At 41.6% G+C, this 250,320-nt stretch overlaps 1 protein-coding gene across 1 annotated transcript; it reads left to right on the forward strand.

Annotated features, from left to right (window-relative positions):
• Positions 1-123,767: 123,767 nt before the first annotated feature.
• On the forward strand, positions 123,768-229,334 carry LOC124596112 (spermatogenesis-associated protein 13; the record flags this gene model as incomplete). Its single annotated transcript, XM_047135127.1, has 18 exons — positions 123,768-123,818; positions 147,383-147,525; positions 165,912-166,039; positions 169,319-169,544; positions 171,774-171,876; positions 175,446-175,553; positions 177,791-177,874; positions 179,993-180,207; positions 191,686-191,911; positions 197,096-197,275; positions 197,812-198,003; positions 206,168-206,347; positions 208,753-208,974; positions 209,104-209,244; positions 209,581-209,709; positions 210,487-210,571; positions 218,161-218,403; positions 219,086-229,334. Coding segments are annotated over 18 exons (2,829 nt in total), but the record flags the coding sequence as incomplete, so codon positions are not given.
• Positions 229,335-250,320: the final 20,986 nt, after the last annotated feature.

Below are 250,320 nucleotides of genomic sequence, written 5' to 3' on the forward strand. Positions count from 1 at the left end.
AATGGTTTCTTTTATCCTAGCTTCCTGACTTTCCAATGTTATGCCTACAAAATTCCTCTACCACATAGCTCTTCTGACTCCCTCCTCCCATGTTCTTTTCGGGCATATTCCTCTTCTGTTCTTTGGAATTCATCCTGTCAACATCATAGGCCCTCTGTCCTTACCCAAACGGCGTATATGCCAATACCACATCAAGGGTTTTGTTTCGATTGTATCCATTATAGTGGTGCCCAGATTCATTCTCTTACATATGTCTGCTTTGTTTTATTTTACATCGCAGTCTCAGACTACAATAACACCTCTAAAATTCCATCTCCATTGACAGATAAGTACCTCTAAATCCTTTCAGTTATTTCCCATGTTTCTGCTCCGTACGTTGCTACAGTTTCTACAACAATTTTAAATATCGTAAGATTCGTTTCTCATCTAAAACGCCTTCTTCATAAAATTTCATTCAGCTGTTTGGTTGCTTGTCTGCCGTGGGAAATGCTATTCTTAATTTCGCTTCTACTGAATAATGACTCGCCAGTATCTATGAGAGTCCACAGGGCCTACTACCCCGAAATGTAACGTCAGTATCCAATAACCAAATACTTCGTTTTCTCTAAATAAACGGTTAAACACCATTTGTGATACTCCCTCTGCCACTTCCTAACGATGTAGCTTATGCCATCCTCATCTTATTACTGCTAACAACGTTTCTCATTTATGTATTGCATATATATCTATATATTATACGAGTACTCTTGCTAATATATGGTTTACGTCAGTCCGAAAGTTCATTAGAGTATCTTGTAAAAATTTAAAGTAAATCGGTCAAGAACTTTTCGAGATTTTATGCTAACAATTTTAAACAACGGTCTGTCTTTATATAGTTATACATATATTAAAATATGTAGCGTATGTCCGTCCGAACGTTTATTAGAACTTTTACAGATGTTGACTAACAGTGTTTCCGCTATATATATATACATGGGAAATAACTGAAAGAACTTAGAGGTACTTATTTGTCAATGGAGATGGTATATATATATATATATATATATATATATATATATATATATATATATATATATAAAAAACCTTTGTCCGTCCGAACGTTTCTTAGAGTGTTGTCTAAAAATTTGAAGTAAATTGATAAAGAACTTTTCGAGATTTCTGATAAAAATGTTAACCAACGATTTTTCTTTACGCTGCGTAGTGGTACAATTAAAAAAATATTTTTTGCAATATTTTCGTCCGTCTGATAAGACTCCTTTTTCTTATGAATGGGTAAATGTATCAAGCTGAAATTTACGTCAAATACTGATGTCTGCGTTTCCCGTGATGTGTTTCGGATTCCACGTTAATCGGAAGATCCCCTTTCTCAAGTTGGATAACTGGGGTGGGTTAGGGATATCAAAGTCGTCCAAGTGGCGTCCAGTTGAAAGACTTGCGCCGGGCCATCGAGCCAAACGAAATTATTATTATTGTTATTATGATTATTATTATTATTATTATTATTATTATTATTATTATTATTATTATTATTGTCCGTGTATATAATTAATTGTATACAGAACCCTCAGAGAGCAATTTCTACTCGCACTCGTCTGCTTTTTTTGACCATATGTAAGATGTGTGGGCTGCGGGTGGGTGGACCAAGCGCAGGGTTACCCCATAAATCCTTTTCGTTAGTAGTAGTTTCTTTAGGATGCTACTTGGACGAAGTGGCACGGTAGAAACGATTCTGTGACAACAGCTTGCTTTTAAAGTCGTTGATTGAGGAAAATTCAAAAAATTCTTCTTCTCGTAGGCAGAAGATAAGAATACGAATAATAGAAGAAGTCACGTATCTCTCCCAGTTAATACTTAAAAAGCCATCTTTGTTTCTCAGTTTTTGTTTCAGTCACTATTTACGCTCCCATCAGCCTGCACTTAAGTCGGAAGCTCCTTGAAGCTATTTGCGGGTGATGTGTAGGAAATTTGCAACGCCGTCAAACTGCAACGAAATACAAGAAAACCCGCACGATGCTGTATCATACATAAATTTTACTTTCGCTGCTACTATCAGTATGCGCACGTACATTTCAGGGATTAACCGTACAGGGGTAACGTGTAGTGACGGGAACTTTCTTCCTCAATGGAACAAATCACTGGCCACTCGCAGTACCTTCACAAACGAGTGCTGGGCTGGTGGAATATAGCAGCGCATAAGACAATTGTAAAAGACAGAGAAACCTCTGGAAGGATGGGCAGTACTGGTGCACTGTTGCCAAGAAACGAATAGTTCGATAGCGCTCAATAGGTATTTGACAATAGCTCTGAAACGCTCCCAGTCGTGCTGGTAGCTTAATCCCTTCGCAGCTCTCCAGCTCCAGTCTTCCACTGAAAAAAATAATCGTTATGCTTTTACCTACATTAACTAGGACCGCTGTTATTTTTAAAAATATCGGCAATCCGAAATATCGATGTTTAAAAAAATATAATTATTGGGCCTCGATATATCAGAAAAATGTCAACATATCGAAGGGAAGATATCGACAAACCAGTATATAAAAATACCTACTGCATATTTCAATATACTGCCGGTTTTAGACTCTATTTTTGTCAGCGATGCTTTTCAATGGATTGTCTCCAAAATCAATGCTTCACTCTGCAGCGGAGTGTGCGCTGTTTTGAAACTTTCTGGCAGATTGATACTGTGTGTCTGTCCGTGCTTCGAACCAAGAACCTTGCATTTTTCGTGGAGAGCTCAATCGATAAGGATGCTTGCCGTGAAAAGCTAGAATCGGGATTCAAGTCTCGGTCTGACACGCAGTTTCAGTCTTGCAGAAGGTTTCAGAGAACTGACATTTCATAATCTCATCACATGAGTCAGTGCATAGAACTGTCGACGCTGCCCCATTATTATAAAACGGATGCCATCATTCAGTGAAGGCTGTTAGGATAGGTAGTCGGCAGCAAAGACCCGTTTAATGACTGCAGATTAATATTACGCCTGCGTGGAGTAGAGTGTAAGAAGCTGGCGATCATAGCAATCAACTGCCTGCTCATGCACTGCGATAAAATTTAAGTGCTTGAGCGGCTCATTGAGTTCATGTTACAAAATTAATTTTACGATCATTTACACACGCTGCCCTGCTAAAGCCCCTTTTTTCGTTAGCGACTTTCTTGTCTCGATCTACCAATTGCGCCAAGTGAGTCTACAGTAGCTCCTCCTAGTGTTTTATTCCTGTACTGAGTCTCGCTATCCACGAGAGGTTGTTTTGGTTTACAGATCAGCGCCAAATTTGAAGTGAAAGCCGAATCTGGGCAATTTCGCAACAGGACGTTGCAAATAAGATTATGAAGAACCACTCTTTAAACACTGCACAACACAATTACAGGGTCGTGTGCGACATTGACACATGCGTGTATAAAATGGCATAGGGTCTCTCAAACACACACACACACACACACACACACACACACACACACACACACACACACACAATAAAAATGCCGTACAGCCAGTCACCGATTTCTAGGCGCTAGTTCAGCGACGTAGCGCCACTCATTTGAGGTGTGTCGAAATGGTTGCCTATCACACCGTCGCCTACTCTGTAGGAATCAATATGGATTCCGGAAACAGCGATCGTGTGAGACCCAACTCGCTTTATTTGTTCATGAGACGCAGAAAATATTAGATACAGGCTCCGAGGTAGATGCCATATTTCTTGATTTCCTGAAGGCGTTCGATACAGTTCCGCACTGTCGCGTGATAAACAAAGTAAGAGCCTGCGGAATATCAGACAAGCTGTGTGGCTGGATTGAAGAGTTTTTAGCAAACAGAACACAGCATGTTGTTCTCAATGGAGAGACTTCTCCAGACGTTAAAGTAACCTCTGACGTGCCACAGGGGAGTGTTATGGGACCATTGTTTTTCACAATATATATAAATGACCTAGTAGATAATGTCGGAAGTTCCATGGGGCTTTTCGCGGATGATGCTGTAGTATACAGAGAAGTTGCAACATTAGAAAATTGCAGCGAAATGCTGGAACATCTGAAGCGGATAGGCACTTGGTGCAGGGAGTGGCAACTGACCCTTAACATAGACAAATGTAATGTATTGCGGAAACATAGAAAGAAGGATCCTCTATTGTATGATTGTGTGATAGCGGAAAAACACTGGTAGCAGTTACTTCTGTAAAATATCTGGGAGTATGCGTATGGAACGATTTGAAGTAGAATGATCATATAAAATTAATTGTTGGTTAGGCGGGTGCCAGGTTGAGATCCATTGGGAGAGTCCTTAGAAAATGTAGTCCATCAACAAAGGAGGTGGCTTACAAAACACTCGTTCGACCTATACTTGAGTACTGTTCATCAGTGTGGGATCCGTACCAGATCGGGTTGACAGAGGAGATAGAGAAGATCCAAAGAAGAGCGGCGCGTTTCGTCACAGGGTTGTTCGGTAAGCGTGATAGCGTTACGGAGATGTTTAGCAAACTCAAGTGGCAGACTCTGCAAGAGAGGCGCTCTGCATCGCGGTGTAGCTTGCTGTCCAGGTTTCGAGATGATACGTTTCTGGATGTGGTATCGAATATATTGCTTCTCCCTACTTATACCTCCCGAGGGGATCACTAATGGAAAATTTGAGAGATTCGTGCGCGCACGGAGACTTTCCGGCAGTCGTTCTTCCCGCGAACCAGATGCGACTGGAACAGGAAAGGGAGGTAATGACAGTGGCACGTAAAGTACCCTCCGCCACACACCGTTGGGTGGCTTGCGGAGTATAAATGTAGATGTAGATGTAGAAGACTCAGTGAATAGTTGTATCTGTACTAGGGTTGTTGTTAAAATATCGATATATCAAGACTTTTTTCCAAAAAAACTTATATATCACGACCTTTTCCAAAAAATATCGATATATATAGGCGATATTTCTTCCCATCATATATCGATATTAAAATGGCAAACACGGGTGCCGATATTTTTATTGTATATTATTTTTTTCACAGTTTTTGGTAAATATTTGAAGTTGTTCTTTTGAAACTGTAGTAGAATATAATTTTACTTTCACCGTATGAAGAAGTGTTATTACTTTCTGAGCTCTCATCATGTCCAGTTCTTCTGTTTGACAGTGTGAAGCAGGTGAACATGGCGCAAAAGGAGTAGTCAAATTCCCTGGGGGGGGGGGGGGGGGGGGGGGCAATAGCTCACCAGTTACGTTAAAAAGCAATTTTTAATGCAACTATTTTACTATTTCGTCACACGGGCATTCTTCAAAAATGTCGAAGAAAAATCTAAATGGCAAGATTGGTCTTTGCAGTGGGTGGAGACGTGTGAGGGGAAATGCTGACATAATCGGCGCTCAGTGCTACCAACAGAAACAGCAGCGTTTAGCTTCACCACACAATTTTGACACTACAGCTACTAGGTCGCTGGTGTTGGCAGAAGTGAAAAAACAGGGAAGTCGACATGAAGTATTCCGGACAAATCCCATATGTGACGAAACCGAATGACCGACCCATCAGACACCTTTTATTGTGCCACTTACATGCAGTTACCATTGTTAGCAAAGTGGTTAACATCAAGCGTGAATGGTTTCGTTTCAAGACCAGGACATGATGACACCATTTTAAATTTTTAAATTCGGTGAATAATTATATGAAGTAAAGAAAAGAAAATTTTTTCCTGTTCCTGGAAGGCGTTAGATAGGCAACCTGCAACTGGTATCTTGCACCATGAACCATAAACCAGATTTCCCATTCAGTGATATAGATAAACATTTTTCGGGCGTTCTATGCAGGGCGTTGCCACTTTTTCAAAAGGCACACTGTGGGAGTGCCGGTATTATCTTGTGAAACAGCCAGTAGATATTCATTGTGATATAGTGGGCTACATGGAGTGATGATTCGCTCATCAATTTACAAACTGATTTTCGTAGTTGCTCCTTTTTTCGCACCAAATTTCAGATGCCACCTGCTGACCAGTTCATATGACGATGAAGTTCCCTGTGACGACAAAAACGAGACGACATCAATCCGTAGGATTGCCAGACTGGCCGTGGCGGGGAGAGTTGGGGGGGGGGGGGGGGGGGTGAGGAGGAGATGGCGGCCCCCCTGCTCTGTCGCATTAAGTTCATTACTGCGGCGACCCGACTTCGAGGTCAGTCACGTGACCTGTGTCCATTGTGTGTTAATCGGCGCGCCAGCCCTTCCCGAGGTGTCGCCGTTTCGCCAGATACCGCCCCGTCGCACGCAGGCCGTTTTCTGTCACCGGCACCTCCCTACAGGAATGTGGTGCGACTAGAGTGAAGAAGCTCATTTACAACGACACTCACCTCTTTGTTCAAAATTTACTTTCTGGAGACGTCCGCAACTGGGAGTCTGACGCAGTGTCTTCCTGGGTTGTCCTGACACGTATTTTCCTCTACACCCACATGTGTCATCCCTACGCGAACGTATGGCGTGTGGTGCAGTATACTTATTGCACCACTATTTTTCTGTTGTTTCCCGCTCTATTCGCGAGTGTTGCAAGTGTAGAACGAATGTCGGTAGACTGCGTTGTTGTTGCTGTTGTTGTTCTTGTGGTCTCGAGTCCGAAGACTAGTTTCATGCACCTCTACACGCAAGTAGATGGTTATAATTGAAGTACAGCTGTTTACAGAGATCCAGTGTGGGCTGTAATTATGGTATGGCGGCGAAACTTGGTAGATATTCTAATTACGTTAGCGCGGAACCCATTAACTCTGAAAAAAATTAGTTCCAATTTTGACCACCAGGTGCAAATCTGGCGCTGTGAATGCAAGAAAGACTTACAGAAATGTTTCCATATGTAATAGATTAGGAATGGAACGTGGTCAGAAAAGGTCAATCAAGGGAGAAACACATAGTGTTGATATAGTTAGTACACAGTAAGTTCAATATGAGGACCGGAAACATCGAGGAGATGCTATACAGTGCCAGATTAGCACCTGGTGGTCAAAATTGGAACTAATTATTTTCCAGCGTAAATTGGTTCCGCAGTAACGCATTCTGTTATCTGCCAACTTTTGCTGCCGTAGTTATAGCCACACTAGACCTCTGTAAGTAGCTGCTCTGTAATTATAACTGCCCTCTCCATCTCTCCGTTACTACTGCCACCACCATGCATTTGAATCTGCTTAATGCATTTTTGCCTTGGTCTCCAACTCTCAACCTCCATGCCCCCTCCCCCCCCCCCCTACACCCCTCTCCCACGTACACACTTCCCATCATTAGCAAATCGATGATTACTTGATGTCTCAAGATGTGTCCTAACCGCCAATCCCTTCTTTTTTATGCCATAAACAGTCTTTTCTCTTCAATTCGATCCAGTATATTTTCATTAGTTATCTGGTCTACCCACCTAATCATCAGCTTTCTTCTGTGCACCACGTTTCAAAAGTTTCAATTCTCTTCTCATCTGAACTGTTTATCAGCCACATCTTATTTTCTTATAAGGCTATACATCAGACAAATGCCCTCAAAAAATACTTCCAAACATTCAAATCTACATTCGATGTTAAAAAATATTTCAATTTTGCGGAAAGGTTTTTCTTGCTATTTCCAATCTGTATTTTATATCCTCACGACTTTGGCCATCGTGTTTAATGCTCATTTTCTAATGTTTCTTTCCGTAATTTAATTCCCTATGCATTGCCTGATTTACTCTCTTTTATTTTGTTACTATTCTTCATGTAACCTCTTTTCAGGACAGTTACATTTTGGTTCATAGAGACTCACTAAAGGTCTCCTCAAGGATGAAAAACACTTAAAGTAGGAATCTGTAATACATATTCACGGAAAAATGAGATATTCTTATACCATTTACACAGATCGCAAGTGAGATGGTGCTCATGGCTGTAGAAAAGGTCAATAAACCTTAAAACATATTTTCATTTAAGAAGAATAAAGAACTTGCCAAGAAAGGTGTAAATGTACAGTACACTGAGGTGCATGTGACGATCCTTGGGATATTGTAGCCACGCATCATCAAACGGAAAATAAATTTACAACACTTATTTACTTACATTACTTGACTTTATTAACAACTCATACACATCCATCGATTTTGATAGAAAAAATTCATCTCTGGATTAGAAGTTGGCCAACAATAAGCTGCTCTTCAACTGAACTTGATTAGTAGATATACTTTTTATGGCTGCAGGAAGTTATTGACGCGCGTTCGTGAGTTGTGGACACCTTTCTGGACCAAAGTGAGTGACTTTAAATCTTTGTGAAGTTTATTCTTATTTTTAGTATTTGTTTCAGGAACTGTTGGTTTGAGGAAGCGTTATACCATTGTTGTTTGATAAGCATCTCCGCAAATCTCTCGCCCTTATAAATCGAAACCTTGACTTTACTGAAGATGCTAACCATTGCCTTTATAATCAGCGTCTTAAATGTTCCCTATCCTAAGCTTTTCTAAGAAAGTCAATTCGTGGTGGTCAGATTCACGGCAGAGGCTTAAGCCATCCTTCTGCTTGCTTGCTACCGAAGGAGATCAGGGACGCAGTGTGCCGCCTACCTCAGACTGGGCACACATCATTCAAAGTGCATACCTGCCCTGCTACCGACCTCCTGTGCTTCGGCGCCGCTGCTCTAGCTGCTGGCGAAGTCCCGTCTCCTTCCTCATTCTTTTGTCCCGTATGCGCTTTGTCAACACGACAGCTGTTCAACTAGGTCAGTACTTTCCACAATGGGCTCGTTTTCTGGGACACGAAGGTTGAAATCCGCCTCCGGCCGTCCAGATTTACGTTTCCCATGATGTCCCTAAATCGCTCCTTGCAAATTCCGGGATGGTTCTTTTGAAGCGGGCACAGTCGATTTCCATCCCAATCTGTTCATAACTGCAGCTTGTGCTCCGTACCTAATGACCACGCTGTCAATGGGATTTTACCTTCCTTCCTCCCTTTCCAGAATGGATTATCCGATACACATTTATAAAATATACGACCTTATAAAACAGGACATTTTTTACTTAATTTGATATGTAACGTACTATTGAAGATATAATAATTGCAATTAATTAATGCATAACCTATGAATTATGATTTCCTTTTGAGTAAAATGTGGAGTGATACGCTTTAAGATGTTTTGGTAGCAATGTGCACTGAAGAGGAAAAGAAACTGGTACACCTGCTTAATATAGTGTAGGGTGCCCGCGAGCATGCAGAAGTGCCGCAGTGCGACGTGGCATGGACTCGACTAATGTCTGAAGTAGTGCTGGAGCGAATTGACGCCATGAGTCCTGTAGAGCTGTCCATAAATCCTTAAGAATACGAGGGGATGGAGAATTCTTCTGAACAGCACGTTGCAAGGCACCCCAGATACGCTCAATAATGTTCATGTCTGGGCAGTTTGGTGGCCAGCGGAATGGTTTGAACTCAGAAGAGTGTTCCTGGAGCCATTTTGTAGCAGTTCTGGACGTGTGGTGTGTCGCATTGTCCTGCTCTAACTGCCCAAGTCCGTCGGAATGCACAACGGACAGGAGTGAATGTAGCTGATCAGACAGGATGCTTACGAATGTGTCACCAGTCAGAGTCGTATCTAGTTGTATGAAGGGTCCTATATCCCTCCAGCTGCGCACGCCCCACACCATTACAGAGCCTCCGCCACCTTGAACACTCATCTGCTGACGTGCAGGGTATATGGATTCATGAGGTTGTCTGCATACCAGAACACGTCCATCCGCTCGATACAATTTGAAATGAGACTCGTCCGACCAGGCAACATGTTTCCTGTCATCAACAGTCGAATTTCGGTGTTGATGGGCCCAGGCGAGGCGTAAAGCTTTGTGTCGTGCAGTCATCAAGGGTACACAAGTGGGCCTTCGGCTCCGAAAGCCCATATCGATGATGTTTCGTCGAATGGTTCGCACGCTGACACTTCTTGGCGGCCCAGCATTGAAATTCTGCAGCAATTTCCGGAAGGGTTGTGCCTTTGTCACGTTGAACGATTCTCTTCAGTCGTCGTTGGGCCCGTTCTTGCATGATCTTTTTCCGGCTGCATCGATATCGGAGGTATGATATTTTGCCGGATTCCTGATATTCACTTTACACTCGTGAAATGGTGGTACGAGAAAATCCCCACTTCATCTCTACCTCGGAGATGCTGCCCCCCATCGCTCGTCCGCCACCTATAACACCACGTTCCAACTCACTTGACTCTTGATAACCTGCCATTGTAGCAGCAGTAACCGATCAAACAACTGCGCCAGACACTCAGTGCCTCACAGTGGCATGGCCGTCCGCAGCGCCGTATTCTGGCTGTTTGCATTTATCTCTGCATTTGAATACGCATCTCTTTACGAGTTTCTTTGACGCTTCCGTGTAATATTTTCCCCTCCTTTTAGTGCTCTAGAGTTAATAAAGTGGTGCCCGTACGCCAACTCGTTTTACGCAGCGACGGAAATGTTGCAGGTGTCAGTCCAATCCAGACGGCTAAAGAAGTCAGAGATAGCTAAGTTTAGATGCACGCCAAAGTTCGACTCAGCAGGCTGTTCTAATCCACTAGGAATTTCTCCGTTGGGCATTCCCAGATGTATGCGACCCGGTAGTCTGATAGAATTTAGCAATACTGGTGGCTTTTGTTGCCTCTGTGGCACGCAGAGTCTCATAAGGAGTAACAGCTTTGTAACATTCTCCGTTTTCACTTGCGTCTCGCTCATCATAATGGTCAACAATCTCTCTATCGTGCAGTTTTTTTTTTTTAGTAGTTTCCTTCGTAAGTAAATTTTCTTCAATGCCCATTGTTTCATCCTTTCCCGGTTTGACTTAGAAGAGATTGTTCACTAGGTGATCGTTGCTTATTGAACTTCAGAGTGGAGAGTAATTTTCAGTTATTGATGTTAAACAGTTCAAATGGCTCTGAGCAGTATGGGACTTAACATCTATGGTCATCAGTCCCCTAGAACTTAGAACTACTTAAACCTAACTAACCTAAGGACATCACACAACACCCAGCCATCACGAGGCAGAGAAAATCCCTGACCCCGCCGGGAATCGAACCCGGGAACCCGGGCGCGGGAAGCGAGAACGCTACCGCACGACCACGAGCTGCGGACGATGTTAAACAGTGCTGTCATAACAACAAACAGCAGCATTTCTTTTTCAAGCCCCTAGAGTGATTGCTTGCGCTAGGGAGAAGGTTTCACGAGGGTGAACTCTAACTTCATCGTCAAAATTTTGGAGGTTATTCAGAAATATTTTCTGAGTATTGCGGTGTAAGTAACCCATGGTTTCTTGAGTGGCATGTTGCATGGTGATTGCATTTACAATAAATTTTTGGTAATAATGGAACGGATAGACTGCTATTCATCATAAGGTCGACACGTTGAGTTGCACACAGCCGCAAAGAAAAAGACTGCTGCACGTTAAGCTTTAGGCGAAAACCTTCAGAAAAGAAAAACACACACGCATTCACACATTGTGTGATACAAAGCGATATTTATGGGTTTACTGATGAAGTTTCACATGAAGATGTCGCCCAAAGACTTCATCAGAAAAGAAACGAAAAACACTGGCATTCAGACATTGTGTGTGAATGTGTATGTGTTTTTCTTATCTGATGAAGGCTTTGGCCCACAGCCTAATGTGTAACAGTCTCTTCGGTGTACCTGTCTGCAACTGAACGTGTGATCTTTAAGGTGAGTAGGAATCTATCCTTTTCGTAACTGTTGATATTCCGACGTGGACTTTCAGTTGTTTAATAAATTTTTGACATCTTTATGGAACAGCGACAATCGTACGCAATACCCTTATAAAAAGCTATCCAGGTTTCAACAAATTCCCATTCTTAATTCTGGTTACTATTCTCAGACTAAGCCTCTTAAATACATAACGTTTATTGTGGGTCATACGTGACAACCTTATACGAATTAAAAACGGGCGTAAAAGCATCATTAGTTTCGATATAAAACGTGTTAGCGGCTTCTCACGTCATATTGATAACTAGAAACATGTAACCAGAATTTTAAAAACTTGAATTTGTTGCTATCTTGACTGCCTTTTATCGGGATAATTTCATTTGCTTTGATTTCTTATCCCGTTTATCTTTTCACCTGTACTGCACTGAAACTATCTGTACAACATCGTAAATGTCGAGGGCGTGCGATGTGTGTTTTCTTTGGAAACAAATCTCTGTCGTTCATTAACAGTACTTGCGTCTTGTCACGGTCCGCGCGGCTCCCCACGTCGGAGGTTCGAGTCCTCCCATGGGCATGGGTGTGAGTGTGTTGTCCATAGCGTAAGTTAGTTTAAGGTGGTTTAGTAGTGTGTAGGCTTAAGGACCGATGACCTCAGCAGTTTGGTCCCATAAGACCTGACCACAGATTTCCAAATTTGCTGTGCCAACTTCACTCTTCGCTCTCTTGCATGCATTCAGTGTTACCCGGTTCTGTCTCGTGTTTGTCTACCGGGAAGTGTTATTTCGACGGTAACAGTGATACACCGCAATATGGATGGCTTTGCTAATGAGCAATTTTCTGACAGTCTGTGCATCTCGAACATGTGTTCTTGCGTCTAACTTGTAAGGACTGTTGCGTTAATCTGTGTTTTGTGTTGGACGTTTTGGTGGTTGCATATTACACGCTTTTTCACTGTTGTGAAGATATGGTCACATAAACAAAGGTAAATGACATAACGAACCAAATACATCGTAATTATATTGTTACTGTGGAATGAGCCACAGGTGAACGCGGGTCCCATATACCAAAATAAATCAGAAAATATCCCCGAACAACCTTCCAAATATTATCAGTGGACTTCGGGTTCTCACTGTATGCGGCTTATCCAGTGTCTGGAGAATCCTTGTGCGTTTATGTGTATGTGTTTACAATCGTGCAGTCGTAAACTAGGCTGTGTGGGGACGGGGAGCCGGTTGTAACAGAATGACTCGTTAGACAGATAACTACTGGCCTTCAAGCGCGAGAGTTATGGCGCTGGCTGTGGAAAGGGCTTCCAGAAAGTGAAGCCATTTGCGCTTTCTTACCCGAAGAGTCGTTCTAGACTGACTAGTTTTTAGACAATAAATTTATGCAACAAGTAATGTGAACGTGTTGGCGCTTGAGTAAAAAGTTGCAGCTACGCGATGCAGAAAGTGTAACGGGTGTCGCGCTGAAGTGTCTGAAATGGCTGACTGGAGAGAAAACGGGTGAAATGGACAGGAAGCTGATTACTTAATACAACGTGAGGTAAATCATTCCCTTTGCACGTGAATAAATTCCTGGCAGTTCTTAACGACAGGCGCAAGTACACGGTGGTTATAATCAAACTTTCGCTGTCTGATCCAGTGTAGACGGAAAACTATTTAGCGTATGCGTTCCCGACTTTATGCGAGTGGCATTCAGACTGTCTGCTGCAGGATTTGCGTTTGGGGTAGTGTTAGTGTCGTGACTTGCCGGTAGGTGCCGGTACTGGTACTGCGGCGTAGGGTTTAAATACAAAGCATCAGCGTGCATTACATCTACATCTACGTGATTACTCTGCTATTCACAATAAAGTACCTGGCAGAGGGTTCAGTGAACCACCTTCATGCTGTCTCTCTACCGTTCCACTCTCGAACGGCACGCGGGAAAAACGAGCACTTAAATTTTTCCGTGCGAGCCCTGATTTCTCTTATTTTACCGTGACCATCATTTCTCCCTATGTAGGTGGGCGCCAACAGAATGTTTTCGCAATCGGAGGAGAAAACTGGTGATTGAAATTTCATGAGATCCCGTCGGAACGAAAAACGCCTTTGTTTTAATGACTGCCACTCCAATTCACGTATCATGTCTGTGACACTATCTCCCCTATTTCGCGATAATACAAAACGAGCTGCCCTTCTTTGTACTTTTTCAATGTCATCCTTCAGTCCCACCTGGTGCGGATCCCACACTGCACGGCAGTACTCCAGAATAGGGCGGACAATCGTAGTGTAAGCAGTCTCTTTGGCAGACCTGTTGCACCTTGTAAGTGTTCTGACAATGAATCGCAGTCTTTGGTTTGCTCTACCCGCAATATTATGTGTGTGATCGTTCCAATTTAGGTTATTTGTAATTGTAATCCCTAAGTATTTAGTTGAATTTACAGCCCACAGATTTGTGTGACTTATCGCGCAATCGAAATTTATCTGGTTTCTTTTACTACTCATGTGAATAACTTCACATTTTTCCTTATTCAGGGTCAATTACAGTTGTAGACAGTCAATGTGGATGTGAACAAGGAGAGCAGGGCTTTACTTGGAAAGATCTTTTATCAGAATAGCAGGAACAGTGCTGCTTCTCTTAGCGAGTACCGACGCATTAAAACCATTAGGACAGGTTCTTTTTTCGCACAGGAGTTAAGGGACATGGTTCGGAAGAATTAACTGGTGATCTGGAAATTGGCCCTGAGTGTGTTCGACGGCCATTGCGTCACAAATTGTTGGAGAAACTACGGTTGCTACTGCTAAGAATGGGGGATACCATTGCGATCTTCAGGCAGTGAACAAATTGTGTCACGACAGTTGAACCGTTGTTTAGAGTTGTAGTAGAGCAATCTCTAGTGCAATTCCGTGCTGTTATGGACGCAATGGTCGTCATACTGAGTAACGTTTGTAACCTGCCACATGAAACAATTATTTCCGCAAAATTTCACTATATTACGCTCACTCGTTTTTCATGGGGGCCCTCTCAAGTACCGAAAGTTTAACTACAACCACCCAGTACATGCTGCACGGAAATCGTCTCAGTGAGTCAGTAAAACCGCAGAAATCATGACCCCCCAACCAGAAAAAGGGCGTTTTTCTTATGCCTAAATAAAAATAATGTTTGATGCAGTGACAAGAAGCATAATTTTGTGAAGAGACTAGATTGTAAATTTTATCACGCTAGTAAAGTACTCCATCATCAGGCCACATGTGGCCCACCGGGACCATCCGACCGCCGTGTCATCCTCAGTTGAGAATTCGGATAGGAGGGGCCTGTGGTCAGCACACCGCTCTCCCGGTCGTTATGGTTTTCTTTGACCGGAGCCACTACTATTCGGTCGAGTAACTCCTCAGTTGGCATCACAAGGCTGAGTGCACCCCGAAAAATGGCAACAGCACATGGCGGCCCGGATGGTCACCCATCCAAGTGCCGGCCACGCTCGACAGCGCTTAACTTCGCTGATATGACGGGAATCGGTGTATCCTCTGCGGCAAGGCCGTTGCCCTTTATCGCGCTAATAGCTTCTTCATTATTCTTCTAACTGTTTTGATGCGGCTTACCATGACTTGTTTATCTATGCCAACCTCTTCATCTCTATAGTTTGTTTCATAAATTCCAATCTCTGACTTCTCCTACAGTTTTTGGTCTCAACGACTCCCTCTAGTAGCATAGGAGCTAGTCCGCGTTGTCTGAACATACGCTCTGTCATCCTGTCCGTCCTTCTTATTTGTGTTTTCCACACATTCCATTACCCGCCGAATCTGCAGAAGACCTGCTCATTTCGTATCTATTCAGTCCATTTAATTTTCGGCCTTCTGTAATAAATATCTCATCTTAAATGCTTCGATGCTCTTATTTTCTGGTTCTCCTACACTGCAGGATTCATCTACATGCAATTTGTTTAACGGGCGTGCCTTCTCAGTAATGTCTTTCTCAAATTAAGACAGATGACGGATTCAAATAGACTTCTTTTAGCTAAAAGTGCCCTTTTTATGCTAATGAGATTCTTGTATCCACCATGTTGGCGTGTGTCATGCATTATTTTGCATCCAAGGCAGCATAATTCCTTCACTCCGTCTACTAATGACGGTTAACCTGGCTTATTCATAGCCTCATGGTTGTTGCCAACGCTGATGAGACAACACATTATGACCACTTCCATGCGTGTTGTTGGTCCGTCTTTGAAATGCAATACAACAGCGATTTTGCTCGGTAAGCATTTGACAGGTCTCTGGTAGGTTTTCAAAGGTACGTGGCACTACACGTCTACGCACAGGTGACGTGATTTCCGTAAATTGAAGGCCGCTAGTTTGTAGCCGCAGAGCTGCCATCCGATAGCGTCACAGACGTGTTCCATCGGTTTGAAATTGATAAGTGGCAGTGCATCGTTCGACTGACATGTCTCGTATTTTCTTGTCATAATGTTCTTTAATTAATTTGATTTGAATTCATTTGAAGCTAGCTGATGTTTCCTCACGTTTATAGGGAGCAATAATCGGTGATTGCGGAGAGTAGGACGTTAAGTAAAATTTTACTTCTTCCTATATATACGGGTTGATTCAGCTGCCGCTACCGATTTTGTTTATGCAACCCGCATTGTTATATCTGGCCTTCATAAACCACTCGCGGGATATTCATATTCTCTCACTTGCTACGCACAACAGAAAAAATGAACAGAACTTTTTTTGTAGGAAATTCAATGTAGCTAAATTGTGTACTGGGATACATTTTCGGTGGAAGCCACCATTTTCGAGTTATTAGAGAAAAACTTTCAAAAATCACTCTCAAATGCACCCTCCCCCCCCCCCCTCCCAGAGACACACACACACACACACACACACACACACACACACACGCACGCACACCAGTCAGGATATCTAGTATATTGTTCGTAGCACTCCCTCCTACCACTGCACAGAAATTTCCAACTACACGAACCATTCTGGATATTCGACCTTTCTTGGTCTTTACTGATTGGGCTATTAACCCACCAGCATGTTCAACTGTTTCGTTAACAGTAATAATTTAAACATGCCTATAAGAGTAATGAAAAAACGAATTTTGTAAACATTACACGAAAACTAATTACGTTGAGAATTCCTTCAAAACTTGACCTACACAAACACACTATTTTCGTAGGCCGAATACACCGATGTAATTGTTTACTTTATGCTGTTCAAATTCACAAAATTGTTATGTAAAATGTACACAAACGTCAGTTTTACCCGTTGGATTAATAAGGCCAATCAATGTAGACCAAAAAAGGACGAATGTGGAAAATAATTTGTGGAGTCGCAGATTTTTCTACAGTGGTAGGAGGGAGTGCCATAAACAACATACTAGAAAATGTGATCGGTGTCACGTTTGTAAGTTTTTCTTGAATAACTCAGAAACGACGGTGTCTAGTGAGAAAGTACTCCAGTACAAAAATTAACTAGGTTAAATTTCCTACAAAATGGCCATGTTCATTTTTTCTGTAGGACTAGTAGTTTGGGAGTGGAGATTTTTATTATTATTTTTTATTTATTGCATTAACAGTGCTAATTACCCCACCGCCTTGAGATGTAAGGTGGGTCGGGTGCTTCTGAACCTAACAGCAAAGACTTCTCATTGTTACAGTCTTATTGGCATACAGTTGTTAATGCTTTTTTTAAAAATAATATAAAGAATATAATATATAAAGATTTCTCTAAGGTTACAGCGAATTGAATGCTTCACAATTGCTAAAATGATTCCATACAATTTGTTACTACATAGTTGATGAAAATATAATTTATATAATGCAAATGTCAAAGAAAAATAAATAAAAGAAAGCGAGCGCGAGACCGAGAAAGTAAGAAAGTCTCGCGCGTGGGTTACGAAGGCCAGATATAAAATTGCGGGATGCATAAAACGACATCAGTTCGGCCAGCTGAATCACCCAGCAAATCTCTCCGTAGTTTTTGTGAATGGAAAATCCCAGATCAAGGCACTGCCTGTGAATCTTATATTCCATAGCGCAGCGAAGCCCCGTTCAGCTCTTAGGAGCGACGACCCTTTGTGGCTTAAGGCCAGGTAGCGGACGGCCTCGTCCAGCCGAGCGTAAAAATCGCTTGCCGCAGCATTGTCCGAGTCCCTGCGTCATTGTCCGAATGTTGCGTACCGCCCGTGGTGAAGCCCAGCCGCATTTCGCGCTAGATATGGCCCAGTGGCTTCCCAGTCAATCAGGCTGATGTCGCGGTATAACACTTCGGTTTGAGCGATTGGCTAGCGAACCGGTGCATCGAGTCGCAACTGACAAAAAAAGCGTGTTTTCAAATTGGAAAGTCCTCAGGAGCAGTTGCTGTGAGGAGACACGCGCTCCACAGAACTGTGAGAAATCGCGAGCCCCAAGTCTTCGCTTGGGTCAGCCCTGCCCGTCTGTTGAAAATTTCGAACGTGACTCCTTACTGATGAACAGCTGTAGTGTAGCAGAGTAGCGGAGCCTAGTGCTGGCTTCCAGAAAGTCCAAAACGTGGAGCCAGCTGATTGTATAGAGACACAAATCGATAGCAGAGTGGGGATTGCAGAAAGATCTTTTCAGAACTGCGTCCGGTCATACGTTCATATTGCAAACTGGGAAATATTGATTTACTTACAGCCTTGCCATTGGGCAAAGTTTTGTAAAAAAATCATCTGATTGGCGCACCGAAAGGTACACTGACACAGAACACAGAGTTAGTCTGGAGAACGAAAAGAATAATACTTGTTTACTGACCATCGAACAGAGAAGGCTTCCCCTCCAGCAAATAACGACTCCTCAACACCGTGAATCTCTCCGCCAGCAGCACTTACAATCGACCGTAAAAAACTTCCTCTCTCCGATTTAATTCATATTGACGAAATGTGTAGGGCACGACTAGAACTTCAAAGTAGGTGAACAGGAAGATGCAACCCTCAACCGTTTTGGAGGAAATCAAGTTTCAAAATTTTAGGCGTGATTACATACTTTGTTTGACTGCTAATTTTCAAGGAGTCCGCAGCCGAGCGAGTAAACACTGAGCCCTAACATCATGTCAGTAGGAATCAACTCGGTGTGGGGCAGTTCGTACGATCCCCATTTTAGAAGCAGATATGACCTCTGCTGCACTACGGGCAGAGTTTGGTAAAACGACACGGGCTTAGGCAAACGAGTCAGTGGGCTCAAATGTTATCGTAGGAGAAATGTAGGGGTTCAAGTGGTTCAAATGGCTTTGAGCACTATGGGACTCAACTGCTGAGGTCATTAGTCCCCTAGAACTTAGAACTAGTTAAACCTAACTAACCTAAGGACATCACAAACATCCATGCCCGAGGCAGGATTCGAACCTGCGACCGTAGCGGTCTCCCGGTTTCAGACTGCAGCGCCTTTAACCGCACCGCCACTTCGGCCGGCAATGTAGGGGTTGAACTATAGACGCGGATCATATTACACTACTGGCCATTAAAATTGCTACACCAAGAATAAATGCAGATGATAACCGGGTATTCATTGGACAAATATATTATACTAGAACTGACATGTGATTACATTTTCACGCAATTTGGGTGCATAGATCCTGAGAAATCAGCACCCAGAACAACCACCTCTGGCCGTAATAACGGCCTTGATACGCCTGGGCCTTGAGTCAAACAGAGCTTGGATGCCGTGTACAGGTACAGCTGCCCATGCAGCTTCAACACGATACCACAGTTCATCAATAGTAGTGACTGGCGTATTGTGACGAGCCATTTGCTCCGCCACCATTGACCAGACGTTTTCTGTTGGTGAGAGATCTGGAGAATGTGCTGGCCAGGGCAGCAGTCGAACATTTTCTGTATCCAGAAAGGCCCGTACAGGACCTGCAACATGCGGTCGTGCATTATCCTGCTGAAATTTAGGGTTTCGCAGGGATCGAATGAAGGGCAGAGCCACGGGTTGTAACACATCTCAAATGTAACGTCCACTGTTCAAAATGCTGTCAATGCGAGCAAGAGGTGACCGAGATGTGTAACCAATGGCACCCCATACCATCACGCCGGGTGATACGCCAGTATGGCGATGACGAATACACGCTTCCAATGTGCGTTCACCGCGATATTGCCAAACACGGATGCGACCATCATGATGCTGTAAACAGAAACTGGATTCATCGGGAAAAAATGACGTTTTGCCATTCGTGCACCCAGGTTCGTCGTAGAGTACACCATCGCAGGCGCTCCTGTCTGTGATGCAGCGTCAACGGTAACCACAGCCACGGCTCCGAGCTGATAGTCCATGCTGCTGCAAACGTCGTCGAACTGTTCGTGCAGATGGTTGTAGTCTAGCAAACGTCCCCATCTGTTTACTCAGGGATCGAGACGTGGCTGCACGATCCGTTACAGCCATGCGAATAAGACGCCTGTCATCTCGACTGCTAGTGATACGAGGCCGTTGGGATCCAGCACGGCGTTCCGTATTACCCTCCTTAACCCACCGATTGCATATTCTGCTAAAAGTCATTGGATCTCGACCAACGCGGGCAGCAATGTCGTGATACGAAAAACCGCAGTCGCGAACGCTACAATCCGACCTTAAACAAAGTCGGAAACGCGATGGTACGCATTTCTCCTCCTTACGCGAGGCATCACAACAACGTGTCACCAGGAAACTCCGGTCAACTGCTGTTTGTGTATGAGAAATCGGTTGGAAACTTTCCTCGTGTCAGCACGTTGTAGGTGTCGCCACCGGCGCCAACCTTGTGTGAATGCTCTGAAAAGCTAATTATTTGCATATCAGAGCATCTTCTTCCTGTCGGTTAAATTTCGCGTCTGTAGCACGTCATCTTCGTGGTGTAGCAATTTTAATGGCCAGTAGTGTATTTCGTGAGAGTTTGAAGGCACATTCAGTTTATTTCTGATTGTAGTATGAGTGCGTTGACTAGCGACCGTTTCGCTATAATCACGTACTCACTGAGCAGATACCACGAGTTTCGTGTCTGTAACTGTACAGATGATTTACGTGACTGTAACCTCTCGCACCATATTTTTATCGCGGTCTTAAAACTTAAGTATTACTCACGTTCAACAATCACTTAGCCGGTACTTGCGATTTCTGGTCCACAATCAGATACTAAGATTAAACGCATGTCAATGTTTTCTAACTGAAATTTCTAATAAATTAATTTGATTTGCATCCTTGTTCGTGTGCTTGTGTCGTCCGCCTATTCGGCCCCTTCAGATTATCACATTTGTAACCCACTGAAAGAAACTCTTAGTGACTCAGGGTTCAATAATGACGAGGAAGTCCAAGCTACAGTGCATAACTGGTCACATACACGGATGCAAGAATCCTTTGCGCGCAGAACTTAGAAGCTTGTCCAGCGCTGGCTAACTGCATAGAACTCGAGAGGGATTACTCTCGATAAATGTTATATTCCGTTCAGGTAAAAGATTCTTTGAAAATAAAATCCTGTTTTTATTGGAATGGCCTTCGTATTATAACACGAAATCGACAGTTGTGGCACTACTGTATTTGCCTAGAAATTCTATTTAAATATAAAAACTTTCAGTGAAGAATACTGCGATGATGATCTAGTGCGTTAACGTCGTGTTTCCACTTCGCATGCAGAAGTGCGTTAATATAAATATTGGGCGATAGGGTGCTAAGGTCGGCGTTGGGAGTGACTGCGATGGTGGCGCCGCGGTGCAAACCGCGGCTGTCCCGGTAATGAGGCTCGCTGGTTTTACGAGCTCGTGGACTTATCGCTGCGATGCGCAGCCCAGTGGTGGTAAAACGAGCAGCGCCAAACACCCGCCACAGCTCCCCCTAATTAACGGCACCCCTCTCTGCCCCCACCCCCTCCTCACACACACACACACACACACACACACACACACACACCATCGCCCAGGAGCCGCCGCGAGCGCGCCGCTATGCGGGCTTCCGCAGTACCCCCCGTTCCGTCGGCCCCTAGCAACCACTGCCGCAATCCAATCCCCCTTGCGCATCTCCTCGATCCACCATCGCAATTTCCTTTTCACAAGCGACCCGCCACCACTGCCCGCTTGCTCCATCCCCCTCGGCTTCCTGTCGTTACCGCCAAGTAAACGTACGGCGGTTTTATCTGCTCCAGATGTCCACTTCTTAGCGGTTTCCAGTTGTCTTCACTAGTTTCACTGTATGGATATATTTCATTAACAGATGTAAGGGTGAAATTGTTCTCCTTGTACAATGTCGAACTTCATCCGTTGGGTGCTTGATGGTGTTATGTGGTAGTAAATGACGAAAAGGTCTGTTTTGATTTTAACAGGTATGTTCTTCACATTACTAACTTGTTGCAATTTACACAGACGGAAAAAAATCGCAACACCAAGAATGAGTTATGCGACATAAACAAAAATTTGTAGGCGTGTTTCTATGTCTGAAAGATGCCCCTTTGAGGATATGTGTTAGCGGTAAGAAACAATCAGTGCCTTCTCTGCGCGATAGCAATGGAGATACTACCGAAGGCAGTGCTGCCAAAGCAGAGTTACAAAACACAGCCTTCCGAAATGCCTTCGCAAAAGAAGACGAAGTAAATATTCCAGAATTCGAATCAAGAACAGCTGTCAACATGAGTAACGTAGAAGTAAGTGTCCTCGGAGGAGTGAAGCCACTTAAATCATTAATGACAGCAAGTCTTCTGGTCCAGACTGTATATCAATTAGGTTCCTTTCAGAGTATTCTGATGTATCAGCTCCGTACTTAACAATCATATACAACCGTTCGCTCGACGAAAGATCCGTATCCAGAGACTGGAAAGTTGCACAGGTCACACCAATATTCAAGAACGGTAGTAGGAGTAATCCACTTAATTACAGGCCCGTATCATTAACGTGGCAACGGCCTTGCCGCAGTGGATATACCTGTTCCCGTGAGATCGCCGAAATTAAGCGCTGTCGGGCCTGGCCGACTCTTGGATGGGTGACCATGCAGGCCGCCATGTGCTTTTGCCATTTTTCGGGGTGCACCCAGCCTCGTGATGCCAATTGAGGAGCTACTCGACCGAATAGTAGCGGCTCCAGTGAAAGAAAACCATCATAACGACTGGGAGAGCGGTGTGCTGACCACACACCCCGCCTATCCGCATCCTCAACTGAGGATGACACGGCGGTCGGATGGTCCCGATGGGCCACTTGTGGCCTGAAGAGGGAGTGCTGTATCATTAATGTCGATATTCAGCAGGATTCTGGAACATACATTGTGTTCGAACATGATGAATTACCACAAAGAAAAAATTTGTGGTAAGGTCCTATGGGACCAAACTACTTAGGTCATCGGTCCCTAAGCCTACACACTACTTAATCTACCTTAAACTAACTTGCGCTATGGACAACACACCCATACCCATGCCCGAGGGAGGACTCGAACCTCCGACGGGGGGAGCCGCACGGACCGTGACAAGGAGCCTTAGACCGCGCTTACGTCGAAGAAAACGGTCTATTGACACACGGTGAGCATGGGTTTAGAAAACATCGTTCCTGTAAAACACAACTAGCTCTTTATTCGCGTGAAGCGTTGAGTGCTGTGACAAGAGATTTCAGATAGAGTCCGTATTTCTGGATTTCCGGAAGGCGTTTGACACTGTACCACACAAGCGGCTTGTACTGAAACTGCGTGCTTATGGAATATCGTCTCAGTTATGTGACTGGATTTGTGACTTCCTGTCAGTGAGGTCACAGTTCGTAGTAATTGGCGGAAACTCGTGGAGTAAAACAGAAGTGATTTCTGGCGTTTCCCTTAGGTACTGTTAGAGGGCCTTTGCTGTTCCTTATCTATATAAACGATTTGGGAGACAATCTGAGCAGCCGTCTTAGATTGTTTGCAGATGATGCTGTCGTTTATCGTCCATTAAAGTCATCAGAAGATCAAAACAAATTGCAAAACGATTTAGAAAAGATATCTTATGTTTCTGAATTTTCACTGCTACGAGTGTGAATCCTGAATCCTTCCTGGTCATGCTGACAAAGTTTTATGAATTTATTTGTAAGAGTATAGACAGTGGAAATTGATATGTCCTGTGGTGCCTCTCCTGCTCCATTCGGCCCGTTTCATGTTCTACCCCCCCCCCCCCCCCCCCCCAAGAGAAAGCTATTTGCGGAAATATGTGAACACACTTTACAGCACAGTGTACTGTATACAGTACAGGAACAATACGGAGACGACCACTGTATCAGCATGACAGTGCACCTTATCGTAAAGCAACATTTGTAAGGCAATGGTACTTGGACTGTAACATTCACGAAATGGACTGGCCTGCCCACAGAGCCGCGACCTGTTTCCAATTGTCGATTGATTTGGGGGTGGGGACCAAACAGCGAGCCCATCGGATTAGGCAAGGATGGGGAAGGAAGTCGGCCGTGCCCTTTGAAAGGAACCATCCCGCCATTTGCCTAAAGCGATTTACGGAAATCACGGAAAACTTAAAATCAGGATGGCCGGACGCGAGTTTGAACCGTCGTCCTCCAGAATGCGGGCCCAGTGAGCTCACTACTGGCGTCACCTCGCTCGGTGTTTCCAATTGAACACTTTTGGGATAAGCTAGAAAGGGGATTTCGCTCCAGACCCCAGCATCCAACACCACTACCTCCCCTAGTTTCGGCTCTGAGGAAAAATGGGCTGCTATTCTTCTACAGACATTCAGACACCCCATTGAAAATGTCCTCAGCAGAGTTCAAGCCGTAATAACACCAAAGTGTGGACATAACAAATATTAATGTCCCTCAATAGGTGTCCGGATACATTCGATAAAAAAGTGTACTGCTGTCGTTGTAGAATCGACCGAGGACAACGCCCCACATTCGTCGACGATTTAGATAACACTACTCTCATAGTCGTACCCCCCCTCTCCCCCCCCCCCCCCCCCACTCCAGACAAACGTGTGGTTCCTGAAGAGGGGCAGCAGCCTTTTCAGTAGCTGCTGGGGCAACAGTCTGGATGACTGACTGATCTGGCCTTGTAACAATAATCAAAACGGCCTTGCTGTGCTGGTACGGCGAACGGCTGAAAGCAAGGGGAAACTACAGCCGTAATTTTTCCCGAGGGCATGCAGCTTTACTGTATGGATAGCAGCAAAACGAGGATAATGGAATGTAGTCGAATTAAGTCGGGTGATTACTATGACAGCTGTTATATACTTAAATGTCAGACGTATACTATACGCAGCCACGCAGCTGACTTTGTAAAATTACGAGGTTACGAGTAAGCACGTGGAATGGCACATCACCGAAATCAGCTGATCATAGAACAGCCAAGATAGAAAATGGAAGTATTTTTTATTGACTTTGTGGCTCGAAAATCATTGAAGATTGCTACAATTTTCTCTGCAAACAGTCCACCAGAAACCAATCTTGAAACAATAAAACGCTGCGAAATTGACAGTAATCATAGTAAGATTTAAGCTGTTTTCCGGTGGTATTTGCAAGCGGTATGTTTTAGGTTGATATAATACATCCTACATCAACAACATTACGCATTAATAAACAATCATAGGCTTGGCTGAACATTTGGAAACAACTCTGCTGCCTCGCGCTAGCCAAACATGTTTCCATACGCCCTGACAACCGATTTGAGATCCGCTCTTCAGACGTTCTTCGTTGTCATTCCTAACACAACTTTTCTCAACAGCACTATTTCATCATCACTTACAAAAGAAATGTTTCTTGTCGTATATGAGTCACCTACTACGTTTCCGTGGCATTTCGCAAGCAGCACACTGAAGTGACCGAGCTAAGCATTGAAATAAATCGGCAATATAGACATATGCTCTGAACATTAGGATTAATATAATCGGTCATCTACTTCGCACTGATTGCAAGTAAAAGAAGTGAGTTTACCGGGCGGTAAATAAGTGCGAAAACCGTGGTACCATATTATTACCTGCAACTTCAAAACGTAAAAATATAAGTAAAAAGAAGATTACGATACCTGAATAAGATACGAGATGTTTCAACACCGTTATGACCTTTCTGTTTTCGTGTTGGAATTGATCACGATTCGCCTTCTGTCCGTGGTAATTTACATATCGCGTGCCATTAGAAAATTTAAATCTCCACCGATACCGAGCCCGTCATTAGGCTGTCTGGAGCAATCTCATGTTATCTGTGTTCCACGCCTTGAGTTTGCCCATAGACAGAATGCGGCAAATAGACAGTGGCTCTTACTTCCTCTTTCATGATAGATGTAAATTCATCGCGGTTATGGTATGTATCCCCCTAGTATTCCGAATGTAAGCACCGCAATGATGAATGTTACGTCGAATTTTCTCGTGTGTTATGTTCCTTTGGTAGTTTAAGTCAGGTACTAGTGTCCGTTTAGTTCTGTTTAGGTTTAGATATTTAGCGAGATACGTAGTGAATTAGTTGTTAAGGTAACGAGTAAGTACAATATTTGGTGAGTTAATAGATGAGACTTCCTAATGCTAAGGAAATGGGCACAGTACGAAGGAAAGTTACCTACACAGTAAACAGCATTCGGTCACTTTATTTCGACTTATGGGGGTCACAAAAGAACTATCTGATATCGAGAGTTAAAATGAAAGGGAGGCAATATACTCGTATACAAATGAACAGTGGAACAGTAGGTCGTATCGGAGAGAAACGACAGAATAAAGGACAGTTTTTTCCTGGAAATGCAGAGAGAAGCCCATCGTTGCAGGCAGTGTTGAGAAACCGATCAATCGACAAACGATAAAGCATTGCATCAGCAAGCAAAAAGTAGTGTTAACACTATTCAACTACATTTTAAAAGATTTATTCATTTTTGCTACTGTTCAACCAATTACCTGATGTAAGAGTATGTGTTAGTAGCTCAGCTTATTTCCAGGATTTCTTTGATTACAAAAAATTTATTTCTGAGGAACTATGTTAGATACAGCGATGCAGTTTGTTGCAAGTGGTAGATTAACGCAGAAAGTCTTTTATGGATACACTTCTGCAAGTGCTCCATTTTTTGCCTGTGAACTTCTAGGGATCTAGGCAAAACTCAGTTTCTGACCATCTCTGTGGCAACATCTCTTCCGTCAGCACCTCTACAGCCCGTTGTATTCGTGTCATAAGAGTTTGCACATCTGTAGCTGTTGAGACGAGCATTTTATCCTTAATGTAATCTCATAAAAATGCAAGTGGCTCCATGTGTGGTGAACGTCGTGACCATTATGTTGGACCATCTCTACCGATCCATCTGTTGGGGAAGGTTACATCCAAGAACTGACAAGTAATTAACACCCCAGTGTGGCTGTGCTCCAACTCCTTGAAACGCTACAGAGGGTTGAAATTCCTGAAACTGAGGTGCAAAGTAAAATTCCAACGTGTCTATGTGATTTCCAAATGGTATGTTCAGTGTAAAAGAATGGTCCAATAAGTGTGCAGTACATTAAGACACACCACACGTTCACTCCCTGGCTGTCCCTTATCTGCTGTACCACGGTATATGCGTTTTCTTATCCCCAGATCCGGACGTTATGCCTATTTACTTTCTCGGAAACGTGAAAAGTTGCTTCATCGGAAAACAAAACCTTATTAAGATAGTCATTGTCCGCATCGATTCGTTCCAGCATGTTCCTAACAGATTCAGCACGTCTGGCCTATTACCTGTCTTGCAGAAGTCGCTTTGCGTGCGTGGAAACGGAGCCGTCAGCGTAAAATCTTCGTCACCGTGCTCTGAGGTATGGCAGTTTTCATACGTTGAACACTTGGCCTAAATAATCGATCATCAGCACTGTGAGTTACTTTGCTAGTACTAACAGGCCACTTTGCCTGTCGTACAAAAGACAAAGTACCAAGCAGTAACATGTTTCTGCTATTCTCTGGAATCCCGCTATTCTAACGATTTGAGACAGAGAGAGACTGTCTCTCTTCAGTTCTGTACCGATGAATATTGTGGAACGATTCTTAATTTGGAGTTACCGTGGATCTGCCAGAGTCTGTCACCGTCTTCACGTAGTTGAAGTGTTTACTTCCGTATCAGCTGTTGATGCGGTGCGTCACTGCACTCTGAATGCTCGCTACTGGAACTGAATACTCACTCTGTTCACAGGTAAATGATTCTTTTATATCGTTAATTCACTCTAGTTGCTCGCGGCCCTCTTCAATCTCTTTCTAGAACATTCCTGTTGACCCTTCCCTCGACATGTGATCACTTTAATGTTTGATTATCTCTCTAAAGCCGGCCGTGGTGGCCGAGCGGTTCTAGGCGCTTCAGTCTGGAACCGCGCGACCGCTACGGTCGCAGGTTCGAATCCTACCTCGGGCATGGATGTGTGATGTCCCTAGGTTAGTTAGGTTTAAGTAGTTCTAAGTTCTAGGGGACTGATGACCTCAGATGTTAAGTTCAATAGTGCTCAGAGCCATTTTAGCCATCTCTCTAAATCGTACTAGGGATTCTTCCATTACGCGCGTTGGAAAGTTCCTTATTATTCCGTTGACCACGACCCTTGGCGCGCTGGCGTGTTTCATTAGCGTCGAAGAAGCAAGTAGTGCCCAGCTGTATATTGTTTGGCTTCCCTCTGTCACGCACGCGGGCCGTCTTGGATACGAAACCTGGCTCACTTCTTTCATTATGCTGACATGTAACAAAATTTATGAAACTTTTCCCAGGTCACGACACATTCGCCGATGCTTTTCGCATCTTACGGATCTCGACAATAGGCAACTAAACTATAATGGGAATAACCACAAATCATACTGCACTTTCTCCTGCATGGACGCCATTGTGACAGCAACACTTCTAAATTACGCTACCTGTAACAAGAGAGAAAGAGAGAGAGAGAGAGAGCAGACACCAGACTCAGATTCATCGGAAGAATCTTAAGGAAATGTAACTCATCCACGAAAGAAGTGGCTTATAAGACTCTTCTTCGCCCAATTCTTGAGTATTGTTCATTATTTGAGATCCCTATCAGGTAGGACTTATAAAGGAGATACATAAGATCCAACGAAGTGGAGCGCGTTTCGTCACAGGATCGTTTAGCTGGCAAAAGAGCGCTGCGGAGATGCTAAACAAACTCCACTGGCAGACGTTACAAGAGAGGCGTTGTGCTTCACTGAGACATTTTCTATTGAAATTTCGCGAAAGCACTTTCCAGGAGGAGTGGGACAACATATTACTTCCCCCCACATGCATCTCGCGTATTGACCAGGAGGAGAAAATTGGAGAAATTAGAGCCAATACATATGAAGACGAAATGGGAGATACGATACTGCGTGAAGAGTTTGACAGAGCACTGAAAGACCTAAGTCGAAACAAGGGCCCGGGAGTAGACAACATTCCAGCAGAACTACTGACAGCCTTGGGAGAGCCAGTCCTGAAAAAACTCTACCATGTGGTGAGCAAGATGTATGAGACAAGCGAAATACTCTCAGACTTCAAGAAAAATATAATAATTCCAATCCCAAAAGAAGCAGGTGTTGACAGATGTGAAAATTACCGAACAATCAGTTTAATAAGTCACGGCTGCAAAATACTAACGGGAATTCTTTACAGATGAATGGAAAAACTGGTAGAAGCCGACCTCGGGGAAGATCAGTTTGGATTCCGTAGAAATATGGGAACACGTGAGGCAATACCGACCCTACGACTTACCTTAGAAACTAGATTAAGAAAAGGCAAACCTACGTTTCTGGAATTTGTAGACTTAGAGAAAGCTTTTGACAATGTTGACTGGAATACTCTCTTTCGAATTCTATAGGGGGCAGGGGTAAAATACAGGGAGCGAAAGGCTATTTACAATTTGTACAGAAAGCAGATGGCAGTTATAAGACTCGAGGGGTATGAAAGGAAAGCAGTGGTCGGGAAGGGAGTGAGACAGGGTTGTAGCCTATCCCCGATGTTATTCAATCTGTATATTGAGCAAGCAGTAAAGGAAACAAAAGAAAAATTCGGAGTAGGTATTAAAATCCATGGAGAAGAAAAAAAACTTTGAGGTTCGCCGATGACATTGTAATTCTGTCAGAGACAGCGAAGGACTTGGAAGAGCAGTTGAACGGAATGGATAGTGTCTTGAAAGGAGGATATAAGGTGAACATCAACAAAAGCAAAACGAGGATAATGGAATGTAGTCGAATTAAGTTGGGTGATGCTGAGGGAATTAGATTAGGAAATGAGACATTTAAAGTAGTAAAGGAGTTTTGCTATTTGGGGAGCAAAATAACTGATGATGGTCGAAGTAGAGAGGATATAAAATGTAGACTGGCAATGGCAAGGAAAGCGTTTCTGAAGAAGAGACATTTGTTAACATCAAGTATAGATTTAAGTGTCAGGAAGTCGTTTCTTAAAGTATTTGTATGGAGTGTAGCCATGTATGGAAGTGGAACGTGGACGATAAATAATTTGGACTAGAAGAGAATAGAAGCTTTTGAAATGTGGTGCTACAGAAGAATGCTGAAGATTAGGTGGGTAGATCACATAACTAATGAGGAGCTATTGAATAGGATTGGGGAGAAGAGGAGTTTGTGGCACAACTTGACTAGAAAAAGGAATCGGTTCGTAGGACATGTTCTGAGGCATCAAGGAATCACCAGTTTAGTATTGGAGGGCAGCGTGGATGGTAAAAATCGCAGAGGGAGACGAAGAGATGAATACACTAAGCAGATTCAGAAGGATGTAGGCTGCAGTAGGTACTGGGAGATGAAGCAGCTTGCACAGGATAGAGTAGCATGGAGAGCTGCATCAAACCAGTCTCAGGACTGAAGACCACAACAACAACAACAAAGGCTTACCGACAATCATTCTTCCCACGCACTACTTGCGAGTGGAACAGGGTTGGAGGGATCAGATAGTAGTGCCGTAAGTACCCTCCGCCACATACCGTTATGTGACTTGCAGACTATGATGTAGATGGAGAGAGAGAGAGAGAGAGAGAGAGAGAAGCTTCCAAATGTTGTCAGAGTACTTTCATAGGTGTATCCATCAAAATTACACGAGCTGAGCTACCATTTTCGAACCACATTATCGCTGTCCTTCCGCTGTCTTTCGTCAGATGATCGACTCATCTATTTGTTCTTCTCCTCCTACGAGAGGACTTTACATGATCGGGGAAAGGGGGTGGGGGGCGGTTGTCTCCTCGCCAGTTAACCGGATCTGCTGACTAGTTGCATCCCAAAATCTTTCGCAGGGAAGACAGTGGCAAGAAGAGGAAATGGACACAGCTACACACTGTATACTCAGAGTTAAAACACGGGCCACGGCGAGAGGGCGCTGCCGCACAGGTCGTCGCCTCGTAACACGTCACGTTAGACCCAAGTGCTCGTAAAACGCGCCCCTCACGCCGCCACGTGCGCTGCTAAGCCTTGAGCCCGCCCTCCTCCTCCTCCTCCTCCTCCTCCTCTTCTTCTTCTTCTTCTTCTTCCTCCCTCCATCCCTCCTCCTCCTCCCCCCCCCCCATGCCACTGCAGCTCTGTCTCGAGGAAGCAAACATGGAAGCGCGACACCTGTCTGGTGCGCAGGTGTGTGTGCTCGGTGCAGAGTCAGGGCATATCTTGTTCTGACATAACTTGACCCAACGTAATTTGTTTCTTCCTTCTAGCGTATTTTGTAACGTAACGGGTGTGAGTTACGAATGAACATCCCAGAATATTATATCAGTCGGAAAATATTATTTTTTTGCTTTGGTAGGTAACTGTGCGGGAAGAGTGTGTCGGAAGATGCGGTCATTAGACTATGGATTCTGTCTACAGTGTGATGAAACAGCGCAGGTGTGCTGTTAATAATAACTGCTAGCAGAGAGCAGTAGTGGAACCAGAACGAATAGTTCTGGGAGTATGCGTATGTACAGTTCGTTCACAAGAAGAATGCCGAATTCTGAGGGGGGGGGGGGGGGGGGAGCGGAGTAAGCAAGCTCCGCCCGACAATTCCCAGCGCATTGGTTGCCCATGGGTGAAGGGCAATGCGGGGGGAACAAGTCGCGCTAACATCAAGCAGAGCTGGCAACACACTTGCGTTCAGATATAATTTGTGCTCTAAGTGGCGCTGACAGTGGCGTCTATGAGCCGCCGCTGTAGCAGCTGTCAACCACTACATACCCAGGAAACGAAAAATTGAGACAGGGACGTAATAAAAGTTTAGAGGACTAGTGAAATCGAAATTGACAGTTTCATTTTGAATGAAGTTGCTTCTGGCTAAAATGGCTTCAAATGGCTCTGAGCACTATGGGACATCACGGGTCATCAGCCCCCTAAACTTAGAACTACTTAAACCTAACTAACCTAAGGACATCACACACATCCATGCCCGAGGCAGGATTCGAATCTGCGACCGTAGCGGTCGCGCGGTTCCCGACTGAAGCGCGTAGAACCGCTTGGCCACACCGGCCGGCTGTGGCTACAACTTTCATATCAGTTCTCGTAGAAAATTCGAATTAAAAAGAACCAGTAGTAAAACTTACTCTGCCGTAATGAAAAGAGAAAGACAAAAATTCTGAACTTTGTTCACATATGTAACACTGCATTGTATGGACACACAAATCACGCAGAATCTGCCTTCTTAAATTCCTCGTCTGTGCGTGATGCATAATTTTTGCTCCTGACCTATTCAGCAGTACTGGTATGAATAATCATTTCGTCTATTGCGAGTTTGTCTCAAGACACAGCTGCGAAGTTATCCATGTACATCTTGGCCTAAATGAAAGATAATTTTAAAAATATCAGGAATTTTTTGCAGAATGTATAGTTGCAAGTAATAAGGAGAAGTGCCAAGCGCAAGGATTGACTTTTGAAACGAGTTATACAGAAGTATAGGTAATGGTCCCAGGTATCACACGATGCAGCCTAAATTAAATGAATAAGAATAATGATGGCAGCCATTTCTATTCTGATATAAAAAAAATAAACATGTTACAGAGCACGTGCCCACTACTTTCAGTACACTAGCCAAATACGTGATCCACTACCCTCGGTATATGGGCATTTCTGAATAATCGAGTTTGTTATTGCATGTTCAGGCATCTACTGGATAACAAGATATTCTTTTACACACAAAACAAAATGATCACTTTAAAGTAATTCGGACGGAGCGGAAGGCAGTTTCAAAGAAAAGTCGAACAGAAAAATTGGAACGAAATTTACCTCTTTTTGCCGGATGTTTCTGGTGATTTCCCAGGAGTATCTGTACAAAATCTACGAATTCTTTTCGCAGATACGAAGCATGCCCCTGTACATGTCACTGTTCGTATTGTCGTCATAGACAGAGCATGGAACAACTCTTTATTTTTACTGTCCTGTTCGCAACATTCAACGACATCATCCATTATTCTTCTTGCTCCACTCCGTAATGTACTAACCGCTGCCCTTCTCTTATGAGTGGAAGGAGTATTTGGTGTTGCCCGTGATGGGCCAGGAACCATTTCGTCTCTCACCAAGTTATGTATTACGTCACTACAGAACGCAACACAGCACGACAGTCATTTCACAATGGCGACATACGTAATGTTGAGGTCGGCAGCGGCCAGACGCAAGACATAAGTAGACGTAAGTTGCCTGACTCCTACCGACTTCCGCCGATTCAGAGCTGGAAGAACCCTTGCTCTTTTCTTTGTGAACAAACAGTTCTCCCTTTTACCTCTCTTGGCGTCTTTTTGCGCACACGATTTTTTCGTGCAGATCTGTGGTAAAGTAGCTTCCGAAGTATGTAAGTTTCATTGTTCTCCTTGTACAATTAATATTAAAAATCGGTACTCAGTTTTATGATGTTCATGTATTCATATTATGATGTCTACGCGGGCTGTCCAACGTGTCTACAAAGAGCAGTGTTTCGCTCGCAGTCATGTAACACAGTAATACCAGTCGTCAGTGGATAGATGGTATCCGACAGAGGACCAGATGGTAGTGTCACGCCTCGTCAATGACAATCCGTTTCAAATCCGACAGTAAATGTTGCTGTTAGTGAATACAGGCCCATATGGGCGAATAATGCTTTGAGAACTGTTTGCAATCGACTTATGGCGTATATTGCAAAAAGCAGTATATGAAACACAGAGCGACTTAGCATTTTTGGCGAATATAAAGTACTGTCGTAAGCGCAAGCACGTAAATTACCGTAAGAAATCCTTGGAACCAACCTGCGATCAAATTTAGTACCTCTGGGTGACTAATCTGGCGAAGAACTAAATGCGACATAACATACATCGTTAAGACACGTCATGCGAGCAACGCGTTGCTACACCAGTACCGCTGCAGGAGAGAAATCACGGTAGCTCGCGGTTAGCTCGCCAGACGAGTCGTAATAAGAAAAACGGCGCCACGAAAGGTAATTATTACAAGGCTGAGAACACTGCAAGTAGCTGGCATTATTATTGCACTATGTAGGTGCTAGAGGTGATCTGACCGCCGTTTAAATGTCGCACGCTACCTGAGACGCGAGAACTGGTTCAGTGGTTTGGCCGCAGCCGTCTCTGCTGCTCCCGATGGGAGTTGAATACAGCAGGCGGAGCATTTCCTTTTGTTCCAAGTGACACAAGGGAAAGATGAAATTTGTGCTCATACGGAAATCGTGAAATTTGCTCAAAACATTGCGGAAAACTAGCTGCTCACTATGTTAACTTTTTCCTCGAGAATCATCGTCCAGCGCAAACTCCGCCTATGACTCACGTTCTACCTGTACTCCCAAAGTCCTCGTCTACACCAAAGGGGCTTGAGCCGCGTCGACATTGCCGATCGTCATTAGGTCTGTTGATATTGTTAAATATACCAGGAATCCGATACATCGATATCTTAGAAATATATCACTACCATATCGATAGGGAAAATATCGACGTACCTGCGTATAAAAATACCATCTGTACATTGTAAATATACGGCCGGTTTTAGAGCTGTATTTTAAGTATTGATTTATTATTAGAAATTCTTTACATCAACAAGCTAGCAGACTGCTTATCCCCCTTAGAGCAAGAATTGAAAGGAAAGCGATGCTCGTTCACGCTTGGCGATAACTATCTTGCTAACAAAGGTGACTGCATGTAAATGGCACAGTGAAAGTTGTCCGATGGACCCGTCGTTCGGTTTCGTCAAATATCGGATTTGTGCAGAACCTCTCATGTCGACTTCCCCAGCAGTTGCAGTGTCAAAACTACGTGGTGAAGTTAAACGTTGCACTTTTTGTTGGTAGCGCCAAGACCAGTCTTGTCATTTAGATTTTTGTTCATCAGTTTCAGCACCTGTTTTTGAAGAATGCCGATGTGAAGAAATAGAACACTGCTTGCGTTAAAAATTGTTTTTAGCGCAACTGCTGCCATTATTTCACATCAGAAATCTTGTTATTCGATTCACACCGTCACCCACCAGTGCAATCGGAATACTTGTTTGCGCCACCTATAGTTGCTTCACACAGTCAAAGAGAAAGACCGGGCGTCATGAAAGCTCAGAACGTAGTACACAGTGAAAGTAAAATTATATTCTACTACAATTTGAAAAGAACGACTTCAAATATCTAATGAAAACTGCAAAAGAAGGATCATACAGGGTTATTACAAATGATTGAAGGGATTTCACAGCTCTACAATAACTTTATTATTTGAGATATTTTTACAATGCTTTGCACACACGTACAAAAACTCAAAAAGTTTTTTTAGGCATTCACAAATGTTCGATATGTGCCCCTTTAATGATTCGGCAGACATCAAGCTGATAATCAAGTTCCTCCCACACTCGGCGCAGCATGTCCCCATCAATGAGTTCGAAAGCATCGTTGATGCGAGCTCGCAGTTCTGGCACGTTTCTTGGTATAGGAGGTTTAAACACTGAATCTTTCACATAACCCCACAGAAAGAAATCGCATGGGGTTAAGTCGGGAGAGCGTGGAGGCCATGACATGAATTGCTGATTATGATCTCCACCACGACCGATCCATCGGTTTTCCATCGGGTATCAGGGCTTGTAGCAATTGTAAACGGTAAGGCTTCTGCTTTAGCCTTTTCCGTAAGATTTTCCAAACCGTCGGCTGTGGTACGTTTAGCTCCCTGCTTGCTTTATTCGTCGACTTCCACGGGCTACGCGTGAAACTTGCCCGCACGCGTTCAACCGTTTCTTCGCTCACTACAGGCCGACCTGTTGATTTCCCCTTACAGAGGCATACAGAAGCTTTAAACTGTGCATACTATCGCCGAGTGGAGTTAGCAGTTGGTGGATCTTTGTTGAACTTCGTCCTGAAGTGTCGTTGCACTGTTATGACTGACTGATGTGAGTGCATTTCGAGCACGACATACGCTTTCTCGGCTCCTGTCGCCATTTTGTCTCACTGCGCTCTCGAGCGCTCTGGCGGCAGAAACCCGAAGTGCGGCTTCAGCCGAAGAAAACTTTGAGTTTTTCTACGTATCTGTAGTGCGTCGTGACCATATGTCAATGAATGGAGCTACAGTGAATTTATGAAATCGCTTCAATCATTTGTACATAGCCCTGTATAAAATAAAAGTATCGGCACTCGATATTGCCGTTTAGATATCGATATATTGGTGCATTAAGTGTTGTATAAATGTATCGATATCGTTCAAGAAAGTATCAACAGGCGTAATCGCCATGCAAATGTCCAGCAACGTATAACATCCTCCTCCCGAAAGCAGAGTTCCAGCAACGCTCGCTACAACGTTCTGCGATGTGTCCTCTTACATAAGAATATTGCACTGTTATTACGTAAGGTATTTTATGTCCTTTTAAAGTATGTACTCAGTTTTACAAAGCTCATCATCTTCCACTTGTTAGTAGTGACGATCACATGCAGATTTATCAGTATAAAGGAAATTGTTTTCATGTATTGGAGTCAATACAGAGGACGTGCGCAAGTAGTGCTATGTTGTAGTTAGTGTCATAACGGCATGTACCATATGCTGATCCACGCATAAGGACCACATTTTATTTCATGGTTATTTAAAAGTATGCTATATCAAGTAGATAAAAATCCATTTTTAAATACCGTTTTTGTACTCGTATTTAGCTCCAATCATCAGCTGCGTGACTTTCACAATGGGAATACACAGTCTGGAAAATTCAGTTATGGATGGTAAGAGGTACCAGCTATGCACTCCGCCACGCACCATGCAGTGGCTTGCGGGACGAAGCTCCACAACTAGAATTATTTTGACCCTAAACGTTTGTTATTTTATACATGCCTTGTATGTTCCCTCATCTTTCATACCTTATTCACATAGTCACCAAGCGAGATATACGGTTGGAACAGCAGAACTGTTCTGGAGTAATGGCACCTTAATTGTACCCAATATGTTCCGCGTTAACTACGCTTCTTCCAGAGGTTCTCATTTAAGTTCCGTCAGCATGTTCATTATACTTTCGGACTGGCTGTAGTGGCATTTGACGATGCTAACGTATTGCCTGTGAATGCGTTCGGTGTCAGCTTGGATGCCTATTTGACACGTATTCCAATCGCAGGAGAAAACTTCTCTCGGATTCGGGAGGATCCCCGTTCAGCCATCCACATTTCCCCCAAACGCTCCAGGCAAATGCCGAGGTGGTTCCTTTGAAAAGGGCACGGCCGATTTCCTCCCCCCCCCCCTCCCCCTCCTTCGGTAATCCGAGCTTGTGCTGTGTCTCTAATTACCTTGCTGTCGACGGGATATTAAACTCTAATCTTCGTTCTTCCGAGCGCAGGAGCAGTACTCCAGAATTAATCGTACTGGCTCTTGTTCGCGATTTCACTGTACACTAGGCCCTACACTTTCCCGAAACGTTCCTACAAATTGAAGTCTTTCGTTCTTCTACCCCTACAACTGATTCCATTAATAATTGTGTGCTATCGGGTTAATGCTCTTTGTAGTGGTCGTTACCTTCCATTCTCGTCTTAAAGAGGGCTTTATTGAGTTCGCCGACTAGAAATAAGTCGTTGTGCATTTCCTTAAGTTCGTCCCACAGCGATAATGTCCTGTATTCAACAGCATTATCTGCGAAGAATGCCTCTGTTTTCCCTGGAAGAGATGGTCTACAATGGGATCGTTTGAGTCTCAGGAGGCCAAATGAGCACCTGTACGAATAAGAAAGCTGAGCAGCTGACATCTGTGTTTTTCTTAGTTTTCACCGCGGCAGCAGTGTGGCGGGCCGATCACCTTGTACTATAAAAGTAGGCCATATGTCGCTACTACGACATCGAATAGTGAGATATTGAACTTTTTGCTGCATCTCGGTACAAAACTATTGCAAAATCAGTATAGTCCTTGTACTCGTTGGCCCCAAGTGGAGCCCGAAAAGTATGTTTCGTTCCAAAGAACATCCAGCACATAGAAGTGTGAAAATTATATCTGAGGAAAGTAAATCCGGTATATTGTTGTAGATTACAAAACGTAAATCATATGTGCGACAGGATTTTGAAGTAGAGGAGGATCAAACATAGCCGTATGTATATGTAGCTTGCGTTGGCCTTGGCTATGCCGCAGGTGGAGGAACTAATATACAGAATCGTTTATAACAATGCCACAGAGGTTATTATAATGATGAGCGGCCAAAAAATATACTAGCCTTGGAAACATGCACACACAAATTTCTGAAGGTAATTCTGTGCAAACGTAGAGAGATCTTGGTCGCAGTATTACGTTACCGCCCATATGATTTGGAGTGTTGGAAGTTAATTTCTGAACCTTGTAGTCGTCAAGTTTTAAGTCACGTAAATCAACAATAGAAGACTATATCCTTGACGACAATGTTTTAAGAAATAGTGGGGCCAGAAAGTGAAAATATTTATTTTTTATTATTTTTTGTAAAAAGGCAAGAATAATTAATAATGATCTTATTTTCCTTTACTACATTCATTTAAGTAGCTAAGGACCATTGTTAGCTTGGCAGACGATTAATTTGTAATTTTTAATCGACGGTGAAAACAATGATTTCTCTTCGGTAAACATTATTTAGGAACAATATAGGATTTAATAAAATTAAAATGGTTGCAGGGTCTATCTGATATGGTAACGGAATTACAATGGCGCACAAAATGACGCTTAAAAAGATCGCGAACCAAACGAAAAGCCAACATGTTCAAATAATTCGCCTTGACCTAAAATAAACGCTTTTACTATTACTTTCAATGAAAGGGATAGCAAAATGATGTAGCCTATACTCAAGAAAATATTTTTGAGATTTTGTAATGAGAAACAGTTAACACGTAAACTCGTATCCTAGTTCCAGTCTTTACAGCTAGGAAATTCTGCCGACCAGACGGTATAGCAGCAGTGTCTTTTTAATATCAGTACACGTGTTTACAATCTAACGATAAAAAGATCTTTCACAGAGTTTTATCTTGTTATTCACTTTAGCTTAGGCTACAAGCTTTGCAGAATTACACAGATACTGACGAAAAGTAAAATTGAATATTATTTCATTTGTGCCTACTGGACGCTGTTATACGAGGGTTGGAGCTTAAATAGTGGCAACTAATTATTCATAACCGACACAACAGAGTTATATGATTGCACCTGTTACTGTCCTTCAGAGTAGTCACCAGCGTTGTGTAGAACCCGTTGCCAGCGATGTGTACCGTTAGCAGAGCCTCTTCTGTTGATGGTGCGAATGGAACGGTCTACTGCCTGTCGAATCTCTGGATCAGCCAACATATTTTTAAAAAAATAAAATAAAATAAAAATGGAAACGTTCTATTGAATTACTTGATCTGGTTGCTGATGTATCACAAAATTATAATTCACAAATAGACTCTATATACATAACAAAACGGGGCAAAACCGTTTCTATCAGCTTTTTGGTGCAAATAAAAAGTATGAAAAAATCATGACTTATTTCCAAAACTAAACACCTATAGCTTAATTATTTTATAGCAGTAATGTTCTAGTTTATTTTAAACTACTGAACAAATAATAATTTAATAATCTGTTTCATCAAGGTACTCTAGTCCATTATTTTCTTTGGCATGTTCATAGCAACACTCTAGGGTTTTCCAATAGAACTTCCGGGCTGCTTCTGGAGATGTGTCAAAAGATCTCTTTAGTTTCTTTACTTCGGCATGTTTCATTTTTTCTTTTTTACGCACCCATGGTTTTATTACAACTGATTGATCAGTGTCCTTGAAACTAACTATGTCAGTTTTCTTGACTTCAACAATGATCGGAGAGAAAAAGTATGTTGTTTCAACTTAGAATATGGCAGAACTTTTTTCTTTTTTTGTAAATAAGAACTTTGGCTTCAGACATTTTGAATGGTAGCTTCTCTTTTATTAATTTGTTAGTAGTGGTCTTGAAAACGTACACACGTCAGTCCATGCCCATAAGCAAACAGATACCACGATGGCTCAGAAACTCATATTAGTGTGATAGTAAGGTTATGGTTTCAAGTTTTCTCTGTTCCTTTTTAATCGTATCAAATACTCTGTCGGGGTCCCTGTAACTGTGACCGGTGAGATACTTTATCGAGAACTAACAATAAATGTCTAACACAAGCAGGCAAAACTCGTTTTTTGTAGATGTCAAGTTTAGACAAATTTCACCGTTTTGTGTGCAAGACTAACAAAGCGAATTGTAGGTTTTCATAAAATCTGTGTGCTGTAATGGATTGTGGAAACGGTCCTCAACTGATCTTCGATCTTGTCAACTGAAGCGCTACAGTCTAACGTTACCAGATAGAACTGATCCAGTCCAAAGACAAAGCTGATTCATGGGCATGCAGAGAATATATGAATCATTATTTTGATACCAGTTCTTATAAAGCGTATTTCGTTGTGGATCCAGAATATTTGCATCTGTTGACAATGTTTACCGTTTTCATTAAATGTTTACGACTTTTAAGTTGTCGTCTATTTTTATAATGACCATTTTGTTATGGATATTGAACAACCGGTTATGTGAAATATTTTGAAACGAATACTGAAGAATTTGTTACCTAATTATGTTAACAATGTTCTATATTATATTTCATACTTCCAGTTGTTAGGGATGTACATAAAAAGGCATTTCGTTACGATGTTAAATGATGGTTGTGTTATTTACGTTCGCTATGTTCCTTACATTGTTTGATACTTCAAGTTTCTTGAGTTGCAGGAGGCAGATGTTGAAATGTAGCACCTGAACATGTGTTTGTGGCGATGGTTGTAAAAAGTGAACTCGTTTTTTATAAAATTAAAAAAAAATGTGAATAGAGAAAAAATAATCATCGCACCCCATCGCTTTCCTTCGGTATTATGTAACAGATTTTGTCATCGATCGGCAGATGTTCACGAGCAGTAAACCAGAGACTGCTAAACAGATTAAGGCGCTGATAATATTTAAGCAATACAAAAGGAAAGGAAAAGAAAGGAAAGAAACGAAGAATGAGATCAGCTGTAGCATCCATGTGTTGCGTCATAATGAAATCGACGATTTAAAACGTCGTTGAGGGAGGAGTGGAAATGTAGCCGAAAGCTGCGCTTTATCATTCGTGAGCCTAATCAGCATTCCGTTTGCGAAGTGCAGACAACTCATTAAATTAATAACACGATCAGGAGCAGCAACATAAACTTAACTTGGCTGCTACGCTCTTTGGTGTGATGTTGCTTAATTTCGTGTAATTACTACATCAACACCGAGAAAGCGAGTTTCTCTTTGATCAACGCCAGTGTCCTAGACTCTAATGGAGAACCGTATTTTGACCTCCTTCTTCTCCTCTCTCTCTCTCTCTCTCTCTCTCACACACACACACACACACACACACACACACACACACATTCACTCACTCACCTCCACCTCCTCCTCCTCCACTTATCGAGTGAAAAAGTGAAAAACCGGAGCAACTTCTTTCTGGAGCCTTGACTAGCTAATTTTTATATTCCTAACTTTCGATGAATCTTAAGACACTGGAAGCTGTATAGTGGTCACCACCTGTTTGTCATCGTTTGTAGCAGCGCCTATATGCGTTTCTAGAAAAATTTTTACACATCGTATCCAAATGTTAAGAGGCGTGAACATAATGCGGAAATAACAAAATTGTGCTACTGTATTAGTTTGGCTGTACCGATATCAGAGATCAAAGTTCTGGAAATTAATTTCCATACGTTCCACATACTGAATGGGGCGAATAGTCTATTGAGCACAAAATATAGACCGAGAGTTAGCCGATGAGATAGGAGTGGTACAAATGAAAGTGGGGAGAAATTTAACACGAAAATTCGGGATCACGTAGTAGACGAATTGAAGGAATTCTGGTACATTGGAAACAAAGCAACAAATGAAGCTCGAAGCAGGGAGGACATCAAAAGCAGATAAACACTAGTATACTCCTTTAGATCACAAATTCCTTATCTGCCTGTATCAAACATCGGCCTTAACCCTTTGAGTCCCACAAGCATAAAAAATATATAATTTTAAACTTTTTTACATAATTAACCTTTATTATCATAGGAAGCAATGAATACAAGAAAAAATTGGCAGAAAGTGAAAGGTCAATTGTTTTAAGGACGTAGTTTCACTCTGGAACCACTAGAACAAACAGTTTTCAACCAACCATTATTTCATGTGACAAATTTGAGAGCAGATTCACATTTTTCTTAGACATAGTACCACATCTCGAAACTTGCCTGAACTCATAATGCCTAAAACAAAGTGTCGTCCTAAATAACAATAAAAATAGACCTTTTAATAAATTTTCTATCAAAACGATATAGTGACCCAATGGTTTCATTTCGAAACCACTCATAAAAGCAGTAGTACAAACTCAAATTTACGTTACAAAAAATTTTGTTGCTTTAAGTGTCAATCTCCTCAGTGTGACCAGTATGAAGACAAACCGTGTGTCACAATCTCCGCGGCGAATGTTGCCTTGAACGATATACTCGTAAGTGACTGCCACAATACACTACATGCGTAGTACCTCAGTATACCGCTAGATGCCTCTGTCTTGCAACAGCATCGGTGAAGCTACTGAAAAAAAGTAATAATAATTATAATAATAATAAAATGGCGGTGTCAAGCAGAAAATACTGGTACTCATGGGGTTAATTTGAGGAAGGAATTTCTTTGAAATATGTTTAGAGAATAGCACTGTATGCAAGTGAATTATGGGCAGTGGAAAAGCGGAAAAGAAGAGAATCGAAGTGTTTCAGAACTAGTGCTGCAGAAGAATGTTGAAAATTAAGTGGACTTGTAAGATGTGGAATGAGGGTGTTCTCAGTTGAATGGGCAAGAAGAGACACATGGAAAACAGTGACCAGAAAAAGGGTTAGGATGACCGGACGTGTGTTAAGAAATCGACGAATAACTTTAATGGTGCTAGAGAGAGTGAGGAAAAAAGTGTTGGGAGAAGAGAGAGTGGAATATAACCAACAAATAATTGCGGACGATGGGTACAAGCGCTACTTTGACTTTGCTGTCATAATGGTACTTGTAGTGCGTGTTTCCTTTTAATGGTTTCAGGCCGTTATACATACAAATGTTAAAAATCATTCTGATGCTGACTTTATGGGTGATGTCCAAAAGCCGTTAATAAATCAAAAATGGAAAAAAATGGAAATTTGTGGTAAGTTCTATGGGACCAAACTGCGAGGGTCATCGGTCCCTAGGCTTACAAACTACTTAATCTAACTTACACTAAGGACAACACACACACCCATGCCCAAGGGGGGACTCGAACCTCCGACAGGGGGAGCCGGGCGAACCGTGGCAAGGCGCCTAAGGCCGTACGGCCATCCCGCGTAGCAATAGAAAATTTACAATATTGACGTAGGTTCAATATTTACACCTAAGGATATTGCCACATCAACTATAGGCAAAATAAAATACTTAAAAAAAAACCTCAACAGAGGATGGCAAGCATACATTAGTGTGTCTTTGAAGCCACAGGTAGTAAGCCAAAATTCGTGTACTTAGATTACTATCCCATCTAAAAATAAGAGAGGGCTTTGTGTATTAGAGGATCATCGTAATATAATAGAACAGCAGCACGTGTTGGAAGAGTCACCTTCAATTTCTCAGCGCTTCGCAGGAAAAATATTTAATGTGCTTCGAAGAAACTGCAGGGATACTTCGAATGGTTCACATCTGCTTCTTTCTTCTGACAGTCGTAGAAAGGGTTATCAGTGGGGTCTAGCCGATGCAAGTGGGAAGAAGTGGAACCATGATAGGTATACATTCGTACCAAGATGGTTATCAGCTTCCTGCTTGCCTAAAACTTCCAAAACCAGAGGGACCTTATAATTATTGGTTGGATCGGAGCGTAGTATGACCTTGACCCCGTTATTGACACCACGTTAAGCCCTGATCTTCCTTCATCCCTTCCGCGTGTTTTATCAGAATCACATGGATATCGTCAGGTGTTACGTAACAAGAGTAAGCAGGTGCAAAAAATGGTGCAAATGGCTCTGAGCACTATGGGACTCAACTGCTGAGGTCATTAGTCCCCTAGAACTTAGAACTAGTGAAACCTAACTAACCTACGGACATCACAAAATCCATGCCCGAGGCAGGATTCGAACCTGCGACCGTAGCGGTCTTGCGGTTCCAGACTGCAGCGCCTTTAACCGCACGGCCACTTCGGCCGGCAGTAAGCAGGTGTTCAGGTTGAGATTTAGTATTACAGTAATTGAGACTTCCTTTCTGAGGAAGTATTGACATAATGCTACTGGAGAGCAACAAAGAGAAAAATAATTGGCAGTTAGCTGATCTCATCGTAGCAACTGACGTGCTTAAATGAAGAAAATGGATAGGAAATGTTCGCCTCGGCGTTAAACGGAGCCCTGGATACTTGTCAGCGAGCGCTCTCCAAATTTGGAAGGTTGACGGGAACAAACAAGGTACAAGAACGGGTTGCTGTTCCGCCTGATAGCCTAATTTATTTACCCGGTAAGTCCATTACACAAGGAGGCGCGTCCCTGTGATTTACCAGCCAAAACGGCGCCGGTCGGCAGCCGTGAAATGCAGAAGGCTTGGTTCAAATGGCTCTGAGCACTATGGGACTCAACTGCTGAGGTCATTAGTCCCCTAGAACTTAGAACTAATTAAACCTAACTAACCTAAGGACATCACAAACATCCATGCCCGAGGCAGGATTCGAACCTGCGACCGTAGCAGTCTTGCGGTTCCAGACTGCAGCGCCTTTAACCGCACGGCCACTTCGGCCGGCAAATGCAGAAGCAACTTGGGCTGTGACGGGGTGGAGTGGGGGCGGAGGGGAACTGTTAGCAGTCGGGAGTGCTCGAGCAAGCACCGGCTGCCGTGTGGCAGGAACTGCATTAACCGCGCCGAAACGAGGCCGCGGGTATACAGTGAAAAGCGCACGCAGGGGCCTGTGACAGGGCATTACGTCAACGAAATGCGACAGACAGCAATCAGCAGGCGTCATCTGAGCTATCGTCTGTTTTCTGCCGTGTTAGCAAGTCCTTTGCGTCTCCATATCCTGCGACGCGCTGCTCCGTTCTTAATGTTGCTGTCCATCACTTCAGCATTGATCTGAAATCTCTTCCTTTGCCTTCTCGCCTTCCACATACCTCTCTAACGAGGGGACCTTCTGGGAGGTACATAGAGTTATGAGCTCCCACTTCGCCTGCTTATAGTGTGGGTAGGTACCTATCACACCCTAAAATAGTAGGTGCCAATGCGGCCTCGTTTTTGAAATATTGCCTGTTAAAGTTTTGGCAGCTCTTTATACACAGAACAGTTTCACTATTGTGGCAAGTGAGCGAGTAGCCGAGTACGATGTCACATATCGGCCGTTTCTTTTTGGAGTACAGCTACATATGCACCGAGCTCCCCAGGACCAGGAAGACGACCACCCGCGACATCTACCGCCTTCTCCGAAAGTCTCCACCCCGCAACCCCGTCGAAACACGTCACCCCCAGGTTTCATGGCCTACAGTTTGGAAAACGATCCACCAACCATATCACACCACTGACACCACCTCTATGTGGTACCTTCTCGTCAACGGCAAGTATACTACAAGACAGAAACTGCATCGCATCGCATCGCACTGGTGGACTCACCCCTGTGCCTCAAGTGCAATGTCGAAGATACAGATTTACATCGTTTTGAGTGTGGACCAGCAGCAGCTGTCTGGACCCTCGTACAGAAGATTGTGACTTTCTACCTCCGAGTACCACCACATCACGTTTCTCCCACTATGATGATATATCCCGACACGACCTACTTTCCATCGGCTAAGTGGCACGCCATCACATGGATCAGTGGCATGGCTGTCAACTACCTCTTCCGGGACGACATCGTCGATCCGGCGGACTTTTGGACACGCCTCCAAGTACATCACCACACCCTTCGCCGGCATCGACACTATCGGGCCACTTTCGCGAACTATTTACAGAGCATTTTCACCAACCCGCCTCAAAGCTGGAATCTCAACGAACCGTGCCAGCCAAGGCTGGACGATCCCACGTTCCCCTTCAATGGTCAATGATAGAATGCATTTTGTTCTGCTGGCGCGCCAAAGTGGAGCATGGCGCGGAAAGTATTCCTATTTTATTTCAGTTCTCTTTTCTCCTCCTCTTCTAAGTTTTTTTTTCTCCTTACACATGTTTATCCTTTTCACACATAGCTCTCTATCTGCAGCCTATTTGTTTTCTTTCTCTTGTGCTCCAAAAAAAAAATGCTTGTTTTAATTTATAATTACTCATAAAAATTATCAAGGAATTGATTAAAAATAATTACAAGCCTCTATAAATCAAAATTACAAATTGAATGTCACATTTTGTTTCAATCTTTTGCGTTTATTTCTATTTTAACAGGTAATTAACCGTAATTAAAACGTTGGAGTACACAAATTTGCCAATTTACCTTAAAATTGAGAGAAGTTGTTAAAATATTTATTCGAAAATAGTCATAAACCCGCCATACAAATGTTGGGACAGGGCCTAGAAAATTTTATACCTGTGAGATCGTTGCCGCGTCGTCGCGCCTAATCCTGTTTATGGTTTGTGACAGTTGGCGCTCCCCTATTTGTACCTGCCGCCGGCCAAAGTGGCCGAGCGGTTCTAGGCGCTACAGTCTGGAACCGCGCGACCACTACGGTCGCAGGTTCGAATCCTGCCTCGGGCATGGATGTGTGTGACGTCCTTAGGTTAGTTAGGTTTAAGTGGTTCTAAGTTCTAGGGGACTGATGACCTCAGAAGTTAAGTCCCATAGTGCTCAGAGCCATTTGAATTTGTACCTGCCGTTCCACGAATAAAGGGACTCTACCGTCTGGCCGGCCGTTGTGGTCGAGCGGCCGGATTAATTTGGGTCTGGGAAATGATGATGAGGAACCTGAAGCTGCAGAAGAAGGAAAAGTGCATGCTGAACTGCCACCAGTTGAAGGTGGCAGCGAAGGTGCTAAATTGTGCTACTGCTACAGACTCATTCTTTGAATGCTGTAATTTATGACTGCAATTATCTTGCACCTTATTTATGTCATTTCATTGTAGTCATTTTTGTTACTGTTTTTGTGGAATTAAAAAAAAAGTGACAAGGGAGCGAGACTTTCGTCCAGGCAACCCCGGTTCGAGACCCGTCTATGCTACTTTTCTTTCTGTTTTTTCAAATGCTTGTTTTAATTTATAATCAATCATCAAAATTCCGCAAGAAATTGATTAAAAAGAATTACAAGCCTCTATAAATCAAAATTACGCATTGAATGTCAAATTTTGTCAAAATTTGCCGTTCTTCACTGTTAGGTGGAGTCCACAAAAGATCTTCTTGGTCTTCCACCAAATGTTCAATATTGTCAAAATTGCACTGACTGAAACTACTTAAACCTAACTAACCTAAGGACATCACACACATCCATGCCCGAGGCAGGATTCGAACCTGCGACCGCAGTGGTCGCGCGGTTTCAGACTGAAGCGCCTAGAACCGCTCGGCCACACCGGCCGGCAAAGCCTTAAAATATACACTATTAAACTCTGTAGAATTAAGAAAGCAAATACGGTAAGCACATATATTCAGCCAGTACACATTAGTCTTATTAACTCGATCCAGTAGAAAATAGTACTATAAGGACAGCCAAACTGCAGTATTATTTTGGTTTGTCAACTTATCTACTCAACATTGAAGCTGAATCAATATTATCCTGGTGACGGCAACTAAAAATGTCTGACAGGCCGGATATTATACATAAGCCTTATTGACCAACTTATGCTACATGTCTTGTCTAAGTTTTTCAAATTGCTCTTCATGCAGTTTTTTTCTTGCCGACAACCAGTGCCCATGCGTTACAGAAGCTGAGTGACATTCATAAGTGCAGGGTGCCTTCCTTTCTGAGAGACAATTCCATATTAACAGTGCCCCTTGAAAATCAACACCAGAGCAGATCGAAGTCCGTCCCACAGGCTCACAGACGACCACCGGCCAAGCTGACTCTGGTGTTGTGACCAGCCAGCGGCCACGAGGAAAACTGCACGTATTCGCTGCAGCAGGCAACATCCTTCTACTCGTCAGCGGAGCCGCTAAATCGCCTTCCCCTACCATACCCACTCTCGGCCGACAAGGGAAGTCAGATCTCTCTGAGCAAACGTAAGCGAGCGTCATAACGATCGACAAGCGCCCTCGCAGGCATCAAACATTGTTCCTTCCCATATCCGTCCTCCGAGGGCTGTCGGACCAAAAGTCCGAAGATCGGTCCGCCTTAGTCTTTTATTCTGACATTCATCGCTTCATTGGCACTGGTCTGTCAGTGTGAAAAATACTAAGTTGCGCAGTGCATATACCACAGAAGTCCATATTAAAATACAGATTGCCTCAAGAGTAGTTAAATTGCAGCAAGTGGGAGGATAATGGTATACCAACAAGGATAATGTCTAGTAAATCACTAAGACATTCAAAGCAATCATCTACGAGGGAGAATAAACATAATAATATCGTTTAGAGAACGACGATTATTACCCCATCAGTGTTTTGATGCAAGTCTTTTAGTTGTCGTGTACGTAAATACGCCACCTATTGTATCCTAGCTGCAGACGTCGATCACTTTAAGTTAACTTCGTCACAGAGAAGAACAAGCCTAATAAATATTAAGAAATTCCCTGTATGGATATATCGCGAGACGACGTGGAAGATATCTGACCTGAACATCATATCATCTGCTCCATTTTTCATTTGTATATTAAAGAGCTTAACATATGGTTGCGAGATCTTGCGTAGAAAGTTGGCTTGAACTTTTTTCTTTTTTTAAGGGAGTATACTCATTTCAAATAAGATTGCAATGGCCTCCTTCAACCCTAATAAATAATATGGCAAGTGAAAGAGAGAGAGAAAGAGATATGGCGTGAAGGATCTCCGTGTGTATGATAAACCCCTTCGCTCGAAAATTTCCCTCCTTCATACCTCCTCTGTGTTACCACAGATGGCGTGAAATTGATATCATTTTTGGGAGATCGCAGTACAGGTGCCTAGTTGATTCCACCGTCCTGAGTGGAATGCGTAAGTTCCGAATGATGTTCACCAACGTGCAGCCTTCTATAGTTGTCACCTACCCAAAAAACGGCACGTAGGTCTTTAGTCGGATATCTTGAGGCTGCATGCAATAAACTGTTGTCGAGGAACTGGTATTGTGTAAATAGTTCACTTTTAAATTAGTTTGTTTAAAGCGGATGCCACTCGCTTTTTATTAGCAGAATACGAGAAACTGCACAATTATAATCCACTTTACGAATCGCAGATAATTTCCATTCTTCACCCTTCCATTGGAAATAGACAAAATAATGATCTGCGTATTAGCGTAATTACTATCAGATTGTTCTCAAGTACATGTCCAAATAATCAGAGATTGCTAAGAAAGTTCTTAACAAATACCGACCACGCCAGACAACGTTTCTGTCCTCCGAGACTGCCGAACCAGCTCTGATCTTACAGCCGACTCACTTCGCCCGCCGTCGAAGTTACGCGCGATACGAAGATCTCCGAAGCGCTTCGCCTACCTTTACGTTTAGCTATTGTTTATGATTCTGCTGGTAATCGACACCTTTAAAATAATGGAATGGTAGCCTACGATTGAGAGGTGCCTTTATATGAAATGCAAATAAATTCACTGTTTGTTTTCTAATATTAATAATAGAAGTTTATCAAGTTGGCGTGCTACTTCCGAAGCCAATCGTGGAAGACGACTGCAATTTAGGCAGTTTTTCTCACGATACCCATACCGGACAAACCATCTGTCATCGATACGTCTCACCACATTACGTCATAATCCCACTGCTGCCTTAACTGCTGTAAGAAGAGCTTCTTGCAGCTGAATATGATGGCTGCAAAGCCAGAAATATTGTCAGTAAGGTAGGTACCTGTTAGTAAGTTAGGCTGATCACGTGGCACAGATTTAACCACATACTACTGGAGAAAAGATTAGTTGGGAACGTGTAACTGGACATGCGGGTGAGTTGGTTAAGAAAGTTTCTATCCGCACCACAGAAATATGTATCCAAGTCAACTCTTAGGAACTGCAGCTCCTGATATTTTAAGAAAGTTCAGATCGAACAATGTGTCGCGCTGAGAGAACGTGTTCTAAAACTGACAGCTACTAGAGCGTTAACAAAATGTGTCACCCTAGATTATGGCAGAACAGAAGTAGCCATTGAGTGTAGACATACTGGTTGGCTAATATTTATGGCATTCCACTAGCTGATCAAGGTGCCAGGACTGAACACGCCGCTGCAGCGTAATGGACTCTCTATATGCAAGATAAACTAGCTGCCATTGTCATTGTCGACACGCGCGCATGGGCAGACAACCGGTTTGCCGGTTGATCACTGTCCGCAGTGGAGACACGTCACTGCATGTGGGGAATTCTAATTTGTTCACTGGGTGTCTTGACGCAGTAGTATGGCTTTCAAAGAAATGTGAAATCATGCAAGTCTTCAAGAAGCATTGAAATAGGGCTGTCGTAAAAATATCAATATATAGGTATGTCTGTATATATCGGGGTATTTCCTTATCGGATATGTCGATATCAAAAGGGCAATATCGAGTGGCGATATTTTTATTTTATTTGATATTTTCTTCGCAAATTTCGGTAAATATTTAAAATTGTTCTTTTGAAATTGTAGTAGAACAGAATTTTATTTTCACTTTGCGAAGGAGTCGTACAGCTTTTCAGTTTTCATCCCGCCCAGTCTTCCTCTTTGACTGCGTGAAGCAAGTATAGGTGCCACAAAGTAGTAGTCCGATTCGATTTCACAGGGGGGGGGGGGGGGGGGGGTTGGCTGTGTGAATGGAATAAGAAGAGTTCCGACGTGAAGAAATAGCACACCAGTTGTGTGAAAAAAAAATTTTTAACGCAACTAGTGTGCAATTTCTTCACATCGACATTCTTTAGGAACAAACAATCTAAATGACAAGATTGGCCTTTACGGCAGGGCGAGATGTGCGTGGGGAAATGCTAACGTAATTGGCGCTCGGCGCTACCAACAGAAACCACACCGTGTAGCTTCAACACGCAGTTTTCCAACATCAGCGGGAAAAATGTTTATTTCGTCATACAGCCAATGACATATGAAGAAAATAAGATAAGAGAGGTTAACTGGCAAGAAATACTGCATGACAGTGCGCCATGTACACAGTTCTTAATTAACAACACAACAGTGGACCTAAAAAGTATTGTCATAAAAGCTTTTCATCTACACGAAGTCCCATTATTAACTTATCAATTTTCAAATTGTTTTTATTTAATTCTTGCTCTTAGGGAGACAGGCGGGCTGCTGGCTTGTTGATGCATGGAATATCAATAATCGAGTATACAACTCTAAAACCGGCAGTATACTTACATCATGCAGCCGATATTTTTACAGGACGTTATGTCGATATTTTTCCCACCCAGAGACATCGATACGTATTGTGGATATATAGTTGACTGACAATGATATCTTTTTAAATATCCATATATCGGAATCACGATATTTTTAGAAATATCAACAGACGACATTGAATTGTCCTGAGCTACACGAGGAGCTGTTGTAAAGATTTAATTACCATCTCAAAAAAATGAGGTTACGAAATTTAATTATTGCTTGTTTGCAGGTACTTTCTTTATAAGCACTCCGTCTTCAGGCCACAAGTGGACCATCGGGACCATCCGACCGCCGTGTCATCCTCTGTTGAGGAAGCGGATAGGAGGGGCATTTGGTCGGCACACCGCTCTCCCGGTCGTTATGATGGTTTTCTTTGACCGGAGCCGCGACCATTCGATCGAGTAGCTCCTCAATTGGCATCACGAGGCTGAGTGCACACCGAAAAATGGCAACAGCGCATGGCGGTTGGATGGTCACCCATCCAAGTGCCGGCCACGCCCGACAGCGCTTAACTTCGGTGATATCACGGGAACCGGTGTATCCACTGTGGCAAGGCCGTTGCCACTTTCTTTATAAGCGCCCATTTTAATTTGGTTGCTCTAACGGCATGTTACAATACAGGGGCGTGAGGATTTTAATGTGTACTACGACTGGAGATATGAACCTGCACGCAAACAAATCATGAATTAACTTATTCAAGTTTTCTGACGTGATTATTAAAACTTTATGACTACTCCCAAAATTTAATTTGTTGTCAGGAAGCTTGAAATGTCGAGCTGTTAATTCTAATCGAGTCTGGGAGATGCTAGCTTGTGCAACTATAGGCCCTTTAATTCTCTCTTCCGCCCTCTGTTTGGCCTCTGCGGCAGCAGGTACTTCACAGCGAAGCAGGGAAGCCAAAGGCGCATAAATTAGTAATGAAAACATGAAACATTTTCTTGATGATATGCAATTATTACTTATGTACTGTTACCGGTTTTCGGCTTCCTCGGCCATCACCTCGTGACAGCAGTCATTCGAGTCGCTGTTGCAATGTCCTGCCGAGCATCGACCGGGAATTCAGTTTACGCTAAGAACAAATAAAAGTATTTTGTCCGTTAAAACATCTACCTCTATAACCCGTGGTGTGTGAGAGAGTCTACGTCTGGTAGCTCAGTCTCCCCACTCCTTCCACCCCCCCCCCCCCTTTCCCTGCTCCATCCGCGAATGGTGAGCGAGAAGAATGATTGTCGGTAACTCCCATATTGAGCTCTAATCTCCCTGATTTTTTGACATTATTTCGCGAGACATGCACTGTGATGACAAAAACCATGGGGTACCTAATAAAGGTATCGCAGACAAAGATGTCGAAAGTCCACAACGGTAAATTATTGTAGCGAGTACGCGGAAAAAATCCTGACTGTGACGGCCGAGGAGTAAATATGACAAGGACCCTGACGACGGCAGAAATTATTCTGCGTAGTGGCGCGATAATTTAACGTTGCCGAGTTGCCACATCTTTCCTTGCGATGCCTTTTTAGGCAGGCAGGTCTTTGCTAGCGCGTTCCATTCAACTGTCCGCAGTAAAGAGACAAATGAACACGCGTGGGAATAGTTGTACACAACAGACGTTTCGATTTTCTCGCATTATTTGCCGCCCTTTCGGAACTCAGCTCCTTACTGATTTATCGTAGTGAATAAAATCGAGAGTATTCGTGAACAGTACAATCTTTGAAGTGTTATAATTTCTTTACATTGAATCGGCCACCTAGAGCTGTGTTCCAGAGTTAATACTTTGAATAATATAGAAAATAACAGAACAATGTAACAGCTCGTGGGGTACCAGTTGTACATCGTCCGTATTAAAAAAAATGGTTCAAATGGCTCTGAGCACTATGGGACTTAACAGCTGTGGTCATCAGTCCCCTAGAACTTAGAACTACTTAAACCTAACTAACCTAAGGACATCACACACATCCATGCCCGAGGCAGGATTCGAACCTGCGACCGCAGCAGTCGCGCGGTTCCGGACTGAGCGCCTAGAACCGCTAGACCACCGCGGCCGGCCCATCGTCCGTATTCTGATGCTAAATATTCCAGCACATGTGCCTTTCCCTTAGAAGTGCTCGACGTCTGTATAGCTTGCAATACCGGCTAACGAAATGTAGTTGAACAAGAAAACTGTGAACACCGTGAGAAATTCATGCTTGATAATAAATGCAGATGTTAGCCAAGCCTGCAGATTGCGCTGTTGTATTTGACCACGAACGGCACCTGTACACTCTCCTCAATACGTATTAAGTGTCAGTCGCGGTCAGAACAACGTTCTATGTAGTAGTGGCTGCATTATGTTGGAGCTAAGTGAATTCTAACGTGGGCGAATGGTTGTTGCTCATATGGTGGTGCTTCCGTAACCATGGGAGTCGAATGTTTGGTGTTTGGAGAGCCACCGAATCGAATGTTTATACTGCACATACAGAGAAAGCGGAAAACGTAGCCGCAAGTCACAACGCAGACTAAAGTATGTGATCGTGATAGATGGTCATTGAAGAGGATTTTGACGAAAAATAAGAACACGACAGCAGCAGAAGTCACTGTAGTACTGAATGTTGCACTCGCGAACCCTGCCAGCACCAAAACAACACGAAGGGAGCCCCTTAATTTGGAAATTGCAGGGTGACCTGGGATTCCAAAACCATTCTCTAGTCACGCATGTGCCCGCAAAACAGGAAAACGTTGTGCCGAAACCACAAAACCTGTCTATGGAGCAATGGAAGACAGTCGTTTGATCGGACGAGTCTCATTTAACACTGCTTCCAGATTCTGGCCGAGTTTAAGTCCTAAGACTGAAACACGGCGAGGGTTCGATGGTAATCTGGGCAGCCATATCGTTGCATTCTACGGGCCACATGGTTATTTTGCAAGGACGCATTACTGCCAAGGGTTATGTGAACATTTTGCCTGATAAGATCCATCCCATCGTACAGTGTTTCTGCCCCAATGGTGATGCTGTGTTCAAAGGCGACAGGGCCCCTGTTCATACCGCTCGCATCGTCCACGACTGGTTTGTGAGCATGAGGATGAATTGTCGCATTTCCCTTGGCCACCACCGTCTCCAGATCTCAGTATTATTGAGGCTTTGAAGTCTGATTTCGGTATGGAATAGTACCCTAGTTAGTGCACACGTATTTGTAAACTTTTAGATTAAGTCACCATCCAGTTGGGTTCGTATGTGACGTAACTCTCATGCTGTTCATGAGTCACCCCAGGAGCAAAGTCTTTGATTGAATGTGTGGGTAGGGTTAATAGTTACTGGTCTCATAGGACAACATCGTCTGAAAACAATAATAATAATAATAATAAAAGCGGCCGCTGCGGTCGCAGGTTCGAATCCTGCCTCGGGCATGGATTTGTGTGATGTCCTTAGGTTAGTTAGGTTTAAGTAGTTCTAAGTCCTAGGGGACTGATGACCTCAGATGTTAAGTCCCTTAGTGCTCAGAGCCAGCCAATAATAAAAACTTGATGGGCAATAGTACCTTCGGTTTGTGCGGTGGGATCTAACAGAATCTCTTGCGCAACTTCGGGGAATGTGCTACATGCGTGAGGCGGCACCAGAATATTTTGCTGCCAGTATCGTCCGAAATGGAGAAGTCGAATTGAGTCTGTTACTTGTCCACCTGAGATCAGTTGTCCTGAATTCTCTGGATTTTGCTGTCTGCGGTCATGTAAAAAGTCAATTGTACAACACCGCAGTTGATACGCTTGACGAATCTGTGCATCGAATCGTACAGTCTCGTCGAGATTTATGAGACGATGACGGGGTGTTTACAATTCGCTGGAGAAGTCAGTGCTGCATCTAAACGCGAGGAACACCTCTAACAGATGTGGGTGTTCGTATAGTAAATTGTAACGTATAACGTGCTGAAAAATTGTTGTATTTATTGTTAAGGAGGGCCATGAGTGAAATTTTAGCCCGATTGGATGGGGACTTAAAGGGTGACGTCCATGATAATCATACACTGTTTAAAAGATGCACCAAATCCACAATTTTGAAGATTCGACAATGAAATGTTGTACCATGCTTTACATTAAATTAACACATTTACTGTTAAGTGCCTTGAATTACATACATTTAACTTCTTTTTTATATAATTTAAAAATTTTGTTTTCAAAAATATGTATAGGCTACCTTTCTTACAGAAACTATTCAAGAAATTTATATAGAATTTTCTCGGTTTAATCTCGTTGCATATAGCAAGTTTCTCTTGTTAGGTTTTTTTAAATGTGTGTCGGAGAATTTTATTAATTTTTAGTTGCAATTCCGTACGTATACCACAAAATTCATGCAAAATTCCAGGCGCCTTGCCCCATATCTCAGCTTAGACGCGAAATTCAAAATTTGCTCTTTAGACTATATTCGGTTTATAGAAATGAGTATCCAAAATTTCATAATTCTAGCCTTCATATATTCTGAGAAAAATGTACATAAACTTGAAAAAAAAAATAATTTTCAGGAAATGCAATTTAAAGCTCAACCTAACGTTTTTTTCTTATGTCACCTCTTCAGAAGGCCCCAGATTTGTACGCAGGGTCCTCTTTCCTTTCAAAGCTCCTCTTCTGGTGTCTTGTTTTCTGCCTTCTTTCCTTTACCAGGTCTTTAACTGACTCTTCAGTAGTAAAGAGGTGCTTTAAATCTATTTTTCTCAATGTCATGATTGAAATTTTCTGCCTTGAAGCTCATTCTCTCTAATACCTTATCCGCCCTAAATTTCCATTATGAACTAGAAGAATAGCGCCAAAAGTCGCAATTCTGATAACTGTAGCGTAATGCGGTTTTTGGACATCAAAGCCATGTGAATAAATTTAGAGACATTTAGAGACTCATTTCGATTCTGGGTTTCGCCATGAACACATTTTTTATTTAGAATTTCAGCATCGACTAGAAACCTGTAAGTGGGCTTGACAACATCCAGGATGCAGTTTGGAAGTCTCTCCTTGTGAATGTAGGGCTGTTAACCTTTTGAGCCTGTAGGTATGTACACCAGCTAATGTGGCACAAGATGATGAATGGGATGTTCATCCGTTGATGCTATATTGAAATATGTAGCTCATACTGCGCTTTTCATGCCACATACACTGAATAGTTTCTGTCTGAGAGCCTTACCACAATACACTTGAAGAGTCTGTTGTGCCCCCAATGTCCAAGAGGTGGCCTATAAAACCAAAGAGTATGTGTCACAGCCTTGACCAACAGATGATCTATGAAACCAAACAGTATATAATCACGCCCTTCTAGATGTATCCTGTGCAAGTTTGCTTGAAAGTAATCCACGGTGTAGTTGTTGACCGATCTAGTATTGAATGTTGCTTCAAAAAGAGGGCGTGGTAGGAAGGTTGCATCACACATTTAATTATTTTTTAGGCACTTCGAATGCTATTTCATCATCGAAACTTTGGGAACTTATATCCATGAGTTGTACTAATAAATAAAAATTAAAAATTGGCATTTTCGGTCAATTTCATGAACGTCCAGCTAATTCGAAAATTTTTCATTTCAGATGTATTAGTAGTTAATAGGCCAATGTTTCATAGTGAAGCCTGTGGTGGCTCGTAATCACACATTCGCATAATTATATGATCATGGAAAGGTTTTTTTTTCTTTTATTATCGGGTACTTTCACTCATGTGAGTTTCTGCTGTTAATTATGATACGTACTGTGTATAGGAGGTGTAAGACCCTTAGCGAATGGAGAACCTGTTGAAGCCTTCCACTCGTAAGCAACATCCGGAGTATCTTTGTTCTAAATCCGGAAATACTGTGAATGTTAAGAAGAGAAACCTTGTGTGTGTGTGTGTGTGTGTGTACAAGAGCGAAAGAGAGAGAGAAAACTGGGCACTGCCAGTGTGGCGTGAACGGCCAACCAGAAAGATCACGCGTGGCGCGGGCGAGATCTGGAACACAGACAACAGAAGCTGCGTGTCCGTATGCTAGTAATGGTGAGGTGCCTTGGCTAGCGATCGTTAAGAGGCACGCCTCGAAGTTAACACGTATTCCACATCTGCTCTCTCTGTTGTTGTTACTGTCGGTTATAGCAAAGGCGGTGCTGATGCTCGTTATTAGTAATCGACTGGCGTGACAAACAACCGGCGAACCAGTTATTGGACGCTATCGAATCACGATCTACCACTAACGGCGTTGACTCGTATAGCGGACTCTATCAGTCTTGGTTTTCATACTATCCGTAGATGAGAGGAACATCTGTTTCAGCAACAAGCCATTCCTATCTGTGAAATGATTATTACAAGTCTATCACAGTTGATATATCTCACATTGTCACTACAAACACTCAGATCAATTTAGAACTATTTGTCATATTAAAATTGTTATTTTTTAGGTTCAAATGGTTCAAATGGCTCTGAGCACTATGGGACTTAACTGCTACGGTCATCAGTCCCCTAGAACTTAGAACTACTTAAACCTAACTAACCTAAGGACAGCACACAACACCCAGCCATCACGAGGCAGAGAAAATACCTGACCCAGCCGGGAATCGAACCCGGGAACCCGGGCGTGGGAATATTTTTTAGGTAACTATGCTGTACAAAAGTACTGTATATGTGGAACGGCAGTGTAAGATTGGTTCTGATGGCTCTAATTAAATCTGGTTCAATAAATGAATAATAAATAAATAAATAAAAATTAAATATGAAGTCCCGTTTCGCTGGAATTCGCTTTTGGGCATGGTAGTCTGTGCTTTTAAAAAACAATGTGACCGTAATTTCCATGTGGGATATATATCTCTCTCTCGCTCTCTTTCTCGCGTGCTTTTGTGTGTGTGTGTGTGTGTGTGTGTGTGTGTGTGTGTGTGTGTCTGGTCCTATTTTAGACGCACGTCGTATTCTGAAAGGCCACTGCACGCGGGAGATGGAACTCGCAGAGCCAGTCTGCAGGTGTGGGCCACACGGCGGCGAGCAGACGTGTTTACTGTGAAGCAGTAATTGCAGACCCTGGGCCGCGGGCGAAGCGTGACAGACGCCTCCGCCTGCCGTGATAGCGATCCGGCGGGTCCCGATCGCCGGTGCTCCTTACTTGGTGCTGTTTACTTTGTAGGCCAAGGCGCCGTGGTGTGACGCGACGAGGTGCTGCCTTCTGGCCCAACGCCACCGCTCGTGACCCCAGCCCAAACGCTGCATCACCGTGCCGTACCTTTATATAGCCGATGATACATTATTCTCCATAATGTTAGCCTTTTGACTGCCTCTGCTCTTTCCTCATTGGTCTAACTGAATCTGAATTTCTGGAACACAAAATCCTCTCCCCCCCCCCCCCTCCCGCTCTCTCTCTCTCTCTCTCTCTCTCTCTCTCTCTCACACACACACACACACACACACACACACACACACACACACAGCATTACTAGAAATCGAGTGCATTCCGTAGCCTCTAAAGGCTGGTTTACACGGGAGCCAACGCAATTGAACGAGCATCAGCGGAGGTGTTAACAGTAGGCGAGCTCGCGCGAGGGATCGAACAACATTCGATCGTGTTAGGTTCGCATTCATGGGCGCTCGCTCGTGTTTCGCTGGTTGTCGGTGTGTTAGCGAACTACTCCGAGGAAGTTAGAGGTTTCTCTGTTTTGGCGTTAACAATACAGAGGATGGTTCAAATGGTTCTGAGCACTATGGGACTTAAGTTCTAAGGTCATCAGTCCCTTAGAAATTAGAACTATTTAAACCTAACTAACCTAAGGACATCACATACATCCATGCCCAAGGCAGGATTCGAACCTGCGACCGTAGCGGTCGCGCGGTTCCAGACTGTAGTGCCTAGAACCGCTCGGCCACCGCGGCTGGCCAATACAGAGAATATTCACATATTGTTTCGTGTGTGAACTGTTTTTGTCGTTGACATGAGTTGCACAAGCGGAGTGGGCTGAAGAGAACGTAGTGATGCCGATAAAACGATATACTTATAGATATACAGGGTGTTACAAAAAGGTACGGCCAAACTGTCAGGAAACATTCCTCACACACAAATAAAGAAAAGATGTTATGTGGACATGTGTCGGAAACGCTTAATTTCCATGTTAGAGCTCATTTTAGTTTCGTCAGTATGTACTGTACTTCCTCGATTCACCGCCAGTTGGCCCAATTGAAGGAAGGTAATGTTGACTTCGGTGCTTGTGTTGACATGCGACTCATTGCTCTACAGTACTATCATCAAGCACATCAGTACGTAGCATCAACAGGTTAGTCATCACGAACGTGGTTTTGCAGTCAGTGCAATGTTTACAAATGCAGAGTTGGCAGATGCCCATTTGATGTATGGATTAGCACGGGGCTATAGTCGTGGCGCGGTACGTTTGTATCGAGACAGATTTCCAGAACGAAGGTGTCCCGACAGGAAGACGTTCGAAGCAATTGATCGGCGTCTTAGGGAGCACGGAACATTCCAGCCTATGACTCGCGACTGGGGAAGACCTAGAACGACGAGGACACCTGCAATGGACGAGGCAGTTCTTCGTGCAGTTGACGATAACCCTAATGTCAGCGTCAGAGAAGTTGCTGCTGTACAAGGTAACGTTGACCACGTCACTGTATGGAGAGTGCTACGGGAGAACCAGTTGTTTCCGTACCATGTACAGCGTGTGCGGGCACTATCAGCAGCTGATTGGCCTCCACGGGTACAATTCTGCAAATGGTTCACCCAACAATGTGTCAATCCTCATGTCAGTGCAAATGTTCTCTTTACGGATGAGGCTTCATTCCAACGTGATCAAATTGTAAATTTTCACAATCAACATGTGTGGGTTGGCGAGAATCCGCACGCAATTGTGCAATCACGCCATCAACACAGATTTTCTGTGAACGTTTGGGCAGGCATTGTTGTTGTTGGCGATGTCATGGTTGGGCCCCATGTTCTTCCACCTACACTCAATGGAGCACGTTGTCATGATTTCATACGGGATACTCTACCTGTGCTGCTAGAACATCTGCCTTTACAAGTACGACACAACATGTGTTTCATGCACGATGGAGCTCCTGCACATTTCAGTCGAAGTGTTCGTACGCTTCTCAACAACAGATTCGGTGACCGATGGATTGGTAGAGGCGGACCAATTCCATGGCCTCCACGCTCTCCTGACCTCAACCCTCTTGACCTTCATTTATGGGGGCATTTGAAAGCTCTTGTCTGCGCAACCCCGGTACCAAATGTAGAGACTCTTTGTGCTCGTATTGTGGAGGGCTGTGATACAATACGCCATTCTCCAGGGCTGCATCAGCGCGTCAGGGATTCGATGCGACGGAGGGTGGATGCATGTATCCTCGCTAACGGAGGACATTTTGAACAGTTCCTGTAACAAAGTGTTTGAAGTCACGCTGGTACGTTGTGTTGCTATGTGCTTTCATTCCATGATTAATGTGATTTGAAGAGAAGTAATAAAATGAGCTCTAACATGGAAAGTATGCGTTTCCGGACACATGTCCACATAACATATTCTCTTTCTTTGTGTGTGAGGAATGTTTTCAGAAAGTTTGTCCGTACCTTTTTGTAACACCCTGTATAAGGGGCGTTGAAAAAGAAACGAGCGGGGTCTGGAATACGCAAACCGGTGACAGGAGGGTAATATCGTGGCGTGTGTAACAAGGTGTGGTTCCGACCAGAGCGTGGAAGTTCACAGCCCGTCGTTAGAGGGCACGCGTGCACGTCACGTGACTATACGGAGCTATCAGCAGTGTACATCAATCGTCCAACGCTGCCAGTCGCATTGCAAACAGTGACATGGAGGCGTCAACAGAGGAACAATGTGTTGTTCGGGACAACAGTGAATGCCCAGCGTTACTTGTAAACCTTGACCACCCTTCGCCAAGCGATCAAAACAAAACGACCAGGCAATCTCACCCGTGGGGGGTCAATCTGCACCACGACAATGCAAAGCCTCATACGGCCAACACAGTCGCGGCACTCCTGCAGAAATTCAGATGGAAGGTTCTCGGCCACCATTCATACAGTCCGGACCTATCTTGTTCAGTTTATTAAAATGTGTCCACACTTTAGACTTCGGCCGCACCATGACTCAGCAAAAGCTAACAAACGTCTGACTGGAAGGACGCACTGCCCGATTGGAAACCACAACAAAAAATATGACTGACGAACAAATGAACAGGCCCGGAGGACGATGGGCCGCGTGGAGGGCGGAAGGCAATGCCTCAGACGGTCGCCTACTGACTACTCGGATATGCGCGTAAAATCAATTCGATGCAAGTATCTTGCTTTCGATACCGAGTAACTATCGAAAGGATAATTCGATTCTAAAAATACTAGGTGTCGAACGAAAGGCATAGAATACATACTTGTATTTACCTGTAACGGATCATCCCTAATCATAGGTTGTTATAGACCCAAGATATCCACCGCATAAACGCCTAAGTAAAAGAAATACAATTAGTATAAAATTCGCGAAGCTCTCAAATGTCCAACTAAGGACACAAGGATGACGATAAATTTCATCGGGCGGGAATGGAGCAGATACGCATACGCTTTGTATATTTATTTTTATTAAAAAGGAACAGCAGAATACATTTTCTTGAAAGTAAACAGGTTTTCGGCCGGCCCGGTTGGCCGTGCGGTCTAACGCACAGCTTTCCGGGCGGGAAGGAGCGCCTGGTCCCCGGCACGAATGACGCCCGGCGGATTTGTGTCGAGGTCCGGTGAACCGGCCAGTCTGTGGATGGTTTTTAGGCGGTTTTCCATCTGCCTCGGCGAATGCGGGTCGGTTCCCCTTATTCCGCCTCAGTTACAATATGTCGGCGATTGCTGCGCAAACAAGTTCTCGACGTACGCGTACACCACCACTACTCTACCACGCAAACTTAAGGGTTACATTCGTCTGGTGTGAGACGTTCCCTGGGGGGGTCCACCGGGGGGAGAACCGCACAATAACCCTGGGTTCGGTGTGGGGCGACGGAGGGGTGAAGTGGACTGCGGTAGTCGTCGTGGGGTTGCGGACCACTGCGGCTGCGGCGGGGCGGAGCCTCTCCGTCGTTTCTAGGTCCCCGGTTGACATACAATACAATACATACAAACAGGTTTTCATGGAGTTTTCCTGGCGGGTAGAATATTTCATCATGCTTATTAAAGTTGAAAGTATATGAAAGATTTGATCATTCATGCTGCTTACGTTCATGCTGACTGATGATCGTTCTTATTTTAGCGGTTTTTCATGTAATAATCGAGTAAATAAAAATCTTTTTTTTTCGATTTTACTATCTGCCCTCTAACAACCTATATATCAGATTTTTTCAAGTAGCCTATGTGACAGGTTGTATGTACATTTCACATTTATTAATCACACTTCATTCACGTTATCTTCGTTGTGCGTACTTCAATAAAATCTTTGAAGTGCTTTGCACGTCATGCAGAGATCAGAAACTATCTGAGATACAGCAACTACTGAAATGCGGAACAATTACTAACGTAAATGTCCCTAGTTGCTAATAATGAGAGTATAAATTACGGTTGTGCTTTTATATCTTCTCCTCAGTTGTAATGAAAAGCTAGCGAAAAGTGCCAACCGACGGATGTGCAAAGTTTTATACTAATGCTACTGAAGGGTGGGGAGTGCAGTGTTTGTGCACTACCTCTACGTGTTTCACCCTTTCGTATAAATTCAGACATCTAAATTCTCCTTTCCCTGCATCTTGCTTGCATCATCAAAAACAGTGCACTCGCCATGCTCAATAATCGTACTTAAGCGTCAAGTTTTGCATCGTGGCCATAATTAGTGTTGTTATCCATGCAAACCTCAGTTGACGATTAGCAGCTCCAAAAACCAGCGACGCAGCATTCGTAGTGTTAGCTCGCAATGTTCATTGTCTCGTATTCTCTTGCGTTTCATCCAGTGTAGATGCAAGTTCACATCTAGAAGCGAGTGGTGTTGAACACTGGCGAATGGTTTGCGAATGATCGCTTCTGTTCGTTTCCACTCGCTCCGGTGCAAACAGTGCTTAAGCTGACAAGACTTTTTTCCCACGAGCTTGTAGTTACCGCCATAGTGGGATGTTATGAATATGAAGACGTATCGAAAACAGTGACAGTACCGAGGGGCACAATACCTCATGTAAAAAAATGAAAAAGGTATAAATCAGTTCACCTCTGGAAATGACTTATTCATTTGTTTGAGAAGAGAACGAAAGCTTTGACAAAATTTATAATTATTTTTTAATCAAATATGTTTTATCATGGACGTGCCTATGAACTTTAAAGAGATATGTTTGCCAAGCACACTGGATGAAAGCCATTTTCCTTTTCTCATATATTTCTCTCCCAATTGCGATGAAAAACGAATTTGGAGCTTTGGTTTATTTCATTTGCCAGTTAATTTGGACGCGTATCATGCACACACTAACTTCTTGTGAAAAGTTCGGTTTGGCGACATACTACTATCTATAGGGGTACAGATTTTTATGACATCAGCTCGATGATGAAGTTCTCGATGTACTTTGACAAGTGTGCGAGAGTTTCGAACTTCGTAATTAAATTCTCAACTTGGGAAGAGATATAAATGTGATTCGTCTGGCAGAAACCAACGCTGATAACATTCTTTTTCCCTTGCTACATTCGACAAAATAGCGCTCAGCTTACCTCGTCAGGTACTGAGAATTATTCATGATTGTAGAACAGAAGACAATTGCTGTTTTTACTTCGGGTAAGAATGAAGCTATAAAATGTATTTTATTTAAAAAAACTTAAATAAATTTTGCGACAGTTTCGTTCCCCTTGCCAACTAGAAAAAAATAGAGCCAGAAGTCCGATTCGAGCCCCGAACATTAAGAATGAATGTGAGTTGTGCATGGTCTTACATTACTGGGCTACAGCATCAGTTAACAACAGTATCTCTGCAGCGTATAGATATCATTAATGGTTCGATTTCTCGGAAACATTTTTTAAAAAGAAATTCTCCATACTTTACAGTTTTATAACGTTGCCAGCAACATCCAGTATTTACTAAAATAGCCTTCAAAAACACATAATGCGTCATGATGTTTGACATCGACGTGTTTTTCGGAAACAGAAGTGTGTTGACGTAAATCCTATCAGAGTGGCTCCAGCTACCATGCCGAAGCTCATCGAATTCGGTGGATCGCAGGCCATGAGTTCCAATGCCTTTTATCAATGCTCTCTATCATCTAATGGCCACGTATAGTCGGCAGTATTTATCTTTGTAACGCAGTAGTTGGTTATTAGATAGCATATACACGGCGGCTTGCATCAGAACTGTGAGCTGACGTGCCCTACTGATAATGCCTTTTTTCTGTTTATTTTCGCAAGCAAGGGAAAAATTTAATGCCAGATTTGCAGTTCACTTTTGTAGAGCATACGCAATTACGTAAACACTGATTTATGTAAAATTGCCGCGCTGTCAGCCGCGCGGTCAGAGGCGCCTTGCCACGGTTCGCGCGGCTCCCCCGTCGGTGGTTCGAGTCTTCTCTCGGGCATGGGTGTGTGTGTGTGTGTGTGTGTGTGTGTGTGTGTGTGTTGTCCTTAGCGTAAGTTAGTGTAAGTTAGATTAAGTAGTGTGCAAGCCTAGAAACCGATGACCACAGCAGTTTGGTCCCATAGGTACTTACCACAAATTTCCAAAAATATGTAAAACTACTATTCTGTTCACCAGAAAGACTTACTACTTACGAGCAAAACTAGTATTTTCTAAAATAAACTGGTGGGCGATCCCATGAAATGTGAAGGTTTTGTTACGCCTGTAACGCTTGCTTCATCAAGCCTTGGCTGTATGTTGTTCCCTTTCTGGTCTGTGTTTTTTATTTGCATATTAAGGCTTCTTTGTCAATTGTACAAATGTTACGTCGGTAACCGTGGAATCACCCTGGCGTGTTTTGTAATAGCTTAAATTCTTAGGCCTCTAGGACATATATTCGAAAATAAATGTAGGTGCACCAAAAGCATGGCGACAGTAACCTCATTGGTCAAAAGGAGAGATAGGTGTAGCTGCGAAAATTATAGAGGGATGAGCATGTTGGACACTGCATACAAATTGTTGGTCAACATTTTGAATTATACTCTGAAAATTAGATCTGAGTGTTTCGTTAAGCGAAGAATAAATGCACTTTACTAAAGGAAGATCATTGACAGAAAAAGTATTTGTGTTCAAATAAAAAACCCGAAGATAATTTGAAAGAGAAACCGACTTAATTTTCGTAGAATTCATAAAAGCTTTTGATAATGTTGGGTTGGTGCATAAGTTCGTAGCGTTTTTTCCGTGCGTTTCATAAACACAACAGATACACGTAATACAGACTTTAGTCATCAATAATATATTTTCTTTCACTATTTACAAGTCTGCCAACGCTGCACGACTGTAGAAATGACACGGTACTGAGGCGAAGAAATCGTCGAACCATGTTCGGAGCGCATTTCCATCCGGAAAGGAATTTTCTTAAAGACCGTTTCATAGAGAGCGGATAAGGTGCGAATCCGAGGGCACGATATCAGGTGAATAAGATGGGTGCGGAATGACTTCCCAACCCAATTGCTGCGTAGTACCTTTTGTCAGTCTAGCAGAATGCGATCTGGCGTTATCGCGAAATAGCGCCAGTTCACACAGTCTTCCTGGTCGTTGTTTTTGGGTTGCGTCTGCAAAACGTCTCAATTGTTGACAAAACTGTCAGCACTGGTGGTGGTTACAACTCGGCGACGTAATTCATAGTACACCACACCGTCACTGTTCTTCCAGGTGCATAACAATGCCTTTTGTGGATGTCCGCAGGTCTTTGTACGGGAAGTTGCTGCTTTTTTTTTTTCCAGCTGAACCACTCCTTACTTTTCCTTACAATAGCATAAAGACACCATTTCTCGTCACCAGTAACGATACAGGATAGGAATGGTCGGTGTTGTTCACAAGCCAATTGATGAGGAGCAAAGAGAGATGCACTCATGGCCACTCTCTGATTTCTGTAATTTTTGCGTAGAGTATGCGGTACCTATACACCTGATTTTTTAAACTTTCCCTCTGCACGAAAATGTAATGTCGCACGATCGTAGAATGATACAGTTCATCACGGTTGCCATTCCTCAAGTGCACTGCCTTGGATCGTTGTGGATTGATGCATTTAAACGAACATCAAACAACGAACGTCATCCTGAACATGGAGGGTCACTAATGTCAAAAGGAGCATCCTGAAAACAAGAAAACCAATTTCTTTCCATGTTCTGTGCAATGACGTTATCCCCATATACGGCGCAAACGTTTCTGGCTTCCTCTTCTGCTGTCATCCCTCTATTGAACTCAACAGAAGAATGTGTTGGAATTGTTCGGATTTCTCCACGTGGCAATCCATTTTCTAGCGTCCACAGCTCCATTCACAGTTTCGAAATGACAAAATTACACTATTTAAGCTCAAATAGCAAAGGTGGACTACAAATACAAAATGACAGTCGGTAAATAAACCCATACAACCGGAATACCAACATGCAAACGAAAACGCTACGAACTTGTGCACCAGCCTAATATAAGTATAGAATATCTGAGGAGAATAATGAAAGTAGAAGTTATCTATTACATTCGACAGACGCTCTGGGAAGCCTGTAGAAAAATAGCTCCGTCATCCCAGATTTAAATGGTAAATTAACACATTGTGTATTGACATAAAAAAGGGCTTCGGAAGGGAAAAAAATGTACGATCTCATACCCATTAGGAATAAAATCAAAAGACTTAGAAAAGTGTGCAGTGTAGCACATACACTTCTTAACATATATCTGTCCATATCAAAGGACAGAATCGTGCTATATTTGTTTTAGGAACGTGATAGTGAAGTGAGATTAATGTCATGAGTGAATTCACATTAAGGTTTCGGCCACCAAATTTGCATGATCTGAAGCCGACGAAACGAACCTGGGCTCCTATCGGACGTGAACACTGCACCGACAAACCAACTTAGGGGTATTGCGTGGCCTGTGCGTGGACATCTGGTGCCACATACCGCGGAAACCAATCAAAACCTTGTCGAATCCATGTCACACATAATCACTAATGTGCTGCGTTCCAAAGATGGACCAACGAGCCATTTTGCAAATGGTCATAATGTTTTGATTGATCAGCGTAACGCACGCCCACGCCTTTTAACGGACTTCGGACGTCTGCTAAAGTTTCACGTGGGCTTCCATACTCGGTAAGGCACCGGACCAGGCTAGTGTGGTGGCGTAGCTTCCGACAGCCAATAGCGAAGAGTTTTGAGGCGGACGACCTCGGCTGAGTTGCGATACGGCGCCCTCGGCAGGCGAGGCCCGCAATTTCGCAGTTTGTGCGGCCCACCGTAGCCGAGCAACGTTCGAAAATTATAGGCGATTAGTGGTCGACGCCCGCGTGTCTCGATACTTGATTACTGGCGTTCGGCTCGCGGCGCGTAATGGGCCGATTAAACCCTATCTACTATCCGGCCTCCTGCGGGACACAGGCGCCGGCAACTCGGACGCTCGAAGTGGAGCACCGACTCAAACTTCGTAGTAGAGGCACTCTGCCTGTACAGCGGCGTTCTCGACAGTCACTGTTTGCTCTGAAATCCATTTCCACGCAAATTGGTTCCCCGATATCGATTCTGGAAACGCGGCTTCGGTTGTCAGAGTTCTGACCTCAAAAGCGATTTTCACTCCAGTTATCGCTCTACTGGGATTGAGTCGCGAATAGGTAGTCAGGTTGCTGCTTGCTTACTAAAACGTTGGCTAGTGAAAACTAATTGAAGGAAAAGAATTAGTATTTAATTGACAAGGAATTTACTCATTTCCATTGTCTATGAAACACTACAGGGTGTTACAAAAAGGTACGGCCAAACTTTCAGGAAACATTCCTCACACACAAATAAAGAAAAGATGTTATGTGGACATGTGTCCGGAAACGCTTAATTTCCATGTTAGAGCTCATTTTAGTTTCGTTCTTCCACCTACGCTCAATGGAGCACGTTATCATGATTTCATACGGGATACTCTACCTGTGCTGCTAGAACATGTGCCTTTACAAGTACGACACATGTGGTTCATGCACGATGGAGCTCCGCACTTTTCAGTCGAAGTGTTCGTACGCTTCTCAACAACAGATTTGGTGACCGATGGATTGGTTGAGGCGGACCAATTCCATGGCCTCCACGCTCTCCTGACCTCAACCCTCTTGACTTTCACTTATGGGGCATTTGAAAGCTCTTGTCTACGCAACCTCGATACCAAATGTAGAGACTCTTCGTGCTCGTATTGTGGACGGCTGTGATACAATACGCCATTCTCCAGGGCTGCAAAAGCGCATCAGGGATTCCATGCGACGGAGGGTGGATGCATGTATCCTCGCTAAAGGAGGACATTTTGAACATTTCCTGTAACAAAGTGTTTGAAGTCACGCTGGTACGTTGTGTTGCTGTGTGTCTCCATTCCATGATTAAATGTGATTTGAAGAGAAGTAATAAAATGAGCTCTAACATGGAAAGTAAGCGTTTCCAGACACATGTCCACATAACATATTTTCTTTCTTTGTGTGTGAGGAATATTTCCAGAAGTTTGACCGTACCTTTTTGTAACACCCTGTATAAACACAAGTCGCTGTTTAACGTTGCTACCTAAAAATTTCTAAAAGTGCTTGACCGATTTACTTCAGAATTTTACGCGATGCTCTAGAAAACATTCGGATGGACGTAGACAACACTTTTTTAATACATATGGTATATATATACTATCATTTCCGAAATACCCCGTGTATATATATCTCAAATTTTTGCCAGTTGTTGTAACAAACATTCGGATGGACTTAGGTTCCATACTTTTTAAGTGCAAGTACATATAATTTATAAATATACATATGATAAATAAAAAGGAATCGTTGTCAGCAAAAACTTCAAACAGTTCTTGACCGATTTACTTCAAATTTTTACCGATGTACTAATAAACATTCGGACGGACATACACTAAAAATATTTTTCTAAACAAAGTACAGTTTTCGTGTTAAACCAGACTGCGAGAAAGAAAATGCTGTACTCCGCTGTGAAAAAGTGCAATTTCATTTTCTTTTTCGCTATCAGTTTTAATTATGATAGCAGAGCATATAACACCATTTAGACAAATTGTTTCTACCATATATATTCTTTCTTCGTATAATTTTAAACAAATATTTTATACATGACATTGCGGTGTTGTGTTTTCTTCCTCGCTTTCGGTTTTACAGAAAATAGGAAATTGTGTTTATGTCTTATCGGCTATGATTAGAATACCGCTGTGGAATCTGTATCCTCGGAAACTTTGTAATCACACACATTCGCAGTTTAAAAGTGTATGAAATACTGCTATGGAAGCTAGTATCCTCACAGATCCACCAGCATTAGAGGTCTCTCTCATACCTCAAACATCAATGACCCCAACTGATTTACCCACTTATTTTAAGTCACTCCAATTTACAGTACAGTAAATAGGCTCAGGGTCAGAGGGAGGACAGGAGATTCTCTGGAACTACGCGATTCAAAAGCTTTGGTTCTACTCGTATTTTCGTTCATACATACAGACAAGTACTTAAAAAAAAAAGCGTTCCCAAGAACTCATATTCGATGTTTATATATATATACCAGGAACGCTTTTCTTCCTCTTGGCCGTATTTTACGTCGTCATTTCTTCGAGCATCGTGAGTTATTTTGCTGTCTAATTTACAGAAGTAATCTGCTGATTTTAGTGTGTCATTTCCTAATCTAATTTCCTGAGAAGCACCTAATTCGACTACACTCCGTTACTCATGTCTTAATTTCGTTGATGTTCATACTACAACCACATTTCAAGACACTATCCCTTCCGTTTGAGCCGGCCGGGGTGGCCGAGCGGTTCTAGGCGCTACAGTCTGGAACCGCGCGACCGCGCTGACTCGGGCGTTGATGTATGTGATGTCCTTAGGTTAGTTAGGTTTAAGTAGTTCTAAGTTCTAGGGGACTGATGACCTCAGAAGTTAAGTGCCATAGTGCTCAGAGCCATTTGAACCTGCCGTTCGAACATTAATGCTTTTATTTCTTCAACTTGAAGTTTTAATTCCCTTCCCAGATTTCTTAGTCCTTTCCTTACTATTTGCCCAATGTACAAATTGAATAACATAGGAGATAGGCTGCATGCCCCCCCCCTCTCTCTCTCTCTCTCTCTCTCTCTCTCTCTCTCTCTCTCTCCCTCCCTCCCTCTCCCTCTCTCCCTCCCCTCTCCCGTAATCTGTGTCACATTTTCCCGTTCTTCCAGTGTTGTAACTGCAGTCTGGTTCCTGTTCAAGTTGTAGACAACCTTTCACTCCCTGTATTTTATCCTTTGCACTTCTCAGAATTTCAAAGGGGGTACGACTACAGTAATTATCCATTAGTGATCAATTCGCACCTTTTTTCCACAATGCACATGATTGACAGTGGTTGGACAAAAATAAGGAAACAGCAAAAATAAAACACATTACAATGCCTACCCCGTGACCGCGACCGCTACCTCAGATGTTAAGTCTCATAGTGCTCAGAGCCATTTGAACCATTTTGATCCAGGTGGTATGAATTGCTATGTCACACACTTTTCGGAAGGGATAGTTTGCTCTAAAGGGGCATGATTTTTATACATAGACCAGGAATTAATCAAAAGCAAGTTATTTTGACCAGCTATTGGCCAAAAGCAATGCTCATACCATAGTTATCTTATGCCCAGTTTCCCACCCTTGCTTGTTGTGACGTAAATATTCCCTACCGCCCGTGTAAGATAAACGCACACGAGGAAGGGGCAGAACACCACCTCCAAGTTCTCGCAGCCAAATAAATAACTTTCCAGCCACTCCACTATCCAGATTAACAGTCGGCATAATGGTATACAAATGTGTTAAGGCATTGATGTTAGTTGATCTTGTTACGACTCTCTTGATACCTCTAATTTCCGGGCTTCCTTTCGTATGCATTTCTTCTTCAAATCCTGATTGGTCGGAGTTGAAAACAAATTCCTTACTGATCGATGGTATAAGTTTGTTTATCCCATCTACAAATTTTGGTGCCAATTGCGCAGTTTTCTGTGCATCGTCAGATTGACGCTTTGTTTGAAATTTCGTTATCTTGCGTCTTCCAGTTCTGTAGCACTGTTTAAAGTTATGCAACCATCCACCACTTCCCTTTAAATCACTGCAATCTACGTCGCGCGCAATTTGATGTGCGTAACTTAGTAGTTCACTAACATCCACATCCCATAAATTCTATCGAGCGTCCTTGAAACGCGCAGACACCAGTTTTTGTAACAAGTACGCCTTGTCCTCACTTTAATACCGGTATTTTTCTTATGCACTATACGCTCACATTGCCGCGGACTGATTCGAAGTCTGTTCATACTAATTATTATTTATTTATTTATTATTTTTTTACTACTTTGCAGATGATCTTCCATGTGCGTAATTATGTTTAGTACCGCTCCTTGGACAACGATTGTCCTTTACTACGTTTCACTGGAGACGGGATTTGTAGCTCCCTGTCCGACAATGATGATGAACTACGTGGCTCGGCACTTGTTTCAGTATCACTTTCAATTATTATTTAAACACGTATCGTCATCATTGTACTCCTCATGTACATTGTTGCACAGTAGAGCATATACGACACCACACATTCCACCTACTCATCTTGCAGAAACCCTGATATTTCATCTCCCACTTCTTACTCCCTGTGCGAAATTCCTTGTGTTCCCTTCTGACGAAATGTCAACTCCGGCAGCTGTTGTTGTAGATATAATGCAACGTTTGCTTTTTTTACTGTTGCCATTGCTCTGCTTTGCGTCACCACCACTAGCACTGTTGTGAGTTATTCGTCGACTACGCAGTTCAACTACGCTCCGTGCCTCATGCTGTGCTCACCATTGGCTACCGGTAGACAATATCTGGGGTGTCGAATGCCGTAAACATCATTGGTCTTTAGCGATCTCGCATTCACGTGGTTCCTTGTTAGTCTGTAAGCAGCCCTCGTTAGTACACAGGCCGACGTGTCTTCACGGCTGTAGTTTCAGCGACCAGATCAGCAGTTCAGCTGTGGCGACTACTGCCTTGAGGTGGAGCCCACCAGCGCAATTAATTCGGCATCGGCTCCTAACGTGCGTCAGTCGGCGCGTAAATAAACCGCAGGAGGAGTATTTCCCCGCCCACTGCCGGTAGCAATCGCGCAGTCTATGCTTTATGCCGCCTGCGACCTTCGTTTTATTTCCAGCTACGAGCACAATTTACGGCTCGGGCTATTTTTCGCGCGAGCGAGAAACGGACGTGAAACTGTGCAGAGGCCGAGGTAAGTGCGAGTTGCCGCGAAGAAATACTGTTACGAGAAGCCTGGGGTGGAAATGAATTGCGGCGTAGGCGAGCCCGCGTCCATCACTCCCGTTTCAAAAGAATCAAAGACCGGTCGCTGGAAACCAGTCCTCATTAACGGGAGCACGAGTGTCTTTTTAGCTCGGCGGGGCTGCAAGAAGGCCGGGAATGACATGATTTAGCGCGTAATGAAGTTATACCGTACGATTACACTCTCTCAGGCAGCCACTTTATCAGGCGGCGCCGCGTAAGGCTGCTTGCTGCACTTTGCTATACCGAGACAGCACTCTCTTCAGCATCCATCCAAGTGGCTGTAGATACAAAACAAATACATTAGGATGGTAAGACTAACTATCCATTCGTAGAGGGCATGATGCCAGCCTCTGACATAGAAAATAGTCGCTGTAACGATCTCATTAAACAGGGATAAAAAATTATTAAAAAGTGACAAGATTCACTCCTAGATCCACCATTGTTTCCCTTATATGCAATTATTTTCAGTCATAGCAAGCAGACTTCGGTCTGTCTGCAGGTCACAGACTCTTATAATTAATCCCACGGTGATCGAATAACATTAGTTGGTGCATAAGATCGTAAGGTTTTTGTTTTGGTATGCCGGTTGCTATGGATTTATTTATCGATTCTCATTTTTTATTTGCTGGTAAGAGCCGGCCGTTGTGGCCGAGCGGTTCTAGGCGCTTCAGTCGCAGGTTCGAATCCCGCCGCGGGCATGCATGTGTGTGATGTCTTTAGGTTAGTTAGGTTTAAGTAGTTCTAAGTTCTAGGGAACTGATGACCTCAGATGTTAAGTCCCATAGTGCTCAGAGCCTTTTGAACGGCTACTGTTTTCACCTACAACCGTTTGCGCCTCGCAGTCCCAAGCGTTGCCAGGTGTAACGATTTCCCTAAGTTGACTCTGCTGTAGGAATGTCTTAGTAGTGAACTTGATGCACCATGTGGCATTTTTTCACGTATCTCAGTATTTATGACCTCAATCTCTTGAACTGCATGTCGTACAACGATATATTAGTGTAGGTATATTCAGCAGTATATTTGGATACTGTGTGCGAGATATGTTGCGAATAGAGTAGCAAAGAAGTAATAAATTGAAATTTCGTGTATGATGCGGCAGTTTTTCACGCATCTCATTGCATATGACGTCTCCTGAAATATGATAGGTAGGTGGTTCTTACCTCAACAGCAAGGGATATGTATACGAAGTTTGGCTGAAATCGGTCCAGTGACAGGAGATATGGAACACACACACACATCCATTTTTGTAATGCGTATGGATTTCCAGGGTAACTCATTTTTCAGTAAAGCATTCGGTGTTGCTCCACGATCATCCTGCAGACAACCGTTCAGCATATCTACACTTTTTGAATTGCATGCGTCACAGCACCTGCATTCTCTCGCGAGGTTAGTAGCGAATACCTAAATGCAATTTAGAAGTATTAAAATTGTTCGTAATTACAAAATACAAAAATTCAACTTAATGCAAATTCATTTTAGCTCGAAAACGGATAAGAGTATTGTTATAAAAGTCATCGATTCATTATTGCAGAGTATCGTACAAATGATCCGTGGAAATGTAACTAAGTAAAACAGAACAAGAGCAGAACATGGCATTGGCCCCTAACACATGTAAACCATATGCGGTGAGAAGAGCCATAAGATTGCGATTCTGTGAGTGTTCCGTTAAATCTTTTATACAGGGTGTTACAAAAAGGTACGGCCAAACTTTCAGGAAACATTCCTCACACACAAAGAAAGAAAATATGTTATGTGGACATGTGTCCGGAAACGCTTACTTTCCATGTTAGAGCTCATTTTATTACTTCTCTTCAAATCACATTAATCATGGAATGGAAACACACAGCAACAGAACGTACCAGCGTGACTTCAAACACTTTGTTTCAGGAAATGTTCAAAATGTCCTCCGTTAGCGACTATACATGCATCCACCACCCTCCGTCGTACGGAATCCCTGATGCGCTGATGCAGTCCTGGAGAATGGCGTATTGTATCACAGCCATCCACAATACGAGCACGAAGAGTCTCTACATTTGGTACCGGGGTTGCGTAGACAAGAGCTTTCAAATGCCCGCATAAATGAAAGTCAAGAGGGTTGAGGTCAGGAGAGCGTGGAGGCCATGGAATTGGTCCGCCTCTACCAATCCATCCGTCACCGAATCTGTTGTTGAGAAGTGTACGAACACTTCGACTGAAATGTGCAGGAGCTCCATCGTGCATGTCAACACAAGCACCGAAGTCAACATTACCTTCCTTCAATTGGGCCAACTGGCGGTGAATCGAGGAAGTACAGTACATACTGACGAAACTAAAATAAGCTCTAACATGGAAATTAAGCGTTTCCGGACACATGTCCACATAACATATTTTCTTTATTTGTGTGTGAGGAATGTTTCCTGAAAGTTTGGCCGTACCTTTTTGTAACACCCTGTATACTTCGTGAGCGACTGTTTAATTGTGGAATAACGGGCTATATTTATGAATAATTTATAGCTCTCATTTCCTAACTATGTTAAATTGAGACTGCGTGCTCATTAGGAACACTGAACGTGAAATACGTTCCTTTTCTGTTGACTGCTTGACATTTATAATGCCGCATTTACATAATTCTCCTGTTCCCTATAGCCAGCAGATTATGGTAATTTCAGTAACGATTAGAGAGAATTTTACAAATTTTAATCGGTGTATCATGGAACGTGCACGAAACTTCGGCAACATTTAAGCACTGAGTTGGCGTTGGGTCGTGACCATACTGGCGGTCTGCTGTTAATTAGGAATTCGTGTGTGAATTGTAAATGGCGGTCACGTGCGTGATACCTGAGAAGGCGCATGCCCCTGCACACACGCAAGAACTTTCAAAATAAATAATTGCTTATTCTTTCACCTACTGTGAGCTTAATAAGTGGATTTCGCGATACCTAGACTGCCGCAAAATGAACGCAAATCTTGCAAACTTTCATTGAATCCTTTCTCCAGGATACTTCCCTATATCAGAAGATTGACTGAGCCACGTTCAGTGTTAGGTATTTACACATGCAAGAATATTCCATTCTTATCACTGTGTTAGAGTGCTTTAATTTTCTTTCTCTAGAGATGCGTTTCTTGTTGCAGATACTTCTTGTCAGACCATATGCTCCTTCAATTTCATAATTCTTACAAAGTGATTCAGCTGCCCCTACCGATTCGTTTTATGCAACCCGCACTATGAATCACGAGTTGTGTCCACACAGGCGGCAGCCACATAAACGATGAAGTCCCCTCTCAGAACTTCCTGCAACTCTTAGCGTACGGAAGTGTATTGTATAAAACGCAAATTAGGATGGTCATGAGTTACAGTGTATCTTTGGACCAACATATACCTTACTTCCGCTACACTTATCCAAGTGTCTCCAGTCTTTCTTTGTGTAATTAGTGGTATAGTCATAAATATTTAGAATGTCTGTAAATTTATTCCGTTTACAGTACCTAATCTTTCGTAAATGGATCAAAGATTATATACCGGAAAGTTCCTACTTCCACGCCCCACATTTTGATATCTTCTGTTAATTTTGTTGTTTCCGCTGCTGAAACACGCTTTATAAGGCAACGTTTCTGAACTATTTACGAAAGATTAAGTACTACAAACGGAGTAAAATTCTTTGAGGTCCAAAACCCTAATGACACAAAGCATAGTTGGAGACACTTGGGTAAATATGGCAGAAGAAAGGTATATCTTGGTCCAAAAATATAGTGTAACTCATAGCTAATCCTCATCTACGTTTTTTACCCTATGATTCCGTTTGCTAACAGACGCCTAAAGCTCTGAGGGAGAAGTTACATCAATTGCGTGGCTGTCGCCTGTCTGGTTACCGTTCCTGATACAGATATAATGCAGGTTGCATAAAACGAATCATCTAAATTACAATTTATGTTGCAAGTTCGTTCTAATTAATGCCGCTGTATGGTTCCTCCAGGATATTTAAATTTACTGACTCGTCCTACCTTAATGACTTGTGTTTCTATGTATTTTGGTGCATTTTTTTATCCAGTATTTGTCATAGATTTTGGTTTTTCAGCTGAATTTCTGAGGGCAGTTTTATTCGCTATTCTTTCCAGATACGGTAGTATTTATTTACTTTTATTAAAGTAAGTTTTGCTGTCCACTTCGAAGACTAGAGCAGGTTGTTCAAGATCCGACTCGTTTGTGAAGTTTTCTTAACTAAATCGCAAGCTAGTTGGTAGTGGGACGGAGGCGAAATCCCAATTGGAAATATTTGAGAAGGAATTCCTCGTTGCACCACTTGCATTACAAGCATCGTAAATTTCCCGAGAAGCTTGGTCGGAACGGAGGGAGATAAAATATCATCATTATTATCTCTTTACCGACATATAGCGCCATGGGTTTTTTCCTTCATTAATTTTTAGATGGTGAAATCTGGAAAATTTTGAATGTATCGTCTTTTTCCAATTTTGTTTTGCTTTGAGTGGGAAATTATAATCGCAGAATTCGCCTTACAGGTGAGGAAATCCCTCTAAAACCTGACCTGGGATTATTTCGTAGAAAGTAGATTTGATTGGCGTTTACCTAGTTTTTCTTTATTCCTCTGAATAAATTTTGGAGTAATAAAATTTACGATGGTTTAGTAGCAATGTAGCATCTCCGCCCTCCTTTAGCGTTGTAGTGTTAATCAGGTACTCTTCCTACTGCACAGTAGGGAAAATTTCATTGGCACGGGCCAGCAGTGTATTCTTATTGACGCTAATTCTCTTTCGTTTATCTGTTTAAAACATCTCACTATATTTTTTGGACACACGTAGCCTGTAGTCTATCCGATGCCCCGTGATTTATTGGCCTCATATAAGTACGTCTTTGCTTTCAGCGTGTATTCTAGGAATTTCAAGTTCCTCCGAAGAGGCAGGACGCTAAAGTGGAATGCGGGTGTTGTAGGTCCCGCCCGTGCTATTAAACTTGGGAAACTGGCGCCGAGCCACCGATATCAAGTGGTGAAGGGGTGAGGGGGCAGTGGAGTAGGAGGGGGTCCACGTGGCGCCGCTATTTTCCAATTAAAGTTCGTTGCGCGCGAATTTAAAGAGGGCAGCTTCCACGCTTCCGTAGGAACCGCCTTAAAGATAGGCCGCACGAGAGACTCCTACGGGCTGCCGTAATCGCGTTAGGCGCTCGGGTGGGCACTGTTCGTTGTTTCCCTCCCGCTCGTTCTTGTTCAAATGCATTACTGTCTGTAAAAAATTGAAGCACCCTGAACTAATTGTCTGACAGCTCTAAAATCAGGGAATCACATAACAGTGGAACCATAATAAACGATTAAGATTCTAGAGGGAGTTGGCCTGCACGTAGGCTCAGCAGCGTCTTCTTTTGTTTTGTGTGACGTCACGTTCAGTAGTTGCAGAGCCGTCAAACGAAGTGGAAACATGTAAGCAAGTGCCGATATGTTCAGTCGACGTCAAGGGTTCACTACCAGCATGCGAGTGATTTCGAACGGGACCGAATGATTGGTCTCCAGAAAACGAGTTTGTCGTACCGAGACATTACGGCTCGTACAAGGCACGATGCGACGATAGTAATGCGTGTGTTGAACCAGCGCATAGAAGATGGGTATACATGGCAACTAGCCTGTACTGGAGCCTTCGATGCGACCACGGCGTGGGATGGTTGCCATCTTGTCCGCATGGGCGTAACCGACAAGACAGCTTCACCCAGTCACGGTTCGACTTCAAAGGCTGAATGTGGGCAGCTTCTCGTCGATGGTTCCATGTCGTCTGCTGGCATGTATGACATCGCGTCGGTTTCCACAAACTAGGAACAACCAGGGCCTCAGGCAGCAGTAGTCACGCGAACGCAGTCACCGACGTGCTCGTGGTCTAGTGGCTAGCGTTGCTGCCTCTGGATCACGGGTTCCCGGGGTCGATTCCCGGCCGTGTTCGGGATTTTCTCTGCCCGGGGACTTGGTCCTCCTCCTCTTCCTCCTTTTCCTCCTCCTCCTCCTCCTCCTCATCATCATCATCATCATCATCATCATCATCGTCATCATCACCATCACTATTCGTGAAAGTGGCTAGATTGGATTGTGAAAAAAATTGGACTGTGTAAAAATTGGGACTTAGCACGGGAGCTGATGACCGTGCAGTTACGCGTCCTACAAAGCAAACATCATCATCACAGGAGTGCTCACTGGCAAAATGTCGTGTTTTCGGATGAGTTCCACTTCAGCTTGTCCTACAGTGACACTGCCGTAGGGAACGCAGTCGGGCAGAGGGCACTGTTAAGCTGCATAGCGGACAATCGCCAAGTGTGATGCGTTGGGGCGCCATTGGCTCTAACGTGCTGTCTCGCCTCCTACGCATTGAGGACAATCTGAGCAGCAACCATAACACCTGGAAAGTGATAGAGCCTCAGCTACTGCCCCCCTCCCCCCTGTCCCCAACCCCCATGCAGGCAACTCAGGCCATATTCCAACAGGACAATGCCTGGTCACATGGGACGTGGAACGTGTAAGCCTTCGAAGATAGAGGTTTACTACTGTTTCCGTGGTCTACACGTTCGCCCAGCTGCGAAATACAGTTTTCGGAAAACGTGTTCAAAAGTTCTTCGCAAGACTGTACGTCTGAATATCCTGCAATAAATTCATGGTCGTTCCAGTCTCTATTCTGTAGGTTAAAGTCGCCTCCAACTAACATTCCATGCTCTGGGTATTTTCGCGCTACTGAACGTAGACTTTCTTTGAATGACTCTGAAACTGTCACAGTGGATTGGGTGGCCAGTAAAAATCCAACAGTTAACTTGCTTCGACCCGGAGCTGTCATATGTGAAAAGGTAACTTCGCTGTCACAATCAAATTCGACCTCAATAGAGAGAATATTTTGGTCAGCTACCGTGAACACTTCCCCTCATGTGGCATCTAATCTGTCGTTCCGGTATACGTTTCATGACACGCTGAATATCTCAGAGCTTTCTACTTCGGGTTTCAGCCAGCTTTTGGTCCCGAGAATAAGTTGAGAAACAGGAAATTTCCTGGAGGGCAGCAAATTCGGGAAAACGCTGGGAAGAAAATTTTCGTTTCACAGAGTATCAGGGCAAGCTCTGAGAAGGAAATGAGCATCGATGGGCGTAGTGGGCGCCGGGAATCGAACTCGCGTATAAACAGCGGCGTGAGACCAATAGTAGTTCACAGTCTCGTTGGAGTCTAGTCAGCGAGTAAACATACAGCAAAATTGGCAGCACCTGAAGAAAATTGCTGGGCCGGTCATCGAAATGTTGTGCAGAAAATAGAAACAGCAACTTGTCAGACCACTCAGAATGACGCCATTAAACATTTCTCCTCTCTGACGTTGTTGCCATTAGCAACCCCAACAACAGCGATACCCGTGATATACACTACTGGTCATTAAAATTGCTACACCAAGAAGAAATGCAGATGATAAACGGGTATTCATTCGACAAATATATTATACTTGAACTGACATGTGATTACATTTTCACGCAATTTGGGTGCATAGACCCTGAGAAATCAGTACCCAGAAAAACCACCTCTGGCCGTAATAACGGCCTCGATACGCCTGGGCATTGAGTCAAACAGAGCTTGAATGGCGTGTACAGGTACAGCTACCCATGCAGCTTCAACACGATACCACAGTTCATGAAGAGTAGTGACTCGCGTATTGTGACGAACCAGTTGCTCGGCCACCATTGACCAGACGTTTTCAATTGGGGAGATATCTGGAGAATGTGCTGGCCAGGGCAGCAGTCGAACATTTTCTGTATCCAGAAAGGCCCGCACAAGACCTGCAACATGCGGTCGTGCATTATCCTGCTGAAATGTAGGGTTTCGCAGGGATCGAATGAAGGGTAGAGCCACGGGTCGTAACACATCTGAAATGTAATGTCCACTGTTCAAAGTGTCGTCAGTGCGAACAAGAGGTGATCGAGACGTGTGACCAATGGCACCCCATACCATCACGCCAGGTGGTACGCCAGTATGGCGATGACGAATACACGCTTACAATGTGCGTTCACCGCGATGTCGCCAAACACGGATGCGACCATCATGATGCTGTAAACCTAACCTGGATTCATCCGAAAAATGACGTTTTGCCATTCGTGCACCCAGGTTCGTCGTAGAGTACATCATCGCAGGCGCTCCTGTCTGTGATGCAGCAGCGTCAAGGGTAACCGCAACTACGGTCTCCGAGCTGATAGTCCATGCTGCTGCAAACGTCGTCGAACTGTTCGTGCAGATGGTTGTTGCTTTGCAAACGTCCCCATCTGTTGACTCAGGGATCGAGACGTGGCTGCATGATCCGTTACAGCCATGCGGATAAGATGCCTGTCATCTCGACTGCTAGTGATACGAGGCCGTTGGGATCCAGCACGGCGTTGCGTATTACCCACCTCAACCCACCGATTCCATATTCCGCTAACAGTCATTGGATCTCCACCAACGCGAGCAGCAATGTCGCGATACGATAAACCGCATTCGCGATAGCCTACAATCCGACCGTTATCAAAGTCGGAAACGTGATGGTACGCATTTCTTCTCCTTACACGAGGCCTCACAACAACGTTTCACCAGGCAACGCCGGTTAACTGCTGTTTATGTATGAGAAATCGGTTGGAAGCTTTCCTCGTGTCAGCACGTTGTAGGTGTCGCCACCGGCGCCAACCTTGTGTGAATGCTGTGAATAGCTAATCATTTGGATATCACTGCACCTTCTTCGTGTCGGTTAAATTTCGCGTCTGTAGCACGTCATCTTCGTGGTGTAGCAATTTTAATGGCCAGTAGTGTATTTCTTTTCTCCTGATGTGTATTGCCTCCTTCGGAAGCGTATCGCCAGTTCGTAATCTGTGTATCAGGGCGGGGCGCGCATCTGACGGGCGCTGGGCGTGTGTTATTTGGCAGCGAGGAGGCAGAGTCGCTGACGTCGACGCCTCAATGGGCGGCCGCTTTGTGGCCGGCCTTATCGACAGGCGGAGCTTTCAGACCCGAGCGGCGTGCGGCCTCCACCCCGGGCCCCTTGGCCCTTCGCAGCCCTGCCAAACGGTTTGATCACCTGCCTGTCAATAGCTGCCCCCACCCGCCGCCGCTGCCACAAGTGCGACGCGCTTTTTCATTCTGCCTGCCAGCTGCCTCTGTGTGTGTGTGTGTGTGTGTGTGTGTGTGTGTGTGTGTGGAGAGAGAGAGAGAGAAAGAGAGAGAGAGAGAGAGAGAGAGAGAGAGAGAGAGCAGCTGCTGCATCTCTTACTTCCGTTCGCAACAGCACAGAGCAGAGGAAATTAAAAGTGACGGTTGCTTTCTGTTGAGTCAATCTGACATCACCTTACGTAGCCTTGTTTGAAGACCTCAGTCTGTCCTACGGCACCACACTCACATATAAGCAAGTAAAGAGGCACGTGTCCGCGGAGGAAGAATACCCTTTCCGACCGGCGACTGCACCCATCCCGTGGGACTGCCCGACCAACAATATCATACGACATTTAAATTTACGAAACCACTAACAGTCAGTATGTGATATAATTGTCCACCTAATTTAAAAATTTAAAATGCGATAACCTTCACACTAATTGCAGCAGTACCGCACAGACATATGCCGTGCATCCCAACGGAGGCATATTGAACACCTATGGTGAGCAAGATGTATGAGACAGGCGAAATTCCCTCAGACTTCAAGAAGAATATGATAATTCCAATCGCAAAGAAAGCAGGTGGTGACAGATGTGAAAATTACCGAACTATCAGTTTAATAAGTCACAGCTGCAAAATACTAACACGAATTCTTTACAGACGAATGGAAAAACTGGTAGAAGCCGACCTCGGGGAGGATCAGTTTGGATTCCGTAGAAATGTTGGAACACGTGAGGCAATACTGACCCTACAACTTCTCTTAGAAGAAAGATTAAGGAAATGCAAACCTACGTTTCTAGCATTTGTAGACTTAGAGAAAGCTTTTTACAATGTTGACTGGAATACTCTCTTTCAAATTCTGAAGGTGGCAGGGGTAAAATACAGGGAACGAAAGGCTATTTACAATTTGTACAGAAACCAGATGGCAGTTATAAGAGTCGAGGGACATTAAAGGGAATCAGTGGTTGGGAAGGGAGTGAGACAGGGTTGTGCCTCTCCCCGATGCTATTCAATCTGTATACTGAGCAAGCAATAAAGGAAACAAAAGAAAAATTCGAAGTAGGTATTAAAATCCATGGAGAACAAATAAAAACTTTGAGGTTCGCCGATGACATTGTAATTCTGTCAGAGACAGCAAAGGACTTGGAAGAGCAGTTGAACGCAATGGACAGTGTCTTGAAAGGAGGATATAAGATGAACATCAACAAAAGCAAAACAAGAATAATGAATGTAGTCGAATTAAGTCGGGTGATGCTGAGGGAATTAGATTAGAAAATGAGACACTTAAAGTAGTAAAGGAGTTTTTCTGTTTGGGGAGCAAAATAACTGATGATGGTCGAAGTAGAGAGGATATAAAATGTAGACTGGCAATGGCAAGGAGAGCGTTTCTGAAGAAGAGAAATTTGTTAACATCGAGTATTGATTTAAGTGTCAGGAAGTCGTTTCTGAAACTATTTGTATGGAGTGTAGCCATGTATGGAAGTGAGACGTGGACGATAAATAGTTTAGACAAGAAGAGAATAGAAGCTTTCGAAATGTGGGGCTACAGAAGAATGCTGAAGATTAGATGGGTAGATCACATAACTAATGAGGAGGTATTGAATAGAATTGGGGAGGAGTTTGTGGCACAACTTGACTAGAAGAAGGGATCAGTTGGTAGGACATGTTCTGAGGCATCAAGGGATCACCAATTTAGTATTGGAGGGCAGCGTGGAGGGTAAAAATCGTAGAGGGAGAACAAGAGATGAGTACACTAAGCAGATGCAGAAGGATGTAGGCTGCAGTATGTACTGGGAGATGAAGAAGCTTGCACAGGATAGAGTAGCATGGAGAGCTGCATCAAACCAGTCTCAGGACTGAAGACCACAACAACAACATGAAAAGCTATGATGAAAGCTTTTTGGAGTTTCCCGTTCATCGGAAAACAAAAGTCAATGTATTCAGGGTGGTCCATTGATCGTGACCGGGCCAAATATCTCACGAAATAAGCGTCAAACGAAAAAACTACAAAGAACGAAACTTGTCTAGCTTGAAGGGGGCGCTATGGTTGGCCCGCTGGATGGCGCTGCCACAGGTCAAACGGATATCATCTGCGTTTTTTTTTTAATAGGAACCCCCATTTTTTGGTTCAAATGGCTCTGAGCACTATGCGACTTAACTTCTAAGGTCATCAGTCGCCTAGAACTTAGAACTAATTAAACCTCACTAACCTAAGGACATCACACACATCCATGCGCGAGGCAGGATTCGAACCTGCGACCGTTGCGGTCGCTCGGCTCCAGACTGTAGCACCAGAACCGCACGGCCACTCCGGCCGGCCCCCATTTTTTATTACATATTCGTGTAGCAAGTAAAGAAATAATAATGTTTTAGTTGGACCACTTTTTTCGCTTTGTGATAGATGGCGATGTAATAGTCACAAACACTTGGCTCACAATTTTAGACGAACAATTGGTAACCGGTAGGTTTTTTTAAATTAAAATACAGAACGTAGGTACGTTTGAACATTTTATTTCGATTTCTGTTGCCGTCCAGTGTACCGCATTGGCATCCGTTTGTCAAAAATCTTTTTAGTCAGCCACATATGTGATAAGATAAAAAGATCGGACGAAAATTTTGCTATCCACAGAAGACAACACGCTAATACCGTGCATCACCGTCTATTGCTTTTATAATCGCCTCAGTTCGGCGAGGAAGGCAATCCAGAAAGTTCTTAAGATATAACACATCCAGCAGAAGCCACTCATTAACGATCAGATGTCATAGAATTGCTAAATTGCATACATTTTGACTTCTGTGCTACACCCGCTGTTCCAATAGTCAGACATTTTATTTGGGGGTAAGTTCGCATGATTTAGCGGACCATTCAGTGGACGACAAAAAGTGTTCGTCTAACCAAGAACGTAATAATACTAGGTAACAATTTCACCTTCATATTCATTGCCACTTTATACAACCACTGTTTAAGCTTTAAAATCCCTAAGATTATATTGTGGCAAACAACGTTGAATTTTACTTCGGTCCTTGCTAGAACATGATAATAATATTTGAAAAAATAACACTTCCTTATATTTTGTAGAACATTAGTAAGTGTTATCCTTTTTAAAATGAAATTAAATAGTAGTGACGAAAGCCGGCCGCGGTGGTCTAGCGGTTCTAGGCGCGCAGTCCGGAACCGCGCGACTGCTACGGTCGCAGATTCGAATCCTGCCTCGGGCATGGATGTGTGTGATGTCCTTAGGTTAGTTAGGTTTAAGTAGTTCTAAGTTCTAGGGGACTGATGACCACAGATGTTAAGTCCCATAGTGCTCAGAGCCATTTGAAGTAGTGACGAAAGCAATACTCATTTTGGAATTATTGGCGTCGGAGTGAAGCGTCTAGGCTGGTTCATCATATGCATAGTACGAACTGTAAGCATTTGAGAATCGATACGGCGTGACCGGAGTAGTGCGCTCACCTCAATAGATGTCGTCTCAAAATGAACCTTGTGCTTGACTTGGACAGCACTTGAGCAGTGTCTCAGCCATTCGTCACAATAAAGGCATCGTGAAGACGCTCATAATAAGCTTGGAGAGAAGTCATCGATCGCAAATAATTTCGCCTGGTAACACACACACCGACGGTTCAGCGCCGTATGCTGAAGACTACTTCGTACAGTGAGAGAGGGGCCCTGACAGTTGGCAGCCCTGCTGCCATCTGTCAACTGTGGACCTCAAAAGGCTGCAGGCGATACCAAACCTACGTGTCTGATATACAATGACGGATCTAAATAGATTGAAGAAATAGGATTTCGATGCCTCTGTCCCACTATGGAAACTGGATCTTTGTACAAGCTTGCACATGAAATGAGTAGCTTTTACCGCCGAGTTTCTTGCAATAAGAGAGACATTCAGGTATACATCGCCTAACATGAGCAATATTCTGGTAATAATATATTCACGCAGCACCCTCAAAAGACTAGGGCATCTACTTTGGAACTTGAAAAGTAACTATTACCTCTTCGATGTACAAGGAACTAACCTGTCATTGTAGCCAACAATACAAAAAGTGCAGCATCTCGGCGGCAAAAGGCATTCCTGAATTATAAAAAACGGAATAGGTGACCATTTTACAAAGAGTAGTATCACAGAAGGGATACCTTTCTTCGTAAGTCCACCTTATATAGATTCTCTTACTACTGTAACTAAAGGTCAATTCGATGATGGTACCGATGTGAGAAACCTCTCAGAATACAAGGGCAAAACTTGGCAAACATTCAACCATTCATTCCTGAAGGAACACGATATTCAAAGTTAAAAATTTCTCGTCGTCATGCAACACCAATAACAACAATGCAAATGGACACGAATGGTATCCTGCACATCTGTACAGATTGAGCGTTTTAACTTCTCTTTAATGTTACAATTGATTATTTCTGCACAGTGTTGCTCTCTAGTCCTGTTGGTTATTTATTTCAAATGATGAACCCTATAACACTCACTACGGTTGAAATACGACTGACAGTTATGAGAATCTTCGCTGCAAGACTGTTATATTACACAAAAAAGAAAATCATAATAAAAATGAGATAATTTACATGTGTCTGTTATTCAGAGTGATGATATTAAATTCAGAAAGAATGAGATGTATCGACGTTTGACTGTAAGCATAACAAACAAATGTGTGCTGTGGTAGTGCCATGCAAAACAACAAGGGGTGCAAGCCCCGTCCATAAAAAGCACGACCACACCACAACACCACCGCCTCCGAATTTTACTGTTGACACTACACACGCTGGCAGATGACGTTCACCGGGCATTCGTCATACCCACACCCAGCCATCGATCGCCACATTGTGTTCCGTGATTCGTCACTCTACACAACGTTTTTCTACTGTTCAATCGTCCAATGTTTACGCTCCTTACACCAAGGGGGGCGTCGTTTGGCATTTACCGGCGTGAAGTGTGGCTTGTGAGCAGCCGCTCGACCATAAAATCCAAGTATTCTCACCTCCCGCCTAACTGCCAGTATTTGCAGTGGATCCTGATGCAGTCTGGAATTCCTATGTGGTGATCCGGATCGATGTCTGCCTATTACACATTATGACACTATTCAACTGTTGGCGGTCCCTGACAGTCAACAGACGAAGTCGGCCTGTCCGCTTTAGTGCTCTACGTATCGCTTCACGTTTCCACTTCACTATCACATCGGAAACAGTGGACCTAGGGGTGTTTAGGAGTGTGGAAATCTCGCGCACAGACGTATGACACAAGTGGCACCCAATCACCTGACCACGTTCGAGGTCCCTGTGATCCGCGGAACGCCCCATTCTGCTGTTTCACGATGTCTAATGACTACTGAGGTCGCTGATAGCGAGTACCTGGCAGTAGATTGCAGCACAATGTACCTAATATGAAAAACATGTTTTTGGGGGTGTCTGGATACTTTTGATCACAAATCGTGTATCATTTGTCTCACATTTAGAGGTGCACCCTCCAGGAGCTCTTTCAACACATGATCCACGAAGACACGCTATCTCAGTCCATTGAGGTGGAATAGGAGACTGTATGGTCCAATTAATCTATGACTTGCGGTACCAAGGCTGTGATGCTTGGCAAATGAATCGATTTGTTTCCAAGCAGACCTCATAGCCAACCATCCGTACACGGAGCAGTTTTGATTGTCAGTACACAGTCCCAGTCAGAGACCCTGACACAACAGCTTGCGTCATCATCACTAACGAAGAGTCGCGTAACACTACAAGTTGACTTCAGACCAATGTTCCTAGTCGAAATACATTTATTTTGATGTTCTCCACCTTCTGCATTAATTTCAACGAATAGTTTCGGAACACCCTGTATATACTTTTCGAAAGGGAATTAAAAAGTTCAGGGACAAGAAATAAAAACTGTGACGATTTCCGACGACGTAATTTTGTCATTAAACGGTAATGTACTTGGAGGGCGAGTTGTACAGAACTGATAATGTTTTGAAAAGACAGAACTGACAATGTTTTGAAAAGAGGTTACAAGATGAACGTCAACAAAAGTAAAACAAGGGTGAGGGAATGTAGTTAAGTTAAATCAAATAATGCAAATAGAAGTAGACGAAGTAGAAGTACGACACTAAAAGTAGTCGCCGAGTTTTCCTAGTCGAGCAGAAAAATACCTGACGATGGCGGATGTACAGAGTATGTAGAATGCGGGCTGGCAATAGAAAAGCTTTTTGAAAAAGAGAAATGCCTTAACATCGAACATAATTTAAATGCTAATAAGTGTCATGAATATATCCTTCAGTATGAAATGTGGAAGATAAGCAGAGCAAATAAGATAAGAATAGAGCATTTTGAAATGTGACGGCACAGAAAGAATGTAGAAAATTAGACAGGCAGCTCTATTAACCAAAAAGAGGAGAAACTGACTTTAATTTGAGATTACGAAATTTGTGGTAGAACTTGAATAAAAGAAGGGGTTGCTTCGTAGGACACATCCTGAGGCATCAGGGAACTGTCTGTCTGGTATAAACGGAGGGAAGTGCGGTGTACCGGGGGGGGGGGGGGGGGGGGGAGGGAAGGAGTGGGGGGGGGGGGGGGGTGAAGGGGATAAAATTGTAGGAGATCAAAGCTTTTATAGAGTAAGCAGACCCAAGTGGATGTAAGCTGTAGTAGTTATGCAGAGATGAAGAGGCTTGCACACGATAGAACAGCTTGGAGTGCTGCATCAAACCACTCTTCGGTATGAGAACCGTAACAACTGCAACAAGAATGGCATAAATCGGTAAAAAATTATCTTTTATTAATTTTAGATGAAGTTTCACTAAAGTTAAATTGTAATCAGAGATGATGTCGATGTTTCCTTTGGTCTGGGGTGATACTGGTGGTGCATGTTGATGACGGATGGGGAACGATGAGTTGTGCAGTCGGGGCCCTGTGGTACTGCAGGACGCATCTAACAGGGCAAAGGGGGGAGAAAAATTAAGGATGGGGTGAGGCAGAACGTTAATGAGTAGTTCTAGCGGGATTTCATCGTTGAGTATTGTGTAGTTGGAGTAGGATGAAGTTCCGATGAGAGAGGGTGATCATGCGACGACAACACGATGGTCTTGTATGCTCCACTGCGGCGAAATTGTGCATTCGAGTCGGCTGCACAGTACATACAGTGCCAGTAATATTGGCAACCGCAGGCTGATCTGGACGTGAGTAGGAACGTCTCACTTTTGCAGTGTCCGCGGAGGTACTTGCTATTCGCAGTGGTGTAGCGGGCTGCTTACGACTCGATAGGTTATGGGTGCACCTCGCGAACAACGCCTTTAAGCTGTATACAACCGCGACCTGATATCGGAGCATCACTGCAGCAGAGAGAGAGTTAAATGGGGCACTTGCTTCCTCGTGCGCTGGCTGCCGCTCGAGCTCTTGCTTCTGACAAGCCGCCGGCCGTAATAGCCGCTAAGTAACTGCTGGCACAGAGCAACTCCTCCTTTTTTTCATATACCGTGTCCGACAAAGGCAGGCAAGCGTACAAAGGCCTTTTTAAAGGCGCCCGGAGCTCCAGCACTCTGACGAGGCAGAACCGCGCCTTACGGGAGAAAGGATGGGGCAATCGACCCACCTGTCCGCCTCTCTTAGTCGGAAACACTCCCTCCCAGACCGGAATACGAAATGCGTCTTCAGCTGTTAGGGAAGAGTGTTTCCAAACGCGTCACTTCCCATTAGCCGTGATTCAAAGTGTTTTTACATGAATTACCGCCAGGAAATAAGTAGTCGGACGAGTATTCAAGAAACATCGGATTGCCTACTGGGAACGTCTGTAGCGTAAAAAAGATGTTTCTTTCATTTACAGTTGCGCTAACCTTCTCTCCAAGGAATAAGTAACATAAACAACACAGACCAGGATCCGCTGTGATCAAGTGCCACAGTGTAGGCGAAATAACCTTTTTTTTTCTCAAAGCTTTCGGTACGAAGTACAAAAAGCAAATATGGAATGCTTTGATATGTCTAAGTTACTCTGGCCTTCACGTATTTTGAAGTGTGACAGTGGAGCATCAAATCACAAATTGGATTCAGAAGTGGAAATTAAAACATCTATTTCACATTCTCTGGTGTATAAAGACTTATAGGGGGACAGTTATTGAACTGTACGTCGTAACTTCTAAATGGTTTGCGTTAGGTCGTTCAAACTGCACGGTTGGCCGCGGGCCACGATGGGAATTAGTATGATTTAGTTCAGCGACGAAGCCCACTTTCATTTGGATGGATTCGTCAATAAGCAAAATTGGAGCATTTGGGGGACTCAGAATCCGCATTTCGCGGTCGAGAAGTCTCTTCACCCTCAACTAGTGACTGTGGTGTGCGATGTCCAGTCACGGAATAATCGGTGCGATATACCTTAGTGGCACGGGGACTACCGAACTTTACATGAAGTTTTTGGAAGATGATTTCACCCCAGTTATCCAAAGTGACCGTGATTTCGGCAAGTCAGAGCTTGACCCCATCGAAGCAGGGAAGTGTTTGATGTCCTGGAGGAGCATTTTGGGGACCGCATTGTGGCTTTGGGGTACCCAGAGGCTACCGACATGGGCCACGATTGGCTACCATATTCTCCGGATCGGAACACATGCGGCTCCTTTTTGTAGGAGCATATTAAAGACAAAGTGTACAGTAATAACTCCAAAACCATTGCTGAGCTGAAAACAGCCATTCAAGATGTCATCGACAACATCGATGTTCCGACGCTTTAGCGGGTCACGCAGAATTTTGTTATTCTGTCGGCGCCACATCTTCGCCATTGATGGCAGGCATATAGAATTTGTCGTAACCTAAATCCGAGTATCTGTATTGACGTTTACATGTTGAATTAAGTGTGAGCACAGTGTGGTTTGTAACTAATTTACGTTTTTTTCATATAATTCAGTAATTTCCATCCTGTATGTAGACTATACGTTTCGTGACAAGTAGTAGTGCTGGTTCTGCGATTTTTCTAGTGCTGCCCACCCGTTAGAATGTCGTCACTGTCTTTTCTTGTCTCTTGAAATCCGGCAAGAACTTGTCAGGTCCATCTACCATCCATTCCACATGCAGACGAACTCCGCAAGCCGCTGAACGGTGCATAGCGGAGAGTACCTTGTACCGCTGTTGGCAACTCCTTTCCTGTTGCTCTCGCAAATGGAGCGAGGGAAAAACGGCTGTCTGGGCAAGAGCCCAGATTTTTCTGACCTTGTCTTCGCTGTCCTTATGTGAGACGTATGTTGGTGACAGTAGGATCGTTCTACAGTCTGACTTAATAATAATGTTTTGCGAAAAGAAGGCGTTCTCCCCTCCAGGGATTCCAATTTGAGTTCATCGGGTATATCCTTGGTACGCGTTTGTTGATCGAACCCGTCGGTAACAACTCTAATAGAACTTCTCCGTTGTCTTACTTCAATCTACATCTACATGGTTACTCTGCAGTTCATACTTAAGTGCCTGGAAGAGGGTTCATCGGACCATTTTCATACTACTTTTCTACCATTCCACTCTCGAATGGCGCGTGGGAAAGAGGAACACCTAAATCTATCCGTTCGAGCTCAGATTTCTCTTATTTTATTATGGTGATCATTTCTCCCTACGTAGTTGGGTGTCAACAAAATATTTACGCATGCGGGAGAGAAAGTTGGTGATTGAAATTTCGTAAATAGATCTCGCCGCAAATAAAACCGCCGTTGTTTCAGTGACTGCCAAGCCAACTCGCGTATCATATTAGTGACACTCTCACCCCTATTGCGTGATAACACGAAACGAGCTGCCCTTCATTGCACTTTTTCGATGTCCTCCGTCAATCCTATCTGGTAGGGATCCCATACCGCACAGCAATATTCCAGCAGAGGACGGACAAGTATAATGTAGGCTGTCTCTTTAGTGGGTTTGTCGCATCTTCTAAGTGTTCTGCCAACAAAGCGCAGTCTTCGATTCGCCTTCCCCACAATATTATCTATGTGGTAGCAGTTCTCAAGAATGAATCACATAACTGTTTGCATCTTCATTCATGTAGGAGATATAAGTAGTGTTGTGAAATCGTATGAACTTTTTTCAGACACCCTGCATTTTACTTCTATGTTTTAGTACGTATCTCGGAGCTACAAATTTTCTTCTTCTTGTTCTGATCTTCTTCTTTTTCACTTCTGTTGCTTGGAAGCGTTCAGTCCTCCTCTTCTAATTTCCTTCCTACAGTTTTTACAACGAAAGACGACATCTACGTATGCATCTACATTGCGGGTGTCTTTGTTAAGAGTCGACAGGTACATTCTCTGCGATGCATTTACAATTTTGTTTTTGCAGTGTGTAATTGCAGTCGGCCAAAAAAAAAATACTGCTCGTCACGTGTTAATGCGACTCCCAATGTCAACGAAAAACGTCGATTTGTTTCCCATTCCAAAGAAAATTCTGTTTGCCATTTTTTTCGTTTTCCGTCATTCCTTAGTTGCTTTAGAATTCATCGTGATACGTTCCGTAATTTCACCTAAATGAAAGGCATTTTTTCTTGCCATGCGTGTTTCGCTTCTTTTATTTATGAAGCATCTTCAGTGACCTGTAATACACGTTCATATATATATATATATATATATATATATATATATATATATATATATATATATATATATATATATATAATAAATTCATTATGTATTAGTTACAAGTATGTTACTGTGTTACGTTTTCTCATGTTTTTTGTTGTTTTTCAGTTAAGAAATAACTTTTGTCGTACAATTTTCGTGAGGTTAAATTATCGTTTGGTGTTACGATTTCCGATGTTGCCAGGCCATGTGTGCGGACCAAGTAAACACATCTTCTTGCTTTTCTTCAGTCACGCGGGACTATTCGTTGTATATTCTCGATAAATATGATCTAGGAAAGGATCTAATTCCGCCACGTACTATGGCCGAGCGGTTCTAGGCGCTTCAGCCTGGAACCGCGCGACCGCTACGGTCGCAGGTTCGAATCCTGCCTCGGGCATGGATGTGGGTGAAGTCCTTAGGTTAGTTAGGTTTAAGTAGTTCTAAGTTCTAGGGGACTGATGACCTCAGATGTTAAGTCCCATAGTGCTCAGAGCCATTTGAATCCGCCACGTACTGCTATTAAAACATTTTAAATGTAAATTTCAGTCGTCACTGGTGATCCCGTCTTGGCGTTGCAGCTTTCTCGCGCGGGTAATTTTGAGAACTACCTCTTTATGTAGCGTAAATCGCAGTGAAATGGCTTTAGAGAAAAGGAGCATGAGCCAGACCCAGATCCAGTCTGTGGGGCGGATTGACGATCTTGGCAGGTGCACCGGTCAGCCTGGGTGTGACTCTTAGCCCGTTTCCCACGCCCGTTTAGGCAAATGTTGGGCTGGTCCTACGAGAGTAGGCTGAAAAGTAGTCCACACACGCTTCTAGAACGCGAAAGATATGACCTTGAGAAACGCGCCAAGTGTTATGTGAAAGACAACTTCCTCCTCTATACGCATGCGCGATTTGAATGGATTGCTTTCGTCCAGTGTATCTTCAGTAGTGGAAGTGTAGAGACCTGTTCTGATGCTATGTCAGCGCGAGTTAAACACGGTGCTGTTATCGAATTAAAGGCTGTTCTTGGTGGTGATCCTGTTGATAGGTCCACTGTAAATTGATGGCTATTAAAATTTTGTGGTTGCGAGCCTGGAAAAGCCGATATTGCTTATGAAACAAGCAGTGGATGTCTGATCACTGCCACAGAAGACGAACAATGCAAGATCTTCGAAGATTTGATCCCAAATGACGGGGTTCGACGATTTGATTCAAAAGCGTATCGCAAACCATACTGAAATATATAGCGAACGTCTCGACTTCATGGTTGAACATTCCAACAAGACAACGTTAGTCCACACACGTCGCGCGCGGCTGGAGAGGTTCTGCTAAATTTAAAATTTGGACAGATTCCACACCCTCCATACTCCCCCGATCTTGCGCTTTGTGATTTTTATTTGTTTCCTCTACTAAAGAGACACCTCAGGGGTAATCATTACACCTCGGACGATGAGGTGAAGGCAGCAGTCAAGTTGTGGATTCGAGAAAAATCGGAAGAACTTTTTAGTGACGGAAAAAAGTCTTATTACACGTTGGGAGGAATATGTTAGTCTTAACGGTGACTTTGATGAAAAATAAATATATGATTTTGACGGTTAAAAACGTTTCAAAGCAATATGAAATGGAATGAGCATGTAAGGAGTGCAGTAGAGAAGGCAAATGGTCGACTTCGGTTTATTGGGGGAACTTCAGGAAAGTGTGGTTGATCTGTAAAGGAAGCCTCATATTGGACACTAGTGAGCCCCATTGTTGAGTTATGTTCGAATGGTTGGGATCCACAGGAGGTCGTACTAAAGGGAGACATTGAAGCTATTCAGAGGCGGGCTGCTAGGTATGTTAACGGTAGGTTCGAACAACACGCAGATATTACGGAGATGGTTCGGGAACTCAAATGGGAATCACCGTACGGATGGCAACAATTTTTTTAAGGAGCAGTATTGAGAAAATTTAGAGAACCGGTTCGTGAGGCTGACTGCAGAGTGATTTTAATGCCGCCAATGTACCATACAGGCAGTCGTTTTTCCCTCGCTCTGTTTGAAGGTGGAACACAAAGGGATACTATTACCAGTGGTACAGAGTACCCTTCGCCTCGCATCTTACTGTGGATTGCGGAGTATGACGTAGATTTTACTTTAATGTACTTTTTGCCCCATCTTCCTAATTGTTTTTAGTCATGTTCTACAATCATGTGTGCATTACTTTTCAGGCCACCTTCGTACGGTAGACAAACAGTTAAAATACGATCACACATAGAACAAAGTTTGCAGGATTCGCACAGAGGGTATGTATATATATATAAAAATCAGTTGGTTCTACCGTGAAATTCATCAATGGAGTAGGAGTTGGCCACCAATAAATCCTTTAGGCTTCTCTTAAACTGAATTTCATTGGTTGTCAAGCTTTTTATGGCTGCTATCAAGTTATTGAAAATGCGTGTTCCTGAATAGTGCACACCTTTTTGTACAAGACTAAGTGACTTTAAATCCTTGTGCAAATTATTCTTATTTCTGGTATTGATTCCATAAATTGAGCTGTTGGTTGAAAAAGTGATATATTTTTAATGACAAATTTCATTAAAGAATAAATATATTGGGAAGCAGTAGTTAGTATCCCTAGTTCCCTAAACAGGCTTCTGCAGGATGTTCTTGAGTTCACACCACATATAACTCTTACTGCACGTTTTTGTGCCCGGAAAACTTTAGCTTGGCTTGATGAATTACCCCAGAAAATAATCCCATATGACATTATGGAATGAAAGTAAGCATAGTATGCCAGCTTTTTCATTTTTATATCCCCTGTGTTTGACACAATTCGCATTACAAATAGAGATCTGTTAAGACGCTTCAGCAGCTCTGTGGTATGCTTTTCCTAGTTGAATTTATTCTCAAGCTGTAAACCCAAGAATTTAACACTGTCCACTTCTTCTATCTGCTTGTCATCATATGTCAGGCATATACTCATGGGACACCACTTACAAGTTCTGAACTGCATGTAATGTGTTTTTTCAAAGTTTAGTGACAAGGAATTGGCTAGGAACCAGTGATTAATGTCCACAACAATTTTATTAGCTGATCTTTCTAAGACTACACTTGATTTGCTATTCATTGCAATGTTTGTATCATCGGCAAACAAAACGAACTTGGCATCTGGTAATGTTACTGATGTAAGGTCATTGATATATCATTGATATACACAAGAAAAAGTAAGGGCCCTAAAATGGAACCTTGTGGAACCGCACATGTAATTAATTCCCACTTGGATGATGCCTGATAGCTTGATACATGACTCTTTTCTAATAACACCCTTTGTTTCCTGCCAGTGATGTAAGATTTCAACCATTTTGCAGCATTTCCTGTTACGCTATAATATTTTAATTTACTTAAAAGGATATTGTGTTTTACACAGTCAAATGCCTTTGACAGATCACAAAATGTACCAGTTGCCTGCAATTTTTTATCTAATGAATTGAGCACATTTTCACTGTAAGTGTACATAGCCTTCTCAATATCAGAACCCTTTAGAAATCCGAAGGGTACCCGACCGCAGATTTCAGTAAAAGTAAAATGCCAAAATCTTGACTTCAGCGGACCCAGTACTGGACAAGATACAACGCCGAGAAAAGAGCAACTCCAGTGTGAAGCAGTACCAGCCCTTTGGGCCCTTTCCTCCCGTGGCCACGTGGGCGCTCGGTTCGCTCTGGAAGACGGGAGCTGCAGGCGCGTGCACGTGGCGGCGACTAATCGCTTTATCGACAGGCGGGTGGCTGCCTGCAGGTGCAGCCTCAGTATTGTTTGAGGCGAGGCCGGGGCGTGCGCACAGCCTGCCGGGACACGTGCAGGTCGATAGCGCCCACGCTCGCAGCCAGCGGGCTAACTAGCCAGCCAGCCTGTCTCGTCTGCCACCGGCTCCGCTCCGCGCCGTAATCCTCGGTGTTACCTCACCTCTGTTGCGACTGCAAACGCTTTCCGAGGGAGTTATACAGCCAGTGGCAAGTGTTCGCACAGCCTCTCCAGCCAAAGGAATACATAGTCAGAAGTGGAGCGCCAATAAGGAAAGTTCCTCAACTCAAACGACTACGAGGAGCAGTCATAAAGTATTAATTATCACCGCGAAGAAATATAGTAAGGTAATCAATTTTTTTTTGTCTGCAGATACATTTCTGCGTTCTTGGTACACACTGAAATATCTACATCTACATCCATACTCCACAAACCACCTGACGGTGTGTGGCGGAGGGTACTTTGAGTACCTCTATCGGTTCTCCCTTCTATTCCAGTCTCGTATTGTTCGTGGAAAGAAAGATTGTCGGTATGCCTCTGTGTGGGCTCTAATCTCTCCGATTTTATCCTCATGGTCTCTTCGCGAGATATACCTAGGAGGGAGCAATATACTGCTTGACTGCTCGGTGAAGGTATGTTCTCGAAACTTCAACAAAAGCCCGTACCGAGCTACTGAGCGTCTCCCTTGCAGAGTCTTCCACTGGAGTCTATCCATCATATCCGTAATGCTTTCGCGATTACTAAATGATCCTGTAACGAAGCGCGCTGCTCTCCATTGGATCTTCTCTATCTCTTCTATCAACCCTATCTGGTACGGATCCCACACGGATGCGCAATATTCAAGCAGTGGGCGAACAAGTGTACTGTAACCTCCTTCCTTTGTTTTCTGATTGCATTTCCGTAGGATTCTTCCAATGAATTTCAGTCTGGCATCTGCTTTACGGACGATCAACTTTATATGATCATTCCATTTTAAATCACTCCTAATGCCTACTCCCAGATAATTTATGGAATTAACTGCTTCCAGTTGCTGACCTGCTGTATTGTAGCTAAATGATAAAGGATCTTCCATTCTGTGTATTCGCAGCACATTGCACTTGTCTACATTGAGATTCAATTGCCATTCCCTGCACCATGCGTCAATTCGCTGCAGATCCTCCTGCATTTCAGTACAATTTTCCATTGTTACAACCTCTCGTTATACCACAGCATCATCCGCAAAAAGCCTCAGTGAACTTCCGACATTATCCACAAGGTCATTTATGTATATTGTGAATAGCAACGGTCCTACGACACCCCCCTGCGGCACACCTGAAATCACTCTTACTTCGGAAAACTTCTCTCCATTGAGAATGATCATTCCATTTTAAATCACATGCTGCGCCACAGGACACGCCGCTAGAGGTGCTAAGACAAGATGGCGCCGCCCATTGTTGAAGGTAAAGTGGAGATCTACATCACCATTTTGTTCTAGCAACTTTAGCGACTTGCTACGATACTGTGCCTCGGGTATTTCAGTGTGTACCAAGAATGAAGATATGTATCGGCAAACAAAGAAACAAAATTATTTTTTCGATGTGATACTTGTTGTTTGGTAGGCTGGTTGGTTGATTTAGGTGAGGTGACCAAACAGCGAGGTCATCGGTCCCACCAGATTAGGGACAGGTGGGGAAGGAAGTCGGCCGTTTTCTTTCAAAGGAACCATCGCGGCACTTGCCTGAAGCGATTTAGGGAAATCTTAAATCAGGATGACCAGACGCGTGTGTGATCCGAGCCCAGTGTGTTAACCACTGCGCCACTTCGCTCGGTGAACTAGTCCAGCAGCAATTGTCGATTAACGATTCACATGCCTGAGACTTGAAGAGGTCTCTCGAACCATGCAGTTCCATTTGATTGAAGCACCTATGCCTGGGTGTCAGGCAGCATCTCCCGTTTCGTTATATGCTGAGATGCTATTCCAGTACAGTTGGAGAACCTCTGCAATGTATTTCGAGTTTAGGGGGAATATAGAGTGAACTGAGGCGTGAATAGGAATCTGGACTGAGGAGTCAGGCGTGCTAGGATAGTCGGTGCAGATGTGCATAGCCATTGTGCCGGGGTGGCGTACTAGTTAGCGCACCTGGCTAGTGAGCGGCAGACCTAGGTTCGAATACTGGCCTTGGTACAAATTTTAATTCGTCACTTAGGTCTCATTATACGAGGGTAAGCCAATTATTATCCGCAATTTAGATATATTTTTGCTTATTTTGGTAGTATTGTCCTTTTACGTTGATTCCGCGTGCTTTGTTTGTTTGTTGTTATATCTTTGCAATTTTCAAGCTCCAACGTTAGTTTCGTTATCGCTGTCGTGCTGATAATCATGGTTGGTCCGCTGTCTATTTGCACCAAAGAGCCGGCCGCGGTGGCCGTGCGGTTCTAGGCGCTCCAGTCCGTAGCCGCGCTGCTGCTACGGTCGCAGGTTCGAATCCTGCCTCGGGCATGGATGTGTGTGATGTCCTTAGGTTAGTTAGGTTTAATTAGTTCTAAGTTCTAGGGGACTGATGACCACAGCAGTTGAGTCCCATGGTGGTCAGAGCCATTTTGCACCAAAGAAGAGCAACGTTCAGTGATCTGTTTTTTGTGATCGGAAGGCGTATCAGGAGCCGAAATTCATCGAAGACTTTAGGTACAGTACGGGAACAGTGTTTTTCCACAACGGAGTGTCTACGAATGGATTGAAAAATTCCGGAATGGTCAGACAAGTGTTACGCACGATGAAGAAGTCGGATGACCGTTTACTGCCACAAATGAAGAAACCATTGAGCGTTCACGTGAAATGATTCTCTTAGACAGACGATTAACTATTGACGAAGTGGCACATCGTCTGCAAATTAGTCGCGGTTCTGCCTACGAAATCATCCACAACAGACTTGGGTTTCATAAAGTTTGTGCAAGATGGGTCCCAAAATAACTCACACAGTTGCATAAACAAATGCGCTTGGATATCTGCAAAAAAACATGTGGATCGCTATGGTAACGAAGGGGACAACTTCTTAGACAGGATCATTACTGGTGACGGAACATGGATCCATCATTACGAGTCGCAGAGTAAACGGCAGAGCATGGAATGGAAACAACCACATTCGCCGTGCAAGAAAAAGTTTAAGACGCAACCGTCCGCAGGAAAACTGATGCATACGGTTTTTTGGGAGGCACAAGGTTCAGTACAGGAACATTACGGGGAAAGGGGCGCAACATTAAACAGTGTACGTTACAGTGAGATGCTTACTGCCAGGCTAAAGCCTGCTATTCGAAGCAAACGCCGAGGATTGCTGTCAAAAGGTGTTGTGTCGTTGCACGACAGTGCCCGTCCGCATACTGCTGCCCACACTGCTGAAACACTCCAGAAACTCAAATTTGAAGTACTGGATCATCCTCCATATACTCCCGAAATCGGCCCTTCTCACTATCACTTGCTTGGTCCACTCAAACAGGCAGTAAGGGGCCGTCGATTTGCCTCGGACGAAGCAGTGAAAGAAGCGGTGCATTCCTGGCTCGCAGCTCAACCGAGAACCTTTTTTTACGAGGGCATCAGGAAGCTTGTACAACGATGGACCAAGTGCTTTGAAACGCAAGGAGACTATTTAGAAAAATGATGTTCTTGTAAGTTTTCTATTTGATTACAATAAAATTTTATAACTACTTTGCGGATCATAATTGACTTACCCTCGTAGATGTTGGAGACTTGAAAACGTCTCTGGAACCATATAGTTTCATTTCAGGCAAGAAGTTAATAGAAACTCCTGAAATATTGTGCTACCTATGAACGCTGATCGTTAGATGGATAGAGCGAATAACTAACAAGTAGGATGTAGTCCGAATTGGAGAAAAAAAGAAATTTATGACATATCTTGACCCAAAGAAGGGATTGGTTGATAGAACGCATCTTGCATTATCAACGAATTTTTCGTTTGGTGACGGAGGGAAGTATGGAGGGTAAAAATTGTAGTGGGTTACCGAAGCTTAAATACAGTAAGAAGGTCCAAATGGATGTGACAGTAGCTATTCAGAGATGAAGAAACCTGCACAGCATAGCCTAAAGTGAAGAGTTGCATGTAACGAGTTTTAGGACTGAAGGCCACCACAATAATAAAAATTTTACGACCACCCTGATAAAACTGAATTAAAAATAATTCTAAAATACGGAACTGTACCTGTTTTATCACCTATGAGGGTCATTTATGTGTAAAAAAACATGCATTTGTGTATAATCAAAATGTTCAAATGTGTGTGAAATCCTCTGGGACTTAACTGGTAAGGACATCAGTCCCTAAGCTTACACACTACTTAACCTAAATTATCCTAATGACAAACACACACACCCACGCTCGAGGGAGGACTCGAACCTCCGCCGGGACAAATCCATGAGTGCAGCGCCTAAGACCGCTCGGCTATTCCCGCGCGGCTGTGTATAATCGATGTAAATGTAAATATCGTATGGCTTTGCCGGCTCGTATATCCCACGGGGTCAGTTCAGCTTCTGTAGTACGTCCGAACACTTGATCAAGGTGCCAAGTCGTAGAAAAAGTCTTTCAAACAGGCGTTAGTAGATGACGTATGGTCTTTGTGCTAGCTGCCCAACCTTCTGGAGTTAAAAATTCTGCTAATAATGCTATTCTTTAAACAAAAAGCGTCGTTACCAGTTTCGAACGAACTATTATACATATACGAGTTGTGGTTGTATAATAATGGGACTCGTACTTCAGAGAGTAAGTACGTATATGCCAAAGATGAACGAACAACTTACTGTTAAACGCAATTATTAATGCAATATTGCGCCAAAAAGACACAGCAAAGCGTACAATGGGTGACGAGTACGTCACTGATTTCAGACTACGCATCCGTTGCTACTGATAAGTTTGGTTGTGTCAGTCAGTTGCAACGGATGCATAGTGTTAAAGTAATGAGGATACTCGTTGCCCACTCTATACTTTGCTGTGCCGTTTTGGCGCCATGTTGTATGAATAGTTGCGGTTGGTAGCAAGGTGCGTGGTTTGAAAATGGGCGAGTCGACCCGAAAGCGGTAACCACTACAGCTGAATTTTGTATCAGTGGAACTAAGACGGACGAAATGAAAAAATTATCAAATTTCCTCAGTCTTCTGAATGGTTTGATGTGGCACGGCACGAATATTGCATCTCTACCAACTTCGCCTTAGACTAGCACGTGCGCCATTACCCTCCTTTATTATTTGGATATATTCCACTCTCTGTCTTCACATAATGTTTCTACACTATGTAGTTCTCTCTGGTCCCATGGAAGTTATTTTCTAATTCCTAAGACTTGTTCTATTACCTTGTGCCTTTCTCTTGTCAGTTACTTCCATATTTCCCTCTCCTGCCGGTACTGTAGAGAACATTCTTATTACTTGCTTATCTTCTTCTTCTTCTTCTTCTTCTTCTTCGTTTCACGCAACTTTGGGGTACGTTGAATCAATCACTTCTGTGTGTTCTGTGCCTTTCTTTTCGCCCAGTACTGCTTCATTCTTTCTGATCTTGCTTTTCTTTCCTCATCAGAGATGACAATCGTTCTTTTCTTTCTATTTTGGAGCTGGAATCCCTCTTTTCTGTCTTTGCTTATCATTTTTGCGGTCCTGTCTGTGAGCATTTTTTCTGCGATGTGTAGTTTTCTTAAGTCTTTCTCTGTTTGGATAAACCAATTTGGTTTGGATTTTTTATTCCTGAAGTAGTCAAACATTCTTTTTGTAAGTCTATTTGGGTTCATTCTGAGAATGTGCCCATAAAACTCAATTCTTCTTTTCCTCATTGTATCCGAAAGTTTTTCTGTGGTTTTGTAGAGTGTTTCATTTTTGGTATGAATTAGTTTGTCGTTATGAAATTTGGGGCCTAAAATTTTTCTCAATATTTTTCTTTCTTTGATCTCTAGCCTTTCAATTGGGCCATGGTTAGTGATAAATAATGTCTCGGCTGCATATGGTGCTTCTGGTTTAATGACAGTGTTGTAATGTTTTATTTTTGAATTCCATGAGAGGGACTTTTTATTATAAGTATTTTTAGTAAGCTGAAAGGCTAGTTCAACTTTGTTTCTTCTTAATTCTATTGCTTTTTTCTCAAGGGCGTTCCAGCTAATCCATTCACCAAGATATTTGAATTCTTTAACAATTTCGATCTTTTGGTCTCTTACTTTAAGATATTTCATTGGCTTTTTTATATTTGTGATTATTTTGGTTTTTTCAAAAGAAATTTTAAGGCCTATTTTCTCTGCTTGTTTCTGTAATTCGAGGATCTGTTCTTTGGCTTCTTCCCATGTTTCATCCCATCATTGCTTATCATTGCACGTAATTTTTAACATCCTTCAACAGCACCACATGTCAAACGCTTTTTTTGAACAAATTCAAGTCTAGTTCACTAAGATGCAGTGCTGTGCTCCGTAAGTACATTATCAGAAATTTATTCCTCGGAAACAGCTCAAGAACGGAAGCAAACAAGGGCGGCATAAACTGAAGGTATTTCTGGCCAAAAGAAGCTTCAAGTATCAAACGTAGGATGTTTGATACTAGTAAACTTCTTACGACCAGGAATATCGCCTTTTCATCTGCTAGTTTGCTTTTTACATCCTCCTCGCTTGCTTCCGATCTTGTGTTATTTTACTTCCAAGGTAGCAGATTTCCTTAATTTAGTCTTCTTCGCGGTCACAAATTTTGAATTTATCAACAATCTTATTTAATGAAACCCAATTGTATTACGCGAAATGTATTCAAAGTTGCGACTATGAAGAACTATCCGCTGCATGATGGAATGACGACAACGAAAATTTGTGCCGGACCGGGACTCGAAACCGTATATCCCGCTTATCGGGAGGGATCGCCTTATCATTAGGCTATCCGAGCACGATTCACGGCCACACCCAAACTTCCATATGTCGTCAACCATTCGTCTATAACCTGTTCTCGTACATCCATTATGTATATTCCCGTACAAGTGAGACATTTTACTTGAAAGTCCGAAGAAACATTGCATCGTAATTCGGAACAACCCAGGCAATATAATATCTTATTTATCCACCGACACCGAATAAGCGACTTTCAAGTAAAATGTCTCCGCTGTACAGGAATATACATAATGGATGTCAGATAACAGTTGGTAGACAAATGGTGCATGACATATGGAAGTGCTCGGATAGCCTAATGATAAGCGGGAAATCTGGATTGGAATTCCGGCCCAGCACAAATTTTAATTGTCGTTATTTTATTGTGCAGCTGATGGTTGTTCATATTCGCAACTGCGAATACATTTACGTCCGGACGGGGCGTGAGTCGTGCTTGGGTAGCTCAGTTGGTAGAGCACTTGCCCGCGAAAGGCAAAGGTCCCGAGTTCGAGTCTCGGTCTGGCACACAGTTTTAATCTGCCAGGAAGTTTCACATCAGCGCACACTCCGCTGCAGAGTGAAAGTCTCATTCTGACGTTTGATGTATTTCATAACGGCTGTAGCCGCCGCAGGGCCTGTCCCATCGGACATGCATGCATTTCCAAAGAAACATTGCATCGTAAGTCGGAATATCACAGGCACTGCAATATCGTATCATTTCTGCTACTGCTCATTACTCTCGCGTTTCTTCCGTTACTCTCAATCCTTAGTGTGTGCTCATTACTCTTTTCATTCTATTCAGCTGGTTCTGTAATTCGTCTTCATTTTCAGTGAGGATACCAATACCATCAGCGAATCTAACAAATGATCTCATTTCACACTGAATTTTGATCCCGCTGTTGAACGTTTATTTTATTTCTGTCATCGAGTTTTCGATGTATAGACTAAACAGAAGGGGTGAAAGACTACATCGCTCTCTTACACCTTTTTCAATCCAAGCGCTTCGCTCTCCGTGTTCCATTCTTACTTTTCCCACTTTTTTTCTTGTGCATATTGCATGTTACTCGTCTATCCATTGTTAAATCTTGCCTAGTCGTCGAATATGGGGTGTCTAGGAAACCTGCTTTCTCGGATCGCTAGACAACAATTAAAGCAAATCGTATTAATGAGTATTTTACAAAAAAGTAAATGACGATACTTAACTTTGAGAATTACATATATGTATCGCAAGCAAAGCGCGACCGACAAAATAAACAAGTTTCTTCAGTATATACAGTTCCTAATACAAGTGAAGTAATACAGTTGAGACTGAAGTTAAAATCTTCTGGGTTATTAGGCCGCGTCATGTTTCCTCTAAAATGTTCGGCGTTTCGACCCCTCTGCTGGGATCTTCCTCAGGATCTTTTGGTGTCCACTACTGCTAGAACACTGTCAGAGACGAGTGTCGCGTCCACTTATAAAGGGGGAGTTTTCTGGCGTTCGTGCTGGAGAAGTGATGGTATTGGTTAAAATTCAGACTGCAGATTTACATAATACAGTTGAGGCTTCACTACAACTGGACCGCAGCCAGTCGGGCGTGGCGATTATGTCCTCTTTGCATAGAGGCCGCTGCTGTCGCGTTGTTGTAGTGAAAAGGGGACCGATCGGCGTGCAATTGGCTGACTCCTCTTCACAGCCCTGTCCGCTCTCTCCTTCCCGACTGGCGTGACGGCGCTTGATTTTAGGCCCTAACATCCATGAAGCTTAATTTTTTTGCAGAATTTCGAATATCTTGGGGCACTTCTACATTTTATAGGTCGTTAAATCCTTTGAACGTCTCTCAATTATTCTGAAGTCTGGTTCCCGCCATCAACGTCGAAACTGACTATCTCGGAACTTTAGCTTTCCGAAAGCCAAAGTGATCGTCAGCTGACAGATCTTTCTTTTCGATTCCTCTGTAATATGCGGCACGATGCTGTAATTGGATCAACAGTTTGTGTCCGCGCAATGCTAGACGTCTAGAACTATGGCTGTATACTGGATACGGCCCCCTGACATGATTTCCTTCCTCCTCTCTCTTGCTTTGCATATGGTCTTTTTACTTTAGCTTATCTCGTCCAACACCAGCGCACTGTTTCCATCTCATTCAGAATCGCAGATTTGTAACTTACACGATACTGTAGAAGAGGAAAGCGTCAGCTCTTTCAGGTTATATTAATACGTCAACACATGTTGGATTTGAAGAGGGAGGAAACAATTTCGGAATGGTTCCCCGCCCCCCCCCTCCCTTCGTATGATTACTCCTGGTCCTTCGCTCCCCAGCAGCCAAGACACACTCCTCCCCCATGTGCCTCACGTGTGGGGTTCTTTATACTGCGCCACTGCCTCGAGTTCTCTTTCACAACCCTCCACGTCACCCTTTCATTCATCTCACGTCTACGCGTACCGGCGCACTTACTGTCTTCATTTCAGCAGGGTCGAAGAAATGTGTGTCAGTATTATCAGTAATGTTGAGTAGAGAGGGGAGACGAGGGTAGTTGCCGTATCAGTTTTGATTTTTATATTTTTCCCTCTAATACTTACTGCTGCTGGTTGAGTTTCTCTTTCGTTATTAACTTATTATGGAAACATCAAATAAAACTGTGTGGTGAATTCGTAAAAAATGATGTACGCACGTGTTCAGACTATGCCATCATACTCCAGACGTGGAGCAACTTGGCAGACCCCTGCGGTAAGTTGGCTGGGATGGCGGTTACTGACATCTGAGATATAAACGTTGGTAACTACAGAACATTTAACAAAACGCTGAAAAAATGACATGCGGGTTAAGTTTCGATATTAAAATTACACGAAGTAAAAACGTCTACAAACAAGATTTACGTAAAAAGCAGAAAAGAACGAGAACCTCATCAATCATAGTTTAATGTTTACCAAGAAAGGAGGTTTATCGTTCATTGCAACTGGTGATTTTATTTTATGCATAATATTGTTGCGGTTGCACTGGGAGAATCAGACACTTTTCAAAGTTTATTTTCGTTTGCCATAGAGGAAACGAATGTTTTATCATCATTGATTTCCACTGTCTTTCCAGATAATTACGAAGCACTGTACTTCACCACAAAGAATTCATCCATGTAATAACGCTCAGAATTACATATCCAAACTACATTAAGATATTTTCATTTGGAGTCGGTGTAAGTGATCACACTTGAAATGCTGAAGGCTTGGCCTCGCCTTTCCCTTCAGTGTCTGTGCCTATCGGAAACGCAGGCTATGCTCAGAATTAACATACATGCTGATACATCATCTTTAGACTTTCAAAGAGGGATCTATATTTTGCAGATAAAATTGAGACTACTTTGTGCAGGTAAAACAATCTGACTTTGGGGTCTGTAGATTTTCGCAACATTGAAGGCCGCCCGTAACATCGTGTGCAGATGTCTTTTTCAACTGCCTGCTGAAGATCAGTGTTTCTGATGTCTGTTTCGGACGTACCGGGTGGTGTAATTAAGCTGACGGCGTTCTGAGGGCTGCACTGCGGGCTTATACTTTGCAGGATGTTGAAAAAACGGAGGTACGTTCAGTAACCGGTCTCGTGGAGTATGCTGAAAAAATAGTAGTTCCACCCTCTACCAGCGGGTGAAAATATATCAGTGTAAGCAGACAGAATGTGAAATGTTGCCCTCCTAGACGTCATCGTGCTATATGTTGCTTGGCGATGTGTGTTGATTTGCTTTGTGAAGTGACTGTTGGTGTAAAGGATACCGTGTCTCCCTTTTTCTGCACCCACACCACATTCTGACAGGCTACAGCGCCATACTTTCACCTGGTGGAAGAAAGTGGAACTACTATTTTCTTTTTCAGCATACTTTGTTTGAGCATCCTGCGATGTATAAGCCCGCACTCCAGCACTCGAAAGACTGTCAGTTTAATTATATGCACCTGGTATTTCATTTCCCTCCGACAACACATGTATATTTGGAAGGCAAGCCCCGATATTGTCCTGAGATTTCAGGTCCTGGATGACGTGCTGGACGGCAGCGCTTGTTGTTGTTGTCGTTGTTGTTGTTATCGTCGTCGTCGTCGTCGTCGTCGGTGGTGGTGGTCGTTGTCTTCAGTTCGAAGACTGGTTCGTGCAGCACTCCATGCTATCCCATGCTGTGCAAGGCTCAAGTTGTACTACAAATTTCTTTTCTCTCCAGTTATATTCAGTACATCGCCTCGATCAGCATTGTTCTGTAACAGCACATTTCAAGAGTTTGTGTTCTCTTTTGTTTGAACTACTTATCATCAAGTTTCACTTCTGTGTAAGCTACAATGCAGGCAGATACTTACAGAAAAAGACATTCTAACACTTAAGCTTATACTAGATGCTCACAGATTTCTCTTTTACAGAAACCTTTTCTTTTTATGGCCAGTCTGCGTTTTATATCTACCCTACATCAGCCATCATCAGTTATTTTGCTGCACAAATACGAAAACTCAGATACTACATTTAGATTATTTATCTAGTTTATTTATTTATTAAACCTGATCTTATTAGGGGCATCAAACGCTTATTTACATCGTACCAGGGTTTCTGGCTTTCAACACCATATTTACATAAAAAATAACAGTTTTAAAATGACAAATAGTATTAAAATGGTTTGAGTATCGATAGTGACAATGTGAGTAAATAATACTGTCTGTGAACTACTAAAGCTAATGCTGGCATTACTTGTATGATAATAATAATAATAATAATAATAATAATAATGACATTAATAACAATGATGATAGCGGCAGGTATAAAAAGAATGTCTAGTTGCACAAAATAGATGCTTTCTCATGTAGCGAGGTCTAGAAAAGGAAATTTAAGGTTACTGCACTAGTTAAGAATACTGGGAAAGGCGGAAGGTCTAATTGAAAAGAAGAATGTACAGGGGTAACAAGTGCGTACAACTACAATGACAATCATTATAGTTGCTTTAGTACATATGTCCTTAACTGTCTTCTGAAGTTGGAGACGTTATTCAGTTCTCCAATATTATAAGGGAGGCTATTCCAGAGCCGGGTTCCTGCTACTGAGAAGGACGTCAAGAACTTGGCTGAGCGATGGAGTGGTACAGAAGTATTTTAAATCTGATGGGGACGGATTTTCCATAGTAGAGAGGACAGAGGGCATGGAAATCTCTGCGCTTGTCGACACGCAGCCAGGATAGTTGTGCATATGTTGGTGAGATATGATCAAAGAGTCGAGCACCACACACATCATTTCCTAATCAAATTTCTTCAACGTTGCCTGATTTAATTCGACGAAGTTCCAGTAACATTGTTTTATATTTGATGACGTTCACCTTTCAACCTCTTTTCAAGACCTCTCCGTTACATTCACCTACTCTTCCAAGTCTTCTGGTGTGTCTGACAAAATTAGAGATGGTTCGTTCGTGAACTAACGGGTCCAAAGGAAAAATTCACCAAGATGAACGGAACGAGCGAGGAACGAATTCTAAGGAACGGTCTTTCATAGTTCACTTCGGTCTCGGCTTTCTACTTACAGTTCCCAGGCACGGGAAACGGTCGGTCTCGTTCCCGCAACGGCACGTCGGCCGGTCTCGTTCCAGCCTCGGTCCCGTTCCCGTCTGTCTCGGTCTCGGTCTCGCTCGGCCGGACTCGTCCTCCTTCGCGTGGCCACTCGTGCCAGTTCCACTGCCGACTGCTCATAGTTAGTTCAGTATCGAGTTGTTCGTTTCGTACGCGCATTGTAGATGTCTTTCAAACCTTCTTTGAGCTCTGAATTTCTGGTTCTTTTCGTATTCTATTCAGAGTCCACGACTGGTAATTAAAATGTATTTTATAATTACGTAAATTACATAAAAATTACGTGTTATTTCAGGTAACAAAGCGGCGTATCAGCTTACTTCACTATTTCGATAAACAGCAGGAGAGATACTTGTAAAAAGGCAAGATTTTTTGATATTGCTCATGCAAAGGACGTCGGCACGGCAGACACGAGTGTCTATTTTCCGTCTTTTTTTATCCAAGGTAAAAGAACATGTTCATTGTTATGGAAGGCAGACACACTTACAACCGAATGAAGCCAGCGCTTCTTAATCGAGTGTATGGTGCCACTTTTTGTAAAGAGAGTATAACTCCTACATATTATTTCAGTGGTACAGGGTGGCGCACGAAAAATCGGCCCCGAGTACTAGACTGCTCATTGTCGCTTACCAATCGCCATCTGTTGTTTCGAAGTTGTTTGCATTAGTTTATTTGTTAGTTCTTCACTGCCTAATTATTACATGTTTAACTATTCTGCTCGTAGCGGTCAACAAATCGTGCGTAATTGGCGAGCAGTCTGTACTCGGGCCCAATTTTCGTGCGCCACCTTATATTGTTTCACTGCGATCAGCCACGTAACGCTACAGTTGGCTAAACGAGATTTTTAGCAGAATCACGAAAACTACAAGTGTGTGAGAATTCTGTTATGAATAAAAACTCTGTACTCCAGGGGAGAGGCAAGTGCCCCCTCTTGGCGCCTTCCATCTTCAATCATCTGTGCTAATTTTTAGTTTTTCATAAGAACCATATACCAAACACAATGAACGGTGAACGAGTAAAAATGAACGGTTCCCAAAAAAGAGCGATCACCACTGAACTAGTTCCCAAGGATGAACGAGTTTGCCCATCTCTAGACAGAATTAAATAGTTCTAGACAGAATTAAATAGTTCATATGGCTCTGAGCACTATGGGACTTAACTTCTGAGGTCATTAGTCCCCTAGAACTTAGAACTACTTAAACCTAACTAACCTAAAGACATCACACACATCCATGCCCGACGCAGGATTCGAACCTGCGAGCGTGGCGGTCGCGCTGTTCCAGACTGAAGCGCCTAGAACCGCTCGGCCACTCCGGCCGCCTAGATAGAATTATTTTACTGACAAATCTCACAGTTGGTTTTCATTCTACCTGAACTGTCATATCCTTTCCAAATTTCTCCCAAGTTTCCGTTACCGCTTGCTCGGAGAGCAGGTTGAATAACATCCGGCACCAGTTACAGCAGCATTAAGAAGAGAGCGATGCACGGTCAGATATGGAGGCACAAAGGTCCTGCTAAAAAAGCAGTAGACTTATTGCGATCTGGAGTGCCCCAGGGAAGTGTGGTAGGTCCGCTGTTGTTTTCTATCTACACAAATGATCTTTTGGATAGGGTGGATAGCAATGTGCGGCTGTTTGCTGATGATGCTGTGGTGTACGGGAAGGTGTCGTCGTTGAGTGACTATAAGAGGATACAAGATGACTTGGAGAGGATTTGTGATTGGTTTAAAGAATGGCAGCTAACTAAATGTAGAGAAATGCAAATTAATGCAGATGAATAGGAAAAAGAATCCCGTAATGTTTGAATACTCCATTAGTAGTGTAGCGCTTGACACAGTCACGTCGATTAAATATTTGGGCGTAACATTGCAGAGCGATATGAAGTGGGACAAGCATGTAATGAAGGCAGATAGTCGTCTTCGGTTCATCGGTAGAATTTTGGGAAGATGTGGTTCATATGTAAAGGAGACCGCTTGTAAAACACTAATACGACCTATTCTTGAGTACTGCTCGAGCGTTTTGGATCCCTATCAGGTCGGATTGAGGGAGGACATAGAAGCAATTCAGAGGCGGGCTGCTAGATTTGTTACTGGTAGGTTTGATCATCACGCGAGTGTTACGGAAATGCTTCAGGAACTCGGGTGGAAGTCTCTGGAGCAAAGGAGGCCTTTTCGTGAATCGTTACTGACGAGAGAACCTCCTCATCGCACCCCCCTCAGATTTAGTTATAAATTGGCACAGTGGATAGGCCCTGAAAAACTGAACACAGATCAATCGAGAAAACAGGAAGAAGTTGTGTGGAACTATGACAAAAATAAGCAAAATATACAAACTGAGTAGTCCATGCGCATGATAGGCAACATCAAGGATAGTACGAGTTAAGGAGCGACGTGGTAGGGTGGTTAGCGTGAGCAGCTGCGAAACGAGAGGTCCTTGGTTCAAATCTATCCTCGAGTGAAAAGTTTACTTTCTTTATTTTCGCAAAGTTATGATCTGTCCGTTCGTTCATTGACGTCTCTGTTCACTGTAATAAGTTTAGTGTCTGTGTTTTGCGACCGCACCGCAAAACCGTGCGATTAGTAGACGAAAGGACGTACATCTCCAATGGGAACCGAAAACATTTGATCGCAAGGTCAGAGGTCAACCGATTCGTCCACAGGAAAACACGTCTGATGTATTCTATACGACACTGGTGACGGCATGTGCGCCACAGGAATATGTTGTCGACCCACCTTGTACACTTGGCGAATGGGTAAAAAGATTCTTCTACCTTGTCCGATTTAAGTTTTCTTGTGGATGTGATAATCACTCCCAAAAAAGAAAGATAATAATTGTCTGAAAATAAGAAATTAAACTTCGTGTGGTGGATTGCGGAGTATGTATGTAGGTGTAGATGTAGAGTAGCCTTCCGCATTGGTTCCCTGGGCTGTAAGTGAAGCGGCTGACGTCTGTGGGATGCAGCGTAGGAGGCGGTGCGTAGGCCGGAGCCGCGGGCGCCACGTGGACAGACTGCGTGGCGCGGGTGGCATATCGAGCGGAGTGGCTCTGCGTGGCGTGCCTCATTGTTGTTCAATATGTGACGTGCCGGGGGACCGGGCGGGCGCCGCGTGCAAGGCAGAAACGCGCCGCGTAAAGCGTGATAGGCGGCCACGTACCGTCTCATTGCAAGTGCCGTGTGTCCTACATGCAGGGCGATTCTTACTAACGTTGAGAAACCACTGAAGCAATGCAGATGACGCCGAGACAAGAATCGTAATATAAGACATTAGGGACCACAATTGTCGGGAGATACCCTAAAAGTGTATGTGAATGTTTATTTTCGCGGCGTATATAGTTGATGAAAAGCCATAGGGTTTCCAGACAGGTGACGGTATAATAAAATCGCGACCTTTCGACGAGTGACATACACTAATTGCCATTAAAATTGCTACACCAAGAAGAAACGCAGATGATAAACGGGTATTCATTGGACAAATATATTATACTACAACGACATGTGATTACGTTTTCACGCAATTCGGGTGCATAGATCTTGAGAAATCAGTACCCAGAACAACCACCTCTGGCCGTAATAACGGCCTTGATACGCCTGGGTATTGACTCAAACAGAGCTTGGATGGCGTGTACAGGTACAGCTGCCCATGCAGCTTCAACACGATACCACAGTTGATCAGGAGTAGTGACTGGCGTATTGTGACGAGCCAGTTGCTCGGCCACCATTGACCAGACGTTTTCAGTTGGTGAGAGATCTGGAGAATGTGCTGGCCAGAGCAGCAGTCGAACATTTTCTGTATCCAGAGAGGCCCGTAAAGGACCTGCAACATGCGGTCGTGCTTTATCCTGCTGAAATGTAGGGTTTCGCAGGGATCGAATGAAGGGTAGAGCCACGGGTCGTAACACATCTGAAATGTAACGTCCACTGTTCAAAGTGCCGTCAGTGCGAACAAGAGGTGACCGAGACGTGTTACCAATGGCACCCCATACCATAACGCCGGGTGATACGCCAGTATGGCGATGACGAATACACGCTTCCAATGTGCGTTTACCGCGATGACGCCAAATACAGATACGACCATCATGATGCTGTAAACAGAACCTGGATTCATCCGAATAAATGACGTCTTCCCATTCGTGCACCCAGGTTCGTCGTTTAGTACACCATAGCTGGCACTACTGTCTGTGATGCAGCGTCAAGGGTAACCGCGGCCAAGGTCTCCGAGCTAATAGTCCATGCTACTTCAAACGTCGTCGAACTGTTCGTGCAGATGGTTGTTGTCTTGCGAACGTTCCCATCTGTTGACTCAGGGATCGAGACGTGGCTGCACGATCCGTTACAGCCATGCGGATAAGATGGCTGCCATCTCGACTGCTAGTGATACGAGGCCGTTGGGATCCAGCACGGCGTTCTGTATTACCCTCCTCAACCCACCGACTCCATATTCTGCTAACAGTCATTAGATCTCGACCAACGCGAGCGATACGATAAACCGCAATTCCGATGGGCTACAGTCCGACCTTTATCAAAGTTGGAAACGTGATGGTACGCATTTCTCCTCCTTACACGAGGCATCACAACAACGTTTCACCAGGCAACGCCGGTCAACTGCTGTTTGTGTATGAGAAATCGGTTGGAAACTTTCGTCATGTCAGCACGTTGTAGGTGTCGCCACCGGCGCCAACCTTGTTTAAATTCTCTGAAAATCTAATCATTTGCATATCACAGCATCTTCTTCGTCTCGGTTAAATTTCGCGTCTGTAGCACGTCATCTTCGTGGTGTAGCAATTTTAATGATCAGTGGTGTATTTTCACGGCGTATATAATTGATGAAAAGCTATAGGGTTTCCAGGCGGGTGGCGGTATTATGAAACCGCGACGTTGGACGAGTGACATATCATCTTCTGGCGCGTGGCGAACTGTCGAGATTTTGCGGATGCCACCATAGTTATATCTGCGGTGTGTCCCCCTGCACTTGGCTTCTGGAGGCTGGGTAGGAGAGGCCGACGGGTGGGGTGGGGGTGAAATCGCGGTGGTGGGGGTAGCGGGCGCGTCGTTCGCATCTCTGCCTGAGCCGGTAGCAGTTACAGCAGCATTAAGAAGGAAGCGATGCACCGTCAGATATGGAGACGCAAAGGGCTTGCGAACACAGCAATACACTTATTGCGATTATCCTCCCGCATTTGTGCCCTGGGATAGTAAGTGAAGCGGCTGACGTCTCTCTGTGGCTGCGAAGGAGGCGGTGCGTAGGCCGCGTAGGAGGCGGTGCGTGGGCCGATGCCGTGGACGCTACGTGGCTAGACTGCGTGCCGCGGGTGGCGTATCGAACCGCCAGGATGCTCTGACAGAGACGCGAAAGGTGCACCCGCTATCCCCACCACCGCGACTTCACCCCCCACCCCACCCATCGGCCTCTCGGTACCCAGCGTCCCGGAGCAAGGTGGAGGGGAGCACACCGCAGATATAAGTAGGACGACATTCGCAGAATCTCGACAATTCGCCAGAAGATGATGAGTATGTCGCTCCGTCGAAACGTCGCGGCTTAACCATACTGGCACCCTGTTGGGAAACCGAGAGCGTTTCATCAGCCCCGAAACTGGATGGCAGTTGTTGAACATGTGACGTCACCAGATGACACACCACGTCACACGTTCAGCGATTGAGCGTATCAATCTCTCTCACCTGATCATTCCAACCCAAGTCTTCTCGTCGGCCGGACTCTTGGACCCACGGGCGTGGAGCTCTGGGTTCGAGTCTAGCGTCTGGCAGGCAGTATTTTCCTCATTGCGTTTGACAGTTATTTTTTTACATTGAGGTAAGATGGATAGTTTTATTTACTGGTGTCATGATCTTTGCTGGTTTATTGCAAAATGCGGTACAATAAAAACCTACCGTACTGTGTTACAAGCAAATGAGGAAGGTAGTTTCGCAGTACAGGTAATTTTGCAGTATTTTGTTATAAGCTAGCTGCGATGATCCTGTTCAGTGTAGTGTTTCCTGGTTGTACCAACAGATGGCATGACGGTGTATTCTCGAGCAGCGCTACATGAGCTGACTAAACAAGTTACTATTGTGTGGCACACAGCACGGCGAAGTAGAGTGATTGTTTTCTTCATAGTTGTGAATCTATTTTACGTCTGTAATACGCAATCAGTGTACATTTTATTTATACGCAATAGGTACTATGAGACTTATAAATAATTTGGCTTATTTATTTTGTGAAATACATGACAACAAGGATCTTAGGGAGTTAACTTTAGCGTTACGACAGTCAGATTCCATCTCGGGTTACTCATTTGGATGACTGTCAATGTTGCTCTTACGTACATCAGTTCTACACCTTTCTGCAAGACGATTATAGCAAATATTACTGGAGGCAAGTATTTCACACACGTAACTGATGTGAAGGAAAAAACAGGTGCATCACGGACATACTGGTCGTTTTGCTTCATACCCTACTATGACAGCTGCCAAAAACAACTGACTAAAGATCTATCCGCATGTGTGACAATTATTGCGAACATTCAAGTTCTGAAGATGAGGAACGAAATTGTGTGTTGCGATGTTATCTTACCGCTACTGTCAAATAACCTTACCTATTGCAAAATTACCTTCCTGTGTATGCTTAAAGGTTATGTCCAGTTACGAACAATGTCAATAATAAGAAGAATGTAACACGTTTATAAAATGTGGCTCACATATGTGGTTACTTAATAAAATTATGTGCAAGATTTTTGTTATTTTGCTCTAATAAAACAATATGTTTCTTAGAAAGTACTGCCATATTGCCTTACCTCACCCTGTAAGCTTCCGAACTGCGTCGTTACCAGTACGTTTTCTTTATTAAATAATGTCTGCAGGAACAGAAGGGACAAAAGGAAACAGGCACCAAATAAGAACAGCTTTTGCTTGGTTACAGCGAGGACAATAATTTTGCAACTTCTGCGTTTGCAGTAGATCACATTTACAAAAGCTAATTGAAATGTTCACAGGTGCTCGAATGCAAATATTGCATCGCTCAATCGTCAATTCACGCCCAAGCCCATCCACTGCACGTGCGGGGAGGTACGTCATCTGATGACGTCACATTTCTCATCCATTTTTAGGGTATTTTCCGCCATTTACGACCCCCATGTGACTTATATTACATTACTTGTCTCAGCGTATCTGCGTCGCTTTGGTGGTTTGTAGATGTCAATAGCAATTACCCTGCAGTGTTCGCTGCCTGCCGCGCAGTGTTTCTGCTTAGGCACTCGAGGCATAGACTGCCGAGTACATTGCCAGAGCCCCAGAGGTCGCCCGATAACATCGGCCGTCTGCTTAGTGACGTCCGAATTTCTTCCGTCAGTTTCTGGCGTCACTGGTGCCACGACGTTTCCATACTTAGAGCCGTCCTACATTGCGGATTTGCCTATTAAAATGACCGAACGCATGTGGAGGAAAGCTACCGGCCTCGAGGAAAACCTGGCGAATATCGTGCGCAAAGTAGTTGAAATGGCTCTGAGCACTATGGGACTTAACATCTGAGGTCATCAGTCCCTTAGAACTACTAAAACCTAACTAACCTAAGGACAACACACACATCCATGCCCGAGGCAGGATTCGAACCTGCGACCTGCTCGTCCACACCGCTGGCTATCGTGCGCACTTTCCGTACTTACTGGAACAACTACAAAAATTTCGGAAGAAAGACCGACGCCAGCCGCAATCTGGCATCGAAATTATTCGAAAGTGAAAGTTGAAAAGTTGTGCCGCACCGAGCCTCGAACCCGGTTCTCCCGCTTAACGTGAGCGGTTGCCTTAACCATCTCGGGCATCCGGACACTCTTCCCGCACGACCCAAATTCTCAACTGCTCACATATTACTATTGTCCACTGTCCATTGCCGTACTTGCACGCAGCGGGTCCTGTATTCCCGAAAGAGGCTCGGACCCTCTCGTGCATCCGCACTGAAGTTATGAAGGCAGTCACGCGTACAGATGTACTGTGTGCTGTTTGGTAGACTCGTCCGTCAGAACACACACCGAACATGTGTAGTTATATAGTAACAACGCAAATTTCGTGAATATACGACAATGAAGAGCGACGATTTGTGGTGATATTGAAGAACAATCCAACTTCGAAAAAGGCTTTTTAGCGGAAGAGAGGCCAGTCGTAATCACGCTGTACTTTTTTTCGTTGAATTTAACGACTTATTAAAAGAACTGAAGTTGCTCTATATCTGTTACTAACCCGAATTCTTCTAGACTACCTTTCAAAAGACCGAACAGAGTAGCCCAGCGGTTAACACACTAGACTCACATTCGGGAGGACGACGATTCAAACTCACGTGCGGCCATCCTGATCTAGGTTTTCCGTGATTTCTTTTATCACTTAAGGCAAATGCCGTGATGGTTCCTTGGAAAGGGCACGGCCGCTTTCCTTCTCCATCCCTCCCTAATCCTAGCTTGTGCTCCGTCTCTAATGGCCTCGTTGTCGACGGGACGTCGAACACTGATCTCGTCCTACTTCTAAGAGAACCTTACGGACTGGTCCTCTTCGATTTCCTTCATACTTACAGGACTAGAAGGCCAGCTGCCGGACCTCATTTTCCTAAAGCACTACGACGTAATTTTTTAAAAAAAACTCGAAAAAAATCAACTTTCAAGATGAGTAAATTTACGAGCGCTGTTAATTGAAAAATAATAGTACTCTCTTAATGAATTCGTTGGTAGCTCAGAACGTAGCAGTAGCAGCACATCTAACTACAATTTACTGTTTTTCTTTGAGAAAGAAAGGACAGTAAACTTCGCTATCACGACCATCTTCGAAGGTTTATCGTCGGCTTTCACTGACACGAATTCTGTAATTGTGTTTATTAACTTTACCACTTAAGTGAAAAGTTGACTTACCACAAAATGTAATGTTCCCAATGAATTCTTCGACATTATCCGACCGATGTAGCATGAATGACGGACTTTTATTATGTAACAGTTGATAATATTGCTCGTCAGTGCTCCAAGTGTATCGAGTGATTCACCGCGAATTACAAGTCTGAAGCTGTGTCAAGTAGTACCAAATAACGGATCGATCCGTTCATTTTGCGAATTTGGTCTACTTCCTGGTACAGTACACAGGACATACACTCCTGGAAACTGAAATAAGAACACCGTGAATTCATTGTCCCAGGAAGGGGAAACTTTATTGACACATTCCTGGGGTCAGATACATCACATGATCACACTGACAGAACCACAGGCACATAGACACAGGCAACAGAGCATGCACAATGTCGGTACTAGTACAGTGAATATCCACCTTTCGCAGCAATGCAGGCTGCTATTCTCCCATGGAGACGATCGTAGAGATGCTGGATGTAGTCCTGTGGAACGGCTTGCCATGCCATTTCCACCTGGCGCCTCAGTTGGAGCAGCGTTCGTGCTGGACGTGCAGACCGCGTGAGACGACGCTTCATCCAGTCCCAAACATGCTCAATAGGGGACAGATCCGGAGATCTTGCTGGCCAGGGTAGTTGACTTACACCTTCTAGAGCACGTTGGGTGGCACGGGATACATGCGGACGTGCATTGCCCTGTTGGAACAGCAAGTTCCCTTGCTGGTCTAGGAATGGTTGAACGATGGGTTCGATGACGGTTTGGATGTACCGTGCACTATTCAGTGTCCCCTCGACGATCACCAGTGGTGTACGGCCAGTGTAGGAGATCGCTCCCCACACCATGATGCCAGGTGTTGGCCCTGTGTGCCTCGGTCGTATGCAGTCCTGATTGTGGCGCTCACCTGCACGGCGCCAAACACGCATACGACCATCATTGGCACCAAGGCAGAAGCGACTCTCATCGCTGAAGACGACACGTCTCCATTCGTCCCTCCATTCACGCCTGTCGCGACACCACTGGAGGCGGGCTGCACGATGTTGGGGCGTGAGCGGAAGACGGCCTAACGGTGTGCGGGACCGTAGCCCAGCTTCATGGAAACGGTTGCGAATGGTCCTCGCCGATACCCCAGGAGCAACAGTGTCCCTAATTTGCTGGGAAGTGGCGGTGCGGTCCCCTACGGCACTGCGTAGGATCCTACGGTCTGGGCGTGCATCCGTGCGTCGCTGCGGTCCGGTCCCAGGTCGACGGGCACGTGCACCTTCCGCCGACCACTGGCGACAACATCGATGTACTGTGGAGACCTCACGCCCCACGTGTTGAGCAATTCGGCGGTACGTCCACCCGGCCTCCTGCATGCCCACTATACGCCCTCGCTCAAAGTCCGTCAACTGCACATACGGTTCACGTCCACGCTGTCGCGGCATGCTACCAGTGTTAAAGACTGCGATGGAGCTCCGTATGCCACGGCAAACTGGCTGACACTGACGGCGGCGGTGCACAAATGCTGCGCAGCTAGTGCCATTCGACGGCCAACACCGCGGTTCCTGGTGTGTCCGCTGTGCCGTGCGTGTGATCATTGCTTGTACAGCCCTCTCGCAGTGTCCGGAGCAAGTATGGTGGGTCTGACACACCGGTGTCAATGTGTTCTTTTTTCCATTTCCAGGAGTGTACTTTTAGTGTTTTCAGATTAAAATATGATGATCATGACTGTTGTTTCGTATCTTTTGTGATGTTAATATTAATGAACATAGGGGCCTGTATGAAAGGTGTACATACGAAATCGTACGATTTATTTAATAAAACGGAGGGGAAGTAATGGAAAAAAATGTAGGTGGTCAAAGTTACCATGGATTTGGGTATACATTGATTGACCGATACTTCCACAACGACTGTCAGCAACAACTCCATTTGTGGCCAGTATCTGAAAACCGCAATAAGACTTTGAACAACCAGAAAGAAATAAATTGATCTAGAGTTTTCTTTAGTGGTTTATTAAACCTCATAAAAAACGTAGTATGGTAAATGAATCCAACAGTGTCATCCAAAATCAAAATTATAAATTTAATGGAAAGTTCTAAAATGGAGTACCATGCACATAGCTCAAATTTAGCTGAGCCTAATACCTTCAATTTCATCCATCTTATACCTCAGTCCTCGTTTCAAAATATCCATTGTAGTTAGAGTTAAGGTTATCTGTTCTTCATTTATCGAGACTGTATCTACAACATGTTCTCAAACTAACTTCATTCCTTGTTTCTGGAGGTATTTGGCATTGTGTGTTACACATAAATCACTGCCTGAACCACAACAGCTTACAGTTTTAGCAATATATGATCGTCCTTTGCTTTTCATAGTTATAGACACATTAACAATTACAAATGAGTCTTTAGCTATAAACCGATGGTTAATGCACCTCTGTATGTCCCAAAGAACAGCCACCATTTTGATTCAGCAGCCATAGCCATTATAAATTAAAACGCAAATGAATTACAGAAATTTGCTGTGGACTTGCATTGATTGATATCGATGGGGAAAGCTGAACATGTATGCTGGACGAGGATTCTAACCCGGGTCTCCTGCTTAGTAGGCAGATACTCTGCCTACAAAGCCATCGGGACACAGTGGTCGTCGCAGCTGCACAGACTACCCTAGCACACCTCCGGGTCAGACCAAAATTCTCATCTTGTACACACATTACTAATGTTTCCAGAATGAGATTTTCACTCTGCAGCGGAGTGTGCGCTGATATGAAACTTCCTGGCAGATTAAAACTGTGTGCCCGACCGAGACTCGAACTCGGACCTTTGCCTTTCGCGGGCAAGTGCTCTACCATCTGAGCTACCGAAGCACGACTCACGCCCGGTACTCACAGCTTTACTTCTGCCAGTATCTCGTCTCCTACCTTCCAAACTTTACAGAAGCTCTCCTGCGAACCTTGCAGAACTAGCACTCCTGAAAGAAAGGATATAGCGGAGACATGGCTTAGCCACAGCCTGGGGGATGTTTCCAGAATGAGATTTTCACTCTGCAGCGGAGTGTGCGCTGATATGAAACTTCCTGGCAGATTAAAACTGTGTGCCCGACCGAGACTCGAACTCGGGACCTTTGCCTTTCGCGGGCAAGTGCTCTACCATCTGCTGCTAGTTCTGCAAGGTTCGCAGGAGAGCTTCTGTAAAGTTTGGAAGGTAGGAGACGAGATACTGGCAGAAGTAAAGCTGTGAGTACCGGGCGTGAGTCGTGCTTCGGTAGCTCAGATGGTAGAGCACTTGCCCGCGAAAGGCAAAGGTCCCGAGTTCGAGTCTCGGTCGGGCACACAGTTTTAATCTGCCAGGAAGTTTCATTACTAATGTTGTCCCCCTTACCTATTATCCTTATCACTCGCGGCATTTCGCCGATTCCCGTAAGAGTTAGAGTCCGTTGTGCATCTGCACTGAAGAGATCATTGGCATCCACGCCTTAATTGTACGTATGTATGAGGTTTCTGTTCTTTCAGACATCTCCTAGGGTAGTTCGTGCAGCTGCTGTGAGCACTGTGTCCGGATGGCGTAGTGGTCAGCGCATCTGCCTAGTTAGCAGGAGCCGGGTTCGAATCATGGTCTGGCACAAATTTTGAACTTTCCCCATTGATTTCAATCGATGCCCACTCGCAGCCAATGTCTGTAATTCCTTTGTGTGTTACTGTAGCTATTCCTTAGACCCACACTGTCATTGGCATCAACATTGTTGAATAAACTGCTTATCTGTAATCTTGGGGTAACAATGATCAATGGTCAAAGCAACCCCGAAACAGAGAACTCGTGCACATAGTCTCAGAAATCGTAATGTAACGTCGGATATATACATGTGAACAATAAACTGATCAGTAGTCTGTTTTTGTATGTAATTATAAGTCGCAACAGGTTTGCAAACTTTTGCGTAACAGCGTATACTAAACACCCAAATGAGAGCCAGCACAGAGGTGTAAAACTTTCGGCGATTAGTGGTCAAAGTAACCACTGCAGTCAAAGTGTATCCGGTTTACGGTACCTTTATTAAAAGGTGGAAACTTAAGGGCAATCCTCTATCACGCCACGGGTAAGCTAAGTCGTTTCGCACAGGTCCTTTTTTTTTTTTTTTTTTTTTTTGTTCTTTTTCTTTTGAGTCATCAGTCTCTGGTTTGATGCGGCCCGCATCTCAGAGTAGCATATTTAACAGACGGCCTCAATTATTTGCTGGATATATTCCACTCTCTGCCTTCCTCTATAGTTTTTGCCCTCTACAGCTGCCTCTAGTACCATGGAAGTCATTCCTTCATGTCTAACAGATGTCCTTTCATCCTGTCCCTTCTCCTTATCACTGTTTTCCGCATGTTCGTTTCCTCTCCAACTCTGTGCAGAACCTCCTCGTTCCTTACCTTATCAGTTCACTTAATTTTCAACATTCGTCTGTAGCACCGCTTCTCAAATGTTTCGATTCTCTTCTCTTCCGCTTTTCCCACAGTCCATATTTCACTACCATCCAATGCTGTGCTCCAAACGTACGTTGTCAGAAATTTCTTCCTCAAATTAAGGCCTATGTTTGATACCAGCAGACTTTTCTTGGTCAGGAACGCCCTTTTCGCCAGTGCTAGTCTGCTTTTGATGTCCTTCTTGCTCCGTCCCGTCATTGGTTATTTGCTGCCTATGTAACAGAATTCCTTAACTTCATCTAGCTCGTGGCCATCAATCCTGATACTAAGTTTCTCGCTGTTCTCATTTCTACTACTTCTCATTACTACCGTTTTTCTTCGATTTACTCTCAATCCATTCAGCAGATCCCATAATTCTTCTCCACTTTCGCTCAGGATACCAATGTCATCAGCGAATCGTGTCATTGACATTCTTTAACTTTGAATATTAATTCCACTCTAGAATCTTTCCTTTATTTACATCATTGCTTCTTCGATGTACAGATTGAACAGTAAGGGCGAAAGACTACATCCCTCTCTGACACACTTTTTAATCTGAGCACTTTACCCCTATTTTTCTCAGTATTTCGCACATCTTGCACCATTTTACATTGTCGAATGCTTCTTGCAGGCCGACAAATCCTATGGACGTGGCTCGATTTTCCTTCAGTCTTGCTTCCATTATCAACCGCAACGTCAAAATTACCCCTCTGGTGCCTTTACCCTTCCTGAAGCCAAACTGATCGATATCTACAATAGCCACTGATAATTTAAATGAGAGTAGGGTATAGGAATGGTCGAAGTAGGGAGGATATAAAATGTAGACTGGCAATGGCAAGGAAGGGGATGAGACAGGGTTGTAGTCTCTCCCCGATGTTATTCAATCTGTATATTGAGCAAGCAGTAAAGGACACAAAAGAAAAATTCGGAGTAGGTATTAAAATCCATGGAGAAGAAATAAAAACTTTGAGGTTCGCCGATGACATTGTAATTCTGTCAGAGAAATCAAAGGACTTGGAAGAGCACTTGAACGGAATGGACAGTATCTTGAAAGGAGGATATAAGATGAACATCAACAAAAGCAAAATGAGGATAATGGAATGTAGTCGAGTTAACTCGGGTGATGCTGAGGGAATTAGATTAGGAAATGAGACACTTAAAGTAGTAAAGGAGTACTGCTGTTTGGGGAGCAAAATAACTGGTGATGGTCGAAGTAGAGAGCATATAAAATGTAGATTGGCAATGGCAAGGAAAGCGTTTCTGAAGAAGAGAAATTTGTTAACATCGAGTATAGATTTAAGTGTCAGGAAGTCGTTTCTGAAAGTATTTGTATGGAGTGTAGCCATGTATGGAAGTGGAACGTGGACGATAAATAATTTGGACAAGAGGAGAATAGAAGCTTTCGAAATGTGGTGCTACAGAAGAATGCTGAAGATTAGATGGGTGGATCACATGACTAATGAGGAGGTACTGAATAGAATTGGGGAGAAGAGGAGCTTGTGACACAACTTGACTAGAAGAAGGGATCGGTTGGTAGGACATGTTCTGAGGCATCAAGGGATCACCAATTTAGTATTGGAGGGCAGCGTGGAGAGTAAAAATCGTAGAGGGAGACCAAGAGCACTAAGCAGATTCAGAAGGATGTAGGCTGCAGTAGGTACTGGGAGATGAAGAAGCTTACACAGGATAGAGTAGCATGGAGAGCTGCATCAAACGAGTCTCAGGACTGAAGACACAACAACAACAGGGGTATAGCAGTGTGGAGAGGCTGCTGAAGGAGGCTGTGCGTGTGTTGCAGCGGCGTGTTCCCGTGGCGGCGCGCGACGGCGGGCGGCGCCAGCCCGTGCTCCAGCCCCAGCCAGAGCCGCGCGCACAGCCCCGCGCCGCCGCCGTCGCCCTCGCCCGCCCACGCCGCCCCCGCCGCCGCCTCCGCGCTGCGGCCCGCCACGCCGGACGCCGCCAGGACCGCCCCGGCCACCGTGAGTACCCAACACTCACGGCGCATGCGCGCATGGTACCTTTATGCAGCACCCTTCCTGCTCGCACACTGTCCACGTAGCTTCCCGATGATGAACAAACCCACTAAAGGGTAGGGATGGGAAAAACCGACCGCTGAAAGCTCATACCGATATTTTAGTTCTGAATAACCGGTATTTTTCGGAATTTGCTTGGTCTAGGCTGTAACAGGTAGAACGTCTCCTTTGAAAATTATGAATGACTGTGCTGGAAAACCTCTACGTTATTTGATTTTCATACAGCCGAGCAGAACTGAACGTACTCAGACATTTCTATCTTTACTTATTCTGATCATCACTAAACTGACACACAATATTTTTAGCGCAACCCAATCTGACTTTCAATAATCCCCACAAAAGAATGGCCCTGACTAACAATAACCTATCCCTTCATGAATCACTTACCTCACATAAATCTTTGCTACTCAAATTACTGCAATACAGCGAGCGCCAATACTGCCAGCTAAATAGAAGGTTCTAACTACTGAAGGCACTAACTACTGATACACATGGTTAGCAAATGAAAAATTTTGATAGAGAACAACAATGTATTTACCTTAATAATGTTCAAAAGTCATAATATATGTATCACTTCATGATATCCGGCATTACAGATTTACTCTTTCTGGCGGACACACGTCCAAATCGTCCGCTCTTAAAATTCTGCCATCTCTCTCCCCACATCCACCACTGCTGGCGGCTCACCAACTGCGCAACGCTACGCGCTGTTCACATCCAACTGCTCAACACTACAATAGCAAATATTCCATCAATGCAAACCAGCCACAGACTTCACACAGCACAGTCAGTAATTTTCATATAGAGCGCTACGTTTCGTTACCAACATAAAAACCTAAACAGGCTACTAACACAAGTGTTTTTTTTTTTACTTTTTACTAATAACCAGATAAAAAATAGAAATGTCAGTTAGCCGTTAGCAGCGGCGCTAGAATTTTTGGTTTTTAAGTAAACCTTTTTTTTTAAACAACGAGTAATTTTTAGTCGTAAAATTTCCATTGCTTTGAAATATTGCGTTATTATAGAAAATGAGAAATCTATCAGTGTTATTTTAATGACAAAGCCGACAGAAATGAGCAAAAAAAACACATGCTGTGAGAATTGGTTCAGCTTTGCTGAGACTATAATGTACCTACGAGGGTCACTCCAAAAGAAATGCACACAATTTTTGTAAAAATACAGTTTTCATTCTGCATGTGTGAAAGTTTTTCAGTGTGTAGATAAATCCTTCCCGCTTGTTTTCAAACCTGTTCAGCCGGCCGCTGTGGCCGAGCGGTTCTAGGCGCTTCAGTCCGGTCGCAGGTTCGAATCCTGCCTCGGGCATGGATGTGTGTGCTGTCCTTAGGTTAGTTAGGTTTAAGTAGTTCTAAGTTCTGGGAGACTGATGACCTCAGATGTTAAGTCCCATAGTGCTCAGAGCCATTTGAACTATTTTTCAAACCTGTTCCCGTGACTGGCGCCGACACAGCATGTTTTCAAGAAGGCTGCTACACTTGACGTTCGTCAGAAGCAACGTGCTGTCATAGAATTCCTGTGCTGTGAAAACGAGACCGTGGGAAACATCCACAAGAGGTTGAAAAAGGTGTATGGAGATGCTGCTGTCGATCGCAGTACAGTTAGTCGGTGGGCAAGCAGGTTACGAAGATTCCAATTATTTCTTTTTTATGCTTGGGGGTGCTGCGCCTTACTTTGACGTGCAGCTTTATCTTAACAACACAGAGTAATATTGAGGATTGTCCTCGCAGCGGCAGGCCTCGTGCTGCACACACTCCAGACAATGTGTAGAGAGTTAACGAGTTGGTGACTGCTGACAGACCCATCACAGTGAACGAATTGTCACTCTACGTTGGGGTAGGGGAAGGAAGTGTTTGCAGAATACTGAAAGTGTTGGCGTTAAAAAACGTTTGTGCCAGGTGGGTTCCCAGGATGTTGACAGTGGCTCACAAAGAAACGAGAAATACGATATGCAGCGAACTTTTGGAACAGTACGACAATGGTGGAGATGAATTTCTTGGAAGACTTGTGACAGGTGATGAAACATGGCTACATCATTTTTCACCAGTGACGAAGAGGCAATCAATGGAGTGTGGCATCATGCAAATTCACCCAAGGAAAAAAAAAAAAAAATTGAAAACCACACCTTCTGCTGAAAAAGTTATGGCTACGGTGTTTTTCGATTCCGAAGGACTCTTGCTTGTGGACATCATGCCAAGTGGAACCACCATAAATTCTGAAGCATATGTGACGACACTGAAGAAACTTCAAGCTCGACTGAGTCCTGTTCGACCACATCGGCAAAAGCAGGATGTTTTGCTGTTGCACGACAATGCGCGGCCATATGTCAGTCAAAAAACCATGGAAGCGATCACAAAACTCGGATGGACAACACTGAAACACCCGCCTTACATTCGTGACCTGCTCCATGTGGCTATCATCTCTTTGGAAAACTGAAAGACTCTCTTCGTGGAACAAGGTTCGTTGGTTGGTTGGTTTGGGGAAGGAGACCAGACAGCGTGGTCATCGGTCTCATCGGATTAGGGAAGGATGGGGAAGGAAGTCGGCCGTGCCCTTTCAGAGGAACCATCCCGGCATTTGCCTGGAGTGATTTAGGGAAATCACGGAAAACCTAAATCAGGATGGCCGCGTGGAACAAGGTTTGAAGATGATGACTCCCTTGTGCACGCTGCCAAACAGTGGCTCCAACGGGTTGGTCCAGAATTTTGCCGTGCGGGTATACAGGCGCTGGTTCCAATATGGCGTAAGGCAGTTGAGAGGGATGGAAATTATGTAGGGAAATGAAAACAGTGTTCCTAAAAGCATGTATCTACACACTGTGAAAGTTTCCAACATGTAGAATAAAGCCGGCCGGTGTGGCCGTGCGGATCTAGGCGCTTCTGTCTGGAACCACGTGACCGCTACGGTCGCAGGTTCGAATCCTGCCCCGGGCATGGATGTGTGTGATGTCCTTAGGTTAGTTAGGTTTAAGTAGTTCTAAGTTCTAGGGGACTGGTGACCACTGATGTTAAGTCCCATAGTGCTCAGAGCTATTTTTTTTTAGAATAAAACATAGATTTAAAAAAAAATAGTGTGCATTTCTTTTGGAGTGAACTTCGTATTAGCATGTGGCGAGGCGTATTAGATAGTACGCGTGTACGTGCAGTGTGCGAGACTTGTCCCACCTGGCTTAATGGCAGTTCCTTACTGTCATCGTCAGAAATAAATTGTGTTACAGATGGGCACCATCCCTAGTCTGGAAATATTCTACGAAATATTGAATCAATCAACTACAATGCTCCATTTCCTTTAAAAGATTACAAACTAGAGGAACCGTAATAAACTTGCGATAGCATACACTGAAGAGCCAAAGAAACTGGTATAGGCATGCGAGTTCAAATACAGAGATATGTAAACAGTCCAAATACGGTGCTGCGGTCGGCAACGCCTGTATAAGACAACAGGTATGACGCGCAGCTGCTGGAGTAGTTACTGCTCCTACAATGGCAGGTTATCAAGATTTAAGTGAGTTTGAACGCGGTGTTATAATCGGCGCATGAGCGATGGCGTACAGCATCTCCGAAGTAGTGATGAAGTGGGGATTTTCCCGTACGACCATTTCATGAGTGTACCGTGAATATGAGGAATATCACGCTGCGGCCGGAAAAAGATCCTGCAAGAACGGGACCAACGACGACTGAAGAGAATCGTTCAGCGTGACAGAAGTGCAACCCTTCTGCAAACTACTGCAGATATCAGTGCTGGGCCATCAACAAGTGTCATCGTGCGAACCGTTCAACAAACGTCATCGATATGGCCTCTAGGAGCCGAAGGCCCACTCGTATACCCTTGATGACAGCACGACGCAAAGCTTTACGCTCTGCCTGGGCTGTCGATAACAGGAAGCATGTTGCCTGATTGGACGAATCTTGTTTCTAATTGTATCGAGAGGCTGGATGTGTACGGCTATGGAGACAACCTCATAAACCCATGCACCCTGCATGTAAGGAGGGGACTGTTCAAGATGTGGGGGCTCTGTAATGGTGTGGGGCGTGTGCTGTTGGAGTGATATGGGACCCTTGATACATGTGGATACGACTCTGACATGTGACACGTACGTAACCATCCTGTCTGTTCACCTGCATCCATTCATGTCCATTGTGCATTCCGAAGGACTTCCAACAGGACAATGCGACGTCCCACACGTCCAGAATTGCTACAGAGTGGGTCCGGGAACACTGTTCTGAATTTAAACACTTCCGCTGACCACCAAACTCACCAATGGTTCAATGGCTCTGAGCACTATGGGACTCAACTGCTGTGGTCATTAGTCCCCTAGAACTTAGAACTACTTAAACCTAACTAACCTAAGGACATCACACACACCCATGCCCGAGGCAGGATTCGAACCTGCGACCGTAGCAGCAGCGCGGCTCCGGACTGGAGCGCCTAGAACCGCACGGCCACTGCGGCCGGCTCCGAACTCACCAGATATGAACATTATTGAGCATATCTGGGAAGCCTTGCAACGTGCTGTTCAGAAGAGATCTCCAACCCCTCGCACTCTTACGGATTTGTGGACAGCCCTGCAGGATTCATGGTGTCAGTTCCCTCCAGTACTACTTCCAACACTGGTCGAGTCCATGCCTCGGCGTGTTGTGGCACTTCTGCGTGCTCGCGGGGCCCTACACGATATTAGGCAGGTGTACCAGTTTCTTTGGCTCTTCAGTGTATAAGGAGAAAAGTAATAGAAACAGAAAGTAGCTGTCTTGCTGCGATTATCTACATAATATTCCTTTATCTGCTTGTACCCCTTGAAAACGGACAAATTAACAAAACAAAACAAAAATTCTTCAACCTTAGTTTTTACCTTTCAGCGCTGACTGTTACACAGTACACGAACTGAGAGACATCAGCCATGAAGGTGCCGCAATCGAAATCCGAACTTTACGCAGGGTCTATCTGAATATGCGTAGATGTGCGCAGCTGTGCATTGATGTTGCAGGGGGTCACTTTCATCATCTTCCATAAATGTATTTTTCACTGTATTTTTCATTGTAAACAAATGTTAAGTGCGAAATGATCCTCCAACGCAACATGACTTGAGCAGAATTCTAAAAAAATAGAATCAATACTAGAAAGCAAGTGATTTTTTTATGATATTCTACCATTTACATTTTTCGAGAAAAGCAGCAAACGGTAGATGGATCAAGTTTTATTTGCGCTCTAATTTAATATTTTCATTCTGTGTATCTTCGAACTGAGGCAGGCAATACCTTCAATCTTCTTTCGGTTTCTACGTTGTTACAGGAAATAACAGGAATAAAAACTTCAAAATCTGTTATTTTAGAAAACGGTTATTTTGAGCGGTTTTAGCAGTCCGATTAAAGTGGCTTTGAAAAAAAGAGCGATATAACCGAAAACCGGTTGTGTCAACGATAACCTCCATCCCTACTAAAGGATCCAACACATGGGTGATGGATCGCTGGCGCTATCGCCTGCAACCAGTCGTTCTTCTTTCGACACCGCCCAGTATTTCGAACGTCCCCGCGAGCTTGTCAAGGTCTGCTAAGGAAAATCAGCTCCTGTACTTAGCAACAGTGGCATCTAGTTAATCTGCATATCTTCACAGATAACTGCGAATAAATAAATAGGAATTGTTATTTGTTAAACTTGCTATAATTACGTTACAGATTCAATTCCTCTTTCACTCATTGCTCTTGTAGTTTAAATGGATGCATGTGCACAATGGTTTTGTAGTCTCGGTGTGTCTGTAGAGATGTCAGTAGCTGTTGTAGGCTACCATAACTAATATAGACTACGGCAATTTTCCAAGTACCTCTGGTCAGTTAAGGTTGTACCCGCTTTAGCTGTATGTTCGGTGTGTTGCATACGCATCAGGCGTTACCTCGTAACGATCGCTTTCCTTAGGTATGTGATCAGTGTCTTACTAGGTTCCCTGAATACCAGAAGTGGTGAGCATCTAGAAACTGAGTGAGGATGTATAAAGGGCCGGGTAACATACATAACCTTTTTGTTCTAAATAGTTATCTTCCTGTCCATTCCTTAAGAACAAACAGATAATTTTCGTTTTATTCGAAACTTGTTGATTTGTAATGTGAAACCCTGGGATATTGTAATAAAAATAAAGAAACTACTACAGACTTATCATATTACGCTAGAAAACGCAATATCCTCCACAAAAACGTAAAATAAAAAAGATTGCAGAACAAAAATACACTCCTGGAAATGGAAAAAAGAACACATTGACACCGGTGTGTCAGACCCACCATACTTGCTCCGGACACTGCGAGAGGGCTGTACAAGCAATGATCACACGCACGGCACAGCGGACACACCAGGAACCGCGGTGTTGGCCGTCGAATGGCGCTAGCTGCGCAGCATTTGTGCACCGCCGCCGTCAGTGTCAGCCAGTTTGCCGTGGCATACGGAGCTCCATCGCAGTCTTTAACACTGGTAGCATGCCGCGACAGCGTGGACGTGAACCGTATGTGCAGTTGACGGACTTTGAGCGAGGGCGTATAGTGGGCATGCGGGAGGCCGGGTGGACGTACCGCCGAATTGCTCAACACGTGGGGCGTGAGGTCTCCACAGTACATCGATGTTGTCGCCAGTGGTCGGCGGAAGGTGCACGTGCCCGTCGACCTGGGACCGGACCGCAGCGACGCACGGATGCACGCCAAGACCGTAGGATCCTACGCAGTGCCGTAGGGGACCGCACCGCCACTTCCCAGCAAATTAGGGACACTGTTGCTCCTGGGGTATTGGCGAGGACCATTCGCAACCGTCTCCATGAAGCTGGGCTACGGTCCTGCACACCGTTAGGCCGTCTTCCGCTCACGCCCCAACATCGTGCAGCCCGCCTCCAGTGGTGTCGCGACAGACGTGAATGGAGGGACGAATGGAGACGTGTCGTCTTCAGCGATGAGAGTCGCTTCTGCCTTGGTGCCAATGATGGTCGTATGCGTGTTTGGCGCCGTGCATGTGAGCGCCACAATCAGGACTGCATACGACCGAGGCACACAGGGCCAACACCCGGCATCATGGTGTGGGGAGCGATCTCCTACACTGGCCGTACACCACTGGTGATCGTCGAGGGGACACTGAATAGTGCACGGTACATCCAAACCGTCATCGAACCCATCGTTCTACCATTCCTAGACCGGCAAGGGAACTTGCTGTTCCAACAGGACAATGCACGTCCGCATGTATCCCGTGCCACCCAACGTGCTCTAGAAGGTGTAAGTCAACTACCCTGGCCAGCAAGATCTCCGGATCTGTCCCCCATTGAGCATGTTTGGGACTGGATGAAGCGTCGTCTCACGCGGTCTGCACGTCCAGCACGAACGCTGGTCCAACTGAGGCGCCAGGTGGAAATGGCATGGCAAGCTGTTCCACAGGACTACATCCAGCATCTCTACGATCGTCTCCATGGGAGAATAGCAGCCTGCATTGCTGCGAAAGGTGGATATACATTGTACTAGTGCCGACATTGTGCATGCTCTGTTGCCTGTGTCTATGTGCCTGTGGTTCTGTCAGTGTGATCATGTGATGTATCTGACCCCAGGAATGTGTCAATAAAGTTTCCCCTTCCTGGGACAATGAATTCACGGTGTTCTTATTTCAATTTCCAGGAGTGTATATCAAACAATGCTTCAATATTTTGTCGAACTTAAATCAAACATGTTTCTGTTATTTGTAAATAACTTCCGCATTTATCAATAATAACAGGAATCTCATGCCTTTGATCATAATAAAGAACATACTTTTGAGTACAAAATAACAAAAATAATTATATGTATTTTTATGTATGTGGGTGTAAATTGTACTTGCAACAAAAGTAATTGCTTTGGTTACATAAAAGCGCAGAAGTTACGTGATCAACTAATTTTTATTACTTGTAAAATGCAATTTTTATTTCTTCAGTATATAAAATACACAGTGGACTAACGCTGAAAGATTTGCGGCTCTAATTATGTGCAGAAAAGAAAAAAAAGACAATCCTACCATTTACAACGTCATTTATGTAGTGTGTCAAAACTACAGTAAAGTCCACCACAAATCTTGCTATAAATTGTATGAGGGAGTGTTAGGTAATATAACACGACAGCGGACTTGAGTATAGCTGTAAAACAGGTACGCCCTAAACATTTACATTAAAATCTCCACTTAATATTAAATGATTCTGTTTAGAAGCTACAAACTTTAATAATGCGTATAGTAGTTTCGTAAATAACTCAAAATGACCTTATGTGCCCCGTATGTCGCGACTGCCACTATGAACGTCCAGTGAACTCTACTTCTATAGTATAAGCTTCAAAATGCTAACAGCTGAAAGGCGTCAATGTGCAGAGTGATGCGAAAAAAAAGAACAGATTTCAGCAGTTTATTGCAGTCAAAATATGAGAGAGAGAGAAACACATTGTGCATGTCTCTGGATAGAAGAAGGCTCAAAGTTTTGTCTCAGCTGTTTGCAGCAGCATAACGAGTACATTACTAGGGAAATCGTTTTGTGTGTTGGAATTTGCGCAAAATCAATCCATTGTTCAGATGAAACTTGCAAGAATGCAGCAAGAGGCAGTTCTTAAAAGTTGGTTGTATATGCAAAGGGAAGAGCACTGGTCGGCCACTCACTTCTGATGAAAATGTCGATCCGATCCGAGACGCGTTCGCGCGGAGACCTCAAACAATGGCGTGGCGTGTTCTGAAACGACGCCTGCATGTGAAGCCTTGTAAGTTACAGCCACTGCAGGAATTGCGTCCCGGCGACCATAACAGAAGGTACGAATTTTGCATTTCAAATGATTCAAATGGCTCTGAGCACTATGGGACTTAACATCTGAGGGCATCAGTCCCCCAGAACTTAGAACTACTTAAACCTAACTAACTTAAGAACATGACACATATCCATGCCCGAGGTAGGATTCGAACCTGCGACCATAGTGGTCGCGCGCTTCCAGACTGAAGCGCCTAGAACCGCTCGGTCACAGCTGCCGGATTTGCATTTCAGTTCTCCAGGATACGACAGAATACACTTTTTCTGAACGATTCGTCTTTTCGGACGAATCAACGTTTCATCTGCCGGTTAAAGTAAACGCCATAATGTACGAATTTGGGAATTACAAAATACTGGCGTCGTCGTCGAAATTCAGAGACTTTCTGAAACTGAACATGTTTTGTGCCGTTTCTGTTCATAAAGTTTACGGACCTTTCTTTTTTGTGGAGGAAACTGTGACGGGAATGTCATATTTGGACAGACTGTGAATTGGTTGTTTCCTCAACTTCACGAAGATTCCAATTATTTCTTTTTTATGCTTGGGGGGCTCCGCCTTACTTTGACGTGCAGCGTTATCTTAACAACACCGACTACCTAGACATCCTGGTATTTGCCTGAAGTAATTTAGGGAAAGCATGGTAAACCACAATCGTGATGACCAAAACGAGATTGCAGCTTCTCTCCTCTCGATTACAAGACCGTTCTGTTTAAAACAGCGCAACCTCGTTCAGTTTATCCCTAGTGTACAATACCGTGTTTCAAAGAAAAACCTGGTACTACACTGTTGATTGGAAATCAGCGTGCTTTGGGCTATTGTATATTAGGCGAGACCTACTTAGGGGTCGGTCAGAAGCGGGACGTGGACAATGGGGGAGATGGATATGAACGATCAGAAGCCTTTCAGATATCGTATCGCACGAGACTTGAAGATCAGATGGACCGATCGAGTAAGGGGCGAAGACTTGCTGTAACGACTCAACGAGAAAAATAATTCTAATGAAGAATCTAATGAAACGAAGAGAGAGAATCGTTGGGCATGTATTATGATATTCATCGTTGCTGAAAACGATAGTTAAAGGCATAGGAGAGGTAAAGAATCGCAATGGCATCTCTGGGTATGAGGACATAAATCGAAGTCCTGATGATGTAGTATGCTGCAGTTATACTGAAATGAAGAGAATAGCTACGAAGCAAAAGGATGAAGAGTTGCATCAAAGCAGCCATGAGGTTTGATGACCAAAACACGCACAACTTGGATTTTGAAATAGTAGTAAATGTTTGTACTTTAATTATAAAATAGATGCAAATGAAACGGCGGATAAAATATTAAAAATATCTAGTAATACGTGCAAGGTCAATTCAGTAGCCCCTGTGAAGAACTGGGAACATACCAATCGCAATTTTGGAAGTACACCTGATGTATCAACCCTTTGATTCTTTACTTGCAATTATTTAGCCTCATACGTACTTATCAGAGTAATTTTCCTTTTCACTTAGTCCTCCGGTTTGATGCGGTCCGCCACATCATCATCTCCTGTGATAACCTGCTCATCTCACTGTAACAACATATCCAACGTCCTCAGTTATCTGTTGTATATATTCCAGTTCCTGCCCTCCCTTACAGTTATCCTCACGTGCCATGAAACTTGTTTCTAATGTCTTAACACATTTCTTATCATCCTGTTTCTTCTTGTTGTTAGTGACCACATATTTCTTTCCTTGCAATTTCTGCGGAAAACCTCCTCATTTCTTATCAGTCCATTTGATTTTCAGCGTCCCATAGCACCATATTTCAAACCCTACGATTCTCCTCTTTTCCGTTTTCACCACAGTCCATGACTCAGTACCATACAATGCTGTGCCCATTCGTACAGTCTCAAAAATTTATTCCTCAGGTTGAGGTTGGTGCTTGATACTAGCAGACTTGTTGTCAGAAATGCCGTCTTTGCTTGTGAAACTCTGTATTTTATATTGTCTTTGCATCATCCATCCTACGTTATTTTGCTTCCAAGGTGTCAGAATTCCTTCACTTTGTCTACTTCATTGTCCCCAGTCTCGATAATCAGCAGAAAACCTTGTAGACAGGGCAACTGCGACTGTGAATAATCATATTGAAAATTAAAAAATTTCTTCAGTTGTATCTAATCTTTTTATTATCATATCACAACTGTATCGTGACTCTGGAAACCACATCCTGAGGTTACATGTACATAACAATGAATCATGAGAGATAACAGACCGTAAAGCGTCCACAAACATGGAAAAAATGTAAGTAAATTTTAAAAACATGTAAAATTGAGAAAACTGTACTTGCGTAATTAAGTGATCTGAGATAGGTAGTCTGAAACATGGATCACAATATTCGTTGTCAGACCAAACTAATAAACCGCTAAATGACGCTACGTCAGTGAATCAGAATCACCCAGGCGTTGTGATCCAAGGTTCTACCGACAAATATGGACTTGGATCCCAGTGGTTTATTGGTGTGATCTGGGTTCCATATTCCGGGCTACTTAGCACCTTTCCCTGTTTTACGTGTTTTTAAAACTTCTTTGAAATTTTTTCTTATTACTATTTTAGGATCTGTTGATCTTTCATGATTCATTATTATGCAGATGTCACCTGTGGATGTGATTTTCAGTGGCACGATACCGGTTGTGATCTCGTAACAAAACGATTCTTAAACGTCAATAACTGATGTTTAGATAACGCTAATCTGAGTTCTGTTCCCTTTCATTACTTTCATCTTTCTTCGGTTTACTCTCAATCCATATTCTGTGCTCAGTACACTGTTGATTCAACATGTCCTGTAAGGTAAAGCACTCCGTCGTCAGGTTGCAAGTGGCCCCTCGGGACCATCTGACCGCCGTGTCATCCTCACATGAGGATGCAGATAGTACGGGCGTGTGGTCAGCACACCACTGTCCCGATCGTTATGATGGTTTTCCATGACCAGAGCCGCTACTACTCGGTTGAGTAGCCCTTCAATTGGCATCACGAGGCTGAGTGCACCCCGAAAAATGGCAACAGCGTATGGCGGCCAGGATGGCCACCCATCCAAGTGCCGGCCACGCCCGACAGCGCTTAATTCCGGTGATCTGGCGGGAATCGGTGTATCCACTGTTGTAAGGTCATTGCCTCCTGTAAGGCAAGGGGCAGTCAAATTAAAAAGAAACAGATGGGAAAAAGTAAATAAACTGTTAATAATTTCGAAAATAATCACTGTAGCTGTTAACGCATTCACGCCACTGTGAGACAAGATAGTCGACGCTTTGATAGAAAGATGTTTGCAGTTGCCTCCCATGGAACCAGGATTGCTCTCAGGTGTGCACCTCTTCGTCCAAAGTAAATTGACGGTCAAGAATGCTTTTCTTTTGGGCTCCAAAACTATGGAAATCGTATACAGAGAGACCAGGACTGTATGTAGGATGTGTAAGGGTTTCCCAGCGAAACTACCGCAGCATTGTCGAAACAACCATGACAACATATGGGCTGTCATTATCCTGCAACAAATAATATGGTCCATCAACATTCCCGGGCGTTTAGACTCGATGGCGCGCTTCAGTGTTTGTAAAGTATCCCCGTACTGTTTATGCTCTTCATGGGTATGCTACCAGATATGATCATCTTGATGAAACGATATTTCGGCGATCCACCTGGCCGCCATCTTAAGGTGCGATTGCTGAGTACACAATCACACCAGAACAGCTGCCAGCACTGTCCACCACCATAACTGAGGGGACAGTGCATCGGCTTGTCATGACGGGGGGCCTGGGTTCGATTCCTGGCTGGGTTGGAGACTTTCTCTGCTCAGGGACTGGGTGTTTGTGTCGTCTTCATCATCATCATCATCATCATCATCATCATCACCATCATCTCATCCTCATTGAAATGCAAGTCGCCGAAGTGGCGCCACCTCAAAAGACTTGCACCAGGCGATTGGGTCTACCCGCTGGGAGGCTCTCGCCACATGACATTTCATCTCCCTCCTCTCTGTCCATCCCCTCCACCCCCACTCTGTCCATCTTCTCTTCCCCCTTTTCTCTGCCCAACTTATCATCCCCATCACCATCTGTTTCCACTGCCCATCACTCTGCTTGCCATGCCCCTCTGTGCATGTAGGCCCTGCAAAGGTGGTCAATATAGGAGGCCGAAATAACTCCCACAACATGCCTGTTGTGCAGCGAAGCCTACATGTTAGGAGCTGGAAAACATTTTCTTGCCCCTAATAACTAGGCTGCATTGCAAAGCAGGGCAGTAAGACAGGCTGATGCTATTTCCATACAATCCACCTGTTGTGGAGGGCAACCCATATGCCAGAAGCTGGAAAAAACGTTTTCACCTGTATCTCCCCACCTATTGGAGTTAGAGGGTTGTAAATTCCAACAATGCTGATACTAATGAGGCCTAATGTTTCTGGGCCAAATTTGGTTAAAGTCCTAGACATACACACATACACTCTTCTTTATATATATGAGAGAGAGAGAGAGAGAGAAGCGAGGGGGGGGGGGGGTGAGGGTGGAAGAGAATACGAAGTATAACATACTCAAATGAACATCATAGTTCAAATAAGAATAGTAATACAAATCAACTACAGCTACGAAGAACAGTAAAACCACCCAGATAGCCATGCTTTAGCACTGCTTCTGCGCCGCTCCCATATCTAATCTGCCCAGCGGAATACCGACGGAGGTCAGTCTGCCGGCCAGCCTGGATGTGGTTTTTAAGCAGTTTGCAACATCCCACTAAGTGAATACTTGGCTGGTACATAAGTCCCGCCTTATTCACACGAGTCGCAAACATTTAGAAAACTTCCCCTCACTTCCATATGAATAACACTACATGCAGACAGTTGGCGTGCATCCATTCCTCCCCGGGTCGTGATGGGATGGCGACAGCCACCACTTAAATTAACAATACCAAATCCTTTAATAACCATGCTGACCATGCGCCGACGCAGGACGAAGGCACAACGAAAAAAAGAAATAGAACATAGTACCATAAGAAATCCAGCTAGATCGAGAGACACTCTCAGAAAGACCAGAGTACTGCTATGCTCAGGGCGTTTCAAGAACGAAAACAGATTTCATTTGTTTATTACACACACACTAAAAAAGACGGAAACACAATTCGCATGTCACTGGATAGAGGAAGTTTCAAAGTTTTATGTTCGCATGCACACTATAGCATACACTCAGTATGAGCGCCATCCGTTACTCGAGGAACATCGAAACGGTAGTCCTTTTCATTCCACACATGAATCCACAGTTTCAAGTTTATTGAATCAACAACTACAACAATTCGATTTCTCAACTCTTGAATAATAGCTGCCACAAGTAGGACAAAGATTGTCTTTTATGTTCCCCCATACAAAAAGAAATCGCAAGGATAGAGGTCTGATGACCTGGGAGGCCAAAAGCAATGAACACGATCTTTCTAGAATGAAATTTTCTCTCTACAGCGGAGTGTGCGCTGATATGAAACTTCCTGGCAGATTAAAACTGTGTTCCGGACCGAGACTCGAACTCGGGACCTTTGCCTTTCGCGGGCAAGTTTGGAAGGTAGGAGACGAGGTACTGGCGGAATTAAAGCTGTGAGGACGGGGCGTGAGTCGTGCTTGGGTAGCTCAGTTGGTAGAACACTTGCCCGCGAAAGGCAAAGGTCCCGAGTTCGAGTCTCGGTCCGGCACACAGTTTTAATCTGCCAGGAAGTTTCATATCAGCGCACACTCCGCTGTAGAGTGAAAATTTCATTCAAGAAACATCCCCCAGGCTGAGGCTAAGCCATGTCTTCGCAATATCCTTTCTTCCAGGAGTGCTAGTTCTCCAAGGTTCGCAGGAGAGCTTCTGTGAAGTTTGGAAGGTAGGAGACGAGGTACTGGCGGAGTTAAAGCTGTGAGGACGGGGCGTGAGTCGTGCTTGGGTAGCTCAGTTGGTAGAGCACTTGTCTGCGAAAGGCAAAGGTCCCGAGTTCGAGTCGCGGACCGGCACACAGTTTTATCTGCCAGGAAGTTTCAACAAAATCTTGTTGTCCACCTCTTCCAATCCATCGTTGTGAAACGGTGCTGCTAAGATAACGCTGCATCTTGAGGTAAAGGTGAAGCAGGGCACTGTCTTGGATGAAAATGAACTCAGTGGAATCTTCGTGAACTTGGATAATAAAAAAAGTTTGCAGCGTCTCCAAGTTTGACATTCCTGTCACAGTTTACTCCGCGAAAAAGAAAGGTCACTAAACTTTGTGAATAGAAACGGTCGAAATTATTTTAAGTTTCGGTGAGTCTCTGAAGTTCGACGACGATGCCGGGATTTTGTGGCCCCCAAATTCGTACATTTTGGCCATTTACTTTACTTAGTAAATGAAACATCGATCCCTCCGAAAAGATAAGACGATCGGTCAAAGTGCGTTCTGGCGTATCCCAGAGAACTGAATGAAAAATTCGTAACTTCTGTTGTAGTCTCCGGGACGCAATTCCTACAATAACCGAAACTTACAAGGCTTCATATGCAGACTTCGTTCCAGAACATGGCACATCGTTGTTCGAGAAAATCGCAATTCCTGGCCTGCCCGGCTTGTGGATTTCCGAGGACTCCGTGTGAACGCGTCCCTGAACGCTCGACATTTTCATCAGACGTGTGCAACAGATCGGTGTTCCTCTCCTTGCATATGCAGTCAACTCCCACGAATTTTGTATCCCTATCATAGACCTGCTTGTGTGGAGGCGACTTCTTCCCGAATAGACGGCGGAAAGCACGTTGCACTTGAACAATGGATTGACTTTGCGCAAATTGCAACACACAAAATAATGTCTCTTGCGGTGTAGTCGGTAGTTGCCTTGTTGCTACTAACGACAGCACATCGGTGTCAAAACTTTGAACTTTCCTCTATCCAGCGACGTGCACAATGTGTTTGTACCTGCAACAAACAGCTTTTTGAATTACCAGATTGATAGACCAGTCACAACGACAGCAAATTGTAACGAAATGCAAGAAGAACTGCAGATAGACGCTTGATTCAGCGACTGTACGAGGGCTGTTCAAAAAGTAAGATGACTTTTCGAATTGCGCGGGCAACGTACATTCGATTATCGATCTTTTTTTTTTTTTTTTTAACGCTGACATACATGTCCCGAACATATGTTCACAGTTTTAAGTGTACAGCATACTCCGTTTGTTTTTGACAGTTTGAAAGGTTAGACGTGTTTTAGTGTGTTCTGCGATTTTCGGTTATTACAAAAAATGGAGCAAAGAATTTTCATCAAATTTTGTGTGCTATAAAACACTTGGAAGGGTGACAGTGTTATCCGGTGAGTCTGCTGTAAGTTAAAAAAAATGCTTGTAAGTAGTACAAACTCTTCCAAGATGGCCGAGAAGATGCCAATGACCTCGCTCTGGACGCCCCAGCACATCAACAACAGATGATAACGTCGAAGGTGTGAAGAAAATTGTTTTGGAAAATCGTCGAATTGGTGAGGATGCTGGCATATCGGCCGACTCGTGCCATGCAAATTTTCGGGATGTTTTGGACATGAGACGTGTGTCAGGGAAGTTTGTCCCCAAACTTCTCAATTTTGATCAGAAGAACCGTCGCATAAGGATCGATCAGGAGCTCTTAAATGACGTCGATGATGATCCTGATTTGCTCAAAAGGGTCATAACTGGTGGCGAAAAATGAGTTTACGGTTATGACGTCGAAACCAAAGCCCAATCGTCCCAATGGAAGCATCCTGGAGAGCCAAGACAAAAAATCACGCCAAGTTCGATCAAATGTCAAAGTTTTGCTCACTATTTTTTCAGTTACCGTGGCGTAATGCGTCATGAATTTTTGCCTGAACGTCGTAGGTCAATAAGGAGTATTACCTTGGCCATTACCCAATGGCAGACACTATAAAAGAGGCGTTGTGTGTAACTTGCTGGTTTATTGTTAAAGTTTCGAGAACATACGTTCATATAAGTTTAATAAGTCACGGTTGCAAAATACACGAATTCTTTACAGACGAATGGAAAAACTGGGGGAAGCCAACCTCGGGGAGGATCAGGGTGGATTCCGTAGAAATGTTAGAACACCCGAGACAGTATTGTCCCTATGACTTATCTTAGAATATAGGTTAAGGAAAGGCAAACCTACGTTTCTAGCATTTGTAGACTTAGAGAAAACTTTTGACTATGTTGACTGGAATACTCTCTTTCAAATTCTGAAGGTGTCAGGGGTGAAATACAGTGAGCGAAAGGCTATTTACAATTTGTACAGAAACCAGATGGCAGTTATGAGTCGAGGGGCATGAAAGGAAAGCAGTGGTTGGGAAGGGAGTGAGATAGGGTTGTAGCCTATCCCCGATGTTATTCAATCTGTATATTGCGCAAGCAGTAAAGGAAACAAAAGAAAAATTTGGAGTAGGAAATAAAATCCATTGAGAAGAAATAAAAACTTAGAGGTTCGCCGATGACATTGTAATTCTGTCTGAGACAGCAAAGGACTTGGAAGAGCAGCTGAACGGATTGAATAACATCTTGAAAGGACGATATAAGATGAAGACCAACAAAAACAAAACGAGGATATGGATTGTAGTCGAGTTAAATCAGGTGATGCTTAGGGTGTTAGATTAGAAAATGAGACCTTTAAAGTAGTAAATGAGTTCTGCTATTTGGGGAGCAAAATGACTGATGGTGGTCGAAGTAGAGAGGATATAAAATGTAGACTGGCTAGGGCATGGAAAGCGCTTCTGAAGAAGAGAAATTTGTTAACATCAGGTGTAGATTTAAGTGTCAGGAAGCCTTTACTGAAAGTATTTGTATGGAGTGTAGCCACGTATGGAAGTGAAACGTGGACGATAAACAGCTTGGACAAGAAGAGAATAGAAGCTTTCGAAATGTGGTGCTACAGAAGAATGCTGAAGATTAGATGGGTAGATCATATAACTAATGTGGAGGTACTGAATAGAATGGGGAGATTAGGAATTTGTGGCCCAAGTTGACTAGAAGAACGGATGGGTTGGTAGGACACGTTCTGAGGCATCAAGGGATCACCAGTTTAGTAGGGAAGGGAAGCGTGGAGGGTAAAAGTTGTAGAGGGAGACCAAGAGATGAATACGCTAAGCAGATTCAGAAGAATGTAGGTTGTAGTAGTTATTCGGAGATGAAGAGGCTTGCTCAGGATACTGTAGCATGGAGAGCTGCATCAAACCAGTCTCTGGACTGTAGAGCACAACAAGAACAACAACAACAACAAAGTTCATATAAAAGTCAGCCAGTATACTGCTTCCTTCTACGTTACGTTTATCTCGCAGACCATGAAATTAAAATAAGAGATATGCGAGTTTACACGGAGGCTTACCATCAATCTTTCTTATCTCTCACAATTTACGACCGGAACAAGAAAAGGGGAAGTGACAGCGGCGCACGAAGTACCCTCTGCCACACTCCATAAGGTGGCTTTCGAAGTACTGATTTATATAGAACATGAATGTCCATTCCGCAAGGAAGGCAAGTACGAATGGTCTGTATTGTAACCCGAGACTCGAATACGTGTCTAATGTGTTAGCACCGCACATCTCTGTCGTTCAGTACCTACTAGTACCGGTATCATTAGCGAATGTTACTGTGTTCTGTAGAAAATAACATCATATGGAAAATGTAAGTGGAACACGTTGTAAGTCCCAAACCATGGAGAAAGTCTTTCAAACATGCGTCAGTAGATACGCATGGTCTTTGTGCCGAGCTGTGCTTCCCTTTGGAATTCCGAAGTTTCAAAGAAATGGGAAGTGATTTTTGCTGACGACAGTTCTACTAGTTAAAAACCTAATGCTGTATTTCTGTATTCTCATGCCACGTGGAACAAAAACTATCCTCCTGCAATTTCGCCGGACACTGACGCTCTTGGGACTATGGGTGTGTGTATTAAAAAAAAAATTAAAAAATTTAATTCTTGCAAAGAAGAAAGCAGCGCCCAGGTACTGTTAATAATGCTATTTATTTACACAAATAGCGCAGCTACTTGTTTCAAACCAGCAGGTTCATCTTCAAACAACTGTTCATGTTTATATTAGATTTTTTGTTGTTTACAGCAGTTGAAAAAACAGTCAACAACTGATGTAAACAAGAACAGATGTAATATACAAACAGTCGTCTGAAGATGAAACTGTCGGTTCGAAACTGCTAACTGCACTATTCATGTAAATAAACAGCGTTACTAACAGTGATTAGTTCCCGTTTTCTTCTTTGCAGGAATCAGCTTTTAACTTTGAACAACTCACTCACATATCTGGGAACGTATTACTTATGCTCGTACTTTCATTGACAGTGTGTAGTGGGGCACCGTGTCGAATGCTTTCCGGAAGTCTAGAAATATGGAATCTACTTGTTGCCCTTCATCCATAGTTCGCAGCATATCATGTGGGAAAAGCTGAGTTTCGCACGAACGATGCTTTCTAAAATCGTGCTGATTCGTGAACATAAGCCTTTCGGTCTCAAGAAAATTTATTATATTTGTTCTAAGAATATGTTCATGGATTCTGCAGCAAACCTATGACAAGGATATTGGTCTATAATTTTGCTGGTCTGTTCTTTCACCCTTCTTTCACGCGCATTTTTTCCAGTCGCATGGAACTTCGCGCGGCCGAGAGATTCGCGATAAATGCAAGCTAAGGAAGGGGCCAATGGCGTGGAGTACTGTTTGGAAAACCGAATTGGGATTCCATCTTTATCTGGTGACATACTTGTTTTCAACTGTTTCAGTTGTTTCTCTACACCAGGGGTGCTTATTAATATGTCGTCCATACGGGATCCTGTTCGTTGGTGACTCGACAGCATGTTTGAACGACTCTCCTGCGTGAACGATTACTTAATCGCGAAATTCATAACTTCGGCTTTCGTTTTGCTATCTTCAAGTGCCACACTTCTAGCATTTGTAGACTTAGAGAAAGCTTTTGACAATGTTGACTGAAATACTCTCTTTCGAATTCTGAAGGTGGCAGGGGTAAAATACAGGGAGCGAAAGGCTATTTACAATTTGTACAGAAAGCAGATGGCAGTTATAAGAGTCGAGGGACATGAAAGGGAAGCAGTGGTTGGGAAGGGAGTGAGACAGAGTTGCAGCCTCTCCCCGGTGCTATTCAATCTGTATCTTGAGCAAGCAGTAAAGGAAACGAAAGAAAAGTTCGGAGTAGGTATTAAAATCCATGGAGAAGAAATAAAAACTTTGAAGTTCGCCGATGACATTGTAATTCTGTCAGAGACAGCAAAGGACTTGGAAGAGCAGTTGAACGGAATGGACAGTGTCTTGAAAGGAGGATATAAGATGAACATCAACAAAAGCAAAACGAGCATAATGGAATGTAGTCAAATTAAGTTGGCTGATGCTGCGGGGATTAGATTAGGAAATGAGACACTTAAAGTTTTGCTATTTGGGGAGCAAAATAACTGATGATGGTCGAAGTAGAGAGGATATAAAATGTAGACTGGCAATGGCAAGGAAAGCGTTTCTGAAGAAGAGAAATTTGTTAACAGCGAGTATTGATTTAAGTGTCAGGAAGTCGTTTCTGAAAGTATTTGTATGGAGTGTAGCCATGTATGGAAGTGAAACATGGACGGTAAATAGTTTAGACAAGAAGAGAATAGAAGCTTTCGAAATGTGGTGCTACAGAAGAATGCTGAAGATTAGATGGGTAGATCACATAACTAATGAGGAGGTATTGAATAGAATCGGGGAGAAGAGGAGTTTGTGGCACAACTTGACTAGAAGAAGGGATCGGTTGGTAGGACATGTTCTGAGGCATCAAGGGATCACCAATTTAGTACTGGAGGGCAGTATTGAGGGTAAAAATCGTAGAGGGAGACTAAGAGATGAATACACTATGCAGATTCAGAAAGATGTAGGCTGCAGTAGGTACTGGGAGATGAAGAAGCTTGGACAGGATAGAGTAGCATGGAGAGCTGCATCAAACGAGTCTCAGGACTGAAGACCACAACAACAACAACAACAACAACAACAAGTGCGACACCAGACTTGTCAACGTTACGTACAAACAGAGATACATTGTTTCCCGTTCCCTTGACAAATGTCTGATTTGGCGCATAGAACGTTTTCCATTGCCACTGTCCATGTAAACTTCACGGTAAATGTGGTAGGTATTTCACGTAGCAAAAAGCGCCTCGTTGATAGCGAACGTATGTCATTCACTTAACTCAGTAACACTTGATATTGATACTGGCGGTTACTTGTCTGATGAAATACTTTGAACACATTTCTTTCATTTTTTAAGTATTTTTTTACTGATGGGTGTCTACTGCCACGTTACTTGTACGACTCACGGCAACTGTGGTATATCTTGCGATAATGCGACTACGTCGGAAATCCACGATGCTCGTTGAATCCGCAAGGCAGTGTGTACCTGAATGTCAACACAAAATAGGGTTCCATTATGAGAGGTCGCGGCAGAGGATGAAACACACACACACACACACACACACACACACACACACACACACTGGAACTCCGTGGAAATTTATTATGCACGAGCGCATATGGAACAAAATGAATGAAAATCGACTATTGTCCTTCTAAATTACCCTTCAAAATAGTCCCCCATTGGATACTAACAGCGTTGCCGACGATAGGGAGGGCGTTGAATGCCATTGGCATTGCCATGCCTGTCGCAGAAATGCCGTGAGAGTACCTTCCCTATTGCGAAGCGCATCGCACGCTATGGTTTCCTTCAGTTGTGGAATGGGGTCACAGCCGCATGGTTTGGGCTCTGGCGGGTGGGGGATGATTTCCCACCCCAACTGCTGTAAACAATTCATGATGATATCTGCAGTGTGAAATGTATCATTATCGTGGCGTATGACTGTATTATCCAGCAGTGCCGGACGTTTTCGCCGTCACTCGCAGCTGTTCGCTGTTCTTCATTACACCGAGTCGTGTTTCTTCCTGTGAGAAAGGCAATTTTCACGTATGCTCTCTGTTCTACCCTGCTTACATCCATTCTGTAGCACGGCCAACGTCACCCGTAAATGTTTCAGGAGCTGTACCGAGCCATTCTCGGATGCTGTAGCAATCTGCATGTTGATCTCGGCACTGTTTTCCGTGGGCATTCGGTTATATTTACTGCGATTATTGTTCGCACGATATATACCATAGTTGCCGAGACTTATGGAATGACCCTCGTACAATACTTTTCACATTTGGCTTTGGTTCTGGAATCTGGTATTCTGAAGTTGGCTATTGGCCGAAAAGCGGAAAATGTTTACGTCTTGTAGCTTGACTTAGGCGCAGACTGAACTGAAGTTTAAGAGCGCCCTATAGCCAGTTCAGGAGTAAAATACTCGCCATTATTGAATGAATTAGATAAAATTATCTTAGTGCGGAATGAGGAACCAAAGGAAATAAACTGGGAAACATGAAGGTTATTTACCAAGAAAGCCGTTACGAACTTTCAAAGACGAACTACTTGATCATAAAGAAAGGATCTGGAATTCCGAAAACAGTAATTTACATGCAATGCTTGTTATGCACAGTGAGTATAAAGCTAAAAAATGGTTCAAATGGCTCTGAGCACTATGGGACTCAACTGCTGTGGTCATCAGTCCCCTAGAACTTAGAACTACTTAAACCTAACTAACCTAAGGACATCACACACATCCATGCCCGAGGCAGGATTCGAACCTGCGACCGTAGCAGTCGCACGGTTCCGGACTGCGCGCCTAGAACCGCGAGACCACCGCGGCCGGCATAAAGCTAAAAATAGATAAAAAGTATACTAAGACCTCGTCTCAACATTTTTTACAAATATTTTTGAACCATTTTTACCGTGATGTGAAGACGAGATTGTTGAATTCTACTCGGGAATTCAGGCGACTAATGTGTTCGTTTCAGGGTTACGTTTCGATATATTTCTTACCTGTTATCTTTTGCATATATGGTGTTTAAACTCATTGCACGAAACGCGTAGAGGTGATAGATAACGTGATTGCGAACAACTTTTGTTACAGACAAAATGTTCGTTGACCCTCTGGCGACGCATGGCGTTTTTTAACCTTCGCAACACCGACGGGGGAGGGAGGGTGCTATTTTAAGCCCACTTTTCGAAAATATTGCAATCCAGCCAGTTACTTTAAATTTTAAAATTTTAACAAAGTAAATTATTTATTGTTTTTCTTTTACGAAATTCTTAAATGTTTTGAATTTTTCGGTTAAACTGACCCCAAAAATGTATGTCTGTAAGACAATTATGAGTGTCATTTAATATCTTCAGGTTCACGACCTTGCTTACACATCAGAACTCTTTAAAAGTTATATTCCGAGTAAAAGCCAACAGAAATGAATGAAATTTGCCTTTTTAATTTTTTTGTGTTGGTAAAGTATCCCAGTTTGGTAGTGCACGTTACTGAATTACTAAGAGTGTGGTTTTTGATGTTTTCATGTTGTGGATCGTACATGTAATTCAGTAAGTTCTTTAAAAAGTATGGTGTTAGTATAAGCCAACAACAATTTCAGAATTTTTCAAACTCTTTTTTTCTAGGGTGGGCATAAAGCCACACCTTGCGGACGCTTGTCAAGTGTTAAAAGACCAATTTTCGTAGAATCATCTGTTGAATAACCCAACAGAAATACATTGCCATGGAATTTCTAAGGTAGAGATTGCGATAAATAGCTTTGATAACTCTTATGTAGAATATGAATATCCAGCGACTATATTGTTACTTGTTTCCCTTGTCTTCCACAGCCGATAAAGGAAGCGAACAATTCAACAGAAGGGCAGTATAGGCGTTCTCCAGGACTCTCCAAATCTGTTCGGCACACTAAGAACGGAACCATTGGACACGTTGATGAACCACCAACAAGCAGATCCGACTGGGATATCCACAGGTAATTGAATATGACGATAAAAACTTTATTATTTACATATTTCCCCCTTCACTGTTTGTAAAATACTGCCGTATTTTGTCGTGCATTGTTGTGTGGTAGTCTCGTCTTCTGTGTGTTCTCCTCCTACCCATTTTAATTACTCGGAGGAAAGTGGGCTCAGTGAGTTTTTAATTGGTTATGCGCGTGTTTGCATGTACCAGAAATTTTAAATTCCCTCTGCCTTTATTTGATGGGAGCGGAAAACTCTCGTGAAAAGGATGAAAATTTAAACAACTTATTAACTTGCATGTCTTTTGTACATTCCACACTTTTCTCTCTCTGTTGAACTCTATATTTGAAAATTCCCATATGAAATCACGGCCAAGAAATACGGATGTAATTTTGTGACTCTGTGTATATGTTACTGCATTATTGAAATTTTCTTAGAATGCATGAGTACATGTAGTTGGTGAACAAAGAAGGAAGTCTGACTTAAAGAATGTTAAGTATAAGCGCCAGAACGTGTTGCAGTGCACAGAATGCAGGTGATAAAAGCTGAGCATTCGTACATTACAGGCAGTGGTAGTTTCTATATTGTTTGCCAACACTTCTAATGCTAATATTCACTTGAATAGTTATCAAAATCTGATAGTCTTCCTGATAAATCCAAAGATATTAACATTCATTGCAGCTCCTGGTGAGCTTGATCGTATGTTAAATGTAGAGTATAATGAGCTGGAAATATTCAACCAAATCCATACTAAAACATCTCAAATTTTTGTGGTAATATCAAGCTAATTAATTTACACCTTAATCCATTGTACTAACGTACTTATGCACTGCTGTCTATCCTCATACTTTGCGTGTGTGCGCTATCAACTTCCATTAGGAAATTGTGACATTAGTGACTCTATCACTTGCTGATAATATTGTAATATTGTCATAAATGACAAAGGCCTTGGAAGATCAGTTGAATGTAATGGATAGTGTATTGAAGATATGTTATAAGGTGAATACCAATAAAAGACAAACAAGTGAAATTAAATCAGGTGATGCACATAGATTAGAAAATGAGCTACTAAAAGCAATTGATGAGTTTCGTTATTTGGGCGTCGATGATAGTGAAATAGAGAGGACATAAGATACAGACTGGCAATAGCAAGAAAAGTGTTCCTGAAATATAAGGAATTTGTTAAAACTGTGAAGCTATTTGTACAGTGTAGTCTAATACAGAATGAAACATAGAGAATAAGCAGTTCAAATAAGAAGAGAATGGAAGCATTTTAAATGTGATGCTACAGAATACTGTTGAAAATTAGATGGGTGGGTTGAACAACTGATAAAGAGGTACTGATTTGAATAGGAGAAAACAGAAATTGTCAATTTGGTGAGGAGGAAGAGGGTATTGTAGAGGGAGACGAAGGCTTGCACAGGATTGTTTAACTTGGAGAGCTGCACCAAACCACTCTTTGACTGAAGTCAACAACAACAATATGCTGCCCCATGATCATTTATTCTGAAGTTGAAGATACCTACATCTGCAAGCTACTGTGAAGTTCATGGCAGCGGGTGTACCCCATTCTACCAGTTATTAGGATTTCTTCCTGTTCCTTTCACATGTGGAGTGCAGGAAGAATGATTGAACACCTCTGTGCATGCTGTAATTGCTCTAATATTGTCCTCACATTACCTTTGTGAGTGATACAGAGGGAGCAGTAGTATAATCCTATAGTCACTGTTTACAGCCAGTTTTTGAAACTTTGTTAGTGGATTTTCTCAGGATAGTTTACATCTATCTACAACAGTCCGCCAGTTCAGTTTTTTCAGCATCTCTGTGACACTCTCCCACAGGTCAGACAAACCTGTGACCGTTCATGCTGCTCATCTCTGTATACGTTCTATTTCCCCTGTTAGTCCTGTGTGGTACAGGACCCACACTCTTAAGTAATATTCCAGAATGGGTTGCATTAGTGATTTGTTGGCAGTCTCCTTTGTAGTCTGATTGCACTTCCTCAGTATTCTACCAATAGACTGGAGTCTAGCACCTGCTTTTCGCATTACTGAACCTGTGTGATCATTCCATTTCATGTCTCAACAAAGTGTTACCCCTAGGTATTTGTATGAGTTGGCTGATTTCAACTGTGGCTTATTGATATTGTAATCGTACACTTCTATGTTTTCCATTTTTTGAAGTGCACAATTTTACATTGCTGAACATTAAATCAAATTGCCAATCTTTGCACTACTTCTAAATCTTATTACAATCTGACTGAACATTTACACAGCTTCTTTCACACAGTACTTCATTACAGATCTGTGCATGATAAGCAGAAAGTCTGAAGTTACTATTAATATTTTTTGCAAAGTCATTAATATACAATATGAACAGTAAGGACCTCAACACACTTCCCCAGGGTACATGCGAAGTTACTTCTACATCTGATGATGACTCCATCAGAGGCAATGTGCTGTGTCTTCCCTACCAAAAAGTCCTCAATCCAGTCACAAATTCCACTTGATACTCCACATGATCGTACTTTTGACAGTAAATGTATTTGTGGTACTGAGTCAAATGCTTTTCGGAAATCAAGAACTACTGCATCTACCTGTCTGCCTTGATCCAAAGCTTCTCATTTGAGAAAAGTGTGGGTTGGGTTTCACATAATTGATGTTTGTAGAATCCAAGCTGGTTGGCATGGTGCAGGCCTTTCTGTTCAAGATACCCCATTATGTTTGAGCTCAGAATTTGTTCTAAGATTCTACAACAAATCAGTGGTAAGGATAATGGATGGCAGCTTCATGAATCCCTTCTACTACCCGTCTTGTAGACGGGTGTAACTTGTGCTTTCTTCCAACTACTGGGTACTGTTTTTTGTTCGAGGGATCTACGGTCGATTACAGTTTGAAGAGGGGCCACAAATTCAGTATAGAATCTGATAGGGATTTATGTGGGCCCTGGAACTTCATTCATTTTTAAGCATTTCAGCTGTTTCTCAATACCATTGACACTAACACTTAGTTCGCTCATCTTTTCAGTGGTACAAGGATTACATTAGGACAACGCTCTTGGGTTTTCCTTTGTAAAGGAACATTTTAAAATGAGTTAAGCATTTCATTTCATCTTTTGCTTTGCTATCTTCAGTTTCATTTCCTCTTGCTTGCTAAGGACTGGACACTTAAGTTTGGTGCCACTAACAGCCTTTACAACTAGAATTTCTTTGCGTTTCATGAAAGCTCATTTGACAGTTCATTACTATGGTAGTACATGAAGACTTTGCACATTGCTGGTCTTTGACAGCCAGACACTTTTCATTCAGTATCTCTGTGTTTATAGTCCTATGCTTTGTTACACACCTATTATGCAGTAGTCTCTGTTTCTTGAGGAATTTCTTTACAGTGACTGTATACCATTGAGGGTCCCTCCCATCATGAACCATTCTACTGGGTACATAATTAGCTCGTGCACGATCACCTATTCTTTTAAACTTGAGCTGTGGTTCCTCTGCATGTTGTTGCTCTGCGTTGAGCATTGTGATATGACCTACTAATCTTTGTCTTCTTACTGACCATATATATCTTTCTGCTTGTTTTAGTCATTCTTTGTACTTTGGTAATCATTGTCGCCACAGCCATGTCATGGTCACTGGTATCAGTTTCAATGCGAATATCCTCAAAGAGATCAGCTCTCTTTGTTGCCATTAGATCCAACTATTCCTTCATGAGTGAGCTTCCATACTATCTGTTCTAGGTAGTTTTCAGAGAAGGCAGGGTAATGGTTCTCAGGATGTCGTATCACCCACCATTAACTAACTGTAATTTTCCCAATTGATTGTTGGATGATTACAGAGTGACTGGAGAACTTAACATACAAGTGAACTGAGATTTTCTCTAAAGCCACCGTAAAGATGATGCAGGAGCTGGAAGGTGGCAGGACAAGGTAGACGTGTCAGGACGCTATTAACTTTCATCATGCTGTTAAGTGAAGGACATCGTACCCAAGATTGGTTCCCACAACTCTTAAAAGTGGTGTTACATCACCCACTTAAACTCATAACATCCAAATCCATTCCTATGCCACTCCCAATCCCAACCCCTTGCCACAGGTACCATATCCCTGTGGTATATCCAGATGTAACACCTGCCCAATCCACCCACCCAGCACTACTCCCATCTTAGTCTTATCCTACCCCGTCAGAGGCTGGGCGACCTGTGAAAGCAGTCATGGCATATACCAGCTTTTTATATTGGTGTAGCACCACCCAGCTGTCCTGTCACCCCCAAACTGTGGCCAAGAGCAGAGCGGACCATCCTGTGGCACAATGTGAAGCTGAACATAACATGCTTGATTTCAGTGGCAGCTTCACAACCCGTGCCGTCTGGATTCTGCCCTCTATTACCACCTTTTGTGAACTGGAAAGATGGAAGTTGTCCTTATAAAAACATTCACCATTCTCGAAATTGCCCTGCCCTTAACCTGCTTTAACCTATTGTCCCCACACCCTTCACCGAACAGTTGGGATTCCCTCTGTCTTATCACCTCCTCCCAAATCACATCCCCTCACCCTCATTGTGCACCACTTTCTGCTAATGCATCCACCAGTCTTTTCATCCTCTCTACTTTTCTCCTTTCCTGCTCCCCATTTCCCACCTCCCCCTTCCCTCTCCCCCATAATCTCCTGACACTGTGTATAGCAGCCTTAGCCCATCACCTTCTAGTCACTGCATGCTCTGCCAGACAGTGCTCTCCTCTCCTCCCACCTGTACCCTAATATCCCACCCCCTTCCATGCCCCACTCTGGGTTGCCACTTTCGTTCAACTTGACAGTTGCAGTCTGTCCAGAGAGGCTGGAGATAGCGGTCATGTGTTCATGATGTGGGCCTGCTTGTGTGAATGTGCGTGCGTGCGTGATTGTGTGTGTGTTTGTTCGTTTCTTTTCTGAAAAAGGCTTTGACCAAAAGATCAGTGGGCAACAGTCTTTTCACCATGCCTTTTGCAACTGAATGTGTCATCTATAGGGTGATTTCATAATATTGTTGTTATTCCAACCCAGACTTTCGATTGTTTAAATGTTTTGTTAACGTGGATAACATAAGTAAAGTGTTTCATAGACATGGTACCTCATTAGCCTGGCAAGTGGAGTATTTGTTCACCTCAGAACAGACCCCATGTTTTCTGATGTATCAATCCGTCACAAGATTTAACTCCTGTTGTCAAAAGAGCTTGTAGGATTTGTGAGAGCGGTCTTCATTATGATGTGCAACACCTTAGTTTTAGCTCTCACACTTGGATTTGTTGAATTCACCTGATGCACTCCTACCAAGCAGTCTAATGATTAGTAGTGGAGCTCTTTATATTGAGAAAAGGTATTTTATAGATTGTTTGTTTAAGTCATGTACCTTTTCATGATAGACAGATGTGGGAGAAAGATAGGAAGCTGTGCGGTTATTAATTTGTTCTAGAAGTATGAATACGACATTGAAGTGCCAACAGTTTAATGTTAAGCTATAGCAATAATAACACTTTCTTTACAAAATGAGCAATGACCCATTTGTCCAACTCGTTAACTCTTGTCTCCACTAAGAAAATTTGAATTTTGTTGGCCAGTGTGTACAGCACTGTTTATATCCATACAGAATATATCTTTGCACATGATAAATGAACAGTGAGCTCATGTCAGCCTGTAATTTGTAGTCTTCCAAATTTTCCATTACTCCTCTCTCCTAAGAAATTTATTGTGCTCCTTAATTCAGAATCAATTTGTTCCTTAAATAACTAAAGATTTCTTATTAAATATGTTGCTTGAAATTTATAGGTTTTTCACTTACAAGTGGTCTTTTTCTGCTCCATTGTCACTACAGAGACTTCACCAATTCCAGTATTTTAAATATGCTTGATCCAAGTATTATTTGAGCTTGTCTTGGTTGTGGTTATGCTCTCCTGTTTGATGCAGTAGTGTTCAGAGTTGAACTATGAGTAGCACTGTAGACTGCCTATTAATTACTATTAATTATGCTCAGTGACTGACAGCACGAAAAGACCTCTTGTTGAATGACAGTCCGTCTCTCTCCACTGGTTTTTGCTATAGTTATAGCTATTTGTGTGGAATTAATGATCTTGAAATTATCATTGATCCCACTATTACAGGTCTTTACCACTGGAGGGGGAGGGGGATTTGGTACCAGAACTGTCAGTCCATAGCCTGTCTAGTGGAATCCCAAGAGTAGTTCTCTCAAAATGCATGTAAGAGGGACAGCATGTTGCAAAGTGAACGAGTGTTGAAGAAATTGCAAGGCGTGCCTTCCCCTTCTCACAGTCAGCATAATTTTCACACTTTCATTTAAGAAAAAAAAACAAGTTTTAATATTTTTGAGTTTTCTGTCACAAAGTGGGTAAAATTCAGTATACTAACTTGCTCGTGCATGTTTTAGATTTTGGCACTGAGAGCACATACATTCTTTCTGCAGCGAAAGCATGCATGGCGCATTGAATTATGATAGACTGTTTCAATTCTTGCATGGTATCTTGCCTTTTGAAGTGTAACTCAGTTGCTGAGTTCTTCCATAAATAAACAGGATTCATGAGGTGCCCCAGAATGCTGAAAGGTGTTTGTTGTGCTATAAGTTATCAGATAAACAACATTCAGTAAAATTCATGCTCATACAATTGTTTGAAGTGAATCAGGTGTTTAGTATTTATCTTTTTTACTTGGTCCTTGGTCTTTTATTTGTTAATAAACAAAGATGTCACTTACTTTTCTTAAAAATATTGAAAAACTTGTTTAATTTAAAGGGGACTTCAAAATTGATCAAATACAGTAACATTATGTATAATAGGGTAGATTACTGTTCACCAAATAAAAGAGGTACAGAGCAACAAACAGAGTAGAAAAAGAGGATAAACTATGCATAATCCAGGAAATTTTTCCGTCACTATGGAAAATTCTGTGCAGTGAGAAGAAATTTACAAAACTGTTTATTATCATTTTTGCAGGTGTGTGCATTGTTCAACACCTCCTGTGTTTGGCGAATTGTGATCTATTCTTGTGTACATAATTATACTGCAGTGTATATTTACTATTGATAAAATCAATCATTTATATAAGTAAACTAATTAGCTGGATCATTCATATGTCTGTTTTTTATTTGAAGTGAGGTCTTATTAAGGTGGTTTAGCTTTTATTCTCATTTTTTCGCTCATTTGCCCAAACTATTCTTCATTAGGATCCTGACACATTCTTTCTGCAATAATATAGGAAATCATTGTCTATGTGGCTAGAGCCAAGTAGTCAGCAGAAAATGCGAAGTTGCTGGAGTCTTAGATTTGGTAGGTTTTATAAATTAAATAATAGAAAATAAATAAGAAAAGGAACAATTAAAAGATAAATATGCTGATATGTCTACAGAAATACCAAAATAAAGAGTGTGGACACAGAGATGGAATGGCATGTCTCAGCTAGAAGCAGCTCGAGAATCCTGATTATTCCTCGAATTGAAAATTCATGATTTTCTCTCAGAATTGTCTCCTCCCAATCTGGATAAGCTCAATCCATTTCTTCTTATGTTTGATGTCACAACTGCCTCTTAATAATCTCTCTCTGTCTTTATCTTCAGCAGAAAGAGGCTCGTGCACTGCACATTTGAAAGAAAAGAGGTTGGGATCATCATCAGAAATCTAAAATGAGATTTTGTGTGGTTTGTTTGATTGAAAGGCTACATCCTTGAAGGGAAAGTTACAGTTCCATAAATCGTTGAAAAGAAAATTTGAAAATGCTACCAGCGATTTCATGCCCAATTTACTCTGCCTTACTAATGACCTCGTTGTCACGAAGCATTTTATTTGAAACTTCCTACCGACGAGGTGGCGCAGTGCTGAAGTCACTGGATTTGCATTTGTAAGGACTGGAGCTCAAATCCTAACCTGGCTGCTGTGATACAGATTCCTTATGGTTTCCTAAAACCATCTGAGGCAAATCCCATAATGGTATTATTCCAAAGACCATCATGAATTTTTTGCCCACCCTTGTTTCATCCAAGCTTGTGCTGCATTTCAGATGCCCTCCTTATCAATACAGCATTACAACCTAATTTTTTCAATCTTCTTTCCTTCTTTTAAATTTACATCAGACAAGGGTACTAGTTTTTACATCACATTGCTTACAAGAGAAATTTAGTCTTCCGTTTATCTTAAAGGGAGTTGTTGCTTCAGATAGCCTTTGTGGTCACCAGCAATTTGCTGCCGAGTTCTAATCACTGCATCACATCATAAGTCTGAAAAGGCAGCACCAATCAAGGAATAATACTATTAAACAGTATATTGCCAAAAATATAAGGGGAACACTGGAGCTGTATATGGCATAGTATTTTAAAAACTCACTTTGTTCACTAAAGGAATGTTAGTCATGTTCCTGAACTTGAAGCTGTTTTTGTCATTGGTTTGCTTTTGTTAACAGCAGTAGAATAATGCAATTTGTGTACTTTTAGGTTTGAGTTTTACTTTTTCTGGTGTCCCGTCTTTCTCACAAAATATACTGATTTAAAAATGAATTTTCATTTATGGTGTTTGACCATGATAAAATCGTGCGAGGTGTAACACTGGGCAGAGCAAAACAAACTCTTTCAGACCTCATTTTTGGTTTTCAGCGCTTCAACATTGTTAAGAGGATACTTGCATTGAACTAATCACTTCGTTTGGCAACTTCTATTACAAGTGGGAAAACCATCAATCCGGACTATATAAATATGTGTATACTGATTTTGCTCTGTCGAGAGACAAATGTAATATTTTTAAAAACATAACATATAACAATTGTGTGATTCAAATTTGTAGTTATAAAGATCAAATTTTAGTGCTACAAATGCTTGCAAATTTTAGTGTGTAATACGTCATACACAATTGTGACACTGTTTCTCAGCCAGAAATATCTACTATTTACTTCCCGAGAAAAGAGATTATGTTTCAAAATTTGTGCATGTAAATGTATTGAATGATTTTTTGGATTAGAGACAGTATTTAGTTGACTATTTACACTTGAGTACACATGAATAAGATTTACTCACATGTAATGTAAGGGGTAGATGAAGTATATTCTTACCAGTTAGTAAAACAGCCGTGGGAATGGGCCTCACACACACACACACAGATGGAGAGGAGGGGAGGGGAAAAAAAGTTGTTAAATCTCTGTCTTGCTGAACTTTGAAAGCAGGTATTTCAGTGAGAAATAGGGGCAAAACAAAAACCTAAGAAATAATTTTATGAGACTTTTCTCCACTTTGTGTCCTTTTTCAGCAACAGGTAAGTGAATACTCCTTTTATGTCCCAGGTACTGCTAATAACAAATTTTGGCTTTCATATTTGGAATGAACATGCTGTGACAATTGAATATATGTGCCCGATAGACTCACACCCAGATTTACCACTTTTTTGTTAATAAACACCTTACCTCATTTGACTACCTACACCTGACTCATTCATTCATTTTCACTTATTTTTCCCCATAGTACTTTTATACACTACAACTACCAGAGGTTCCCATGAGGTGTATGCAAATCACACCCTAGTGGAATGGAGGCAGTGGGAGACTGTTACTTATCCTACCATGAGGGATGTGTATGAACTAAATCAAAGTCATTGAAATTTGTATTGAAGGGGATGAAATTGGTGAAGTTTTAATGACATGATATGATATCAGGACAAACTGTTCAGTTCTGCTGTGTGCCAGAGGTTGTAAAAGGAGTGAGTTGTGTTGTTTAGGAAACAATGCTTCAGTTTTAGAAATGAATGAGTCTGTTAAGCAGACACAAAAACTTGGTGTAAGTTATCTTCTAGTTTGACAACAGTATTGCAAAACATTGCAGTTTCTCTGTTAATGGGAAGGGACATGAATTTTGGAGTTTTGTCTTTCCTCAGTGGGTTTACTATGTGCAAACTGTATAGATACACCTCCATTGATTTAAAAAATAATAATTTTTTAATTTTCTAATATTCCGTGTAACAATGAAACAATATGAGATGATGAATGTGAGAAAGATTAGTGGCTAGCCAATGACAAGAAATTCTCTTTAAGGAAACAAATATTAAAGAAACATTACATGTAATTTGGAATATGCAAGTCAAAAATGAATACTAACACTGATTTGCCAAGAGAGGGACAACTGGAGCAGTCTTGGTACAAGAAATATGCTAATTTAATATCTAGATTCATATTTTTAAAAAGTATTTCATTGCGAAGAAGAGAGGTAGGAAATATGGGAAATAAGGGATATGATGGGTAAATTCGTGATGAATGAAAAAGACTTGATCTTGTAAGACTGCAGGAAAGGTTTCAGAAATACTAGTAAACTAATGAACTTGGGATCTTCAGACTATACTCATCCCATGTATTTTTTTCATGTGTTCACCGGCACCAGTTGCTAATGTTGTCAGAAAATCCACTAAATGACTATCTAGCAAAAATTCTGTGATGAGTGCCAACAGGCAACATGTCAAGAAGTGGCAGAAAAAGTCTCAACATTTTTTGGAGTGATTTACCATTCCCACAGCACCTGTACTCCATAGTCTCTCTTTTTAGCATTTATTGTGTTAACCTTTCTCATGCTAATGGGATTATTAAATGTTTCTGAAATCTTGAAATCTGAATGTGCTTTTTATGTGTGTTGTTGGTCTGCTTGGAATGTTTGCCTTTGTTGTGACAGTACTGATGCCAGCTGAACAGGAAACAAATTAAACTATGTTTACCCGCTAATAATGTTGACTGTGTAGAGAAAATGATTGTAGGCTTGAGGTGGATGGATGATGCTAGAAAACAAGTTTAACTGATAACAAAATCAATATAAAAGTTCAGTTTTTCATTCACTGGTAAAAAAGTAAAGGTGAAAATGCTGTCAACATTGTAGCTTAGTTACTGATATCAGTAGGTGCTAACTAGAGGAAGCAGTGTGTTGCTCACTGTCGTTGACATCATTTGCTTTCTCAGTATCCTCCTTACAAATGTCATGCGGGATAAGGTTAATTTTTAAGTATGCTGTACCATTTTAGTCATTTTTATGTTATAGTAATTTTTAACTTCTTATCACTGAGTGAGTTTGCATGGCACTTACAGTTTCAGCTCTTGGTGTTTAGAGGGGTCATGGTATTGTCGCATAGCTGATATATTAAAATATTAGTAACAATATTTTGTGTCTGAAGATTAATCTAAGATATGCTGTTGCATGATGTCTTAATATCACAAATATCCTGTTATTAGTTTGTTTCGTATAAAGCTTTTTTCCTTTCACATCAGTGTTTTAGAAAAGGGAAACGTAAACAGGAACAGTAATGGTTTGCAAACAAAAAAGTGAGGACTACAATAAAAAAGAGAAGTGTATGGTAGAGGCTTACTTAGAGAAGATAATATTAAGTGAACAGAATCATGAAAGTTAAAAGACTAATAACAATGTTGTGGAAGTTGGGAAGCTCAGATGAAGGATTAGACATGAGGAACTTAGCCAGTTACTGTCCTTAACCAACGGATAAAAAATGAGCCCATAAGTCTTCTCATCTTCTCACTGGTGAAACAACTTTTCTTTATTTTGTTAGCACTTTTTCCTCTTCACGACTGTGCGTTATGCACCAGATGCAGGTCTGAAAGCCAAAAATCTATTATCTTCAGTTGTGTTAAGTAGTTATTATACCTGTTCTAACTACCATTGCTTTTGAAATAGAGAAATAATTGCCCTTATCCCTCACATTTACATTTATATGAGAAATGGAACCACAAGTTGTTGGGAAAATTGCAGTCTGAAGCATTTGTTTTAGTATTTAAACACAGCTGTAACTTGGTCCATGGATTCCATATACCTTAATCACATCTTGTAATTTTATGCCCACAGTAATTATTGATGACTGTTGTTGTTGTTGTTGTTGTTGTTGTTGTTGTTGTTGTTTGAAGACTGGCTTGATGCAGCTTTCCACTTCAGTCTGCCCCGTGCAAGCCTCTTCATATTGGCACAGCTGCTCCAGCCTACATCCATTTGAACATGCTTTCTTATCCAAGCATTTATCTTTTTCTAAAATCTCCTTCCCCCTCACATTTCCTTCCAGGACCAAATTGATGATGCGTTGTTGTCTCAGGATATATCATATTAACTGATCCCTTCTTTTAGTCAATTTTTGCCATAAATTCTTTCTCCCCCATTCGTGACTACTGTATCATATAAAGCGTTGAGCACTTAAAAGCAAGAAGCAGTTGCAAAAAAAGCTGTATTTCTCTAAATCTTGTCAAAAATTATGAACAACATTGTAAGCAAAAAATCACATAATTTTGTGCTGATACTGCTTGGTGCAGTAGCGATTTCGTGTGTCAGATAGCTGACTGCTCAAATTTTGCATGTAACTGTTGTACTGGCACATTTTTACTGAAAATGAAATCACTGTGTTGTGAACTTCCCCAAGACACAGTCTTTGATGCTATAGACAGGAGTACTTCAGATCAAGTACTACTGTGTCATTTGACAGTTATGTTCTGTTTATTTCAATAAAATTTGATTTATTTCCATTGACATATGTTTTCATTTTATTAGCATTGATTTAACTATTTACTGAGTTTTCTTTGTATTCCAGTTAACTTAGTATTTATGGTTTTCTTTCCTGTGTTTGCTCATTTTATGTCTATTTCTGTCATATTTTTCCTTATTCCTGGATATCTATGCTGTTGTTGTTGTTGTTTCACATTTGTATTTCATTCTGTTCCTTCAGAAATTGTAAGCACTATGTGAAATGGAACTACACTGAATCATAATACCAATAGAATTTTTTAGTTTGTGCCCGATTTAGCGTGAGGCTTCTTTGTTTCTTCCCCTATCAGTTGCCCAGACTTACTACCGAGGGTTCCAAGTAAAATTTTCTTTAAACAATCTTCCCATTCATTTGCATTCTACACCTCTTCCCCATTCCATGCAAGCATTAGAATCAACGCTCCCTGATAGTTCACTGGACTGGTTGGTTATGAATTATTTCATATTCTCAGTGAGGTAAAAATCCAAGCAGCCATTTACTGCACAATCAGCTGTAGGTTACTGTAACTTACACTTTATAGCAGTAATTTCATTATGTATTTTGTTTCAGTGTTTGACTTTTATATAATATTTTCAGTAACTACACAATGAAAAATCCACTTACGGCATGTTTTTGTAGTTAAATTTCTTGGCAAAACATGATGCTAGTTGAGTATCTCTAGAGAGCAGTTAGGAAACATAAATTGATTCAGTAGGGGATAAAATTAAACAATGGAAAAATCAAGGAAGGAATAACAACAGTATTATGAAAAGGATAGATTGCTGCTAACCATATGGAGGAGATAAAGAGTCACAGACAGGCACAACAAAAAGATTCCTGTACATTTAAGCTTTAAGCACACACATTAAAGCAAACACACGCGCATGACCACTGGCCAGCCTCAGTGGTCAGGGACAGTGGTGGTGGTCGTTGTGTGTGTGTGTGGGGGGGGGGGGGGGGTCTTTTTAATTGTGCCTGTCTGCAAATCAACATCTCCTCTCCTCTATATGGTAAGTAGCAATCTATCCTTTCATAATACTGTCAGTAGGGAATAAGTATTTTACATTGCAGGCATCTTAGACGCAGTTTTAATGAATAAGGGAGAGGGAGGGTGGTAATAAAGAAAGGGAATGGAAAATAATTGCCACTCCAATTTTCTGCAGTTTGTTGTCATGATACTGAGTATATTTTGATAAACTGGAACCAACTTCCTAAATGTTACATTCTACTGAATTTAAAAGCTTTCTTGGTATATGTTTATTCATTTCTTCAGCTTTCTTTTTAAAACAAGCATGTATAATTTCAGATTTTAACTTGTCATTGAGATTTTAGTAGTGTATGTTTCTTTTCATGCCAAATTATTATGAAAAATGTTTGTTAGCAGCACATATAGTGCAGTATTCTATTTAAAAATATTATTCTCTTGCCAGATACAGTTTTATTGAACGTGCAGAACAATGATTACAATTAATGTATATTAGATGTCTGGAATTAAATTGCCTTGCAGACAGTCACTTTATTTTGTCTGACCTTTTCAATACATATTTTAGTGTGTTGTCTGCATATTTAACTTGTTTTCTGGCAAGAATCTGGCTGGCCAGGATGTAGGAAAGCAGTTAGGGTATTCAGAATTCTGAATATCTTTAGTCTATTTTGACTTTAGTTGATAGTAGTAATTAATAATAAGAATGTTGTTTGGATTTGATGGTGGCATAAATATTCTTCATATGGCCAGTCAGCCATTCTGTTTTAGTAATATTGCTGCGCCTGTCTTGCTTTTACAATTTTATTCTCTATTTCATGATTCTGAAAGCTAAAAGGAATGACTTTTTTGTGTTTCATGCACGCCTTGCAGAGCTTGTTGTACTCATATGAACGTATCCAAGAAAAGGATGTGCCTGGTTTACTATCCGCCTTGAAATGCATGCTCTATATGAACGAATAAACAAATAAATACTTACACTATCAAACTTCTTCATTATAATGGGTTAACATTTGTAAAAACAAGTAAAAGGAAGAGATACAATCAGTGTCAAAATAAGAAACAATTACTTCAGTTCATTAACACAACACCTACATTTTAATTACATTTGGAAAAGAGAAGATGCATAATTTGGTAATTATAAGCAATTGTCTGATCGGGAATGAACAGCTGGATGTATTGTTGAAACATTTTAATGTTTAATGGTGAGCGGTGTTTTACTGTATACAAGTGCAGAACTAAAAATGTTTAAAATTTTCATCTATTGTAATTATTAAGGAAATATCTATTTTACTTAATGGAAAACATTATAACACATCACAGCTTTGCTGGCAAATATCTGTGAAGTCTTTCCTTGTTTGCTTTTCCGTAATAGTGATTAACTGCTTAAAGCTGTATACAGCTTTAAATAAGCCAGGAAAGTAAGTTATCTGCAGTAAAAGATTAAACCAATAAATATCTTGAAATTTGCTGTGGATCCAAACCATAACAAAATGGGTTTGTGGATTCACCTCATGTAACCATACTCATGTAGCATGTTCACCTCATTACACATTCAAACTTGTTACATGTTTAAATGATGTAAACACTCTCTTCATTGTAAATCATGTTTGTTGTTATTAAATTATCACTTAGTATTAATCATAACCTATTGTTAGATAGAAGGGCATATAGCCACTGTAATGTAAGTCATACACAAGAAAAAGAACTTGTCTTTCAGCACAAATAATGTACACTTATTGTGACCAATATAAAATTCTAATATTAGATGATGAAATGATATCATTACTTATTTTCATTTTTTCCCCCTAATGTAACGGAGATTTCAGTCTCATAAAAATGTTACTTGCCAGAAAAATTAACTGTTCCTTAAAACTGCTTTGATCTTGTTTTGTTTTTTGTGGAATAAAATTCCCTCCTAATATCAGCTTTTATAGAAGCTTGTCAGTATTATATTAAAATTATTTGCATTAAGTCAAGCAAAGAATAAATAAACAACTCATTCTGTTTATGTCTTCTGTTAACTGAGTGACAGAAAGTCAATACTCAAGAGTAACACTCGATGTAGATAATTACTGTAAGTAAATTGAAGGCAAAATTTTGTTAGAAGTTTAAAGGAGCTTGCTTCCAGTGAGAACTGTATATGATATAATTTTTGTTGATTTGTGTATTGCTTGAATTTAGTATTTGAAATAAAGAGCATGACAATATCTTGTCTAAAATTTACATTCATATCGCATTTAAGAATAAAATAAAAATTTCAGAAAAATTAATAAAATCGCAAGTGGAATTTATATTCTTTTACTAGTGGCATGAAGTATAAAGAATAATATATATCATGAACACCAAAATGTTTTTGTTGTGCAAGTGTCGTATTTGAATTCTTTACAGGAACTCCCACAGAGAAACATCGTAGTGAGTGATTATCTAAAATTGACCTATTAAAGGCCCTCAACTTGGGTTGTTTTTCATTTTGGAGTGAATAAATGATTTGTCAGCAATATAAGCAGAGGATACACTTAATTTCCATTAGAACAAAAGAGTTTAATGGAACTCAATTGCTTTTAAAAGCCAGCGGAAGTGTAAAACGAGAAGACTATAGTGTCGCCATGGCATTGCTGTCTTGTTGAGTGGACTGTACTTTAATCATGCAATGTTAAGGTAACATTGATTGAAACCTTTGTAACCTGTCAAGTTGAAAACATTCTCTGTGCTGTAACATCAGCTACGTACACATCCAGTAGGCTTCAGTGGGTGAAAAGAACTAACTCTATTGTAGAATTACAGTAAAGTCGTATCTACTGGACAAAAATTCCTCCATATATAAAAATATAAAGCTTTGAGCGACAGAAAGGCATCAAAATGATCATAAATTAAATATGACCTCTGTTAACATCTTCAAATAAATAGCCATGCGCAGACTATTTCAGTGGAAATCCCATTGTTAGAAATGCCTTGCAATATTGACTAGTGTTAGCAGGCTAGCAATATTTTGTGGTATCATCATGATGTCAGTGAGTTAAAATGTTTTTTTTTTCTGTTTCTTGTTGAAGTTTTATTCTAAGGAAGCATATTTCATGCAAGTGGTATGGTAGAGAATAAGTAGGTAAGAAGAAAAAAAAAAGTGCCATAACATAATTTTTTGAAGCTCTCTGCACCCAAGACCAAGATGTGCAGATTATTGTTCAGGAAATGGGGAATGAGTGTTGCCCCTACTGATTTCCTGTTAATCTCATCATTACAAAAACATTTTATTTAGTGTATTCAGGCCATTCTGCTTTTCTAGCTGAGTGGTAATTTTCATAAGTTTTTGTGATCATTTCATGATTCTTTCATATATTTAGATACTTGCCTGGTTTGACCCTACATTAAGATATTGCACCCCGTGGTACAAATAAGAGATGTCCCATGTAGCAGCTGTGTGCTTACTGTGTTTGTAACTGAATTAGAAGCTGATTTTGATTATTTTCTCTTTTTTCACCAAGCATTTCAGTTATTGCAGAATCATGAAAACGTCTTAAGAAAAATAGAATTCGCAAGTGTATGCACTGTCTGGCGAGATTAGACCATAAATAATGTGCAGTAAGGCACCAGTGATATAAAATAAATTCTCTGACCAGTTCAAAATGTGTATGAGTAAGTCCAGAATCATTTGGGCACTTTTTCTCACTTCAAAACAATTGGTGCAAGTATAGGTAGCAAATTGTATTTGCATTAGAAAATTCGGGGTAATAATTATGGAACTATTTGACTTTTCAGTAAACATCCTGTACAGTAAGACAGAACTTCTCTCTCATTTTGTATATGTAGTGTTTTTCAGATCTTGCAATAAATACTTTGTGTTAATGAAAAAATGTAATGCCATTGGAAAATATGCTTTGGTGTAAATAGTAATACAGAAGTGGCTGGCCAGGCTGATGAAGATTCACAAACTGGGATATAGTTATTTCATATGATAATTATGTTCATTCCTTACTTTTGTAAAGTTACTCATTCTTACAGTTATTTACAGTTCTAACTTTTTAGAGATTAGATACTTCGAGAAATTCAGTACACATTTTAATTAATTAAAACATTAATAATTGATTTGACTATTAAAAATGGTGATCTTCTTTCTTACTCTGACATATACATAATACAGCTTACAAAACAATACACAGCCATAATTATATGTTGCACATTGTAGACAAAATTGCTGTAACTGGTGTGGATTGGGTAGGTCCTCACATTCAATCACTGCGATGTATTCCCTAGCACTTTTTTTACATGTTACTGTTTTTCTTTGCTAGTTTGTATACATACCTTTCACATTTTTGTATCAGCACTTTAACAGTTTCATTTATATTTTTCTCGCATTATTTTCTGTTTGCCAGCATAAGAACAAGTCACTCTCTTTTTAAAAATGTTTATGTTTTCATCCCATTCGGTCAATTTTAAGTAAAACGTGTGATTTGCTTCTAACTGGTAATGTTGCATTTCTGATTTCTTATCCTTTTACTTCAGCTACTATTGCACTAGAATGTTTTCTTCTGCTTCATGGTAGCACGTATCATTTCACTGAGTAATTCCGTAGAACAAGTTTTGTTAAGTGGTATATATAAATATGCAAGTGTTGAAATTCCATGAAAACATACAGTATAGCTCACACAATACTTACATTAGCTGTGAATTGTTTATCATGTTATTTTTACAATGAAACAGAGGCAGAAAATTATACATCCTCAATCTAAAATATTCCATTATTATATAACAGTATAAAAATTAAACTCAGCCATGTATATTGCCATTGACTCAGAGCTTTGTGACATCCATAAGCAAACCCCAACAGATATTGCTTACAGTTCACTTCATCCCAATGTATTTACTGATCGATTTACCTTTTGCCCCTCCTAGGACATGGCCTGAAGCTGAAGCTGATAAGGAAGCTACAAGTGGTTCATCAAATTATCTTTCATCCCAGACTTCAACCAATCGACTGACTGACAACAAGGAGCTGTCGCAGTCTCAACGCAGCATATCAAGTATGTAGTTTTTTGCATGTACGCCAGATTATTATGGAAAGCATAAATAGCTACTCACCACATAGAGGAGCCATTGAGTTGAAGGCAGGCACAATGAAATGTGGTGCACATTTAAGCTTTTGGCTAAAAGATGTTCTTTGGAAACAGAAAGCACACACACGCCTTCACACAAACACAACTCAAACACCCATGGCCACTGTATCCAGCCACTGTGACCTGACTGCGGACTGGACCTGCATCTGATGGGAGCAACAATCCGGTGTATGTGGAGGGGATAAGTAGGAGGCATGGGTTGGGGAGGGGTAGGGATAACAGGGTAGAAGTGAGGTAAGGTGTTAGTGCTGCCTGTGAGACAATGGTGGGGATGGAATATGAATGTTAGGTGCATGATTGAGACACTGTGCTTGGGTGGGAGGGGGGGGGGGGGGCACTCTAGTGGGAGCAGGAAAGGGGATACGTAGGTGGAGGGCAGACTAGCAAAGGTTGTGGGAATGAAGGATATGTTGTTCAGAGAGTTCCCACCTGCTCAGTTCAGATAAGCTGGTGTCATTAGGGAGAATCCAGATGACACAGGCTGTGAAGCACGTCATGTTGAGCAGCTTGCACAGCAACTGGGTAGTCGAGCTATGTCTTGGCCACAGTTTGTCAGTGACCATTCGTGCAGATGGACGGCTTGTTAGTTGACATTCCCACATAGAAAGCAGCACAGTGATTGCAGCCACTGTGGGCTGTAGAAGGGGTGGGAAGGATAGTGGGTAGGATTATCCACATTTCAGGGCACGGCAGGAGGAAGTTGCGAGGCTGGCTGAGAACGCGATTCAGTTGCTCCAGTCCTGGGACTAACTGAGTGAAGGGGTGTGCTCCATTGTTGCTGGACAGTGGACATGTGGGAGGTGCTATGGTGGAGACACAAAGCATGGGAAATTTGTTTTTGTACAAGGTCGGGAGGGTAATTTTGGTCCATGAAGGCCTCGGTGAGATCCTTGGCATATCTGGAGAGGAGCTGCTTGTCACTACAGATGTGTCAGATGTGGGTGGCTAGGCTGTATGGAAGATATTTCTTGGTATGGAATGGGTGTCAGCTGTGGAAGTGGAGAAATAGTTGGTGTTTGGTTGGTTTGATGTGGATGGAGGTACTGATGTAGCCATCCTTTAGGTAGAAGTCAACGTTACTGGTCCTTTGCAGTCGTCACCTATGAACAAATCCGTAGTACAGCAATGGGTACCCTAATCACAGCATCCTATGCCAACTCCTTCATGGGCCATCTAGAGGAATCCTTCCTAACCATTCAGAATCCCAAGTCCCTCACATGATTCAGATTCATTGATGACATCTTCCTGATCCGGATAGAGATTGAGGACACCCTACCCACTTTCCTCTAGAACTTCAACACTTTCTCCCCATTCTCTTCATTGACTGTACAGTAAATGGTGGAGAGTAGCCTGTACCACTACTAGTCATTTCCTTTCCTGTTCCACTTGCAAATAGAGAGAGGGTAAAAGATTGTCTGTAGGCCTATGCTTCCATATGTGCCCTAATTTCTCTTATCTTATCTTTGTGGTCCTTACACACAATGCGTGTTGGTGGCATTGGAATCGTGGCAGTAAGCTTCAAATGCCGGTTCTCGAAAGTATCTCAATAGTGTTTCTCAAAAAGAACATTGTCTTCCCTCCAGGGGTTCCCATTTGAGTTCCTGAAGCATCTCCGTAACACTTATATGTTGTCTGAACCGACCAATAACAAATCTATCAGCCCGCATCTGAATTGCTTCAATGTCCTCTTTCAATCCAACCTGGTAAGGATCCCAAACACTTGAGCAGTACTCAAGAATAGGTCGCATCAACGTCCTAATACGCAGTCTCCTTTGCAGGTGAACCACTCACTCCTAAAATTCTCCCAATAAGCCGAAGTTGACCGTTCACCTTTCCTACCGCAGTTCTCACATGCTTTTCCATTTCATATCACTTTGCAGTGTTACAGCCAGATATTTAAATGAGTTGAGTGCGTCAAGCAGGACAGTAGTTATACCCCCACCCTGTCCTTCCTTTATGTTACCTCCACCTCAAGGATGACAACATCAGTACCTCCACCCATATCAAACGTACCAATCACCAACAATCTCTCCACTTTGACAGCTGCCGCCCGTTCCATACCAAGAAGGGTCGTACGCACAGCTTAGCCACCTATGTTAGTCACATCTGTAGTTATAGCAGTCGTTCTCCAGATATGCCAAGGGTTTTATTGAGACTTAGCAGCCTTATCTTGTCCCATCCACACTCTCACAGGCAGTATTAACACCTTTCCTCACTCCTACCCTGCTACCCTCTCCTCCCCACCCCAGGCCACCTCCTTACTCCCACCACCCACACCGAATTGCTGCTCATGCCAGATGCAGTTCCAGTCTGCATTCAGTATTTTAGCTGCCACACTGTTTGTTGTTGTCCACAAAATGAATCAGCCGATTAATATATTTGTCAGATATTTTTTCTTGATATGAATCACACGTTACCTTATAAAACATTTTAGTATCTAAGACAGTGCCACCCCTTCATATCCCATTAGTAACACTCCTGAAATAGAACATTCCCTCCCAGAGTTATTAACTGAATATTCTCCTAATTTTAATGCCTATTTGGGCACAAGCCACACTTCCTTTTGTGTGTTAGTACTACCTATGCAGTTTTTTTATATTGCCTTCCAGGAGGTGCACATTTGTTTCTTAACTTAATGTGACTTACAGTTCTTACACTTTTCCTTATGCAGTTTTCCTCTAGCCTCAATTCCTGTCAAAGGTCACGTGCTCTTCCAAGTCTGTCCTAATGTAGTGTTCTCCTGTCTTACATATGTTTCTGTCTTACTCATTACTGAGTGCTACAGCATTTTCCTATTTTGCTACAGGTTCTGTTTAGACTTGAAATGTCTAGTGTTTTACCACCCAGATATCTGTCGACTGAATACCTTTGAATTATTATCTGTTTATTTGTCTGCTATGTTTAAAATCTTGCTTTAAATTGCACATAATTATTGTGTATCTGCCTTGTGTCTCATATGGGCATGTCATTTGTGCGAAAGTTTCCTCTTTCCTTCTGTGAGTCTGACTGTTGACATGTACTAGAGGTAACAATTTCTAATAATCCCTGTGTGTACTGTCATAGACCCAGGGGATACTCTAAATTTTTGTCGCAAGGGATTCTCTAAATTTGTATTGCAAAATCTGCATCCAAATACAGAATTTTGAAGACATTCTCTGATAATATATTTTATACTTTTTGTTGCAGGCAGTACATCAGAGAGTGTTCTACAGAAATTTCGCAAAAGCTTTGCCTTTAAATTTCACAAGAAGAGTGGCAGTAAAGATGGCCTTGAGCTTGGCTCTAGTAAAGATGGTGAAGGAGACGTTGAAGAGGAGAATTGTGCTGATGATGAATTAGCTACATCACAGTCACACGAACAACTACCACAAGAACCCACAAAGGAGGAAACAGGATCAGATCCTAAGTTCAAGTAAGCTAATTGCTGTGTGTTCCTGAAAACAAATGTATGTTTGTTACATTTTCTACAGATGGTCACAACTTATATAATATTGTTACTACTACTATTCTAGTTGATGTTGTTCATGACGAATTTGGGATATAATTCTCATTGTTGAGGGCATTGTTGTCTCCTCCCTGGTGCTGTCATGAGGCTGTTGTAAGAGAGTTATTGCAGCAATCTGATTATTTGACCAATTGAAAGATGTGAAAGTTTATATTGTTACTGGTGTTTCCTGTCATATAGACACTGAGGAATATGAAATTTATTGTGCTTACAAGAGTAAATTTATTGATTATTTTTGTTTTATTTCATTTTTTCTCCCACAGCACCAGTGCTTGTGAACTCTGGAGACAGCCATTGACTCTTCAATCTTACATCATGCAGTTGGTATAATTTGTCCCAGTTTCTTCTACCTCCATTGTTTCATTCTTTCCCACAACTTATTTTCTTACTATTCTTATTAATAATTTTCATTGCTTCAATTAAAACTTCTTCAATTTTAGTGGTATTAGGAACAATAATGTAAGAATTTTGATCTACCTGATTACAGCCATTAAACTCTATCTATTTGTTCTGCATTATCTTTTCCTCTAATACCCGAACACTTCTCTCCATTTTGAATATGTCCTTTCTATTATATTACATAATTTTTATCTCAGTTTTACCCTCCCTGACTCTTCCCCATGACTATCTCATATTTTACCAACTTTTCATGTACCTTTCATTTGTGTATCCTTTAATGACCTGAGAATTTAACTTTCATTTGTGAGTTACTGATTACTGGCAACATTATTTTGTAATGTAACTCTTGACATATATGACAATAAATGTGTCTTGATACAACTTGTTTGACAAGGGACATAATTTAGGTTGAAGTACATATCCATGTACTGCAGGATTTGTACGAGTATAGGTCTCCTTACCCAGATAAACGGTCTCATGCTAGTACGCTACAATGTTACTCTATAAATGATTGCTTCAAGGTGATGACTTGTTTGGGAAGCATGGAAAACAAGGAATTCTTGAGGAAATTGAGTTTACTGAAATAGCCATGTAAATTCTTAAAGACTCATGCAATTCTGGGAGAGATTCTGGGGTGTTTGAAATGTTAATAGCCAGGGAAAAAAGTTCCAGGTCATTTTGTTACAAGTCAGTCTGAAGTTCTCCTTCAGAAACAATTGATTTTGGAGCCACATAAGGAAAAATGAAGAAGGGCATTGAATTGTAAATTTTTTTTCAAATCATGGGTGCCTTATAATTGCCTGTGGGTTCTCCGGCTCCAGGTCCATTTCCTATTGTATGATTGTGAGTGTAGTGGAGCGTAACATGCATTTGGTGATTTGTGATTCACATGAAAGTAAGGGTGGCTTTTTAATTTATGATGACCACCACCTACATTTCCTATTGTATGATTGTGAGTGTAGTGGAGCGTAACATGCATTTGGTGATTTGTGTTTCACATGAAAGTAAGGGTGGCTTTTTAATTTATGATGACAACCACCTACATTCTGAGTATTACACCTCTTGACCTGCTATGGTCCTGTCGAGAAGTTCTCCTGCCACCTTTTCATTGCTCAACCAACCTAGAGTGGTAGGATAGCATGGATTTTGGGATCATCTTCTAGTTCATTCATTGTAGATGTTTTCACCACTAGTTTTGTTAATTCTGAATAAATGTGTGTTTTTAAATTACAAAAAATATAAGTGTGGATCCATATCTAAATATGCATGTTTTGTGGATAAAAATTGAATATTCCAGCTTCGGTTGTTTCTGACTACTTTTGGTTGCAAAGTAGTACTTTACTGACTTTCTCACAGTGTTGTGCTTTAAGGTAAGGAGTGCGATAGTGTGAAAATTGTCCAATCTCAAACGTCATGTGTCGTTGCTGTCAAAGCCTGTCGATACCACATTCCAGCGACAACAGTTCAAAGCCTGTTCCTGTGAGAACTTGTATTCATGGTGATCACACAATGACATAGCGTGGCACAGAGTGGTGACAGTTACCAGTAATGAAACAATTTCTGCAGGCTGTAAAAGCTTATAACCTACAGAGTTTTGAGGAAACTGAAAATCCTAACTGAACTTTTGGGTGATTAAACAAAGTCATCATCCTGTTACGTGGAACACATGTAAACTGCTATAATCTGTAAACAAAACAGTCCGATGTACTGTGTCATGAAAATATTGCTTGTTTGTAGGTTTGGCCCTCTGGTATGGAGATCGAGCAAAGAACGCAAGAAAGGAAAAAAGGCAGCCAGAAATGCAAAGTGCAACAGTGGCGACAGCGGCATACAAATTGAGGTAAAACTTTAGCTCTTAAAGAATCAATAGGAGTGCGTTCCCATGCTGGAATGAGCAGAGTGGAAGAATTGCCCATTGAATGTGTAGTGAACTACATGTTGCCAAAGATATTTCCTTTACCTGACAAAATTTGTAGCACGTTACCTAAATTTTGAATTAGGGCTCGTGCAACTGAGCAAGGTGGCGCGGTGGTTAACACAAAATGCCACCAATAGCTTTCTAAAGGCGTGTTTACACTGATTTCGAAACACGTCCTGCGACATTGTTCATGGCTATTACTGGACTGTTGATGTTTGCAACATGTTGTCGACCTCTTGGCAACACAAAACCAGTAGTCTATGGCTGCGTCAGTACTGATCAAAGGAACATTATTCCTGACATGCTACCACTAAATGCTGCTATGCAGTGATGGTGTTTGTTGTTGCTCTGTCTGTAGTGCTGGTATTGTATTTCTTTATGAAATGGAGTGGGCAAGAAGCAAAATTTGAGAATCTGTCACTCTCTCTGAAGCAGAGGAGTGCCTCTGACACATTCAGAGTCATAGTTATAAAAATATTAAATCAGAAGCATGATTCCCTACAAAATGCTATATTGCTTCACATTACCATCAGTGATGTAAACAAAAAATTAAGTCTCTCATTTCTTAGTGCTGCAGCATGACAACAACAACAACGAGAGGATTTGTTATTTACAGATTAGAAATAAAAAATGCTAAGTGCTGTGCAAATGATGAATATATTTTAAATTCTAAAAATAACTGTAAAGCTGCCTGGACTGTCATTAAAAGGGAAATAAATAATACCAATAAAGAAACGAGTTTCCCTATTGACTGCAATATTCTCAATGAATATTTTGTAAATAGTGTCACCACCCCACCCATCAATTCTGCCTCTGATGCAGAAGCATTGCTCACTTGTGCAAAACAGACAAGGAGTGAGAAGTTCACTTGGACTCGAATCACATTAAATGATATTCATAAGTCAATAAACAAATTAAGTAATTCCAAAAATAGAAGATTATTATGGACTCAGTAATCTCATCATTAAATATATAGCAAAAGAAATTGAAATGCCACTTCTCTCACTATCAAACAGAGTACTTGATGAAGGAATAATCCCCAACTGCCTTAAGCTCACATTTACATTGCCTGTGTATAAAAAAGGTGAAAGAAACCTCCCAAATAACTACAGACCCATTTCAATAGTACCAATCATATCCAAGTTAGTAGAAAATTGTGTGCATAAGCAGATATACAGGTATTTTGAAACCGACAAAATTTTAAATGAACAACAGTTTGGCTTCAGGTCACACCTATCAACTGTAAAAGCAGTAGAAGCTTTGGTAACCAATGTTTATGAAGGGTGTGAAAAAAGGGTATCAATGTCTGGAACACTTATTGACCTAAGTAAAGCTTTTGACTCGGTGTCACATGACATACTCATCAAAAAGTTAAAATACTATGGCATTGAAGATGACACACTCCGACTATTCAGATCTTATCTAAGCAATAGGTTACAACTTGTATATGCAAATAGGCAGAGGTCAGAAATACTCCCTATAGAAAGAGGAATACCCCTAGGCTCTGTTCTTGGACCTTTTCTGTTCATTGCCTATGTTAATGACTTCTCGAATTACATACTGTGTAAGAACATACTATATGCTGACGATATGACATTAATAAGTACAGGAGAGAACTTATATAGTGTACTGGACAAAAACAGAGAAATGATGCAAATGGCTAATTACTGGTGTCAGGCTAACCAGCTGTGCATAAATCAAACAAAAACAGAAGAAATAATATTTAATCTCCAAAGTAACTAAAAATGAAAACAAAACAGTGAAATTACTTGGGCTAATCATAGACCAAAAGCTCTCATGGGAAGGACACACCAGTTATCTATGTAGTAAACTAGCACGAGTACTTTTCTTATTGTATAAATTAAGAAACAGTGTGAGCAAGCAATTGCTACTCCACTCATACTATGCTTTTTTTCATTCCCAACTGCAATATGGAATATTGCTTTGGGGTAACTCCCCAGGGGCTGAATGTATTTTCAGATGGCAGAAGAAAGCAATCAGGTGCATGGAGGGGTTAGCACCCAGAGAGTCCTGCAGAAATTATTTTAAATCTCTTGGCGTGATGACAGTGCCAAGCATGTACATATATAACTGTCTACTGAATGCCAGAGAAAATCTGAAAAAATTGAACGTGAGATGTGATGTGCATGCACACAGTACAAGAAACAGTCACCTGCTGGACTTGCCTTCCACAAGACTTGCTGTAGTCCATAGTAACTATAAGTATTTAAGCATAAAATTTTTCAATAAGTTACCATGCTCAGCTCGTACAGTACCACTAAATAAATATAAGAATACATTGCAAACCTGGCTAAAAAACCAAGGAATTCTATACAACCGAAGAATTCTTAGAAACTAATCATCAAAATATATGTTTTAACTAAGTTATGAAGAAAATGTTTTGATATTATATAAGCTAGTTATTTACTGTGATTCTTTTCTTATGTGTGTATTTAATTACTGTGTAAAACATTGTTTTACATAATGCGGAAGAAAAGGTCTTTAGTTCCTTTTCTCCCCTTTCTGTAACTATTTGAATATCGCACTGAAGCTAAAACCCTCTGTAAACTTTGACGAAGCCAATTGTATGAAAAATACTGAAAGGCTAATAAAAAGGGTGAGGGGACAATGCTTTCTACAAGACAGAGATGGGTGTACATAGGAGGCAGCAGTCAGTCGAAAATGTGGATGTGGCAGTGGGGTATTGAAAATGATTACTACTATTAATTTAAATAAATAAAAATAAATAAATTGCCAGTTAAATATATCTTCTTTATCAGGGGTCAGTGAACTATGTGTGAAATATACTGTATATAGCATTTAAAAGCCTAAATCAGGCTCCTAATTTTTAAAATTTTCTGGGGCAGGGGGTCAAAGCCCCTTCTATATTTGGCATGTGAACTGATAGCTTCTTCTCTAGGTTGACAGCTGTGCTCTGATGCAGTCAGAGGGTTCAGTGAGATTTGGAGGGGTAATTTCAGCCATGAGGATCGTCCCTATGAGTATTTGAAGGTGAATGTGCAAATGTTGTAATTCATATAGCCTTGTCAGAGACTCGTCTCGTCAGCATTGTGTTGAAACATGCACTCTTCATCCCTCAAAGCAGCATTAGAGGAAAATGGAGTACAGAATAAAAATTACAACCCGAAGGTGCAGACACAATGTAAGCATCCTTCCGAGACAACCAAGCACTAGCTTTTCCACGAGTTCTTTAATGAACATTTATTATTTCTGCTTAAAATTCTAAACTTCCTTCCATATTTTTTTTTGTTCACTCATTTGTGAAGTGGTTTTCTGGTTAATGGATGACAGTGTAAACACTTTCTACTCAACAGAATGCTTATGACAGCCTTATGCTATGAAATATTTAATGTCTAGAACCAGTGAACACAATAGCTGGACTAGCTACCAGTTTCATTTCAACAGTTTTGTTAATTTTTATTAAATTAATAATAAATTTAGTTTTCGTTAGAGGATACGTCTGGTTACAGATGCTGCCTGGCTCGGCTCATGTTACTGGAGGTGACAGCTCTGAATCACACGATACTGATCACCTTGTTGATGATGAGCCCCTAGATGAAATGGATAGCCCGCCAGCTGTAAGTAAAGAACATCTTATTTAGTTACTTGCTAAATGTTGTGCCACATAGGGTGGTAACAAATTATTGAATAATATAATCAAGCTATATTGTTTTGCTGGCATGATGGAACATCCATACTTCTTTTTTCTCAAGCATCACAAAGAGGGAAAGTTGAAGTTTTCATGTTGGCATTTGACTGCTTGTACTATTCAGTAGGAAATGTGTTTCTTGTTGTTGGAGCTGATGATAACATTACCAAATAATAATATCTGGTTTGTGCTTAATACATAATGAAGAAATATTGTTGTGGTTTCCTAGACATTAAGACAGGTATTTGGTCATATTACTCTTCCTACGGTGTCACTGAGGATGAGAGACACACACAATCGCAACTAAGGGAGCATATTCATCAAAGAAAAGATGCAGGAGGTGCCCAAGCATTGGTGAATAAATGGATATGTGTAACTGGACAAATTGACTCATTGGCTAATTCTACGACCCACACTGAAGGCAAGGAGGAGAAGGGGCTCATTTTCCAAAAACATTGGACCTGTCATAGTGGCATACAAACATGTAATTGTATTTAAATACATTTTGTGAATACCTGTAATGGAATGTGATTTGCATATTCACTATTCACAGTGAAATTGGTGATTAATGTCACAAACCGATCTTATAAGTGGAACAAGAAACAAACCAACAAAATAAGTCACACAAATTTTGCTGTCAAAAAAGTAGTATAAAGAAATCTAATTGTTTAAGATAGAACAACTGAAACCAGGCTGTAAGGTTCAAATAAAAATCATGTAATTGTAGTTGTTCAAGCTTTGAAATAGGTTCTCTATCAAGAGGTAGGAAAATATAGTGAGTAGAAAGAAAGGGATGAAATTTAAAGTTTTAAAACATGGTAGATGAAGAGAGGAAGTAAAAGTTGTTTCAAGTTTAATGGAAATTAAGACTGTATTAATTGATATAGAAATTCTGGTAGTAATATTTATTTTTATTTGGTTTTGTATTGAAAACATTTTTTTCTGTAGAAGTGAAATTCTGAATTCATTGGTTCAGTGAAAATTAGAGATGTAATTTTATCAAACTGAATTTGGTGTCCATAATAAATGTTAAATATACTGTTCCCTGTGAAAGTTGTACATTATGATATCATAGCTAAACACAGAACTTACGAAGATGGCTATGCACATTACTGTTGAGGTAAATCAGATGGGTTAAGGTATGAAGATGCTTGAATGAATTTACAGTCTCAAAAATGCTTGTAAATCTAGTTTTTAGGCCACTCTGTGTGAACACTGAGGCAATCCTTATATGTTGGTTCTTCTGATACGTTCACAGTTACATACAACACAGTTAACTTAACAGAAAACTGAACAAGCTTCAAAAATAATTTCTAGGTAGCAGTTTCCACTATTGAGGATTGAAGCAGTGTAAGTTCCACATCCCTTTGTTATCAAGTGAAACTTTTTTAAATTTTTTTTGTAGGCAGACATACTAAATAGGCTAATGCTGCCCATTATCACATCATAATACTTTCCTCTGTCTTCTCCACAGACCCATGGTTGACAGAAAATTTATCTATTCTGATCCCCATCTTGGCCAAAACAGAGTTAAAAAAACTGAAAGACATCTTTTTACAGTTATATATCTGTCAGAGCTAAAAATGAGCACTTGGGTTGACCATCATGGTACTGATTTTTACTAGTTGCGTATATAGGAAAAATTACTTCATGAGGCTTCTGAAGGAAAAGAAAAAAGAACAAAATTCCATATGTGTTAATAGTCTTTCTTTCTGTTTCTTTTTTCTCTTTTTAAGTTTTTGTACTATTGCTGAAATTCTAATGAAAGAAGGTTTAAATAATTTTGTGTCAGTTCAGGTGTAGATTAATGCATTTTTCATTAGATATTCCTCTGCAGCAGTGAAGTTAAATTCAATGCCCAGCCTTAGTAATTTAGGTTTTAGTGATTTTCATGAACTGTATCAGATAAGTATTGAAATAGGTTATAAAAGAACAGGGCTGATATTTACTCTAGTTGGAGTATTTTACTAATTATTCTACTGTAGCAAGGCTTTCATTAATTATGATTATATTTTTTTAATTCCCATCTGTCATTTTGTTATAGTATTGATTTTTGTGAGAAGACTAATATTTTATAAAGGCATATTTTTCTACTCTGCATTGTAAAGAAAATATGTCAGATGTGGATTACTGTAAACCAATGCAAAATTATTTCTCTTCATTTAGGTAAGAAGAAGAGTAACAAGTAGTGAAAAGTCATCTCGACCACAGTCAGAAGTTATTCAGCAACTCCTCATAGATAAGTTTAAGGTGAGCTGACACTTTTCATTTGCATAAATCTTTGAAATGTATAGACCCAAATACTTTTCAGTGTCTGCGCCAGGGAAAGTAAATCAAAGACGATCAGTTTATTTACTTCATTGTCATTACTGTAAGCAAAATGAAATCCATGAAGGGATCTTTACACTTTCAGGGAGAATGAAGAAAACGCTAAATAGTAAATGATATATTACACACATAATGCATTTCATGTCACTTGCATCTAAACTGATAGATATTGATTACTAAAATAACAAAATGACTTGCAACAAGACAAAGGCTGTAAGGTTAAGTTTTTCACTACATATTTACCTTGTATTAGCTGAATTGTGTGTTATTCCCCTGCCATTTATAGTTGCTTTGGTCTTTGACAGGACTCACAAACCCAAACAGCACATAAGTTAAGAGATAAGGCAGGAAATAAAACAGGATGTGGCGTAATCATCATATGAGGTGGAAATACGGCATGACAACTGCCTCCATTCTGTCATTTTTGAGACTTCTTTAGTGAAATATTGTGTATTGGCTAGTTTTCATGTGCATTATGTTTGCATAAAAGTTTGAATACAGTAATGAAATTCAACAATAATATGAGGACACTAAAAGGTAGTTTTTTAAACCATGCTTTTAAACATTCTTTTATTTCTCCATAATCTTTGTATTTTGGCAGAGAAATTATATCACAAATGTTAATCCTAAAGAACTTCTGCTTCATTTAATGGAATTTTCAGTTCTCATATGTTGTATTTAGCAAAGGTGGGATCTAACTGCTAGTTACAGAACACACACAAATCTAGTAACAATGATGTAAATAACAAGAATTAAATGCCAAAGTGCATGAAGCCTTTTGAGAAAATTCATTGAGTGCATGTGTTCTCAGTTGGTGTTGCAATCATTAGTGATAGAAACAAATGTATCTGGTGCCACAGCTAGGATTAGGGATGGAAAAAAGCTGTGTGTAAATTAAAATGAGGGAAATAATTTCAAAAACTCTACTTCGTTTCTTGATAAGAACAATTTTTTTTTTTTGACACTGTTTTAGTGCACAGGTAATTAAAATAATTCCTAATTGTTCTTTGTGTATAAAAATGAAACTGTTATGTATACTCATATTGTCCATTTTTTGTGGATTATATTTTCATATGAAGAATCATACGACATCAACGGGCATCAGATTTTTTTAGATAATCTCATTAAAGATGAGGAATGTGCATGATATAACAAAAGTTCAAAGCAGTTGTGTACATATTCAGTGCAAGGTTCTTGAAAGTATGTCCTAGCAGAGAGTTATCATACTCTTGTGTTCGTTCATCACTGTTTGCATAATTTTTATCATAAGTGAAAAAGACAATCACTCATTTCCAGACATATTCATTAGAAAAATTCGTGAATATTGTAATTGTAAGTAAGTTTGGGAGATGACACAGGCAATGGGGGATGGCACAGGCTTCAGAATTCCATTCTTCATAAAATTTCTTGCTTGTTTTTTACATTTGCTAAAATAAAAAAATTCAAGAAATGAGGGTTGTAGAAGTGGACTTATATCTGTAACATTTTTAGTGCAATCATTTGTTTGAAAAGTGGTAGACTGTTTTCTAAAAATACTTTAGATGTGTGTCTAATAGTGAGGACACAGGCAATCGCTAATTCATTTAAATAAATGTATATGGTGTGCCAGAGAAAAATGAAGAGATTAATGGTTTCAGAATTACGAATCGCACCTTCGGTTATTTGTATGTCAAGTACTTAATCTTCAAGGGTTTTTGAAAGTTTTCTGGATAACTTGAGTTCATTAAAATACTAGTGTCACATTCACTCTTAGGGTGAAGCGTGGGTCTTGTCGTAGAAGATACCAGAAATTGAGGACCTTTCTTTACTTACGTTATTGTTTCACTCTCTGAAGGCATTTTTCGCAATCTTTATGTACTTTTGTTTAAAAATGTGTATCATTTGTGTAGATTTATATTAAGAGAACAGCATTATTACCTATGGAGTTTTAATTGTATTCCTTGATTTGGTTTTTGTAAGAGTTACCTTTGCTCTGATGTGTTACTATCAGTATGTGACAGAATTTTCCGGTAAGACTTATTTCTATTCCTGTGTTTGTAGGCAGATCTACAGACACGTGCAGCACAGCAGGGACGGCACCAACACGTCAGACGGGCGCACTCCGATCTTGGTGGTCAGCGCCTCTTTCAGTGGGACGTGCGCTCTAGCTATCGACGTATGTTTTCCACACCTTCACCCATCAAGATGAGGCCCCCACGAGCTAGTCCACCTCATCCTCGTCCGGCAAATCTAGAGCAGCCAGTACAATTACGGAAGTACGTCTATTCTGTGCCTTTAAAATTGCGATACACTGTGTGATTGATGATGGCGACTTTGCGAAGTGCTGACAGAGCTGAAAACAGATCAACTTAATCCCTCCGTCTTAGGAATAAGACTTTCAGTTGTCCCTCTGTTTTGAAAGTATGAAGAAATTAATTTTATTGAAGGAAAATTCAATAAATAAATTACGGGGCAGCATTGTTAGTCATGAGGCTTGGTGCTCACTGCAGGTGGATCCCTTGTGCTATTAATGGGCATGATGCACATTTGTGAAAGAAAATACACAAAATTATAGCAAATGATTTTCAATCTCTTCATATTTATTGCTACATAATATTCCCTTTCTGATGGTCATCTCTGTAACATGCAGGAATCTCTGTATTTTAATCAGATAGAAAGCTACACTAACAAGAAGTCACAAATTTCACAGGTGGCAGACTATTATATTAATTTACACATCTCTGAAAAACATAATGGCTTCACATGTTAACTGTTTGGCATAGAGAGCTACCTGATATTTGCAATTTCGCTACTGCTCCCGGACTGCATAAACAAGTTGAACTGAAAAATACTTAATGACACACAAATAATTTGCAGTTCCACAGACTTAGTGACTTCCATTATGACAGCTTGCTGTGTGCTGACTAAAGCTTTGTACTGCATGGGTGATATGGAAAATTACAATTTGGTAGAGTATAAGATTGTTACAGCTTAGTTAATAATATGAAAGACAGGGATATTAGAAGGAACAGAGACACAGTAGGCAGTGGTGTAAGTTTGTTTAACAAAGATAAGTGTAACTACAAAACGATAAAAATAATAGGTACTACTTTATGACGGTGATTTTAGTGTACACAGGGATTCCCAAAGGCTGCCAAAATGTTTCAAGAAAGTGAAATTTTTTAATTGGAATAGTTAGCAAACTAACAGTATAATGTAACTGGATAGATAAAAAAACTACTCACCAAGTGGCGGCAGGGCACATACATATAAAAAAAGATTTTACGTATGTAAGTTTTTGGAGCCAGTGGATCCTTCTTCTCACAGAAGGATTGAAGGGAGAGGAAGAGTGAAGGAAAAGGACTGGAGAGGTTTAGGAAAAGGGTTAGAGTTTGGAAAACCCACTCAGAACCCCAGGTCAGGAGAGAATTACTGAACGTGATTAGAAGGAAAGACTGATTGTTAGGGACTGCACCGCAAGAGATTTGAAAACCTGAAATCTTGAATGTGGAAGTCAGGTTAATATTTTAAGACAGAAATCACTGCTAAAACATCATGCACGAGTCGATTAGAGTGAAAAGAGAAGTGCATTATGTAAAGGTGGGAGGGAGATGGCGAAAAATAGACAGGTCAGAAAATGAAAGATGTAGAAAACAAAAACTGAATGAAGAAAGGAGTAGTTACTGTGAAGATATGCTGAGACAGAAAAAATAATAAACCGTATTTACTCGCATCTAAGCCGCACTTTTTTCCGGTTTTTGTAATCCAAAAAACCGCCTGCGGCTTAGAATTCAGTGCAAAGTAAGCGGAAATTCTGAAAGATGTTGGTAGGTGCCGCCACAACTAACTTCTGCAGTCAAATATATGTAGCGCTACACAGGCATGCTTTGCAGCCACAAAGATAAATACTGGCGCCAAAACCTCTGCGTCAGTAAATAAATTTAAAAAAAGGTGGAAAACAAGCTTTTTTTCTCCGCCCCGAGTTTCAACCACTGCATTTTCTTACATTATCCAAAGAAGTATATACAAATTCCGTATTGTTCATCTTCGAATGTACCAGCATTTCAGTGTACTACGAAAATCCGACTGGCAAGACTGTTTGGGATGTTTGTCAATATGGCCAACTCTACGTTCTGAATTTTTTCCTACCTGTGAGAAGAGATGGTTACTAATAGGAACTTTTATGAATTGTGAATCACATGCAGTAGGCCTATTCTCTTCACCATAAGAATAATACGAATATAAACATTTTGCCATGTATTCTTTTGTTTTTGCTGCTATCTCATTTAAATCCTGTCTGCCTAATAAACTACGAAACTAGAGGGAGACAACAGCAAATGCGGAAGAATATACGTATCATGTCATGTTTATATTTGTATTATTCTTATGCGTAATAGTGAGACAGTCAGAAATGAAGCATTGCAATTGACTAGATTTTTAAATCTAAGATGACTCTAATTTCTGTGCAGAATGTAATGTACTAAAGAGGCATCTGCTAAGATTTTCAAACAGAGAAAAATTTTCGCTAAACTCTCGTTCAGAGCATCTTCTATCATACACAGTCTATTATTTGGTTCTTGTTGATCATTATCAAAGAAAGCAGCAGTGTAAGTACCAACAAATAGCAGTCTCTTGCCATTGTTTCGCCAATGAGACGATCGCTCTCTCTCTCTCTCTCTCTCTCTCTCTCTCTCTCTCTCTCTCTCTCTCTCTCTCTCTCTCTCTCTCTCTCTCTCTTTTTTTTTTTTTTTTTTTTTTTTTTTTTTTTTTTTTTTTTTTTTTTTTTTTTTTTAGCGGCAGTAGCGCGCTCAAAAGTAAAAAGCAAGCCATGCCACGAGCGGCGACAGGCCGTAACACTCATTATCAGAATGTGGCAAACAATGCATGCCACATTAAAATAATGCATTTTCAACTTAGAGTGACGTAAACACCTATAACAAAGAGAATGGCACTTATCAGATCAAAGAAAAATAAGTAATCGATTCAAACCAGACGAAGCACATGAAAAAGGAAAGGTACCCGTATAAATACGGATGGAATGCCTGACGCATAGCAATGGCTACCTGGTAAAGCTTAACTGCTAACCTTATGACTCGAACCAAACTAATGTAGCTGTATCGTCATTCATTCGACCTAAATTGTGTCTTATATTACAATGGACCAACTTTGTTTCAATTTGGAGGTGCGGCCTAAAACTTTTCTCTCCACTTGAATTTCGAGTCTCAGATCTCAGGTGCGGCTTAGATTCGGGAACATTTTTTTTCCTCGATTTCGAGTCTCATTTTTCAGGTGCGGCTTAGATTCGAGTGCGGCTTAGATATGGTAAACTGAGGCCGTGTGGGTGGCAGTATTTCCACCTTCAGAGTTCTGAGAAACTGGAGTGTTGGGAAGAATCCAGATAGTGCTGTGATGAAACGGGCATCGAGGTCATGATTGTCATGTTGTAGAACAAGCTCTGCAACAGGATAGTGTGTGTTGCTAGTATATACCCTCTGCCTATGCCCATTCACCCTAAGTGATAATTTGGTGGTAGTCATGCTGACGTAAAAGACCGAACAATGTTAGCATATAAGCTGGTTTATGACATGTCGTTTCACATATGGCTCTCCCTTTGATAGTTTTTTTTTCCAGTTACAGGGCTGATATAGGGAGTGGTAGGAGGGTGGATAGGACAAGTCACAGGGGTAGGAGCCATAGGGTAGGGTGATGAATGCAGAAGGAGCATAGCGTCTGACAAGGACATTGTGGAGATTGGGTGGGCAACAAAAAGGTATTCTAGGTGTGGTGTTCAAAATGTCAGAATGAATCTCATTTCAGGAGACAATTTTAGGAAATTATGGAAAATACTGAGTGACAAGTGGTGTGCTATGAAGTTGTTTTTTAGTGGGATCAGCAGTACCAGGACTGGATGTGACAGCCCTGACATCTGCTTTTGACTTAGGGTGGTGGGGTAATTACATCTAGTGGAGGCTGAGGTGAGAATGGTAGTGTATTGATGTAAAAAGTCTGCATCCGGACAAATATGTGAGTCCATACGAAAAAGATGTCGTCAATGTATCTAAACCAAAGCAGGGGCTGAAGACTTATGGATCCCTGGAAAGCGACCCATGAAAAAGTTGGCATAGGAAGGAGCTATCCTTGTTCCCATGACCGTACTCCTGTTTTGTTGTATCTGTGCCCCTCAGAGGTGAAGTGAAAAGTATAAAGCTGATTAAGGTAAGCAGGAAGGGTGTCATAGGTTTGGAATCAGATGGTTGCTGACTGAGGAAATGTTCAGCAGCAGACAAACCGTGTACCTAGGGGATGTTCATATAGAGGGAGGTAGTATCAATGGTGACAAGCAAGGGGTGTGGTGGGAACGGGATGGGCACAGATTTCAGACAATCTAGAAAGTGGTTAGTGTCTTTAATATAGGATCAAAGTCTTTTTACTATGGGTTGCAGGTGTTGATCAACTAAGGCACATATATGTTCGGTGGGTGCTTGAAGCCAGCAGCTGTAGGGTGGCCAGGATTGATGGGTTTGTGAATCTTAGAAAGAAGGCAAAAGGTGGGGTGCATGGTTTGGTTGGGGCAACAAGTTCTACGTATAAGTGTTTGCCTTGTGAGAGGCTTCGATTTTAAGAGGGGACTGCAGGTTAGTTTGAATCAGTGGTATGGGATCTTGATGGCAGATGCTGTATGTAGAGATGTTAGGCAGCTGGCGCAGACCTTCACTAACATACTCTGTCAGTCAAGCACCACAATGGTAGGGTCCTATGTCTGCTGGGAAGATAATGATAGAGTGATCAGCTTTTAGGTAACGCAGAGCCTGGAGTTCTGCAGACGACAGCTTAGTATCATGTTGTGGGGATCTGAGGAAGGGTTGTGGAGCAATGCTGGATGTGGGGAACTCTTGGAAGGCTTGGAAGGGATGATTTTGAGATAGTGATGGTGAATCAGGTCGGGATTGTGGTCAGAACTGTTCAAGGCAGGTTTCAGTGTCAGGTTTGCTGTTGTAAAGGTTTTGGCATTGGGTTGCAGAGTGATTTTTCCAGTTGACATTACATGTGAAGAAAAGTAGGTGCTTCACATGATTAAATGTAGGTTTCTGGCTGAAAGTGTTTCTTGAAAATTTGTTCTTAAAACCTGCCTGAAACATTATATAGGCCATTTTCTGGCGAGAAATTCTCACCCACTCATTACCTATGGTAAACCATTATCTGTTCTTAAAATTTTTGTATGATTTTTTTCTGATTTTTTTCCGAATTTTTTCCTTGCTTTTCTTCCGTTTTTCTATCTTTCCCACACTGCTTCTCTTTTTTACCACTCCCACCATTTCTAAGACTCCAAACCATTCTCTCTTGTTGTGATGAATCCCATCACATACTACATCCATTCTTTTCAAAAACATGCTTTTGCACTATCAAAACTAATGTCCCACTTTCTGTTTCTTGAAACCTGCTTGTCCTTTGAAGTTATTCCCAAAAACTTAACAATGAAAGTCCTTATTCTGGATGTAATCCTACTGTACACTGAGATCTTTTACAGGTTCAAATACAGCAATCTTTTACACGTACCCAACTAATCTGAGACCTATATGCCTCATCTAGCAATTTCCACTCCATCACACTTTTCTCCTTCTATAAAATCGTACAGTTATCTGCTGCTCATATTTCCTTGGTGGTATCATTTGCCAAGCCAACTTCGAACTGCAACAAAATGCCAGACTTCAGCTCAAAAAGCCATCCCACCTTCTCCTAAACAGTGGTGTTTCCCTTCCTGTCCCTCTGCAGCTACCTAAAGAGCCACACCATCAAGTCCCACTTCTCCCCTGAAAACCAGGCTTGACCACCACGTTAACATCCCACAGCCTTCACCACTGCCTTCCAGACCAATAATAATTCATAATCACAAGAACCAGTCACAACAGTACAGTGTTCGGAACCTCTTGTGTGAAGCACTCTCCCCTCCTGAATTATCTGTATTATACAAGGATCTCACTTGAGCCATAACCTGCATTTAATCTTGCTGCTTTGGTGAAGGACCCTTGAACAGTTCTGACTGTGATCCTAACCTGATCCCTTCCAAGCCTTCCAAGAGTTCCCCACATCCAGCATTAATTCACAACCCTTCCTCAGGTCCCCACAACGTGACGCTAACCTGTCCTCTGCAGAACTCCAGGCTTTGTGTTACCTAAAAGCTGATCATTCTATCATTATCCTCCCAGCAGACAAAGAATCTACCATTGTGGTGCTTGACTGACAGGAGTGTGTTAGTGAAGGTTTACGCCAGCTGTCTAACATCTCTACATACAGCAGCTGCCATCAAGATCCCATCCCGTTTATACAAATTGACCTGCAGTCCCTCCTTAAAACCTCAAGCCTCTCACGTGGACAAACGCCTTAATACATAGAACTTCTTGCCCCAACCGACATAGTTGCTGGCTTCTAGCACCCACCGAATGTATATCTGCCTTAGTTGATCAACACCTGCAACCCACAGTAAAAAGACTTTGATCCTATATTAAAGACACTAACCATTCCCTAGATTGTCTGAAATCTGTGCCCATCCCGTTCCCACCACACCCCTTACTTGTCACCATTGATGCTACCTCCCTCTATATGAACATCCCCCCAGGTACATGGTTTGTCTGCTGCTGAAAATTTCCTCAGTCAGCAGCCACCTGATTCCAAACCTATGACACCCTTCCTGCTCACCTTAATCAGCTTCATACTTATCAACAGCTACTTCACCTTTGAGGGGCACTCACACAAACAGAACAGGGGCACGGGTCATGGGAACCAGGATGGCTCCTACCTATGCCAACTTTTTCATGGGTCACTTTCCTGTGATCCATAAGTCTTCAGCCCCTGCTTCGGTTTAGGTACATTGATGACATCTTTCTCCATATGGACTCATGATGGGGATGACCTGTTAAAATTTGTGAAATAAAAATCTTCTGCCAATTAAATTGCACATGATCCTATTCTGAATCACATGCCACTTTCCTTGATGTTGGTCTCATCTTCACTGAAGGCCAGCTTCATACTTGTGTCCACATTAAACCTACTAACAAATAACAATACTTACATTTTGACAGTTGCCATCCTTTGCGTGATGTTGGTCTAGTTCTCACTGAAGCCCAGCTACACATTAACCTCTACATTGGACCTACTAACAAACAACAGTACTTACATTTTGACAGTTGCCATCCTTTCCATGTCAAATGTTCACTCCCATACAGTCTCACCATTCGAGGAACACTTGTCTGTTCGGATGTAGACTCTTTCCAGCTATAAACCACCATTCTCACCTCAGCCTCCACAGAATGTAATTAACTCACTAGCCAAGTTCAAAAGCAGATTTCCCGAGCCAGTAGCCAATAGCGGTAAGGGCATGGGCATTAGGGATGTTGGTGTTAAGGGAGGTGACGTCAATAGCGACGAGCAGGGCACTGTGTGGTAAAGGAACAGGAACTTACCTTACCTTTATTGAACACTACCTTTCCCAACGACCCATGGATTCCAAACCAACAACCTCCTTTTTAGTCGCCATGACCAACTATACCCTCACCCACAATTTTTTCTCCTTTGTAGACATTACCTACAAACAAATTCTGGGTATGGCTATGGACACCCTCATGGCACCATCTTATGCCAACCTATTCATGGCCCATGTAGAGGAATTCTTCCTAAACACCCAGAATCCCAAACCCCTTACCTGGTTCAGATTCACTGATGACATCTTCGTGATCTGGATAAACGGTGAGGACTCTATCCACATCCCTCCGGAACGCGAACACCTTCTCCCCATTCACTTCACCTGGTCCTAGTCAGCCCAACAAGCCACCTTCCTCTATGTTGACCTCCACCTTAAAGATTGCTACATCAATACCTCTATCAATATCAAACTTACCAACCACCAGAAATATCTGCACTTCGACAGCTGCCACCCATTCCATATCAAGAAGTCCCTTTCATACAGCCTAGCTGTCCATGGCTGTTATATATGCAGTGACAAGTGGTCCCCTCTGAATTATACCCAGGGGTCTCTCTGAGGCATTTACAGACCGTAATTACCCTCCCATCCTTGTACAAAAACAGATCTCGTGTCTTATCTTTCCGCTCACCCACCACCTCCCTAAATTCCACCATCTGGCCACAGAGGAGCATTTCCCTGTGACTCAGTACTGCCCGGGAAAGGAGCAACTGAATTACATTCTCTGCCAGGGTTTTGACTACCTCTCGACATGCCCTTAAGTGAAAAATGTCCTCCTCACTACCCTTTCCACCTCTCCCACAGTGGTATTCCTTCACCCACCGAACCTACACAATATCCCCATCCCTCCCTGCAAAACCCCTGCTCACTACACCTTGCTTCATGGCTCATATCCCTGTTATAGACCTAGATGCATGACCTGTCCCATACATCCTCCCACCACCACCTACTCCAGTCTGGTCACAAGCATCACGTATCTCATCATAGGCAGGGCTACCTGTGAAACCAGTCATATGATTTACAAGCTAAGTTGCAACCACTGTGCTACACTCTATGTGGGCATGACAACTATGAAGCTGTCTGTTCGCATGAATCGGCATTGACAGACTGTGGCCAAGAAACAACTGCAACACCCTGTTCCTGAGCATGCGGCCCAACATGACATTCCTCATTTCAGTGACTGCTTCACAGCCCGTGCATTCTGGATCCTACCCACCAACACCAGCTTTTCTGAATTGCACAGAACTCTCCTTCCAATATACCCTATGTTCCCATAACCCTCCTGGCCTGACCTTTATTAGTCATTGTCCTTACCAGTCTAGCCTCTCCCTGTTCCCATTGCAGTACTACACAGCCCTCTATTCCACCAATGCACCCAGTCTTTTTACCGCCCCCTCTCTCCCCCGCCCTCCGTGTAACCTCTCACCAGCACCTAGCTGCCCCACCCTCTCTCCACCTCGTCCCTACTTGCTCCCACTAGCAGCACTTCACTGTCCCCCACCCGTACCCTGCTATCCTTTCCCTCCTGCCCCAGCCTCCTCCTTACCTCCACCCAGTTGCCTCTCCCATTATATGCTGCTGCTCGTAGTCTGGTTTCAGCTGCCAGAGACCGTGGTCATGTATGTGTGAGTTGTGTTTGCATGAGTTTGTGTGTTTTTCTGTTTTCTATTGTGAACAAATTTTTCCAACTCTTTTTTGTTGTGCCTATCCGCGACTCAGGATCTCCGCTATACGGTGAGTAGCAACTGTCCTGTTCATAATATTGGTACTAATAACAAAATGAGAGAAGACAGAAAAAATATTAACATTATGAGTGGCATAAGAAGAAACAGGATAGTCCAAGTGCAGTTCTGTCTCATAATGTATAAAGAAACTGATATTCTATTTCAGTCTTCTGTGGAACTAATTGTATTCTATTCCACAAATCCCATAACAGTATAGTTTTCTTAGCAGTAAATTATGACTACTGACATCAAATGCCTTTGATAAATCAAAAAACAGGCCACAATTTAATGCACTGTTATATATGAAATTAGTGATCAATTTTAAAAAGTTATATATGGCTGTGTGACTGACTTACTTTTCCTAAAACTGTTGTGCCCATTAACCAATACTTGTTTTTTATTGAGAAAAAGAGAGAATCTATTATACATTATCCTTTCAATTAATCTTGAAAAATTGGAGAACAGTGATGTAGGTAGGTGATTAATGATATCAGAATGGTCATCCTTCCTGTAAATAGTATTTTCTGTTTTTGTGTTTTAATGGGAAGACTCCTTTGTTAAATGATACATTAATCATGATGTCAGCAAGCTGAGACTATATATCTTGTACTGTGTTTTATTACTTTGTCTGGATTCCCATCACCACCACTGCAGTGAGTGACTAAATTCAGTTTGATCAGGATTGGAGGGCAAATACAATGAAATGGATACCATTTTCACACTTTTATTACCCTGTTGAGTATTTATGGACATATTTGAGAAATTTATTTATGTGCAGTGGCCACATTGTGCAAATTCGAGTGTCCTTTAGGCAAATAGGAAGAAAATAAGTTTGAACCACATAAAGAGCTTAAGACATCAAGTGGACTAGAAGTGTCTTAAACAGATTATAGCAGAAAAGTGATATGCAAGGGTACCAATGATATTTGACAGATTTGTGTAAAAGTTTGACCTTCAAAACAGAAATTATTGTGTGTCACAAAATATTTACCACTTGCCAAATTACATATTAAAAACACAGGGCACGGCAGAAACAGTGACCTGTTTTAAATGGTGCACCATTGTTGAACACGGCTTCCGAGGGAGAAGGTTGTGGTATCAGTGCATAGTGTGGTTCAAAGCCTCACTAATTAGTATAAGTTTTTGGTCAAACGAACGACGTGTGTTCCCAATTGAAACGGTTTTCAAATGTAGTGATTGTTTCATAGGAATGTAACATTTGTATTGGCGACATGTTGACATTGGTCATAATATTAAGTTCTATCCCAGAAGTCTTTTAGGAGATGTCTTTAGCAGTTAAGAGCAACAGCATCTGCAACAAATCAGTCACCACCTATCAGACCGTGAACGGGTTGTGCATTGGACAGTATTGCATCAGTGACAGCTGCTTTTCAGTGAAGCCCAGTGCAATCACTTCATCAACATTCACATGTCCTTAACATCTTGAACAGAAGTGTGCAATGGATAATGCATCTGGATAATTATTTCATCCTTGCAAGCACCAGCTGATGTAACAGTTATTGCCCAGAGACCAGGAAGCAAGCCACAAGTGATGTATGCAGATTCTGGGGATGAACAATAGTCAGTCCCATTTTTTTCAATGATTTTAAGATGTCTGATGAGGCCCTTTTTCATGAATCAGACAGTGTGCGCAATCAAAACTTTAGGTACTGGATCCCAACCAATTCTCATTAAACACATGGAAGGCCAGTTCAAAGTGCCAAAGGCACTCTGTACTCTGTGTCTGTGCTGGGTGTTACCAGTCCATACTTTTCTGAGAATGGTGCAGGTAGTACTGCCAAAGTAATGTAGATATATTGTTATGTTGCAACAGTATGTAATGCAGGAAATACATAGAGAGAATACTCATATGCAGTATCTGCCATGCTGAGATGGTGGTACAATCAGTCACAATGCTGGATTATCCATGACAACCTTACACAGAATAGTTCCAGTCTGTCTGGTTTTCCACTTTGGTAATGTCAATTAGCCACCACATTTATCCCATTTATTGACTGTTGACATTTCTCTGTGGGGATTTCTGAACCAACAACTCTGGAGCACTTCAAAAACAACATTCATGCCAAAATCAAACCAATAACAAGCGACACTCTTTGCAAGGTTATGACAAGTGTGCATGTTCATGCCGAAAATTGCATTGCCAACAGTTGCGGCCTCCTAACGGAGATAATTTATAGCAACTGACTTGTCTAATAAAATGGTATGAAGTGTTCTTTCAAACAATGTAACCAATAATGTATAACTTACATCTTAATGGTCTGTTAAAATGTTCAAAATAGGTCATTGTTTGACACGCTCAGTAGTTACATCACATGATGCCCCATGGAATGTGAAAATATAACTAACCAGTTAGCTTTTTTCATTACATATGGTTATATATAAATGATTGCAGAGTCTTAAATTTTGTGGTGCTTGCACAATATTGAATTTCGTTCAAGTTGTCAGTGTTAAAACGAACATGAGGTGTCACACATGAATTTTCTGATCAGAAATAAAACAATCACAATTTTTTTTTTTTTTTTTTTTTACAGCTCAAAACGGCGTTCTGCGAGGCCACAACTCAGGCGATCTCTGAGCCAGCCCCTAGGTTTGAATGAATTATCTCCACTCCTGCGGAGAAAACCTCGTACATCCACCAGTAATGTGTTAAGCGAAGATGAACATGATGCCCGCGCTGGAACTTCTGATGACGAGATGATGTCTGATTCTGAGTCATCTGTTGCATCTCTTTCAGATAGGAAGAAATCATTTGAACAGGTACAGTGTATATAACTTTTACATGTTTCTGCATTGTAGTTAGAATTAAGTTAACTAATACACAATATTTCCAGCACTTGGAAGTGATTATTAACTGAAGATGAAATATCTTATGAATTTGATTTTGCATGTTGGTTTCAATCTCAATACATTAGTGCTTTATTACATATGTTCTAAAAGTACACTATGCTGAAACTTTCCATTATTGTCATAGAATCTTGTTGAAGGAATGTATTGCCATTGCTAATACAGAATTTCGTATGGGGAAGCAACATTTACTAACTAGTACAAAAGGAAGTGGCAAACAAGGAAAAAAAAAGGAATTTTGTGAAAATGTCCGTATGAAATATTTTACTTTGTCAAGACTGAGTCTCATTGGTCTCCACTCAGCAAACTATTACTCTTTTCTGTCAAGACAAATGACAGGTCCTGTCGCAGTATCATTCTTTCAAATATTTCTGCACTCACAGGCAGTTTGAAGTACCAATGGAAGATCAGACTTAGCTGATTTAGCTTTGCTCTGCAACAAACTACAACATTGAAATGTTGTCGTCCTGGAAGAATCCCCCAAGTAACAGTTGACAAAATGAATAACCAGCCCTATTACACTTAAAATTGCTGTTTTGTTGATTAATTAATCCTGTTGATTTGAACATTTGCAGCTACATTTAAAATATGTGCCATGTTTCTAATACCGTTTCCCATTCACAGAACAAGTATTATATACAGTAATTTTCACATGTTGCTTATAAGCCTGCAATAAAGCCTAAACTGTGACATAACTGTGATTCCCTTGCATTTTACATTTTAATAAATGAAATACTGAGTGAGGAGGCGCAGTTGTTAGCACACTGGACTTTCATTCGGTAGGACGGCAGTTCAAACTTGTGTCTGGCCATCCTGATTTAGGTTTTCCTGGATTTCCCTAAATCACTTCAGGCAAATGCTGGGATAGGTCCTTTAAAAGGGCATGGCCAATTTCCTTCTCCATCCTTCGCTAATTCGAGCTTGTTGTTGTTGTGTGGATGGGACGTTAAACACTAATCACTTCCTCTTCCAGTAGATGAAACATTATGACTTGCGTTAATCATTATGATTTCATCGAGCTATCTGCTGTGAGGTCTGCCATGTGTATTCTGACTCTGAACACAATAAGAAACATGGTTATAATAAACTGATAACTTTTATTTGAGTCACTGCAAAGTAAATAGACACAGCAAAGTAAAGAGGGAACATGGTCATTTAGTAGCTTGTACAAGAGAGACTGGCCAGAGCCAGTACAAGACAATATAAAGGGTATTCGCCAACAAGCGGTCGCTGGCTTCCTGCTGTAGATGACTGAGGTGCTGTTCAAGGGTGACAGTCTCTCAGTCTCTGTTGGAAATGTCTGGAGCTGCTGAAAAGCACGCCATTTGAATGAGATGCACACCGTGGCTGTAGTGGTGGAGATGCAGTAATAGTGGGTTGCTAAACTCCTTCCTTCTTCGGGGTGGGGGTGGGGGGGGGGGGAGGGGGTAGAAGGCTAGATGTTGGCTCCTCCAAAACGCTCTGATATGGCTGACAAGTCCATGGTGTCAAAGACATTCATTCTGGATGTGAACCCATCCCGATCCATGCAAACGTGCGTAGAACTGGAAGTGGCATGAGCACAGACACATGCATCTTCCTACCCCTCCTGGATTGCATGCGGATGACCCAGCTCCTCGTACGCAATGGACTTGGCAAACGGCAGCATCATGGCCGGGAGCTGGGGATACTTGGGGTCAGGAGGCAGCGTAAGAAGGGGGATGGTAAAGCTGATGTCAGTGAAGAGGTGCCCATGGGTGTGCCAACGAAGTCCCCGCATCCCCCTCCCTCCTTTCCGCAAGAGCCAGCACCACAGGGACGGTAAGAGGCAAAGCCGCATCACCCATGTGTGTCTGCGCCACTGCCAGAGCAGTGGAAGACCACAGCAGGAGGGTGGGCAATCAACAAAAGGCAATGCCGTGGAAGAGGCACCAGAACTATGGGCCGCTGATACGTCTCAATGCCCAACCAAGAGCGCAGGTAATTGGATTGGCATGTCACAGGGTGCTAGTCAGTGCACACCATTAACAAATGGCACGTGTGCTGGCTGTGTTTGATGTCTCAAAGGCAACACAGGTGTTGTCCAAACTCAGACCTAAGTGCCAGGCGCAGATTGTGATGACATCTATGCTATTGCAGAGTGCCCATCCTGAAGTAGAAGATAGAGCAGTGTCTGCAGCTGTCGACTGTACGCACACTCTTCCACAGTTGGAGTCGTCCTGTAAGAACTGAGAAAGAACATAAGAGCCTCTTCCACCGGGAGTTCTGTGACATACTTAAGCATTTGCATTGTGAAGGTCCTCATGAGACATTCTGCCTAACCATTGGGCTGTGGGTGAAAATGTGGCTGCGCCACCATGATGTGGCAGGTGCCAATTCGGAAACAAAAATCTTCAAAGAATTGAGCTACAAATTGAGGACTTTGATCCGAAACAATGTTAAAAGCTATGCATTTGATAGAAAATTTACTGATAATGCCTTGACTGTCATTTCTGCCATGGTAGACAGGCAATGAATAGTGTAAGAAAATTGGAAAAGGCGTCAACAATCAACAGCCAGAAAGTTTCCAATAAAGGTCCAGCAGAATCTGTATGGATTCATTCCCAAGTTGGCATGGGTGCTGGCCGAGGGAAAGTACAGTGTGTGGTGCCACCTGTTGATTCGAACACTGGCAGCACACCACGACGAGGTGCTCTACCCTGTGTTCCATACCTGGCCAAAACATGCCCATTGTTTAGTATGGGAGGCTCCCCAGCGACCTTGATGTAGCAAGGTTAATACTGCCCGGAGCATTACCATGGGAGTCACAACCCAACAAAAGGATGACACCGTCTACGTACATTCATGTCTACATACATACTCTGCAAGCCACCATACAGTGCGTGGCAGAGGTTACCCTGTACCAGTACTAGTCATTTCCTTTTGTGTTCCACTCGGAGATATGTCAAGAGGAAAATGACTCTTAAGTGCTTCTGTTTGAGCTCTGATTTCTGATATCTTATCTTTGTAGTCCTTATGTGAAATGTATGTTGGTGGCAATAGGATTGTTCTGCAGTCAGCTTCAAATCCAAGTTTTCTAAATTTTCTCATTAGTGATCCTTGAAAAGACTTCACCTTCCCTCCAGGGATTCCCATTTGAGTCGCCAAAGCATCTCCACAATATTTGTGTGTTGATGAAACATACACGCGACAGATCTAGCAGCCCACCTATCAATTGCTGTGATGTCTTCCTTTAATCTAACCTGCTGCAGATCCCAAACACTCAAGCAGTACTCAAGAATAGGTCACACTAGCAGCCTGTACGCAGTCTCCTTTACAGATGAACCACATATCTGCAGTAACATGGGTGTGCTTGTGATGATGAGAGGACAATTAATCAGATATTTCGTCAAAGGAAAATGAGGCTGATTCCTGCAAGGGGGCCAAATGAGGCAAAATCTTAAAAAAAAAAAAAACCTGGGTTCTGCCCCCTGAATCTAATTGCAACAAAGTGCTATCATAGCTGTTTTTCTTAAGCAGAGTTGTCAAATGACGGAAAAAGTGGTGCTTGCACCTGAGACAGTGGAGCCTGAACAGATAATATAGCTACGAGTTTTTCCAAGCGGCAGTGACGGTGGTAATATGATGATGACGATACTATAATGATAATGAGTAATCTTATGATAATGTATGAAAAATGTAAAATTAGTTTTCTAATTCAAATAAAAGAGTTTGCACTGCTTTCTGTTTCTCCATGTGTTTTAATTTCCAAAGTAGGAATTTCTGGTTGCAGAAGTCTAAGAATCAACATTATTTTCTCATACTGTCAGTAGCCCTTAACACTCACAAAAATTGCCCTTTATTTGTCTTGGTATGCAGATTTATTTTTTGTTTTATTTTAATGGGTAGTGTGTGATATGGTTTAAGAAAACCCAAAAGCAAACAAGTGACTTAGCGTTGTAGAATAATTGTCGGTACATCTTTTTTGCATAATTATTTGTCATTGCACCACAGATACGTATCAATGCCCCTTTCTGTAGTTAGATTAAGAAATAAACTGTATTTTTTTACAGTTTCAAATATATTTCACTGAGTTGTTTGTTGTAGTATTTTTCTGGGTACATCTGAAAGAAGATTTCATTATTGATTTTACAAATTGCAAATTACTGCAGTTTTTGTAATAGAAGCCCACAATATTTAGTATGTAATTGTAACAATACTGTTATCATGGATTCACAATGTGTAGGTCACGTGATAACTACTGCACTACCATGGATTGATAATGCCTAGATCACATGATATGGCACAAAATATATATTACATATGTGCAGTAACAATCTGTTAGATCTCTGTGCATCATCCAAGAATGATGACATCTTAGATTCTCCTGCTGTGTAAAGCAGTCTAGGTAGCAAAATATTGCAATCCCTGAGGAATGAGAAAGTGCTGTGGAGTTCACTGTGCATCTCACAAAGTCGCAAATGGGGTCTGAGAGAAGGGAAACCATATGTGTGATCCAACAACATTGTCAGTAATTTTTACAATGGGGATGGGAATGGGAATGGGAACATTGTGATAGGAGCGTGGAATAACAGAAGCAGTTTACGTGTCATTGGGTGTATGCACATATGCAGTTTTCCTGAAGAATGCTTGCTTATACATGGCCTGCGTAAAAGATTTATCACAGCCTTTAATGGCAGTGCTATGCTGTGAGGGAAATTCACATGGGCATGTCTCAAACCTGTGGCTGTTAAAGGAAACCTCAACTAAGCTGTGACCTGTGGTAGTATTATCATGGAAATTGCCACTGATAGAAGATTTCTGTCCATTATGTTCATGCTAAATATAATTAAAACTGAAGCAGATTGTTGTCAATAAAGATCTGAGATCAATTTTCTGTGGTATTCTAAGTGATAGTTGAAACAAATTTTTCTCTAAATGATTTGAGGACATTCAAAAGTAGAGCCATATTCAGAAAATTCAGATTTTTTGCTACTAGGATGAGTGGCAAAAATCAAATTTAAATTGTCGTTCTGTCATCAAAACTTGAAATTGTGTTTGTTGAGTGTCTTTTTCTCTATAATCTTAGATGTATTTCATGGCAACATAATTATGAAGTCTCATGTTTGTTGTAATAAGGCCATGGATGAAGATCTGGTAATCTTGGCAGAAGCAGTGTGGGATCATGTAACAATGGAACCTGAAGAGCTGGCTTTCCGAGCAGGAGATGTCATAGAAGTTCTTGACTCAGTCAACAGGGACTGGTGGTGGGGGACGAGAGGAGAAGACAGTGGGTGGTTTCCAGCTGCCTTTGTCAGGGTGAGTTCTGCCTGAAGCTAAAAGTCTCTCTCTTCAGCTGTCTTAAATTAATGTGTAATGTTGTACACTGCACAAAATTATTTACAGTCTTGATAAATTATTTACAGCAATATATTTAATTGTTGAAATACTTTGCCCAGTGTATAGAATAAAAGAAACATAGTGACAGTTTTTTTGCTTGGGTCTATAGCTGCATTGAATCCGACAGAAATTTTGTTCAGTTTGCGATATTTTGTTTTGCCACGTATAGCGTTGTGAAGCATCAGAACAAAATGACATTTATAATATGCTTTCATTTGTCAGCATGGAAGCAAACAATGTAATATTTGTGTTATGGTACTTGATAATGGCTATGGAGATGAAATTAGCCTATCGCAAGTGAAGTAAAGTGTTTATTTTAAATAAAAACACCTTCATGCAAGAAAGTTACTTCTTTCAAGGACATTGTGGAGTTAACAGTGCTTCTGTTCATTTCTGTGAATGTACCTAGTTGCAGTTAGTTCCAATTCTAAATATTTGATGATAATTTGTTCCAGTTACGTGTGAGTCAAGAGGATACAGTGGAAGACTGTCTTGCTGCCATGGCTGCAGGTTCAGCTGCTACATCTCAACTTCGGCGTCGCACAAGTGTCTCCCTCTTGTCTAATGACCAGGTCAGGTCTAGTGTCGTCCGTGAGCTAATAAACACTGAACGGGATTTTGTGAAGATTCTGACAGATGTGGCAGAGGTTTGTTTTTGTACTAATTATTTTTTGTGTTTAAATCTGAATTAAACTTATTGTTTCTACTTTGCGTGACTTATGAATTTCTACACACATCTTTGTGTTGAACTGGTTGTATAGCAGAGCATTGAAAATGTTATTAAACCTTTCAGAGAATGCAAAACTTTATTTACATTGTTTTATGATTGGTAATTATTGGATCAGTAATGGAGACAGAACTAGACTAAAGTTAATCATTGGCTGACAATTCGAGTGTAGTTCCTCAATCTGAGCTCTCAGTATAACACACAAACCATTTGCTGTTGCTGATGCGCCACCAAAAATCCTCACTTCACTTCCATCTTTCAAGTAATGCAGCGTAAAAGCATAATCCATTGTAAGGCACTGCTTCCACTGATCCTAGAGACATAATGCAGTTTCCTCAGAATAGCTCAGATAGTGGCCACTTCAATAAAATAAACGTTTCACTTTCCCCACACTATTGTTGTGATAATATGATCCATTTTAAGCAGTGCAAACTGCTCAAAACTTTGTTGGACAAATCTCCACAGCTTACTCACATTTGTATGGCCAAGAGCTCTTAAATTGCATTATCAGTCAGTGATTTATAGCACATCTCTAGTGATTACATGGTGATGAACATCATGCCTAAACAATTATAACAGTTATATATTGATTTTAAGAATGCCTGAAGGAAACAGACGTTGGTAAGGGTTGCACAGCTGTACTAAATGTATGAATTTGATTCGCAATTGCATAACCTTTCTGACATGCTGTATGGGTGAAAAAGATGACTAACAAACGTTGAGGCCAGGAGCATTATGGGGATGTGGGATATATTGCAGGGAGAGTTCCCACCTGCACAATTCAGAAAAGTGGGTGTTGGTGGGAAGGATCCATATGGCACTGACTGTGAAGCAGTCATTGAAATGAAAGATGTGGTGGGCAGTGTGCTCAGCAACAGGATGGTCTTCTTGTTACTTGGCCACAGTTTACTGGTGGCCATTCATTTGGACAGACAGCTTGTTGGTTGTCATGCCCACATAGAATGCAGCACAGTGGTTGCAGTTTAGCTTGTAGATTACATGACTGGTTTCGCAGGTAGCCCTGCCTGTGATGGGATAGGTGATGTTTGTCACCAGACTGGAGTAGGTGATGGTGGGAGGGTAAACCGTCAGTGACAGAGCACTTCATGTTCCTGCTGCTAAGAAGGCGAGTACACTGTTTGTTGTACATTTTTATGAGCTTCCAGTAGGAGCGACAGATACCTGTGTAGTTACTAGATTATTTTTGTAATTTCTTGCGTGTTCAAGTGCTTAATATGCACAAGCTTTTATTTTAATAACAGTGTAGCATACCGCACCACCGTTGCTATCGACCCTCAGATCGTACAGGCTTTTGTTTGTTTTGGTTAATGAAGCTCAGTGTCATTTAGACTGATAGTGAGAGAGCACTTCGAATTCCTGTTGCTAATAAGCCGAGTACACTGTTCGTTTGTTGTATATTTTTACGAGCTTCAAATGGGAGCAACTGCAGTATTGGATAGGAACTGTGATTGCTGTGTACAGATGGTAGCTGAGTTGGTGACCTTTCGCTTACAGCTCCAGGCTGTGTTGGCTTCTGTCACACAGCTTGAGGCTGCTGCCAAGGGGCATCACTGTGGGGTGTTGGATGTGGGTATGCAAGAGACGTTGAGCACATCCCACGTGTCCCCTGTTTGGTCCACTGCTGTGGCCGCCCTGGGTACTGCCTGCACTGAGGTTGACCCCTCACCTGTTATCAAGTGGGAGATCATTCCAAAGTCTTGCAGACAGCGAACAACTTTCCGAGGGGCTGATCGTAGGGCCTCCCTGGTTCGTTTAACGAACAGGTTTCGGGCGTTATCTGTTGTTGACGATGTATCTGAGCCGGATGCAGTCATCCACCCTGTTCCAGAGGAAGCGTCTCGGCCCAGAAGATCTGAGCTTTCGCAGAGGGTTGGTTTTGCTGGTAATTGCAACTCCAGTGCTAGGCGCCTCTTAGGAACATGGCTGCCAAGGAGGAGAAGGAAGCCAGTGTGCGCTCCGTATGCATACTGGGGGGGAGTCATTCTGGATGTGGAAAGGCTGCTTCCGGATGCCATGAAGAGTTAGGGTGCAGCCAACTGCAGGTGGTGGCTCATGTCTTTACCAATGGCGCATGTCGCTTTGGATCGGAGGAGATTCTCTTTGGTCTTGGGTGGCTAGCAAAAGTGGTAAATAAAGACTGCCAGTCTTGCTTTCGAGATTAAGGCTGATCTCACCATCTGCAGCATTGTCGATAGAACTGACTGTGGTCCTTTGGTGCAGAGCTGAATGTAGTGTCTGAATCAGAGGCTAAGGCAGTTCTGTGACCGTGCCGTGTAGGCTGCAGATTCCTTGACTTGCACCATCAGGTGGTGGGTTTCTGAGTTCCACGTAATAGGTCAGGAGACCACTACACACAGGAAGTGGCTACACATGGGTAGCGGGGGCTGTGTGGAAGGGACTGGGTGATTTTTTAGGTTAGAGGGCCTCAGGGAAGCACAGAAAGGGCGTCTGTCTAAAAGGGGGCATATAAAACACAGTAAGTTAGTTGTAGATATGATCGGTATTGTAGTTGTAAATTGTCATAGCTGTGTTGGGAAAGAAACAGGTCTCCAAGCCCTAATAGAAAGCACTGAAGCTCAAATAGTTATAGGTACAGAAAGCTGCCTAAAGCTGGAAATAAACTCAGCAGAAATTTTTCTAACGATCTAACAGTGTTCAGAAAGGATAGATTAAATACAATTTGTGGTAGAGTATTTATTGCTGTCAAAAGTAGTTTGCCTTGTAGTGAAATTGAAGTAGATAGTTCCTGCGAAATAGTATGGGTAGAGGTTATACTTGACAATCGGACTAAACTATTAATTGGGTCGTTTATCGACCCCCATACTGAGAAGATATAGTTGCTGAACAGTTCAAAGAAAACTTGAGTCTCGTTTCAAATAGATACCCCACTCATACAATTAAAGTCGGTGCTGACTTCAATCTGCCCTTGGCATGCTGGAAAAATTATATGTTTAAAGCCTACAGCAGGCGTAAAACGTCATCCGAAATTGTACTGAATGCTTTCTCAGAAAATGATTTTGAACAATTAGTTCATGAGCCCACTTGTAGCGTAAATCGTTGTGAAAGCATACTTGACCTCTTAGCAACAAATGATCCTGGACAAATAGTGACTATCGTGACAAATACAGGGATTAGCGACCACAAGGCAGTAGCTGCTAGGCTGAATACGTAACTCCTACAAGCATCAAAAAGAAACACGAAGTATATCTATTTAAAAAAGCTGATAAAAATGCTCTTAACGCCTTTTTAAGGGACAGTCTGCACTCCTTCCGATCTGATCATGTAAGCGTAGAAAAGTTGTGGAATGATTTCAAAGAGATACTATCAACAGCAATTGAGAGATACATACCACATAAATTAATAAGTGATTGTACTGGTCCCCCATGGTACACAAAATGTGTCAGATCATTGTTACAGAAGCAGCGAAAAAATCATACCAAATTTGAAAGAATGCAAAATCCCTAAGACTGGTAAAGTTTTGCAGAAGTTCGAAATATAGTGCGTACTTCAATGTGAGATGCTGTCAATGATTTCCACAATGAAACTCTGTTTCGAAATGTGGCAGAAAACCCAAAGAGATTCTGGTAGTACATAAAGCATACCAGCAGCAAGGTGCAGTCAATACCTTCACTACGCGATAACAACGGTGAATGCACTGATGACAGTGCCACTAAAGCAGAATTATTAAACACGCTTTTCCGAAACTCCTTCACCAAAGAAGATGAAGTAAATATTCCTGAATTACAATCAAGAACAACTACCAAGATGAGAAACATGGAAATAGAAATCCCCAGTGTCACAAAGTAGCTTAAATCACTTAATAAAAGCAAGGCTTCTGGTCCAGATTGTATATCGGTCAGGTTCCTCTCAGAGTATGCTGATACAATAGCTCCATATTTAGCAATTATATACACCAGGTCGCTCACAGAAAGATCTGTACCTAAAGATTGGAAAATTGCTCAAGTCACACCAATATCAAAAAGGGAAGTAGGAGTAATCCGTTGAATTACAGGCCCATGTCACCAACGTTGATTTGCAGTAGTGTTTTGGAATATATACTGTATTAAAACGTTATGAAGTACCTCGAAGAAAACAATTTATTGACACGTAGTCAGCATGGATTCAGAAAATATCATTCTTGCGAAATACAACTAGCTGTTTATACTCATGAAGTAATGAGTGCTATCAACAGGGGATGTCAAGTGGACTCCATATTTTTAGATTTTCAGAAGGCTTTCGACACTGTTCCTCACAAGCGCCTTCTAACCAAACTGCGTGCCTATGGAATACCACCTCAGTTGTGTGACTGGATTCGTGATTTCCTGTCAGAAAGGTCACAGTTCATAGTAATAGACGGAAAGTCATCGAGTAAAACAGAAATAATATCCAACGTTCCCCAAGGAAGTGTTGTAGGCCCTCTATTGTTCCTGATCTATGTTAACTACATAGGAGACAATCTCAGTAGCCATCTTAGATTGTTTGCAGATGATGCTGTCATGTACTGTCTTGTAAAGTCATCAGATGACCAAAACAAATTGCAAAAATGATTTAGATAAAGATATCTGTATGGTGCAAAAACTGGCAATGGACCCTGAATAAAGAAAAGTGTGAAGTTATTCACATGTGTACTAAAAGAAATCCGCTAAATTTTGATTGTGCAATAAGTCACACAAATCTGATGGCTGTAAATTCAACTAAGTACTTAGGGGTTCAATTACAAATACCCTAAATTGGAACTATCACACACATAATGTTGTGGCTAGAGCCAACCAAAGACTGCAATTCATTGGCAGAACACTTAGAAGGTGCAACAGATCTACTAAAGAGACGGCTTACACCACACTTGTCCGCCCTATTCTAGAGTATTGCTGTGCGGTGTGGGATCCGCATCAGATGGGACTGACGGTTGACATCGAAAAAGTACAAAGAACGGCAGCTCGTTTTGTATTATCGGGAAGTAGGGGAGACAGTGCCACAGCCATGATATGTGAATTGGTGTGGCAATCATTAAACAAAGGCGTTTTTCGTTGCGACGGGATCTTCTCATGAAATTCCAGTCACCAGTTTTCTCCTCTGACTGCGAAAACATTCTGTTGGCACCCACCTACATAGGGAGAAATGATCATCATCATAAAATAAATCAGGGCTGCACAGAAAAATTTAAGTGCTCATTTTTCCCACACGCCGTTCGAGTGGAATGGTAGAGAGAGAGCTTGAAGGGGGTTCATTGAACCCTCTGCCAGGTACTTTATTGTGAATAGTAGAGTAATCACGTAGATGTAGATGTATGGGACAGGTCTTGCGTCTGGTCTATTACAGGGATATGACCCATGAGGTAAAGGGTTGGGAGCAGGGGCTATATAGGGATGAATGAGTATATTATGTAGGTTCGGTGGATGGTGGAATACCACTGTGGGGGGGGGGGGGGGGGGTCACACCAATGCAACCAGTCTTCTTACTTCTCTTCTTTTCCACTACACCCCTCCTGGCCTCCTCCCCCCCCCCCCCTACCCCCACCTCTTCCCTGCCCTCTTGTCTAGGCTCCGAACTGCACCTATGTCTAGCCTCCAGACGGCACCTAGCCTCTCCACCTCGTTCTTGCGTGCTCCGCAGCAGCACTCCACTGTCCTTCACTCCTACCGTGATATTCCTCCCTCTCCCCACCCCAGCCTCCTCCTTACCCCCACCCAGTTGCCACTCGCATCATGCACTGCTGCTGTTTCTCATGGTGTGGCTTCAGCTACCAGAGGCTGCAGTCGTGTGTGTGAGTTGTGTTAGCATGCGTGCTTGTGTGTGTGTGTGTGTGTGTGTGTGTGTGTGTGTGTGTGTGTGTGTTCTATTTTTGACGAAGGCCTTGCTGGCTGGAAGCTTATTTGTGACAGTCTTTTTGTTGTGCCTATCTGCGTCTCAGCATCTCCACTATATGGTGAGTGACAACTTTCGTTTTCATAATATTGTTACGTTCCATCCTGGATTTTCCATTGTTTGATAAATAATAATGAGTTGCATCTCTTTGTTGTTCTTGTATGGGACTGCAAGCAACAACTGAGCTGTATTTTTATTATACCAGAGGAAGAAAACTAACAAATTGTGAGACAAAATTACTGGTCAGTACTATTGCATATCCTTTATTAGTACTAAATATTTTACCTCCTGAAGAGAAGGGTTAGCCAGAAATACTGTCTCATAATTTATTGATCTGTATTTGATGCTGACTTGTTAAGTAAGCACATGGCGTGACAGTTACCTATGATTGCTGTATAAAGCATGTATTGCCATTTTGATGTTCACTATCAAGCTCAGGCACTATTTGTGCAGCCTCGGTAGGTCAGGCATGAGAATGAACCAGTTAGTTAGAAACTGACATACTGAGGCTGACCTATGGAAGATGCACTGGGAATGCCTGATCTCGATTATGAACATCAAAATGGCAATACATGCAGATGAGTGTCACAATCAACATGTGCCTACTTAGCAAGTCAGGATCTTCAGCATTCAGCAGTTTCTCAATATATTCCCTCGACCTGTCCAGAATCTTTTCCTTGTCTGTTAGCATATTTCCATCCTTATCATTAATAAGTAATGCCTCATATATTTGACCATTCCTCACGTTTCATCATCTGAAATATTTTTCTGCTGTCAGACATTGTATTAGCCCCCATTTTTCATTAATACTTTGGTCGTTAACTTATTTTCTCTGTCTTCAGAGTCGTATTTGTTTTTCTTTTCGTTTTCTTGACTTTTTCCTGTTTTCTACACAATTTCTATCTTTTTTATGCACTCTTAATATTATACTGGTGACACGACTCTGTATTCTCCAGTTTCTCAATATCAAACTTTCCTTTGGTCATGCTATTCCTCATTCTTTTATACAATAGCTGCATTTGTAGTTTGCGATTACTAGGTAATAGTCTGTGTCCACTTTAGTCCCTATGTAAGACCTAATATCTGTCATACACTCCTTGCACCTCTCGTATATAAGTATGTGATCATCTGGTCGGTGATATTACCATTTGGGAAATTCAGGTCCCTTTTTGTATCAGTTTGTCGGGGAAGCATGCTACTGATAAGTGTGCTCATACTGCTAAGTTCTTTGTACACTTGATTTTATAACCACTGAAATAACATCCTACACCATTGCCGCCCATGAGGTTTCATTTCATTCCTTCTTCCCCCTCTAGTGCTTCACTTTTTTTGTCAGGCTTTGTTATATTTTTCACAATTTTTGTAAATAACAGCAAATACTAGAATGGTTCCTCTGATATACCTTGGACAATTTCTTTCTCAGTCTTACCAAATAAAGCTTGTGTTCTGCTTCAAAAGACCCGGCCATCAACACGGATCTTCCTCTTTTTAAAAATGGTTTATTTTCTGGAACAATCACACGTAGTTTCAGTGAGAAATAAACTGGTATCAGCCCTCATCAAACCTACAAAACAGACAATAATGAAAATAAATTTAAAAGGTAAAAGTGAACCTATGAAGCTATACGGATTATGTCATAGTTAAAATGTTTAAAATACAGTGACGTAATACCAGAAGAACAAGCAGGAGTTTAATCCTCTCTCTCTCTCTCTCTCTCTCTCTCTCTCTCTCTCTTTTTTTTTTTTTTTAGCGACTGAAGGTTGTCATTCACATTGAAAAAGCTAATGTGGGCTTGTAACTAACTATTAATGTGTTATTCCACATACATTGGCATATTGAAACAAAATTTAAAAATGCGTGCATAGATATTTTAATTATATTAATATATGAAGTCATATTAAAGAGTCTAAAATTATCATATTTGATGTACTTCTGTATGGTGTTGCAGCAGAGGATTATAGGGCATGACACTCATCTTTGTGACTCTCACTATTAGATTATTCGCTCACATTTCCTCCATTTTGTGACTGACAGAAGGTTTGCTTCCAAATTATGGTGATTATGTAAATTTTTCATTGTGGCTTTGCCACAGCCTGATTGATACAACTTTTTAGCTGTCTCTGATTAAAATACTATTATACTTGTGAAAATGAAAAACTGCAAAAAATTTTCATTGGCTTTCTTTAATTATTTTGCAGGGTTATCTGGCAGAATGTAAGAGGAGAACAGATATGTTTTCCCCAGAGCAGATTAACACCATCTTTGGGAATTTGGAAGAGTTGCTACAATTCCAGTCAAACTTTCTGGAAGACCTTGAGCAATGTGTGGACTGGGATGCTCCACATCGATCTTGCATTGGTGAATGTTTTTTGACACATGTAAGTTTGTAAACTTATTATTATGTGCCAAACCTCAATTATGAACCCAAGTGTATGAGCACCAAGTATGGAAGAATACATAAAGTCAAGAAATTGAGATATTTAGGTGAGGTGATAATTCCGGAGGATAGGCCATAATAGGGACAAATCAGTGTTAGGGTCTTAAAGTTACATGGAGCCTATTATCTGGTGAGAAGGTTTTACGACAAGAAGACACCTAGCATTGGAGCCAAGTTAAGACATTATAGTGTGGTTCAAGCATCTTGCCTCTGAGCACAGTGGGACAATCAGTAAGTTTATAAAGAGGGAGTTCATATCTAGGGAAGACAGTAACATCAGTTATCAACATGAATACATATGCAGTGCCAACAATTACTGGCTAGCTGAGAAGATCTGAAATTTGATAACTGCTAAGAAAACAAAACTGCAGATTGTTCAGGATTGCACTAAAGAGCTGCCACAAACAGTATGTCACAAAACACTGTTGGGAACATGGATGAATTCAGACAGATCCTGCACAGTTACTAAGGATTCTGTGTGGAATAAGAATCCAAAAGCGGAGATAGGCTCTATCAGAGGGAGTGCGTGGTGTAGCACAGTGGTTAGCACATTGATTGGACTCATATTCGGAAGGACGACGGTTCAAACTCGCATCTGACCAGCCTGATGTAGGTTTTCCAAGATCTCCCTAAATCACTCAAGGCAAAAGCTTGGACGTTGCCTTCGAAAGGGTTGCATAGCTTCTCCATCCTACCCTAATCTCATCCTACCCTAATCTGACCTCGTGCCGCCTCTAATGACCTTGATATCAATGGGATGTTAAACACTGGTCACATCTTCCTCCTGTAGTAAACTAAGGTATTCAATTGGTACTGACAGGATGTGAAAACTGTAAGGAGAAGTAAATTTAAAAGCAGAAAAAACTGTTAACATGTAGTTTGCTTGAACTGGGAATGGTGCAGTGGGAGTGATGGTGGTGATGGTAGTGGCTGTGAAATTGCACTTTCCACATTCTGTCTTGTAAGTCGTGCATTATAACTAAATTTAAAGCAGATTTACATATAATTTTCTGTGAACTTATTCCACACTTATTAAGAATGGAATCATTCAAAAAATTCTTGTAAATTATTATTTTATTTTTATCCCAATAAGGTAGAAACTTTGTGAATATCAGAAATGAATCCAACAACATTATGAAAAGGAAAGTTTCCATTTGCCATATGGCGGAGATGCTCAGTTTCAAATAGACACCACAAAAAGACTGTCACAAATAAAGCTTTCAGCCCATAAGGCCTGGGCTTTCATCAAAAACAGACAACACACACACACACACACACACACACACACACACACAACTGCAGTTTCAGGCAACTGTAGCCAATGTGCCTGAGAGACTGCAGTTTTGTGCGTGTGTGTGTTGTGTGTGTGTGTGTGTGTGTGTGTGTGTGTGTGTGTGTCGTCTATTTTTGACAAAGGCCTTATGACCGGAAAGCTTTATTTGTGACAGTCTTTTTGTTGTGCCTATCTGAGACTCGGCATCTCCGCTATATGGTGAGTGGCAACTTTCCTTTCCATAATAATGTTGCATTCCATACTGGGTTTTCCATTGTTGGAGAAAAGAATCCAAGTGACTGATAAAATTATGACAAAAAAGGTTTGTCAAAAATTGGAGGAGATGGAATTTTGCAAGTATTGCACAACCATGGTCTTAGAATACTATGCAGGATATGATGGTGTCAAAATTAACACTGCATTGGCAGCAGCCAGCAAGATTTGAAAGCCTGAGAAATTACAAAAGAAAGATGAACTGGCAAAATAAATGTAGAAGATACAACAATTGGGTGAGAGTAAATAGTAAAGAAAAAGCACAGCTTCCTTCAGTGACTGAAGAATAGACTGCAGAAACACAAAATAATGTCTAATAAACTTATTAGCCAGTTTTGTAAGACCTGTAATCCTGTAAGTAGTTTTTTTTTTTTTTTTTTTTTTTTTTTTTTTTTTTTTTTTTTTTTTTTTTTTTTTGCAATTATTATTCACCCTGGAATAGAAGCTGCCCAGCGAGAAATAGACATCAAAGAAATTAGCGTACAAGGAAATAACTGTAAGAAATCTGAATAAAATTAAAGTGACATGGTAGAAAACAACTGACAAACTGGAACTGACATCAGGTACACTTGCTTTCACATACTAGTTGGTAGGTTGTCTAATCTACTACTCATGCTTTGTGTTATGTATTAAGCCTTTACTTAAAATCCTTAATTATCATCCTTTATGAATTCTATGTTAAAACAGTGAATAAAAATGTACACATGCACATATATGTGTAGCAGTAGGGGCAGAGGCTGAGCTTGCGATCTCACCCGTTGAGTTTGACCTAATAATATGTTTTTTTGTGTGTTATTCAGAGGTCTGGATTTCGAATATACTCTGAGTATTGTAACAGTCAACCAATGGCTACTGCAACACTTCAAGAGCTGTATCAGCACAACAGCTACAGCAAGTTCTTTGAAGCTTGTAGGCTCATGCGTGGTCTTATAGAAATTCCACTGGATGGCTACCTTCTCACTCCAGTACAAAGGATATGCAAATACCCTCTTCAGCTTGCAGAGCTTCTGAAGTATACCAAGGTATGTATCTGTGAAAAAATATCTTTGATGAGGGTGTTTCTTTGATTACTGATATTTTAAAAATTTTAAAATTGTTGCTTAAATTACATAGCTTATTTCAAAAAGTAAAGAAAATTTGTTTTGTTGCAGGTTGATCATCCTGATTATGAAAAAATTAAAGAAGCTCTTGAAGCAATGAGGAATGTGGCTGTCCTTATAAATGAGCGGAAACGTAGAATGGAGAGCCTGGAGAAGCTTGCTGCTTGGCAACAGAGAGTAGAAGGCTGGGAAGTAAGTACATCAATACAACAGGACATTGTAGCAATGATAGCAGTGACTCTTGCATGTTGTAGTAACAGATGAGCAGAAAGTTAGAGGAACTTGTTGTGTTGTATGATTGTTGTGTATTACATAGTATTTTCTGAAAAGATGTCCTTAGAGGAAGATTGAGACTGATTGTAGATAAAGGATTGTTTGGAAACATCATCAAGTTCTGTCATTGCTGTAGCCACTATTGTTAAATGCAGCTGACTTGTGTAATTTATGCTAAAAATAATAGTCAGGATTATTTTTCTTTTTAAAATGGATTATCCGTTGATATTGTTTAGTACATAATATTTATTTCAGGGAGAAGATCTGATAGAAGTCAGTTCTCAATTAATTCACCATGGTGAAGTAATACGTGTGACAACTGGAATGTGGACCAATAACATAACTTTGTTTCTGTTTGATCATCAACTTGTCTACTGCAAGAAGGTAAGAGTTCATGTAGTGCAGGAGAAATATCATCATCAAGAGCATTTTGGCTCAAGAGGCAATCTATGATGGCTGTTCAGAAAGTAGATTACGTTTTGGTGTTAAAAAAAGTATAGGAAACAAGAAAGGTTTTATTCATTTGAAAACAACACTGATATACTACTTTCAATATAGTCTCCACACAACTTCAACTAATTAGTTACATCCTCCCGCAGTTCTGCATCATTGTCAAAGCATTGTGTTGCGAGCCAGGTCTTAATCTTTGGAAACAGATGGTAGTCATTGTGAAACAGTAATTTTTTTGACTCTTCTCATAAACTTTTGCAACCAGTTCATGAGTCACAATGCTTGCTTGTCCACTGTGCTCTTCATTATGAACATTAATTTGGCCACATTTAAACGTAATGAACCATGGGCAGACTCCACCTTCAGCGATTATGTTACTTTTGTACACTTCACAAAGTTGCCGATAAATTTCAATCAGTTTATAGTGTTTTGCCAACAAAAACCTCATTACTGAGAGCACTTAACAACTTGCACTACAAGATTTTCGATTGCAGACAGTTCAAAACTTTTATTGTGAAATAACGGGAAATGAGATGAACCTCATGTTAGCATGGCTGGATACTGATTGAACAGACAAATGCTCAGATAACAGTATGACTGTGTTACCCCCACACATTGTTGCTGCAGGCAAAAATGTAATCTACTTTCTGAATAGCCCTTGTATTAATGTACAACATGTTTATTATCTTTTTTTTTTTTTTTTTTTTTCAGGACATCTTGAAAAGAAATGTTTTTGTCTACAAGGGTAGAATACTTCTGGATGCAAGTGAGGTTATTGATGTGCCTGATGGAAAAGGTGAGTTTCTTTTTTTTCGGATAAGAAATATCTGAATGATATCTATTTATATTTCAGTGAAGAGTAAATTGTTACCTTTATCTGTCATAAGCACAGTAGCCATTGGAAAGTACATTAATAATTAACTATCATTAAACTACTGTAAAGTATATTTGCTTCCTAAATTAAATTTGACACGGTAAATTGGCCAGGAGAGCTGCTACCTTGAGAGAGTTGCTGGCTCCTCAGATAGATTTGTGCAAAATTTAGAGGGATATCTCAGGTGAAAATGTTGGTATGCTTCAGTAGATGATGATGATCATGAGTATGGAATGCATGAAGTATGCACAGATAGGTTCAAGTCAGAAGAACATTGGAATCACATAGTATTTTGGGGGCATGACTTCTACCTTTGTAGTCTATGGAGATGCCACCTCCTTTTTCCATACTCTGCCCTTGTGTGCTAATATTATTCACTTTTTATGTCATCCTGAGTGCTGTCATTGTCATAATATGCTACTCTGGCTACATATGAAGAATGCAAATTAGATTTATGACATTTTGTCACTTTCAGAAAGGAACAATCACCATACAACCCAAACGGGTCTCAAATGATGTTTCGGAGAATGAAGGTTCAAAATCCAAACCGACTATACATATTTAGGCCTTTCCATCGTTTTTCCAACTCACTTAATGTAAATGCTAGGATGATTCCCTTCAAAAGGAAATGATTGACTTCCTTCCCTATCTAAGCATTTGCCCTCTTTCCAATGACCTTGTCTGTTGGTGGGATCTTAGACACCAGTCTTCCTTTTTATTTAGGGTGTTCTCGGTATGTAGTGAATATCCAGTTAAGGTCATTGATCTAATTTGTAATAGATCCCTGTCTTGCATTATATTAAAAAGTGACCTTTTCCTTTGTAGTAGTGAGAATAGAGAGCTAGTTGTCAAATTTCTGTTTCTGATGGCTTTATGTAGCCAATGCAATAATTGTCTGTGTATCTGTATGCAGTAATATTGTAATAACCATTTCCTGCTGATACAAGCAGAACACATAACTATATTTTACCTTGTCTGTCAGTATTGTACTTGCAAGTGAATTACCACACACAGCTGTACTACATCTCACTTATTTCATTCCCTGTCAACAAACATGGAAATCATGTCTCGTTATTTTCTAAAGGCATTCCATAACATTAGAAGGGAAACTTGGAGAATAATTTGCAAACATTTTCAACTTTCCTGTATTGGCCTGGGAGACTCAAGTGATTAGAGTGGGTAATACAGATACAGAATTGTGTGAAATTGTTCTAAATGCATTATCTGAAAATTATCTTGAGCAGTTAATCAAAGAATTGACTTGCGGAGATAATATGTGGATCTCATGGTGACAAACAGACCTGAACTTTCTACTTAGTTAGCCGAGATCAGGAAATCAGTGGTCATAAAGCCATTAAAGCTTCGTTTAATGGCAATAAACAGGAATATAAAGAGAGGAAGGAGGATATTTGTGCTTAACAAGAGCAACAGAAAACGGATCTCAGATTTCCTAAGTAGTCGAACTGAAAATTTCACCTCCAGCACTGATAATATTGAGTATCAATGGACAAAGTTTTGGAATATAGTACAATATACATTAGATGAGTCTGTGCTGAGCAAAGTTGTGAGGGACAGGGAAGACTCGCTGTGTTTCGAGAGCCGTGTTAGAAAGCTACTACAAAAGCAAAGAGAGGTTCAGTGCAAACTTAAAAGTAGCGAAATCCTCGCAACAAACAAAAACTGAATAAAGTCAAAATCATCGTAAGGAGAGCCATGTGTAAGGCTTTCAGTGAATTCAAAAGTAAAATTGTATCTATTGACTTGACAGAAAATCCTAAGAAGCTTTGATCTTATGTTAAATAAGTAAATGGATCAAAGCCATCTGTCCAGAAACTCCACGACCCAAAAAACATCAAAGCGGAGGTTGGCACAGAGAACTGAAACACTAAATGTTTATTTCCAGAACTATTTCACTGTGTAAGATCATACAGTCGCTTGTCATTTAAATTGCTAAACAAACTTCAAAATGACAGGTATCAAAATAAGTGACCCTGCGATAGAAAAAGCAAGTGAAATTGCTCAACAGAGGAAAGGCTACTGGACCTGATAGGGTACCAATATGATTCGGCAAGGGAATTCTGAAACATAATGCCTCCAAATTTTTTATGTGGAAACTAAAGCTTTTTAAATAAAAGCAAATATTATCAACATTCTGCATCTTTATTCTTCATGTCTACATATTTATTTCTCAACCTAGCCACCCTGATGACAAACACATTTCTCCCAACAAGAGACCAGTTTGTTGATACCTTCAGTATAGAATGTTTGACTTTGTTGATGGAACTACAACCTCACCTCTGCTTGCATCACTTCATCAGTATCAAAGTGAAGTCTTTGAAGGTATTTTTAAGTTTTGGAAACAGATGAAAATTGAATGGGACTGAGTAAGGACTGAATGGAAGATGATCGATAACAGCGAACCTCAGATGCTGGATCGTTGCAGATGTTGCAGAACTCGTGTGTTGTCTCACATTGTCGTGCTGAAAGAGAGGATGCTCCATGTTTGGATAAACTCTTTGGATTCAAAACTAGATTATAGCATGCTGTTTCTCTTGTGCTGACATAATTATGTTACACACCACTGTGTTTCGTGCTACAGTTCGGAGAATTCTAGCAACAGAGGGCTGCAAATATGTAGACGTGGAGATTAAAGATGTAGAATGCTAATAATACTTGTTTTATTTAAAAATCTTTAAGAGATTCCACATAAAAAAATTGGAGGCATTATTTTTCAGCAATCCCATGTACATAGAGTATGTGAAATAACTTGCTCCTCTTCTAGCAGAAGTATGAGGTAGGTTGCTGGAGGAGTGAAGTGTTCATAAAGAGTGGAAAAAAGTGCAGGTCATTCTCGTCTTTGAGAAGGGTTGCCAAACAAATGCACAAAGCTGTGTAGATATATATCTCTAATGTTGGTTTGTAGTAGAATTTTGGAACACATTTTATGCTCGAGTATTAACGACATTTCTGGAAACCGAAAATCTCCCCTGCAGGAATCAGCATGGGTTTCAGAAACAACAATCCCTGGTCTCCAGGTGTTTGATACAGTTCTGCAATGTTTCCAAATGATTAAAATACAAGTATAGGAAGTCTCAGACCAGCTGTGTGATTGGATGGAACAGTTCTAGAAAATGGAACACAGCCTATTATTCCCAACGAAGAGCAGTCTTTAGATGTAAAAATAACTTCAACCGTAGTCTGTGGGAGTGTTATAGGACCATTACTTTTTACAATATATACACTGCCAGGAAAAAAAATAGTACTACCTTTTAGAGGTTTCCACTTCACTCAAGATGTGATTTTTTTCCAGATTTTTGTGGATGATACTGTTATATGCTGAGAACTTTCAATGTTTGAAAATTGGTACCTCAACACCGCTTGTGCTACTGATCTGTAAATGTAATTATTTCATGTGCTCCATATGCATTGTTGCGACAATAAATCTTGCACCAAAACTCAGGAAGACCCGCAGAATATGCTTGGTGCGCGGCTTGGCAATTGATTCTGGACACAAACAAATTTAATAGGAAGCCCCGTTATTGGATGATATCACGATTGCAGAACAATCACTGGAAGCAGTTATATCCATAAAAAAATCTAGGAGTATGCATACAAAGTGATTTAAAACGGAATGATCACATAAAACTATTCACAAGTAAAGGAGATCCAGATGATTCATTGGAAGAATCCTCAGGAATCGGTCCATCCACACATCTACAGTAATTACACAATTGATAAATATGAGACTAAACTTCGGACTTGTACTTATCTCTAGAAGGTGAAATGTTTAGTACTGCCGATAGATATGCCTAAAAGTAAATATGATGACATAATCCTAGCTTTTAGAACTATTAATTCTTTTCTCAGGGAAGAGAGTGGGGCAGACTGGGGAAGGTTAAAAAAAGAGGAGTTGAGAGAGACTCACCTGTAATGAGGACTCACCATAAGTCAGTCTCTGTCATCCTGGGGTTTGGGTTTGAAGAATCGTATTCGCCCCTTATGTCTCTACATTACATCCATATGGCTACTCTGCAAATCACACTTAGTGCCTGGCAGAGGGTTCATCGAACAACCTTCAAACTAATTCCCTATTATTTCAGACTGGAATCGCGCAACTGCTACGGTTGCAGGTTCGAATCCTGCCTCGGGCATGGATGTGTGTGATGTTCTTAGGTTACTTAGGTTTAAGTAGTTCTAAGTTCTAGGGGAGTGATGACCTCAGATGTTAAGTCCCATAGTTATCAGATCCATTTGAACCATTCTATTATTCCATCTCGAACAGTGCAGAGAAAAAGCAAACACCTACATCTTTCCATATGAGCTCTGATTTTCCTTATTTTATTGTGATGATCATTTCTCCCTGAATAGGTTGGCATCAACAAAGAGTTTTAACATTCAGAGGAGAAAGTTGGTGATTGAAATTTTGTGAGAAGATCCCTCCACAAGGAAAAACACCTTTCTTTTGATGATGTTCACCCCAAAACCTGTATCATGTCCATGACATTCTCTCCCCTATTTATTAGTAATCCAAAATGTGCTGTTCTTCTTTGAACTTTCTTGATGTATTCCATTAATCCTATTTGGTAAGGATCCCACAATGCACAACAGTACTGCAAAATAGGATGGACAAGAATAGCGTAGGCAGTCTCTTTTAGTAGATCTGTTGCATCTTCTAAGTCTCCCAGTAAAATGCAGTCCTTGGTTCACCTTCCTCAAAATATTTTCTATGTGTTGTTATCAGTTGAAGTTATTCATAACTGTAATTCATAGATATATACTTGAATTTACAGCCTCTAGATTTGATTGATTTAACATGTAATTGAAGTTTAATGGTTTCCTTTTAGCACTCATCTGGATGACCTCACACTTTTCATTATTTAGGGTTAGTTGCCAATTTTTGTACCATATAGATATCTACATTATTTTGCAATTTGTTTTGGTGTTCTGATGACTTTACTAGATGATAAACAACAGCATCATCTGCAAACAATCTAAGACAGCTGCTCAGGTTGTCTGCTAAACCATTTGTGTAGACAATGAGCAGCAGAGGGCCTATAAAATTACCTTTTGAAACGCCAGAAATCAATTCTGTTTTACTCAGTGACATTCTGTCACTTACCACAAACTGAGACTTCTCTGACAGGAAATCCAGAATCCAGTTGCATAACTGAAACGGTATTCCATAAGCACACAATTTCATTACAAGCCACTTGTATGGTACAATGTCAAAATCTAGAAATATGGAATGAATTTGAAATCCCTTGTTGATAGCACACAACACCTTGTGTAAGTAAAGAGCTAGTTGGTGTTTCATAAGAATGATGTTTTCTAAATCTGCCTTGACTGTGTGTCAGTTGACTGTTCTCGCCAAGGTAATTCATAATGTTCGAACACAACATATGTTCCAAAATCCTGCTGCATATCGATGTTAATAATATGGATGTATAATTTAATAGATTACTCCTATTGCCTTTCTTGAATATTGGTGTGACCTGTGCAACTTTCCAGTCTTTTTGTTCGGATCTTTTGTCGAGCAAATGGGGCTGTATAGGATTATGAAGTATGGAGCTATTGCATCAGTGTAGCCTCTGGAGCAAATGAGGGCTGACGAGGAATGATTTTTTTCCAAATCCTGTAATACCTCAAGGGCTTATTAGACTATTTGACCACTCACAAAGAAGGTGGTGTCATTCTGTGGCATAAACATTGTCAGTTTCCTGTCTGAAATTTCGAAGGGTAAAGATTTTTCAAGGTTGCACAGATCCAAGAAAGAATCAGCTCTGACCTTGTGTAGTAATCATTCTGGTATTCTCAGGAAGTGGATTAGGAAAACTGCAAAAGTTCATCTTGAACTAACTGGACTGTTGCATATTCTTGGAAGACTGTGATCAGATTTGATTACAGTATTGCCAGACATGGTGAAATTAGCATGAAATCTATTTCAGGGGGTGTTCATACACTTGTCTGAAATTATTATGGCATAGCTTTCTGATTTTAAACTGCATATCTCCATATCTGGATTTGACACAATGTTCCCCCGAGAAACTATTATGTATTGATCTTGCATTTTTTTTTTTTTTTTTTTGTAATTGTAATAATTAGTAAACTATTGATGTACAAGGTGTACAGCTTGCTTCCGATAGGTGGTGACAACGGTAAGTAGCGGTTGAAAGAAACAGATCACAGACATCACGCAGTTAGCTTGGACCTCAGTCATCATAACCTCATTCTAACATTAGTCGATTTGTGTCTGCATCATGAAGTTGTTCTAGATCAAAAATGTCAGTTTACGAGCCTAATTCTCATTTGTGGGAGGTGTTACTGTTTTGTTTCCATATGAAGAAAACAGCAGCTGAGTCTCATTGAATGCTCTCATGTACGTATGGTAAGGATGCTATTAGTGAAAAAACGTGTCGTGAGTGGTTTCAAAGCTTCAAGAACGGTGATTTTAATGTCGTAGACTGGCATAGCGGTGGAAGAGGGAATGTTTCCAAAGATGCAGAATTGGAGACATTGCTGAGTAAACACTCGCGTCATACTCAAGAAAAACTGGCACGATTAATGGGAGTGCCACAGCAAGCCATTTCAAAACGTCTCAAGGCTATGGGCATGATTCAGAAAGAAGAAACTTGGGTCCTACGTGAGCTGAAACAGAGACATTGAACAGTATTTGTGTGTTTGTGAACAGTTGCTTCAGAGGCAAAAACTGAAGGGATTTCTGAATCGCATTGTGACGGGGGACAAAAAATGGGTTCATTACAATAACCCTAAACACAAAAAATCATGGGGATATCCCAGCCATGCTTCCACGTCAACGGCCTAACCGTATATTCATGTATTCATGGCTCCAAGATCATGCTCTGCATTTGGTGGGACCAGCTCGGCATTGTGTACTATGTGGTGTTAAAACCAAGTGAAACAATCACAGGTGCTCGTTATCGTACACAATAAATGCGTCTGAGCAGAGCATTAAAAGACAAATGGCTGCAATACAGCGAGAGGCACGATAAAGTGATTTTGCAGCACGACAACACTCGACCCCACGTTGCAAAAGAGGTCAAAGCGTACTTGGAAACGTTAAAATGGAAAGTCCTTGACTATCAACTTTTTAGATCAATGGCGCCTGGCCTGGCTGACCAACACTTCCAATCTCATGAAGAAGTCACAGAGTGGATCGATTTGTGGATCGCTTCAAAAGATGAACAATTTTTTCGATGCGTGATTCCTACACTGCCTGAACGATGGAAGAAAGTAGTGGCCGTGATTCCTACACTGCCTGAAAGATGGAAGAAAGTAGTGGCCAACGATGGAAAATACTTTGGATGATACATGCGTAACCAATTTGTTTCATTAAAGCCTCAGATGTTGGGGAAAAAATGGTGGAAGCAAAGTTGTACACTTTGTAACATGAACTGAAAATGTGCAGTTCACTTAAAGGTATACTGCTGGTACTTTATGCTGTTTGTAATATGAAATAAATGTAGCTGAAGTACTGTACTGTGAATTTACAGATCCTCAGCTGGGAATAGCAGTGAGACACTGTGTACGAATAGTCTGCTCGGGTCGGGAGAGAGGGCTTGTTTTCGCATGCCGTTCGGCAGCTGAGAAGACACGCTGGCTGCAGGCTCTTGCAGAAGAACGTCGCCTTGTAGATAAGGATGCTCGTGAAGGGCTGGAGTTCGCACCAGCTGCCCGACAACTTGCCAGGATGGCTGCTCGCTGCCAACGACGTCGGCCACCGAGCAAACCACGAGGTACGTGCACATAATGTACCAGAGATATTGTTTCTTTGTTTTATTTATGATATAGTATTTGCATATAGCTGCATTTTGATAAATATCATAATGTGGTTCTTCCACTTCATTCTCTGGGTCCTTTCAGTGATATACCCAAAGCGAATATTTTGCCTCATTGCTTAATAAACGTTGCCAATCATCTGTTGATTTTATGTATTAGCAAATAATTGTTAGTTTTAATCATGAGATGCTAAAACTATGTAAAGTTGCATTTAAAGGTCTGAATTTCGGTGTTTTTTTGATCTGTGGCTGTATGCTAAAAAGGTTAGTTATATTCTACTGCCTTAACAGTTGTATGTTGAAAGTAAAAATAAATCGGACTTAAATTTAGAACCTCAAAACATTGCAGCTCATTGTGAGCAGCATCCATTTCTGACACACATTTAATGAATACAAGAATGAATAACAGAAGAGTTTTGTAAACTGAGTTGAAAATAATGAAGGCAACATTTAGAATAAACACATTCAAAATGATAAATTAAAAAGAAATTCTTGATACAGAAAAGATGCTTTAGAAGACATAGTGTAATTGTAAGATATTTATCTAATGCCAAGTGTGATTGTATTCTACCATTTCTGAGCACTATATTTTTTACTTAACCGAAATGAACGATAATTTTGTATCTGTATTATTTTCTAGGGAAGAGTTACAAGCGTGATTCTTCACACCCTGTGAATAACCTTGATGCAAGTCATCACAACCTATCCTCATCAACAAGTCACAGTTCAAGTAATTCGCTGGGCCGAAAAATGGGCACCTGGTTTACCTTTGGTAGCAGCAAGAAAGGTCGTGCTACACACCACCCATCATGAAAAAGAACTCAAATGGTGCTGTAATATAGTGAATTTGTGTATGAAAAGGAGTTTCATGTGGAGGTGGACATACATGATGTCTGTATTTATATTGGATATTGTGAAGCGTTTCCGCATATAAGGTAATGCATGTCATGTAAGTCTCGTGGCAGAGAAGGAGCAGTTAAAGTGAACCAAATATTTTGGTTATTCTGTTGTTACATAATCTTTTTTGTATGAGTGGTTGGTGCATGAAATTTGGAATGAGCTGGCCTAAACTTCATACAGGAAGATGTTAGTGATAAGCAGCACAATAAAGAAGACTGATTATAGCCTTCCTCAAAACCTAAATTTTGTTAAGAATCAGTTTGCTGCAAAAGCAGTTGTAAGTTTGAGGAAATTTGTAGGAGTATGCTAACTGTAAACAAAAACTGTTTCAGAGTGCTGTAATTAATTTATAAAAAATGGAGAATTGGCTCACAGGAAAGAAGAGACATTAGAATTTCATTATATTGTTAACAAATTCAAAGATTTAATCAATTTTCAAACACTGCTTGCATTTATAGCAATTTCCAGACTAAGTTGAAACCATGCCGTGCTATTTCTAAAGCACTGGACATACTTTTGTTACAAGGTGACCTGAGATGTTGTATGTTTAACACAGGTTTATAGCTCCTAATTTTTATATGTATTCAGTAAGGAAGAGAAAATGAGCATGTATGAAATGTTTGATGACATTATGGACAGAGATTTTGTTTTTAATATGGTTGTTTACTTGAGAAGGCTTGTGCCTTAAAACATTCAAATTATGTTATTTGATGCTGCACACACACACAGATGTATCTGGTGCTTTCTTTATTTCTTACAAATAATGCTTAGCAGGTTATTCAGTATTTCTGATATGCTGTTCATTGCTGTTCATAGGGAATGCTGTACTTATGAGTACAGCCATAGCTGACTAATTCATATGTCTGCAATTTTGTGTCTCTAGTCATCTCCACAGCTTTAATCAGTTTCAAGATGAGAAGTGTTATATTCCTGTTCAGTGACTAACACGAGGAACACAAATTAATAATGCTTGGTTCATGAGGGCTCATAATAATGATTCATGCACATTTCTACTCTTTACAAACATATTGAAGAAAACAAATGAACAGGAATGCAAAAGATGACAAAATGAGGCTACTAGTTGTGCCTTACTTATCTCAGTTGTTTTGAACAAATGCAGCTGGGTGAAGAATAAACTTTACAGCTGTGAAACTTTACAACTTCATATTGATCATTTCTAATGGTTAATAGTTTGGATCATGTCTTGAACTGATATAACAGGGACTGATTTTCTTCCTTCAGAAGTATTTCATTATTCATTTAGTATTAAGGAAAATGTGTGGCATATTGTATCAGATTTTACACGAACTCTGGAGTATGTACTCTGCAAAGCTCACTTTTACCATTAAGACAGTTTGTTGTGTAAATATGCCCATCCATTCCATACATCCAAAGTTATACATGGTCACCATAGTCATCTACATTTTTGCATCATTGTAGGAGGTTTTCAGTCTCTTTCAATGTGTCAGACCATTGAAAAATTAGACAGGTAAAGATTAATGTTGTTCCGCTACTGTTGAAAAGACTTCATTCTTAACGCACACAGCTAAATTATTACTAGCAAAACAGTAATCGTGCTTGGTAGGGCAGTTGCATTAGTCATGCCAGTATTTCAGTGTTTTATTCAAAGCTGTTTGTATTTGTACTATGGTGTATGGTTCCTCAGTCGCATTGTGGACTTTGTGTTTCATTGCCAGAATGTACAGATAAACTGTAATGGCAGCTTATGTGCTTATCATAATGAGTGATACGCAGCCTGAACTGGTGGTGTTAATTGTTGTATACCACTGTCTACATTTTCAGTTTGAAAATAAGAAAGTTTCCAAATGAATTTCTGGTGGTACCTCAGTGGAATCAGTTCATCTTGAATCAATAGTAAACTTTTACAACATTCAGAAGTGTTTTAAGACCTTTGTGTGTAGTATATGTGTAATGTACTATAACTCTGTCACTCTGACAAGCTAAGAGGGAAATAATTTGGACTGCATTTCAGATTGAGTCTGGTAGGTTAAATGTTTAAATGCTAGTGTTGAAATAATGTCAAATAGATAAAGTTTGCAAATGGAATCGGTATTTGTTATTACAGAATCGAAATATGTTTTCAGGTGCATTCTGATGAAATCTGTTGTTATTGTCATTAAGGGCATTACATATTTTGTGATTTTGGTAGCTTTGTGACAGGATATAGGCTACAAGCATACTATCCACTAATTTGTGGTTTTTAATGTAGGTGTAGTCTACCTATTAATTGCTTTTGAATTTTGTTTTTAATTTGAGTCTCATCAGATCCAAATTACTTGTATTGTTATTTTGATTCATTGAAACAACTAAATAGCCTAACAAAGAAAAATTTTAAAATTGTGTTACACTTTGAATTTTCTGTGTAAAAGAAAATGAACTGATATGTTTGAAATATAATACTGATCAAGAAACCTAGCAGTCTACAAAATAATTGTGGGTTGCGCATATTTCTTATTTATGTTACTGTTGATCGGCAGCAAATAACTGGAGTATCACTAAATGCCAACACCTTTTGTTATGATATTACACAACTACACTGTAACCTTAACCAACAATGTTAAATATGTTAAATTTTGAATTCTTAACGTATTAACCACATATTTATATAGTTGTTGTCGAATGTTGTGCTAAGTATTTTCTATGGATTCCAAACCATTATATTCTGCGGATTCCAAACCATCACAATACTTTAAGCAAATAGATTGCAAAAGTAAATGAAAAGGCACAAAGTGATAACTTCTGTGTACCATAGTCTTCAATAAATGCTGTGCTTACTGATAATCAGTGTAGATGTCATGTACAGTATCAGAGGATGCAGATAGTCTTACAGTACTTACATACTTGTTGTATGAAAGAAGCATCCTGTGTCACTTTCATACAAAAATCATGTGCCCCAAACAAGTATATGTGTCTCTTCTGGTTAACATATTAAATACAAATAAGAACTGATATATGACTAGTGATGGTAGTATTATTGATGAGGCTAAGTCAAAAAGTGAATTCCCTAAAAAGAAGACATTTGTTTCAGTACCATTTTTTTTTTTTCATTATTATTTATAGTCTTTCCATTTTAAGCTCAGACTTGACATCTTTGGATGAAACAGCAATTATCTGAACATGAAGAAACATGTATGGAAAAGTTCTTTTTAATTTTTTATAACGTAGTGATGAGTCACCTGCCAACTTTTGGCTCATGAAAATGGAAATAAGCTCAGTATTGTATGGCAGATGCTTGAATAACTTCTTTAATGAATTACTAAGGGGGACTGCATAATGCTCAACACGCAGGGCACATTTTTGGGAGAAGTGGTACTCAGATCCCTGGTCTTGTGTAATGAAATGGGACCCAAATAAAGGTGTTCTGTAGTTTCACTTTTTGACTCACCCTCACAATAATTTATGTGCAATAAATGCTTGACATTCAGAATTGTTCATTTTTGAAAGAAGTGATAGATGTAAATACGAAGCATTGAATGATAGAATTGCTTTTCCATGTGTTCTCATTGTTGTGTTTTGGAGAACAGCTGAAATTTAATGTATCATTTTAGTCTCTTGATGTTTCATGACGCAAAGAACTCTCTAACTAACTTGTAACTTATTTTTATATATCACAATGCTATGAGATGATACAATATGTGTACAAACATCCATAAAAAGGCAATTTTATTATTTCATGTGTTATGTGGCATGGTGTATTGACCAATATTTTGAAGCAGCTTCACAGTGCAAAATGCTAGAGCTTGTTTCAAGGCAATGAAAAGTTAATTTTTCTTGAGTTCCACATGGCAAATGTCACACAGCTCTGCAAAACATGGTATGCATCATTGAATTTTTGTGGGCATTGCTTTAATAAACAAACTGCTACAAGCCCTAACTTCATTATCACTAGAAAATCAGGAAAATCCAGTTTCAGGTTGCATCCTAAGCTGCATATTATTGTCACTGCAGGTTGCAGAATGCTATGTTTCATACTCTTCCACTGAAATCCAGAAAGGAAGTCTGAGACCGCACTGGAGATTACAGTGAAAGTGAAGAAATAGTTTTCAGTTAATGAAAAAGTTGTATGCTTACTGGAATGAATTGGTTATAAATGAGGCACTCAACATTGATGATGATAAAATATGCTGTGTACGAAGCTGTCAACATAAAGCATAAATACTAGTGTGGCACCGTCAAGCTAGAGTCATCTATTCACTAAACATCTTGTCAGTGTGAATATAGGATGAAGTGAAGAGTCAAACAGTGAATGTTGCCAAAATGTCCCGTGGCTCAGACTAGACAATCTGGAATAACCTACATGCCGCAGAAATAATTTAAGAAGCAAACAGCTCCCTAAATAGTTTCTGATGAATCACTCATTGAAAGCAGTAGTGCACACACATAACATAACTAACAAGTGCACATGAATTCTTATTTTATGAACCGTGCTACGCAACTAATTTCCTTTGTGAAGACATTTTAGTGTGAAGTTCGTGTGTGTGTGTGTGTGTGTGTGTGTGTGTGTGTATTTGCACGTGCTCCTCTCAGTCGGGAAGCACAATGGGGAAGGGCTTTCTTTATGCAAATGGCAGGAGGAGGTGTGGGGATTTATACCTTCCATTTCGCCAGGCCTTACATGAGCACTTAATAGGAGGTTGAATGTGACTTAACGGTAAGGCACTCGCAGGGAGACTAAACCTCACTGGTTACTGACAGGTGATGTAAGTGACTGTGCGGAACTGTTCAAAAGTAGGCTGTTTGTTTACATGTTGCTCATTACAACTATTTCCTTTTCCCTACAAGTGAGCTGCAAGTATTGGTTTAGTATGAACTTCAACAGAAAATAAGAAATATATTGGAATGAAAGAAAGGAGTTCCCCCTCCATAAGTGTTTCTTAGCCATCTGAAGAGTTGAAGTTAACAATATTTTGTTTTATGTAGGTAGTGGGAAAGATTGCTATTGCAGCAAAGTATCACCTTGAATCACAACAGAGTTTTGTTATGACCTATGTATGTAAAATGCTTATTTGTAGTCTGTACCCTGCTCAGAGTTTATCAACGTGGATAGACTAGGACTGAGTTTTGACATGTGTCTTCAGACGAGATTTACAGCAGTCAATCCCTTTTTCATGACTGGCTCTTTATTTCTTTCTTACTTTCCTAGCCAGTGGTTTCTGCTCTTTATGCTGCATTGTTTTTACACAGTTATTAAGACCTTGGAAGAAATTTTTGATCATATACAAGCTTTCGGGGCCAGTGGCTCCTTATTCTGGCAGAAGGATTGAAAGAGGAGGAGGAAGGGTGAAGGAAAAGGGGCAAAAGACTGGTGATGATATTTAGAAAAGGGGTAGAGTATGGAAAAGTCATCTAGAAAACCAGACCAGGGGAGACTTACTGGACGGGATTAGAAAGAAAATCTAATACTGTCCACTAAGTCTCCCCTGACCCAGGGTCCTGAATGACTTCTCTGAACTGTATCCCTTTTCCTAAATCTTGTCAGTTCTTTTCCTTCACCCCTCTTCCTTCGTCTTCAACCCTTTTCCCAGAAGAAGGAGAGAAGAAGGCGTCACTGGTTCTGAAATCTTGCATACGTAATACCGAATGTGTGTGTTCTGTCGCCATTTGGTGAGTAGATATTTTATCTATCCGATTAAATTCTACACACACAGTGATACGTGCACCGTTCAGCTCTCACAGATTCTAAGGCCTGAAATGTTGCTCTGCAGTAGTTCTGGAGCAGATGAACCGGTAGTAACAAAAATTATACTTCAAGGCTGCTTATCATCATAAAGTTAGAATTTTTAGACATTTACTTCAACTGCAGTTCAACCTTTAATGATTCTCACATATATTTGAATTTCCAGCAAGCTTCAGTAAGATAACTGTTTAATATTGGAATGTCATACACTAATAAATTGAAATGAAAATGCAAATTTTTATGAAAAGGTATGGAGAGATTGATGTAATCACAGAAACCTCTTAAAAATGTCATATCCTGTATCATATGTCATTTGTTGAGAATTATGGTTAAGGAAAAAAGGAAGATAGCCACCTATTCTGAATTCTGCATAGAGAGGCCCTTCATACAAAATTATTGGTTAGGATGTAACTTCAGGGGCTGACAGTTTTTATTTCTGCTGAGAGAAACATATAAAAGGAGACAAAACTATATTACTTCCCACATCAGGGAGGAAAGAGTGATAGGTTGTGGAAGGTTATAAAGGAAGTGCAAGTGACTCAGAACTCAGGATGAGAAGCATCCATCCTTTATATGTGTTTATCAGCAGTACAAAAAATTTTGTGTCTTAGTACCGACCAGCAATTATGTTAACGCAGTTGTATAATATGCTCTACTTTTGCCTGTTTTTAGCCTTGAATACTTCCAGTTCTGAAAGGCAGAACTAAAGTTATCCTCTACTTATTGCAATGTGCCTTTCTTCTTGTATTTGTGTTAAATGTTTTTCTTTTGGGCAGCTTTTTATTAGATAGAAAGTTCATATCACATTTCCTATATTAAATTTGGCAGCTATTTAGTTATGCCAATCAACAGATTTTTGTGAGGACATAAAATATTGAACTTTGTCAGTCACATTGTCAGTCCAACGATGGACAGTTTGTGAATTTCCCAAGTAAATCACTTTTCTACACATAACATAACTAACAAGTGCACATGTATTCTTATTTTATGAATCGTGCTACGCAACTAATTTCCTTTGTGAAGACATTTTAGTGTGAAGTTCGTATATTTAGAATGGTCTGTCTCTGCAGAATATTCTAGATTTGAAATTATAAATAGCAGTGGCCAAAATGTTTTAATTTTAAACAAGTAATTTGAAAACGAACTGAATGATAGCATATTTCCTTGACCTTCTTGTAAAAAAAAAAAAATAGCATATTGGCAATTAACTTAATTTGTGTGTGTGCATGTGTGTGTGAGTGTGTGTGTGTGTGTGTTTTCTTAGGATGCTCAGCTGAGGTCATTAGCTCCCTTATTCTTGCATGACTTGAACTATACGTTGTTCACTTAGTTCCTCGGGCAGTACACATTGTATTATTACATATATAATTTTTTATTTGTGGGACATCCACAACTGTTTTGCAACATGTTGATGATACTGAGCCTGTCACAGTTGTAAAATATTTTGTTGACCAAAGTATTGCTCAACAGCAGCCCCATCATCAGTTGTATCTGAAATCTAGCAGTAACAGGACGTCATGTCCATCCTAACAAGTTGTAGGCAAACATCTACCATAGGTGGACCATCAAATAACATCCCAAATTGTGGCTTTGAAGACATCACGAACTATGTATGTTTGGATCAACTGCTGCACTCTCAGGCTTGCAGAGGTAACACAACAACTGATACTGAGATACAGTTCACTAATATGCATTAGTGTGCATGAAATGAAATTGCCAATGTCCTTTGAAATTGGACTATTGTGTGTGGCTTACAAACCTCTGTCACAAGGAATACAAACCCACTTGTTGTAGACTGTGAAATGCATTCACCAGTGACAGAATAAGTAAAAGCAGTTTGGTCAGTATCATTGTCATCATATATGTGGAGTTAAATGTCACTCCCGAATATCACAAAAGAAGTGTAATCCCATAAAATGTATTTTCCCTGTGCAACTCATTCTTATCATCTTTGAATACAAGCACAGTCCAATTTGTAATGACAACCAAATAAAGATATAATTTGTAATGACAACTAAATAAAGATAGGAATATCTACATGCAAATGTCAAACTGACAGATGTACATGAAATCTGTTTGTACAATAGCTTTTAAACAGAAATAAAGAGGGAAATGAAGCTGGAAATGGGACTGTAGAACCCGACAAATAGAGGAACACAACAGACACGACAAGAAGTCAACTGTGAAAAGTCAGAAACATATCTTTCGATTCCCCACTTATTCAGCTCATTGAACATGAGTTTTGAGTGGAATTTTTTCTCTCTCTATTTGATTGTTAAGTTATAAAATTTGCAAAGAGATGAGGTTAATCTTAAGAGTGTGATTTTTTCTTGGCACTCCATTGGAGAAGACACTGGTTCTTAGAAAGGAACATTCTTATTTTTCCAAGCAAATTATTGATGCATTAAACACTGCTGTTCTCTATTCACTCAAAGGTTCATGCTCTTATTAGTATGAATTATTTTTTCCCCTCTTGTAAATTGTGCCCATGTGGTAATTAAAGCAATAAAGCTTCAAAAAATATTATTATTCAAAGTGTGAGAAACAAGATATGAAAGAAAGGTAGGCATATGGCTGCTTAATGTCATGACAGTCATTGCTGTAAAAAAAATGGCACTTTGTGCTTTAATACACCTCTCCATTTCCTGTAAAATTCCATCCGCTTGTGTTCCCTACCCCTAGATTTCAAATTTTCTGTTTGTTGTCCTGCAGATGGCACAAGTAAAGGGAAGAAAGGAAACAAAAGGCATAATTTTTCATACTCTTTCCTTCCCACTGGTACGCAACTCTTTTATTGTTTCCGCTATAGAGTGAATTAAAAATATCTTTTATGAAACTGGAAATATTTTTGCTTTAATTTTCCCTATTATTCTTCTCACTCACTCATATAGAGAAAACTTTGAATAATATATTTCATTTAATGCATGAGTAACTTGTAACAAACATTCCTAGAAAATGCTACAGTCACAGGTTCCCAAATCAAACATTTTTAGAGTATTAATGCCGTATCATCACATAGTTACATCAGGACTATCTGAGGGAGAGGAATGTTTCACTTCTATATCATTTCTCTTGCGGAAAAATATATGTGATGAAGATGGCACAAGAATGTGTGTAACAATTAGGCTACAGTGGTATAATTTCTTGTGAGTTATCAATTCATTCGAAGTGAAAATCCTTTCTTGTATATTTACTGACAGTACTGTGGCTGGAATGTGATGTAGGAAGTGTCCTTACCATTTAGATTCCACTTGATGCCAGAAATTTAATCATGTTTTTTTTCTAATCTACAGCTTAAATATGAAATATTTCCAGATCAGATCGTACTGTTTGTTTAGCATTAGTTAAAGAGGCAACAGTGTAGTGATTTCAGTATCTGTTTAATGGACGTTGTCACTCAATTTCAGGAGTACTTTTTAAATATTTTTGGTATTAATGTAATTTTGTTAATTTACATTAAAGATTTTATATTAGTATGTATCCTTTACCATTTAAATCTTGTACATTTTATAATACAATGCAGATTAGTATCTGTGCATAAAATAAACAGTGTGTTTTGTACTTCAACTTGATATCAGTTTGTCTACGTACATTGATTAATATGATTGTATTTTTTTGTATCTTCTTATCAGTTTGTTTTAACACAAACTCCTGTGATCTTACTCCAGGCAGGCTGCCCATTTTGTAGGAGTAGTATATGCAGTTGATTTTTCTAAGGAATAAAAATCACAAACTGCAACTTGTTTTCTAATATCTAGTAGCATTTTGTAGGTACTTGATCAGCTGTTGCTGTGTGAAATGTGATTATGCAATGTAAAATTTTATTTGACAATAAGAGTATGCATAACACGGTCCAATTTACAACAAACACTGCACAATAACAAATAAAATGGTTTCTTTTAATGAGTTTACTGTTGTTGTATGGAGTCTTGCAAGTGAGCATCCTGATTTATGTAAATTTCGTGTAAATAGTTACTAGAAGTAACATGTAAATATGTAGCTGAATAATTTTATCAATGTTATACAGATCTCAGTATTGAAAGTTTGTTGAAAATAAATGTTACTACTGAATGTTCATCTTACACTGTAAGAAGATAGTTGTGTGCTATATTCATCTACAGTGAAGACATAAAGGAAATGAGGCAGTAGATTCATCCTGTATGTAAATGGAAGATTTGAAGAAAAGTGGAAGAATTGACGAAAAGACCAGTATGAGGACTGGACTAGAATGTATATACACAAAACCATAAATTTGATGTAAATATAATATATATGCAATAGTTTCATAAAATTTCTTTCTTTGGTTGTTATTTTAACCCATCAAAGCTGTTTTTCCAATGTCCTAATGTAGTCAAAGTATCTCCCTATTCATTACTCTCACTCCTTTGCTGTTCACCATCCAATTCCATATAGGGCAAAAAAAGGTAATGCCCTGGGATCCAGAATCTCCAAAAAGACTTTTCTTTTTACATATCTATGCAGTTCGCTGTTTTTATGAAATAAAAGCCATTTAGAATTTAAAAAATTAATTTGGTGTCTGAGCTGAGATTGATAATTTTTTGAATAATGCCAACTATAATTTCAGTTGGATTTGGGTATGGAGAGCTTATAACATTTGGTTGAATGTTCATGTATCATATTATAAACTAACATTTGTGGAAAATTGCAAGTCCAGTAAGGACGAATGTGACAGAAGTGAACTGTGTTTCATAGGGAAGGGAAGACAAGGTGAAGTGTCAAGAATGTGTGGAGTATTTCTTGGGCAGGTGCAGCAGGATGTCGTTTCTCACACCACAACTGCACGATAGAGCCTTGTCAGTCTGATAAAAGGGACATTACGTGCTTTGTGGTTGTGTTGTTCTAAATAGCCTTTTCTGCAAAAAAAAAAGTACAATATAAAATAGAAATGATGAAACGGGTTATCTCTTTAACGAATATCACACAAATATGTTACTTGAATGATCTGAGAACTGTTAACTACCTCAGATAAGTGAAAACAATTGATTGCCTGGGGCCAAGATTCACACACTGCTCTAGGACAACCTATGTGATTTCCACAATGCTGTGAGACAGCACTTAAAACTGTGGTGAGGAAACCTCTGAACAGATGCGACTGGGAAAGATACTCAGTTTCACATTTATTGTAAGCATGACTCAAACAAGATATGGAAGACATGAAATCTACAGTCACAGGGTGTTTGGCTCAAGTAGCCTAAATAAAAGCGGCCGATATACATGATACCGTGGAAGGTACGTTCCTCTTCAGGTCACCAACTGCTCACTGTGCTGGCACTGGTGACAGTATGTGGAGGAAGGTACCTAAAGCTTATCACAGCATGCACAATACACAGTCTATTTCTGGTACTTTGCTGCAATCGCCTACACTGTAGGGGGAAGAACAACATGGATTGAGTTCAAGGGGCATTCACTTAACTATTGAGTGTTCAGTCAAGAAAAGGGCAGCTCAGAAATTAATTGATCACTCTCCAGACTAAGAATTTCTCCAGTGTGCATCGAGACGTTGATCTTGAGATTTCCATCTCGATACTGTAGTAGTAAGTATGTCTGGCTTATAGCCAATGTGTGTCTCCATCGTATGTAAGGACTTCCATCACCTCACTTCTTGCAGAGTTATGGAAACATATTTTCAGCGTTGGTGGGACTAGCTCTTGGCAACGAATGGTGGTCACTGTTGTGCATATCAAAATATGGCTTACAGCAACTGTCCTTGTGAAAATGTGTGTAGTTCTGAGCACTTCAGTTAAGCAGCCCACCAAAAGCTATTTGCTTTCCGAGTACCATCTGCTTCTCAGATGTTCAATTCTTCTAAATGATCTTCTCACATAATGCTCTCATGCTGCTAAATCAAACCAAGGCACCATCTTACATTCACATTGTATGCAGATTAGGAGATTTGTGTGAGATTTTTCTTTCGTGCAGATGAAGGAAGTGGTGGGCAGTGGTTCTGTGTTAAGGAGCACTGCTGGCAGTCTGCAACCCATTAAAATTGATTCATTGGAAATTGACATTTTGTGGTTTTTAGCTCATTCAGTGTATGAAGTTACAAATGAAAGAAATGAATGAGACATTAACACCCATGGCTGCAGGTTGGCAGCTCAATAGTGATAAAATTCATGCAACACATCCAGCTAAGCTACATAACTCAACAACTCCTCTGTGTGGCAAGTAGCACGTATCCTTTTCATGTTTTTAGAACAAGGCATTTGAACTGGAATTGTCTACTAAATTTTATGTCTCTCATCTAAAAAGGAAGCGAGCAATAGCATCCAGCATTCATGTTTGTGATCTTATATGAATCCTTAACTCAAAAACTAACACACGATCACAAACAGTTCAAGAAAGATTTTAGTATGGACAGTTATTGGTTCTCTATGTAATGAAAAAAAACAATACACTTTATCTGTCAACCTCTTTCTTTCATTTTTAATATATGTTTAGAATCTGGAGTTTTCCCAGATGCACTTAAAACTGCTGAAGTGATACCAGTCGTTAAATAGGGAGATAAGCACCTGCCCCAAAACTATCGACCAGTTTCTATTGTCCCAGTTTTCTCTAAAGTTTTTGAATATCTGATGTACAGCCAACTAAATAACTGAAAAGCATGATCTCCTCTCCAAGAGACAGTTTGCATATCAACAGGGCAAAAACATGTCACTGAAGTTGTTAACCAGGTGTTAACTGCATTCGAAAATAAGGATCTAGTATCGGTTGAACTTTGTGATCTTAGCAAAGCCTTTAACTGCATACCGTTTAACACCCTACTTGCAAATTTGGAATTTTATGGCATACACAAACCATCTTTAGATGTAATCGAATCATACTTAAGTAACAGGAGACAGTTTGTATGAATTAAAAATAGATGCTCCTCGCTGAGGGAAGTTCGGACTGGAGTGTCTCAGGGCTCGGTCCTAGGTCCTTTTCTTGTTCATCATTGCAATTAATGACTTACCTTACCATGCAGGAGCAAATTCAATTGTGTGTTATGCAGATGACACAACACTGCTCAATGCACACAATGACAGAACAGAACTGCATCAGGCAACACAGGAAAAACTAGAACTAGTAATGAATTGGTTTTCTTCTAATGAACTCCTATGTAATCCTGATAAAACACAAGAACTAATTCTGGGTTTAACTACAGCTGTTGAAAGCAAATCAGTAAAATTATTAGGATTCCACATTGATTCAAAATTAAACTGGGAGGAACATATTAGCCATATCTGCAAGAGAATAGCAAGATGATCTAAATGATTAATGCAAAATCTCATATAAAGATGTGAAACAAATACAAACAAAGAGATGGAGGGGCTGGCCAGTACTTACCTCAGCTCAGTACAGCCGATAGATACACACAAAACAGAACCAAAAATTTACGTTCCTAGCTTTCGGAACAAATGTTCCCTCATTAGGGAGGAGAGAGGGGAAAGAAAGGGAAGAAGGGAAAGTAGATTCAGTCACTCACAACCCAGGTTATGTAGCAACAGGGAAAGGAAAACAGGGAGGGTAGCAAGGATGGAGGCATGGTTGTCAGAGGGAAGCCAAAGATATTCTACTGTAAGTACTTTGCCAGCTTCAAACCAAAGAGGATGCATACAGAAGTAAAGAGGTATATAGTATAAAGATAAACACAACTATGTAGGATGAAAAGATGCGTGAATGGCTAAAGAGGAAAGGGAAAGAGGAGGAGACTGAAGAGTAAATGGGAGTGAGGTGGTTTAACGTAGGTTCAGTCCAGGGGGATGGCGGGATGAAAGGATGTGTTGGAGTGCAAGTTCCCATCTCCGCAGTTCAGAGGGACTGGTGTTGGGTGGGAGAAGCCAAATGGCACATACAGTGTAGCAGGTTCCTAGGTCCCTAGAATTATGCTGGAGGGCATGCTCTGCTACTGGGTATTGGACATCTCCTAGGTGGACAGTTCGTCTGTGTCCGTTAATGTGCTCAGCCAGTTTAGTTGTCATACCGATGTAAAAGGCTGTGCAGTGCAGGCATGTCAGTTGATAAATGACATGTGTAGTTTCACATGTGGCCCTGCCTTGAATTGTGTATGTTTTACCAGTAGCAGGCCGGAGTAGGTGGTTGTGGGGGGATGCATGGGGCAGGTTTTGCAGCGGGGTCGGTTACAGGGGTAGGAACCGCTGGGTAGAGAAGGTAGTCTGGGAATATTGTAGGGTTTAACAAGGATGTTACGGAGGTTAGGGGGGCGACGAAAGGCAACTCTGGGTGGTGTGGGGAGAATTTTGTCAAGGGATGGTCTCATTTCAGGGGTTGACTTGAGAAAGTCATATCCCTGGCGGAGTAATTTGTTGATGTTTTCGAGGCCAGGATAATATTGGGTGACAAGGGGGATGCTTCTGTTTGGTCTGGGGATAGGAACATTGTTGTTGGACGGGGAGGATAGTTGCGGGATAGGAAAGCACTGGTTAGGTTATTGGTGTAATTGTTGAGGGATTTGTCACTGGAGCAGATACGTTTGCCACGAATACCTAGGCTGTAGGGAAGGGAGTGTTTGATGTGGAATGGATGGCAGCTATCAAAGTGAAGGTACTGTTGTTTGTTTGTGGGTTTGATATGGACAGAGGTGTGGATGTGAGCTTCAACAAGATGAAGGTCAACAGCCAGGAAGAGCGCTTGGGTTTTGGAGAAGGACCAGGTGAAATTCAGATTCGAAAAGGAGTTGAGGTTATGGAGGAAATTAAGGAGTGTTTCTTCACCATGAGTCCAGACCACAAAGATGTCATCTATAAACCTATACCAGGCCAGGGGAAGCAGCTGTTGGGTCTTCAGGAAAGCCTCCTCCATGCGGCCCATGAAGAGGTTGGCATAGGACGGAGCCATCCTGGTTCCCATGGCCGTTCCCCTGATTTGTTTGTAGGTCTGGCCTTCAAAAGTGAAGTAATTATGGGTGAGGATGAAGTTGGTAAGTGTGATAAGGAACGAGGTTTTTGGAAGATCTTCGGGTGGGCATTGGGAGAGGTAGTGCTCAAGGGCAGAGAGACCATGGGTATGTGGGATGTTTGTGTAAAGGGATGTAGCATCTATGGTGACAAGAAAGGTTTCAGGTGGGAGAGGAGTGGGAATGGATTTGAGGCGTTCTAGGAAGTGGTTTGTGTCTTTGATGTAGGATGGGAGTCTGCGGATGATAGGTTGGAGGTGTTGGTCTACCAGAGCTGAGATACGTTCTGTTGGGGCTTTGAAGCCTGCCACAATGGGACGGCCAGGATGGTTCTCTTTGTGGATTTTGGGTAATAGGTAGAAGGTAGGGGTACGTGGCTCAGGTGGAGTGAGTAAGTCTAGGGAAGCTGTTGTGAGGCCTTGTGAGGGACCTTGGATTTTTAGGATTTTTTGCACCTCAGTCTGGATGGAGGGAATGGGATCCTGGGTAACAGCTTTGTAGGTTGAGGTGTCGGAGAGTTGACGCAGTCCTTCTGCCACATACTCCACACGGTCAAGTACGACAGTTGTGGAGCCTTTATCCGCTGGGAGGATGACAGTAGAGCGGTCTATTTTCAGCTCCTTAATGGCACGGGATTCAGCTGGGGTGATGTTGGGGGTTGTCAGGATGTTCTTCAAGAAGGACTGGGAGGCATCACTGGATGTGAGAAATTCCTGAAATGTCTGCAAGGGATGGTTTTGGGGGAGGGGAGGAGGATCCCTTTGAGAAGGTGGTCGGAACTGTTCTAGACAGGGTTCAACACTGGGTCTAGTATTTGGGGGCTGTGTTTGGGTAGTGAAGTGATATTTCCAGTTGAGGTTCCGGGTGAATGAGAGGAGATCTTTAACCAGGGCAGTGTGGTTGAATTTAGGCGTGGGGCTAAAGGTTAAGCCTTTTCATAGAACAGATGTCTCTGGAGGAGAGAGGGATCTGGATGAGAGGTTTAGAACTGAATTGGGACTGGTGATGTGTGGCATTTGACTGTGGTTATAGTTGAGATTTGGTCTGTGTGGGGTATGTGCTGGGATGGGGAGATTGAGTAGGGTGGCTAGGCTAGGTTTGTTGGCTATGAGGGGGGTTTGTTGAAGGTTCTGTTGTGGTTGGTGTTTGTGAGGGATAGGGAGAGGGACCCCACTTCTTAGGTGTTGCACTAGCACTGTGGCTAGTTTTTTCAGGTGGTGTGTGGCATGGAACTCAAGTTTGCAGCTGGCTTCTAGGATGATGTTCCTGAGTGTGTTCTCCAAGGAAGGGTTTGAGAGGTGGAGGACTTTGAAGAGAGATAGGAGCTGTTGGGAGTGGTGGTTACATGAAGTAGTGTAGAGATTCAGGACAAGTTGGGTAAGGGCTAAGGATTGAAGGTTCTGGAAGTCCAGGAGAGACTGGTGGAAGGAGGAATTGCACCCAGAGATGGGAACTTTTAAAGTAAGTCCTTTATGGGTAATTCCAAAGGTTAAGCAGGACCGGAGGAAAAGTATGTGTGATTGCAGTTTGGCTACAGTGAATGCATGTTTCCGGAATGAATGTAAATAATGTGGTATAGGATTAGGGTACATAGTGGGTAACTGGTGGGTAGGGAAATTAAATAACTAACGTTAAAATAGTAATCATAAGAAGGAATAAAACGCGGAGGGAAGGACGAGAAAGAAAGAAATTGTGTTGGTAATGTTCAATACCAAAGGAAGACCAGTAAATAAGAAAAATACGGAAAAAGTTGACCAGACCAAGCAAGTATGTCCAAATCAGGGGAAAAGAACACACGTTGCTCAAAAACAGAGATACCGAGTGGCGAAAAAAGATCGCGCGTGCCGCAAAAGAGATCGCGCGTGCCGCAAAAAAAAATCGCGAGTGCCGCAAAAAAGATCGCGCGTGGCGCAGAAATGTCCCAAAAAATTTTTCCTGTGGCAGAGAAAGATAGCCAATGGCACAAAAATATCGCCAGCAACACAAAATCGACGGAAATGGATGATACTGGTAGGTGTGGAAGAGATTGTTGGCAGTGATTGTTGGCTGGAAAACAGCGAATAACGAACGTTAAAACTATGGAATGTTAAATAAATAAATCAATAAACAAAATAAAAAGAGAAGTGGACTATAAACGGAACAAGATAATAGGAGGAATATGAAACTAGCACAGTTGGTGACGAAAATATTTATTCATGTATATATAAAACACTGAAGAAGACAACGCCCACTCGAAGATCTTCCAAAAACCTCGTTCCTTATCACACTTACCAACTTCATCCTCACCCATAATTACTTCACTTTTGAAGGCCAGACCTACAAACAAATCAGGGGAACGGCCATGGGAACCAGGATGGCTCCGTCCTATGCCAACCTCTTCATGGGCCGCATGGAGGAGGCTTTCCTGAAGACCCAACAGCTGCTTCCCCTGGCCTGGTATAGGTTTGTAGATGACATCTTTGTGGTCTGGACTCATGGTGAAGGAACACTCCTTAATTTCCTCCATAACCTCAACTCCTTTTCGAATCTGAATTTCACCTGGTCCTTCTCCAAAACCCAAGCGCTCTTCCTGGCTGTTGACCTTCATCTTGTTGAAGCTCACATCCACACCTCTGTCCATATCAAACCCACAAACAAACAACAGTACCTTCACTTTGATAGCTGCCATCCATTCCACATCAAACACTCCCTTCCCTACAGCCTAGGTATTCGTGGCAAACGTATCTGCTCCAGTGACAAATCCCTCAACAATTACACCAATAACCTAACCAGTGCTTTCCTATCCCGCAACTATCCTCCCCGTCCAACAACAATGTTCCTATCCCCAGACCAAACAGAAGCATCCCCCTTGTCACCCAATATTATCCTGGCCTCGAAAACATCAACAAATTACTCCGCCAGGGATATGACTTTCTCAAGTCAACCCCTGAAATGAGACCATCCCTTGACAAAATTCTCCCCACACCACCCAGAGTTGCCTTTCGTCGCCCCCCTAACCTCCGTAACATCCTTGTTAAACCCTACAATATTCCCAGACTACCTTCTCTACCCAGCGGTTCCTACCCCTGTAACCGACCCCGCTGCAAAACCTGCCCCATGCATCCCCCCACAACCACCTACTCCGGCCTGCTACTGGTAAAACATACACAATTCAAGGCAGGGCCACATGTGAAACTACACATGTCATTTATCAACTGACATGCCTGCACTGCACAGCCTTTTACATCGGTATGACAACTAAACTGGCTGAGCACATTAACGGACACAGACGAACTGTCCACCTAGGAGATGTCCAATACCCAGTAGCAGAGCATGCCCTCCAGCATAATTCTAGGGACCTAGGAACCTGCTACACTGTATGTGCCATTTGGCTTCTCCCACCCAACACCAGTCCCTCTGAACTGCGGAGATGGGAACTTGCACTCCAACACATCCTTTCATCCCGCCATCCCCCTGGACTGAACCTACGTTAAACCACCTCACTCCCATTTACTCTTCAGTCTCCTCCTCTTTCCCTTTCCTCTTTAGCCATTCATGCATCTTTTCATCCTACATAGTTGTGTTTATCTTTATACTATATACCTCTTTACTTCTGTATGTATCCTCTTTGGTTTGAAGCTGGCACAGTACTTACAGTAGAATATCTTTGGCTTCCCTCTGACAACCATGCCTCCATCCTTGCTACCCTCCCTGTTTTCCTTTCCCTGTTGCTACATAACCTGGGTTGTGAGTAACTGAATCTACTTTCCCTTCTTCCCTTTCTTTCCCCTCTCTCCTCCCTGATGAAGGAACATTTGTTCCGAAAGCTAGGAACGTAAATTTTTGGTTCTGTTTTGTGTGTATCTATCGGCTGTACTGAGCTGAGGTAAGTACTGGCCAGCCCCTCTATCTCTTTGTTTGTAGAGAATAGCAAGAATGTGTTATCTCATCTGGAGACTGACAGATGTAGTTGATGGGTATCTATAGGTGGTACATTTTGGCCCGTTTCAATCACACATTTCTTATGCCATATTGTTATGGGAACATTCTTGCTTTGTCAGTGAAATTCTGAAAATTAAAAAAAAGTAATCAGAATAATGAGCAAGGTAAGCCTAAGGAACACTGCCACCACCCCCTCTTTATCAAGCCCATGATATTAACTGTTGTGAATCTATACAACTACACAGCACTGCTTTAAGTCAAAAGCAACTTAAATGAGTTCGAGACCAAAGAGAACATACATCCCCATAACACCAGAGGCAAACTGTACTTCGACATACCAAGACACAGACTCACAAAGACTGCAAACTCACACAAAATAATGAGTTTAAAACTCTTCAATAAACTTCCAGCATCTGCTCGGTCACTGACCAGTAATATTTTCAAATGTAAGATTTATGACTGAATACTCAAACACCCATTTTATAAGATAACATAATATTTTGAAATAGTCATTGACATTAGTATATAAGAATATTCCTAAAAGAATTGGAATTAAATTGTAAAAACTTTACTGTAAAGTTTTTGTTAATTGTATATTTAATTTTCAGACCTATTCCGCTGTAATTGGTCAATGGTGAATAACTGAGTACTGTATACTGAATACTGTACACTGAATACTTCGTGTTGATCAGCTGAGTAAAAGCACATCAGTCTTGCGATCTGTCCGCTAATACCTCTACTTTCAGTATATATTAAAAATATTATGTGGCTATTATTTAAAAGCTTCGGAAAAATTTCTAAAACAGTAGCTACCAGTCCTCAGTTGGTCTCACTGTAAAACAGTGTAAGGATTTCAATCACCTCACTTCTTGCAGAGTTATGGGACGTTCCATCCCTACAAGGCAACACACAAATGGTTAAAGACTATAGATCTGTACATGATCTCGTACTTTGAGAATTCAGTATGTAGTGATGCTCCAAAGTATTGCTATCTACATCCCTACACTTTGTGCCATAAAATTGAAGGGGTCCTGGATATGTTCTAGGTGATCTCCCATGCTCTTTGTATTCTAGTCTTAAAGTGATAGTAACAAATAAGTTGATGACCAACAATATCCCAGACGTAGTCAATGTGTGACTTGACAGGCAAAGTGTTGTGGCCAGTTGTTGCAGTCTTGTTAATGGTGTGCCAGTCAGTGTCAACTCTCCATCAGTTATGTTTTTCGATGACAGAAGATGAACATATGGGAAGTGGAGGTAAGTGAATTTTTTTGTAAAAAACATTTTATGCTCCATTTGTGTAGGTTAAGATCTGCATATTACAGCCCACACATTTATTAGGAAAAAAGAGGTTAGTCAGAGGTATGTTAATTACTTTCATATACATGAAAACGGGTAAATGGAGCGAAGTCCAGCATCTGTTGGAGGAATTCTTTTATTTCATCATAGTAATGGTGGAACTTTATTGATTTTGAGTTAGCCAACCCCCCAACCTGGCCATGTAGTATAATGTGCATTGAGTTGTCTTGTGGGAGAAGGGACAGGAAGTCTACCTCCGTAGCTGAGTGCAGCCGGCACAGTAGCTCAGCTTGTTCGGTCAGAGGGTTAACTGCCCTCTTTAATAAAAAAACTGAGTTAATGGGTCAACGATGAACTTGAACAAGCATCATGGGACATCCGCCCCTAACTAATGCAACAGACATTAATGAACAAAATGAGATTTTTTAAAAAATGCTCAGCATGGCCGAATGACATGCATGGGGCCTGGGTTCAATTCCTGGCTGGGTCAAAGATTTTATCCACTTGGGGACTAGGTGTTGTGGTGTTCTCATAATCATTTTATCATCATCAATATGCAAGTCACCGAAGTGGCGTCAAATAATAAGTCTTGCACTAGGCAGCCAAACAACCCCAGCCAGTAACGCCATTAAATCATTTCTTTTCAGGAAAGGAATGTGAGCCAGGTCCGAGTAAAATCCGTATGACAGATTAGTGACCATAGCTGGTGCTATAGTCAGCCCAAGCCTGTTTTCAGGTGGTTTTCCACACTCCTTTAGATGAGTGTTGAGCTGGTCACTACGTTCCACCGCAGACAACACATTGCACAAACAGTTAAAGAATGACTCCACACACAACAAGCTACACAATTCACAGCAGGGGTGTACACTACTTTCCTCCCCTAAGTAACTGATGGCTACAGTGACAGGAAGGGCACGCATCCACAAAGCAAAATAAAATAAAATTACGGAGCCCATGTCTATGACGAGGTAAATGTATACGAAAACATGAAGTAGTTAGCCAACCTGCACTTAAATAAACAAACAACTGCTTTATTCTCCACTTCTTTCCTAAATGTAAGCCTCATACTGTGTTTCAATGTGTGTATTATTGTTTTTGAGCAATGTGTGTGTTAGCGCAGTGACGTTATTAGTCTTGATGACCAGTAATAAATTTCCATTTTATTTCATTTTTCCTGCAAGATGCTGATGGATGATATTTTATCCATAACCAACAAAAGTTTTACATACCTACAGCTACAAACTGTACTGAAGAACATAAGTCACTTGGAAGGTTAAAAGAAGCAAACAGGAGCCATATGGAAATACTCTGTATATTAATTTCAGCTGACAATGTTATTGAAAGGATAAGGTTGTTACTCACCTCATATAGAGGAGATGTTGAGTACACTGAAGAGACTCTTATACATGTAAGCTTTTTTTTTTTTTAAAAAAAAAAAAAAAAAAAAAAAAAAAAAAAAAAAAAAAAAAAAAAGCCTTCTTCTACATTAGCAGTCTGTATATTGGATACAAACTACAGACAGTAACTTGAGAAAGGTATTTTGTGGTCTTTGTTGACTGTCATAGTTAATATGGTACGTAATATTGTTGTTATTCCGTGCTGGACTTTTCATTGTTTAAATTTCAACCAAATTATTTAAAACCTATAGTCTTCTTCTACTGCTCTTTGGGTATTAGACAAAATTGAATATTGTGGTACCCATCTCTTGATGGGGTCTTCCTGTATCTCTACTTCCTTTGCACTTATAATTTCTAACATTTAAGGGAGTCTGACACACTCCATTCTTTCTAGGTGCTAATTCCATGGACAAGAGTGCATGGTAAAATATCAATAAAAAATGATCCTTCTAAGGTCAAAACTAGGTTGTATTTTGTCTATTTGTTGATCCATCTGGAGGCCGTATAATCTTACACAATCTTTAAGTGTTGTGGTGCTAAAAGATCATGTTTACTTGTTTACAGTTATTTAATATGAATCTTTAAGACATTAAAACTTAAACTGTTTGCTGTTAACCAGTTATAGGCCCGTTAAGCTATATTCTGAGATTCATCTGCTTAGTATGTATGCATCATTAGCAGAAATTTTGTACCATCCTTTTAATGAGGATCAGTGAAACTGCTCAAAAAAGTGGAGCTCCATCTGCAAATGTGCAAAGATTTTTGTCCACCCTCCCCCCCCCCCCCCCCCCTTTCCTTCCTTCTGTAATCTCATATGCTCTACACTCTGAAGTGTTTTTGACTTATTGTGCAGCCACTGAGCCATCTGTCAAAAGACATGCCTGCTTCCATCCTGCCTCGTGCATCCTTCCATACCCCTCCATCTCCATCAGCCCAAGTAACTACTTTCAATAATTGATAAACTATCATGTCTCATTGTGGGAGTATACATTTGGGTGTCAGTGTGAATGTGTGTACTTTTACTAGAAGAATGGCAAAAGCTAGCGTGAATACTGTTTGGATACGTGTTTCTCTACTCAACACATAAGTCCGCTATAGGTGAGTGGCTGCTTTTCCCTTATGAAACTAAACTTTAGTGTGAAATAGAAAACAAAAAGAATAAAAAAATAATGCCCGTCTCTTCAAGAGTGGACATTTGTGAAATAAAATTTGCTACTAGGTAGCACAGAGCATTGCTCCATCCTGTGCATTGTAACATGCTTGGGTCATCCTTAGTATGCTGTCCAAAAGGTGGGCAACATGTGGCTGATCTGTGGCTATTCTGTGACACACTGCAAGTTTCATGCTCTGTTGGGTTCAAGTCAGCAGATACTGCAGGCCATTCCACTCAATTATTGCCACTTTCTGGACTTGGGTATTGACAATGTGTTCGTGAGGTGCTTTTATGTTGTCAGCTTGAAAGGTGAGCCCCCTTTGCTAAAATGTTGATGGTAGGGCTCGACAACAGGTTGGATATCCTGTGCTGATACTGAACAGCCCTCAAATGAGAGGTGTATAACACCTGTATGTGATACTGCCCGTAACAATACTGACCCATTTCCGTGCTGAAACTGTGGGAACATTTGCATGAGATGTGCATTACTAGTGCCTGACTGCCATGACACTCTTCTATGATGAACATCAAGTGTCAGACAAATCCTGCACTTCTTGGTGAAGAGAACCGGACACCACTATGCAAATGCTGCTGGTCTTAGTTGTTAAGTGAAGGCCGTTGGCCATTGCATTGTCCTTTGTGAGGGATAATGCCTGAAATCTGCATCAATTCTAGATGTTCCCATGGCCATCTTCTTTATGCATCAATGACCTAGGGTCTTCCTATAGTTCTTTGTACTGGAGGTCTAGATGTCAAATTGATTATGTGTAGAGAGTAGCATACCGTCTTGGCCAGCAAAGTCCATCCAGTTGTCTCTGAAATGGCACTGCACAGTTCTACTGCAGTCTCCTCAGGGTAACTAAACTGAGGTGACAAAAATCATGGGATACATCCTAATATCATATGGGATCTCCTTTTGTCTGGTGTAATGCAGCAACTTGACATGGCACAGACTCGACAAGTCTCTGAAAGTCCCTTGCAGAAATATTGAGCCATACTGCCTCTATAGCTGTCCAGTGTCTGCCCAATAGCTGAATGGTCAGCCGGCACAGTAACTCAGCGTGTTCGGTCAGAGGGTTAGCTGCCCTCTGTAACAAAAAAACTGAGTTAATGGATCAACCACGAACTGAATGAACTGAATCGGTGTCTTCCAACGTCCGCCCCGAGCAGATACAACGAACGAAAACAAACAAAATGAGATTTTTTTTTTTTTTTTTTTTTTTTAAAAAAAGGTCAGCGGGGGATTTTCTCCACTGAGGGACTGGGTGTTGTGTTGTGTTCATCATCGTTTCATCCTCATCCAGTGCGCAGGTCGCCCAATGTGGCATCAAATGTAATAAGACCTGCACCAAGGCGGCCGGACCTCCCCCATAAGGGACCTCCTAGCCAATGATGCCAAGCGCTCATTTCCATATAGCTGTGCATAATTGCGAGTGTTGCCAGTGCAGGATTTTGTCCACAAACTGACCTTTCGATTATGTCCAATAAATGTTCAATCGGATTCATGTCGGGCAATCTAGGGGGCCAAACCATTCTCTCAAATTGTCCATAATGTTCTTCAAACCAATAGCGACCAGTTGTTGCCTAGTAACATGGCTCATTGTCATTCATAACAATTCCATTGCTATTTGGGAACATGAAATCCGTTTATGGCTACAAATGGCCTCAAAAAGTAGCTGAACATAATCATTTCCAGTCAATGATTGGTTCAGTTGGATTAGAGAACCCCTGTAAAGAAAGCACACATCATTATGGTGCCCCCACCAGCTTGCACAGTGCCTTGTTGAAAACTTGGATCCATGGTTTTGTGGGACCTGCACCTCACTTGAACCTTACTATCAGCTCTATGTAACTGAAATTGGGACTCAACTGACCAGGCCACAGTTTTCCAGTCGTCTAGTGTCCAACTGAGATGGCCGCGAGCCCAGGAGAGGTACTAGAGGTGATACTGTGCTGTTAGCCAAGGCACTCATATTGGTTGTCTGCTGCCATGGCCCACTAATGCCAGATTTCATTGCACTGTCCTAATAGATACATTCGCGGTACATCTTACACTGACGCAGTGTTGCTTGTCTATTAGCTTCGACAACTGTATGCAAATGCTGCTGTCTTGGTTGTTAAGTGAATGCCGTTGGCCATTACATTGTCCGTGAGGAGGGTTAATGCCTGAAATCTGGTATTTGCGGCACATTCTTGACACTGTTGATCTTGGAAAACTGAATTCCCTAACGATTTCTTAAAAGGAATATCTCATGCGTCTGGCTCCCACTACTATTGCGCCCTTAATTCCTGCTGTGGGGCCATAATCATGTTGGTTTGTTTTCACATGAATCACCTGAGTAAAAATTACAGCTCCCCTCTGCCCTTTCATGACTTTTGTATGCAATACTATCGCCATCTGTTTTTGTTCACTCCGCTATCCCACGATGTTTTTCAGCTGGGCGTATGAGTCTTAATTTGTAGGCAGTGGTCATCAGCTGATGTCACTGACCATGGGATGCCACTATGGGGCAGATCTTCAAGTGTGTATGACCCTTCAAGGCATGTTGGGTGATGAAAAGGGCATGCAAATTGCATTGGCCCACTCAAAATTGGATTTTAAGTGTTCTTTCCTGAAATTTGCTGAGAATTGGATTTATTTTTATCTCCGGTACAGAAAATGACATATGTAGAAATTTCCTGTGGTCAAAAGAGTGTTGTGAGGGTTCCAATACAAAATTCCTCATATACTATGCAAGTCACGTGGGTGGTGCAAAACATTTTTTGAGCAATTTATGTAGGTTAAGAACAAGTGGTTGCCCAGTATCAGTCCGTACAAGATCATTTTATGTTTTGCCAATCTAATATTAGTTTCATTCCTGTGACATTTTGTCAATACAAGAAAATAAGCCTCCATTAATTCAAGTACAACTGAGTGATACACATAAGCAAGGGCTTTGGCAAGATCACTGAATAATTTTTCTTGTTTAGCTAGGTGAAGACTAAAATAGGGCTCTTACTGCTTTCCCTGCACGACTCCTTTACACGAACCAAACTGGGGCAGTTGGCCGAGGGAGGTGGCACAGTGACTAGCAACTGGACTCGCATTCAGAAGGATGACAGTTCAAACCCACATCTGACCATCCTGATTTAGGTTTCCCGTGATGTCCCTAAATCGCTTTAGGCAAATGCCAGGATGGCTCCTTTGAAAGGCATGGCTGATTTCCTCCTCTAATCCAATGACCTTGCTGTTTGATCCCCTCCCCCAAATCAACAAACCAGTGAGGCAGTTGACACATTCTACTCACTTAAATGACTTCATATTCTACCAGATATCACTTCCTCGAAAATCTTTTGAAGAGAGGGAGTCTTTAATTAAATGAGCTCTGTTTGTATTCATTTTTATGGAAGAGTGTTACTACAACATATTTCTCTCAGTAAATACATCCTAATCGACTGATAAGGAGACACTGGTATTCCCACCAATTCCACACAAGATTTTAATACTCTGCCATAAACACCATCACAGTCAACAGAATTCCTACTTTTTAGTGATCTGATGAATTTTGTAACCTTTTAAGAGGTTGTAGTTCTCATATTAATGTCTGTTGGTGGTTCAAGCAGTGTCTGCTGCTACTGTGAGAAAATGATCACTGACTTCAGTGATGAAGGATTTCAATGTGTCGTTATTGCTGCCACATTTATTTGCTGGAAACTCAGTTTAATTTGCATCACTATTTTTGAATTGTTTCTTGATTAATTATATTCTGAATTGTATCTGCTTTATTTTGGAGAGTTTGATTTCTTGATCAAATCATATATCATAATCTTAAGTTGTTAGGGATATTGGCAGGTTCCTGACACAGTTGCTGTCTCCACATGCTTCTGTTCCAGGCCAACTGCTTTGTAGTCTTCATCAAGTATTGGGTCACTGCATCACATCCCTCAATCTGTATATTGAGCGAGCAGTAAAGGAAACAAAAGAAAAATTCGGAGTAGGTATTAAAATCCATGGAGAAGAAATAAAAACTTTGAGGTTCGCCAATGACATTGTAATTCTATCAGAGACAGCAAAGGACTTGGAAGAGCAGTTGAACGGAATGGACAGTGTCTTGAAAGGAGGATATAAGATGAACATCAACAAAAGCAAAACAAGGATAATGGAATGTAGTCGAATTAAGTCGGGTGATGCTGAGGGAATTAGATTAGGAAATGAGACGCTTAAAGTAGTAAACGAGTTTTGCTATTTGGGGAGCAAAATAACTGATGATGGTCGAAGTAGAGAGGATATAAAATGTAGACTGGCAATGGAAAGAAAAGCATTTCTGAAGAAGAGAAATTTGTTAATATCGAGTATAGATTTAAGTGTCAGGAAATCGTTTCAGAAAGTACTTGTATGGAGTGTCGCCATGTATGGAAGTGAAACGTGGACGATAAATAGTTTGGACAAGAAGAGAATAGAAGCTTTCGAAATGTGATACTACAGAAGAACGCTGAAGATTAGATGGGTAGATCAGATAACTAATGAGGAGGTATTGAATAGGATTGGGGAGAAGAGAAATATGTGGCACAACTTGACTACAAGAAGGGATCGGTTGGTATGACATATTCCGAGGCATCAAGGGATCACCAATTTAGCATTGGAGGGCAGCGTGGAGGGTAAAAATCGTAGAGGGAGACCAAGAGATGAATACACTAAGCAGATTCAGAAGGATGTAGGCTGCAGTAGGTACTGGGAGATGAAGAAGCTTGCACAGGATAGAGTAGCATGGAGAGCTGCATCAAACCAGTCTCAGGACTGAAGACCACAACAAGAACAACATCACATCACAGTCTTTCAATAAATATGCACAAGTCATTGGCTAACTGCAAAGATAGTTTGAGTGCATGTGTTTCACTTTAGGTTTTACAAAACTGGTGCCAGAACATAATATTCTTCTCAGGTCTGCAGTCGGATCATGAAGTCATATTGACAGAATATTTCAGCGGTTCATCTAGCTGCCATCTTCAGGTGAAAGGACAGCTCATTTATATGCCGTGGAAGGCCAACAGTAAATGCACAAAAAATCATTGTAACTCACCTTTAGTGCAAGTGAACATATAGGACCCCAGGGGTGCAACATAGTGAACCTTCAACATTGTGAACTTGATGCTGGGATGAAGGCAATTAAAATGATCTAGGCAACATTTAAGACCATCTCTCCCATGTGGCCATACCACGAATGTATCATTGATTCACCTCCAAAAACAAATTGGTTTTGAAAATGCTGCCATTAGCACCATGTAGAACAGATACAGATGGCCGTACCGTAGGTGCAACCACAACGGAGGGGTATCTGTTGAGAGGCCACACAAACGTGTGGTTCCTGAAGAGGGGCAGCAACCTTTTCAGTAGTTGCAGGGGCAACAGTCTGGATGATTGACTGATCTGGCCTTGCAACACTAACCAAAACGGCCTTGCTGTGCTGGTACTGCGAACGGCTGAAAGCAAGGGGAAACTACAACCGTAATTTTCCCCGAGGGCATGCAGCTTTACTGTATGGTTAAATGATGATGGCGTCCTCTTGGGTAAAATATTCCGGAGGTAAAATAGTCCCCCATTCGGATCTCCGGGCGGGGACTACTCAAGAGAATGTTGTTATCAGGAGAAAGAAAACTGGCGTTCTACGGATTGGAGCGTGGGATGTCAGATCCCTTAATCGGGCAGGTAGGTTAGAAAATTTAAAAAGGGAAATGGATAGGTTACAGTTAGATATAGTGGGAATTAGTGAAGTTCGGTGGCAGGTGGAACAAGACTTTCGGTCCGGTGAATACAGTGTTATAAATACAAAATCAAATAGGGGTAATGCAGGAGTAGGTTTAATAATGAATTTAAAAAAAATAGGAGTGCGGGTAAGCTACTACAAACAGCATAGTGAACGCATTATTGTGGCCAAGATAGACACGAAACCCACGCCTACTACAGTAGTACAAGTTTATATGCCAACTAGCTCTGCAGATGAAGAAATTGATGAAATGTATGATGAGATAAAAGAAATTATTCAGGTAGTGAAGGGAGACAAAAATTTAATAGTCATGGGTGACTGGAATTCGAGAGTAGGAAAAGGGTGAGATGGAAGAAACATAGTAGTTGAATATGGATTGGGGGTGAGAAATGAAAGAGGAAGCCGTCTGGTAGAATTTTGTATACACGGAAGAATCCTTGAGATACTAGAAGGTGTCAGATAGATTGTATAGTGGTATGACAGAGATTTAGGAACCAGGTTTTAAATTGTAAGACTCTGACCACTATCTATTGTAGATTAAAACTGAAGAAACTGCAAAAAGGTGGGAATTTAAGGAGATGGGACCTGGATAAACTGACTAAACCAGAAATTGTACAGAGTTTCAGGGAGAGCATAAGGGAACAATTGACAGAAATGGGGGAAAGAAGTACAGTAGAAGAAGAATGGGTAGCTTTGAGGGATGAAGTAGTGAAGTGAAGGCAGCAGAGGATCAAGTAGGTAAAAAGACGAGGGCTAGTAGAAATCCTTAGGTAACAGAAGAAATATTGAATTTAATTGATGAAAGGAGAAAATATAAAAATGCAGTAAATGAAGCTGGCAAAAAGGAATACAAATGTCTCAAAAATGAGATCGACAGGAAGTGCAAAATGGCTAAGCAGGGATGGCTAGAGGACAAATGTAAGGATGTAGAGGCTTATCTCACTAGGGGTAAGATAGATACTGCCTACAGGAAAATTAGAGAGACCTTTGGAGAAAAGAGAGCCACTTGTATGAATATCAAGAGCTCAGATGGAAATCCAGTTCTAAGCAAAGAAGGGAAAGCAGAAAGGTGGAAGTAGTATATAGAGGGTCTATACAAGGGCAATGTACTTGAGGACAATATTATGGAAATGGAAGAGGATGTAGATGAAGATGAAATAGGAGATACGATACTGCATGAAGAGTTTGACAGAGGTCAACTGGGGATTGAATCCTGGCAATTTTGATTATGTAGTCTAGCACTTACCCAACGAATTGAGTACAGGGTGATCCAAAACAATCTATAAAGCTTGAAAGTTTGATGCAGGGTAGGTTGTGCTGAGAAATGTGTGTTAAGAAAGAAATTTGATGCACTGCGCCGTTTCTGAGTTAATTAAAAATTAAATTCAAGTGGCCTGCCAGAGATGATGTCACACAATTGTGTTCTTCTTCTGGTTTCCTAAAACTGAAAAAGAGAGTGATACAAAAATTGGACACAGGATGGTAGTAAGAACTGAACCTGAGCCATTGGCTGAGCAGTCTCATGCTGTGAGACCAGCTGATACTAGTTGTATCTGGTGGGTCACTTGAATATGTATGCTCAATGGCTGATGAGCTAACTTCAATGCTAATTACCTCAGAAATGGCACAACATACTGAATTTTTTTCTTAGCAATTATTTCTCAGCACAACCTACCCAGAAAAACCCCCATACGCATTTCTGACTGTTTCTGACCACCCTGTATAGCAAAGTTTCATTCTAATTATAGCATCCATCCATCTTAGAGAGGCTTTTTGACTGTAGTTTATGCGAAAAATGAGGACACTAATGATTCAGGTAAATTGCTAAGTAAGTCTGTTTATGTTGATTAAACTTCATCATGTAGGTTAGCTGCATGGATCTAGACTGTATGTACTTGACAGAATCTACAAATAATTCATTATTTTTATGAAACTGGATGGTATACTGCTAACCGGATTTTCCGCTGTCACCTGGTTCATTCTTAGTGTACAGTATTGGACTAGGCTTCAGACTGGAACTGAATGTTTTTGCTGCATTTGAGAAATTGTGCACTCTCACATTTGGGTATATACCCACGGGCCTGTTGACCAAAAGCACCCAATGCTTTGCACATTTTGACACACTAATATCCTGTCCCACATGTGTACCGACATGCATTGTGTCTAATCAGCAAAAGCAACATTTTACCATGTTTCAATTACAGTGTTCTTGCGCCCACAATGCATTTATAAGAGGTTATTTTGTAGAACATTAGATTACTAATCTATATTGAACAAATGGTGATTCTTGTAGATATGCACTGAACTGATCTACTATATTGTGGCTCTTTGAAATATATTTAACAACATAAAGTATAGAATGACAACAGAGTACAGATGTGTCATCTGTGTTTCTCTTACAGTGACTGGTGACCAGGAGGCAGAATCACAACCAGCTTTTTTTCAGCAGTACAATTTTTCTTCCAAATTCTACTGTTTATTTATTTCTACATAGAGTTCTTTCTGGCATACCTTGTAGAATGCTTTGATGTATCTGGAAATACCCTACAGTCACACAAATCTGTCCAAGTATACAATAAAAAACTAAGACAGAGTGAGGTAGGTGAGTAAATAGAGGAATCAATATATTTTACATTTAAAGATAAAGGACTGCCACTTTTTTGCACACATGAAGAAATATTTATCTGAGGGTGATTGTGATGCAACCCTCCCCAATACGCTGCTACAAAAATACGAGACAACTCAAAGATGGAAGAGCTTTAAATTTTTCATTACTTGTCAAGTGTACAGGGTGTGCATTAAGTCTAGGAACACTTTCAATTATTTATTGCACAAGCACCAAACAGTGT

This window comes from Schistocerca americana, chromosome 2, assembly GCF_021461395.2.
Source record: "Schistocerca americana isolate TAMUIC-IGC-003095 chromosome 2, iqSchAmer2.1, whole genome shotgun sequence".
NCBI classification, from domain to species: domain Eukaryota; kingdom Metazoa; phylum Arthropoda; class Insecta; order Orthoptera; family Acrididae; genus Schistocerca; species Schistocerca americana.